The sequence below is a fragment of the Trematomus bernacchii genome, unplaced genomic scaffold (assembly GCF_902827165.1).
Source record: "Trematomus bernacchii unplaced genomic scaffold, fTreBer1.1, whole genome shotgun sequence".
NCBI lineage: Eukaryota > Metazoa > Chordata > Actinopteri > Perciformes > Nototheniidae > Trematomus > Trematomus bernacchii.
Window position 1 is genome coordinate 4,320,992 of NW_022987698.1, and position 270,962 is coordinate 4,591,953.

At 40.5% G+C, this 270,962-nt stretch overlaps 12 protein-coding genes across 14 annotated transcripts; 5 read left to right on the forward strand and 7 right to left on the reverse strand.

Annotated features, from left to right (window-relative positions):
• Positions 1–3,493: 3,493 nt before the first annotated feature.
• On the forward strand, positions 3,494–16,000 carry LOC117489904 (protein polybromo-1-like). 2 transcript variants are annotated; one of them, XM_034139473.1, is made up of 29 exons: positions 3,494–3,634; positions 3,767–3,864; positions 5,145–5,292; positions 5,397–5,546; positions 6,284–6,400; positions 6,485–6,553; positions 6,632–6,730; positions 6,817–6,902; positions 6,983–7,068; positions 7,177–7,393; positions 8,266–8,407; positions 8,499–8,593; positions 8,669–8,948; positions 9,049–9,154; positions 9,255–9,894; positions 9,994–10,205; positions 10,313–10,498; positions 10,658–10,815; positions 10,911–11,162; positions 11,242–11,387; positions 11,875–12,032; positions 12,143–12,326; positions 12,550–12,751; positions 12,848–13,049; positions 13,148–13,216; positions 14,086–14,241; positions 14,586–14,638; positions 15,177–15,390; positions 15,596–16,000. In XM_034139473.1, the coding sequence occupies exons 1-29, from the start codon at positions 3,494–3,496 to the stop codon at positions 15,757–15,759; spliced, it is 4,830 nt and encodes a 1,609-aa protein (XP_033995364.1). In that variant the 3' UTR covers positions 15,760–16,000. The 2 variants fall into 2 exon arrangements, with proteins under 2 accessions (XP_033995364.1, XP_033995363.1); XM_034139472.1 differs by having other exon boundaries at positions 8,499–8,948.
• Positions 16,001–16,630: 630 nt separating this feature from the next.
• On the forward strand, positions 16,631–27,916 carry cse1l (CSE1 chromosome segregation 1-like (yeast)). 2 transcript variants are annotated; one of them, XM_034139162.1, is made up of 25 exons: positions 16,631–16,735; positions 17,491–17,583; positions 17,721–17,863; positions 18,417–18,518; positions 18,628–18,773; positions 18,864–18,954; positions 19,235–19,342; positions 19,586–19,678; positions 19,776–19,943; positions 20,029–20,158; positions 20,295–20,360; positions 20,622–20,824; positions 20,950–21,034; positions 21,193–21,254; positions 21,346–21,482; positions 22,890–22,993; positions 23,119–23,216; positions 23,314–23,464; positions 24,084–24,292; positions 24,423–24,520; positions 24,604–24,689; positions 25,363–25,444; positions 25,650–25,796; positions 26,608–26,839; positions 27,270–27,916. In XM_034139162.1, the coding sequence occupies exons 2-25, from the start codon at positions 17,499–17,501 to the stop codon at positions 27,357–27,359; spliced, it is 2,916 nt and encodes a 971-aa protein (XP_033995053.1). In that variant the 5' UTR covers positions 16,631–16,735; positions 17,491–17,498; the 3' UTR covers positions 27,360–27,916. The 2 variants fall into 2 exon arrangements, with proteins under 2 accessions (XP_033995053.1, XP_033995054.1); XM_034139163.1 differs by having other exon boundaries at positions 16,677–16,729.
• Positions 27,917–28,019: 103 nt separating this feature from the next.
• Positions 28,020–30,729, reverse strand: LOC117489681 (retinol dehydrogenase 10-like). Its single transcript, XM_034139164.1, has 5 exons — positions 30,278–30,729; positions 28,978–29,076; positions 28,724–28,869; positions 28,509–28,640; positions 28,020–28,389 (listed from the first exon to the last, which is right to left on the reverse strand). Exons 1-5 carry the CDS (start codon positions 30,725–30,727, stop codon positions 28,272–28,274), a joined length of 945 nt encoding a protein of 314 aa, XP_033995055.1. The 5' UTR covers positions 30,728–30,729; the 3' UTR covers positions 28,020–28,271.
• Positions 30,730–36,328: 5,599 nt separating this feature from the next.
• Positions 36,329–66,246, reverse strand: LOC117489367 (potassium voltage-gated channel subfamily B member 1-like). Its single transcript, XM_034138584.1, has 3 exons — positions 65,962–66,246; positions 64,598–65,263; positions 36,329–39,182 (listed from the first exon to the last, which is right to left on the reverse strand). The coding sequence occupies exons 2-3, from the start codon at positions 65,147–65,149 to the stop codon at positions 37,332–37,334; spliced, it is 2,403 nt and encodes an 800-aa protein (XP_033994475.1). The 5' UTR covers positions 65,150–65,263; positions 65,962–66,246; the 3' UTR covers positions 36,329–37,331.
• A 330-nt stretch (positions 66,247–66,576) lies between these two features.
• On the reverse strand, positions 66,577–75,056 carry LOC117489959 (prostacyclin synthase-like). Its single transcript, XM_034139558.1, has 10 exons — positions 74,864–75,056; positions 74,060–74,183; positions 73,377–73,552; positions 72,676–72,819; positions 72,051–72,178; positions 71,269–71,450; positions 69,003–69,156; positions 68,538–68,719; positions 67,945–68,096; positions 66,577–67,818 (listed from the first exon to the last, which is right to left on the reverse strand). Exons 1-10 carry the CDS (start codon positions 74,929–74,931, stop codon positions 67,668–67,670), a joined length of 1,461 nt encoding a protein of 486 aa, XP_033995449.1. The 5' UTR covers positions 74,932–75,056; the 3' UTR covers positions 66,577–67,667.
• Positions 75,057–75,526: 470 nt separating this feature from the next.
• thumpd3 (THUMP domain containing 3) lies at positions 75,527–84,469 on the reverse strand. The gene is made up of 10 exons (XM_034138747.1): positions 84,365–84,469; positions 83,589–83,927; positions 83,344–83,421; positions 82,811–83,272; positions 81,314–81,444; positions 79,073–79,142; positions 78,609–78,724; positions 78,390–78,494; positions 77,964–78,087; positions 75,527–76,136 (listed from the first exon to the last, which is right to left on the reverse strand). Exons 2-10 carry the CDS (start codon positions 83,823–83,825, stop codon positions 75,909–75,911), a joined length of 1,551 nt encoding a protein of 516 aa, XP_033994638.1. The 5' UTR covers positions 83,826–83,927; positions 84,365–84,469; the 3' UTR covers positions 75,527–75,908.
• Positions 84,470–89,418: 4,949 nt separating this feature from the next.
• Positions 89,419–141,878, forward strand: srgap3 (SLIT-ROBO Rho GTPase activating protein 3). Its single transcript, XM_034138746.1, has 22 exons — positions 89,419–90,005; positions 103,366–103,561; positions 110,589–110,751; positions 114,153–114,215; positions 120,669–120,854; positions 123,037–123,165; positions 126,002–126,223; positions 126,660–126,761; positions 127,571–127,768; positions 128,017–128,101; positions 130,005–130,032; positions 130,494–130,596; positions 131,514–131,574; positions 132,191–132,268; positions 132,376–132,510; positions 133,056–133,161; positions 134,592–134,819; positions 134,939–135,012; positions 136,674–136,854; positions 137,033–137,182; positions 137,281–137,596; positions 138,290–141,878. Exons 1-22 carry the CDS (start codon positions 89,942–89,944, stop codon positions 138,731–138,733), a joined length of 3,312 nt encoding a protein of 1,103 aa, XP_033994637.1. The 5' UTR covers positions 89,419–89,941; the 3' UTR covers positions 138,734–141,878.
• A 10,444-nt stretch (positions 141,879–152,322) lies between these two features.
• Positions 152,323–176,802, forward strand: rad18 (RAD18 E3 ubiquitin protein ligase). Its single transcript, XM_034139414.1, is given in 14 exon segments — positions 152,323–152,482; positions 154,346–154,424; positions 154,858–154,919; positions 155,086–155,156; positions 160,527–160,683; positions 160,685–160,964; positions 161,749–161,848; positions 162,843–163,030; positions 163,517–163,587; positions 163,934–163,994; positions 167,002–167,133; positions 167,744–167,858; positions 171,480–171,524; positions 176,126–176,802. Coding segments are annotated over 14 exon segments (1,533 nt in total). The 5' UTR covers positions 152,323–152,431; the 3' UTR covers positions 176,247–176,802.
• A 30,217-nt stretch (positions 176,803–207,019) lies between these two features.
• LOC117489851 (inverted formin-2-like) lies at positions 207,020–208,150 on the reverse strand. The gene is made up of 3 exons (XM_034139397.1): positions 208,045–208,150; positions 207,691–207,805; positions 207,020–207,518 (listed from the first exon to the last, which is right to left on the reverse strand). The coding sequence occupies exons 1-3, from the start codon at positions 208,089–208,091 to the stop codon at positions 207,132–207,134; spliced, it is 549 nt and encodes a 182-aa protein (XP_033995288.1). The 5' UTR covers positions 208,092–208,150; the 3' UTR covers positions 207,020–207,131.
• Positions 208,151–218,615: 10,465 nt separating this feature from the next.
• Positions 218,616–226,075, forward strand: oxtr (oxytocin receptor). The gene is made up of 2 exons (XM_034138630.1): positions 218,616–219,787; positions 224,662–226,075. The coding sequence occupies exons 1-2, from the start codon at positions 218,860–218,862 to the stop codon at positions 224,901–224,903; spliced, it is 1,170 nt and encodes a 389-aa protein (XP_033994521.1). The 5' UTR covers positions 218,616–218,859; the 3' UTR covers positions 224,904–226,075.
• A 916-nt stretch (positions 226,076–226,991) lies between these two features.
• cav3 (caveolin 3) lies at positions 226,992–229,826 on the reverse strand. Its single transcript, XM_034138633.1, has 2 exons — positions 229,554–229,826; positions 226,992–228,298 (listed from the first exon to the last, which is right to left on the reverse strand). The coding sequence occupies exons 1-2, from the start codon at positions 229,668–229,670 to the stop codon at positions 227,957–227,959; spliced, it is 459 nt and encodes a 152-aa protein (XP_033994524.1). The 5' UTR covers positions 229,671–229,826; the 3' UTR covers positions 226,992–227,956.
• A 3,104-nt stretch (positions 229,827–232,930) lies between these two features.
• LOC117489758 (caveolin-2-like) lies at positions 232,931–234,879 on the reverse strand. Its single transcript, XM_034139284.1, has 3 exons — positions 234,679–234,879; positions 233,318–233,505; positions 232,931–233,090 (listed from the first exon to the last, which is right to left on the reverse strand). Exons 1-3 carry the CDS (start codon positions 234,877–234,879, stop codon positions 232,931–232,933), a joined length of 549 nt encoding a protein of 182 aa, XP_033995175.1.
• Positions 234,880–270,962: the final 36,083 nt, after the last annotated feature.

A 270,962-nucleotide genomic window follows, 5' to 3' on the forward strand; every position in this document is an offset into this window, starting at 1 on the left:
GATGACATACACCTCATTCTCCTCATTCTATCTCCTCATTCCCTTCCACCCCTTCGCAGGAATATTCAATTTCCTATAGTCTGTGTATCAAATGAAAACCTTTTGCTTGCATACTGTACTTTCCAGACCTAATGCTTGAAAGCTCTGACTATTATATTCAGAAGGAATTATGACACTCAGTTGGTTATTTTTCTTCAACCACTTGAATGCTGACATTTGACCCTAGCATCCCAACCTGGTCCCGACCTTGCAAGAGGCTGTCACCAAACTTTACGGATGTGTAGTTGAGATAAAAAATAAGGTCATGTTTGATTAGGCGTTGTGTCTGGTGTGTGTTATTGTTTTTATTGATACAAAAGGTAATCTCTCAAAATGTGGTATAACCGGCCCTAGGCTGTGGGAGTGGCGATCATGAATCATCTTTAAGGATGTGCAAATGAATGAAAGAAACATGTCTTTCTCTTTCAACCCTTGGTGATTGTCTCCTTTAATGTGCATGCTTCTTTCTTTTTGCCCACCACAGTAGCATTGATATTTATTGTTGCAGCGTGCATCTCTATTATCATACAGGCTGTCGTTTTTCTTCCTTTTCTTCTCCAGCTTCATGTTGGCAGACAGGAAACCTACATAAGTGCATCATGCATTTCTGAAAATACTTTTCTGTTCCTCTACTATTGCACTTTTAAACATGGCAATACAGCTTGTAAACTGCTGACAAAACTTCAAACATTCACCTCACACCCAATTAGACATGTCAGAAGGGAGTAAGGGAGAGAAGCAATATATGTATAAGCCTTTAATCTCTTCTTAACCATTTCCTTGACTCTTTAGTAATTTCTTCTGACGAAGCAACACATTTCGATTAGTGTAAAGAACGTTATCTCATATCCTCATGATCGCCCAATATTTGTGTCTTGAATATATCTTCCATTCTGGTCAACTTCAGAAATCATTAAAAGGAAACCAGGATTGTAAGTTGTTATAACCAGGATGAGTTTGGTGATATGGCCACAGTAACTGGGTCCATGAAACCCTATAACATGATGGACAGAATATATACCCTGCAACTAACATCAAAGATTCAAGGGATTTGAAATACATGCAAAAAGCTGTATGTTCTGTGCAGTCATACATGGAAAAAAAGCAGATATTTGATGATGGTGAAGGAGGGAAAAAAGACAGCTTGCAGATTATGCATTATGATATGATAAAAACTAATTATTTGGAAATGACTCGTTGTAGCTGATGTTCTAATATAATGTAGGTAAGAGAAGTAAAATCATAGCTTGTACAAAGCATAGACTGCATATATAAAGGTACAAAGTCTATGGTCGACACAAAGATGTTTAATGGCGAGGTGTCAAGTTGAATTGAACTAACAGGAAGTCTGATACGCTCATTGGGCCATCAGAAACGTCATAGATTACACGTTTTATTTTTCAACAGTACAATTGTTTCTTTATACTACAGTTGTACCATTATGCGAATAAATATCAACCAAACACCCTATTAGAGTTAGAATAGGTAAAATAATCTTTAAAATCCTGTAAAACGCGTTTATAACTTCAAGGAAATCATACACGCTTTTAATCTGAAGGTGAAGAACCGGAAGTGGCTGTTGAATTGTCGCAGCCTTCACACTTGTGTCTCTCGGTCTAAAATCGATGAGTGATTGGCTTTCTTGATTATTAAAGATATTGTGAGTCTAGTAACGTGCTCCCTGAAGGTAAGCACACCATAATGTCAAGTGGTAACATTAGAATATGTTCTATAAGGTGTCGTAGTCTCACTTTGTGCTAGCTTTGTAACGTTAGACGTTGTCACAGTGATGCCTTTGTCTGACTGTCTGAAGTGTTCAAAGCTAACCGTTATTTGTAGCTAACGTTAGCTGTTCTGAGGTAGTACCTGTGTGAGTGACAGGTCGGTAGGTCTGTGTGCTAGTTTACTGCTGATGTGTGCACACCGGACTGCAGGCTGTACGCAGACAGATGACATTAGGATTAACCTTTTACTACTCACTATTATGAGTCAAACCTCCAGACAGGCCAGCATCATTAGTGTAAATTGTCATTCCAGGTGATAATAAGGATCTAGGGTTGTTGTCATCTTTTCTAATTTAACAATTCATAGCATTACCTATTAGTGGACGAGATGGCCTGTTGAAAAACACCCCTGGCTTGCTTATTCCTGTTTTCCATTTGCTAGAAGAATTGTACTGTATGTCCAGCTGTCTCAAGTTCAAGATTTAATTGGGGGTCAAAGTTCATTTGGGGAGACATGAAAAGACTCATGGATGACATGTGGATGTCTCCCCCACTCTTGAACCTGCTTCTAATGCGTATCATTTAAGCCTTTATGATGGGGTATTCTGTGACTTTAAATAAAGACACTTCAACTGTAACTTAAATATTCCGAGGTACTTCTCGAAAGCTGAAAAGTACATTACCAGTATAACTTATTTTGAACTATCCCTTTGTGTCTTTATCTTATTCTGTTTACACTAAATGTTTATCCTTGTGTATGCTTTGTATTCTGGTGTTAAAGTTTCTCTGCTGAAATGTTATGTTTAGTTTCAGTTTATGAACAAAACAGAAATACATACAATACTGAGATAGGGCTGCTCGATTATGGCAACAATCATAATCTCGATTATTTGGGTCAATAATTGATATCACGATTATTAAAAACGATTATCCATTTACTTTGAAAACATCCACAAAAAAATGTTTTAAAGTATGTTCTTAACAGTTGATTACCCTGAACTTTAAGTATAATTCAACTGAAAAACCAATACAAAAATAAATAAATAAATAATCGTTTTATTTCGATTATGTTGTTTTCATAATCGTTGCAAGCCAAAATCGTAATTTCGATTAAAATACGATTAATTGAGCAGCCCTATACTGAGACATTATGGACATATGTGATACAATTACAGAAGCTTGGGATAGGGTATGTGAATTGTATTATTAATGCTATATTGTTAATATAACATTGATAAGATTAACAATATATAAGGTAACAATATAACAAAAGAGACACATGGCAAGTAGAAGTATAGTATTTGCATTATTTCAAATAATACATATAGAGATTATAATCTTCATTGGGCCTATTCTAATGAACGTTTAAATAATGAAATTAATGAAGCAAATATTCATTAAGAAAAGCTTCTGGCAGCTCTATAGTTATATAAGCTTTAAAGTCATGTCTTACCCAGATTTGACATTATACAATTTTAAGTAATGTTTAATCAGAATCAGGAATGGCACTCTTTTGAAATTAATTATTCTGTATTACTGTATGTGGCATTGATGGCAGCGCTGTCAGGATGTGTAAGTGACTGCTTCAGAGCCCAGCAAGTCTTAGTAGTCTCTATAGTGTACATGCTGTTTGGATACTGTTGGAAAATGGGTATGTTATGTTATAGCTCTAATGTAAGATTACACCTGTGCAGTGATACTCTACTTGATTTATACCTCAGGGGTTCGTCATGGCCTTGAAAAGGAGAAGGGCAACATCCCCGTCTAGCAGTGTGAGTGGAGGAGATTTTGACGATAACCAGTCTTCATCTCTAGCGTCTTCAATTGGGAGAAAGAGGAGAAGGACCTCAAACATTCCTACTGTGGATCCTGTAAATTAACAAATCATTTCAGTTTCAGTTTCTCTTTTTCAAACTGATTTTTACATATTAATACTTCAATACATGTAGTTGATATGCGGAAGGATGCAGACATTTATCAGTGTTTATTTCTTTGCCCTGCAGATTGCTGTCTGTCATGAACTGTACAACACCATCAGAGATTACAAGGATGATCAGGGTAGGATGTTGTGTGAGCTTTTCATCAGAGCACCAAAACGAAGGTGAGGGAACAAATCATTAGATATGTGCATATTCAATTACTTCTTAAACTTCCCTTAAAGGTCCCATGTCATGCTTTTCTGGTTATTACCCGTCCCCTTGTGTGTTATGTAGCTTTTTATGCATGTAAACGGTCTGCAAAGTCACAAACCCTCAAAGTACACCCTGTAGCGAGTAAAACTCTAACACAGAAAAGACCTGTCTATCTATGCTGCCCCAGAACGCCTCGTTGGAGATTTTTATTTTTCCATTTTATTCTTCCGGGTACCAAGTGACGTAAGGGTCTAAGTGACGTAACGGCTACACGGACCAAACGCGGACCAATCCGTGGACTTCCTCACACACACACACACACACTCACTCAGCCTTATCCTGTACTCAGCCTGAGACAGCAAGACACAGCGAAACTCAGCCTGAACTCAGCCTGAGCACACACACAAACTCACAGCCAGGCTACGTGTGTGTGTGTGTGTGTGTGTGTGTGTGTGTGTGTGTGTGTGTGTGTGTGTGTGTGTGTGTGTGTGTGTGTGTGTGTGTGTGTGTGTGTGTGTGTGTGTGTGTGTGTGTGTGTGTGTGTGTGTGTGTGTGTGTGTGTGTGTGTGTGTGTGTGTGTGTGTGTGTGTGTGTGTGTGTGTGTGTGTGTGTGTGTGTGTGTGTGTGTGTGTGTGTGTGTGTGTGTGTGTGTGTGTGTGTGTGTGTGTGTGTGTGTGTGTGTGTGTGTGTGCGCGCGTGTGCTCAGGCTGAGTTTCGCTGTGTCTCGCTGTCTCGCAGACCCCACGCAGCAACCAGGAAACCACACCAGTAAGCCAGCTCACACTGTCCGCTCCTCGCAGCAGCGAGCCTCGCAACGTTCCGCCAACACGGCACCCAGACCCCACACAGCGTTCTCATCTGTTTGTCATTACTGGTGTCATTTTCTGGTTGCTAACGCCATTGTAACACATAATCACTGATGTTCCGCTGTAACGGTGGTAGACCATAGTGGTAGACTCATCAGAACAGAGTGGGCGAGCTGACCAATCAGAGCACAGTGGGCTCATAGGGAGGGGGGGGGGCAGGAGCTCCAACAAGCCGTTTAGGACAGAGAGTGAATACACATACTATACAGAGATGCTGTATGAGAAAACCAATGTGATTTTGGAACATTGAACAATGTAAATCTATTCTAGTATACCTCAACAATGGAATTATGATCAGTAGAAATGGCCATGTCATGGGACCTTTAACATGAATTAAACATGAATTTGTTAAATTAAAATGTACAAATCTCTTTTCATTACAGGAATCAACCGGACTATTATCATGTGGTGTCTCAGCCTATTGACATGATGAAGATCCAGCAGAAATTAAAGATGGAGGAGTATGATGATGTTGAACAACTCACTAGTGACTTTCAACTGTTGTTCAACAATGCAAAAACATACTACAAGGTAAGAAAAAAACAATCAAATATATAATAATAAAACATTTCTGATTGTAGGCAGGAAATTACGTTTGTGCACCGACATGAATATGTGTTGTTGTGTCTATATAGTCGGACAGTCCTGAGTACAGAGCAGCCTGTAAACTTTGGGACCTTTACCTGAGAACCAAGAACGAGTTTGTTCAGCGAGGCGAATATGATGATGATGATGAAGATGGGTACGATGCACAAGACAACCCCGGAGGGTCCACTGAGGATGAGGTGACATACACAGGACTGATAACACATATGTATTATTATTCTTAATTTAGCACATACTGCTGACTATATTCATATTTAGTTAAAAATCAGTGTTTCTGATCTGTTTAATCAAATTACAATATCTTAATTGTTCTGTCTATTATGCTGGTGTTTTCAAACATGGACATAGCCACCATGATTGAACCGTTAGTTTGTGAATATTTTAAATCCTCAGGTTGGCCTTTTTGCCATCGTCATCTAATCTAGTTTTAACCGGAATTTATTCGTTTTCTGACCAAATAATAAAACTGCGCTATACATTTCTACTTTATCATGATTGACGGGTCACTGTGGTTGCGACTTGGTCATAGTTTACAAAATAAAAATCATTGTGTATTTAAGAAGACATGAAAGTAGTCAATGGAACCATAATCGTCACAGCTGTATGTCTATTGAAGTAAAACATAATTTGAGAAGTAGGGTCATTTTATCATAGATTTCTACACAATTGGACATCTTTTGCAACCACTGGAGTTCCACCTGCTGGTCATTTGAATAAATGCAAGTACAATGCACAAGATTGGCTTCACTTTTCTATCTTGAGGGGCTATGTCCACTTCTTTATACAGTCTATGCATACAACACAACTGGGTGGTTTGGTATACATAATTGGAAGTTTGCTTTAATTTGCATGGTCAAATATACATTAAAAGCAATGTAGTATCTACCTAAATGTTGTGACCACCTGTGTGTGACAGAATGCACCCACCTGCTTGAAAGAAGTCCTCGAGCAGCTCCTTGATGCCGTGGTGTCTCACACTGAGCCCACAGGCCGCCTGGTCAGCGAGCTGTTTCAGAAGCTACCCTCCAAAATGGTACAAGCACCTCAGTATGACTTGAGAAATGATCAGTCAAATGTTGGACTCTGCTTTGATACGTAGTTTGCCTTTTTCATTTAGCAATACCCAGATTATTATGCCATCATTAAGGAACCAATAGATCTGAAAATTGTGGCTCAGAAGATCCAGGTATGCTGTTACATCTTCTACATTAAATATGCAAACATTTGAATGATGAAAATGTCCAATACATATATTTTATTTTAGTTGAATCACTACAGGAGCGTTAGTGCCATGGCTAAAGATATAGATTTGCTGGTCAAGAATGCCAAAACGTATAATGAGCCTGGATCGCAAGTGTTTAAGGTAAGTGTGTACATCAGAATATCATTGGTGCTAAATGTAATTTTCAGTGTTTGCCTGGATACCTAAGAGCTCTCCTATGTTCCTAGGATGCAAACACCATCAAAAAGATGTTCTCACAAAAGAAGTCTGAGATGGAGCATGGAGAGCCAATCAAGTCCAGCATTCGTATCAGGTAAATAAATAGGAGACAACTCTCAGACTAAAGTGGAAAAAAGTCATGTTAGCTTCACCACTCTTTTTCTCTGGCTCTAGGAATAGAAGGTCTGCCCAGGGTGACCGCCTCTCAGCGATCACCATGGCTCTTGAGTATGAAAGTGATGAGGAAGGCATTCTCTCCGGTACTTCTTTACCTCTATATCTTACATTCATCATGAAGATCCTCTGTACAACAAATGGTAATTAATGGCTGTGTCATTGTTTATTTATCTCTAATACAATTTTCTCAGGGTCCGTCCACTATGATGAGGGTGAATCTGAAGCAGAGAGTATGACCTCTAACATGGACATGAGTAATCCCATCTTCCAGCTGTATGAGGCGGTGCGAGGGGCCAGGAACAGCCAGGGCCAGCTGATCTCTGAGCCGTTCCTGCAGCTGCCCTCCAGGAAGGACTACCCCGACTACTACCACCAGATCAACCAGCCCATCTGCCTCCATCTGATCAAGTATGACAGAACTAGTAGTGATCTACGTTTGCATGTTTTTTTCTTTTTTATGTCTTTGTCCCCAAGGAGCAGACATTTTTTACAACATTAAAAACTGTTCCATTTTGTGCCACCCTGAGTGGTGTCACCCCCTGAGTTCAACACAGATTCGATATGCTTTGACATGTTATTCTTTTAAAGTGAAGTATATTGAACAATAATTACATTTTCATTTCCATTTCAAAGTTAAGTTTAAGCAGAAAGGCTATTAGTATAATGTGCTCTATTAAGTATTAATGCAGGGATTTTATACCAATTTAACTTAGATATTTCTTAGCTTACATTTCAAATTGATTTGCAAAAGAAGCACATTAATATTGTTGTAAGTAATATTTCTAGTTTGCATGTAAATATAGATCTGTTTATCCATCAAGTTACATTTGACTACCCTTTAAAATGTCCTGAGAAAGTATATAAGTTACTAAAAAAAACACTAGTACTAGTACTTCTTTATATCATTGTAGATACTGTGAATTCAGTCTCATATTACGGAATATCTACCGGAAAAATTAATATCTCACATCAAGCAATTTGTTCAATACATGCATTTATTGTAATGGAACATTTTAGTTACAATATTATAGAAAAAAAGTCCCTTTTTAAACTAAAATCTGAAATTTCTCAAGCTTTTCAAACATTTCTTGGATCAAATCCCATTCTCCCTCTGCTCCATCTTTTCTAATTCATGCTTTAATCACTGATTTGTTTTATTTTGTTTTACCAACCTTCTCTTTTTTTTATTTTCTACCCCTACGGCAACACACACACTCACTGTACAGTACAGTTTTTCTGTGCCTTCCTTTCCAAATGTGAGAGCCCGTAATTCCCCACAGGAACAAGATGAAGAGCAACGAATATGAGAGTGTGGAGCATATCGACTCTGATCTGATGCGGATGTTTGAGAATGCCAAACGCTACAATGTTCCTCACTCCTCCATCTACAAGCGTGCACTCAAACTCCAACACATTCAGCAGGTCAGTCCCAACGCACACTTTTGACCAGCTACTTTAATATTCAAGAGGCATTATAGCCACTTGTTTCATATATCACCTGTTATCTGTTTAGATGAAGAGAAAAGAGCTCTTACAGAGAGATGATGATGATGGAGACAGCATGCTCTCCTCTGCAACGTCTGACACCAGCAGCACAAAAAGAAAAAGGTTTGCACTTTTACCTAATCAAATCTCTGAAGTGTGTGGAGGTATATCGACAGTTGATCCGCAATTTGTTTCCAGTCACAAGAAGAATATGAAGAAAAACCGAATGAAAACTCTTTTTGCCTCCGTGGCCGAGGCGCGAGAAGCTAGCACTGGTCGGAGACTTTGTGACCTCTTCATGGTCAAGCCCTCGAAGAAGGACTATCCCGACTACTACAAAGTCATCCTGGAGCCAATGGACCTCAGGACCATTGAGCACAACATCCGCTCAGACAAGTACATGACTGAAGATGCAATGGTGGAAGAGATGAAGCTGATGTTCCGCAATGCTCGACACTACAATGAAGAAGGCTCTCGGGTAAGATCTGTTAGATATTTGTATCTAGTTAACAGCAAGTCAAATGAACTTCATCCAGGAACTAGGAGCTCCTCGTGATGACTCTGTTGTTGTTTTCAAGGTCTACAACGATGCTGACGTCCTAGAGAAGATTATGAAAGACAGACGCAAGGATCTTGGGCCAGCAACAGATGATGATGACATGATGTCTCCAAAGTTGAAAATAAGTACTTAACTTTGTCAACCAGATTTACTTGCTTTTATTGAATGAAATCCAAGCTATGGTGTGAGTTTGTTTTCATCAACATTGACTTTATTTGATTTCAGGAAAGAACAGCATTACTCTGAAGAAGTCCAAGTACTTAACACCCTTGCAGCAGAAGCTGAATGAGCTCTATGAGGCTGTCAAGAACTTCACAGATAAGCGGGGCCGTCGCCTCAGCACAATATTCCTGCGGCTGCCGTCTCGGGCTGAGCTGCCTGACTACTACATCGCTATCAAGAAACCTGTCGACATGGAGAAGATCAAGAGCCACATGTTGGCTAACAAGTACCAGGATGTGGATGCACTGGTGGAGGACTTGGTGCTCATGTTCAACAATGCCTGTACTTACAACGAGCCCGAGTCTCTGATTTACCGCGACGCCCTCATGCTGCACAGAGTGCTGCTGGAGACCAGGCGGGACCTGGAGGGGGGGGATGACGACCATGTGCCGGATGTACCACGCCTCATTCAGGAACTTGTCCGCAGCCTCTTTGTTTCCGTGCTCGGTCACCAAGATGACGAGGGCCGTTGCTACAGCGATTCACTCGCGGAGATACCTGCCGTAGATCCCGCAAATCCTGAGAAGCCACCACTGAACTTTGAGATTATCAGGACTAATGTAGATCGAGGGCGTTATAAGAGGCTGGATGTGTTTCAGGACCACATGTTTGAAGTGCTGGAAAAGGCCAGACGGTTGAATAGGTGAGGGGGCTGTTGTCTTTTCCTATTTAATGCTTTTTTGTGGTAGGATTATGTATTCAAAGAAAGCTTACATTTATTCAAACGCTATGTTTATTACAGGACCGATTCCGAGATCTTCGAAGACGCTGTGGAGCTGCAGCAGTTCTTCATCCGGATCAGAGACGAGCTGTGTAAGAACGGAGAGATCTTGATGTCTCCTGCCCTCAGCTACACCTCCAAACATCTGCATAGTGATGTGGAGAAGGAAAAGAAAGAGAAGCTCCCCAAGGAGTTTGAGGAGGACAAAATCAAGAGGGAAGAGGAAAAAAGGGGTATAATGATAAACACATTTGAAAGGTCACAGTATTTGAAGTTCTGTCATACATTGTCTTAGCATATACTGTGGCATTATCTTATTGTGTCACCTCTAAATCCCCAGAAGCTGAGAAGAGAGAGGACTCAGTTGGAGGATCATGGCAGTCTAACCTGCAGCGCACATACAGTCAGGACTGCAGCTTCAAAGACAGCATGTACCACGTGGGAGACTATGTGTATGTGGAGCCTGCAGAGCCTAACCTCCAGCCTCACATCATCTACATTGAACGCCTTTGGCAAGACGACACTGGTCAGTCTCATTATTGCACAATAATTAGATGTTTTAATGACAAAAATCATGACAATAGTTGTTTGTGACCTGCAGCATATTCAGTTAGTGTTTCTGTTCAATAAGACTAATCCTTTTTAATCAGACGTTATTCTGTTTTCCCCCATCTAATACATGCAGGTGAGAAGTGGCTTTATGGCTGCTGGTTCTACAGACCAAACGAAACATTTCATCTGGCCACAAGGAAGTTCTTGCAGAAGGAAGTTTTTAAAAGTGACTATTACAACAAAGCTCCTGTCAGTAAGATTCTGGGCAAATGTGTGGTCATGTTTGTAAAGGTAAATACTCTTTTTCCTATGTTTGTTAGGTTGTTTTGAACTGTTTCGATGTGTTTTCAGTGTTAATTCAATATTTATGGTGTGTTGGTTTTAAGGAGTACTTCAAACTTCATCCAGAAGGCTTCAGAGCTGACGATGTTTATGTCTGTGAGTCGCGCTACTCTGCCAAGTCCAAGTCCTTCAAGAAGATCAAGATGTGGACCATGCCCCCAAGCTCAGTGCGGTTTGTTCCCAGAGAGGTCCCCCTACCTGTCGTCCGTGTGGCCTCCGTGTTTGCTCCCAAACAAGAGGAGAAACCTCCCGAGGTGGTGGATGAAATCAAAATGACAGACGGTATTGTAGACAAGGTAAATACCCTTTTTATTCCTCTTCCCGATGACAGAAAATAAAGAAGGCTACTGTCAGGTTAACTACTTGTGTTTGCAGGAGAGGGAGGATGTTCCCATGGATATGACCAATGGGGAGCCGGGGTGTCAATACTACGAGCAGCTCTGCTACAACAACCTGTTGCTGAAAGTAGGAGACTGTGTTTACATTGGTTCACATGGACTAGTGCGCCACCGAGTGGGCAGGTAGAGTAAATATATACAACTTCAACTTCAACATAAAATTCTGCAAAAGCACTTGTCTAGCTGACATTCAACCCCATAACTCAGACAAAAAACGGTAGATTGTAACCATATTTTCCATTTACCGGTAGTTGGATACTGAAATGATGACCCTAAACTTGTGTTAAACTGGAATTTAATACCAATACCACCATATATATATACCAATATATGAATCACTTCCATTTTGACAAAAAAAAATTTCATACTTTCATAGTCTGGACAGACATGGTTGTAAACTCTGTGTTTAGTGTCCTGTCTGTCTGTAACTTTGTGTGGTAGTGTTACCACTGACAGGTCTCTCTTGGAAATGAGACCTTGTGTCTCAATGAGATTTTAAACCTGTATAAATAAAGGCTAAATAAAAAAAACAAAAAACTGGAACTTGAGTGGTTGCTGCAGGCAACAACCCTACGAAGGTCATTCTAGTTTTTGTATCTATATTGAACAGGATTGAGAAAATGTGGATGCGAGACGGAGCAGGCTACTTCTTTGGTCCAATCTTCATTCATCCAGAGGAAACGGAGCACGAGCCAACGAAAATGTTCTACAAGAAGGAAGTGTTCCTTAGCAACCTTGAGGAGACTTGCCCTATGACCTGCGTCATCGGTAACATGTTGCACAAGTACCGCTTTGTTTTCATAAATCCTGCAGTGTAGGACGTCTCAGTTATGTAGTTGATAGAGATCGTGTACTCAGACAGCTGTCTTGTTTCCTAGGGAAGTGTGTGGTGTCGTCCTTCAAAGACTATCTCTCCTGCCGGCCAACTGAAGTGCCTGAAGAGAACGTGCTGCTCTGTGAGAGCCGCTACATCGAGAGTGAGAAGCAGATGAAGAAGTTCAAGGGCCTTAAGCGCTTCTCACTCTCTGGGAAAGTGGTGGAGGATGAAATCTACTATTTTAGGTGAAAAACGTTTTAGTTAACGTGAATTAGCAATAATTATGTACAAAAATGACATGGTAGTTATGCACTGATACAGAAACAAGTGTTGGCGGAATCAAGTCCTTGATTGTCTATGCTTGTTGCACAGTTTAATTAAAGAATAACTTATTCTTCCTAAAGGAGGGAGTCATTTGAAAAAAGGTTATTAATCCGGTAAATATTGTTTTCTGATGTCTTTATATAGGAAGCTCATAGTGCCCCAGAAGGAGCCCTCCCCTCTGCTGGACAAAAAAATTGAGAAACTGGAGGCCAAGTTTGCTGATATGACAGATGAGGAGCTAGAGGATCTTGGGGATGATGATGGCGAGCTAGGGGACCGGTCACACTCTCGGAGGCACTCTTCCATGTCTAGTGACATGGATACCATGCCTTACACTCCTCCGCAGGTCAGGGTGGAAGATTTTAGTTACAAATGTTAATATTCTATGAAAACATGCTGTTAGCATTCATGTAAAGACACTTTGTACTGTGTTCGGTTGCAGTCCACACCAAAATCCGTAAAGGGCCTTCCAAAGAAGGAGGGCTCCAAGCGGAAGATCAACATGAGTGGCTACATCCTGTTCAGCAGTGAGATGCGGGCGGTCATCAAAGCCCGGAACCCAGACTTCTCCTTCGGGGAGCTCAGCCGCCTCGTCGGCACAGAGTGGAGGAACCTCGAGGGTTCCAGGAAAGCAGATTATGAAGGTGGGGGGTTTGATTCTATTCTTCACCTAGATGTTTGTGTTTCAAAAGTTGTGAACCGTATGAAATTAACACTTTTGCTGGTCTTTATTGCTTTGCAGAGCGAGCAGCTAAATTGGCAGAGCAGCAGGAGCGGGACAGGGCCCATCATCAGACGTCGCCTAGAGCAGGTACCCCAGTAGGGGCACTGATGGGGCTGGTCCCTCCCCCAATCCCCATGGGGATGCTAAATCACAGCATGACGCCTGTGTCAGGTTACCCCTCATAGATGCAGAGGGATCACTTAGGCTGGAATAAGAAGCTTAACTGCCAGATGTTTTGTCATTTGTTACAAGTTTCCTAATCACACCCATGCCTGCATGTGTCCTGATTTAATTATATGTTGTCTCTAACATCATTTAACTTATTTATAAGCCCAAACCTTGAGTGTTGTGCAGTACTTTGTATTATTAACATCATGGTAGAATCCATATATCTGTATTTTAATGCAGAACATGAAGCTTAAGGTTGCTGTCCACTGTTTGAGGATTGGGATTTAAAGAGCCTGTGTGTAGTATTTAGGGGAATATATTAGCAGATTGAATTTGTTAAAACTTGTGGTAATGCAGGCCACAGGCTGAATTAGGTCGTTTCTAAAGAAGTGTCATTTTAGACCTTATTTTAAGGTCCTGGAAGATGCCACAAAATGAACACGGTTTAGCAATGATGGCTCATTGCAGTCTTGAAAATGGAGGGGTTAGCAGCAGGGTATTCACTTCAATTCAAATCTGCAACAAAAAACTAGCTGCTTCCAAATTCTACACACTGCCCTTTAAAAATGAATAAGTGCTTGACAATAGTGCATGCCAACAAAATGGTATTCATTATGCATATTTAACTTTTGTGCCTTTTTATTTCAGTTCAAAAACATCATAGTGCTCTGTTGATTGAATGAAAGCATATATATTAACATGTTTCTGCATGCTTGGTAGTGCAAGTAGTTGATGCATGTCTGACTGATGCATGTTGCTGTCTTGTGTTACTACTGTCCCTTCCTAAGAAGGTATGATGGGTGCATATAGGTCAGCTATGATGCAGGGATACGGTGAAGGCATGGTTAGTATGACTGGCATGCCACCACATCACATGGGGGTGCCTGTCTTTCCCCAACATCTCCTGCCCGTTATGCCTGGGTTTCCTGGAATGCCGTACTTTGGTAAGAGTGCTGTCATAGCAACCCCACCTGCCACGCAGTTGCTTCCTGTCTGCCAATCTGACATGCTGGAGGGGCTACCTGTACCAATAGGCTGAGGTCCTGAAATCACTAGTCAGTTGAGAGATAACATCCTCAACTGGGGCTCAGCTATTTGTCCTGCTCAATATCATAAACCTGATATATTTTTGTTAAAATATTAATAATTGGCATTCCTTATTGTTCTAGTCTATATTAAAATGGCACTGGTTAATTTCAGAAATTGAATTTAGTATTTGTAATTTAAACCAATATCAAATGGCCTGCTGCACTTCTTGACAGTGTCTTGATGTTGAATATCCCCACAGGTGTCAACGGCCCGGGAGGTGTTCATGGAGCAGGAAACATTCAAGGATCTCAGGTAATCTGTAAGGCTCTGTAAACAGGCAACCATATGTAAAAGGGGGACATAGCTCTGATTGTAAGCCCTTTTCCCCATTCACTAAGTATTTTATTCAGTAATATTCTTCATAAACACAGTATAGATATTGTCAGAAGTATGCCTTTATCATAGAACATTGAAACAGTTCACACATCATTTTAAACCCTACACAATATTACTATGATATTCCTATCATATCTCTGTCTGGGATTAGAAACATACATTACACTTAAAATACTGCACTAGTTAAAGAAACATAATACACATATTACCACACAGTGTTGTTTGAGTATTAGTGTTTTGAATCATTAAAGAAGCATTCAAATGATTGTTATGTATTTAAATATGTGGACCCTGGTAGAAAACGTTGTGCTTGAAGCCCTAATCAACAGAACATGTAAAAACCACTATGTGATGCATTTGAAGATTTTCTGACACCCATTGCAGATTGGGACTTCAATTATCTCAAGATGATAATGAAAATGTAATCCTGTATGAATGCCAATATTTTCATTAGATGGGTTCGATTGGCCAAGGGCAGCAGGCTCCCCCACCGTACCCAGGACAAGGCCAGATGGGACAGCCTGCGCACCAGCAGCCCTCCACCCCCATGTTCGTGTCCCCACCAGCCAAATCTCAGCGGCTGCTCCACTCTGAGGCATACCTCAGATACATCGAGGGCCTGACTGCAGAGTCCTCTACCATCAGCAAGTGGGACCACGCTCTTTCAGGTTAGTCTTGTTTTTTGATTACAAGTGATTAAAGTCACACTAGACATGCACTTAAATACATATTTTGTTCAACTCCATAAACCTTGAACAGAATATAGTACATCAACATCATATTCAGTAACCCTAAAATGTTATTAATACATTAATGTAGAATGGTAAATATTCTAAGATGTATAATCTTAATGTTTTATTTGTGTACTTACAGTTCAAAAACAAGATGTGCGCCTCACTAAAGAGCAGGAGAGCAGACTGCCATCCCACTGGCTGAAGAGTAAGGGGGCCCACAAGACAATGGCAGATGCACTTTGGCGACTCCGTGACCTGATGCTGCGAGACACCTTAAACATACGCCAGACGCACAACCTGTAGCATGCCCGTATTCTGAGCCTCTGTTGCCGCTGTTCCTGTGAGACAGGCAGGGGGCAAGCTCACTAAAAGTGTTAACTTTGTGTTGTTGTTTAAAAATGTGTTTGTAGTTTTAAAAGCTCACTGTGTTTGAAGCTGTTTTTTGTTTTACATTTCAGATATATTGTTCTAAGTGCATTATTGTTAATGGCTGTCATTCTGTGATGAATGCCTTTATGCTTTCACGATTAAAATGGGAAGAGCTCAATGTGGCTGTATTCATTCACTTAGTATGACCAACTGTACGAGGATACAGAATTTAATATGGATTATTATAAATCCAACACAAACACTCACTGACATACCACTCATTTATTTTTGGTAGTTTAGAATACAAAGGTAATAAACAAACAGTCAAACAATATTGTACACACAATATTACATACAAAGTAAATAATGAAATACACATTGCAAAAATAAACAAGAGAATACACAGTGCAAAGAATAATGCGGGAGTGCATCCACAGGGCGAGCGCAAGAAATGCATGTACAAGGTGTTGTGTACAGAATCGACCACCCTAATATTATTTTAAAAAGACAAGACAACCCATATGAAAAAATGGTACATAGGAAAGCTATTTTACTTGAACTGTATTGGATTTATTTCCCCAGAAGGTTATTTGTTTTCACAACTAACTAAACATACAGATAGCAACATAAATACATATGACAACATACATGATGTACAGCATCGGCAGGTATGATTAAAAACCTTTAATTTGAATATTGAACGAGTATTTGATGTAAAGTTGTCTTGTGTTGCACTTGATGGAGACCGAGCAAGGGGCGTGTCTAAGAGCGTTCCTCTGTCTTCTGCGCGTGCGTAGTATGGTGACCGCGCAGTTCCTTTTGCTCAGACGTTTGAAAGCTGGCACGGTGAGCGCGCGGCTGATCGGGTTGTAGTGCCTCCCATCCCATCCTGACTGAATATACGGTAACGGTAAGATATCCCGTTGCTTTAACATGAATTATATACAGTCATGCGGGGTACACACTTGTAAATTGGGTGCTGGTCCAATATATTGGCAGTAAATCTGAACTGTTCGGACTGTTAGCTAACTTTATGCTTAGCAGAAAACACATTAGCATGCTAGCAGCTAACATTAGCAGGCTGACTTTGGAGGACCTGGATCAGTCTAATCCATGGAAATGGGATACTGCCTTCTATGCGGCTTTAGATAAGATTGTACGTTAAATTAGTTTAGTTTAGGACATTGGATCAGGAGATAACTTCTGTTAGATATAACTGTTCGTTACATCGATGCAGTGATCGCCATGTGCTTGTATTTAACTTGTAGAAAACAGCTTTCTAGACAGCTAGCTTAGACATCAGACTGCATAAACCGATCTGCAGTCAGCGGGGCCAACTGAGCTAACGTCAGTTTGAGGCTATGTAGCCTAGCTTGTTAGCTGCTAGCAAGCTAACGTCAGACTGAATGCATGCAAGTTGAGCATGACTGAAACTAGCAAAATATATGTGAACTATGTAACAAGAACTGCATTGACTTGTTAGATAGAGCAGTGAGAAAAACAATTTCATACACAACAAACATGAATTACAATTGCATTTTGCCCGCATTTATAAACTTTTAGGTATCATGATCTTACAGTAACCAATATGTCACACATGTGTGTCACGTTAAACTTTGAATAGTTTCCAGATACTGAGTTATCTCTCTCATTCACTCTCTTTAGTGACAAGCATGGAGCTAAATGATGCTAACCTCCAAAGCCTCACCGAGTTCCTCAGGAAAACACTGGACCCAGATCCAGCAGTCAGACGTCCAGGTAAAACATCGTAATGACACATCATTGCATATCTTCATACGGTTTATAAAAAATACATGTTTTAATGTACCTGTCTATGCTAATGATTAACTTGATTGTGTTGTCTCTCCTGCTTTCTATTTTCTATTTTTTCTTAGCTGAAAAGTTTCTTGAATCAGTGGAGGGCAACCAGAACTATCCGTTGTTACTGCTCACTATGCTGGAGAAGTCCCAAGACCAGGTCATTCGAGTCTGTGCTGCTGTTACCTTCAAGAATTACATAAAAAGAAACTGGCGCATTGTGAGTCTCACTGAGTAACATCATGTTTACATATTGTGTACACTAGTATCTTGTATGTAGGGATGGATATTATGGAGAAAATAAACATCACAATTATAAAGGACAAATACCTCAGGATGTATATTCTATGGTTGACTATTTGTGCTTTCAAAACATATTTACACAATAAGATTTTTAGGAATAACCTTCTGTAATGTGTGCTGAATTGCTAAGTGGGTAAAAGCAAAACATAGAACAGTCCAGTATGTTCAGTATTATCACTTAACTGTAATGCAGCCTTTTAAAACCAGAGAAAGACTAATATGTATGACATATTACAATATTCAAAATATAAGATGATATCTAGTCACAACACCAATATGATATCAATATATCCTCCATCCTACTTGTTTGTAGGTACAGTGTCTCACCCTGCATGTCTGGCATCAGATTGAGGCTACATGGGACAAACTGTACCTTAAGTAGCATTTTGTACAAAGTCTGATCAGAACAGGTGTTCTGTGTATTCTGGGGTTGTAGTTGATTGTCCTGCGTTTGTCATGTTTTTCTAAAGGTTGAAGATGAACCAAACAAAGTCTCTGATGCAGACCGAATAGCGATCAAAGCCAACATAGTCAATTTGATGCTAAGCAGCCCAGAACAGATTCAAAAACAGGTACATCCTCACATATTATTATTATTATTATAGTGTTTAAAGAAATCTAATTTAAAAGTGTGTAGGAAGATACTCATCCAAGCCCCTGTTTATGCTTTGCTTTCCACAGTTGAGTGATGCCATCAGTATCATAGGAAGGGAAGACTTCCCTCAGAAATGGCCCGACCTGCTAACTGAGATGGTGAACCACTTCAGAAGTGGAGACTTTCACATCATCAATGGAGTGCTTCGTACTGCACATTCTCTCTTTAAAAGGTAAATATCATTGCTTAATCATTTTAAAAATAATGTAATTATTACATTTAAACACATTTTATTAATTAAAAAAAAAACTTTGTGTCCAAGGTACCGCCATGAGTTTAAGTCAAACGAGCTTTGGACAGAGATCAAACTAGTGCTGGATACGTTTGCCCTTCCTCTGACGGAGCTGTTCAAGGTTTGTAATGACTTGAGGTTCATTTACCACAACTCTTCACCCATCTCAAAAGGTTGGACATGGATATAAGATAAGATAGTACTTTATTGATCCCAATTTGGGAAATGTTTGTGTTGCAGCAGCATAAAAAGACATGGCATTGTACAATATAAATCAATCAACATGTTGAATTTACAAATTAACAATAACAAGATGTAAAGCAAGGTATTATACATAAGTATATTACAATTACAAATATGATGAAGTTTTGTTCATTGTCAATGTTCACTCTATGCTGTAGGCCACTATTGAGTTGTGTCAGACTCATGCTACAGACGTCAATGCCTTGAAGGTCCTCTTCTCTTCCCTCACACTCATCTCTAAGCTCTTCTACAGTCTGAACTTCCAGGTCAGTAAAATTAGCTTTGTACGTCCAGGCTTTGCTTTTCTGAACTGTTTTGCTATCATTTGTTTTTATTGATGTGACAAAATAGTAATTATAAATTGTAATGAATGTGTCATTGAAAGGCAATCATGCGTTATGAATTTGCCCCATGTGAAGGTCAGCATATCTACAGTTTTAGTAATGAATTTACACTTCCATCAGAGATGTGAAAATGTGCTTTCAACTGAACTCTGTATTATTACAAAGGACCTTCCAGAGTTTTTTGAAGACAACATGGAAACGTGGATGACCAATTTTCACGGCCTACTAACTTTGGATAATAAACTTTTACAAACAAATGTGAGTATTTCTTTCCTTTTTTTTTTCTCCACTCATGCAATACATTTCCACCATTGCGGTGCTACAGAGATTTGAATGGTGTGGCTGTGTCTCTTAGGACGAGGAGGAAGCAGGTCTCCTGGAGCTGCTGAAGTCTCAGATCTGTGACAATGCAGCTCTCTACGCTCAGAAGTACGATGAAGAGTTCCAGCCGTATCTGCCGCGCTTTGTCACGGCCATCTGGAACCTTTTAGTTTCTACTGGCCAGGAAGTCAAATATGACCTGGTGAGTCATGTACCCTGACTGTGTTTATGTCCTTTTTCAAAGTTCACTTTCCCTCTACTAACAATGCACCTTGTATTTGTTGCAGCTTGTGAGCAATGCTATCCAGTTCTTGGCATCGGTGTGTGAAAGGCCACACTACAAGCATCTATTTGAGGACCAGAACACGCTCACTAGCATCTGTGAGAAGGTCATTGTGCCCAACATGGAGTTCAGAAGTAAGTAAAAAAAAAAATGTCAGCTTTCGATTTTACCTGGAAATGTCATCAGTGGTTGGCTGGTGCAGGGCTCTGCTTGCAGGTACACACACCTGCACTATGTGATACTGACAAGGATGTTTGTAATCCTGATCAGGTGCAGATGAGGAGGCCTTTGAAGATAACTCTGAGGAATACATCCGGAGGGACCTTGAAGGATCTGGTAAGGATTTAGCATAATGCAAACCATTCACATTAATACACAAACGAATATGTAGTTCCTCTTCACATTTTGAGTTTAACTATTGTTTTGTGAAGGGTCTCCTGGCATATAAGATCCGTCAAACCCCAAATGCATAGTTATTTTATTTGTTGTTGGTTTGTTTTGCACTCAAAAGTTCACACGTAAATAACTAACTGTGAAGAAAATGCTCCAATGATAACCATGTCCCCACTGTTTACCCTTTCCCGCATCCTACCTCAGACATTGACACTCGTCGTAGGGCCGCATGTGACCTGGTGAGGGGCCTCTGTAAGTTTTTTGAGGGCCCTGTCACAGCAATCTTCTCTGGCTATGTGAACTCTATGCTGGGAGAGTACGCCAAGAGCCCTGGGCAGAACTGGAAACACAAAGATGCCGCCATCTACTTGGTCACATCACTGGCGTCGAAAGCACAGACACAGAAGGTATGTTGCAAACATTTTCAGAGGATTGTTGAATATATAACTGCTAGTAAAAAGGTACATTTATAAAAAGTGTTTGATATAATGAGAATAACTGTTTGAGTGATTGTCTTTTCCCCCCTCACCAGCATGGGATAACACAAGCCAATGAGTTGGTGGATCTGAATGAGTTCTTTGTGAACCACATTCTCTCAGACCTAAAATCCCCCAATGGTAAGAATAATCCACATTTCTTAATATTATATAGAATCATAAAATGGTATTGTGTGACAACAGCAACTTACTTTAACAGCTCTGTGAGTTGTGGGAAAACTTATATTTCCAAATTGTGTTGTTTGTTGGCTAACATCAAGCACCATTTGTCTTTTTAGTCAATGAGTTCCCAGTGCTGAAGGCAGATGCCATCAAGTATGTCATGATCTTCAGAAGCCAGGTATGAACTGTTAACTTTCTCAGCGCCTTTTCAAATGTTCAAATGGCAAAATGAAAGCATCACAGACGGCCTCTTTGTCCGTTCCCCTTAGCTGCCTAAGGAGCAGCTGCTGCAGGCCGTTCCTCTGCTGATAAGTCACCTGCAGGCGGAGAGCACAGTGGAGCATACGTACGCTGCCCACGCTCTGGAGAGGCTGTTCACCATGAGAGGCCCCAACAACTCCACACTGTAAGTATTAAGAAGTATAGGAAACGGGAAATCATATTTGAATGAACCAAAACTATTTCTAACAGTTTTCAAATAGTTCCAAATGCATAAAAAGTAGGGATGCTCCGATCGCCAATTTTGGGGCCGATCGCCAGAATCAGTATCGGCCGATACCGATTGTCGATCCGATCGAGTGGGCGGGGCCTATGGGGATCTTCCATTTAAAGTGATGTTTAAAACTCAGTTAATGGGGCTCATTCACTGGCGCTTCCAAACAACAACCAACATAATTATTACATTCAAATGAAGTACATTATTCAAGTTTACATTAACTTTGGATAATAACACGGGAGAAATGAGCGGAAGCGCTCTCTTTTCCTCTCCCCCCCCCTCTCTCTCTCCTGGCAGCCTGTCAGTATCGTCTCATGCAGCTCACTGATCCAGTAATGAGTGACCCGACAGTGAAGAATAAACATATTTATAACTAGTTTAGTTTGTTCCAGAGGTAGATAAAATAGCTAAGTGTGTAAGGTCTAACTCTTGTGTGTTCTGCTCCGCTCACCGGTCCGTCACAGCGGGCGGAGCTGCAGGATTTCTGCTTCACACACGTTGAATACCGCTATTTTATTGTCTTTTTCGGACACCTTAAAATACTGCCAGACTGGTGAAGCCATTTTGGCGAGCTTGTTTTGCCGCGCACAGAGAAAAGTGTCATGTATTTTACGTCATGCGATCGGCTCTCGCGATCGGCATTTTTAGAGAGCACCGATCGATCGGCAGAAAGTGAGTATCGGCCGATATCGATCGGCGGCCGATCGATCGGAGCATCCCTAATAAAAAGTCAACAATAATTGTTCAGTATATTATTTACATCCTAAAGATTCAAGCTGTGTAACTCTCACATATTTGCTGAATCCAGTATGAAACAAGATCATTACCACTATATTTAAGAACCGGTGTATGCCATAATAGCAGTCATATAGGCGGCAGTGGCTTAGTCTGTAGGGACTTGGTCTTGGAACCGAAGGGTCGCCGGTTCACGTCCCGATCGGACCAAAAAAAGATGGAGTGAGCTGGTAGCTGGAGAGGTGCCAGTTCACCTCCTCGGCCACTGCCGAGGTGCCCTTGAGCAAGGCCTCGAAACTGCTCCCTTGGCGCCGGGTACCTGGCAGCCTCTCTGCTCTGCCACCTCTCCTATCTGCATGTGGTTGTGTGTGTGTGCATGTATATCCTCCCCTGTGTGTGTAATGTGTGTAAACGCAACAGAGTGGGGAAAGAAATTTCCCTGTAAGGGATTAATAAAGTGTATCTTCTTCTTCTTCTATACAGCACACAAACAGATATTAAGATAGCAGAGGAAAAAAACGGGGCAATGTGTGTAAAGTCCACTCAGACTATATATAATAACCCTTTAATTCTGTTTGTCAGTATCACGCCCGCAGAGATGGCCCCTTTTACTGAACAGCTGCTAAACAACTTGTTCAAGGCATTGGCTCTTCCTGGGTCTGAAGAAAATGAATACATCATGAAAGGTAAATCAGACTTTTCTCCGTCATCTAAATGCTCCTCATTACCAGTTCCATGTCAGTGTTGAATCAACTGCAAAGTTATTATAAGTAGCCTCATCATGCCTTTTTGTTTCTTTTGACTTCTAAAGCCATCATGCGCAGCTTCTCCCTGCTGCAGAATGCCATCGTCCCCTACATTCCCACTCTGATTGGTCAACTCACTCATAAGCTCCTCTTAGTCAGCAAGGTAACACTCCCTTTTACTTTTGAAGTATGCAGATTGATTCACCAAGATGCTTGTTCAGGGCATACACGTGTCAACTTTGCCAACATCTTGTTTTCAGAATCCCAGCAAGCCTCACTTTAACCACTACCTGTTCGAGTCCTTGTGCCTGTCGGTCCGGATCACCTGCAAGGCCAACCCCACCACGGTCAGCAGCTTCGAGGAAGCACTGTTCCCCGTCTTCACTGAGATCCTGCAGAACGATGTCCAGGGTTTGTCTTTCACCTATGGAATTGATTTATGTTGATGTCATTTATCAACATGCTGATGACGTAGAGCTCGTCGTCAGCGTGTCCAAACTACGGTCCGGGGGCCAAATGCGGCCTGCAGACCATTTTGAATCGGCCCTCAGCACGTATAATGAAATATGTCCCACAAATTAAACTTAGGCTTGTCTTATATTGTACTTCTTAACTATAAATGTAAAAATATATTACACTCTAGTATCCATGTGTTAATAAAAACCACTTTTCAAATAAATTCAGTCAATTAAAGTTGGAAACATTTTCTAACATATCTTAGTTGATAAGAAAAAAGCCCAATGACTTATTTACATAACAAGCTTGAAATAGAGCCTTCCTATTTCTCATTATTATGATCAATCTGAGGCTTCTGTTTTAAGGGATGAGCTGCCAACACTCACAAGCATCATTGACCTACATTTGATTGATTTTGCTAACTTATAATTGAACTTATGAGGCAATATACCTCACCTCTAGTGAGCGGCCCAGTCCTTCGTATATTTTTCTGTATGTGGCCCTCGGTGAAAAACGTTTGGACACCCCTGCTGTAGAGGTAACTCTTCTCATCCTTCTCTGTTCTCTGTTGCAGAGTTTCTTCCCTACGTGTTCCAGGTGATGTCTCTCCTCCTAGAGATCCACTCCAACTCTATTCCCTCCTCTTACATGGCGTTATTCCCTCACCTGCTGCAGCCCGTGCTCTGGGAGCGGACGGGGAACATTCCCCCTCTCGTGCGCCTGCTTCAGGCTTACTTGGAGAAGGGAGGTGCCTCTATTGCCAGCTCTGCTGCTGATAAAATCGTAAGTGGGGAGTGTGTTGTATACAGCAGTTATTATTCAATTTCTTATCATTTAAATATTGTATGATTGATTCATTGTGTGGACACTATTCTAACACTTCATTATCATCTTGCTCATCTTTCCCTCTCAGCCGGGCTTGCTTGGAGTTTTCCAAAAGCTTATCGCCTCCAAGGCCAACGACCACCAAGGTTTCTACCTGATCAACAGCATCATAGAGCACATGCCCGCGTAGGTTCACGATAGCTGTGTTCTCAACTGGTGGAATGTGTTGGTGATATGTATTTGAACCTTTATGTTTTTTGTTTTGCCAGAGAGTCCATCACTCAGTACAGGAAACAGATCTATATTTTGCTCTTCCAGAGGCTCCAAGGCTCCAAAACCACCAAGTTCATCAAGAGTTAGTACAATCCTCTCTTTACCAATGTTCATGTTCTGTTTAAAGCTATTCATCTGATGTCAGTGATTCAGTATTTAAGAAAATTACAACTATCTAAAAATGTAATAGATAAACAGTTAAAATAGTCAGCTAAAAGTGAGCTAAAATGAATGGATATTCTTTGTTGTACCATAACAATATAACTAATGCTATTAATACTTACTCAGCGGGGGTAATGTTGGCATCGGGACGCACACCCAAGTTTCAGTCAGTCAACATTTCTCTGAATTTTCTAGTTTTGAATACTATTTATTAGGGCTGCTCAATTAATCGTATTTGAATCGCAATTACGATTTTTGGCTTGCAACGATTATGAAAACAACATAAAAATAAAACGATTATTTTATTTGTATTTTTTATTTATTAAAAAAAAAAAAAATTGTATTGGTTTTTCAGTTGAATTATACTTAAAGTTCAGGGCAATCAACTGTTGAAAACATACTGTTCAAATTTCTTTTTTTCAATAAATGGATGTTTTCAAGGTAAATGGATAATCATTTTTAATAATCGTGATATCAATTATTTACCCAAATAATCGGGATTATGATTTTTGCCATAATCGAGCAGCCCTACTATTTATTATTTAATGCTGCTGTGTTTAAAATGTTAACATTTGACTTGTTTTCTTTCACAGGCTTCTTAGTGTTTATCAACCTGTATTGTGTCAAATACGGCGCCATTGCACTTCAGGAGATGTTCGACAGCATCCAGCCAAAGTAAGTTTAATTTCCATATACACCAGAAGATGTGGACAGAAGTAGACTCATGTTTGACTGGTTCTTGAGTGGGTTCATCAGTCAGTGTAGCATTCAGGCAGTGGAACTTGTTCTGTTGACCTTAAAGGCATCAAAACCACAAAAGCTGGCACTGGATCAGTGTAAACATGTAACGTAGTAATCCTGGTTGCTTTTTGTCTTGCAGGATGTTTGGAATGGTGTTGGAGAAAATAATTATCCCAGAGGTTCAGAAGGTGTCTGGACCGGTTGAAAAGAAGATCTGCGCTGTTGGCATCACAAAAATCCTTACTGAATGTCCGTCAATGATGGACACAGAGTACACTAAACTTTGGTAAGAGATCCGTCTGGAGGAAATGCAACCATTATTTGCAACAAATCTATTTACAACATCATGAACCTGGGGCATTAATAGGCAAGGCTAATGACCAAAGGGCAACCAAAGCAGCAGCTTCTCTAAATTGATATTTTATGAAACGTAACTTTGTAAGGGACTATGAACAATATAACAACTCGCATGATAAGAGCCTTATTGTTAAGAATCCAGGCTTGAGGCAATCTCTTTGAAGAGGGGCTTTGTGTCAAATCTATTTTTCAGACCTTTATTAATTACGCTGATGCTGTGCTCATAAAGTGCATAATCCTGAACAAAGCTGCGGCCATGTAGAATCCTAAGGGTGAAAGCAAAGACAGTTTATTATGAGCCCAGATTTCTCATTTTGGCTCTGATGTCCTTTTGTTGCTGCCAACTATTCCCAACAGTGACACGTTGTGCTTTAACAGATACCCTTCCACTGTATGTGTGTGTTTTTCATGAAGTTACTCGGTTAAAGTCCCTGAACACCTTTAGTCTACTAACAATCCAGTACTGTGTGGGTGTGTGAAAACCGTTTGTTTGATTGATTGGAAATGCTCTTCTCATACAAGGTTCAAGGCTTTTATTGGTCATTCGTACATAGCTAAAGTGTAGCTATGAACATCTTAGGTCACAGGCTCCTCCAACAGTGTAACACAAAAAAACAGAAAGAATAGTGCAAGTAAATACAAGAAGTGAAATAGTGCAAAACATCCTGAATGACATGTAATAGTTTCTTGTCCTGAGTTAAACTGTACCTGAAGTTTTGGGGTTTCTCATATCTGTTCAGGACCCCTCTGCTCCAGGCTCTCATTGGTTTCTTTGAGCTGCCAGAAGATGACAGCATCCCGGATGATGAGCACTTCATTGACATTGAAGACACACCAGGCTATCAGACGGCCTTTTCACAGCTGGCCTTTGCCGGGAAGAAGGAGCACGACCCGATAGGAGACGCTGTCGGCAACCCCAAGATCCTGCTGGCCCAGTCGCTCCACAAACTCTCTACTGCCTGTCCGGGAAGGGTATGTAGAGACGTGCAGGACATACTATGCAACTTCTGCCACAGGTCATGTTCTGTGGTACAGAATGTGTAACTTAGGAAGGACAAATAATACAGTGGAAGTATTTCTTCTACCTAAGGTGGCTTGTTAATATTTAAGGGGAAAACACCATCATGTGTAGCTTATCTATCTTAAAATTGATTCCTATCCTCGTGGATGGCCACTAAATAATCAATGCCCATTCTTATATTTAATTAATTTACCACACATTATTGAACAATTATCCAGTATTCAGTATGGCCCCTTGCCTCCCACCGAGTCAGTGCACAGTTTGGATTTGTTTGGAATAAAAGAAAGGTTAAGATCATTACTTCACCGCTGTGATCTGCAACAGAGGATGTGACGATGCAGAAAGCAAACGAGTAATTCTTGCCTCTTTTCTCAATTGCAGGTTCCCTCAATGCTGAGCACCAGTCTGAATGCAGACGCCCTCCAGTTCCTGCAGGGCTACTTACAGGCAGCCACTGTGCAGTTGGTTTGAACCCGATGTGATGGGGTTCACTTAATAAGGAGTACAATACACTGCAGGAGTATCCACGGTGACCTCAGGCCACACGACAGACCTGCTTCAGCTGAATTTGAGTCTTAACAGATTTGGTTTGACTGCTTTCTGATGAGTTTGCCTGAATTTAGGGTGTTTTCTCAGATGCAAACGGTTTTTAAGGGTTTTTAAAGACATGACCAAAAGTTGACTCGACTGAATTGCGGTTTTGCGTTTGAGCCCTTTGTTTGCTGTGTGGCAAAGACTAACAAGGATTTGGATTACAAGTTTCCATACAATTGTCAGTTTATTACAGTAACGGCAGGAGCAGAGGTACACTTCAACAGTATTGTGGGAAAGCTGAACATCACAATCACATGGGAGGGGTATATTTAGCGCTTCTTTTGTATGATTGAATTCCTTTTACATTTTTGAAAAACTGTAATCTGTGGCTTAAACATTACATCATAATTTTCTGTTGCATGTTCCCCCGCCAACTGGTCATTGTCAAGTCTTCGTTTCGTTTGTTAATGTGAATAAAAACAGGCACTTGTATAGCTCTGCTCTCATCGCAGCCTCTTTTCTGGGAGCATTATTTTAGAAAAATGTATCACTTCTGGCCCTTTGGTGGTACACATATAAATCAATATTTCTATAGATTTATAAGGAGGTGGAATTCCTTTTCATCAAGCAAACACTGGCTCCCCTTTCGATCTAGTAATGGTTCAATAAAACCAGAAATGTCCCGACATATATGCACTGCAACATGGCTGCTAATACAGTTACCCTTCATCCCATTGTAAAAATAAACCTGCAGGCATTTGGCTCTCCCTTCATTGGTTAAGGATAAACACTTGGAGCCTTCAGTCTGCATTGGTCCAAACGGTTATAAAAGAGACTGGCGGAGAGGTCTTAGGATTTGACGTGGCCGTTGACGTTCTTTAGTTCAACATTCTTGATGAAGGGTAGCATGCATTTGTCACCTCCCATGAAGCGATAGGTCGCCACATTTGCCTCCCAAGGTAGCAATCTAGACAAGGGAAGGAAAACAAAACAATACCATTGAATTTATTGTCTCGTTCCCAAATAATTTATGTATTTTCTTTCTAATCTATAATGGCCTTAGCATTCACTTCACAGTATACTCACGCTCTTGTTATGAAGGGGATATACATAAGGCGAGGAATGCAGATCATTTGCTGTTCGGCTAAAATGGCTTTCATCGACTGCTGCACTGTGTAGAGGGGGTCCAGAGGGGGAATAAGACCCCGGAGCTCCTTCCTGGTCATTATAAAAACAAAAGTGTACATTATAGAACATTATTTCTAGGTAAGACAACTAAAGTCTAATGAATGGTGGCCTACCTGATTTCACAGCCTGCAAACATCCCAGTGTCTACAATATAAGGGCAGACTAAAGTGGTTTTGATGCCGTCATTTTCCTCTGCCAGCAACTCGTGCGTCAGTGACTCGTGGAAACCCACGGCTCCAAATTTACTGGCACAGTAATCCTATAGGAAGAAAGTAAATGCTGGTATTTAGATGTGCACTATAATTGATTGGTCTGGGACTTGTCTGTTCAGATTGTGGTCCAGTGAGTCCGTAATCTTGTTTCTTACCTCCACACATGCAGTGCTGAATAGTCCAAGAGCACTGGCGACAGTCACAATGTGACCGTGGTTCGTTGTTTTCATCTGAGGCAGGAAGGCCTTTGTCATCTGTTGGGTTACACACGATGATTGATTTTTACTAAAATCAATCATCCATTATCATGCCATTTGACACATGATACAAATGATGCCAAATAATACAAGGCGACAACCCGACCCAATGTTAATGCACTTTAATTGTGTGTTTATACGTATTGACTAATAGTGTTTTACTTCTATGAGATCAGTAAGTAAGACCAAACATTTTTACAAACTGCTGTTGAAATCAAATATATTTAAGTATTTCATCTCACTGGAAAATCATCTACTTAATCTGAACATAAGGATTTTTTGTGAACAGGCTCACTTAAGTCCCATTAACTTGGATTGTATTCCCTTGAACAAACATTAATAACATTAACAATGGAAATAACAGTAAGAAACTTATTTTTGTATTACTTCAAATCTATTTACAACATCATGAACCTGGGGCGTTAATAGGCAAGGCTAATGACCAAAGGGCAACCAAAGCAGCAGCTTCTCTAAATTGATATTTTATGAAACGTAACTTTGTAAGGGACTATGAACAATATAACAACTCGCATGATAAGAGCCTTATTGTTAAGAATCCAGGCTTGAGGCAATCTCTTTGAAGAGGGGCTTTGTGTCAAATCTATTTTTCAGACCTTTATTAATTACGCTGATGCTGTGCTCATAAAGTGCATAATCCTGAACAAAGCTGCGGCCATGTAGAATCCTAAGGGTGAAAGCAAAGACAGTTTATTATGAGCCCAGATTTCTCATTTTGGCTCTGATGTCCTTTTGTTGCTGCCAACTATTCCCAACAGTGACACGTTGTGCTTTAACAGATACCCTTCCACTGTATGTGTGTGATATCTTGACATTTGATGCTTAAGAGCTTAACACTTTATTGTATGAGCACGAGACTGAGGCTTAAAGGGGATCAAGAGCAGAATCACATGATTTCTTGACTGGTGGGCTCCTTTTATTCTGGGGATGTGTTTAATGTTACCGCCTCTGACTTGTATCCTCCTCGTGAAACCTGAACACATTTAGGACATACTGTAGCTGTGCTGCTCTGATCCCTTCAGACACCCGTGCACAAATACAGACCCGGGCCAGGGGGGAGGATTGGTTCATTGATGTTACATAAGTCATGTCAACCTGATACATGACATTTGCTCTGAGTCGATCATAAGTTTTACGATTGCATAGGTTGTGCGTAAAAGGTGCGTGCGTCAAGTCTCACCCAAAACAGCGCGTGGCAATTCACCAACAGAGTCCTCTCCAGAAGCTCATCGGGACAGTCCAGCAGCCTCCGCCCGGCCACCACTCCTGCGTTGTTGACCAGTATGGAGACCTCCCCCACCTCCGCTTTCACCCTGTCGGCCGTCTCATAGATGCTCATGCGCTTGGACAGGTCCACCGTGTACGCGTGAACCTTAACTCCCAGCTCCCGTGCCAGTTTGGCGGTCTGCTCGTTGGCCTCCTCGTTGCAGTCCCACAGCACCAGGTGCGCCCCCTCTTTGGCAAACTCCAGGGCGAACAGCCGCCCCAGCGCGCCCCCCGACCCGGTGATCAGACAGAGCTCCCCATCAATGCACTTGAGCCTCGGCCGCAGGATAGTCTGGACGATGGCACTCAGGATGGAGTAGGTCAGGTCGATGAGCATCAGCAGCAGGTCCACTATGACTATCATGATGCTTCTCTCCTGTCCCGGTATGAGCCAAACAAGCGGACCGCCAGGTTTCGGAGTATTGGTGGTTGCGTGACGCGCCGGTGGATGGGCATTTTATATAACGTGTGCAGGATTAGGACGCCGCTCGATGGTGGTCACCAATAGAATGGCTTTTTGTCTGATGACCAAGGAGCTAATGGACTAACCCGTGCACATTCATAACTCGTTCATAAAAGTGGCAGAGTATGACCGAGGAGGATTAACATACTGTAACACTCAGGTCCAGAGCCAATGCCAGCAGGCAATGGGCCGAATGTTTACAATGAAGCTGAGAGATGTACACATAACAGCATAGATTCTGTTATATTAACATTAAGGATTACATTATTTACTGCACATGTTTTGTCATACAATGATACAATACACTTACACAAAAATAAATAATCAGACATATCAACAAACAGGCTGTTTGTTAGTGTTACAGCCATATTTTTTGATATATGTCAATTGTAATGCTATTGGGGATCAGTCCCTCACAAATTCATCAAGATACCGCTAAACACAACATCTAGGCCTACATTTGTTTTAATTTCACAGTAGGAAATCTGGGGGCTCTTTATCCAACAATCATGGTTATATTGTTAGAATTGAATCATACTGAATGTAAGATAAAACTGTATCTTTGTTTATAATTCAAGTCTTAATCCGGAAAAATGTGATATGGATTCAGAGGTTTATCCCAAATGATTTTTGTTTTTGTTTGAACCGACAAACAAAAAATTACTATTTTAGTTTTTTAAATTTCAAATTGTATTTAATTTAACTTAAAGGGCAATGTAACTGACATCACAATCATACTTTTTTCTGTACACCATAAATGATTAGTCGTTTAAACTAAGGCTTTCCTTCTTTTTCTATTTATCCATAGTGGATCCAAAGAGCACATTTCTTGGAGTGAAATCTCCATCCAAATGTATTTATATTTATTAAAGACATATTTATATTTACAGTCAGTGAACTATCTTTTTTTGATAGGAATACCAATTTCTGAATATAATATTTTGATTTGGTTAATGTTTACAGCTTGTAGTCAGTCAGCTGATTAGAGGTTTAACTTCACGTTGATTCCCTTGCAGTTAGAAACATGATTTAAGTTAACTATGTTGTGTTATGTAAAAAGTAACTTATATCCTTTACTCTGAGCTTTAGACTTTTATGTAAGATCTTTTACCTTAGCCAAAATAAACAACAGTACAATTCTTTCACACAAGTATATTTTTAGTATCTAACCCATGACTGGTAAACTCTTATGTAGACATTCCTTTCGCTTTTCATACAAAGTTATTTCTGATCCATGGTGTAAGGAGGATTATCCAAAATGTTAAGGTGATAAACTGCTAAGCACCTGTGCATAAATACCTCATTTCGAGCATGTCTCATAAAGTAACGTTTCTGTTTTTATTACTACTCGTTATATTGTACATTCACTTCAATTTTATGAAGACTTTTACAGCAGTGGTGACCTAAACTTTAGGGGTCTTGTTTTTAAGTTTGAGCTGTGGGGTGCAATGTTCCTATTTGACGTCAGGAATGTTTTTGTCTTGTGAAAAGCCTAATCTTGTGACTTTGACTGTGATGTAATCCTCTTCAAAACTTTGGTCGTGACGTTTCATGACGTAATGTCACATAACACATATGAAGTAAGTATATAATATCTTATAGTATGTCATAAAAATGTCATAGACATATTGGACTTCAATATGTTTATGACATTTAAAGACCTTTGTAAAAAATAAGTATAATTTTCTATATCATAAAAAGTGTCAGTATAGCAAGTCAATACAACGTAATTGTACAGCATGTAATTTAAATGAAGTTACTGTCCAATACTGGAACATATTTACAAGGCAAAACAATTTAACATGTTAATTGATTGAAATATATTTGCATCTTCTTTTAGTTTTATATTTACCTGAATGTAATATTTAAGGACTGTTCAGACATAACAAGACCTTTAAAATGTCAGTTTGGGCTGTAGGAAATTCTGAGGGACATTTTTAGTTTTTTGTGAGATAATTGATAGAGTAATTGATAATGAAAATAACTTTTTGTGGCATCCCTTCAAACTATATAATCACGTGTCATTATGTATGTTTGTGTTTGTTTCTTTAGGTTGAACACAGAACTTAACACTGGAGGGTGCTGTTGTATAACACACAGATTCATTACACAAACCAAAGCTTGCACATTGTCACTGTTAGCTCATGCATTATAATAATCCTGGTATTTGTTTTCAGTGGTATTTACGAAAGCACAGTTAATTGATTGAGGCACCAACACTGGATTATTGTATTTTATTAAGCATCAGTCAGTAAAATGAGAAAGTTGTGTCAACATTTCTGATCATTCACATTGTCTTATAGCTTCTTAGATAATATTTACAATGTTTGTGTGTCAAAGTTTAATAGCGCTACATGCGTTGAACAACAGGAAACCACAAAGATAATAGTCTACGAAGTCGACTGGAACAAAGTATGAAACTTTACAAAACAAACCTCACACACAGTAAGGGCAAAATACAAACCTGTGTGTGATGAACAGACGAGAGTAACACCCTCAAAAAGAGGGATGATTCCGAAAACGAAATGATGTGTCTATATTTGGCTTTAAACTCTAGTGTGATGTATTGTGCTTGGAGAAAAAACATATATACATATTGAATTTCTACTTTGTGCTTTTGGAAATAGTATTGAAGCCTTTTATTCTACGCATGTTTACTAGAAAGCAGAGGATTTAAAAAAAGACAAATAAATAAAGTGCGGTTTAGAAAACAAGACTGAAAGAAACAATAGGGACATTGTTAACCTTCATCCAACAGAAATAAATAATTGTAACCAATAACATTGACCATGGCTTGTTTGGAACTAAGACCACTATGATAAGAGGCTTACTTCCAATTAGTCGGCATTTACTGCATGTCTGATTGTTGTGCGATGAATGTTAATGAGCTTTCACTTTGTAACACAAACTCCCTTTTTACCTATTCAGTATTTTCCGGTGTTTGTTATGCTTCATTATTCTAAGTCATCTTGTAGTTTGACATTTCTATCCCATTACCATGCAGCGTTTAGGGCTCTGCTGTAACAAGTCCTACGCACCTGTGTCTGTATTTTAAAGGTCACCTATTATGCAAAATCCACTTTTTCATGTCTTGTATACATAAACATGTGTCCCCTCTGTATAAAGAGATTCTGAAAGTGTCAGGAAAAAAGATTCACTCTCTTTTTGTCCTGATCCATTTATATAAAAACCTGTCTGAAAATGAGCTGATCAGATTTTGGCCACTTTGTGATGTCATAACGTTTTTTTTGGCTTGTGTAACCATTAGCCAATAACAACCAAGGTAACACCCCCGCCCCACCTTATCACCTGAATCTCCTCCTAGAGCACCATTGTGTTTTTTTTAACCAAATATCTCTCAGAGGGGCGTGGGGAGTGGCTCCTTATTTTCATCTAAAGTAAAAGACAGAGAATCAGCACTTTTGAAACAGGGCTGAAACAGAGGGGATTATGGGATGCTACAATGATCCGTTTGGTATTTCGAGCCAAACACTTCAGAGACATGTTTTGTATCTGAGAACTATAATATATTGATGAAAAACAGTATAATAGGGGACCTTTAAGCTCTGTCAAAGCCTCCCCTTTACCAGAGTCTTTTGTTACAAAGTTTGTTCCTCCATGACCCAATCCGACCAGACATTGGTGTAACTGAGCCTTTTCCTTCTGGCCCAGACTCTCTATTTTCATGCCAAGGATGATATTTATAGAATCACAGAAATGAACACATCCTCAAAAGGATGCCTCAACCCAACTGCCATTTCTGCACCGTCATCCTGGACAAAATAGGTAATGGAAGAACACAACAGTCTGCGTAATCTGGCAGCATTACATTATAAATGATACAGCGTGATGGCAATTCTTCTATCTGAGGGAATTCAACCATTTTAAAGAGTTACTTGTTTGAATATGAAGCTGGACAGGAGGTGACAAATGCAGCTATCATTGGGGGGTCAGCTGTAATCCAGCTCTCTCTGTCACTACCTTCACACTATTGCAATGTTCTGAGATTTGTCAGTGTTTCCATGAAAAACTAAACACTGCATAAAGGGATGATGTGTAAGTCTGACTTTAAAGGCCCACAATCCAGTTTTCTTTTACATGTTTGTTAGATAATTCAATTCACCAGACTGAAGCCACAGGTGAGGAGTGAAACACATATGACAGAGTGCTTTAATGAATTCATGAACACAATGTAAACACTGTGTATATTAATAATGTATATTGAGTCTTTAAGGACTCCGTCTGTACAAATTAGGCTACATGCTTGCATCGAATCCGAGCCATCCAGTCATCTTAACCATCACCATGGAAACAGTGGACGTTCACTTCGCTTAGTAGGTCTGCACCTGCTTGATTTCGTGGATTGGGTCTTTTTCACGTAACTGTTTAGGTGTACAGGAAAGGCATCAGAGGGTTGTAGCTCTAATAGCAGTCTGACAGCTCGATGACCCAATTCGGTTCGTGTTGATTTGCTGCACAGTTTGTTTAATTGTCATTCGGGCTGTCAGAAACTGTCAGGTTGGGTGTGCGGGGCAGGCGTACGTTTAAAGCAAAGGCACAGAAATGTCTAACTCAGGCTATGTGCAGTGATCTAAAATATCTTTAAGCGTATAGACGCCCACTACTAACAATAGATGCTTTGTAGCATGCTTGCATTTTATGTTTTAAAGTAATAAATGCTATTAAACCATATTTACATGTTACAAGGAACATCAAAGCACCGGATGATCATGTGTTTGGAGTTATGTGGATACATAGAAGCAGGATGCAGGATATTTGGTTGATCTAAAGCGGCCTACATGGGACCTCCATGCTGTTTGTGTCCCCTATATGTAGCTGCGAGGTGGCTTTATGTTTGTAAGAAATGTCATGTTAATTCATATGAGCGTGATGTTGAGGATCTCTTAAAGCAGACCACTTGCCGAGATCTACAGTGTGTAAATAATCAAATTAGTTTTTTTTAAATAAATGTAAAATAAAGTGCTGGGTTCCTCCTTCGTTTCCTCTCTTTGCATTTTGAACAGCTTTCTTACGTGTTGTTACCAAATGAGCAAGTATGGCTCCCTGAATTATTTCAGATTTAGAAAAGGAATGCTTACATTTCTTACACTTTTTAAGTAAAACAGTAAAACTTACCATAATCTACGAGTTATCAGAAAGAACAGTTCTTTGGTTCTTCACATTGCACAAAGAAGAGAGGGACGGACATTTACGAGGAGACAGTAGCAAATTAATCTACTACAGTATATTGCCTTACAGATGCAACTCCATCACAAACTATGCCATACATACTAAATCTAAATGCAAAACTGCAAGATTAATACAATATATTTTTCTATTGTTTTAGAAAATATCTTAAAAATATAAATTATTTTCATTCTTCACCTTGTACGATACATTGTTTTTTGTTATATTCTGCTGTTGCAGTTATACAAGTTCAATATCCACACATAGAAAATCCCATTGATTTTCAATGCTTTCTTTGCAGCTCATAAGCACTGTCGATGTATATAAAGTTCAGATTATCAGCTACGATAGGAATGATATCTCCTCTAAAACACCTTTGAGAAAGTTTATAAATAAAAGATTAGACTTTAGATTTTCTCCATATTCAAACTTTGATTTCAACAACACAAACACCAACACAAACAAGAATAAAGAGGTTTTTTCTGTGTTCATAATAAAACATTATAATATTTAAGGTGCTCTCTCTTTGCTTGCAGTTGGGAACCAAAAAGTGAAATGTATGGATACAGCCTCACAGTCTCTCTGCGTGTTGTCTAAAAAGGTTTTCTGTGCAGTAAAAAATACGAGCGACATCAAACTCAGACTGAAATACGTGATCTCCATCAAGTTCACACTTAGAAGATCACGAACGCTACATCATAATTATTATACTCTATAGTATATTTATTTTCTGCCAGTCTTTCTGTCTCTCTCTTTTCACACAAACATAAAGGTTGAAGTTAAAGGAATCTAAATAAACATTTCCAACATACTTCTTCCTGCCAATTATATACTGTAACCAATACATTCAAATGTAAGTTCCCCCTTCACACAACAACGTAGTTATTATCTCAGCTGAATGACCTTCACGTTTTGATTTAATGCCCTTTGTTGTTTGCTACTGTTTGGACAGCTTCTGCTATTGTGGCTTTAAAGTGGTATGGTAAGGATGTCAGAAAAATAGGATTTGCTTATAAAAATTATATCATACTCTTACAACTAGGCTGGAATTATTATATAAGGATCTAAACTAAACACACATTTTTCTTGACAATTTAAAAGCTATTACAGTCCTCTCTTAAATAAGGTAAATCAGGAGTCCTTAGTGGGAAAAAGTCCCTTCCCATTGTCCAAAACGATTTTCACGGGAGAATAATTATATTGTTGTAATTATATAAATGTTCCTACAAATGTTTTCAGTGCCTTTCATATTTTTGGGAGTTTTCTGAGTTCACTGTGCTTCTTGTACTTCCATAGTGGCTTCCTCCTTCATGGTCTCTCACTTATTGTAAGCTTTAGAGTGGCTGTTATCTCCCTGAAGTGGCTGTAGTTCCTGAGCCACATGGTTCTCCTGTCCTTCCAGCGGCAGTTTCCTGTTTCCCAGCCTCCTCTGCAGACCCTCCATATGGTTGGGACCTTGCTGGAAGCTGGAGTGATGGCTGGCTTTTTCCATGAGTCTTTGGGATGTGTTGTTGCCTGAACCATCATGCATGTGCTCTTCCTCGTCTGTGTCAGCATCTATGAATGTATTGACGGATGCGTCGTGGAATGTGAAGAGGCTGTTGGGCAGTAAGTTCTCCGGGCTCTTGCCGGGAGTGCTGCTTCTGGCAGTTGTGTAGACGGACACCTCAGGGCTCTGGACTGACGAGCTGTCTGAGAAGGCCCCTGTCCCTGAATCCTCCCCAGCTCTGAAGTTAACATTGAGCGAGTGGCTTTTGAGCGGGTTGTTTGAGCGCAGATCTCTGGGCCTGTCAGAGTACGGACCCAGCTTGGTGCCTCGCCCTGTCACGGGGGTGGTGGTGCCCTGGGATCCTTCATGTTCATTCTCCAAGGTGGGCTCCAGGCTAGGATTGGTGCTGACTCTACCTAGCATGCTTCTGATGGGGCTGTGTGAAAAACGAGAGCTTTCAGGGAAGTCAGTGGCGCAGGTGATGAAGCTGTCAATGCTGGACATGCTCCTCATGTCTGAAAATGTCTCTCTTTTGCTTGAGATGGCTTCAGCGGGGATGGTTCCCATCTCTAATTCAGCTCTCTGCCTAACTATTTTAGGCAGTGGGCCTTTTCTCTTTATGAGGTCGGGTTGTGGCGAGACCCCAGTCATCTTGTTGTATGTTTCCTCCAGTTTCTGTGCGCTAAGATGCTGAGGACTGCTTGACGGCTTGGCCTGCTCTTGGTAACTCGATTTGAGGGTCTTGGTGGGGCTGCGCAGGCTCATATGTGACTTGAGTTTAGGTGTCTCTGTTTCCAAACTAGGAGGAATGTGATTATCTTGCACCTTCTCCTTATTTTCATCACTTTTTTCCACCATTATATCCGTGAGCTCTACGCTGCGGCCAAGTGCATCTTTCATGTTCATAGAAACAATGCTACCATTTCTCTTAGCCCTCTCCAGGGCCTCCCTTCTTTTAACGGCTTTCTCCTGCCTCTTTTGCTCCTTGTAGAACTCAGAGAAGTTATTCACGATAATGGGGATAGGCAGGGCTATCACCAGTACTCCAGCGATACAGCACAAACCCCCAACTATCTTTCCCAGCAGAGTTTTTGGGTAAATATCTCCATAGCCAACTGTTGTCATAGTAATGGTAGCCCACCAGAAGGAAGCTGGGATGCTTTTGAACTTGGTATCCTCTTCATCCTTTTCTGCAAAGAACACTAGACTGGAGAATATCATGATGCCCATGGCTAAGAAGAGAATAAGCAGGCCCAGCTCATTATAACTCCTCTTGAGAGTAAATCCCAGCGATTGGAGACCTGTAGAGTGACGAGCCAGCTTCAAAATGCGCAAGATCCGCATGATCCGGAAAATCTGAACCACGCGACGAACGTTCTGAAATTGCAGCACACTCTTGTTGGATTCTGTCAGGAAGATGGTGACGTAGTAGGGCAAGATGGCCAGCAGGTCGATGATATTTAGAGGACCCTTAAAGAACTTCCACTTGCTTGGGGAGGAGATGAAGCGGAGCAGGTACTCCATGGTAAACCAGGCGATACACACAGCTTCCACGTGGGCCAGTTGCGGGTTGTCTGTGGATTGACCAAACTCATCTGTGTCCTGCAGCTCTGGAAGGGTGTTCAGAGACAAGGCAATGGTAGACAACACAATGAAGAGGATGGAGATAATTGCCAGGACCTGGAAAACAAGACACAGAAGAAAACACTCATGAAACATACTGAAGAATACAGGAAAATGTCTGAGGCATGTACACCAGTGCTGTTTTCTTTATTTGGATCCTCATTAGCTGCAGCAAAGTCGGCAGCTACTCTTCCTGAGGTCCACACACAACAAAACATTACACATGAAACAAGACATGTAACAAAAGTCTTAATGGGAAGACGAATACAAGTTGAGGTAAGAAACAAAACAACACATCGGATTGCAATCGGATGTGTTTGGTCTATCAATTGTTCAGTTTGGTGGGTTATTGCTTTTATTTGGGAGTCTTTTAAAACTTGCCTCACTGGGTGCACCAATGGATGGACATTTGTTTGACAGGTCAATAGCTCTATACCTAAAACATCTGCATATTGCACCTGGTTTTAGTTTTAAATAGATAATCCCTATTCTCCTGCCTGGTAGGGTTGGATTACGTTGCATGTTAGCATGCTGAAGTTAGCATTTAGCTCAAAGCACTGCTGTGCCTATATGTATAGCCTCACAGAGTTGCTAAATTGGCTGTAAACACGTAGTTTTGGATGGTAATCCCTAATTTATAAAGTTATTTTGAGGGTCACTTTCAAACACAGCTAACTTTATAAAGTTTGAGGGTGTTGTGGTCAGGTGACAATCAAATGCAAAGTAGCCGACTTATTATGCATCCTAACAATATATGGACAGTTTCAGACTAATTGCCTGTTCAGTCCAGTCTTTAAGCTTTGTGAAGCTAGCCTCTTGATCATTATCTCTATACATCGCTGCACTCATGATGGTCACCTTGACTGAGACGATTGAAAGAAAAGATGAATGACTGCACTGAATGTGGAACAACTGTGAAGCCATCTGTTTTGTGTTTGTGCCAGGGTCCTTCTCCCTACCTTGAGCCTGTTTTAACCAAACTTTAATCTTTCATTAAAAAGAATATTCACAACTACACCCACAACACACTCAGACTGCTTACTTTGCCTATTGACAATGTTCAATGTTAAGGCTGAATGTAACAGGGACCAGCGGAGCTAAAAGTAGCAGTTGCCCCTGAACTAAATGCTGAAAGTTAATGTGCTGAATCAAAGTGAAATGAAAGTGCTTCCGCGATGTAAGAGGAAGGTCAATCTCGTGAAAAACTTCACTCCAAGGTGTCAAACCAGTGCAGTTCTATTGGTGACATTAAATTGCAGAACTGGCTAAAAAAAACAAAGGCCTTTTCTGATGAAATTTGGTCGCAGCCCATCAACTCTCTGGCTTTTCTCTCGGTATTCAGGAAATGTCATGTCAGCATTTCAAAGGAATGGAGTCAGAGCTAATGCCATCTCTGGAGAAGATGTTTATTTTCTTTCTCTTCATGTTTTGACATATGCATTATGGAGAGAGACAGAGAGACAGTGAGTGAGGAAGAGGAGAGAGACAGTGAAAGATCGTTTTTAAAACCCCCCTTTAAAACCCTCTCTGTCTCTCCATTTCCATTTAGTCTGATCAATACTTCAATTCCCAAAACTACAGGAAAACCCCAATACAATTACAAAGCACACCATGCATGGTCAGTGAGCCGACTGACAAACCTCTTAAACGTTGAGTCACACACTAATGATGTAATCTGCTGAGCGCAATCAGTCTAGTCATAGTGCGAGGGATTAGGATGCAGCGTTGTGGATAGGTGTGCCACACCTATTATTCACGTCCCAGAGCCGGGGTAAAATCCAACACAAGGTCACTGTGGAGTCTATATCTGTGCACCATATGTGCGATGATTTAGCAGCAACATTTCAAAAGACAGGAAAGACGTACTGTATAGGCTAATGAGCCTCAGATCTAAAACTGACCGTCCAGTGGAAATAACACTCATTAGATCAACTCTAATCCATCTTGACGCACTGACCTGCTCTGAGAGTCACTAATGGATCATTATAGCTGAATACAAGACAGCTTTTGAAACTTAACCTAGATGTGTGTGCGCATGTGTGTGTGTGTGTGTGTGTGTGTGTGTGTGTGTGTGTGTGTGTGTGTGTGTGTGTGTGTGTGTGTGTGTGTGTGTGTGTGTGTGTGTGTGTGTGTGTGTGTGTGTGTGTGTGTGTGTGTGTGTGTGTGTGTGTGTGTGTGTGTGGAGAACAACTGAAGCATGACCAGCTCCCCCCTCCATCAAATGATCTCTCTCCCTCACCTTTTCCCCTCCCATCTCAGGACTACTCCAAACCAGGGTCAGCCAGAGAGAGATTATGGAGGTGATCTCACCACAGAGACACAGGACAGACAGAGTGAGAGAAACAAGTGTCGTCCGAGGACACTCTGCACACTGACAAATCTGTGACACAGAGGGAATGTGGCAGACCCAGTCGGTAACACAGGATGACTAAGATTGCTGCTTCTTTGACACAACTCATCTATACACATAAACACACACACACTTTCATATTCACTTCCAGTTGAGTAATTAGCCCTAAGCCAGAGGACTGAATATTTAATATCCCCTGAATTACAAGCTATCCTGTCCTGGAAAAGGCGAGTGTCAGTTGGTGCTCAGTGGGCCATGTCCGTGTGCAGAGCCCCAGAGGAAGCCTAGTTTTCGCAATATTTTCTCCAGACTGTTAGTTGTGCTTTATGCTCGATCAAAGGAGGGATGGACAGGGCAATAACAGTTCATATAAACACACAACAGGAGGTTCCTCTGATAGGGAGCGTCCCTACAGGATAAGGTGTTCACCTGCTATGTGGACAGGTAGCACTTGTTTGATGACTTCTGACATGTGTTCTGTAACAATTGAATGGAAAATTCTTCCAATAGCGTAAGATATTTCACTCAAAGGCTCAAATATTAACCCGCTGAGGCATATTGAGAAAAAGTCAGGGGATCACCAAAGTCCCAAAGATGCCTCCTCTGGGCGCCATGAATGCACAACCATTTCAAGGCAGGTATTGCAAAAGATGTTGAGATATTTCTTTATTGATCAATGTGGTGGACAAATAAACTTTCTTTTATGCTATGTCACATGTTGGTCAACATATGACTTAATACGCTGTTTCTCATGACTGAGATGACCTTTTTATACCTTTATCAGTCTTATTCTGTCTGGGCTCTAACATGGCTGTCATTTCAGACCCTGATACTCACATTTGCCTGCCCTCCCATCCGTAGATTCACTTCACCCCGTCATCCACTCACCTGTCCCCATTCCCTCATTAGCTCCCCAGTGTATTTACCTTCACTTCAACCAGTTTGCTGCCAGATTGTCTTTGGGCTGGGGCCTAATCTTTCAGTCTTTATCCTGCTAGTACCTATCTTTAACTAGTGTTTTGGCCTCAGCCTCTATTTCCAACTTGTATTGTTCCTATACAGCATGACTTTAACCTCACTCATGACCTTATAAATCTCCCAAACCATAGGCCTGCAGCAAAAGGCAGTAAAGACTCATTGAGTTAGATGAATGGTGCTCTAAAGTTTAGAGCACCATTAATCTAACTTTTATATTAATTAATGCATCAACTCCAGCACTATGGGGTCTCACTCTCAAAATAACTCATAATAAAAAAACTCATCAGGAGGACACGCTGACGTTATTAGTGTTGATTGTTTTGCTCGATAAAAGTTGCTGCCAAAATACTGTCATATTTGCTGTTCAGCGGTATAACAGATATCAACAACGTGCCAATATCACACAACTGAGCCAATTCCTTTTGGCAGAGATAGTAATGATTTCTAATCTTTGTTGAATTATATTGAGATTTACATCCTGAAATATTTTGCGGACAGAGATGTCAAGAGACACCAGGGAGAAGAAGAAGACAATGGAGACAGCAGCCAGTAAAAAGAGAGGAAAGTTGCATCAAGACTGGAGGCGTGTAAGTCATTAATGAAAACAGAATTACAACACACTGCTGACATTTCTATCTGAGAACAAACGACATTATGGACAAAGTGGCATTGTACGTGCCAGAAGAAATCTCTGTCTGGTATTTAAGGCGTTCCCTTGCGTCATGCTTTGTTAAATGATGAATCACTTCTGGTCTCTCCTCATCGTAACTGGATTTGGCCTCTTCACCGCCATGAGCAGATCAATGTCCCACAGTGACTCACTCACTCTTTTTTATGTGGGCATGGTGAGTGCAAGGTGGCATATCTAATCCTACTATTGTACTATTTCTTCTGTGATTTGTCAATAAATGTTTTCCGAGTGCTGGTACAGTAGCTGAACTTTCTCCTTCAGAGTCAGCTGTAGTTCCCTCTGTAGGATACACTGTCAATATGTTTTTCTTTAGCTAAGACGTCAATGGAAAAGACAGATGGAATTACGCTGCCAATAAACACAGTGGTGAATCCGTGCGGCTGTAAACACATCCTCCCTAGAGTGATGATCTCCTTTTTGGAAAGTTCCACACAGGGACCGCTGTGCAGTCAAATGCATTCTCACCTGCTGCCCTTTTAATAAAAAAATAAACGCTTAAATAGACATGTTCCTTCTTTTTCTGTGTAAAATGTTTAGGTTGCTAAAGTCTAGGGGTCACAGCATTCTTTATTTTTGTTTCTGCAAACAAATCTAATATTCTTACTAACTGATGTTAATCTCCTAAACGAGTGACAGCCTTAACTCTTGAAACGCTATTACGAGAAAGTAGACGTTACCAATAAAAGACTGATGTCATGTCATAAGAGACGAAACAGATTTGAGTCAAGAGTCGTCAAGATTTGGCAAGACTCGACGTGCAGGCTTCTCAGGGTGCGAGCAGAGGGACATCAACTCTGAGATCAATGAGAGTTCAGCTCTCACTAATGCTTCTTTTACTCAATACTGTAACATTTACCTTGTATCTATCAATTTATGTTATTTTTGGTTCAGTGACAATTCAGTTGAATTTTTTGTATTTGCCAAACAAAAGTAAAAAAGCCTGAAAAAGATAAGATTTACGTGAAAACACGCCACCACACAGCAACAAGGAGACACGCTAATCAATAAGGAGAAAGAATAACAAGTGTTTGAATCATTAAAAAGCAATGGAAAGTTACATAAATGTCCCCAATGAAACTTTCCCATCTGTTTCTAACCCAGATACAGCATCTCCCAAATTAACAAGACCCCCTGTGTCCCACACAGATGTGCCCTCTGGCTCATCTGCCTCGCTTCACCTTGCCTGGCAACCTATTCTGTCCCACCTTTGAGCCTAAAGCATGTGCCATGTGCCATGTGCCGCGGAGGAGACAGGGAGATGGATCATTGAGCTTGAGGCTACGCACCGGATGTGTCCTCTCGGAAGTGTGAAGGTGGTGCTAAAAGATGAGGCACACATACGGAGGGCATCGTGTCTTCACTGATGAATGACCTTTTTTTGTCATTTGCTAAAAATGACATGATTGCTGGTTTTAAGAGCTGGGGAAAACATTGAAATTAATTGAAAGGAGTGAAATAACTAACCCCATGTGCATGTATTGGTATGTACAAAAAGACCTTGCGTAAGTACCATGTGATTTTCCTTAAAGACTTTAAGTACTATAAACCAGAATACGATACATAAGCACTTGAGTTTTCATAGTTTTCTAATTACGTTATACTTGTCTATACTTCCAGTCCGTCACAACTCATAGAGAAATATTGTGCTTTTTACCTGACTACATTTATCTGGCTGCTTTAGTTACTTGTGATTCTTTGGTTAAAGATTTTCCCATGATGAGTTCATAAAATACATCAGATTATTTTATTTTAAACCAACGGTTCCCACACATTTTGGCTTGTAACTCAAAAAAAGTGAGTGACTTTTAACTTTTTTTCGCAATGGAGTATTTTAACATTGTATATCCTTTACTTTTAAAGTTCCCCCCCTGCTCCAACCTGCACCCAAACTCATCATGAGGTAAAGGGTGAGGACTTGGCTGCCAGAGTGAGAAACTGAGTTAGGAGATTGCTCTCTTGGCGGATGTCTAAATTGGAAAACCTTGACTCTTAAACATCTGAAACCGTGTGTTATCGGGCGTAAATTGAGAAATATATTTTGGATTATAAAGACAGATTCCCTCCCGTATAAGTACGATTATTAAATATTATATTAAATTAAAAAGTAAAACGTTCTCATGTGCGCTACAGATCTCTCCCTTTCTCCATAAAGTTATTTAATAAGGCTTATGAATCAGTTTGAGCATGAAATGAAAGACTGATCCAAGATTATGACGTGATTTAATATCAGACCGGATGGACTGGCAGAGCAAAAGAGGCTTATAAAGATCCACATCAGATTATTGATTAAAAAGTAAAAATTGTTCCCTGATCCCCAGAAAGTCATCCTCATCCATTCCTGCAGTAATCTACTTTCCTCATTGGTTGAAAATGTATTACAGTATCTGCAGATTGAGTCATATGTCAGTATTTGAATATTAGATTATACTTGTTTTATTTTACAATTGGTACTACATATAGTCTAAAATGTGAGGTGCAAAATATATGAACATCATTCTAGATTTGGCTTGTATGAATTTGTGATGTTTTGAAAGAGTCCTTTCATAATAAATATTTACTTAAAATAAATGAAATTACATTTTTAGTAAAAGAGTAAGCACTGACTGTTTTCTAAAAAAGAGCAGATTTCCATGGAGTTCTTTCTAACAGCAGTCTGTTTGTGTAAGCATGCTGTGAGAACGCTACACTAAGGAAAGTCTCCTCCAGGCTGCAAGAATAAAACCCCTCACAGCCCGCATGGCTGAGCCTGCTGATGAAATAAGTATAGCATATGTGATCCTGAGATGTTCAATCTTGATATACAGTGGGAGTTTTTATGTGGGCCTGAATGCAGCACACTGGAAAGACTCATGGTTCACAGCACAATCTCATCTCCACTCAGTGAAGACACATCACACCCAGCTGAAAATGACAAGTACTCAAAATCTGCCTTTGTTCTAAATACTTGTTTTGTGCAGGCTGGAGCTGCAGCTGTCTCTTGTTGCTATGGTCTTTGCTTGCTCTGAAACTGGCAGCCCTGTTGACAGGCAAATGCAACAAACAAAGAAGAAGAAATGAACAGAACATATCATGCTGCATCACCAGCGTCTGTGAAAACGGACCATTTGGCAGCATAGTGCACAACAAAATCATTGTTTTATGTTCCAGCTTTTTTATTTGGCTTGTTCAATACAAAGGAGGATAAGAGCCAGTAGAGAAAGGTGCCGGATCTGATTGTAGTTAGGGTAAGAAATGAGGATGAGGAGACAGACAGGCCTAAAGAGAAGCAATGGCCCTGAGACTCTGCTAGCTTAAATGCAGATTATGAACAGAATGCAAACAAAGACCCTGAGATTACATCAAACATGGAGGTCATGACCTCTGTCAGAGTAAGTGATTTCTGCTAAATGATTGACTGACCTCCAGTAAAAGCTTTGTAAATCCGTCACATTAGACCAGAAATCATTAAATCATTCCGATGAAGAGAGATATCCGTTTTAAATCCTGCTATTTACCCGCCCTCTATCTCCATGGTTAGAAAAAGCCAAGCGTCATATAGTAGGATCTCCGACCTGAAGCTCGATACGGGCCTGGGTCTAGCAGCTGACACACAGGCTGATGAGATTCCTTTACTGATCTGGTGTCTGCTGACAGCTAAGTAACGTTCAATAAGTTCCCCCGTCTCAGGTGACCCACTGTCGTGTTCAGTGTTTACCATAAAGAGCAGATGTGATGCGCTCCTGTGACATGATAAGGTGTCAGCACTGAGTGCAGAGAGTTACCTGCTTCCAGTGAACACCACGTGAAACAGGAGAGGCCTTAGTGCTACCAACTATCCTGTATGACGGCGTATCAGTTTTACATTACAGTCTCAGAGCTGGACATTTGATGACAAGTACGATGCTCAGGTGTGATCAGATTAACAGGCACTGTTATTTTAGAGGAATGGAATTTTTGGGAAATTATTCTGTTTCTCGCTAGAGTGAAAAAGCTGGGCTGAATTTTGTAATATGAAGCTACAGCCAGGATACAGTTGCAGCATGAAGACTGCTAATTGGAGGGTTTTAGGATTAAAAAGGATGTTTCTATTCTTTATGCTTTGCTAACCGGCTGAAATGGCTGTATCCATCGTCCCGCTTAACTCTCAAAAAGAAAGCATGCACTTATAGACTTGTGTCTTTTACAAGCTAAGAGGGCAATAGCTATAGAATGGAAACATGTGAACAAACCAAGAAAGAATACATATATTAAAGGTGGGGTAGGTAATTTTGGAGAAACCAGCTTGAGTGCGCTCGAATTTGAAAATACACAACGGGAAAAAATCTGCCACTTCCTTACAGAGCCCCTTCTCCAACACACACGAACGCGCACATGACCAATGAGGGCACGAGATAAGTTTGTGCACAGATTGAAGACTGACAGGCAGGTAGGCCATCCAGTTATTTTAGCCGGGCCGGCTTTGATTGGTCGTGCTTTTTACAGCGCTACGGCTTCCACAGATGAAATATTTGTATGTATTTTTTGTCAAAGCATTTAAGATATTCATTGCTATCGGGATCTTAAGAGCATTCCATGGAATATAACAAAAAGTGTTTCTGAAATAAATTACATACACCTTTAAGGATCTGTCAGCATGTGTTGCTTTAGAAAAACTAACATACATTACTAAAGGAAAGCTGGCAGTTTTTGAAAATATCTGGGCGTGCTTCATGGAGTTTTTGAAAAAGAATGTTGGTAATGATCAATAAAACCAAAGACCGGGGTGGGGAGGGGGGCAACGGGAATAAGATGTCGTTGCTCACGTCATATTTTTTCAGATATCTTGACGATTTCTGTACTTGGTTATCCCTGTATCATCTGTATACCTGTGTTTATTTACAAGCCTAATCATTTGATTGTACACTGTATCTGCCACCTAGACTGACCGTTTTATGTATGTGTAATGTTCGTCATATTTTAAAACTTCAATTAAAATATTGTTTAAAAAATAAAAATAAAAAAACTCTTAAAAAGAAAGCAAGATGTCAAACTACATCATGATGGCTGACAGCTGTGTCGTCTGAACTTGAAGGAAAAATTATCTGTACTCCAGTGTCATCCTTCAAACATTGTTCTTGAGCTTTACTGACATTGTCCATCACTGCAGCAGAGAAACTCTGGCCTGTCACATTCCACTTGTCTGTGTGTACACTCAGAATTGCTAAGGCAACAAAACTGAAATGATCTTAAGTGGTCCCATTGTGCCAAGCCCACCACTCAGTGTAGCCATGACAACACATTCACCAGGTTGCAATTGAAGAAAATGCAGCACCGGCCGGCTGTCTGTCAAAATCTCCTTTCCTTCACTGTGACATTACGTCTCGCTTAATGCCCTCTCTGTCTGAAAAGGAAGATATTTTTAGTTCCTGGTAATGGCAGATGGCCCTAGCACCGTGCTCCATTCAGCAACGTCAGCTTCATATAAAAGAACCTGTGATGAAAATCAGTATGCACAGAGAAAGAAATGCCCCACAGTCTTGTTTCAGAAATACTTGTGCCCTGTGGACAAACTAAATATCCAAACTTGGTGTTGCAGCAAGGCAACTTTAGGAGTAGTTTTATTTATTTATTTCAAAATGAAATAACCCAAAAGTGATAAATGGGCTCAAAGTATCCATCAATACACATTTGACCTTTTTTGCTAAGGAAGTGTAAGTACCGCTGTTTACTGAGTTTCCTCCTAAAAGATACAGGAGGAGTGGAAGTGCAGACCAAATAACTTCCTGGCTGACCACTGAGTGACAACCATCTGTGTGTGTGTGTGTGGGTGTGTGTGTGTGTTATGTCAACTACATCAGTGTCAGATAAATGTATCCCGGCCCAACTCTTTTCTGTCCAGCTGCAGTGCACTCTGGAGGCCGGGGCACTCTGACACACCGCTCGTCCTCAGAGATACATAATGCATAGAGAGACCAAGAGAGAAAAGATGTTTTCAAGTTAAGCATATAGTGTATAATGTATGCAGCTGGGATGTACTGGCTCTAATGGGCCCTAAGGCAACAGGCAGAATTAGAAACTTTAGAAGTGACCTATTTTCTTAAAACTCTAAATGAAATGTTTTATATGTGTAGTAATGGGTGATGGTGAGAATAAACGGAAACAAAGACAGAAAGAATGAAAGAATGAAAGAATGAAAGAGAGAGTGAGAGGATGACATTTACAGCAAGAACAGTTGAGAGCGATCTAACCTTTAAAAAATGAACATTCACTCTGAGCTTAAAGGCCTGAGATACAAAAATAAAACCTTCATTCCAGCTGACGTTGAGATGAAGCCTTTCAATGCAGGTTACAATTAACAAAGGGCAGAAGCGAAACAAACTATAGTTAACTATACATCACACTGTCTGTTTGTGTTTACAGTGAAATGTGACATCTTTGGGAGTACATCGCGGCCATGGGGCCTTTCAGTCATGCTGTAATGAGAGTGGAGAGGGCTTGTAAGGAGACAGAAAAGTGATCCCAGCTGTCAGTCACAACATATGGCAAATGTAAACAATAGCAGGCTGCTGCACGCAATCTGAGTAAAGACAGATCGAGGATTTGCACACTGGTGATCAAAAACAGGGCGTGCTGCAGAATGCAATGGGATTAGTTGTCATGTTGGAGGGGAGAATAAAAAAAACAGGCTTATTGTCTCTGCCTCTTTCAAATCTTCTTTCACCTCTCTTTCTCACACATCCACATTCACACTTACGCAAACACACACATGAACTGGCAGGAAGCTGCACAGGGTGTCTGCAGATCTCCTCAGGGGGAGACTGCAGCACGGTGGTGTACAGCTCAGCTGATTGTTGCCATGGTGACGTAAGACTTTTTAGTATTTGCATAACAGATGCAGAAAGGCATTCACAAAAACAGGACACAGAAAACAGAGTCCAGGGGATACGTGGTCACACTGAGCCGTACAGTGGATAACATCAGTTCACTTCTCGTAGCACTGAAAGGTAAGTTAGGTAGACTCAACCAGTTTCAAGAAATCAATGCAGCAGCATCATTTCATCCTAAAGAAAAAACCACAGTTTATTTATCAGGCTGCTTCCTCTTTGTTCTTTGACACTCCTTCCTTCACACTCCACCTAACCTCCATTAACAAAAACATTTCTGATCCAACTTTACTCAGTTGAGCTTCTCAAATATGAGGAACCGCTACTTTTCTTAATGCGATGTTGAATGATATGTTTTGGGGTTTTGAGCTGCAAACAAAACAATACAGATGAAGGTGTCACCTTGTGAAGGGCATTTTCTTAAATAGACTAAACATTTTATTTAGAATAATTACACACACAGAAATGTAGATTCACATATGCCTCGGAAATTAAGTTTGTTTTGGTGTGAGCTACAACAGTCCAACTACAATTAAGTGTATGCTACAATTACCACTACTTCTATTAGAGAAGGTCAAGTTATCACATGTTTTTGTATGCCCCTAAATAATAGTTAACCGTGTCAAAGACCTTCATGGTGCCTGTGTTATGCGAGCAATAATGGATAAAGACTGTCAAATCGAGACCCTCAATTATAGGAAAAACCAACCCTAAAATATAAAGTGCCTTTTAGAGAGCCAATCTTCCAGGATGGCAACCAAGCCTTTAGCTGACCCTTTTAAAAACATTGTTGGCATTTCCTCCGACTATCACACACAATAATCCAATCACCTCTGTTTTAGTGAGACGATTGAATCAAACAGCCCATTTTTAAGAGCAAGGCTGTACAGCTGTAAGGGTGTAATGATGTGCTCCCTGTGTCCAGACTCAATCTTGCTTTCATAATACTGCTGGAATGAGAAATGTCTGCAGATCGTCAGCAGCTGGCACAAAGCACACAGACGAGAGCAGACTGCTGATTTCCGGTCGACAATGACCGAACAATCCAGTTGTAAATTGAGAGTGAGAGTGACAATGATTTGCAAGTGGAACAAATCCTAAATTATAGACGGATGTTTTTAATATTGCTGCCCTCCTCGGGGTCCTGCAGAGACATTAGGCAGAGAGAAGGAAAGACAAGTCTGGTAGGAGCAATCCAAATGTGCCAGACAAAGTCATGATTAAAAAGCCACACACTTTTGACTCTCTCACTCTAGTTTCCCAGGCATGGAGCTAAACACATGTCAGACGGGTGCTTGATGCTCCCCACACTACCTGTATCCATCCAGGCGTGCTGTAAACTGTCCGACAGTCAGGCACGCTGGCTCGGCCAATCACTGCCATACATGGAGATCCTGACCCCAGATAAAAACACTTTTCTCCCGACGCTTTTCCTGACCCGAGGCGCTCTCCTTAATGGCTTTAAGCTCCATTATCATCCATTTGAGATGACGTTTACCAGTCTCCATTTCAGATCTTTATTTTGAGTAAACAGATTATTCCGTGTCCAATGGGCAGTCACAGTGTTTTCCTTTATGAAACAAATCAATCAGGTAGCTGTTTAACTTTGCAGCTGTTATCCTTCCTCCTAATCTGCCTCTGCTGCTGCTGCTGCTAGCTCAGCTGGTGACCTACACTCATTCTGTATTGTTCAATGTACCAAAAGGAAGCTATATGATGTTCTGCCGTTTACAGATAACACCTTCCCCCGTTCTGCTGCTGTGCCGCGATTCTTTGATATCACAAACGTGTGTAAGTGAAAAGACAATTAAGCTGGGATCAATGAAGAGTAGCCTTTACATTTGGGATCCTTTTGGGACATTTATTTCCTACAGAAAATGATGAGAGAAGCTGTAGCTGACATCTCACTCCAAACGTATGCACAGTACATTTCTCTATGACCTTTAAACCACATCCTTTTTGACGTTATTCCCAAATAAGTTCTCTCAGAGTGAGAGATCACACTAAGATTAAAAAGCAAATCCGTAGAGATTTGGCAATGCTGTTGCTGCTATTATCTACAGAGGCACGCTTTCAATGGGATAGCTCCTGGGATTTCTGTCTTACACTGATTTTGATCTGGGCAGAGGGATGATGAAAAGGCTCTAATGAGCTGTGATCTCTTCTCTTTCCCTCAAAGCTCTGTCCTGCAACAAACCCACTGTGAGGACCACAAGAGAACGTGCATTACATAAAGGCACACAGGCATAAAGATGACTTGGACATGCTGTCGTCATCACCAGTTTCTCTTAGATTGGAAGACAGACACATTATATGTCAATGTTATTCACAGGACAAATTCACTCAACATGTAACACAAAGTATGTTCCATTATACTTAGTGTATTTTTATGGCAAGAAGCAATCGTACGGCAAAGCGCTATGCATGGAGCTGTTGTTATGGTGGACTGTTTTTTTAATCCTTTCCCAAAAAGTCTCAGGAAGGAATTCAACCGTTCATCTTTGTCTGGCTAACTAGTTCAGTCTACTTTTTTTTTGTGGTTTCATAATATAAAGAAGTTCCAGCTCACTTGCCGCACATCCACTCTGTAGTACTTGCCCACTGTGTCAAGAGGTGTACACAATTATTTAGCTTAGCCTCAGTCTTTTAGCAGAACATAATGTAGCGAGCCAGCAATTTAATATTAAACAGCCATTAAAAAGATCCCTGGAGATGCTGTTTTAACCCGTTAATCCAGATGGCTGAACCTGGCATAGCTGACTCCGAAAGTTGTCATTTCAGAATCAGCGGTCGGCAGCTAGAAATAAGGAGCCTTCATCCACTTCTGTTGAACAATTCAAGTAGTAAAGCTGCTACGTAATTATTATAAACTGAATGTGTGTTGTGCTGGAAAGAAAAAGAAACCCTGAGAAGTGTGACAGCTGTAGCCAGGGTTTAGAAAACAATGAATTAAACAATTCATTCATCGGCCAGTGATTTATACGCATCACTGCGCACTGTCTCACTCCCCAGCCTCGGCCCCTCGTCACACTGATAGTCTTCCCAAAGTGTCCCAGAAGAGTGTGTGTGTCTGTCCTCAGAGAGCTGCACATGGAAACCCAAATGTGTTAATGTAACGACTAGGGAGTCAAGTTACCCACAGATCCCTAACCCTTTCAATTTACATCACGCTGCTCAGTTTACACAAGACCCATCGTCTCTCAGCTTCTGTTCTCCTGGGAGATGGAGCTGCCTGAGGTGCTTTGAGAGATGGATGTCGCACGCAAAAGGAGGCAGCCAGATGATGAATTTCAAACTAATATGAGCTTACACAGTCAGCTTTAGATGTATCTCATGGGCCAGTTCTGTGCATTGCCATATACATAATAATAATAAACAATAACTGTAATTGTGGACAAGAGATAGCAAGGTAAGAAAGGATTGTGATGGAGGTATCGAGCACGAGTCACTCACTTTGAACAGAAGGGTAGAACAGGGTTGGTTGTAACATTTATTAAAAGCATGCTTACCCAGAGGGTGCTTTCATTTTGTATTTTAGGTTGATAATGAAACTTTGGGGTCAGAGGTCCCCAACAATGTCATTTCAAGAGTATCCCGTTTGACATTGTGAGAGGAATCTTAGTGTTGTTGATCCAGCTTTCTGTTTCTCTTCTAGGATTTGACACAACTGAATCTTTATAGGTAAGCTATTGCCTATAAAACGTACGATTGCTGTATGAAAGCAGAGTTTTCCCCCATTCAAATAAAGACAAGCATGGAACACGTTTGTCTCAAGTGCACAGGACATTTGAAAACGTCCATATCTTATGAACAGATGTTGCCTAAGGAGAGTTATGTCCTTTTCTTTCTTTCTGACACATTAGGTTTCCAATCTCCACTTACATCTATTAATACAGGTTTTGAGGGCTTCGAATGATGATCAACCAGTTCTCTTGTCTCTATGCCCACAGCATTTTATGACCTTCACCCTGAAACCCGCTCCCTCTCTTTTCCTGCTTGGCCCACTTAACAAACATGCCTATATATCTCCATGGCCTAAATCTCACACCAGACAGACGTAAGGAAATGTGCCTGTGATTGGTGTCTGGTAGGCGGAGGGAGGAACAGAGAAATGAGAGCAGCGAGTAGGCTGAGGTTCTGACAGCAGACTGGGGGAAACATGGACTCCTGGGACTGCTGCCTGGAGATTAGTGGGATAGTGATTTGATCTCACACAATCCACCCACTGCCAGGCTATCCTCCACACTTAGTGTAACACAGTGAGGTATGCTAAGGATAGTATTTAGATTGTGAGAAATGCGTAGGACCTATCTGGGATCCGATGCGTCACACGGTTCCTACCTGAGGAGGTGAACTGCTTCTCTGTGGTGTGATCCTGGCAAACAGAGCCCAGTCAGCTCCTAAGCTCTTTCATGGCTCATCTACAGTTCTCTGCTTTCCTAAGAAACACTCCTGAATGTAATTACAACAAATGATCATTAGTTCCTCCTCAGTCAGCACACCACAGGACTCTTGCATAATTACCATCAACATTAGCATACACATGCCCCAAAGATGTGGCCTTTGATTCTCTCACAGCACAATGTGTTCACACTGGATATTCCATATTTGACACTGACTCTTTTTCTTCTGCCAGGGAGTGTCCCGTTTGCATCCCTGGATTAAATGTACAGTAAACAGTCAAATATACACAACATATTAAAAGACATAGAAAGTATTACATGAATGGCAGCTTTATTTTCATTTTAAAAACATGCTAATTCAGCTGACATCTTTCCCTGTGATGACCCAGAAAACATCCTGTTTCCCATGTTGTATCTCTGTCACTCGCACCCATTCAGACAAGCGTGATAAATCCACACAGCCCCATACATTATGTGATACTGTAAATACAGTTCACACAACTCAACACACAACTTGCTCAGCGTATCATGCAAACAGGTGTGGTTATCTGTGGATTGATATTTTAAGTGTGGGCTCTTTAATGATGAGCTCATTATCTGCCCAGTACCTGATGTAACCTGCAGTGACTTTTGTAGATGTTGACGCACAGCAGCAGCACAGCTTTTGTTTTGGTTGCTAAACCTGCTCTTATCATCTACTCTCAGGTACTTTAAATGTGTTTCTGGATTTCTGAGATTCTGAGTCTATTTGTTTAACCCCTATTAGGTAAAAGTTACAGCAGCCATTACAAGCACAAACAAACACCCATACTTTTGTGTGCACATAAAGCACTATTGGCAAACCTAATTAGAAGAAATAGTTTGAGAAATGTGGCTATTTGCTGTTTTGTAGAAGGTGAGATGAGAAGTTTAGTACTAATCACAACTTGTCTGATCAATATGCAGCGAGCACCTGCATTCAGATTAACATTAAGGCTGAACACATAAAGAAACAGCTGGCATGGCACTGTCCATAGGGAACACGTTCCACCTACCAACACCTCTAAAGCTTACTAAGTTAACAAGCTAGTTGGTAGACAGACGCCTTCAGGGAACCAGGCTGGCTTTCCCCCCAGTTTCAGTCGTTATGCTATGCTAGGCTAACTGGCTGCTGCTGTGGCATATTCAGCATACAGAGTTGTAGCAATGTTTTCATTTAACTCTCAAAGTCAAAAGTCAACTTTAATTGTCAATCTTCCAGCTTGTGTCTACAGACAGAGAGATCAACATACTGTTTTCGACAAGTAAACATAGCTATTCAAATGTTGTACAGTTCCTTTAAGTTAATTGCAGGTATTTGCTTAACTTTCCAAGTGAATATTAAAATATGTGTCAGCAGCACTCCCAGCTACATCAAGGAGCACCGAGTGCACTTTAACAGCACAACATTCCAAACACTTTCCTTCCCCAGAGACCCTTTCTGCTATCACACCAATCAGTTGAGTGCTAGTCTATCTAACAATAAACCTTACGTTCTCACACACTTCCCAACACACTCTCTCTCTCTGTCGCCCTCTGTATGAAAGGAAACCTTTGCAGTACCCTCTGTTGATTTACAAAAGACATCCTGGTGAATCTGACAGTCTGCTGCTCGGAAATCAGGCGGCTGCCAAACAGTTTGATGAAGAATATTACAACATCAATGTGTCTATTTAAGGATGCGTGTGTGTGTGTACGTGTGTGTGTGTGTGTGTACGTGTGTTACAGCATATTCTTTATAGAGGTACTTTGGGAGAGGGGTAACATTAATGTGCCATGGTAGAAAATCGGGTGGGGCTGTGCTGGGTGTCACACTGAGGGGGCATCATACCTCATCACAGGCTGTGCCTCATTAGGAGGAGCGACGCCCTGTATAACATTAACAAACACACGCTTCTGCATTGCTCTTAGAAATCCTTTTTGTCCAAGCGATGCACAAAAGACACCAAATCCTCTCTGGAGAAGAGAGCTGTTAAAAGGACCACAGTTTCCTTTGCAAAGTAAAACTGGTGCTCCTATTTCTCATACAAAATGTGTTATGTCGAAAATAGAACCACACACTATCTTCATGTTTTTGTATGCTCTCTGTCATTATTGACTGCCTTTGTTTGAGTTATTCTATTGCATTTTGTTTAAAGAGTGTAGGAGGACACATCGATCCAAAAATCAAACTGAACTCCCCATGACTGTTTCCCTCAGTAAACAGACACTCTGCTCCGGTGATGCCTCACCAAACAACAGTTTAGTCCACACAGGTGAGCAGTAACGTGAGAGGGTCATAACTAAACCAAGAGAACATCTTATCCTCCAGTACTGGCTCAATCCATCCCGAGTATTAGAGGTGGGGACGCTGGGGGAAACCTCTGAACTCCCACTCAAACCAATCCAAACCTTAAGCGCTGCATAATCTCATGAAACCCCTCTGGGACTTTCCTCAAGCCCAAGCATCTCAGGCGCCGTGTGTGGGCTTGATGAACTCACCCTCCTCACGCTGCAAAGGATCATTTATATTTTAAAAATGTGCACCAGTCACGCAACTGGATTTATAGCGAATTTCTCAAATGGTAGATGAACACATCTAACTCTGGATGCCAGCTGTACAATGAGAGCAGCAGATGAATGGATTTGAACATAGCTACCCTGTTTGCTTTTCATTCCCACTGTATTTGCTAAAGAGCAGAAGCTTTTGAAGCCACAGAAAACAATGGCTCTCTTTCTCACCCATCTGTCGCTGTTCACATGCAGAGCCTCTGTTTAGCTCTTGTCTTTATATACACTGTTTTGGGCACTTCCTGTCTTTATTGCATGGTGAAGAGACAGGAACAAATGTGGATGCCCCTATTATAAATGCATATTCACTGTACTGTTTTATCTACAGTGTGTCACCGACATCTACGCAAACGATGCCATGCGATACGCTCACATCCACTGTAACCTAACGCTTTGTTTAATTCAGCCTGTCTAGCATGGCAGACTTGATGCTCCGCAGTGAGAGACCGGCGGTGTTCTTGTGTTAATTGAATCTGTTGTTGACTGTTCGACCATGGACCTCTCAGGTGTTGGCTTCTGTATCAAGTTCAAGTCATTACTGCTGCTCAGTCTGGCAGCCGCTGTGAGCAGCAGCAGCGCACACGTGGAGATGTTCATAACTTCTGTTGTTGTCGGTGTGTGAATGCTGTCTCAGCCGCTCTGCTGGGACGTGTCACTTTTCTTATGTTTATTTGCACATTTTGTGTACAAGTCTGTATTGTTGTAAAAACATATTTTAAGCCTCGGAACACGTCTCCTTCTTTGAACAAGGCACACACAACAAAGAGCTAATGGACCGAATAGGAAGAAACAAGCTGATTTGAATATGTGTGCTGAACCTTATCTAGCCTTGTGCATCATGTGACTACTCCCATCTAAAATAAGAAGCCCACAGGAGGCAGCCATTATTCAAAAGATGCACTGTGCTCATTATTAAACCATTACAGAAACTGTAATTACTGTATATTTTGTTGTGTTTTCTCTTACTGAGAATAAATCATGCTTAGTCATTCAGAAATAGCTTTTAAGATACGTTCTATGCAAGAGAGCAGCAGCACTTTCCTCACAGTAAATTGCTTCAGTATAACTCCCATTGAAATACGACTGAGGTTTCTCCTTCAACCTTCTCCTATGACCAGAGGATAACATGGTTGTGTGGCAAAGACTAGGATGTCTAAGCAAATCAGTTGAGCTGTCTTACTGTAGCCAAACAAAAGGACTAAGCCCTACATTTCCTCACTTACATCGAACTTCTTTACTGTATGCTTGACAGATAAGTGACCCTGAACGAGGTGAGCATGACCCAAGGCAGCTGGTTAAAAATGCACGAGCCATCTTTTTGTCCTGCTGTTACCAATTGATGACAAGCATGGCAAAGCACGTGTAGCACTTGAGTTGGGTAAGAAGCCACAGGAGCAGCGTCACAGAGCAGTGTCATGGAGAGGAAGGATCTGTGAAGCTCAGAGATGGATTTCATAGATTATCTCGACAGAAAATAGATCTGCTGTCAGAAAATGTATTAGACTGACTACAGAATTTCATTGCATTATTCAGTCATGCCTGTCATTCCTGTGGCTGGGTGGCTGCAAACTGACCTTTTCAGTCTCAGCCTGCCGAATGAGCGATGGAGACCTTGGTGTGGTGTGCAACTGTAGCCTCAGAAAAAAGTTTTGCACTTTGGGTTTTAATGTGTAACTCTCTGGAAACTTCGGTTGCTCTCTTGCGGGTGACCACTCGACCCCACACCACTCTGCATTTTCCTGAGTGATGTTACCTCTCTGACAGGCCTGTGTGAATAATGAATGAAGTTCTGCAGAACAAGTAGTCATGTCTCTGTCTCCTTGAGAGTGACCTCTCACCTTTTTAAATGTCAATCGTTGTGTTCCACAGTCTTTATTAGAATATAAGTCAGATATGGTGCGCTAAGTAAAAAAGGACATTCTGTCGACAGAGATACTATGCAGCGGGAGTGTGTGTGCATGTGTAACATAGTGTGTTGCCCCAGCTGGCTTACGTGATAAGCTAATGTAGCGTGCGAGATCACCTCTCTCCATGGAAACTTGAGGGCAACGAAGGCGCTACAGACAATTGACCACCTCCTCCTGAAACCATCTGCTACAGCCAGAGAGGAGACATCCGTACCCTGATTCAATTGATTGATATGCTGTCATGTATTATTTTGACCCACTCAACTCACAATGTACGAATGCACAGTATAATCATGATATCCCAAATACTATGAAGATTGCCACAAACTGAAATCAACTCCATGTTTTAGAAATCCCAAATCCTTTCTAGTTTCACAATTACATGAATGTGTTTAGAAGAAAACCATCGAAACCGCTTATAGATTTTTGACCAATTGGGGCAGTGGCTGTAAACAAACCACTATTACACTACAGACTTGTGGCATTTAATTGACTACCTAAACATCCAGCAGATGAAGACTTGCCATTAATACAGCGCCTCAGCATCTAAAAGTTAAAGTCAAATATATATATATGAAACTGGCTTGAATGCAACGGAGTCTTTGAAGTCTGAGACTAATCATTTCAGCTTAGCAAATAGAGTGCATGTGGATCGCTCTCTCGCCACCACACAAACAATTTAATCCTCCTCTCTGCAGTTGGGCAGATTGATTTGATCGATTAGCAGCCACTTTGGTGAACGTTTTACATCCTTAGATGAATTTCTATTCATGTGTTTCCACAAGCCGATCAAACGACATCAAAGGCATGTAATAAATCAATGATGCTGATGTCTCTCTCCGGTTAGAACAGAGTCTGTGTGGCTCTGATTGCACAAGGTCAGATATTCAGCTCCAAAAAGAAGTCATTGGTGTCGAATAAACCAAGTAAGAATCTATTTGTTCCATGAATATAGCTACTTTATATACAGTTGTGATGCATCAATGTATGAAGAGGAATTTGTCAACAATAAAAAGTGAAGTGAGATGAAGAAGATGGCTATCTCTGTACAATTAGAGGAATAAAACCAACACATATAGAGACTTCTTTCTACCTTCAGAAAAGGATAATGACAGCTGCTGATATGGTTAGTGCGACTTGAATAATGAGAGGAGGGAAAACAGTAGCCTGGATACAAGATGATAAGACACCAAGGCAGAGACAGAGATACTTTGTTCGCCTCCGTAATGTACAGTACAGTCAACGTGACTCTGTGTATGCTCACTTAATGATATATTATGTATCTGCTATCCGTCTTGCTGCTGGGAAACTGGGAGACATTGATTTATTGTTTTTCACAACTCACCTAAGCACAACGGAAGAGTTGTTGTCAACCAGCATCAGCCCTTATAACATGTCATCACATACACTGTGTTGGATTTAGCAGGGCTATTAGCAATACATACAGACACACACGCTTACAGTAAGAGAAAGGTGGGGAGGGAAGGAGAGACAGAGGAAACTCTCATCCCCAGTGTTTGAAGCCACAGTTAAAAATAACAACAGAGGAGATAAAATCGTCTTGACTGTACTGCTGCATCTCCTTTGGTCCCCTGCACTCCTCGCGAGACAGCGCTGGAGGTTAGCTTGACTGACCGCTCCTTGCCCTCACGCACAGCTCTCAGCACTCTCACACGTCTAATGACTGGGCAGTGTGCACCCTCAATCCCAGAATAGTTCTGACTGAAATTGCCATCGATTTCCTCCTATTCACACAAGGAAATCGCCCCTGCCGCCCGCCATGCCGCATGGGGTTTATCGTTCAGCAGGTAACGAAGCACACACAGAGCCATTGCCAGTGTGAGCCATCTCCACAAACAACAAAGCAAAGTGCTTACAGAGAAGTCAATCGGGCATATCTGATGTGCGGTAAGAAGTGCCGTTAGCAGCCTCAAGTCATGGCTGTCTCTGACTCGCTTAGAGGAAAAGTTTCCATGCAATTAGTTCAAACAGCCTCTGCCAAAAAGAACTGAGTGTCAGTTTTTATAGCTCAGTATCCTTTTGTGGCCCAAAGCTTCAGCGGGGTAGAAAACGCTGCAAGGTTCAGGGAGACAGGAATTTGAATTCCCAGAGTGTCAAAAAGTCTGTCAGTGAAATTCTGTCAAACTTAAGTCACTTTAAAGTCAGAACATGCTCCTTTTTTTGTCTTTTACTTATCAGTATGGTCAGTCACCTTACAAAGGATGCATATTCATGAGCTTTGGTGTTGACTTTAAAATATGCAGTGCAGTACTTTGCGTTTTCAATGTTTCACAACAACCTCCAACCCATCCAATGCCTGGAACAGATTAGTAATCAAATGATGAGTACTCTGTGTAGGTGTGTGTATGCGCAAGTGTGTGTGTGTGTATATTTGTTGAGTGTTACACATTCAAATTAAGCTAAATCCTGATCGCTTCCTTCTCGCTGTGTTATGAGCTGATTGATGAACCGTTTTCAGGATGTTTATAGAAAGCCCGTTTTAGAGTTTCCAGCAATGACCGTGCTAATGCTAAACATCTGGAAGTGTGATTTATACGCTGACTATGCTCTCTATGGTGAGCTGCACCTCAGGGACATTGAGCAACCGAGGCATGCTTAGACATGTTGTATTACATATACTGGTTTCACTCACAGCCCACTTACCCTTTCCTCCCACTGGGCCGCACACTGAAAATGACGACAGCTGCATTCAGCACACGCTGTTCTGTATCAACAAGAGCTTATCTTTTATGGATGAATTATTACCTGCAGGCCCCCCCCCCTCAGTTTCCAGGAGTCCATATTATGCTGCTGAATAATTTGGTGGGCAGACCGATGGTAGAAATGCAGATTCATGTGGGTATGAAACTATTCAGTGACACCTCAACACTCCCAGGCAGAACGACAGACCATCAAGCGCCGCACACATAGTGTCCTTCACCGCCGCCGTGACATGAGAAATAGCTTCTCCCAGAGAGCAAGTGCAGTGTGTGTTTTTGTGCAGGTTGAAGTTAAGGTGACAATTGGAGCTAGAGATATTCAGGATCACACCTTCTCTCTCCGGCATCAAGTCAAGCCTTATTAATGTGCAATTAAAATGTCCTCTCAGCTCTGAAAAATAAATGAAACGCAATATGTGTTAGGGAACAAGCCATTTCACCGATGCAACTCTTCAATTAGGCATCAGGAACAAGACTGCATTTAATGGCCAATTAACCTCAATTTGACTTGTTTTTAAACGGTCTTTCTGTGGCATGTGGGACAACTAAACCACAAGGAAATGGCCCTATTTATCAAACCACAAGGAAATGGCCCTATTTATCAAACAACAGGAACTTCCCTATCCTTTCTAACGCTCCAAAGTTTCTTGGACCCTTAATTGTACACACTGTGCAGCTCTTGTGTGTTCTGCTGAGAGCGAGAGTTTGCACGCTTCTATGACCACGAGAGGAGAAAATGAATTGTTATTCTATATCTCTGTTGAACTGTGTAAAGAATTTGGAGCTGAATGATGCAGCCTCAGGGAAGGAGAGACATGAGCTGAAATGTACAACAATGTATTTCAGGAACCTCGAGGCACTTTGAAAGGTGGACATTTGGCTTGTTGTTCAAAATGATGTGTAATAAGTTGACAAAATATTGCATACAAGCAAAATAGAGTCAATTAGGCATTATTGATGTGCCATGGACCATGTTGTAAGCCGTTTGTACATTTGCAAAATAAATATTGTTACATAAGAAAAGCTATTATTATATGGTCATCATTTCCTGTAAGCTCGGTGAACAGCATCAGAGCCGAGTTAATATTCAAATTCTAAACTTATGTTTGCTCATGTAGTCTCTAATCTTTTAAGGACGCCAGAGAACAGCCAAATAAAAGAAGGTATTCAAACACAGTTTATAGTTTAAGCATTTAGGAACAATCCTGAGTATTATTAAACTAGTGATTCAAAAGAAAAAATCAGCCAACAAGATAAGACATGATATAATATCTAATCATATCATGTCATATAATGTCATATCATCATTTCAAGTATATTAGTGCATTTGCGTGAAAGCACATTCAATACATTGAGTCTACACACTTTAGATGAACACAAGATTGGGTCATCTGCATCAAAATGAGTCTGCATTAGAACAAATTATGTTATTAATAAACACTGGAAAGGACCCAGAATAAACCTTTAAATAACCCCACTGTCACTTTCATTTGGAGTTTGTTTTATTTCACTGGTTATAACGAATTAAACAAACTTTGATCAAAATTGGCACATGACTGACTTGTTATATAAAAAACAATGACCAATAATATCAAAACCCCTTTGGCGTTCCTATAGTTGGGACCTTTAGTTTGTTTTCTCTCTAAAGTTAAAATGACTTAGTTTTAATCGTCAAAGGGCAGTGGCTGTCTGCGGCAGGCTGAACATTGCAGAGCTATTGTATCAAACTGAAGTAGGTTTCTAGCTGGAGGAAAAGGGTACCACGCAAACTTAGAGAAGACCTTCATATCAGCGATTATTACACAGAGAGAGTTCCTTGGCATGAATACCAAGAGACCTGCTGTTGCTGTAGAAAATTAATAAAGAGCTTTGGCATTTCAAGGTCAAAGATTGAGCCGGTTCTTTCCAATGGATCAGCTGAGTAAATGATGCAGGAGCCCCTGTTCAAGGAGGTGTTTGAAGTAATGATTTGATCATGGTATCTTGCACATTTCTCTGCTTACAAATTGACATGCTAACTGGAAGCGTAGCACATCATTATTTTAACTTTCCTTTTTCATTCTCTCTGGTAAATATAGAGTGACTGCAAAGGTCAAAATCTCTTAATGTGAATATTCCCCAAATAGTTGGCCAAATGCAATTATTATTTATTTATTTATTATTTGACATTTTTAATTGAATTTGGACCCAATCACTTCTTTTAGTCAGTCCACTTTAAAATGCTGTTAGCATGACATCATCCATTGATCCAGCGAGGTGAAGCGCACTTGTCCCTGGAGTGAGTCTGTTAATGAGCCGGATGATTGAAGGCTGGACTGGAAATAAGGCAGGGGTGGCTAATGAAGACAATAGGGGGTGACTGCTGAAGGGAGGGTTGTCATGTGATGGTCTAAAAATATATATTCTGTGTGGTATAGTTGCCTGCAGTCGGTATATGGATTAAACACTAACAATAAGTGTCATTCTTCACATCCTCTGGTGTTGCCAATGACAAAACAAACAAGCATTCGATAATAACCCCCAAGAGACGATCCTTGCTCAGGAACAATTATCTGACTAAAACCAATTAAGGGGGACAAAAAAAGACTGTCATCTTATCACCAACAAAAAAGGGTTGAAATTGACTTGCCAGAAAAAACAGCAGCCTAGTCTTTTGTTCTCACAACTAATTAAGATTATGGATGTCACATTGAACTTTACCTCTGAGCACAACATCATTCTTATGCTCTCCCTCCTGTACTCAAAAGTGACAGATTAAAAGCACTGGGTCAGCACATCAGATCAAGCTATTTCAAAAAGCCTCCAGATATTAAACTCATTTCTTAAAACAACTTTTATTATTTTATATATAGCACCAAACTCAGCATAACAACCCTCCCTTCAGTTCTGAAAACCCTGGTTTAAACTGTTAAGTAACATAGGCCTGTTGGTTGAATGCCAATGTTGCCCTCTCTCAGGTTACTCACTACTTTCACTGTATCTGCCCTGCTTGTGTGGCTGTGCTGCACATTACCTTAGCAGCTAATGAAGAGCTGGGCTTCTCCATGAGGTCCCACAGCTTCTGCCTCGTTTCGGAACAGCATGTGGTTGTAAACTCCTCTCCGACCCTTTCTCTCAAGCTCTCGGCTTCTCTTTTCAGCTCTTCGTTCATCTGCTCCTTTTTCTGGTGGTACCTGGCCTGGCAGCAGGACTCCAGGTAGATCTCGTCGATGCCCCAGAAGTCCAGCTCTTGGCTGAAGGACAGGGCGCACATCTCCTCCATCATGTGCAACTTCCCGGTGCGGTAGAAGTTCAGAATGGAGGTGAAGGCACCGGGGTGTCTGTCGAAAAAGTACTCGTTGTTCTCCATGCTGTAGTCGTCACATATCTCCATCATGCCGTCGTGGGTGTTGCAGTCTCTCAGTTTGCCCAGTCTCGTGCGGGGCAGCCTGTCCAGTGTCCTCCACAGGACTTCATGGAGGAGACCCCCGACGTTGAGTCTCACCCGGCGGGCCAGGGTCTTGCTGCGGATGATGTCCATGGCATCCGGCAGCGAGGACTGCGAGTGAGACCCCTCTTTGTTCATCTTCACTCAAGTTCCTCGGTCACTTGAAAAGACTGTCAGATAGAGTCCGGCAGTTTAAGAAGACATGGTCCTGTAGATGACCGCATCAGGGTCCCTCCTCAATTCTCCTTGTGACTGTAATAAAATAAAATAAAGAAATATTGTAGGCACAGTTAAGCAGGCAGTGTCCTACAGTAGCAATGTCAGGTGGTTTATCCACTCATCAGAGAACCAAATAGATATTTGAATCTGCTTTAAGAGACACAGCCGCTTTTCTTGCTGACAAGGGTGGAGAGCCGGGCCAATGATAAACTGGACTTCACTCGTGAGCGCTGTCCGGTGCTGAAAGGCCGGTACGTCACTCAGCAGCCCGCTGCCGGTCCGTCGCTGCCCGCGGTGCTGAAACGCCTCAGCTCGGGTGGGACAGCGAACAGCACGTGAACTGTTCTCAGGAGGGATATTAAGACTATGATCAGTTACGGGCTTTGATTTAAAGCCCGTAACACATCCAGTCTGATGTCTATCCTTGCAAGTGGTGCAGTTTGCCCAGGTTGAGTGTTAAAGGACAAACAATTATAACAATTTATAACGTACATTGGTTGAGGCAAACATGCCATAATAACTATTCTGTTCATATCTGAGTTATGCAACACCACTGTGTTTTGGGGAAATGTAATTTATACCTACGAAATCTGGCAGGTAAATTAGTGCATATTGATATGATGGTCAGCTACGCCACATAGGGAGAGAGCACAAAGTGAAACCAAGTGGGCTATAAAACGCGATAGTATATGAAATCTGACATGAACACAACAAAAGAATAAGATACATACGTGTCTCATTTTCATCCTGAATCACCACATGGACGGATATCAGCAACATTTCAAGAGTAAACCAGTAAAAACGTGTATTGTCCGCGCAGGTCTCCGGTGCTCTGCTGGGAGCTGGTGGAGGCATCATGAGCTATGTGGCGACATGTTGAAAAATATAATTGTTTTACACAAATGTCTCCGTCCTCCCTGACCATCCCCTACTGTGGCGAATCAACAAGTTCTGTTCAGAGAGCAGCCGGGAGCACTCTGGCCGCTCCGCTGTGACTGAGTGCTGCCGGCGGCTGTGACTGTGGTCGGCATCCTGCAGGGGGCTGATTCACTCCGGCTCCTCCAGCGGCTGCAGCCTGAGAGTTTAACCCTCACAGAGCCAGCGAGCCTCTGCTCAGAGAGCTATACTGTATGCTGTTTCTGTGCAGCAGTGCTAACAGTGTTACAGGAACCCACAGCCTGGGACACAACTGAAACAAACCCTTCTAAGGAATGTTACATGTAAAAAGTTGAACGTTTCTAAGTTATGCTATGATTCTTTATTTTAACAAGGAAAGTGCACAAACAACATATCCTTATATTAAATAAGGAGGGATGTAATTCACCAGGATTTAGCATGTTTTTGTTATTCCCATAGTAGGGGGAAAGCAACATATAAAATAGTAAGAAAATAATATACATAATAAAAATAAACATTATAAGAAGACACGATCAAATTAAGATTAGACAATAACAGACAACCAATTACAGTATTAACACAGTCAGTGTACGTGACCTCCACGTAAGGACATTAAGCACACGTTATATCCCTATGGGAATAAGGGACAAACTTTCAGCCTACTATTAGGAGGCAGACATACTGTAAGGCCTCCCAGGAACATCTTAGTTATCGTAGCCCTCCCTGGACAGTCACCTGCTAATGCTTTCTAAACTGGAAAGTGAGTGGTGAAAAATTCAATAACAGCAGAATCGGTCTCCGCAGACTGGCATACAGTCAGGCTCAGAGGAAAATGTAGCCATTAGTTCCTACAGAATGATTCAACACTTAGGAAACACCACTTTCTTGGGCCTAAAGGGATTGATTTTGTGAATGTTCGAGCCCTAACTTTGTAAAGTTTGTGTTTTCCAGGGTCAACGTGATGTACTTGTATCTCTGAGCAGAGTAAGTGCATGTTGTTTGTTGTTCCTCTGCACCTTACTATCTGTGTCCACGGTGGATCTGCTCCTGCTAAGAAATCAGTTGCTTTCCAAACAACATATAAATCTAAAGTTTCCACTAAGCCTCACTCTGCAAACAGAGAGCATGTGTAAGTGTGACAGATGTGTGGCCGGCTCTGTTTACAGTACAGGCCGTCCCACACTACGCTTGTAGTCTTTGCTCCCAAGCAACACTTCCCACAGCTCCTTAAAAACATACCTTATGAAGACAGATTTCAACGTCTTATTAATAGTCTTACCAGAAAATAGTAATGTGGGATAAGGCACAAACATGTATATGATTGTGATGGACTCGGCAATCATTTTACCCAAAAACTCATAGAAATTTGACAACACAATATGGTACACAATGCATTATTTACATTTATTGATAAATAACAAAAATAATTATATACTATATTATATAAATAAAAGATACAAAAGTACAAAGGGGAATATTGACACTATAAACAATGTGCATTTGTTGAAATGTGCTTTCACATTTGATTGCTTTTATATTCCTAGTGTGTATTTCTAGGTCTGTATCGGACAAGCAAGTCTCTTTCTGGTTGAAGCATCCCAAATCCATAACGACTGGCATTTACCTCCGGTATCTGAGAATTTGGGTCAGAGAGCTCCAAATCGTAGTTCGTCAACACCATGTAAACAAACCTGAAGAGTAAAACATGAAATTAGGACTTTCAAGATGACATTGAAGGCAACAAACTCATCCAATGTGAAACATTTTTGAGGTCTTAATTGATCGTAAAGTAACATGGTGACTTATAGGACACTCACTGTCTGATGGTGTTGATGGCAAACTTCTTTCCCACGCAGCCATTGGCCCCTGCGCCCCATGGCATGGTGTAATATTTTAGCCTTCTCCCTCCTTTATAAAAATCTCTCTTCACGGAGCCATCTTTATTCAGGAAGCGATCGTACTTATATTTCTGGAAAGGAAACACATTTAGAGATGCAACCAGTTAGAAAGAGCAGATTGTATTCAGTTAGATCAGAGTTAGCTAGATACTGTAGTTTTAGCTAGGTCCTAGTTTCTGGTTTGTTTCATTTCTGCTGGACAGTGCGTCAATGATTAGTGTTAGTGTAGCCTGCAATGTCCTTCCCACGCCTATTAGCTGTGTTTCTGTTCCCGTGCTTAGCTAACCCCTCAAAAGGGCCACAGCTCTGGTTTGACCCCCCCCCGGGCAGGGTCAGCGTTGTGTAGGCGTTGATTCCACCTTACATAAACCACTACACTAATTACACTTAGCTCTGCCTCCAACTAGTCAAGACAATTACTGCTGTTCCTGTTGGCAGCACAGTACGCTTTGGATAGAGCGAGGAGGTTGGACACAGGCAATATGTTACTTTAACAAGATAGGACAACCAACCTGTGGCTCGTGGTGAATCTCTGGGTCCTTCTGAGGGCTGTTGAAGGGGAACAAACACACCCGGTCTCCTTTCCTTAGCAGGTACTGTTGGCCATCAGCCATGTTGAGGGTTTTTTCCTGCACTACCTCTCTGGTGATGAAGGGGGCAGCAGTGAGTCGAAGGGTTTCTTCTAAGGCGCTATCTGTAAGAGGCAGAAAGAAATGTTGTTAATAACAAAAGAGCAGAGGTTTCATTTGCAATATTTCTCTACTTATGAATTAGGCTTTATTTATCCATTTGACTTTTTTCTGTTCACCATAATCTACTTTTCTTAGCTGCAATATTATCTTATTGTTGTTGCCCTATACATCGACATGATGTGTATAAATCCATTAATCTTTCAAATGTGATTCCAGACTACCTGACGAAAAGGAGCAAGCTACTCCCAACAAATGTTTTTCTTTGTGTTTACACTAAGCCCTCACCAAACACAGGGGTGTTCACAGGTCTGTCCGGTAATGAGGTCTCTGAGGTCTCCATCGTTGAGATAGCGCTGAACTCGTTCTTCACCGCTGTCAGAGCTTCAGGGTTTGTCAATAAGTAGCCCAACAGCCAAAATGCAGCCGGACCAACATTGCCCTGAAAACAAACAAAGACTCACATGATGACAATGATAGGGTTTTTAGTTTCACTCGGGCGTTGCATAGTGACAGCGCAGGTGGTTGTTTGCTAATAGCAAATAAGAACATCACATCCCTAGTGCTCATGGCTATTGTTTGTTAGAGTTGTAATGAAGCACACATTTCAATAAAAGTCTGGTTCAACAAAAAATAAAAAGCTTAATGACTATTGGGCTCTGCTGCTGACTGGATAAAAAGGCAACAGCTTCCTTTCATCTGTGAGGTATGAGAGGAGCCGTGCTCTGGATAGTTTCACTTCTGGCAAAGCTCAGCCTGGTAATGGTTTACTAAATAAGGAAAGCGCTTGGAAACCGGAGGTCCCCCGCCATCTGCCTGCATCCAAGGGCAGGACAAGCTATGAAGCTATTTAGTTTTACAGCTTACTGTGGCGCTGACTGCCAAGAGAAGACACATACAATAGTTCACATTATGTTAATTTAATACTGTGTATAAATGACCACAAAATTGCCTCTTAAGTCATTGCAAATACACGATTAGGTGTGTTAATGCGTACTCAAATACATAAACACAACTGATCATAGAACTTCGGTATCCATTAAAAGATTTGTCACAAGGACATTATCCAAACTTTTGGCAGATGTATCACAGACCTGTGTGTGTGAAAGCTTCCTTATAGACAGAGATATTTCACTGTAAATAACACCATATATGACTGACATGACAATATTGTGTGTCATAACCATAATAACTGTCCAACAAGGTCTCTGTATTTCATGAGATATATTTGTTAACTTCTCTCAAAGGTTTTGTGGGAAACTAAGAATGTGACTCAGAGACAACCTAACGTCATGATTCAAAGCTTGTAATCAAATGGTGCATAAAGAGGATGAGTAAGCAGTCTGAAGGGGAACGCAAATGTTGAAGTTGCCATCTTATTGCAATAAACTTCTCCAGCAGGCTGTAGGCAACACTGTGAGTCAATAGCAAGTCCAGTTTTACGTGAGTGAGAATCAGTTCAAATCCATTCAAGACTAAAACCAATACAACCAATAACCTACTTGTTTTGTTAGAGTAGAAATAAAATGTCCCTTTAACATTGGAAGAGAAGGAAGTAAGTGCATACTAGCTGACCTTTCAACATCCTACAAACCAAGTGAAGAGATTTCTGACATTTACATTTTTTGAAGGAGAAACATGTTTAACTTTGTTCTGTAATCAATGAGAGAATCAATCAAGTTACCATGTCTGTTCATTTGGTGTAAAAACACTGTGCTCCATCACAGTCATCTCTTATATTTGTTAAACACTTGCACGGCTTTCCGATTTAAAGGCAGACTGCTGTGAAAGCAGAAGTGAACAGCACACTCATGTGTTAGATAAGAGTACTGCACAGTGGTAGAGGAAGTAGTTCATACCAGAATCAGACAATAAAAGTACTCCACTACAATTAAAAGTCCTCTATTAAAAACCCTAATTAAATAAAGGATTATGAATCCTGAGGCAAATACATAATATGTAACTGTTGATGTTGGTGGAGTAGCTGGTTCTGTTTAGGTAGTTTAATCCAGCATAAATAATGAATGTGAGGAGGCATGAAATAAGTCATGAAAAATTAACTAATTATTATGTTAATTATACACATTTCTAATATACTTAATTTTGTGTTATTTGTGAAGTATTGGATAATTTTACCTCTGAAGTTTTTGTTAGAGGCCATGCTAAAAAAGTCAGGAACCATTGGTTTAATCTTTTAAAATGTGTTGTATTTCAAAAGCTTATCATATTGTATTTAAGATCTCATTTCCAGCTGCAATAACTATGTAAAGGCAGTTATCTAAAAGTAGCTAAGTAAAAAGTATATTATTTCCCTCTGAAATGTCGTGGAATAGAACGATTAAGTATCAGAATATTGGAAAAACTCATGTAAAGTATCTCAAACCTGTACTTAAGTGCAGTACTTCTTAATAAACGTTCTTGGATACTTTCCCACCACAGAGACTGAGTGTCATCAAGTTCAACCGACAGACAGCCTCTCTAATCTCAGGAGGTGATCACCAACTGAAATTCTCGCTTTGCACATTCTGAATATGTCTTTCAACGTCTTGCTCACCTGTGTGGCCCACAGCTGCATCAGCACAGCTTTCCTCTGCGTCTCCTCGTCGGCCCCATCCTCCTGCAGGAGCCTCCTGTAGGCGTGGAGCCAGGGGCTGGCCCCCGAGTCCTGAGTCAGACCTGCTGGAGCCAGGAGCCCGCACAGTCTCTGCCGCACACTCTGGGCTGTCCTCTTCTCCTCTGAAAACAGATAACCATCACAGCGTCAGTGAGGGAGTGAGTCAGGCTAAACATAAGCAGTGGAGCCTAATCTGAATGAAAGGCCTGATATATAAACAGATCGTACAGATACCGAGGCTGGACAGGCTCGACTGGAGAGCAATAGTATTGCAATTGGCCAACTTTCATGTGTAATACAGAACAAAAGCAAATCTAAACAATGATACAGCACGCAAGGAAAGACCTTTCTTCAAAGAGCTCGGGGGAATACGGTGTATGCAGTGAGAAGCTGGTACGAGTTGTATCAGGTCTGTGATGATACATTGGGAATCGTAAAAGTCTTCAAAATAAAAACAAAGCTACCAGACATTACGTAAGCAACTGAGTGAGGGAAACTTGCCATGACAACTGCAAAATAGAAATGAGCTTATATCTATCGATGATGTCAATCCATGTTAGCGACCAATGTTAACAGTGTAAACACAAGTTACGTCTTCTCCTGAGTCATGGAGTTTGAGGTGCATCGTAACTAACAGACTTCTGTCACTGCAGCCTTCCTGACTAAGAGCTTCTGATACCCCCGAAGGATATCTGTAGGCACAGTGAGTTCAGCATCACTACCTGGCTTCAGTGTGCCTCTCGCCATTTTAGTCAAGAGGCCATCAAACTTCTTGTACTCCTCATAGACGCTGGAGGGATCGGTGCCGTTGTTGTTCTGTTCCCCTCCGAACAGCGACAGGTACCCCGCCCTGCAGAGAAAGGAGACATAAAAAGTGTGAGAATGTGTGGTACTCTATGGATGAATGCAGACATTGTTTTGCCTTGACAGAAAGATAACCAGCCCACGCAGGTATTTCATTTGACACAAGAGATCCCCTTTCAACTGGTATCTTTCCATTGGCCAACACAAGGTGAAGCTTCTCCTCAGAGTGTATGTGTCAAGGGTTACATTACTACCTTATAGTGTTTTACATTCCTGATACTCTCTCCTTTGTTTACTAAGTATACTTCTTAACATGAAGGGCAGCTACGTTTATGTTCACATCCTGTCTCCTAAAATACTCAACCGGAAAGGTGAACTCAAACATTTGTGTCATGGTAATCATCCTACATTTTTCTTGCTGTGTTTACAAGCAGAGAACCGCAGGACTGACGGCTGTGTAAACTGTTTAGTGGAACATTTTGACGTAAATGCTTCTTTTAACATAGTCAAGAGTGTGTGTGGGCGAGACAGGGGCACACTTACTTGAAAAGTAGGCTGTAGGAGAGGTTGAATAGTCCCTGCTCTTTCCAGTCTTTCTGGTTCTGAGGCATCTCAGTTTTCAGCGAGGCCTGCAGGTGTCTGCTCATGGTGCTGTTCAGTGCGGCCAAATTCACTCCCATGAAGTGCCTGTGGACACAAAAAGGTTGAGATGACAAAGTAAATACATGGCATTCCATTGAGGGGAAATCCTATAAATCCTGTCACATTGATGTGGTGACCTGACTTCCTAGCCAATTGACTTAGGTTTCATATTTTCCCGGAGGTAATGAAAAGGCTCCGAGTTTTATTTTTAGCACATTTGGGAAATTGTTAACATGATGAACAAAGAAAGGAGGGGTCGGCAGGACACATAACTTATCACTCAGACTGAGCTTCCAGAAAGCAGTGTGCCCATTGGTCAATCTTTTAAACCTTAACATTATAAAGATTGCTTTGTTTTTATTTTGATGTCTGCCAGTATCTCAATACAATAGATGCCTGAGCAATAATGAAACAAGAAGACCTAAAAATGGATTTCCCAAAATAGTAAGGGAGTTTTCAGAAATATCCACAGTGATGCTATTCATAAGATTCGAGTGGTAGATTTCCACAAACAAATTTCGCTTCTCTGTTTATATAAGAAATGAAAATGAAAATAGACAGTACAAGCTTTCAGTTTGGAGTTCATACTAATGAGGACTTACTTTTTCATCATGGCTGAAACATTAGACGGCTGATGATGAGGGAGCCGCAGGTTGAAGATCCTCTCCATGAGCACCTGTGCATAGCGAGTGAAGTCCAGGGAGTCCGAGTCATTGATGACCGTGTCGTACGAGTGAGGATCCAGCAGCACCGTCACATAACGTCCAGCAGCACGCACCTGCACATCATCAGTGGAGAACATTAAAATGCAAGAAGAAAATGCAGCTAGAATTCTTTTTTCATGCATTTCTGTAACATTATAAATTCTCCTAGCACTTTTTGTTGTGATTAGTGTTGTAATGTATGTTATTTCTTAAAGTTTTGAAGCAAACCAATTAGTTTTCTCATGAAGAGCAGTATTCAATTTTTTTTTTTTTTTAAAGTATTTGCTTGTACAACTCAAATATAAAACTCTGTATTTTGTTTCAGGATAACTTAAAATCATGACATCATGGTATCCTGATGTAAACGTTTGGTGTTATCCGTAACATGCTGTTACATGAACATAAACATATTCTTAAATGTCTAACCAATAATCTACAGTATCATTTGGAGAGGCAGCATTTTTAAGCTGAATTATTTTATAAGTATTAAGATCTTTAGGGGATCATATGTATTCACATCATATTTACAGAGGGGGCATCGATGAATCAGATCATCATCTCTGTTGGTCTTTTCTACTCACTGTGAAAATGTCACCATGTTTCTGCTTCATTCGGTCCAAGAACTTGGAAGCATCTTTTCCAAACTCAAGTGCATGGCCTAACCAGGGGATAACTCCTTTGTCTAGAGGAGGATCGCTCTTGGATCTAAAGGGACAATGAAATACAAATATAAAGTTACATTGATTTATTGTATTTTCAACAACTTGCTATTTTGAAGATGATTGTCTTTCTTTATCTTACTGACAGTTTTAAAAGGTGGAGAGACACAACGTGACATGCAGCTCTGGACAATAACCAACATAGGGATGTGTTATTTTACACATGCATCTACTTTGTTGTCTGCCTCAACATTAGTTTGTGTCACTTATTTGACGTCACGCCTATTATGACATGATCACTTAATATAACAATAAAAGGGATAGGTAAAATTGACTTGACAAATTATTCTTTCGTCATTTGTCATTGCCTCAATGGAAATTGAAAGTTCAATGAAGTGGAAAGCTGCACAATAGGGACACTTATATTTCACACTGCAGTAGTTTAACTGCATTCCTTTGAATGGAGAAGCCAAACCAATACAAAATAAATTGTTTTGGCGTGTGCGTACATCACGAGAAAAATAGCATACTCAGGTGGTAGACAACATCGTTTGACAAATATGTCACCACACTGACTAGTCTTACATTTGCACCAGTTAACAAAAACACATGAGAATATTTTTGACAAGGGCGCGTAAGATTCAATGTCAACAGGTGCATTTCTCATTAGCGTGTTTAGAGCACGAAGAAAGCACCACAATACAAGTCAATAAAACAATAACTCACCTCGATCTGTGTGTGAGAAGGAAATAAAGCAGGACAGCTTGGAAAATCAGAAAAATAGTCCAGATCATCTCGTGTGTTTACCTTCCTCGCTGCTCTGAGTCAATGGAGTCCCGTCTGCTCTCACATGGCTTTATTATGAGCCAGAGCTACGTCACAGCCCTCTCGGCAGGGGCGGACTGGCCATCGGGACGTTCGGGACGAATCCCGATGGGCCGGTACTGAAGTGGGCCGCTCGGATAAGTCACTAGCACCCCCCCCCCCCCCCCCCCCCCCCCTTGTTTGGGAAAATCCCTTTTGTTAGGCAATCGTTAATTGAAAAGCTTAAGGAAGTAAGATCCTGCATGCCAGTGTTCACGGCACTCACACCGCAAGTTATTACTGTAAAAAAAACCTGAGTCATACAAGCTGGGCTTTATCCTTTGCAACTTAATATGAGCTCATGTTTTATCACCTAGTGTGTGCTCAGTATGGCATATCAAATATGGAGAAACAGAGGAAAGTCACCCTGATTGTAGACGTGCTGAATTGCAGGTAGATATTAAAGATTTAAATAAATAATAATAATACATGGTCACATTCAACTAAGCAAACAATTGTAGATGTACCACAGATTTACCACTTGTATTATGTGATGAATATTTACATTGACTTTGAAGCATCAACTTTGTTTGAATCTTTATTAACCAGACCAATATGAAAATGTGCAGTCCCTGTAAAGTTGACACAGCGGGTCTGAGGCGTGCAGTGAAACAACTTTTAGCAGCTTTCTGAACAGCAATATGACAAATAAACTGCTTCACTCAAACAAAAGGTTTGGGGACCACTAAACTGCTGCTGAACATGAAAATAGCTTTTCTTTCTCCAGTGATCTTATTATCGCATCAAACCAAAGGAGAAATACAAAAATGATATGCTAAAACTGCTTGGCAAGACTAACAAGAGAACCTGTATTAAGAAACAAAGTAAAATCGGTAAAGGAATTATAAATAATGCTGAACCTACATGGCCTCAAATGTAAACTCAGAACTTCAAGGCAGGATGTGAATTAGGAGAGCTCCTTATCCCCCTCCTTATCCCCCTCCTTATCCCCCTTCTCATCCCCCTTCTCTTCCCCCTCTGCTTTAACCGTTCCTCGTGATTCATAGACATCCTCCGGAGTTTGGCCAAACACGCCCGTGGTCCGCTTGAGGAGGTAGACGGCAGCATGTAAACCCCCGACATTGACCCAAACAGTGTGCAGCCTCCTCCACAGTCCTCCCATCCTCGAGATAGCCTGGAGACAACATTCATCTTGTTAGGGCAAACTAACAAATGAGACAGTTGTTTTGTGTAAAACACGATATCCAACTTAGACAAATACAGCTGTTTAAAGTAGTTTTCCATGACTCATGGGGGGCTTATTGGATTCTGCATGCATACCTCTAAGTAGAGGACCATTTTAGATTGTTTAAAGTTGGATTAATCATGTCTTATAAAACCTACTGTAATACACAAATAATTATAAGTAATTGATTGTATGACAGGACAACAAATAAATAATTACTAAACACTGTTTTCACGTCATTAGAACCCAATTTGACGTAATTGATTCATCTGGGAAAGCCCGTATAGCCTACCACAAAGGTCAACAGCAATGTCATTGACTGGAACAAAGCTATTTGTTAAGAACTGTACTGTCCTTTTTCAATGTAGATATAAAAAAAAAAACACATTGAATTTATAGATAATATGCCTTGCTAATATGTGACCCGCTCTATCGAAATCAGTCGGAAGTCGCAACGGCTCATTTAAAAATAAACATGGATTTGGGTAAAACAATAGTTTTTCGGGGTTCGGTGTTTTGTTTGATTTTAAATAAACAAAGTCTTGGCTTTCAGAATATGAAACTTTTATTTCCAAAATCACACGATAAATACATGTTTGAAGCGTGTAAAGGGAAGATGACAGCTCTCACTCGCACCCTGCTGTTCCGCAGCGCCGCTCCCCCTCCGGCTGAAATTATGAATGTAAGGCGTATAGTAATCATAGATAACACGGCAGGATCCGTGACAGTTTGTTTTCATCTGATTTCAAATAAACAAAGTCTTGGCTTTCAGAATATTAAACTTGTTTCGGCAAATCAGATGAAAAATACAACTTTGAAGCTTGTAACGGCATAAATACAAGCGGAGAACGGAGTAACTTGACGTCACAGCAGCCGGTGTTTCTCGTGAGTGTTTTCACACACACACACACACACACACACACACACACACACACACACACACACACACACACACACACACACACACACACACACACACACACACACACACACACACACACACACACACACACACACACCACACACACACACACACACACACACACACCACACACACACACACACACACACACACACACACACACACCCACACACACACACACACACACCACACACACACCACACACCACACACACACACACACACACCACACACACACACACACACACACACACACACACACACACACACACACACACACACACACACGAAAAGAGGAAACTTTGAAGGCCTTTTTCTCAAAATGATGACTGTGAGAGTCATTATATAATGTGACATATTTTGCTTAATATTTGGAGTACAAAAACAATCCTGATATTATTAGAAAGCTATGAATCTCCTCTTTCCAACAGTGTATGCAACTCAAAATGTGTCTTCGGGTCAATGCGACTGATTTTGATGGAGCAGGTCACATATGAGCTATACATGTGTTTTTTATACTAGGTCTAACTCCCTGACAATGACAAAGCAGAACCTTTGATATTACAGTACACGTGTGAAGATGAAAATTAACAATTGTTCTTAAGTGTTTTTTTAAATTGTGCATTGTGCCCTTCTGTACAAGGAACACGTTTACAATCCACAGATAACAAAGCATCAGAGGTTAGGGGAAGAGGCAGTTGTTGTTTCCATGTCAAGTAGGTGTGTGAATCAGTGGTTACGGCAAACTGTCTGGTTAGGATGAAAGGCTATATGATCCCTTATCAGGAAGACGGAGGCAGGCCAAGACTTGCCCTGTGGTTTATCTGGAAATCCTGTTATTTGCAATGCGCTTACCTTGGTAAAGCATTTCTTGTCCTGTGTCAACAAGGCAGCCTTTCCTGTCCCCGGGGTGCTCACACGGGCCATCTCTCTCAGACAGGAGGGGTACAGGTCCCAGTTCTTCTTCCTAGAGCCCATTCTTCAAGAAAACAAAGGAGATACTTTATCAGATAGTGTGAAAGATAAATCCACTATTTAGTATTTTTTTGTTTAAAAATCTTTTAACCAGCAAAAACAAAGAGGTGACATTAAGAGGTCAACATTAGACTTGACTGGGACATTGAAGCCACTGGAGAGGTAATGAACCCTTTAAAACCAGGAAAAGACTACAACTATTTATATATTGAAATGTTCTAACCCTGATACTAGAAATCCACTCATTCAACGACACTTCTACATACTACTTAATCAAGCATGTACTTGCACACGTGTTTATGGTACCTCTTCCCAAAGGGCATGTCGGTGATGATGATGTCAACAGAGCCGGTCCTCATGGGTAAGTTGCACAGATCCCATTGCACTGTGTCAATGGGCATTCCAGGTGCACTGTTTTGAAGGATTACATTGGAAAAGCATCATCAGAACCGTATGAAGATCACCAAATGCACATAACTGTTCTTATTACTACCACTTCTGAGATGTCGAGATGTGCACACTCACCTGCCCTTAGCGGCCCTCCGTTTCTGGATGTGACATATATTATTGACTGTGCGGGTAACTGCCATGTCATTGTTGTCACCGGCAATGTAGAAAGATTTGTTGAATTCAATGGCCCCCTGGTGATGAAAAACATAATTACATTTAGTTTTTGAAATACAGGTAGAAGGCCATTTTAAACAGTACTTTTTGTCTTGACATTTTAAGTTTTAAGTCTGTAGTTTGCTTGTGAAATGTGTTTGATGTCATCAGGAGACAGCAGCAGCATTATGTGGAGCAGTGCAATGAGGTGAGGATTTTTCAGTGCAAGCCCCTAGTAAAATGATGCTGTGTACTGTAGAATATTAAGAAATCATGAGGTTATTGCAAAGGGTTTAATATATATACTGTGTTTATGTTTTGCACTTGATCTTCGTGTTTTTCCATCAAAGCAATATTGTAGTATAGGTACATAAGATATGACTTACCTCCAATGGTATAGCTCCTGTCCCGCACATCGGATCCAGGATTATATCAGACGCCTGAGGACTACACAGCCTATCAACAGAAAAGTGTGAAAATAACACAGAAGCGACGTGATTATCATACAGGTTCATTATATACATGTCAATATAAAGCATTAACCAATTGTGCTGTTTCTCTTCCCTACGTTCTTGTCGTGACTGACACCATCCTGCATGCACTGCTTGTATATATTAAACCCTCATTTCATTTTAGCACTTATGGCGCATTTCCATTGCAGCGCGTAGCTCGCTTTAAGCGTGCCGTGTCGTGCCGTCCCCTTTTTTGGTTGTGCTTCCACTAGGCCTCGTTCCGGCGCGGCACGGCGCGGGGCCACTTTTTCCCCTCTTTTCTGGCCCTAGAAAATTGTGGTTCTATCGGGGCCAACAAACAGGGCTGAGTCGGGCTGAGTATGCTAAACTAGAGAGAGGAGCGCTGGCAAGAGGGCTAGAACTACAACAAGATGGACATATTTGACCGTGATTTAATTGTAATACACGTTTCAAAATGATGCCGAAGTAACAACATACTGATACCGGTTAGTAAAAACCATGAATTAATGCTTTGACAAGTCTGCAGACAGACGGCAGGCGAAAAACCTTTTAAAATTCGTGTTTTTCTAGATGGAGATTGGCTAAGCTAACGCAGTATATGCCCCGACCGTCCACACTCACAACAACGGCCTATACAGACATAAATAAAGCAGCGACTGTATTCACCATGACACAGGCAGTCTGTGGTGTGTACTTGTTTAACTTTTGTCGAGTTTCTGAACATATATAAGGAGCTGTGAGCTCTGAGTGCTCACAGCTAACGGCTGTGTTGTGTTTCTGGATTTCTCATTGAAGATGACGTCACGGCTCCGCCTACACTGCGTTACTATAGTAACTACCCCAGTTCCTAAACTGTAATGGAAGCGCAGCATGAAGTGAGTCGGCCCTGTTAAGGCCCAACGCGGCCAAGCCGTACCGAGCCGTACCGAGTGTGGCCGAGGCCGACCGTGTAGTGGAAATGCGCCATTAGTGACAAAAGATATGCAGATATAACTACACGTAGGCCTTATACCATCAGTTTTGTGTTGGAACAATAAACACGTCTCGTAAAAAGTTTAATTACTGAGCAGTTCCAAGCAGAGCCCCAGTCATTCTACATTACACAAATCATCAATTCAAATGAAATTAGAATTCAATTCATCAGTTACTTCACTTGAATTTCATCCAAGTCATGGGTTTGGGTGCTCCCTTTGGAATTCCCAAACTAAATAATTCGGTTTCACGAAGTACCGGTTTAATTGCCTTTGATTACTTCCCTGTTAGTCTTTCAGCAGAATTACAGAGCAAATAAACTTGCTGGAAATACAAGGCAGATTTACATTTTTTTAACTTTTCTTGACATTAACAACATTATAAGTGCCCTTATAGTTATTATGTCCTAAATGCTGAATGAAAATAAAAGAACAATTATCTTTAGATATACTATACTTGCATACAGTTTGTAAGGTGCACAGACCCCCACCCCTGCGTGTTAGGCAAACTAAACTATTTTGATAAACCGGTGTTTTAAAAAAGATATATGTGTCGTCATGGAAAATATTGCTAAACCCTCAGGTGTGACTTGCATTTTTATCTAAACACAGATTAGTTGTTTTTGGCATGGGAGATGTTATTGGATATATCAGTGTTATCTACTTTTAACTGGAAGAATTGTTCCACAGTCCCAGCAACGCCTTTTGGAAATATGCCATTACAAAGTTATCAGTTTAATGTATTGATCATTTTAGTCTCTCTGTCATGTGTTAAACTTTGCTTTGCATTAGTAAATGCACAAGACATAGCTCTCTGAAAGATTATATTTAACCAAGTTGTGGAATACTTATTTAGGTTATTTGCACCTTCTTCTTCAAGTATCTATCTGTGTGAGTGAGTAGGAAAATACATTCAATCTGTTGTTACAGTTGGTATGAGGTTGCAGCATGACAGTATTTTCTCTCTTCCTCCTACATCAGTCACTTTGGTAGCTGTCCAAAGTACACCTCATTGCAAGTGTCATCATGACAGTGTTTTTAATGACTAATCTGTTGTTGAATCAACGAGAAACTTAGAATTATTCCTTATTTCAATACAAACTTTAAAGAAATTCAGGAGCCCAACCATATCCGAATAAATCCCTTGTTCAACAAAGCCGTGAAAACAGAGTTGAATAAATACCTGAGCATGCCATAGCATAAGGTAGAGCGCAGTGTAGTGGGTCCGAAGTGGCTGATGTTCCTCCTGTGAAGACTCTCTTCTGTGAGTGCGATGCCGATCACCACCTCTACATTGTGTATGTTCAGTAACACCTACAGTGCAGGAACATACAGTGCATGATTAGAAAGCAATTATCAATGACCATGAATACATCTTTATATTCTTGAGAGCTGAAACGATCGTCAGAAAATTCATCACAACCAATTTTCACATGATTGAATTATTTCTTAGTACGTAGATATTCTAGTCTATTATCTTTGGTGAACTGAAACACACAGCTACCAAACAAACTCGTACTGAATGATCAAATTATTTTAAAAATATATTTCAACACAAATTAAATAAGCTCAGCCTGAATACAATACAATACAACTGAATTTAGTGTCATAAGTAAAAACACACCTGGCGTTTGCTACCAGGGATTTAAAAGCTTTTCTTCAAATGTTTACTGCCACAATTTGTTATCACCGTGTGAAGTTCTTTAAAGGTCCCATGTCATGCTTTTCCGGTTATTACCCGTCCCCTTGTGTGTTATGAAGGTTTTTATGCATGTAAATGGTCTGCAGTCACAAACCCTCAAAGTACACCCTGTAGCGACTAGCGAGAGAACGCCTCGTTGGAGATTTCTCCTTTTCCATTTGTTTCTTCCGGGAACCGCATGTCGTCATGCGGTTCCCGGAACAAAAATTGACCAATCCGCGGAGCTCCTCACACACCGTCACTATCAAACGCAGTGGGGGGACCTTTAGCGTACATTTTCAACTAACAGGGAGTCCCATTGACTTGCATAGAGCTCCCTGGTTGGTAATAGACGAGTTGGGATCGCGGAGAAATGCTCACAGCGTTATAAACCTTTTTCTTACTCAATATCAAGCCACACTTATTGTTTTTACTTCGGCTGTGAGTGTTTGTGTGTGCTCAGGATGAGTTTCGCGCTGTCTCGCTGTAACGCCGAGCCGGAAACCCCACCAGTAAGCCAGCTCACTGAGCAGCGAGCCTCGCAACGTCCCGACCAATCGGAGCACACTGGGCTCACAGGGAGGGGGGGGCAGGAGCTCCAACAAGCCGTTTAGGACAGAGTGAATACCGGTGAATACACATACTTTACAGAGATGCTGTATGAGAAACCAATGTGAGTTTGGAAAATTGCACAGTATAAATCTATTTTAGTATACCTCAACAATGGAATTATGATCAGCAGAAATGGCCATGACATGGGACCTTTAAAATGAATTCAAGGAAAAGACGCACCGTTTCGTCATTGTATACAATGAAGCATTTTTCAACATGTCACATAATGTGGACGGCTTATCTTCATGGAAAATGTGACTCAGCAGAGTTCTTATCTTTTGTTACTCCTTAGACTAAATATTATGCTATGCCTTGCAAATGCATCAGAACAGGCAGTTTTTTGGATGTTATTCACTGAGTCAGTCCAGCCTGAACAGGCACGCCTACCTCTATGTCAAACTTTGTCATGTCTGCTTTCCACTGGAAGAATTCTTGCACGCCCCCACCAAAGTCTCTGGCTGCATCATTGGAGGTAAAGCTGTGTATGACACCGGCCCTGTTGCACGTCACACGGAACTTGATGACTTTGGTCTTTGGTTCTGCCTCCTCTGAGTTCGGCGTGCTGTCCTCCGTGTTAGCAGTGGCCTCTGCCTTCGTCTGGCTTTCAGCAGCGGACCCCGCCGGAGGCAGTTCTTGCTGCTCAACATCAGCCACACTACAACCTACTAGTAGTGAGGCCACAGATGCGACATCTGTGGCCTCACTACTAGTAGGTTTTACTTTGGTTCCATTTCCACCTTTCCTGAAGCCTTTTTTCTTTTTGAAGGTGCGATTTAGTTTCCAAATCTGTAAGGCATTAGTCCAGGGGAGATTGGAGGCAAGCTCCTGCAGCTCCAGCAATGTCTCCTCCTGCACAGAACACAGTGTTTAGTACCCATGGCGATAATCCATGCATTGGCTAAGAGAATAACGTGTGTTACCTTTGATTCTTTGAAGGGGTAATCATGATATTCCTCAACCACAACAAACAGGTTGTCTACAGACTTCAAAAGATGGACCTACAGGAGAGAAGGAATCAATGAAGGAAAGACAGACATGTTCATTTAAGATGGAGGTTATCTGTACACTATTTACACCTGGAACATTTTAAAAGGGGTTTAACATACGGTATCATCACTGGGCTCTAACAGCAAACAAAGACATGCATTGTCTCCAGGTTTCCTACCTGGAAAAGCTTGTCAGACGTTATTGGAAAGTATATGCGACCACGATCTTTGCTGATTATTGCATCAACCCCAATTTTCTCCTTGACTTCTTCTGCAGCAGTCTGCTCAAACCCTGTAGGCACTGTTGCTCCAATGGTGACAGTGATGACGTCCCCAATGGGGGCATCATTTTCAGAGGAGGAAGAGGCGGATGTGCAAGAGCCCGGCTCTGCATCCCCTTCTTCCTGGGAGGACATGTTGTATGAGGATGTATAGGCTGCACCTCACTAGACACAGAGATATAAACTGGAAGATATGAATGACAGCTGGGGCCAAACTCAGAGGCTCACGTGTAACACCTGGAAACAGAGAGACAGAGAAACACAAACACACACTGTTAACACTGCATATTCTTTCATACTCAAGACCAAGAAGAGAAGAGTAATTTGAAAGAGAGTAACGTGTTATACAGAAATATTGTCTGTCAATCAAGTAGTCGTAAGTAAGCTTAGCTGGCGTGAACAAATTGAATAAACCTGTAACGTTATTGCTTGACAAGCATCAACTAAACAAGTTAATGTATCAGGCTAACGTTAGCTTTAAGGAGCTAATACGTTGTTACCACTTTAAATCTTGAGACGTGAGCCACAGACATGGCTTTTACATTAAAGCGCTGCCGCATTATAATACGTGTTTATATGATGAAAACCCTGGTTCAACTGTTGCAGCTGCTGGTAAAAGTTGTAATAGCTTAACAGTTAGTTATGTTAGACTTGCAAACTGGAGTCAGACCAACCTGTCAAACACGAGGCGAAAACATTTTCATTCAGCAGCAACAACAGTGACGACACTTCCGGCAGAAATCCTAAAGAATAAAAGCATCATCTCCCCAATTTTAATCGGACACAAATTAGACAATTTCTGGAAACTAAATATCAAAAATAATCCTCAAAATCATACATGGTCATACAAAATCAATGCATATAAACATAGTCTTCCTTTCTTTCTTTCTTTGTTAATTTGACCACCCTTCGCCAATGTGCAAGTATCCGGCAAAACAATTTAGCCTATGTTTAAAAAAAGCTGTTTTGTTTTGAAAGCAAGAATCCCCTGATTTCCTTTTTCTCATGTTCACTGCATGGAAGAACACTGGCTACTACTTCCGGGTAGTTCTACGTGTTTCCCCGAAGTGATCGACAGAGGGCGCCATGATATAATATGTTGAGCTAAATGGGAGAACCAGGGACAGTTAGCCATTCTATGAGAACACAGAAAAAATATCCACCTTCAAACATTCAACAACAAAAGTTAAGGAACATAATACTACAGATAGAAGCCTACATGAAAAGACATCTCCCAAACCCAATTTATCCCTACAAACTGATCAAAGGAAATACAAAGGAGACAGCAAAACAAGTTAGGCTATAGGAGATTTAATTTATATCACATCAGTAAGCCTATTCATAGTGACAATTTGCAACGAGATTGTGACTATTGAATTGTGTATAATAGTAGTTATAGCGAAATAAACTGTGATTGATGTTATTTTAGATGAAACAAAGTGCAGTCTCTCACGTTTGCAGTTCAGGCATCTTGGCTGTTTAATTGTCTCCAATAATATCCATTTGTGATTGGTTTATGTAGAGAGTGTTGATAAGAAAACATATATTTTCCTCTGTGTTACATTTCCTTGGGTGATTAATTGAACCTCTGGGCAGTGGAAGAAACAGCTTTCATTTTGTATTTTCTATCTATCAGCAAACACCTGTGGATAAAATAAAGAGAAAAGCTTTTATATTTACCAGTTTTCTAATCCGCTGTGGTTAAATTAAATTCAAAGCACTTAATTAGGATTAAAGGATATTTCTTAAATGTTTTATCTGCAGGTCTTCTTCTGACAAGGAACAACATAGCTTTTCTTGAGTTATGTCTCCACACTGTACACAAACTACTTATTTTTATTGAAAATGTAATTTTTCTAACTTTATTCAGGTCAACTTCTTCATTATTTCCAACTGATTAGTAAGTGCGAAGTATGACAGACACGTGGGCGTGTGTTCATGTCAGGGAACAAAAAGTATTGCACAACAGATGGCCAGGGTTGCACAGAGCAGACTCTTCAAAACTATTGAGGACTCAATGATAAACACATTAGCAACACAGAAAATAAGCAAAGACAGTGGCTGACAATGAAAATAAATTCAAAGTAAAAAGTAGAGCTATTCCTGGGTTTGCTGCTTTGACAGAACATCAAACAGACACAGTCCTGTTTGACTTATGTGTAATTCAGGTGTTATCCATACAGGTAGAAGTGGGGAGATGCTTCTATCCTCACATCAGCTGTAGTAACATGCAATGTAGAGAAAAGATATTCAGGGAAGAATGGGGGAATATCCTCAAAGCTTTCAGGTATGATAAACCCTGTGGGATTTCACACTGGGATGTTCCCTGAATGTTGAGAGGACCCTCACTGAGATTATTCTTCAGATCCTTCTCTCAGTGTGGTAATACTTGTTAGGATCGAAGTACATGTGCAGCGATAGGAGCATACCTCTCTGGAAAGAAATGTGCATATCAATTAGATATCTCTTTCTCAGCGTGAGTGCTCAATTGTTGAATAACCACAGTGTAAAACGGCATCCAAAGAATATACAGACTGCGCTTTTCAGTGTTTTGCATTTCATAGTTCTTCATTTCAATCAGTTATTACAAAATACTGTATTCAGAACCTTTAACTGACAGGAAAGAAAACATAACGGTGAACACAACCTGAAATCCACTTCATATTTGTCCACAGTCATGTGCCATTCAAGCCATTTTATGATGCTTCTAATACATGTATCACTACAGCTATCAGAAAGTAGAGCCGATCGAACTACACAACTTTAATGGGGATCCCGAAGAGCACTAATTTGTTGTATATGTTCTTAGTTTGCTGACTTTATTATTCCATAAGTATATCGCATAATGGAAAGTATATCCCATTAGGCTGCAATTACATATTTCTGTATCAGTGCTGAACCTGTTTCACATGCTGCCTATTTCAAGATTCCCACAGGGCAAAGATCTTTTACATTTAAAAGGGTGCAATTATGAGATTTATTGGAACGGGTTGCACATGTCTGTACAAAGATTCCTCTGTTTGAATAAGAAGGACAATATCAGAAACAAGCAGCCCTAAAGGCTTATCTTCTGTCTTATTTCCCACAGCTTTGATAAACACTTAGTGGATCACCTTCAAATTAAATCTCACTAATGTGTTTTTTCTTAACACAGCATGAACTCTAGACACTTCCACATGCAATATTTAATTTAAAGGTAAAAAGTGAACTGTAGACATTGACATCTAATAAAGTGATGTCAAATCTGTTGCTTACCTATATTGCATTAATTTGCATGCCTCACCCCTAATAAATGATTATCTATTCTATAACAGCATTCAGGCCCCTGCAGACTGTATCACAGGGTGGATTTGTTTTACACATTGGGTCTGGAAACAAGAGCAGTTCCCACTCTTGTTCTATAGAAATAAATAGTAAAAGGATCTCACAATGGATCTTTGTGCAACTAATACAGTGAAGTCACAGTTCCCAGGCTTTCCCCCCTGAGATGCCTGATGAGAGAGGTAAGGGTGAGGAACAGAGGGACGGTGGGAGGGATGAAGGGACAGCAGAAAGGTTACCTCCACTGACTTCTCTGTGGTAAACACAAACAAAAGCCAAATCCACCCTGCTGCCACTCTGGCCCTCCAGCAGGCCTCTCCGTCACAGCTGATGTGTCACAAGTGTCTGCTCTCCTCAGACGTGCGGGTGATACATGAGGCCTAACAAACAACTAAGACCACCGGAACTGCAAAGATACAAAATACATTGTGATGCAGTGAGACACATAACACAGGAAGTCACTAACCCTTTCGCTGTCTCTCTTTCATATCAAGACTTGCTGAACACAACACAGATACAAACACACGTTGTAGTGCCCATCTAAAAACTCCTTTGGGGCTTTTACTCCTGAGAAGACAGCTGTGCATGCTGTGTTCAATGGCCAGAAAATATATTTGTACATCACAAGCCCAGCAAAGATATCAAAGCTGATTTCTCATGACATTACTGGTAAAACATGAGGGTATAACCTACCTTTGTGTGAATGGATATTCCTAGATTGAGATAATCACTGTAGACATCTTTCTCATCTTTGTAAATGTTAATTGAGAACCTCAGATTGACTTGTTCCACCTAATTTGTGCAATGTAATATCTTCATTGTTTTGTCTAACTTAACAGTACAACTCATAATAGACTGAATAAACTATAAGCCAGTGGTTATCCTTTATTTTAGGTGATAGTGCCGTAAATTAATATGTGTTAATTTATGTAATCCATCAATCACAAAAATAATGACTAGCCATTTGCAGCCATTACTGAAAACCTAAAGCTTTTATAAAGTGTAAGTGGTGATTATTCCTGGTTTGATTTTTTTACGAATCCCTTTTATCTTTTTTGTATGTGGCAGAATATAGACATTAGAGCTGTCAAAAATGCCGTCCCACCTGTCAGCTTGAAATATGCATGATATTTTGTGGTGCAGATGGAAATGAAGTGCAGAGGGCTTCTACAGTGTGGCAGTTTGCAGGTTGGAGTCACCTCACTGTGAGGCAAAAGCCTGTTCCCTCTTGAGCTGAGAAAAACTGAGGTGACAGGCACAAACCGAGTCCCATGGACTGTTAAAAACACGATGAAGCACCCAGATGACAGTATCTGTCAGGAAACACGCTCAGCCCCCGTCAGTACAACACTTTGAAAATCTGCTTCATGATATGAATTTAAATCTGCTTTTTCCCTGCAAGAAACACATCTAGAGCTGAACAAGCCGGATTCATTTTTAGACACAAACCGTTTAACATGTTTGTTTAAAAAATAAATAAAATACAAATGCATATCTTTACAGTACTTTGAGAGTATTATTGTCATGGATATTCTTGGTTGTGCTCATATTTCACATCAATAATTTGCAACAGTTTGTAAAATGAGACGTTTTTATTCTCTTTTAAATGCGTACAAGGCTAAAGAAATGTTTCTGCCCATGATATTCTTGCTAATCATCTATAATAGTAAGCATCAGCTCTACCAACAGAGAAGAATAGGTGGAGTAAACAAAGGGTGCAATGAAGGCATGTCAACATACCTGTTTGCAACAATGAAGGTGCAGAGGACAATTTACCTTTAAACCTTTAAAAAACAACGCAGATACCATAGCAGTGCATTCATAGGCTAAAATGGATCAGTGGTGTGTCATACCTGAGCTTCAGAGATTATCCTTCACAACCTCTGCTACAATGTGCCACATCTCCTGAACAGAAGGGTGAACATTTAGAGGTAAAAATGTGTGGTTCCCATGGCAATGCAGTCAGAAGAGGGGGAAGTTCTTATGATCAGGATTATTTAACTCCGGAAACATAAATATGGCAGGCCTACAGGTAGTAATATGATGATGATGATGATGATGATGATGATGATGATGATGATGATGATGATGATGATGATGATGATGATGATGATGATGATGATGATGATGTGACGACGATTACATTTATATTATATACATTTGAAATGTCTGTGTTTCTGTGTGTGTGTGTGTGTGTGAGAGACACAGAGAGAGAGAGAGAGAGAGAGAGAGAGAGAGAGGAGAGAGAGAGAGAGAGAGAGAGAGAGAGAGAGAGAGAGGAGAGAGAGAGGAGAGAGGAGAGAGAGAGGAGAGGGGGAGAGAGTGGGGGAGAGAGTGGGGGAGAGAGAGGGTGGGCGGGGGAAAGAAGGGGTGGTTGACAATATGAGGAGGCTCACGTGACGATCTTTTAAATTCCTGTTCCCCTGCAGCGCAATTTGTCAGAGCGAATGGTGTCTGCTTGCCTCGATGCTCGTGCGCATGTTACTTCATGTTCTGTTAACAATATCTACTACAATCAGGGTCTTGACTGCTTGAAAACCTCCATGGTTCGCCCGGCTCTCTTCACCATGGTGTTATTACAGTAGTGAGCTCGCTTGTGTCTTTTGTTTTTCCGGCTGAAGCTACTGAGTGGACTGGTACCAGGAGGAGGAGGAGGAGGAGGAGGACTTGATTCCCCTGCCTGAGGGAAAACCCGAGCAGAAAAAGACAATAATGCAACATTGAACTTTGCTCGTGTGTTATTTCTGTACTGATAGGGTGTTTTGAACGGACTGCGGAAATACAACACATTCTTGCTTTTGTTTTCTTCAATGCACGGCCACTAGAACAGAATACGAGGAAAGCGCTGCAACGTTACAAGTCCGGGATCATCACCTCAGACCCAAGACAGTCCTCGACAAACAGGGTGTAACCCTAAAACCCGAGGCAGGATGTCTTCTACGAAATACAAGAAGGATAAGGAGATCATAGCGGACTATGAGACCCAAGTGAAAGGTGCGGTGTGGATGTGATGTGTGTGTCCGCTCTGTGTGCATTGTCTCTGCATAGGCTGCCCATCCAACAGCCTGTTTGTCAGCCTGACTTCCCTGTGCTTGTGTTGTTCTTTTTATTCCTGTAATATACTGCTTTCCATCTCTGGATTAGCGTTCAACCAGAGAGCATGCATTGATTGACTCTCCCCTATATGACAGGTAAACCGTGACAGTCAACCCAATGACAAGAGGATCAGAGAGCTAGGGGAAAACCTAGCCCTTATTTTTGTCTGTATCTCGTGTGAAAAGGATTGTCATTAATTCAACATCAGCCAAAGGGATTTCTTTGTGCTGATGTTGATTTATCCCAATGAGTGTTAGCTTCATTGTCGTGCAGCTTTATTGCTGGGTAAAATGATCCCTGTTTTAAATCAGTGCAGTGCAACACATTGTTTTACATTTAGGCCATTTATTTTGCTAACTGGGGATGTTGTGGTATGAGATGTTGGTCAAATGTAGGGTGCTAGATTTAATGCATTCAATTAATATTCTGTGTCCTGTAATGGCTTGTGTGATTTCAATGTGGTTTAATTCACAGAGCTGATCACACTCCACTCACGTTCTGCCTTTGATTCATAGTGATTGTCTCCACCTGGCAACATGGACCAAACACTCTGTGACTTGTGTCTTCATAGACTCCTTTACCTGTGACAAGTTTCAGAATCCTATTAAGCTGAAATCTGCGGGTAGATCATGAACTGCTGGGTATTAGTATTCATTTTTATTAACAGAGTCAGGCTACAATGAACTGTAAGGCCAGTTAACTATGACAACTATTTAGGCATTTTTAAGAAAAACTAGATAATCAATAATACATTTTAGGTCTGTTTATGCTGCAACCTACAAAATACAGGCCTCCCAAATAAACAATACAAATATGCATTAAATGAATTCTGCTGTCTAGTTTGAAAGTGAAATGGCATACTGCACATACAAGCAGAGTAGACTGGTTATGAGCAGTCATTTCTCCAAGTGGAGCTAGGGTTCAGTTTCAAGGCCCCATTATAGCACTCTTACTCTCTGTGGTTTCACTAATGTTACGCCTCTGGGGCTTCAGCTGATCATCCCCCGAGTCATGTTCCAGTCCGGACCTTTAGATGCTCAGAGCGTTTGGCTTTGTAGGATTCCTCTATAGGCACATTCTTCTTTGTATATACGCTGCTACCTCCTAGACTTTCTGTGGCTCTATAACCTCAGTTCTGTCTTGTGGCGTGCACTGGTCATTCAGAAAATTGCCTTATTTCTACCGCATCAATGGCTATCTTATTCTGCTGCTTTCCACTTGACTCCAGGCCATCTTTTGGTAATTCAGGCATCAATTATTCATCTTTGATCCAACTGTGTCATGGGAGAATTACTCTTGTTTCATTGAGCTAGGCCCTGTGTGCTGCCTCTTTGCATTAGTCGAGGCCCTTGAAGTGTGTGAGGACCAAGTTAATGTTAATTTATGGAGAACGCTGCTTGTTTCTCATTCACAGCTGGTGTGTTGCATTGCCTACAGACACAGAGGGCTCTGCTCCCACAATCCACCACCTCACAACAATGGAAATATTACGAATTGAAGCAGGCAGTGAGCAAACCGTAATGACATTCGGATTGGAAATTGCACCTGTCTTCCAGTGAGCTATTGCTTTATGGTTAATGTGTACATGGCAGAAGGGGCCAAATCATCAGTGTATCATTGATTGGGTCATAACAAGTTCGCAGGGTTGCTTTATTATGAATTAGGGCTAATAAATACAATTTAAAAAAACTTGGTTTCAGCAGCAGTTTAACAATAAAGAAACGCTGCCAGTCAATATGCTATTTTAATACATATGCTCACATTAATAAAGGTTTCCTTAAATGTATTGGCTGCAGGTGTGGAAGCACAATGTTATATGTCCTCTATTGCAGTGTAACAAACCACTCTGCTTAAATCTTAACACACAGCTATTAATGAATTCTTGACGACCCTTGAGGCTGGCTGCCAAAGCCGAGGTCTCTGAAGGACCTTGGGAGATGGTGTTCACTTTATTCAAGCTGTTCAGCTGGCAGAACCTGCATTAGCATGTGAAAAGAGAGGGCTCGTACGCTGAACAGAGAGAGCCTGACTGAGGAGCTTAAACTCTGTTTTGTAACTTACCACCATGTGGTTGCTGGACTGCAGCTCTGCCTCCTCCTGTTTGCCAGTTTAATAGGCAGCTTGTGAAGTGATGCCCTCTGGGCTCAACCATCAGCAGCTGTTTGACATTTACACTCCAGATTCTGAGGCTGAAATATGCCTTCAGTATAAACTCAAACTCCCACATCAGTAGAGCGACGATGAACTGAACCATCACGTTTTATTATATCAAACAGCGACCATAAGTTAACTGGTTGGCTCTTCAGAAAAAGAGAGGATGATAGCGGTGGGGAGAGGCAGTGATGACATGCACGGGCTATAACTCTGACTCCATTGTCTTCCACACAGCTCAGTTGTATTAAATTGGTCTTTTGTTTACATATTTTTGCTGTACTGTACTTTGACGTGAGGTACAGCAGGTGGCCTGTTCTGTTGGCTGTGTTCCCTGAATCCCCCTCTGCAAAGATTTCTTATTCATTGCACGAGTGCAGCACAGTTTTACGCCTTCTCATTTTCTGTCTTACCGGATCCTTAGAAGTTGTATTTTTCCTGCAGTATTTTGCAGATGAATGTTTGATCAATGATCGCAGGTGTTGGCTTGATGTAGGCAAATTACACCAGCATTAATTTGCCTTTCCTTGGTTTTCCTCCAAGCTTTAAACTACAGCTCAGATCTTGGAAATGATTGCAGGCAACTGCTTCGATATATTTTCTTTTAGTGTCCTCCAGAAAACACACACACACGCACACGCACTGACACACGTACACAAACTTGAGGTGATACTGAGAAGGAAGGGTGGGTTTTACACCTCTGGGTTTAGGTTTTTTCCTTTTGCTTGTACTATGCCGGTTCCTTTTTCTGCCAGACTAAATGAAAACAAATGTGACCTTCTAAGCCAACCTAATAAAAACCTGAAAGAAATTTGACCAGATTTCCAACAATATGTAAGTGCTCTGCATGGAGTGTGTACCTAGTGTGGTCTAAAACCATACCTGTCATCACTTACATCAAAATGAACATACTGTGTGTGTCGTGTTATATAATGATCCTTCTAAAGACCTGAAAAAGTGTTGTCAGTTTGGTTAAATGCTGATTAGATTTACGTAAGACACCAGGTTGGTCTGTTTGTTGATGCTCCAGGCTACAGACAGATCTGCTGATTGAGGTTAATGCTTAAAACTAATTACAGTTATTTTATTTTATTTGGCAAAGCACCAATGATTACTGATCATGTGGTCTATTCGAACTTTCAAACATTGAAAAAATACCTTATGATGCTTATTACTGGCACTGAATATGTTGGTTATGAGATGCTGAAAATGTGTCTAAATAGCATCAAAAGACAGCAGATGTACCATCATGGTTTGATGTTAGGTAGCTATTAGCATCCTGCTGGGCAGCATGAAGCTGTCCGTGTAGTTTAGGAGAGAAGTGGTGGCACTGACTCACCGGCAGCTTGTTTGGCAAACCTGCTGCTGAGTGAGAGAACATTTGCGCTGAAATCTTCTAGCTATTTAGACAGAATAATATGTTCTGCAACAGCTTGTTTATTTTACGATCCAATACATGTTGTGTTATATACTGGGTTGGTTTGTTTGTGTGCCTTGGTCGCGATGAGTCGTATAAACTGGCAGCTGAAGTTGCTGACTCAGTTAAGATTGCGTGATTTCATTCTATTTGTATACACTTAGTCTTAAAGGAGAAGTTTGAATAAAACTCATATTCACTTTCATGCCGATGGATAGATGAGAAGGTTTAAACATATCTGGTGTGTTAGTTTTGAAACACGAGGAAAGCTAGCCTCGCTCTGTCCTTTCTGCATATAAAGGTCACTAAAAAACACGTTATAACTAACCACACAATACCTTTTTCTTGCCCGTCCTTCCTGTTTGTAGTCTTTTTGCTAAGCTAAGTTAGCCTGCTGGCAATAGCCTAATACTTAAAATACACATATAAGGTTGGGATCAATCCTCTCATCAAATATCTGCGAGAAAGTGAATAAGCACATTGAACTATTCTTTATGGACCTCATTATGTTTTATTAAAAGGAACAAAATGTATACTTCTCATGGTAATATAAGAGACAACAAGTCTTCATTATCTTATGTTAATTCTTCTTTTGTCTCTATCAAAGATGTACAATATATTAGCAAATGTGGCAACAAGTGTAGACATCACCTGTTATCGTAACCCTTCAAACACTTTCCTGCCATACTGTACCACATTATGCACTATGGGGCTGCTCAATTAATCGTGTTTTAATCACAATTACGATTTTGGCTTGTAACGATTATGAAAACAACATAATCGAAATAAAACGATTATTTTTTTAATTATTATTTGTATTAGTTTTTCAGTTGAATTATACTTAAAGTTCAGGGTAATCAACTGTTAAAAACATACTGTTCCATTTTTCTTTTTCAATAAATGGATGTTTTCAAAGTAAATGGATAATCGTTTTTAATAATCGTGATATCAATTATTGACCCAAATAATCGAGATTATGATTTTTGCCATAATCGAGCAGCCCTAATGCACTATACAATCATTTAATATATAGTTTTGTTTCAGAGTCCTCCTGACTTTGCTGTCTCTGTTTTGGTGTCTGTAATCTCAGAATGATGGATGCAGCTGTCACTTAAGAAATTGAGGGTTTGTTCTGTCCATTTCACAAGAACTCAGTAGATAATCAGCCTTTCATAAAACGGGTGATCTGCCAGCCATGGATTATCATTTAAAACAGGCTCAGAATAGTTTGTTTGTTTGTGTGCTGGCATTGATGAAGTAGACAAGGGTTCATTGAGACAGAAAAACAGTTTCCTTTTATTAGTTATTTGGTGCCAGACAGTGCTTGATTTCACTTGCTTTCAGTCGTGTATGCTGAAAGAATTCTGTCTGGAGAAGTGTAGCTGTCCACAACATGATTGTGTTATGAGTCGAGTAATGCACTGCTGTTTGCTGGGGGACTAAATGTTCTCTTAAATGTATTGTGGCTTTAGTTGTGAAGATATATATAATTTTCGCAATTGGATATTGACACAAACGGCAGGAAATTAACCTGGTAAATATTGCCATCATGCTCTGTGTGCGAGAAATTACTTTGACCTAATTTGAAAGTGATTATGGCTCTATTCGTGTTTTGTTTTTTTAAGCATTCAAAATAAAGTTTCATAAGTGTATCTCAAGACATTCATTGGGTCTCTTAACCGCGTTCACACCGCGTACTTTGCAGTACTCAGTGCCCGGCACTCAGTGCGGGGCACTCAGTGCCCCATGGGGGACTGAGTACAGATCGCGTTCACACCGGAGTACTTCCCTGAGGGAAGATTCCACTTCCACTTCGTCTTCTTCTGCTTTGGGTTTACTGGCAGGCCGCAAACAACTTCACGGCGTATACTGCCACCCGGAGTCCCCGGCCGGAAGCCCCCGGAGTTGGTGACTGGCTTCAGTAGAAGCTGCTGGGACTCCCAGCAGCTTCTACTGAAGCCTTCCGAGTAAATCGTCAGAACGCCGACACCTCCTCATCTCCACCGCTCCCATTTTTTCTTTTGTGTTGCCATAAGTTAGTCTCTCTGCGTTGGTGCGCGGGGCTAATGCTAATGCTAATAATGCTAATGCCAGCAAATACAATGGCGGCTTCAAAGAACATTTCAGAGTTTTACGGGGCGTGGTTTGCAATTCACCCAGCCAGCCAATCAGAACTGGGGCACTTTTTTCCCCCAGGAGAGTACCACCTCTCTAGCACTAAACATGGGGCTAAAAGTGTCCTGAACCAAGTGAACTTTTTGGTGTGAACGCAACGGGCACTGGCACTAACGGAACTAAAGGGGAAAAGTACGGGTGAAAGTACTCCGGTGTGAACGCGGCTAAGGACAATAAAGTACCACAATGCCTACGACTTACCAGCTTTGAATAACACAGATGAAGGGAATCAAATCAAATCTAAAAGTTAAAGGGAATTATGACATTATTTGACTTTATTACCCAACAAGCATTCATGGTGAGATGAAGCAATAGTTGATACAGGAAAGAAACAAATTAAAACATACTTCCTGCTGAGAGACTGTAACCTTAGAAACAGAGGAAACAGGGCATTTGTGCAAAAATAACTCAAAGGAAGTTAAAAAGAAAAAGTGACTATTTGATATACTAATTAGTTAAGCTCTTCTAGTGCAGGCATGGGACCTGCTAAATTAACTTTATGCACCCATGATTCAGGTCCCACTATAGACTTTAGATAATTAAAAAGCGTACCTTGCAGCTCACAAATCCCTCTCACCCACCACTGATGGTAGAAATAGAAGCATATATGGCACAGGTTCATTATTTTACACAAAACTGTGGCATTTTGTTACTTTATTGATTTAGTTACTGTAGAACATCAACTAATGATTCATTTTCCTTGAAGCCCAAGGTGTTGTCTTTCATTGCTAGATTAGTAAAAAAATAACATAAAAATAAACAGCAAACCTCTATGCTATTTATTCTTTATGATAAACAGTATAGGTTTATTTCTATTTTACAGTTGACTGTAATGATGGTGTCCCCCAGAATGTGCAGAGCATAAGGAGAGGCTTTATTCTCTCTCAATCTTATTTCAACTGAACTTTACTCTATTTCACCTACTTTGAGAAAGTGAAGAGCTGTCCTTGTGGTGATCTTGGATCACACACTGCTTTATAATTAATAGGATCAATTGAGTCATTTAAAACTTCCATTGTATTTCTGATAACCATATGCGCTGGAAGTATTTGATTTGAATTCAATGCAATCAGTGTTCAGGAGGAAATAGTGAAATCAGTTTGATCGCTTTCATCAGTGGGAACCTCATCAGCTTTACATACGTAAACCATGTCGTACGTGCATCCTCACTCAATGCTGCCACCTGTCCACATCCATCAGACTCCGCCTCTCCTCCAATAAGCTGCTCCCCGGGGACTGGTTCACGCCTGTGTTGCCATGGAGACACCATTCACCCTGGTCCTGCAAAGTTGGATCCTGGAAACGGCAATGATGGACAGCTAGAATCGGAAAGGGCATGTATCCGGATGTAGTTGAAAACGCTTGTGCTTCTCTGAGGCATCAGACTCGTATAATGTGCAGACACGTGACGGCGACACAGGCACCTGAGAGGAAATCAATTTCAGCCAGCGATAATTTGCACTGTGAAGCAGAGCAACAACTGATCGTTAAAGTTTATTTCACTGTCATCATGAGTTGGAAGTTTCCTTCAAAGCAGTGGGGTTTAGCGTTTATCATTGTTTTCGAGGCTCGTACAAAAGAGCTCTTTATCAACAAGCTCATTGTAACAGATTGTTTTTCATGACAAGAAGCAGTTACCTAAATAGCTTTCATTTCCATTTAGAGGCAAGTGAGGGAAAACCATGCATTAGATAAGCTCATTTGATGGATTTTTTGTTTGACAGAACATCTAGTAGAAAATCGGATAAACCAGCAGATAATTAGGAGGGGAGGATTAAGAGTGAGGGACGACCCAGAGACTGACAGCTGACATCTTGCTGTCAGACGCTCCGTTGGTTCACCTCTGCTCAGCCATTGATTGGTTGCAGATCCTGTTGTCTTATCTTTCAGTACATGTGCTGCAGCAGTCAGGGGTAATGAGGTAACAGGCGAGATAAAGACAGACACAGAAGAGCCTGCACTGACATCGGGGACGTGCCCTTGTGAATCAAAAAAATTGCATTAATCATTAGGGGACTTAAAACGAACCGATAAATGGGGGATTCATATGACGACTGGAACTTGTATTATGAGTCTAATGTGAGGGACAGAGGAGATGAATAGAGGTCTGGATAAGGGTTATGTTTGTCTGTGTGTCTGCTTTTCATGTGAATTTGTCTCTGCAGTGTAGAGCCCAGATACTGCAGAGCTGAGTTGGGGATTAGGTTAGGAAATATTTGGCTCTGAAGGGCTTGTGTCTGGTGTGTATGCGTGTGTTACTGCATGCTGATGTGAATGCCCAAGGACGTTATTTTCAAAGTGTTTAATACCTTGTGAGGCTGGTTATGATTTATAATTGATCTCCATTACACTGCGACATGAAGTTCTTTCCTCCACTCTGACTGCACCAATATCTTAAAACACGAAGAGGAATGACTGCTTCTTGTTGAGTCATTCAATCACTTGCAGGTATGCTAGACATGGCTGCAATTATTCGTAAAGAAGGCACAACATTCCACCGAACCCCACTATTTGCGAGATTATATTTTAACCTCATTGCGCTGCAGTAAAACAATCCATCTTTCCTGCCCCTCCTCTGGCAGCCTGGCTTCCCCTGCTGCCCCCGGGATGCTCTGCAGAAAATCCCTCTTACTCACTGCACTCCATGTTATCTTGACTTCATTGCATCAAGACATCACATGGCCCTCTTAAACAGCAGACTTGCAGGAAAATGCTGCAACAGTGCTTCACCACTAGTGTCCTGGATTGACTCCAGAAGGAGGCACAGATTTTATTTGTATAACCTCATAAGCGACGTCTTGTTCTCAGCCCATAAATCTGTCTGTAGTACATCAGAGGCAATTATACCCTTTTAAGCGCTGAGAAAAAAGAAATTCATTTAGATAAAGGCAAACTAAAAATCATTTAAAAAAAACATATTACAAATTAAGTTGAACAGAGGAGGCAAAAGGCTTTTTTTTGCCTGTCCAACTTTCCAAACGCTATTGTTTTTGACAAAATATGGCACACTGCCTTTGTTAAATCTTAGGTTAGGTTTTTTGTTTGTTTGTCTGCACCATGACAGAAAATGTCTTGCCTGATTTTCATGAGACTTATGGGTAGGATGTAGCATGGGCCAGAAAGAAAACTTTACATTTCAGATGCAAAATACTTTTGTAAACGTAAGATCTGACAAAGCACTCTGAGAGCTCCAAGAGTTTTGCTTTTTTCATTTAGAATAACCAATATATGGAATCACTCAATAAAAACAACCCTAAACTCCAGCCAAACACAGATTCTCTGAACTTTCACAGCTGGAGAAGGACTGTTCTGTGCTTGGTAAATAGGTCCAAAAAACCCAATAGCCTAAGCCAAAAAACATTTAGTTCTGTTCATCATTCAAAAATGTCTCTTAATACTTCCATAGTGCATTTTAATGATTGAAGCTTACTTGCTCTGTTAATCAAATGTTACACAGACATTTTTAAGGAGTTCAGTTCACATATATTGGGTGGAGTGCAACAGTAGAGAGTTTTCAGTTATTCATCCTCGAAACACCACCATACTAGGCGGTAACACAGCTGCCAATACAGGATTTTGTCTCTAAGGGTCAAAGTTTAGGGATCTCCAACATCCTAGTATTGTTTTCAGAGGGCTTCCTGTGCTGCGAGGAGACAAGTGGCCACTGAGCTTTCAATTCCTGTCCTTAAACGGTGTAGGGGAATTATATTGTAAAGCAGGTGTCCAGTGGAAGGGTTAGGGCTATAACGGTGATGTATGGACTCGAGGTCGGGAATGTCATGAATTAATACTGTGTGCTCTCATGACATGTCATGTACAGTACATTTCATAATGAAGCTATACTTTACAGAGCAGCAGTAATGAACCACTGTGCAGAACATTAGTACATGACTATTGACCTCAGCGAGATAATCAGACTCGCCTAAGATTTGAATTGATGATACAATTTGCATGAATATGTATATGCACCAAAAAAACGTTCTTTCATCCCAACATGCTCTCCACTAAATGAATTGTTGTTATGATCCGTACGGACTAAATCCCCGTGGTCGGCAGACAACTCTTGCAAAAATATTGCTCCATCATTAGTTTAGTATCACAGAAAGACACTGATTACTAATTTGTATTTTGATTATTTCAGCTTTTGGGACTTACTTTTGCTTTTACTAAACAGTATTGCAAGGTTTAGAGGGAGAGGCAGGGACTTTATAATTATAGCCTAATAATAAACGGCTCAGAAGCTGTTTTTCTGTGTAATGGGAAACGAGAATGACACAGAAAACCCATTTTCCATTTCATATAACAGAACTAGAAGCAAAAGGTCCACAATAAGCTCAATTACACAAGACACAATCTAATTATATGATACTGTCACAAGGTCCTTCAATTATAGCCTGTTATAAAGCTTGAAATGATTAAATCATCATCCAGACAAATAATTGTGGTCTTGTTTTGGATGATCCCCTCAGACTTTGAACATATTTCTGCTGCTCCTCATCCCCCTTTTCTCCATCGGCCTTTTTATCTGAAGATAACCCCCAACTCGGTTCTCCACAAAAAAAAAAAAAAAAAGCAGATGGCTTCATCTTTAAATAGAAAGACATAGAGGCAAAACGCAGTAGGTCTGCCACCAATTATAGCTTCATGTGTAATCAAGCAACAACATGAATGTTTAATTTCATCACTTTGAATCAAATACATCGTTTCTTTGGTAGGATGCCCAAATAATCCCACCTGGACTTTGAGAATTTGCCTTGAAATCAACTCAAATTGTTATCAGACACAGTTTGAAATAATGGGGTCAATAACTTTAATACATTTACTGTTTTGCTCTTTAATACATGATGATGATATGATTTCATAAATACTATTTTTCATTCCATACATTCAGTGATGTTATATGTGATATGGGATGTTATTATGTGACCTATCTACAGTAGATTCATCTCATTATTTCTGTTGGAATGAGAAGGGAGCCGCTAAGCTGAAAGTGGGGCATCCATGTTTACTGTAGCATTTTAATTTGTGGTTCAAAGCCTTGCTAGATACATGTCAGAAAGGAAGCAAGGAATGAGGCTGTGGGTGCAGATACAAAGACCTTTATGCTAAGGATATGTATTAGATAATATAGAAAATGAAAGATCCTAAATTAATCTTTTGAAGCACTAATAATTTTTTGAGTATCAGAATCCTAACTGAGAGTTTTATCTATGCCATAAACTGTGGTCATTGTATTTGTTTACATGGCAAATCAAGGAAAGGCAATTATGAACATCAGTCTTTTTCACTTTCACTTCAGGACTACATAAACATTCTCCTCACAGATGTAAAAGAGCCACAGAGGGGTCCCTCACTTTGTTTAAACCACAGCCATTGAACCCACTCAAAGAGCTGGGAGTACTTAGGGAATAATTCTCCAGTTTCTCTTGGTTCCTGAGAGGGAAGGGCACACTGCTGGTGTGCATGACCTATTTTTCCAACTCATCTGTCAAATGCAGAGCTGCAGCTGGTGGTTCAGAGTTCCCCTTTTGTGAAAAAGTGTTTTCAAAAGTCCTCCTTTTCACTCATGCACATCGGTGTCACATTTTCCTGGGGCATTTCTCTTGGCTCGTCTGCTTTGGCACACTTTTTTTTCTCAAAAAAAACATATCAAACAAGGAACATAACTGCATTTTTGGGAAAGTATTTCTGTCAGGATTGAAGAAGTTAAGTGGTATGTCCCACTAAAAACTGAGCTTTAAGCCCTCAGAGCTGAGAGGGAAAGGGAGGCCCCCGGGTGAAGGGGAGGGCTGGGACAATGGTTAACCACAGAGTGAAGCATGCCGCTCGAGGCAGAGGCCAGGCGGCACGACATCACAGGGAGAAAAAAGGCTTGCCCCCACAACATCACTGTTGCAATTCAAAGTGATGGCAGTGTGAGCCTGCATGCATCCACAAGGAGGGCTTGGCTGACCAAATGACACCCCCGACATTATGGAAACACAGTCTGTGTCGCTGCAGTGGTTTCACCATTCAGTCAGCGGCTCATCTGCCTGGCAGAGTGGTGCTGCCATGGCTCATGTATAAATCTATCCTTAGTCCTTTCAATGACTCATGTAACTCAAGGATGTTACAACATGCAATGACTTAGATTTAGGAGGTCCATTTTTCAACTGCCGCTTTCAAGTGCATGGCCATGAAGACCTTTTGAAGACAATACAAACAAATATTTAGGAATGGTGGAAATACATTCTCTGCAGCACATAACACGATTGTGTATTCCTATTGCTTTAAATGAAGGACTTACACATACGATATACACACTTTTATCATCACAAAGTTTGCATGAATAATTCCTAAAGATACCAAGAAAAACACTGAAAGCATGAAGGTGCTTTGATGAAGCGCCGCTCGGTGTACTGTAATCTTGGATTCTTGTCATTTTTTTTACACTTGACACAATAACTGCACTGAGGCAGTGTTTGTATGTGACAACAAAACCTCTTTTATATGAGATGATCAAACAACATTTTGGTTTCTAATAAGAGATGCTCATTAGTGGGAGTTGTCCTTCCCCATGGGAAGTGACACCACTCATCCTGTTTGCCGTAGCCTCTTCCATCAGGTTGCATTTCTGTTCTGCAAAATAGGCCTTTCTCTCTTCCTGAGTGAAGGCATGCTGATGACAGCACTACAAAGAGGAATTGGGTTTCTCTCCTGGGTTTCTACTGGCATGAAGGATCTGTAGTCTGCCTGGCAGCGTCTTCTTAAGGCGAAATGTAACCCTTATACTCGCTCCAAGTGGGGGAGTGCATTAGCTTCTCAATAAATCAGTTTGATCTCACAGACCTACACTCAACCGTCACTTTACAGCCTGGCATGGAGTTTCAGTGGTCATTCCCACGCTCAGCAAGAGGCTTTGTGCTGCTGATGGTCTGAAGAAGTATAATGAACAAAGCTCAGAACATTGCATTTCATGATGATTCACTGCATTCACCAAAATTGTGTGAAGATTGTAGATGATTGCAGGACTGCTCGGTGTGACATCACATGTTGTGCTTTTAATGCTTTTACACAAATGTAAGACAAGTTTAACCTTTAAATATTATTAGTGCACATTATGAGTAGTGCAAAAAGTCCCATCCTAATGAGTGTATCAAAACTGATATTAACTATAACTATGTATGTAAGTCTTAAGGCAGCAGGTTTCTAAAGGTGAGTCATCATGATGTGTTTTGAACAATTCCTTTTTGGATTGCTTCATAGTGTTAACGAGTGTTTCTACTTTCTTTATATTTATATAACCTGTAGTGTTTAATCCCTCTTAACATATTTGTCTTCAATCAGAATCAAACACTTTCAGTATGTGTCAATGTAGAAACAAATGTACAACTTGAAATTAGTTTGTCGAAGAAGAATATCTGAGAAAAATAATGATGTCTCATCATGATATGTTTTTGAGAATGTTGTGCAATGTTGTGACAGCAGTACAAACAGTCCTCTAATATGCTCTTTGTTTGGTGTTTCGATGCACAGAGATCCGTAACCAGCTGGTGGAGCAGTTCAAATGTTTGGAGCAACAGTCCGAGTCTCGGATCCAGCTGCTGCAGGACCTGCAGGAGTTCTTCCGCCGCAAGTCAGAGATTGAACTGGAATACTCCCGCAGCTTAGACAAACTGGCCGAGAGGTTCTCCTCCAAGATCCGCAGCTCCAGGGAACACCAACAGTTCAAGTGAGTTTCCCTCCCTGCAGGCTGGAGATGCAGCCAGTTGCTGCTGAAACTGTTGCAGGTACAGTGTGTGTGCAAGGGCGTTGGGTTGCTTAATTGATCTACAAAAAACATAAAAATACTGACCTCATACGCATCCTCTTCTATGTGCATCTCCACAAAAACACTGCTAGCTGCTCTATTTAAAATATAATATCTGATTGATGTTCATAAAGCTACTGTCCTTTCTCCTTTCAACATGTACTGTAGACCACAGGAAAGTGACTTTATCCCCATCTCAACACTTCTCTATTTATAACCTGACTGTAGGACCCAGCCCTGCTGCTAATCACAGTGCCTTGTTTGATTACAGTGCAGAACTATACAACAAACTACTCCAACATGATCATGTACTGTAAGGCAATATCCATTATTACAGTCAAGATCTTTAAGGCGTCTTCAAAGTTCAGCTGGTTCTGGGGCGATGCTGAGGATGCAGTTCATCAAAGAGGTTAAAGGCTGTTAAGACTTTCAGCTCTAGAAACACTGAAATACGCTGGTGCAAAAAAAGAGATGTCTTCTGCACAGAAACCACCACTTTGGTACCATGACTCACACGGGGCATGAAATGAAGCACTGCAGTTCCAACAGTCCAGCACCTGGGGCGAGCAGGCAAGTTTATTTCTGTTAGTTTACTCTGGAAACGGGACACTTACCCAACTGTGACCTGGCAGCAGATCTTAGACAAGAATCTACATTAACATTTATGTAGTCTACGTTCTGATTTTGCAAATGGAACTGGCAGGACTGCATTCCTCACATTTAATATTTTGAATCTTAGAGTATGTAATATGAAGACATCTATCTAACTCTTAAATGCTCATTGTTATGCGGCACGACAATATTATAACCAGCATGCTCAAATGAAAACAAAATAATATGTTAACACATTTTGTTATCAGGTGTGAACAGACTTTTTAGTCTGATACAGTAAATGCATGTACCATATGAATACTACAGTAATGTAAAACAGAAGGAACATAATTCCTGTATGTTATTCAATAAAATACAGTAAATGAATCAACAATTGGTACATTTAATTACATTACGGGGTAGTGCAAACTACTCCATGTGCATATGGTTGTGCAGCATAGTGCATGCAGTACCTTTCTGCTCTTATTTGGAGAGTTTGGACAACGCCAGTAAGGCTTCTCTGTGAGTTTACTTATGATGATTATTAAATACTTTTACTTGAGTTACACACTAAGGGCTCATTGGCGCTCTGACACAGAATAAGGAACGGTAGAAGTGTGTGTATAGAACGTAAATGCACAGTACGCAGCAGAGCTGTGTGTGAAGTGGATGAGGATTTGAATTCGTAATTGAGTCCAGATGTGTTTGAGGCGCTTCACTGTGCTGTCTTAATCTTGTAGTATGGCTGATATTAGACAGAGCTGTGCTGCCACTGCTGCAACACACTGGCTAAACCTTTGGACTGCACAGTGGATTTTTATCCAATCACTGGCGGCAGGTGTTATAGAAAAATACCTTATCCTCAGACACATGTCTTGATAATATTACCCTTCATCCGAGATCACGACAAATAAAATAAAAACCGAAGCCAATAATTGTCCAAGTTCACACATAGTTCAAACATACACACGCATGCACACAGTTGAACGATATGTGCTAAAGGTCCAAACTGGACCAGTGAAACCACAGAGGAAATGTGGGTAAGAGGCTACCACCCATACTTGACATATATAGAGGATGTAATCAGTCACACTTAACATCTGTGTTACCTGTCCTTCGTACAACACACACTCTTTACAGAGTGCATTAGTGTCAAACTGACCAATATTTTATCCAAAGAGAGTATTTTTAAGCTCATAACGTGTTTGCACCTTGTAATGTGCACTGCTGTGAGCAGACGGGCAACCACTAATCCTTGTAATGAGCTGTGACACGCCCTGTACTGTGCCCTTCCTCCCACTTTAGTGAAGTTTAGTTTATAGCAAGCCACCAAAAATGTGACTTTGCTAGAACACAATTTGTGGGTTTGTCAACAAAAAAACACTCTGTGCATAAATCCCAACCATGCATAAGCACAATCAAAAACAGAAAAAACAAAAGTTTGAAGGCCGTTAAGCCTTTTGGATTTGATCCCTTTATTGACACGCTTTATTGACTTGATTGATATTAATGATCTTTTACTTGATATTGGTTTTCACTAAAAGGGTGTTCCCATGTCTTGTGATTAAATAAAATTAGGAAAATATAAAAAAGAATTACTCCAATAGGTTTAGTGGCATTTTAAGAGTTTTAAGTATATTTTGATGATTATTAAGATAATCTTGTAAACCACATTATTTTAGAATAATTACAACAAGACATTTCACATCGTCCCAGGAGTACCTTAGGACATCATAGTATCTTGTGCCAGTTAAACTTACAGTATATGTTTTAGAGAGCTATCAAAACTGAGCGTTAAACTTGAGTCATTTTGACCAGGGCAGACTTCCATATGTGCTGGATCACAGTTACAGTCTGTTGGCTGAACCCTCCCAGCGCAGATTCATTAGCAAGCTGAATGCCACAGTGATTTACAGCTACTGCAGCTTCAGCTGCACCGCAGCAACCTGACCAAGGATCATTTTGCTTTTCCCCTTTACCTCATTTGCCACAGTGGAAAGACACACTGAAGGGTTACTGAGCTGCTCCATGCTGCAGTTGCTTCGCCCAATAGTGCACCACTTCCTTTCTCTTTCTGGTTCACAATTCCTGAGAGACAACAGATAACTTGATTATAACTATGGGGTAGACATTTCAGGGTATATAATGTGTGTGATTTATAATGTAGCACATCAAATTAGAGTCGATTGGCATCATCCATCTGTCATACAGACATATTCAGACGTAAAATAGCACCATTAAAAAGACATCTCATGCAATATTGATATGGACAATAACCTGTCTGGTAGAGATAAGACTGGGCTTGTTGCAATGCCCAGATTGGTGTGTGTGTGTCTGTGTGTGTCTGTGTGTGTGTGTTTGTTAATCTCTTTGTGTGTATCCAAGTGATTGGTTTTGGAGGAGCTGGGGGAGAAAAGTGTTGTGTATCCGTACAGTGCCAGATCTTTGTACAGTATATTTTAGTTTTGAAGCTACTTTTTCTTATTTCTAAGTGATGTCTCTGTTCATTTCATGGTCAGCAGGGTACAGCTTTGAAAACTATCAATGGATACTTCAGCTTGCTTCTTTTAAAAGCAGTTAAGAGTTATGCAGCCTGTGTCCAGAACACATTTGTCTTTAAAGGGCCACTATGAAAAGTGTGAATGCTTTAGTTATGATGTGATTATGATGAATGATGTCTGCTGCAGTAGGATAGTACCGGATGATGTTTTGTGCACTGGCAGTATAGCTGTATTCCAACTACTGCTATAGCTTTTGACCTAATGTGTGAATGCAGTTGAACCATGGCTGCTCTTAGGGGCCAAAGGCTAACAAGATTAAACTATATATTTGTTTAAGACTTGGTTTATTTGAACACAGCATTTCAGTCCCTGCTCTTGTCAGCTTGACAAATCAAGTTGATGTAAGTCAGCATGCACAACATCAGTAAATGGGCTGGTTTGCAGTTTGTTTTTCAGATCTTGTCAACTCTTCATTGAAGCCGTGCTGTGCTCCACTCTGCTCTGGTTCCTGTGTCTGTGCAGCTGTGCATTATCAAGTGTTGGCAGTGTGTCTGCTCACACAAAAATGTGCTAAATGATGTGCAGATCAGCACTGACGCCCTGCTTGAAAACAGGGGCAAAATGAATTTCAATAGCAAAGCTGGCTGCATGTGCCCACGTTCCCCTTGTCTTTTGAAACTGTGTTTGGCTCCTTCTCCTCTCCTTAGCTGTTTCATTGATAAGCAGCAGGCAGGCAGCGTGGAGGGGATTAAAGGCCTTCACAGAGCCGAGTCCTGGTTTGATAAATACACACTTCCTTCTGGAAATCCTGGCTCAGACACATCATAGGCCCTGGGTGATTAGATGGTGGCATCCACTGCAGCCATGACTGAAGCAGATGCACTATTCTATATAATGCTCACTTGTCCAGGGTATGCACATTATGGGGACAGCTTGCCATCAGTTTATCCTTGATTCAAAGGATTAGTGCAATATTGTCCAACCCTACACTCTGTCATTGTTTCTCTTTTCACTGTCTCTGTCTGATCTTCTTCATGCTTCTTCATGCATTCACAGATTATACTGCATGTATGTGTCTGCCTCACAGAGACCGTGATGCAGTGCAGAACTTGTAAAAACCATAAAGACACCCAGGCAGTGCTTTGCAGAATGAGACGGATGTAATGGGATGCCAGAAAGCTGCACTCGTCTCACCTCCTCCTCCTTCTCACTTCTCTAGAGACTCTCAGAGTTCATTGTTTGCCTCCTGTATGTTAATGATATCCTGTGTATAAATACCGAGGGCATGGAGCTATCCAAAACCAACCCTTTTGAAGCCCTCTATATTAATTGACCCGCGGGCTTCACGATTGATACGCAGCCTTTTACAGGAAATCGGCAAGGAGAAGTGGTTACAGAGTAGAGATTAATGAGTTTTGCTGCATGCTGAAGTCGATATTTTGTGATAGATTGACCTCTGTTTAAAGAGCCGGTATAAAAAAAGTATTGTCTCTTTCCCGTAAAACGAGTACAGGAGCTACATTTATTGCAGTGTTAAAATACTCCCAGACATGCTGCTGGTACACAGGCCTAATTACCGACCTTCTGCTCCTAATTCCTGTGAAATGAGGACAGCGACTTGAGAAGAGAGGTTTGGTGTCCTTTGTCTATTTCTGTCTTCACGCTTTAACCCTTAGCATTAGGAATATGTACCTTTTCATTTTCAGACCTTCTTATTTATTACCATCATTTGACATATTCTCTGTCAAATTCATCACTTTGGTCCAGACTGAACTAAACTACCTCAACAATAGTTAAATAGATTGCCATTCAAATGTGTACAGACATAGTCATGGTCCCCAGATGATACATCCAAATAACTAAGTAATCCACTGTTTGTTTCCCTCTAGTGCCACCATGAGATTGAGATGTGACCTTGAATTAAACCACCGTAAAACCATAGGATGGATTGTGATTTACTTTTGGTACATTCATGCCCAATTAGGATGACTTTTGATGATCCTCTGATATTTCAACCCGTTTTTACTACTTTAATCGGTCTGCTTCTGTGGTTTATATAATGTGTTTTTTTGCTGCCTCTGCATAATTAATGACTGCTAAACAGCTGATGTGAACAGCATACATAATAACACACTAAACTAAGATGGGGACCACAATCAACATTAGACCTGCTGATCATCAGCTTGGTAGTATTGTTATTATCAGCATGCAAGCACGCTAATGTTAGCAGTTAGCTTAAAGCACCCTTATGTCATCCAAAGGCACATCATTTCTATGGACTCATGGTTCTGTTTAATGCATTATGAACATACTTATGCTATTTCTTTGTGTAGTTCCTGCTCAAGAGGATAAAAAGATAAAATTGGAGCCTGGTTGTGCTTAGGGATGTAATGAAGCACCTCCGACCACTTTTAGGGATTAGCAGAGAGTAGAGGTGCTTTTTTCCCTTAAACCTTTCAACCACAAACAGCAATTAAACACAAAGGAGCTGTGTTGCTTACAGGAAGATACGTCAGTCAAGCACAACTGGCACAACATGAGGGATGTTGAGACATTAGGCCATCCAAGAGTAGTGAAGGAGAATCTGGTTCTCTAAACCCATGATTTCCAGCAAGTCTGGTGCATCTCATTTTTAATACAGCAAATTAATGTTCAATTTAATCAATTTATTATTGCAAGGCTTTAATGAGGCGTGCTGGTTTTTCACAACTCATCCAAATTACCATAATAGCCAATTAATTGACTTGCAAAAGGCATCTCAGGACACCTTTCTCTATCTAATATAGCAGGCCCAGTAATAAATGTACAGAAGATGTTTTGCCATCCTGCCTCCTCCAGCGTACTGCCGTGCACTGATGCCTGGAGAACCATGTGTTGGTGTTTGTGTGCTTTCAGCCTGATGTACAGTAAGTGCGTTTATGGGCAGAGTTAAGTTAAGGAATAATGGGTAAAGCACTCTGGAGTAGCTAGATATCAACTTCATTAGATGTGATTAGCATTAAGGAAGCTCTCTGAAGGACGGCTCTTTGATGTTGGTGCTGCTCATCTCCTCTTTCTGCTCCACAGTGAAACACTATCCCCCAACCTTTGCCCTGGCTCGCTCCCTCCTTTGCTTTCATTTCCCATCTTTCTTTTTCTCCCTCCTCAGGGTTGGTTGATCGATTAACGCTCAGATAGGATCCATCCAGACAAGGGTATGGGGTTTAAGGGGATTGTGTATGTGTCGGCTTCCTTGTCTCAGCCTTGCTCTTTCTATTGGAAATCACCAGAGGCGGAGACAATTTAAACTGATTATGCAGCAATCAGAGCCCATGATTCTCTGGTCATTATGGTCACCAGCATTATATATTTACAACAAGTTGATGCCTTACTAGCGTTGTCTTTGAGTGTGGTTGCAGGAAATGAGGAAGTGAGGAAGCAGGACATTCACTTAGTAAAGAAAATAAGTTTGATATAGTCATTGATCACCCACATCAGTATGAATTGTACTGTATTAACTTTGTTGATTTCCTAACAATTCGTTCATCGGGCATCAACATCTGTTAAAAAGTTTACATTCTCCAATACTTTGGTTAAACCTTATATGTGTACTTTCGCCGTATAAGATGGTCACCATAGTTAACATTACACTTGCTTCAGATTAGCATCCTAGCATTGTCATTGTTAGCATGATAGCATGCTGATTTGAGCATTTAGTTCAAAATGCGGCTGTGTCTGATTTTATCCTCCTTATGCTGTTGACTCTTATTCATCTTTAAATTAGGATAATGCTATATAAACTAAACATGTATAACCACCTTTACGTATACAGTTTCTAACAGTCCTTTATTTTTCTTGTTTGGATTCTTTTTCTTCAGGAAAGACCAGCACCTGCTGTCCTCAGTAAACTGCTGGTACCTGGTGCTGAACCAGACGAGGCGAGAGAGCCGTGACCATGCCACCCTCAGCGACATCTACACTAACAACGTCATCCTCCGCTTTGCACAGATCAGCGAGGACATCATCCGCCTGTTCAAGAAGGTCAGAACAACTATCATCCTTCCGCATTTGTTTTCTACTTCCCTCTTATTACCAGTGCTCAAAAGGTCAGATACAACAAGCATGCCAAGCAAAATGCTTAAATACATTGTTTGTGGTTTTCACCTTTCCCTTTTTGTTAGCTTTTAGACTTGTTTTAACGCTTTGTTTTTCATTTCCGGCAGCTAAAATCTACTTCTCTACTTTTGGGCTTAAATGTATCCAAAGCATTCAAACTGATGCTAGCCCAAATAAATGTGGTGTGTTGAGCTTTGTCCCCGCAAATGTTCATTTAGTAGAAGGTGTATGAGTTGTATTTGGCCTGCAGAACAGCATGGGGAATAGTGAAGCTGAAAACCCCTCGCCCAACACCCTGTACCCCCTATGAGTGTGAGCAACATCTGGCTCAATGTCAGCACATAGCAGGGATGACTGAGGTCTTATCCAAACACCAGAACCCTGTTTTCACCTTGCAGGCTTTCCTGTAGGTGAGCTGCACTCTGCTTACTGGGCTCCATTCAGATATTACCACTCCGTTGGTTTAAGTCCTCAGTGCCCTCAGATATGTTTTCAATACTTGAAAGTATGAATTGATGGCTTTGCTGCTCATAGCTGGCAGACATAATGCAAGGCAATACATAATGCATGAAAAACATCATGGTGCACTGCAAAACATTTAAAAAAGGTTAAATGTAAATAACTGAAATAGCTTGTCATATTGGACATGACAAGGAGATCAAGGACAAAAAGGTAGAGCTTTCGTCAAAAAATTGATCTAGGGCCTGTTTAGCATATAAATGACTAAATATTAATGCAATGAATGTAGGAGTGTCAAATGTAAATGTACAGCAAGCCTGTTTTATGACTCTCAGTATAAGTTAATTGCAAAGATAATATCGTAACATTAACTATAGCAGGTGCAACTCTGCTTCTTTTCGCCTTTTCATATAGGGAAGATTATAAGAATGTTTACTAACAGGCATTTCTATAAGAGCTGCTACAATACCACCCGTCACATCTCTTACAGTGTGTTGCATCATGGTGCTTCACTTGCTGGTTGAACCCTCCCTGCTCTCCCTCTCTCTGCAGTGCACGCTGCAGTCTGTCTCACTTCAGAGCCACCGATGCATACAGATGCCATTCACCAGCTGCCAGAGCCCTTTGAGGATATTCCTATTTATCACATTCAGTCCAATGCTTGTTCGACTAGGACTTAAAACCTCAATACACACAGAGTAAAAACATAAAATCCCTTCTGTGATATTAAGGTTATTTAGTTTTTATGTGTGTACATGCCTTTCTTATGCCAAGAATGTTCTTGTTTTGGTTTGTTTGTCTAACAGCAGGATTATGGAAAACTACTGGCTTAATTTACCCGACACTTGGGCATAGGGAGAAGAACCAATTCAGTTTTGCAGAAGATCTGAATCACAGGACAGATACATAAATTATCTTTCACTTTCATTACCATTGCGTGATAGGGCATGGCCTTGGCGGAGGTCTGTGCTCTCTGAATATCCTTCTAGTTTTATTATGTAGCTTACTGAAGACCTGTTGGTGCAAGATTCCATTTGATGATTGTTATTTTTTGTATGAATAGTTACATTTATGACTCACTAGTAACATGTTATTTCAAGCACAGTTATTCACATCAGGGTGCGGACAACATGTTTTGTGTGTGTGTGTTTTTCTTTCAAAGAAGCTACTCCTTGTTTAATGAACCTGTAAGAAAATGATCCTATTATATTATATTATAAAATGATTCATGTTTGAAATTACCATTATGCATCTTGCTGAGTCACTATGATACCAGGAGTGACGAGTCAGCTGTTGACGTTGTTGAAACTAACACTTGTCACTCATAAACATGGCATCAATTGTGTTGACCTTTTTACTTTTAACTGAACAGTTTCTCTTTTCCTGTCCATCAGGCTCTGCTAAAGACTCAAAGTGAAATAAGACCATAATATAGAAATATGTACATGCATGGTTTGACTAAAACAGAGAGAGAAAATAACATGGGAAGGGTTGTAAATAGTGTGCCAGAGTTAGCATGGCGAGCATGCTAACAATGGGGTTCACTTTTTTATAATACAGTGTTATACAGCCTTTGACTGTCAGTAACCTCTTTAATGTCCTCTGCTGCTTGTGTTATTTCTCCATAAAGTGTGTATTGTCTTGGGCTGTACACCTTTGAGGGAAACAGAACAAAAACAAAAGATAATAGGGTTTAGCTGCAGAGCAACACTTTTCAGAATCAGAATCAGAAATCCTTTATTAGTCCCAGAGCGGGGACATTTACAGTGTTACAGCAAAAAGTGGCATAGTAGGTATAAAGAGGCATGCATTAATAAAGAATAAGCTAACTTATTAAATGTATAGAAGAGAAGAACACATCAGTTATAGAATACACATAAAGACAAATTATGAGCACTTTTACATTAGAAATAGCATTTCAAAGTTAACCACAACTCATGGTAACAATAAAGAGAACAGATTAACCTGTATAAATGTATTAGAAGACTAAATAGTTAACATTTTAAAATTCGATCTCAACCATATCTTCCTATAGCTCTGGGAAGTTGTGAGAGGTGTTGCTTCTGTTTTGTTGAATGTGTCAGACAGTCACACTGAGACATGCGTGTGCTGTTGGTGCATTTTCTCACCTCACAGTCTTCAAATAAAGGCTTTGCGCTTCTCTCCCACACAACAGACATTATTAGATTCTCTCTGTCATTTATTTCTCCCTAAAGTCCAGGTGTGTCTAGAGTTTTTTTTTATTACAAGGCTTGCTGTGCAGTGAGATGACTGAGTGTACAGTTGCCAAGAGTAGAATTAACTTTACAAAACATATTGAAGGTAGAAAGAAAGGATAAGCAATATTTTCCCTGGGGAAATATGGCTTGTTATCCACTACCATGCTATATCATCCATTTGTATGAATCTTTTGTAGAGAACAGTGAAACCTCAACATACTGTACGGTGTGTTTCTTTGTCAATAGAATGTCCCACGTTGTCTTTTTAAATGTTTTGAAAGATATTAAAGTCAAGTCAAACTGTATATCTATAGCAAATACAAAATAACCAAAACTGAACAAAGTGAGAATCGATATTGCCCTGATATCATCATTGTGGAATACTTATGTTATATCGTGACAGCCTTAAACTGAAGTGGTCGTCAAGTAAAAATTCTGACCAAAGTATTTGGGATTCATCCTTGGATGTCTTTGAATAACTATCAGATTGTGTGGCGATCCATCCATTAGCTGTTGAGAGACTTCACGATGGCTCACTAAAGTCACAGTGTCAGCAGAACCACTTGGGTTTGCTCCAATAGGTCGCAGCTGAAGGCTCAAGCTTTGTTTGTTGGCTCACCCCTGTCCTTTCCTCCTGCTGTGTTTCAGAGCAAGGACATTGGGATCCAGATGCACGAGGAGCTGGTGAAGGTGACGAATGAACTCTACACTGTAAGTAATACACGTGTCTCCTCCTGATTGATCACTCACACTTTATCTCAGCACAAAGCTCATCCAGTTATTATTGCTCTCTCTGTGTTTCTCACATTTTATTTCACGTCTCTCTTTTTCTGTTCTCTTTTATTACCTTGCTTTGCACGTTATGAACTATTTCTTGAATGAATGAGTATTTTCTTTTGAAACATTAGACTTTAGCTTGGGTGAACCTACCAAGTAAAGCAAATACGAGGCCCACTGTCACGGCCAATATGGCTGTGTTTAGCTCTGGAAGCACCAGTACCAAGAGTAGCGTTAGATTAAGTCTAATTAAAACACCACTGCCATCAGCCCACCTATTCGTGATATATACCAAGTTTACAGTTTATGAGGTACAACTAGCTGAAATGAATGCAGACAAATGCAACTGCCTTTAAATAAATCTTAAATCTAAGTTTTGTCCAAAGTGTGCAACCTCATGGTCATTTTGAAGCATGCCATTGGTGGTGCTGTCGAACTCTTTTCTGTTATACTGAGAGGAGAAGCTCATGAGAGAGTTCTACATAAGATATTTGAAAGGGACTTCTTATAAAGATAGTTTGTTTGAATGTACTCTATAGCTGCTGAGCACACAGGGGGTTAGGATGATGATTTATGTTGTTAAGTGAGAGAATGATAGAGGCTGTTGTAAATGATTAAATGGAACATTACTTTCTCTCCAAGTTGGACAGTTTCTGGGCTTTGAGTCACTTCAACATCTGGTGGGTTCTTCAGCTCTGGTCCTGTTAAAGGGTCAGATGACTGGTTGTTTCTGTGGAGGCCTGTGAAATACCTGCATGCCTTAATACATGAAGGTATCGTCCTGTCAGAGTGTGTTTGCAGTTATTATTCATTTTAGGTCACCTGCTATAGCTCTGCTGCTTTGTTGCATTGGATGTCACCACTATGGTTTCCTCGTTGGAGAGTTACTATAGGGAGAAGTTTCTTTACTGGTACAATTTGTTTTCTTTATTTTTGTTTAAATGTCCTTCCGCTTAATTTTGAGATGGAGAAAAAAACATTGTAGAAAAAAGTAGTTCTTATTCATTTATCTGAAAAGCAGATTTTTTTTTCTCAGCTTTCTCGCAGCCCAAATAGCCTTTTCCCCTTTTCAGCAATAACTCTCAGGCATCCTGCAGCTGCTGCCCATACATTTTAATATACAAAAATTGCGGATTGAATGTATGGATGATTCCCGTCATGCTTTATAGCCAAGATGTTTTCAAAACATCTATATAACACTTTTAGAGGGCAGTATTTAAAGGTCTCTCAACCCACATTTTCTCAGTTGGGTTTTTTTATGGAAAAGCAGCATCATTGTATCCCCGATTTATTTTTACTTTGTGCCACTATTTCTAAAACCCTTCGAAATGTTCTATTTATTCAACACTAATTCAAAACTGAATAGTTAATAATGGGATTTCCTGCAGGAAGCCTTGCAGACAGATGAACATATGTTGGGAATTAGGACATAATGTACTGGTGCTGGTAGGATGAGTAGGAAGGAGGGTTCATGCCCACTTACTGGACAAACTCCAGGCAACTTCAGCTCCCTGAGGTGAAACACAAGAGATGGCAGGGCTGCTTTATATTACTAATTCATCTGAGCAATGTGAGGAGAGTTAAACTGTCAAAGGCCACTGATGGCAATTCTCCCCGAGCTTGCAATCTGTACATTTTGATGTTGCAATAGATAAGTTATGGACAGCAAGGTATAATAATATAAAGGTATAAAAGAGCATATATGTTAATTAGTGCATTTTAAAATAATTGTGTTTTTGGTTAAATAACTTCAAAGACTGACCGAGGTTGCTATACTTGACTTTATGTCTTAACTGTATATCAATTATAAAATGCAAGTATTGTTTCTGAAGGCTACGTCTGATAGAAAGTTTGGTTTAGGGTTTCAGGTTTCTGAAATCCCATGGAAATATATTGTTATTATTCAACTTTTATACTTTTTTAATATGTCTGTTTCACCCATTCTGCCCTCTCCGGCTCTGGCTGAGGATGATGCTGCATAATGAAACTCAGATGGTCCCTCTTATCATGCTCTACTTGGCCTCAGCCGCAATCTGGCTGAAAATTAAAAATCAAAAATTCTCTCTGAACATGAGGATTGTGTGAATTATGGGAATCTTCACAGCTAAGAAAAGAAAATGATGATGGTTGCAACAACACAAAAATCACTTCCTCAAATTACAAGCTTCAGGCTGGACAAAAAAGCACCAACTGTACATTTTGATACTTTCTCAGACTTTTATCTGCTTAAGCCCCTGTCACACTGTCCCGAAATTGACACCAGATGGACACACGAATATGGAATTGTGAATTTTGCAGGAAGATGGCCCCGAGCCACACACAAAGGCAACATTTACATTACATTTAAGACATACAACTGCAACGAAAGTAACAAAAACAATTATGTTAAAGTATGATACTGTACTGATATTTTCAGACTTTGTTCTTTACTTTCTCCGTCTTTATATGTAGAAGATATTAAGTTTTCTCCGTCATGTTGTTTCCATAGCAACAACAACTTCCTGTCAACTCGCCTTCAAAATAAAAGCATCTAAATAAAACAGGAAGTTAACCTAAATTACATTTAAGACATACAACTGCAACGAAAGTAACAAAAACAATGTAATATCCTTTTCAGCTTCACAGAACACAAATTGGGTTATTTACATAATATGTTTACATGATTTTGTTGTGCAATAAAACAACCAGATGGACACACGATAAAGGAAATGTTCAAATTCGGCTCTGATCGTAACAACATCGGGCCATTCGTGAGGGCATCTTAAGCCATCGTATGACCGCCGGTGGAGTTTCTCAGGCTCCGGCAGCAACTTCGCGAGCGGTGGCAAAATCTTTGGCATGCCAAAAAATTGCCGAAGGACCTTGCGAAGGTTCATTTTCATGTTGAATTTATGTGTCCATTTTGCCCTTCGTAAGGCACCCGTGAGGGCATCTTGTCAAATCGTGTCATCTTCGTCTGATCATCGGTGCCATCGGGCATTTTTCGCCGGCGGTCATACGATGGCTTAAGATGCCCTCACGAATGGCCCGATGTTGTTACGATCAGAGCCGAATTTGAAATGTTCCTTTATCGTGTGTCCATCCGGTGTCAATTTCGGGACAGTGTGACAGGGGCTTTATTGACTTCTGTTTTTAAGCATAGTTTCCATCATAACCTCTGACAAGGTTTAACAATGCACAGGCGGCAGAAAAGTTATTTCACAAATGACCCTCAGGCAGCAGTGACATTCATTGTTGGAGGGGAATGAAGGATTGGTTTTCATGACTTCAACCTTGTTAGTATTTGTGCAGAAATAGCTGAATCAATAGCCTGGCCTCATGGTGGTTGCCTTGTGGTATTTTGTAACCGTTTTCACAGGCTGCCAACCAATTCTATTCAAGGAAAACTGTGAAGTCCCATTAGGATCCCAGTCTGCTCAGTGAGAGGTAAACTGTGGGCTGAAGCTATTGTTCAAACGTAGGTTAAAGTATGGCGCTGCAGCGTGAGTATTCTTGAAATTGCAGAGCATGTTTTCATTGTTTCGGCTTGTCAATAATAGCAAACCTGAGATGAGAAATAGGAGCTAAAGCCCGTCACTTCCTGCTTCCAGCAACATATATCAATGTGAAATTCAGTTTTCTTAGCTTGAAGCTGTTTTAATTTCCTGCTACACTGCCTTAATATCCCCACTGTGATCAATAAAGCTTATCTTGTCTTTCTGGTCCCCCACCTTGTGTTGGTTGTTTGCTCCTCAGTCTTATACACGCTTTTTCTTTTGTTAATAACAACATCAACAACCTCTCTCTACGGGCTGGTGCTGGTTAAATTAATTCATTTAGTCAGTTCTAGTTAATTCCTCAGGAATATATTTAACAACATTTACTCACACCATGTTAGTGCTGAAAAAAACACACAATTATTGAAGCTGCTGCATATTTGGGAAAAACAACATCACAGATGTATTTGGTGCATTGTTGGTCTCTTCTTACATTTACGTTTTCCAATTGTTTTCATCCTTGCTAATGCTTCACACACGATATACTATACAGATTATGTTGTGACATTTGGAAATCACATTGTTGCATCTGGCTTTTTTCAAACATGAATCTTAATGTATCGGTCAGTCTTTTATATTTAAGTTGCATATTTGTACATGACATTGTTACAATACAAACCCTTTTTAATTAAGTGTTCAGAGAGAAGAATACAAATAAGGAAAGACAACAAAGGTCCAGTCAAACGCAAACGAGCGACTTAGTGATTACTCATGGTCTTCCCTAGAATATTTAGATATCAGTAAAATAGAAGTATGTGCTTTTTGCCTTGCATTCTCTCACTGTTGGGTCTCTTTTACCAGCTCACAGACTGCAGGAGTTAAATAGCCCTAAGCAGATGACTCAACTATTCACACACCTCCTGTAGACACAGCTGAAGCTCAGTCTTCCTGCAAATTAGTTTGTGTCTCTAGCTGCCGGTCCTGTAGTCAGATGGTTCAATGTAAATGTAGCACATTTTAAGAGAAATGTAAAAGAAACGGTGCTAAAGCCTGGGGAGGAACAGGGTGTTAGCCTAGTTTCTCTCTTGGCGGAGTAGCAACAACGATGTTGAGCTTTGTCTCTCTCAGAATAGACCACTGGCTTTCATTTTATCTATTTATTTTACTTTCAGGTGTTTGCCTAGCAGCTCTTTGTCACTCTGTTGTTCTTGTTTTTCTAAGACTTCCTGCACTGCCTGGAGAGGAAAACTATTTATTCACACATCACACAAAGGGGAATAAATAGAGCCTCTTAAAGTGGCAGCACTGATAAATATACTGTCGCAGGGTTGAAGGTCTGTGGAAGATTATAGTTGTGAGTGACCCAACGGCAAACACCTGATGTTGATGAGTAGCTCTCAAAGGAACCCCACTGCTTAAGTTTAGCACCAAGTGAGCATTACTTACTTGAACACAGGAAACACATCAATTACTGTTTATGTTGACTGTCCAACATCCTGAGGTGTTCAATGAGATTTCTGAATGTGTGAGGCATTTGAAGACATGCTCACATCTGGACAGTCCTTTACGAGGCTTAAGACTGGGCTTCCAATAGGAGACACTCCCAATGAGCATCTGGGATGGGTTGAAGACGCAGGGTGCTTCTGTCTTCTATAATGAAGGTTTTCAGTCACCACAGTCTTGTCATCTTAATGTTGGAGTGTGGTAGGGGGGCTGAATTTCATGTTCAGTGTGTAAGTAGAGATCAAAGTGGAGAGGTAACTGCAGAGAAAACCGAAAATACTACTATCACTTTGCTGCACAAAGAAAAGATGAAGATGAAGAACTCTGTTGTGAAGATGAGTTGCAGTAGATATGATGTAGAGGCTCTGGAAAGCCAGAGTGAGGAGGGGATGAGGTGGTGAGTTGAAGATTCGACAGCCAAGGCTACACCACACACAGCCCTGGGCCCTTGGATTAACTTAAAATATTCCACATGTAGGGACATCTGTGTTAGCGCTGCATCGACGCCCAAATTGATCCACCAGGCCACCATGAAAACGCTCAAGCCAAGCCAGTTTTTGAAAGGAAATGACATCAGAGACGTGGAAAATATGATCTTTTATTTGTATCTCCTTATGTTGGTTGCATGCTGAAGGGAATATGGCATTATTAACACAAACAGTAATGCTGTTGTTACTCAATTAGGGCACTTTGTCCTGGAAAGAAACAATATATTGTTTGACAAGTATATTCTTAAGGTTTCTGTTGGTTTCAGTTGTTATACAGATTAAGGACTTAATACTGGTGTTGGCTTTCTTCTTATGATTTCAGCAATCAAACCCTTCTTCTGTGCACATAGCCCGAGTCTATACTTATTTATTAACTTATATTAGTGTTTGTTTTAGCAGTGAAATAAAATCACATTCTGAATTTGTTTAGAGCCCCTGGTGATGTCTTCAATCAACCTGTTTTGTCTGATTAACTGTTCAAAACCCAAATCTTTTAACGTCATACAGTACTGTATATGAGAAATAAAAGCCATAAATACTTACATTTGATGAGTAGAAACCCAAGAACGTTTGGAATTTTTGATTGAAAAATGACTGAAATTATGAATAGATTATCAAAATAGTTCCCAATGTACTAATGTTCAATTTGACTTATTAGTATTACTTTATTGTTGCAGCTCTTTTTTTGATATACAGCATTGATTTCAATGTACCACACTAAGCAATTGTTTCCCATACAGTATTTTCGCTTTTCCCAGTCTGTGGGCTACTCAATGTACTTTTTTAAAACCAATATGTCCTCTGATTATGTCTTAAGCTAACATGCAAACTGACAGCAACTGAAAAGCATCTGTTATTAATGTGATGATCATCAGCCCTGTCATTGGTCAATCTGAATGTCTGTTATCCTCCTGCTGCAGGTGATGAAAACATACCACATGTACCACACTGAGAGCATCAGTGCAGAGAGCAAGCTGAAGGATGCTGAGAAGCAGGAGGAGAAGCAGTTCAGCAAGTCCGGAGATCTCAACGTTAACCTCCTGCGCCACGAGGACCGCCAACCAAGACGCAGCTTTGTCAGGAAAATAGAAAAGATAAAAGAGAAGGTGAGTCTAAGGGATGTTAAGGTTTTCGTTAATTTAGCTTCAATTTAAAAATACTGAACCATTAAATGGGTATTTCATTGAAATGTGAAAGGGGGAACCCACAGAGAATTAACATTGAATCTGCAGTTTCTCTCAGCTTGGTTATGTTCGCTAATTGTTTGGTTTCAGGCCCTTAACACTGTCACTACTCTCATACTGTCACTTTTGGCCAAAGCAGGCAGCTGTATTGATAAAAGAGTCAGATATTGCCCTCAGGAGTTAGTAAAGGCCTAGACCAGAGCTAACAGGAGAGTGAATATGGGAATTGCATTTGCCAAGTGGTCAGAAACTGGACAGAGGATGCATGACAATGTTGCACCATGTCTGCTGGAATCATGCTAACAAGTTGAGCATATCAACTTTAAGTATGCAAATATGTAAGTGTTATTTTAGTTTGTTAAGCAGCTCCTCCTCAAAGCTAAATGAGTAGGTGTGAGGACTTTACTTCTGTAAATGGAACTCTTTCTCAAGGTTATTTGGACAGAGTGATACACCACGAACAGGCAGCAATAACATTTCAGAAAGTCTCAGTAGGATCCTGTAGGACTGCAGCCAGATACACACTGAGAAAATAGCAGCCGACAATCCAACTGTCTTTTCATCTTATGGAGATTTCCACTTGTTTAAAATCGTCTCTTCCAGCAGTGTAAGGCTGGTGGCCTCTGGAGCATAATGTACTTCAGATGCTCCCATGCATGTTTTACTTTGGATCTTCTCCCAGAATTGTTCTATGCAAATGAAACCCCCATCATATCTCAGGTGCAGGAAATGAAAAGGCTGTCAGGAAGACGGCATCTCTCCCGCCGCAGGCTGAACTGAACACTATTTATAATGCAAAGTGGCAATGAAAGTTGTTTCCTGCTTCTCGTTTCCAAGCTTCTGTCTCAGTACTCTGCCTGCAAACAGGTTGGAGTAGAAACAGCAAGAAATACAAGTTAATCTATCTTCCTCTCAACCACTGCTGACATTTGCATCATAATGGCTTTGTTAAATTGGAAACAAAATGACCATGTGGAATGAAATGAACAAACAAACTATTCAAATAATGGGCAAAATGTCTCTGCTCAAAAATGATTATGCTTGTGTTGTATTACCCGCTCCCATTTTTCCCCTTAAACTGTGGGTTTTTTTCTCCAGAAGTTTTTCCTTGTACGATGTGAGGGTCTAAACTAAAGGATAGAGGGTGTCGTTTTCTCATACTGATATTCTGCACAAACTGTGCTGTTGTATTTGCTGTAAAGTGTCCTTACTGTAAGGTAATTATTATTTGTACAGCACTTTGGCTCGACCAAAAATAGTTTTAAAAATGTGCTATATAAATAAAACTTGATTTGATTTGATTACAAACTACAGTATTGCCTTTCTGAGTCACTAAATCGTTGAGTTGCTAAAGGGAAACTACTTTGTCAAAACTGTTAAGCACACATTTGCAAAATCAATATGATTTGTTCTATTCAGAGCAATAGTTACTTAATGGAAAATGCTGTCATGTGTCTTTATTCTAGAGAACAGGAGAAGTACAATTGTGCAAATGCATTGCTAAATTCAAACTAGAGATACAGTCCCACATTCAGCCAACCATAAATTAAGAGTTAGAGTTGAAGAAACAAATTGAGCTAACCGGCAGATGGTTACATTAAGCCTAGCATAAAGAGGGGAGGGGAGCAACTAGCATGAGTCCAAACACAATATTGTTGATTTTACAATTGTTTTTTTCTAATGAACAAATAATATATGACATGTTAATAATTGAATGTTTGAGAAGCTGGTAGCTGGATTCTATTACCATTAGAAAAAGGCAGGCTAGCTAATGAAAGCTAAGCTAATCAGCTGCTAGCCCCAGCTTCATTTCACTTAGTGAAGCCAGAGTCTCTTTAAGTGCTCCTCTGTGAGCATCCACAGTCTGCAGTCTGTGCTACTTAAGTGTTTGGAGACGGAATAATGACTAAAAGCCTGGCTGTGGCACTTAACACTTACTATCTAGAGGGAGTTTCTCCACAGCCTGTTTCTCCAAACTTTCCCTGCCATCTCTACCTGTCTGATGGTCCCAAAGCTGCAGCTGACTGAGCACACACTCAAACCCCCCCTTTCCTACACTGATGTTGTTTCTTCTCATCTGCTCCATCTCTTCTCTCCTCCCCAGAGGCAAGCAAAGTATTCCGAGAACAAGCTGAAATGCACAAAAGCCCGGAATGACTATTTGTTGAACCTGGCAGCAACAAATGCTGTTGTGGCGAAATATTACATCCATGACGTCTCTGATATGATTGATGTAAGTATGCGCTGGGCACATGTGTTTGTTTACATCTCTCAGCTGGGATTTCTAATGTTGATTTAACTCTGCAGCACTGTCGCTTTTCTCACCATCTGTTCCTGAGTCTCATTCACTCTCAGCCTGTTAGCTGTTTGTTTTCAAGCTGCTCTATCGCCCCACTGAATGTTATGCCATCATCTTTTCATTATTAAGTTCTGCAAAACAAACTAAACACTGACTGACTGCTGTTGACATGAATATTAGTTCAGCAATCTGCAGTAACACACAGCTCCAGGAAGATTATATTTGACAAATTATATTTCGAGGGACTCCATCAGTGTTGACTCCTTCGTCTCATACTCATTAATTTATTTTTGTCGATGCTGCTTTCGGGAGCTTTGCCGGGACAAACACAGCATGTCCTTGTGATTGTCTGCCTCTGACTGTCACCAAGTAAAAAACACGGCCCATGACACACGCAGTCTGTCTCTATTGTTTGGCCTTCTGTTGTCTCTCCTTTCATGGATTAGAGTAGAGGAACAGCCTTTGTAACTATGACACAATAATATTCCCTTCAATATAACTTTCGATAATGTCCCCATTTGTGTTTGTCCAGAGAACCTAATAAATGAAGTCACTATTATTCAAATGATGAACCAGTAGCACAGCTGGAAGGTCTGATTACCAGGGTTTAATAGGGTGAATGTTGAGAAAACCACTAATGGTTGGAAGTCGATCAGAGTCAGCTGGTGAGCAGAGGCTGTGTTAATGCAGCCATGAATGCGGTTAATGTGGCTGGCACAGAGCTCTCAGCCCCAGGTGACCTGCTACCCTGCAGACAAACTGATTAACATTAACATGGGAAAGCCTTTATTGACCATTTACATTTTTTTAACATTCTGTATTTATTTCTTTAGTGCACATATCCCTCGTCAGGGAGGTTGGACTTTGGGACTTCATTAGCTATTTAATCCTATTCTCAATACATATTTTGTCTGCTTTTGTTGTGCAACAAAAAAGGGCACCCACTGTTGACTGCTTTCTATTTAGTTGTTCCCATCCCAAACTGGTATTTTCCTTATTTACTGTTTGGGTTGTGCTGCTAGCTATTGTAGACTCTGTAATTGGATTCGGTAGTTGTGAAGCAAATTCGTTTTTTTCTCAAATTTAATTTTCAGTGTTATTTTCCACATGAAGACAATCTTTCATATCAGGCCTATCTTTGAGTTTAAATGACACATGGCAGTATATGTGGGCTTTGTTGCCGACAATACCAAACACAACACTAAGATTTATATCAATATAAACCTTTCAGCCCTTTAATGTTTCCCGCCTGGTTCTCACATTTTTGCTTGAGGGCCGACCACCATACGGAGTCACAATGATAGATGCACATTTTCCAGGTCAGGCATGATAAGATATGATTTTAGTGAGAATTCTATATTTTAATGAACGCTATGCAAAACAAATTGCAGTTGAAATAGGATGGAGAGTATGTCTCTGCTGTATGCAGTGTGATGGTGGTATGTTGTTTTGTAAGTGGACATACAAAGATTTCCCTGCCTCTTTGCTGAGCAGCTGTGATGGATCCAGTCTCTTGAAACTGAAAGGTCCATGTCGTTCCAAATCCTGCTGAGCTGCAGGGAATAGGATTGTGAGCTTGACTGGTTTGGCTGCCACAAGCGGCGCAGAGGTTTGTCGTGTCAGAGTAACTGCACACCACACATCAAACCAGACGCTCACGCAGCAAGAAGTCAGATTTGTCAGTCAGCATCAGAGACTTTAAACTGTTAAAGTGTAATTTGGACAACATGTGGAGCTTATTCTTTACTGCCGGGAGCTGATGAATGCTGTGAAGAGGGAGTTTGGTCAGTGGTGTCAGCTTGATACATTATTTAAAATTCTGCTTGGAAATAAGCTTAACATGACTTTAATTACCTCCATTGAGAAATGTAATTCTTGCAGCAGCATGAAGTAGACTAAGGTATACAGCAACGAAAAAAGAATAACACAATAATTCAGTACATTTTGGTTTTGCATACATAACATCTATTGTGGGGCCAACTGTCCAACTGCGTTTAAATGTAGTAATTGTATCATGTTTGAGTTTTTTTTGCTGAGGGTGAAATAACTTGAATATAACTTTATTAACCAAATTAAAGACAGCCCTTAATTTAAACATGAATGAGAAGCATGTTAAACAAATGACACATATTTGCAAATAATAACATGCAGCCGGAATATAATATGTACTATGTTTGCATAGCTCTAATGAGAAAGAAAAGACATATTTAAAAAAAAAAAAGGAAATTGGTCAACAGTATTTTGATTCAAGAGTGTATCTAATCTCCCGCTTCCTTCAGGCAGCCACTGCAGTTATGAATGTTTACCGTTTACTTGTTTAAAAGAAGCTAATTGGCTGCCTTTAGTCTTTAGTCTATTGACTGAGTGGTGCAATGATGCTTGTGCACCAAAGTAGAGAGACTTCTTCCTCGGTCCTCTGGAGTGTTAAAGAGTGTTTACTTAGTCATTCACAGAGCTGTCAGCTGCCTCAAGCTCGCTCTAAACCTCCTCACTACCATCCTCTGCTTAATGAGGTTACTTCATCCAGCTCTGTGTGATAAGACTCTGTAATTATCCCTGCTGTCCTACTGTGCTAGCTCCTGTAATTCTGTGAGCTCTACTTCTATTTTTGAACGGTAACAAGTGGCAGGATGTAATTTGGAATTTAGTTCATTAAACAGGTCTGAACATGATGGAAAGTGCTCAAGCTAACATACTTTTCAACTTCACCTGTGCACATTCTTCCACATTCCCTGAAATATTTATAACGATTTTTGCTTTATCTCCACAGTGCTGTGACCTGGGCTACCATGCTAGCCTTGCACGCACTCTCAGGACCTACTTATCTGCCGAGTACAACTTGGAGACATCACGCCACGAGGGACTGGATATCATAGAGAATGCGGTGGACAACCTGGATAACCGCAGTGACAAGCACAAGATCATGGATATGCATAACCAGGTGTTCTGCCCTCCAATGCGCTTTGACTACCTGCCACACATGGGAGATGAGGTGAGATTCTTTCAAAGTTCCTTTGTGCTTTTAGCCATCAGGCTGCACAACAAGGGGTCAACAATGTAACTCATAAACATCAAATATACACTGTTTTTCACAATAACTTTACCGGCACACATACTACATGTAAATATATTGAATATGTATATATGGCCCAAATATGTATATAATTATGTTCATTTAATTTATTTCTTATTTTAAAGTTAATTAACTGTATTTCATTTTAATTTGATCTTTAATTTGATTAATCTTTGATCTTGTGTGAATCTGTGCCGTCCTGTTTTTCAATCTTACCCTGTTGCTATTTAAACTGATTAATTTCTCCACGGGGATTAATAAAGGTCCATCTTATCTTATCTTAATATTGAGTTTTAAAAAGTGTCCATTCAGGTGGATCAGTTATGTCTCTTGTAACCCTCCTCTTCCTCCTCAGGTGTGCCAGGTGAGCGCCCAGCAGCCGGTCCAGACTGAACTCCTGATGCGCTACCACCAGCTGCAGTCTCGCTTAACTACGCTGAAGATTGAGAATGAGGAGGTGAGGATTTATGATGTCCCTGTGTTTGTCCAGCGTCCAATCCAGCACCTCCTTCAGCCCCACCCCCCAAAAAACGAAAAGCCCGGCTCATTTCCCCCAGAGCCAAGTAGGAGGGCCACATCACCATCTGTTCTCTTTGCAATTACTCTCCAATGACCTTTGCTCTGCGGGAGGCAAGAATATATTAAGATCATCACAGCACCAATGTTATGTTTTCTATGAAGTTATATATAAAATGGTCTGTTTTGTAATGAAAATGGGACTTTTTAATTAAAAGCCGCGGAGACAAATATGCAAATGGAGGTTATAATAACCTGGCCATGAAGAGTCTTCTGTGCCAATGGCTCTGCCTCTTCCCTGTCTCCCCGTGTTTTGTGCTTCGGAGGATAATGGACGAGCGCTGCCATTACTGTGAATGAGCTTTATCAATCTCAGCCCTAAACAAAAAGCCTCCTTCAGTAATTTCACATACAATTTGTTTCTGTGCTAGGCGCGCTTCATTTTTATGTCTTAGTCTGATGTATGCCTGATGTGCAGGTTGCTCTGGAGTGATATTTGAAGGCTGCTTGATGTAATTTCAGTGTAATTCAAGGTCATTTGTTGTTCTGGGGACAATTTGTCTTTGATATAAATATGCTAGTGCTGTAAATCACTCACTCTTGCCCTTGAAAAGATCATAAGTTTCTTTGGTTCCATCAAGGCTTGTGAATAAATAGCTACAAAAAGGAAAATATGAGCAAGACATATTGGTAAGATATGATGACCATTTGTCATCTTCGTCCCTTTCTATTTCCCCCCCATCTGTGCAGGTGAGAAAGACCTTGGATGCCACCATGCAGACGCTGCAGGACATGCTGACGGTAGAGGACTTTGACGTGTCGGATGCCTTCCAACACAGCCGCTCCACTGAATCCATTAAGTCCGTGGCCTCCGAGTCCTACATGAGCAAGCTGAATGTAGCCAAGAGGAGGTCGAACCAACACGAGACGGAAATGTTTTACTTTTCTGTGAGTTCATGTGGATTTCGATCTGTTTATCCTTCCGAACTGTTAATGTCCGCCGGCCTGCTATGAACTACAGCTTTGCGGCACTTTTAAAAATCAAGCCATCAGTCATAATTTCGACATGTTTAAAAATAGGAATTAAATTAAAGCTGGAACAGATTGAATTTATGCTGATTTGAATTGTTTAACTGGGCTAATGTAACACTGGATTAGTGCTACTCGCTGATTGTTGCCTTTATCGGTCTCTGCAGAAATTCAAGGAGTACCTCAACGGCAGTAACCTCATCATTAAGTTGCAGGCCAAGCATGACTTACTGAAGCAGACGCTGGGCGAAGGTAGGGAATATTCTCCGTTTGTCTTCCTCTTTGACCCTCAGAATCCCACAGCTCTGTTAAATCAATGCCTTCAGGGTTATAGTGGTGCAGGTCTTATCTATCAGCAGGGAATGAGGTATAGGAGGCTTCAAAGACAACATTTTTTAGGGATGCAGGAAGGAGAGAGGAAATGAGAGCTGATATTCAAATGGCAAACTATCACACCAAAAGCAGGCCACATCTACTTTGAGCTATCCATTCCCCCTTCTACTCATCTCCATTGGTTGAAGTATTATCCGGTTAGTGTCTTTATGGTAAAGCCGCAGGGAAGGTTTCCATTTCCAGCCTGTGAGAGAAGGGCTTCCCTCGGCCCCTCCCTTCCCCAGGGGTCCCCTTGTCACCTCAGCCGTGAACAGTTTACGCCCAATCAATCAGCAGGACCAGACCCAGGCCCGTTTCTGCAGCTGCTCCTGCATCAGGGGTTCACCTTATAGAAAAGGGCATCAGGCACAGACAGCTGAGGCCTTGTGACACTAATGAATACTTCTACATTTCACACCTTGGATTCATTCATTCAAGTCTTTACTTAATTATTTATTTTCCTTTATTCACTCTGTAGCAAACTACCAACTGAATGCTTTTTGCACTCGTAAAACTCACATTATAAATCTCTGGACAGCTCTGTTTGTATGTCCGCAGTGGAGCAGGTGATAGAGTGCATAAACAAGGCATATGGCGTCTCTAGGTACCACCCATGTTTAATTATTCAGATGATCAATCAGGGTCGTGTTGTGCTCATTAGCTCGTCGTTTCACACCCAAAATAGCGTTAGAGTATGCGTGTGGTTGTTTGTGACCATGACAGAGGGAACAAGATATGACTGGTGAGTGCCACATGGCGTTTACATCTTGCTGCATGTATTAATAAAAACATTATATAAATCACTGGCACCAGTCAAGATGGTGCTAGCATATATGCCAAGCCTTGTTTCCAAATAAGGAATCACCATTTCCCTTGATCAGCGACATTTATTTGTACATATTTTAAGTTTATATAACACGTATTGCTCTATCATTGAGGCACTTTATTTGATGAAATTAGGGGGAAATCAACATAGACTTTTTTGATCATGCTTGAGAAAATGTGTGTGTAATTTTGAGGTTGGTTGGCCAGACGTAGACAGAGGCTATCACTCAAAGGAATGGTGCCTGGGAAATGCGCTGTTGTTTCTCCACATGAATGCTTCAGAGACCCTGTCCCATCTGCCAGAATGATGTGTTGAGAAATGGGTTCGCCTTTGCTCTTTCTGCCCATTGTTAGATGGATAAGAGATGAAATTATGTCGGAGTGCTTTTTTGTACGTTGACTGCCTTCCAGTTCATAATCCAGTTGTCACTGCCGGACAAAGACACACTCCTACTCTGAGTTCATGAAGACAAGCTAGGTCATCTTTCAATTAACCTAAGACCAAAGGACTGTGTTATCAGTTGAAACATATTTTTGACATATTCCTAAATAAGTCAAGAACAATATAGCTGAATTTAATTATGACCTCAGACTGTATCAGAGCTTTCTCTATACATATGCCTATAACATGTGCGTGTATTGTTGGAAACTGATAACAAAAGACTCGGTGAACCAGTGCAGACTTCCCCAACAAATAGACACTGCAGCCCCAACCCCCCCCTTTTCTTCGCTCTGCGAGGAGGCCTATAACCCCACGGGGTCCTCTCGGTCCCCTGTGGATTCAGCGACGACTGCTCAATAGCTTTGTCCAGTGAATGGTGTTAGCACTGCTCCATTCATCTCTCTCTCAATAGTCATGTTGTGTACCATCAAACCATTCAGTGATGGTGGACACTGGAGTCTGTATAATATGTACCACAGTGACAAACATGTCCCTCTTGTCTTGTTTTTTCCACAGGGCAAAGGGCTGAGTGTGGAACTACAAGGTATGGTGTCCTTTGCCTTTCACTCACAAAGCATCTGTAGCATTTCTTCAGATAGCTAGAATATATAAAAAAGGAAGACAAAAGCATGTCAGCTGTTGTTTGAACACTCCAATCGATATACACATATTTAAATAATTATATGAATAATTTCAAAACATCAATAATTATAATTTTTTTGAAATATTTAACTAAATCTAATGGCAACATTGCAGTCAATACATATCAAGCAACATCTCTAAACAAAGGCCATGCTCAGTTTGTTTACAGACAAAAAAATTAAAGTATTCTTTTACTTTCACTTTTAAAAAATGACACGTTTGCTTCTACATCAACATAATGCTATTGTGGTTCCAAAAACGTTACACTGAATTTGTCAAAAGAAAGAAAGAGAGTTTACATATGCACTCAAGTTTTTCACAAAGTATTTGGTGTTTTTGTACCCTTTGTCCACCATTTCACAGGCCGCCCACACTTCCCCCTAAACCACAGAAATTGCGGAAGCCTAGGCCACGCTCTTCGTATAACCATAAGCTGTTTAACGGCAATATGGAGACCTTCATTGAGGTACCTCTGGTGGTAGTGTATGACTGTGGAGCAGGAGGGGAAGGCAGCAAGATGATTTCATCGTATTCTCTTCCTAACTTTGGCCTTCTATCCCTCCCTCTTCCAGCTGCCCTTGATTATGATATAACGCCTCTGTTTAACCTCTAATCTTCCTCGTTCCTTGGTTGTGGCAATGCAGCGACAGTCAGCTCTCTCTTTATTCCCTTCCAGAACAACTCACCATCTCATACTTTATTTCTAGACCCCTGACTCTCTCTAGACGATTGAGAGGCAGCAGTGGATCTGCTCTGTCCCTCACTGCACCCACCAACCCTTTACTGCATCTCTGTAGCTTTCCGATTGCCGCTCGCTGTGCTTAGCCTTCTTTAACCTCCAGAGAGGTCATTTGTTATCTGAGCTTTTCTAACTCTCTGCCCTCTCTTCCTCTGCTACTCTGTGCTTTGCGGCTTTCTGTCCCAGAGGAAGAAGGAATGCCCGCGCCCGCATTCAGGTACCGCTGCTGTTAGAGAGGATAGGTCAGGGCACAAGGGCACTAAACTTTTAGACTAATAGTAGATATATACTGGCTTCTGCTTGGGCTGCTCTATCATACTGCTTCAGGTTTTATTAAAACATTTAATATTAATAACAGTTGCTTGTATTTTGGATGTTTATTTTTCTTTGTTTAACAGTGCTCATGATTTGCTTAATAAATGTTAAACAAGTTTGTGATGAAATGGAGCAAGATACTAGAACAGGGGATTTGTGATTTGCATGCATTGATAAGTGAATATTGCGACATAATTAATTATTCAGTGTCTAAATATAGAACATTCAGAAATCGTACAGTCAAAGAATTGCGCTGTATAAAGTTTTGCTTTACTTTGTCCTGCTTTTTGCTTGTTTTTTTAAATTTTTTATACAATATTTCATTTCAGGATTCTGGTCAACCAATCCCACTGGTTGTTGAAAGCTGTGTAAGATACATCAACCTATACGGTGAGTTTTACATTATTTTGCTGTGACTTTACTTTTGAGCGAAAGGGCAGAAAGGAAAGCAAAATATAAAGTCCTTTGAAAACTCCTTCAGCCTGATAAGAAGTGACAGCAGCTGTTGGATGAGGCAATCTATTTCCACAAATAGGTACAGAGCCTGACCTGCTCTGCACCTCCAGCCTCTGAGGTGCTCAGCTGCCTGCCAGTGAAGTGACAAGCTTATAACAATAGATCACACACAGAGAGTTTTGAAAGTCCCATTGGTCTTGGTTTAGTTAGTTCACCCCCCACCCCCCTCAACCCTTTTCATAACTCCTCCCTGTCTACCTTCACATCTGTCTTCAGCTCATTGCTGTGGCCTGGAGGCCTTTCCCCTGGATCTGGACCTAATGAAACTACAGAAAACTGATTAGGAACCCTTTAACTGAAACCATATGCTGCAGCCTCACTGAGGGGCCCTCTCGTGGAAAAATACGCATCTCCCTTTATGACTAGATTACATTTCCTGCTCTGTGTTATGTGTTTCCAGTGGGCTTTCATGAAGCAGGCACTGGGGTTTGAAGATAATGGTAGCTTGCGTAACCCTGAATCCCCAATTTCTGGGTTGTATTTCTTTCAGGCTTGCAGCAGCAAGGCATATTTCGTGTGCCGGGTTCACAGGTGGAAGTCAATGACATTAAGAACTCATTTGAGAGAGGTGAGTCAAAGGAAGACGGCGTTCACATACACTTTTTTAACGTCACAAATCATGTACAGCGTAAACCCAATGTCACAAATGAAAGCATGCATATTTTTCTAAATCAGGTGAAGATCCCTTGGTTGATGACCAGAATGACCATGATATCAACTCAGTGGCGGGGGTGCTGAAGCTCTACTTCAGGGGACTGGAGAACCCCATCTTCCCAAAGGAGCGCTTCCTGGACTTAATCTCTACTATCAGTGAGTCACACACAGCAGAAAATATTTAAAGCCATTGCAGTCGTGATTGTACCTGGTAAATGGAAAAGAGAAAACACACTTTGCAGAAACTCAGCTTTACTGAAAAAGCAAAAGGCATGCAGAGCAGCACATGGAAGCAATCTCAACACCAGGGCCCTTTGCCTGATATTTAACAGAAAGCCAGTAGGAAGAGGAGAGTGTGGGCCGCATCAGTCTGCCGTGTGCGAGTTCACCACAGAATCATTTCCCCGCTGTTTCTACAGTAATAGTTTGATCACACAGTGTGCTTTAGGGGTCTGGTGAAAGGCAGGAGAGGGCAACTATTAAAGTGTCAAATAACAGACTTCTAACTCCCCTGCCTTTTCCTTCTGCTTACTTTGATCAATTCTACATGCTAAGGCTTAGTATGGTCTTTCTGTGTACAGCATTGTAAAAGGCTTGGTACCTACTGTACTGTATATATAAAAGTTTAAAAGCTATGTTTGTTTCTTTTATTGCTGTGGAAAGCCTTGTTGTTAACCTCTCTATCCCTTTTTGTGTTTCAGAGCTGGAGACTGGAGCTGAGAGAGCTCATCACATCCAGCAGATTACTGTGACGCTTTCCCGCACCATCATCATCGTCATGAGATACCTTTTTGCTTTTCTCAATCAGTAAGTTTGTACAAATTCACATTTTATTTGAATCCACAGGTCCCGGTGTGTACAGACAAGCATGCAGATGAGTTTATTGTTGTACAGACATCAGTGCTTAACAGTTAATACATCATAAACTTAACTTACATGTAAATGTACTTAAAAATGGGAAAATCTATTTCAATCAAGAATAGTATTTGAAAATATAGTTGGGAAAATAACACACGTAATTTATTGCTACGTCTGTCTGCAGCGATTTAGGAGTTATTTATGGGCTCGGAAACTCATGTCTCACTGAAGTAGTATACCTGTCCTCTTATAATGGATGTTTTAAATGGTCCTTTTCACTGGGTTTGCCTGCAGAACAAAGGGTTTGATTTGGAACCCGAGGTTTTACTCTGCTCTTCTGTACCCCCCTTCACTGCTGGAGCTGTTCCAGCTGTGGTTTTACTGCTCAGCCTCAGCTTGTTGATAATGGGCAAGGACTGATTATGACTTCCTCTTACAGCATTGCATGATTTGGTTACCCATAGTGGGCTGTGGCATGCGCTAGTCATTTCCAGATAGGGGAAGACTGATCAGGGAGATTTTCAAGCACATTTCTAACTAAGCTCTGCAATAAAGCACGTAATGCTGTACGTCAAAGCAGAATTTATTTGACACCAGACTCTGACTCTCTATTGGATTCGACTGCTCTATAGTTCTGCTTAAAGCAGGATTGATCACTTAAAGCAACTCTTTTCAGTATTTTTAACAATAGATCACGTGACTGCTTGTATAAAAACAGCGTCTCCGTTTTCCTCAGCTCTCTGTAGCTTTTATACCGTTATTTGGCTCCCCCTTTCTTTTCTGGTTCAGTCTTGTTTTCGGCCGCAGAAGGCTGTGGTTTTCAGCGAAGAAGACGTACACAACGTGGCCAGACACAAACACCAAATGTAGCAACGATCTGGTGAACATACAGTAGAGGAGCATTTAGCTGCAAAAGAGACAGATATTTCCCTGAATTTCTTTTTAATACCAAAAATCAAAAAGAGGGGATCTTCAATTTAATGTCTCCAGGTGCCCAAACACATGAACCCAGTTAGATGGTAACGTTGCTCTTGGTCTGCTCGATGTATAAAGATACTGTTTGTTCACTCATGCATCATAATAAATGTCCTTATTGGGTTTGCAGCTTGTTTCCACTGTCCACAAGTTGCCAACAATACATTCATTGCAGCAGGGTAATAATAACCAGTAAAGTGCTTTATGATATTTATATACATATTCTAAAAGTAAACAAACGGATTGCCCAATCACAAAATATAAACTGTCAAATTGATTAACTATAGTCTTCTAACACAGACTACCAATAGAAGGCAACTTAATTTAAACAAACTTTATTTTATGTGATGTTTAAGCTCGCTTTCATCATTCAACACACAATGTTCTCCTGTCCTGTCCCTCAGTCTCTCCCAGTACAGCGACGAGAACATGATGGATCCATACAATTTGGCAATGTGCTTTGGTCCAACCCTGATGCCAATCCCGGACGGATATGATCCTGTATCGTACCAGGCACATGTCAACGAGGTCGTCAAGACCATCATCATGCACCAGGAACTCATCTTTCCCAATCAACGTGAGCTGGACGGCCCCGTCTACGAGAAGTGCATGAGTGGGGGGGAGGAGTACTGGTTAGTACAATTAATTTGAGACTAGATTTCTCTTAGATCTTGAATTATGCTCAGAAAACACATTTTGTCATCTTCCACAATGTCTAAGTTGACTTTTTACTTTCCCTTTGCTCTCACAGTGACAGCCCACACAGTGAACCAGGAACTATTGACGAGGCTGACAATGGAACTGAACCGCACACCAGTGATGAAGGTCAGTATATCATAGTAGCCATTTTGTATCTATTTCCTATGAATGGGCCTCGTTATTACCCAGTTACAGCACGTCCCCAGGGAATGGAAATGTTGGTCTTTGTGGTATAGACTTAACTCTTCAACTTCTGGATGGATTGGACCTCTTGTCCGACCTGGATGTTGACATTTGTGGTTTGGAGTTAAGTGTTCTATCAAATAGATGGATTTCCATTCAAGTTGGTACAGATATTCAGGTTTTCCTCTTAGAATAAATTGTTACAACTTTGGAGATTAACTTCTGTCCAATGTTAGTAGCCATCTGAACTCTAGGTCTTAACTGTGCAGTCAATACCAGTGAATATATTAGGATTATTTTTCTCTGATTCCACAGCATTCACTGAGAAGTGTAACCGTTTGTATTACTACTTTGCATACAAAATATAAAAAAGAAACAAAGAGAAGTTTGAATCTTGGCAAATAGTCTCACATGTTATTCACAAGAGAATATATATGACCTGATTTTAGAAGCCTTCGTGGATAAGAAAGCAATACATCCTGACCTTTTTTATTAAGTGCTTTTGTCTGAGAGGTGAGTGAGGTTTCTGCTGCAACAGCTTATGATTGCAAAGGCTTATGTGATGTTTGAAGCTGGAGGCAAGTTGAGTAAACAGTGTTGGCATGCAGCACTGCCTCTTTGATCCGTCTTTCTGTGTGTGTGAGTCTCTCTCCTCTCTCCTCCCCTGCTCGCTCTTTGTTCAGTGTTAGTCAGCAATTCTCCTGAGACTTTCTCCTTTGTGCAGGATTTACCCAATTCTCCTCTGAGCTTTGAATGCATAACTGGGCCAGGCCCAAAAGCCAAAGCAAGGGTACTACACAGAATAATATCTCCTTTGCCGCATGTGAACAGTCAGTGGACTGGTCTAAGAAGTATGGAGTGTGTGAGGTCGGACTGGGGTCACACTATCTTTGAGCTTAGCTTGTGCTGTTGGCTGCTTTTGTATTGAGTGCTGACCCTTGCTGTTTTTTTGTGCTCTTATTTGAAAAAGCAATCACGGGCTTCGGTGTTTCACTGTAGTTTCTTTAGCGGTCGATGTCCTTAGCTTTAGTTTTCATGGAAGAAAAAATAAGTTGGTGTCAGATTTAAAACCAAGCAACCACACTCTACCTTTTCTATTTGAATAACTCTCAAACTCATACCAAGTTTGGAAAGAAATACGCTTTTTATCTTCGTTCACTGTTCTCTTATACATCTTTGTGCCCAAAAACAAAACTGTGTGTTTAAGATAACTGAATGTTGTCAACTGTACAGTTTACTCTTACTGACCCCTGCTGGCTGGTATGGTGAAATACACTGAAGATAAGAGCTTTCTTTTTTAATATAATCACAAAAATACTAATTTTTTCAGACTTAAATAACTTAAAAACCGTTTGTCATGCAATCATTAGTACAATAATTATTACTCCCATGTTAAAATGCAGCTTTGTTGCTCTGTGGTATGTCTGATTTACAGTGCAGAGTGACATAGGGCAAAGATTGAAATTAAAAGCAAATATTTTATGTCTTAATGTTTGAGTAATATATGTACTGTAAGGTCCAGGATTTTGAATTATGTTGTTGAGTAAGCCACGTTGGGGTCTATCAAGAAGTTGATTAGGTTTTTATGGATTTTATGTTTTCAGAGGTTGAACAGATTGAGGCCATCGCTAAATTTGACTACGTGGGACGCACTCCCAGGGAGCTGTCCTTCAAGAAGGGAGCGTCTCTGCTTCTGTACCACAGAGCGTCTGAAGACTGGTGGGAGGGACGCCACAATGGTGTGGATGGCCTCATCCCACATCAGTACATTGTGGTACAAGATCTGTGAGTAATGGCAGAATGTGTTTTTGTACTTTGTTTATCTTGTGTCATGTAATCTTCTCACTTCACAAAACTCTTTGCTTTGACTAAGATACTGTTCCTTTATTGAATTATTTTAATAGGTTTGTCTGTTCTTTATGTGTGTATCCTATACTCACTATCAATGCCTCTGCTCTTTCAGGGATGATGCTTTCTCTGATAATCTCAGCCAGAAAGCGGATAGTGAAGCGAGCAGTGGACCACTGCTGGATGATAAGGGCTCATTCAAAAATGATGCCCCTTCACCATGTGAACCATCACCTGATTACAACTTTGCTGGAGTCATGGGGAGGTAGATAAATTAAGAGTAAACCTATTTGTTCCCAACGTTCTTTTGAGTGCTATTGAAAAGATTTCTGGTTTGACCTTGTAATCTGATCACGTCTGCAGGGTAAGACTACGGTCAGATGGAGCTGCAATCCCTCGTCGTCGGAGTGGTGCAGAGACCCACAGCCCAACCAGAGGGGCCGACACCCCGCCACGGGCTGCAGCTTGTCCCAGCAGCCCCCACAAGGTGTCCATCAGCAAGGGGCGTATTGAGAGCCCAGAAAAGAGGCGCATAGGCACCTTTGGCAGTTCAGGAAGCATCAACTACCCAGAAAGGAAGGCCTATCCTGAGGGCCACCCTCTGAGACCGGTGCCTGGAGCCACTCGCCACAGCAGCCTCGGGGACCACAAATCACTTGAGACTGAAGCTCTGGCTGATGTAAGTGTGGGAAAGGCAGAAGTCATGGGAAAAATCGTACAGACAAACAGAAGTATCTTTTGATAAAATTGTTTTGTGTCCAGTAATGATATGAAGTGTCTGGTAATTATAGCATATAAGAGGATTTAGAATGTTTGGTAGAATAGATCCAGGAGAGATCCAATCTGAGAGCCGCAGACCTGGAATAAATGTCAGGGTCAATGCAGCCTGGAGACAGACACAGAGGCATGGACCTGAATAACAAGTTAAAGAGCATGAAAGGTTCAAATATTCCTCATCAGCTCATTTCTGCAACATGAGATCGAAACACGATCACTTTTCAAAATGGTAAAAAAGTATATAAAATAAAACTTGTCTTAACATTTCAAATGCAAATTGAGTTAAGCAGATACAAAACAAGAATCAATCAAATGGTCAACATTAATGTTTAGCATATTTGAACTGTAATTAAGGAGCCAACCTTTTAAGTGTCTGTATACCTGTTCACCCTGGCCTTTGGGCCCTAGCCCTTTCTTGGTCCCCCGGCTTCCTTTGTTTTTTGTTTGCCCTTTGATTGTCTGTTTGTTTTGTTTGTCCACCATGTACGGCGACCTTGGGTCCCTTGAAAGGCGCTATATAAATATCATTTATTATTATTATTATTATTATTATTATTATTATTATACTTATCGTTCTGTTCGTCTCCTCTACCAGGACATAGAGAAGACTATGAATACAGCGCTTCATGAGCTCCGGGAGCTGGAGCGACAGAACATGGTAAAGCAGGCTCCTGATGTGGTGCTGGACACTCTGGAGCCCATGAAGAACCCGGTGAGCTCTGAGCCCGGCAGCCCTCTGCACACCATCATGATCCGTGACCCGGATGCAGCCATGCGCCGCAGCAGCAGCTCCACATCTGAGATGATGAGCACTTTCAAACCCGCTCTCTCCGCACGGATGGCTGGGGCTCAGCTGCGCCCACCCCCCATGAGGCCGGTGCGCCCCCCTCCCACCCAGCACCGCTCCAGCAGCTCCAGCTCTTCAGGGGTCGGCAGCCCTGCTGTGACTCCCACTGAGAAGATGTTTCCCAGTAACAGTACAGCTGCTGTTAGCATGGGTACATCCAGTGATGCTGGAGATAAGTCCGGTACCATGTAGCAAAGGTAGAATCTGCAAGGTGGTCAGGTTGTAAAGCTTGAAGTGTGGGAAAAGCTTATGGAAATGAGTGCTGATGTGTGAGAAGCAGATATGGATATTTTCCTCTGTTTTCCGCCTGACTTAATTCATATATTCAGGAAGCTCTTGAAGCAAGCCTACAATATGTTGCCATGGGGATAAAGCGGTGAAAGAAGCTGTAGAGGTGTGATAGCGCAAAGCTCAACTCTCTTTGAATCTTGATCTAACTGAAGAAAATGTTTATAAGAATACATGTAATTCAGTTTTACCTCGGTTTAAAAATAAAGAATCTCTGGCCATATTCTCGTTTCAGAGATAAAATGGATGCAAGTGAAGCAATACTTGTGTAACATTTAGTATTGCTTTGCACCGAGCACACATTGTCCAGCTGACGTTTGATTTACTCCTTCTGAAGTGTATGAAGCACCTCATCTGGACAATGTCAACATTCAGGCTAAAATACCGTGTCTGCTTACCATTGAGGTCACATGCTTTATGGCTGTACATACAAACTTACTTGAAGTACCCATGCTTTCTGTTTGTACTATAATAGAGTGGATGTTAAGCGAAGTAGCCCCTTAGAGACATTCTATACTTCTGCATGCTGGGTTTGGGTAAAATTAGCAAAACATTAAGACTTGCATCAATTAGAAATGTATAATGATGTGGGACTTTCTTATTTCATCATTGTAAGAATAAGAAATCAGTTTGAAACTAGTTTGAAACCTAAACTTCAAGAAGAACAATTCAGATGTACACATATTTGATTAAGAAACACATGGGGAACTCTCAGTGTTACGTTTTGAACCTGCCATGTGTGGGGTACTCTAGATGTTGTACCTAAATCATTGCATTCACTGCTTAAAATAAACGCATCCTGGCATGAATATGATCTCTGAAGCCTGAGATGTACTAATCTGACCTTAACAAAGCAAGTCATCCTCCAATATAGTGTACTGTTGGACTGTGGGCAGACGCAACTAAACAAATACATCAACTAATGTAGGAAACCTCTGGTCAACCTGTACATAATATATAGCTAGATTCTTTTTAAGTGGTCAGTCTTGTACAAAAAAAAGACAAAAAAGGTTGGCTGTAAATGGCACTTAGAGTTAAGAACCCCATATATCTGAATATGATCATATTCAGTTAAGAACAAACATACTCTTTAACTGCTTAAAGTTCAAATAATTAACCTTGAACTGTCTGCTTTTGGGAATAGTACAGTAGAAAACGGATTGCTGTTGAACGGACATGAAGCCTGAGTACATTCTTTCTTTATTATCTTTAGACACACTTGCCCATTTTCACACTCAGTTTGTTAATCTTGAATTGTTGCCACTTCAAATTACATTTGGGTGATATTATTTCATTATAGGCATAATAAAATACCCTCTGACAGTTCCTCTTTTAAATTAAAAATGTGATACTCATCAAGAGGAACTAGCAACGTTGATGTTGTGACATACTGTTATCAGATTCCTTCCTTCCTGCCTTTTTCTGCTTCTTTTTGATGAATACAGTTATGCTCTGACTGTAGACCATTTATTTTGTTGAAAGGAAACTAAACAGATAAATGTCAGTGTTTATATCTACCATACCTCTTGTCACTCTGACAGCTTTAGTCCAGAGACCTTAATATCCGCATCCCAAAGAGTCTGCTGTGTGCTGCATGTGTTGAGCTGTACTGTCTGACTCATATTCTGCAGCAGTTAAACAATGGCTGTATGTGGTGCCTTGCCTTGGTAAAATGCACACAATAACTCAATATTGGATGTTTGTATTTAGAGAAATGGTTCTTAACATTAACAGGGATTGGAAATGATTAATTAAACAGTTGCCCAATAGTGAAAGGAACAATGCTTGATTGAGTAAAATCAGTTAAAACATTAGCATGTAAACAAGGCCCTGATTCCACTGTTAATCTGCAGTCAGTCTGTATATTCTAAGGTGTTACTGATGTACATGTAAATTGAACTCATTTGCTTGTTGTCGAGGGATTGAGTTTTAGGGAAGAGAGCTCCAACAGCCAGTAAAAAAAAGGAAATACAGCATTTAAACTCAAACAGTGCCCTCACACCCTCTGCTGGTTCCTGCTGGTATTGCCTCTTGTGACGCACTTTCCATGGGCCTTTTAATCTGGAGCTAATATAACAATCACTAATCTTTTCCATATAGTTTCATGTGTTGGTCCTGGTTACAGTATTGTAACTGTTCAAATCTATGAAGAAGCTGTTACTACAAAAGTAATATGTTTATTAAAAAACAAAGAAAGCACACAATTTCAAAAGGGTTAAATTACCATCATTATATTGAACTAGACTGTTTTGTATTTTATTTATAGACACTTGTTTGACACATGCTTGAGTGCCTTTTGTGCACAACATCAATTTTTATTGGAATTTTATATTTACTTTTTTTACTGTAATAATGTTGTCTATAAGTTGTCATGTTTATTATAAACTGATGTTGCTTTTTTATCTTTACTTTCTACTGCTACTCAGTTGTCAAAACACCTTAAGGAATGAAGCGTGTACAGATATTCCTCTCATGAATTAAAGAGTAATATTCATGAAGTGCTCGTCAGTTTTTGAGGAAGAATAGGAGTTAAAGAAACTACTGTATACAAGCTCTACTGGTGAAATTCAGTAGAATCATCTCAGAATAATTCTCTCATTTTTTAGTTTTCCCTGTGAACTGCCTGTGCTGTGGTTGAGCCGTACTCGTCATTTAGCTCCTTCCCTTCATTGCATTATTGTTGGTAACTCTTCCTCTTTTTACAGAGGTTATAAGGCACTTAATGCGCTGTTCTTCTCCCTACAGTACATGTGACATTTTTCAAGGAATGTATGCTGAAATGGGTAACACTGTTAGTCTGCTGCCGTGAGAAGATAATAAATTAATATTGAAAAAGGACATCACAGTAAGAGCGCAGACTTTGATGTTGTGGGACCAGAGTGTGAGTTGCTGTCATACTGTTTACCTTCTCTTTAATTGTGTGTCTAGTGATGCTGTTTGTTGATGAGTGTCTGGTTGGTTGAAACCTTGTGATGTAATGTACACCATACCACTGACTGGATGTTGAAAACCCCTGCATCCAAATAAAACCATTATTGCTCTGGATCTGGATAATGTGAGTGAATTTTTTTCTGATTTGTGGCGTGAAAGGTCTGATCTAAAGGCTGAAAGGTGAATCCTGATGGATGGAAGCATTTGTATACTGTTGATACTTCACTTTATCATTCTTTAGATTAGAGCCCTTAAACCTACCTGGTTCTCTTTTAATATGAATATTCATTATTAACAATGAAAGTCATTTTGGGTAAAACATTCATACAATAGATATGATTAAAGTTTAAGATTCAAAACATAAAACATCCCAAAACATTCACAATATTTAGTTGAATGGTGCTAAATCTAGATTGGTGCTTTAAGGTATATGTTGACAAAAACTTTTAACTGATCTGCATCAACTTCAAATAAGTTAGAAAGGGCAGTAGGAAAAACTGAAACACTCTGGCATTCTTGATCAGAAAAGGGCTGATGAATACACAAGCAATACTTAAAAGGTTTAATCCTACCTTACCCCTTATTGAAATGGTCATTTGTGTTAACACATTGCATGGCAGATATAAATACTTATAACATGGACTTCAAGGGCCAAGTCAGTAACAACAAAAGGTTTTAAATTAAGTTTAATATGAAAACGCTGTGATTACATTTGTACATATTGGTTTGGATGGGATCTGATCAGAGAGAAGTAAATAAAGATTATAAAAGAAAACAGATATTGGCTAATAACTTGTTATTTTCTGTAAAAGCAAGTACATTTTTATTTTATAAGCACAAGACCATAACAGAAGTTTTCTCTGTACACTTTTGATTGACAGGGACACAACATAACATTGCATTATAAACCAGCAGTCGGTGAGTGGAAAGGATAATTATTTAAAGGGGACCTATCATGCAAAATGCACTTTTGTACATCTTTTATACATGAATATGTGTCCCCGGTGTTCCAGGGAACTCACCAAGTGTCAGAAAACACAACCCTCTCTATTTTCCTCCATACCCAAATCTCTAAAAAAAAGGGGCTGCAACAGATCTGATAAAAACTGATCCAGATTTGAACACTTTACTGACGTCAGGACGGTGGCGCTACGGCTATTGGGCCAACTCCACCAATCAGGAGGAGACAACCACGGCATTGCCGTTCGAAAGCGCTGGAGACGCTGTAGTACATATGCCAGGCCTCTAGATGGTGCTGTTGCTCACAGAATCAACCCTTGCAAAAACAGAGCTAACATTTTTCAAATTGAGCGAAATGAGGCATGGCTAAAATGCATGATCTGTTTGGTATTTTGAAAAAAAAAAAGTATAAATATGCCTTATATAGGTATGGTCCTACACTATATTATTCAAATATAGCATGATAGGTCCACTTTAAATCACCTGAGTCTGCAGTTCGCTCTGTTGCCACATGATGGAGAAACTGCACCACAAAAGAGTTAGATGGGGTTGAGCAGAGCCGTATAATAGATAATAATAGATATTCTATCTATATGGCGCTGGGGTTGAGTAGTCAGCACACTGTTAGTTATAAACGTGGATTAGGAACAGGCACTGTGGTGATGGATACGCAGAGAACAGAGTTTTGCATACGTTACAAAAAGTACTAAGTACATGATTACATCTCCCTTTGAAATTGGCTTTCTAGTTCATTGGTCAGAGGGTGTTACGCCACCAGCTCACTCTGACGGAGCATAACAACAATTTAATTTGTTCCACCTGAGAAACCACTGTTCAACAAGGACATGTCAAACAAGACACTGTGTTTACAGTTTTCATTAGTCTGGAAGGTAAACCAACGACTAGCCACTGAAGATCTACTGGAGCTGAACTTGTTGTTTCTGACACCTGAGCTAAAGATGTCTACAGTTAAGGTTTACAATATGTGATCTCAATGTCTAAGCGTTTGCATTGAGGCCATGTTGTCTAGAACAATTCTGTAAAAGTAATGTTGTTGTTATTATTCATAATTCATAAGGATAAATGTAATTGTTTTAGATGTCATACAGTATATGTAATAAATATATCCTTTATGTCTTTATGTCTTTATTAGGATCGCCATTAGCACTAGCATGAGCATTGCTTATATGTATTAATAATCGAAATAAAAAAACATACTTTGATGTGCCTGTTTACAGAGAGTGTTATGTATATATTATCAGTCTAAATATTATTTCACATCATGAGAACATTCTTGAATTGCTTTGCATGATAACCTTTAAGGTTATTTCTTGAAGGGATTTGTTCCCTTTTTATTACCAACACATCCCTTCTGACCCAATGATCTACTGTAGGGCTAGGTTGGAGTGTGTGTGTGTGTGTGTGTGTGTGTGTGTGTGTGTGTGTGTGTGTGTGTGTGTGTGTGTGTGTGTGTGTGTCATGAAAAGATGGGACTAGTAATTGAGATGAACCAGTAAGTTGTCCAATGAATCAATTAGATGACTTGGAGAGAAAACAAACAAAACCACGGCTACTTACGCTGGCATTGAAATTGTTGTCTGCCTCTCTAGAATGAGGAATGCCTCATCAATAATAACGGACACTCTAGCTGGTTTGAAAATAAGTTGCATAAGCCCTCTCCAATGGCCCATTTTGCATATCTTTTTATTATGATTAATAAGCAAATAAGAGCACATTTTTCAATAACGCATAATAATCTCTGCTTAAGAGTCACAGCAGAACAGAATTATCATAACTTCCTGTTTCAACCTTTACATACTCTGCCTTCAGCTTAACAAAATCACAATCATCATCATGAAGCTGTTAGACTCTTCAATTAAAAAACCCTTAAGGACCTGTGATGAGCTGCAGATCATTCATTTTCATAATATGAATTAAACAACATATACATATGCAAGTCATGTTTTTATTTTATTCAAGTTTTACCATTTTATATCTTGTTTTTTCAAGCAACATAGCAGGCAGTGTGCCTGTCATGAAAGACAATGCAAATGGTTACATTTTTTCCTGAAGGTATATTGTCAAGTGATTTGTTCCAAGGTGTGGATCTTTAATGGGTTTATTCTTTATTTTGAGCAGAATAACAAAATATCCAAATAATACAAGTGCATTATCCAAGCCAATATAATGATCTTTTAATCTCCTTAACTTTCTGGGAATTTATCAAATATGCCCAATAATTTTACATATGTATACCATGACTGCTTAAATGATGGTTGCTACTGCAAATGTTGCGATCTTTTATGATTTTTTAAAGGTTGATAGAAAAACAAACATACTTATAATGCTGTTCATTACTATAATAAGGAATCACATTTTCATTATCTGATTTTACATGTAGTGTCATCTGCATCTTGGACTCTTTGAGGGCAAATGGGGCTTCATTAAAAAATGTATGCAATATTATGAGTCATACAACACATACTCTTAATAGTGACTAAGTAAGGCCGTAGTGCCTTGCTCAAGGATACAAAGTCATGATACATTAATTTAGAGGGATCACCTCAGAGACTTCTCAGTTGAGAGACAGACTGTAAAAGATCACAATGTTGCTTTCAGGCAAGAGATAAGAGAATTTGCATTGAAAAGAACAGCAAGTGTTTTCATTTTTTTTTTTTTGTCTCAGTGTAACAGAGCTCCCTAAAATGCTTAATTATTTGACTATAGACCAATCATTTCCCTTTGATGCATTAGCAGAAACATTTTAGACCTTGTTTGTAAATCTGAAAATCTATTAAGTTTAGTTCATGCATGACTCACACCATGACATGCTTTGTTTATCCATCATGAATTGAAAGTAACTTTAATGATCATTAGAGCTTCAGGGTTACAGTAGATGGCAACACCTCTGATCTGCAGGGCTGCCCTGGGATAAGGAGTACAGCGGCGCATGCATGATAAATAAAGATGCACACAAATCAAACCGAAGAATTCATGATATGTTGCACTATTATTTGTTATTGAGCCTGAAGGGGTTTATATTTAATTTATTGTAATGCGCCTTTGAATAAATATCTTATTGATTTTCTGGGTTAGTTAAAAGTATTCCTGGAAAGCAGACCTGTAACAGTATCTCAAGAGTCAAGCTATTTGGCTTTTGTAAGCATATTGTACATATTAACATTTAGATTCAGAGTCCTTTTGACTGACAAGTACAAGGACTCACATTAACCCCTCTCTCTCTGATGTGTTCTGTGTCAAAGTATATATGTATATGTCCCCACTCGCTCCATCCTGGGCAGTCTGTTGTTCTTCCTTTCTTCAGGCTCCTCCAGGCCCCACGATGTCCAGTTGGTTAGCCATAAACATTGTGTCCGTCTGTCTGGAAGTCCCACAGGATGTTAGCCTTGTCATTCTCAGCCACCTTTGGAGGTGCCATCCAATGCCAATTGGTTATAGCGCGTGCATGCCGTGCCTGCCTGCAACTTATATCCTTCTGTTATGTGCTGGACTGTCTCTCGGGCCAATTTACACAACCTTGGCTCTGGTGCCTGTTGTTCTGCCATGATTAGTGCCTCTGTGCTATCTGTGTCTTTTCCAGCCACTGGTCCATATATATATAAGAACACTTTTAACTTAATCACTAAAAGTAGTCTTAAGAACAACATAATAATTCAGGGCACACTATAGCCAATGCTGTTGTAAATATTAATAGCATTACAACTAAATAAATAAATAAACATCATATTTATTTGGATCTGGGTCTTTGCAATTGCTTTCTAACGCATCACTAGATCCAAAGGACTAAAGGGGTTATTGCTGCCATTGGCTTCTACTGAAGCACTTTGTTTTATGATCACATGACAAATTAATCAAAAATTAATTACTTTAACAGATCTCAGTCATCAACCTCTTCAAAGAAAAAGCAACCTGGCATGTTTAAGTCCATTGTTTAACCCCAGAGAAAGCTCAGTCTTCAATCTCTTTACTCTCATTTCCCACAGCTCCAGCCATTGTTAAGATCCAAGACAGGTCCGGCCCTTTTGCACTGGGCTACAGGGGGCTGATGACTCACTTGCTAAGGGCCTCATTAGATAGAAATATATGTGCATGACGCGAACAAATAACAATACTACACTGATTGGGCACAGCACAGCACAGTCCTTTGACACCATGAATGTCAAAGTGCAGATGTTTCCGACAAACTCACACAGTTTATGTGTTCAGGTGAACCACAGAGTCTCCTCAGCCAATCGGTTGAAATGTAAGCTTTTCAATCACATATCCCAAGATGTATGTTCACATGCAACTGCATTGACAAAAGACAGTTTGGATGAAACACAATGCTCCCTAGATTTCACATGAATGCCCATTTCATTCAACCATACTGTATGTAATAGCAGCAAGAGGCCACGACAAAGCTGCATACTAAAAGTCTTTAAACCGCCGTTACAGTTTCCTTGATGTATTTCTCATGTGTGATGCTTGTTTTAATCTACTTCAAAGAGATATGCAACAATTCACCAAGGAAAAGCTGAACAAGATTTCTCCACAGATGTGTCATGTTGCTCTGCAGATGGTGCTCTGGCACATGGTTCTGCTTTTACTTCCAAGAGTCGGGGTCTGTTGGATAGATTTCTTTAACTTTAAAATGAAGCACATGAACGTAACTCATAAATTAAGCTCAAGCTAAGTAGTGCTCAACAACTTTTTGTTGTGCTAATATTTTATCTACGAAGAATTTGCCTTATGTCCTGAAAGAAACAAGATCTCATATTTGTAAATATAAATGTTATTAACTTTTAAGAATAAGGTACAGTAGGTCTTAAAGGGTTTTTTATATTTGACTGTAGTCTGGCTGGCTCAAATTGACCCCCTTTCAATAAATGACCTTGAATATTTTCAATTTAGAAATAATGGTGCAAACTCATTCCCTGACTAAACATATGCTTGATCTTTAATATAATATAATAATATATATAATATAATATATATTGGGAGGGATGAAACCCTCTTTAATGGTCACACATGCAGAGCACACAGCACACACAGTGAAATGTGTTCTCTGCTTTTAACCCATCCTAGTACCAGGAGTCTAGTACTAGGAGCAGTGGGCAGCTATGTACAGCGCCCGGGGAGCAATGGGAGTGAGGGGGGAAGGGGGTTGTCTGGTGCCTTGCTCAAGGGCACCACGGCAGGGCAGGAGGTGAACTGGGACCTCTCCAAGTAGCAGTCCACACTCCATTTTTAGGTCTGGTCGGGGACTTGAACCTACGGCTCACAGTCCAATCCCCTACTGACTGAGCCACTGCCGAATGTACAATGATACTGTTTTCTCAATGTGAGGAGAACATCTAAAAAGAAGCTCTGAGTAGCAAAGAAAATAAAAACTCAGGACAGTTTAAGTCTAACAAAATATCACAACATTTTTAATATACTGTCAATAATCCTTAAACACACACAATCAGTAATACAACTCGGCATTAAAAAAACACATTTAAAAGCTCAAACTGAAATAGACCACAAGAAAAATACCTGGTAATGTGTGTAATCTGCAATATAATTCATGACGACCTGTAATAGAGAGTCTCACAGACATTCGGTACATCATGTCATCTTGCTAATTCAAGCATACTGTATCATTACGATTTGGCTGAGCATCCACTGATTAAACATTCCCATTTTTCAAACCCATCAGAATGTCTCAGCAAAGTGCTTAAGGAGGACAGCGGCTGGTCAAACTCCAGCTGAAATCATCTCATACAAACCAGATTGTATGTCCATTATGCCCTATTCATCTGCCCGTGTTATTTATATTCTGCGTCAGTATTTCAGTAGTTCATATTCTGGGGTCTTTTAAAAAAGTTCAGTTCAAGCATTTATTGATTAAAGAATTCAAAGCATGGGCCATGCCTTTTGTGATTTCATAAAAACAATAAACGAGGAGATGGAATGTAAAACATCTAATCAAAAACACAGACCTGAAGGAGTCGGTGGAAAAAATAAAGACTTCCGTCAGGAGAAAAACTAAATCTGGACATAGCGTAGCTGCATATAATCTTGGCTGAAATGACTCAATTAATCAGACCCAACACGATAAATTGAAACAGAGAGGACAGATTGGCCTTGGCATTTTCAATATCCTGCTAACACAGCGCCGTGGAGATGGGTCTAGCTTTGTGAGACTACCATTTTGAACATTAATTTCTTGCATTTTAATGTCCAATGTGTCTGACTGGTCACAAAAAAAATCATGTACTGTAGTGAAAACATATTTTGTTATACTGTATCTTTTCTCCAAAAAAACAACAACATATGATAACAGACAGCAGCCTATTATAAATGTACGTCATTTTCTGTTATACTTTCTGTGATAAAGGCCAAACAACTCTGAAAGTGGTCTCATTCTCACCTGCAAGGTACAATATGGAAAGAGTGGTTAATGCTTTGGAAACACCATGAAATTATTTAACTGGCCAAATGCTCTGAGGGTTGCCTCCTCCAAACCACCAGGAGAAATCTAATTATTGCACATAAATGCCTCTGGATATTCATGTGACTTAATAATCACATTCAAGCATACATGTGACATAGTCCAACATAAATACATTTGCAGGATAATTAATTGTTCCCTGGTTTGAAAGAAAAAGCAGCATCTCTATATTTAGTAGAATATCAGAGGAACACTTACATAAACGTACAACATCTTACATCACAACAACATATATTGATGCAGTGCAACCCAGGGAAGAGTGTTCTGTATCTGATGATGGCAAGTAATTGCCATCTCGACAGGGTTTCTGTTTATACATTTTCTTTCTATGTTAAAGGCTAAAATACAAATGTAAACTAAAGTGTCCCCTGATTGTCATTGTACATATGCAATGACAATACATGTGTGTGTATAGAGAACTGTAATCACCACAGGCCAAAAGCTGTCGCCTTACAATTGGAATATACTCGTATCTCACCGACTCAGTATCTTTAGCAGTACGACTCCTGACTTTTCCCTGTGTTTTTTATATATCTGTTGTAATTTATTGTCTTTTATTGTGATAGTAGTAATGTGTTTTTATTACATGTACAGCGCTTTGGCTCGACCAAAAATCGCTTTTAAATGTGCTTTATAAATAAAACTTGATTTGATTTGATTTGATTTGATTTACCTTTTAGGTCATCGTATTATCTTGGGGCTCATAACTATCTTTCAAGCATTTACTTTGTATTTCTTTGCCGTTTAAGATGACTCTATTTTATGTTATTTTGTGAAATAGGAGCCATTCTGTTATTTCTGTTGGTAAAGAACATATATCAGCAGTTAAATAATAATCTGAGAATAAAATGTGTGTCAGAACACTTTAGACTCAATTGAACTTTAATGTCAAGGCTAATCTTGATTAATCCAGGGTATAGGCAAAAACTGCCAAGTTTTAAACCTAATGTGAAATACAATCATGGCACAGAGTAAATATACAGAACTAATAGCACAAGGGGTAATGAGAGTAAGATATGTGATAGTTTTAGTAAGCTTATGGTGACAGCTCACTGGTGGGAAAGGCTTTCAAAGAAAACACTACTGTATGTGCTCAGTGTTTGCGAGGCTCAGCCTGCTAAGCATTTTCCAGTTCAGGGACAAGATGTTACAATTATTCCATGAGGCCCATAGAGTATGTGGAGAGAGATGTTCCCATTAGTAGCTATGACGACCTGGAAACATCTGTCAAAGCCATACACTGCAATAATAATAATGCAAATAATACTTGTTATTATTTTTATGATATACTTAAATGTGTCATCCAGGATAACTTCGTCTCCTGATCAGCTGAATGAACAGTAGCAAGGCTGTCGCGGAAGAGGCACCAGAAGATAGACAGTTGTTCTGGAATACCCATTTTCCGCTCTTAGATTTCCTGGTTGGTGTCATGGTTAGAATCAACAGAGATTTAAAGGAGGAAAACAAACATCTGGTAAGGTCTTGTCTAGGCAAGGCAAGTTTATTTATATAGCACCTTTCAACACAAGGCAATTCAAAGTACTTTACAAAAATGACATTAAGAGCATTAAGAAACATATTATAAAAGGGCATTTAAAAACACTCATTTAAAAGCAAACATAATAAAACATGAATAACAAAGGTACATGAATAAAAATGACAGTGCAGCGTGAGACACACACATCTCAACTGTTTAGGTCTGACTCTCAATCATTGCTAACTTTTTAGCAGAAATAGTTTTCTTTGACCTCACTTTCTTTCTACTTTATTTTTTAACTTATCCTTTAGTTATTTCAAGTATTTCATGCTAAACAAACCCCCCTTTGGAAAATACTAATCTGCAACCCAATATTCCGAAAATTCAACAGATCCTGGCCACATTTTTGTAGCCTATACAATTCATTTGCTCCCAAACATTCATGTGGCTTGCTAGTTTTGGACCCCATCTGTAGTCAAATGTTGTAATGCTATCTTTTCTCAATTCGACACAGACGGTACTCACAACATATTGTCTGTGCTTTTTCTTCAGTTTCCTCAATGAGCTACACATCATTTTGATCATAATACATAACATGTAGTAATTTATTATGTATAGAAAAAAACACATAAAAGGGAAATAGTGACAGGCTACAAAAGCCATATTAGGGAACTGCAGTGTATCATGTTATTATACAAAAGATTGGTGATTCAGACAGTACTGCAAGGTAACAATTCGTCACACAATCAAACATGTTTAATTCTATGAGCAATCCATGTATTTCCTGTAGAGAAAAAGCAACATATAGACTTACTCTGAACAATTAATCAAACAAATGAGATTTCATTCAATCTTAGTAGTGTAAAACATACATCTCTGAAATTCAGAGAAATGCCAACAATTTCAATATAAATGTTGGCGTGAAAGGCTACTCTTCTCTAATGTAGCTTACATGATGACTGGCTGAGAGTATATATTTACAGAGGTGGGAAAAGTACTCAGATCTTGTACTTAAGTAAAAGTAGAAGTAGGCCTACTTCAGTGTAGAACTACTCTGTTACAGGTAAAAGTCCCGCAATCAAACATTTTACTCAAGTAACATCTAAATATACTTAAAGTAACAAAAGTAAAAGTACTCATTATGTAGATTGGACAATTTCAGAATAATTTATATTATATGTTTTGAATATAATAAATACATTAAAGTGTTGGTGTTGTAAAGGTGCAGATAGTTTTAATGACTTTGTATGCTGCAGGGTAGCTTGTGAATTTACTCCAGGTGTAACTAAAGTCTTATTTAAGTATTGATTATATTTCACATCATTAATCCAAGTCTGTAAAGTAACTAAAGGTATTAAATAAATGTAGTGGAGTAAAAGTACACAATTTACCTCTGAATTGTAGTGGAGGGCTGTACCTAGGCCTAGTACAAAGTAGCATAACATGTAAATACTCAAGTAAAGTACAAGTACCTCAACATTTTACTTAAGTACAGTACCTGAGTAAATCTACTTCGTTACTTTATACCACTGTATATGTATATGTTTTTTTATAATTATGATTTATGTTTTCACTATTACTTTTTTCGAATCCACCGCCTCGCAGCGGAAGTCGTCATATGACGCAGGAAGAGGCGCCCTGCATCATCGATAGCGGGACTTTGATTTCAGATTTTTGATCGTCACTAAAACCAAAAGTTTTGTGCATTTCTTAAATAGCTGTTTCTTTCTGTTTACCAGACATGGCCCTACATGTTGAAGCAGATTTACCACCTGAAGTTGCATGTCTGAAAGTAAGTCTGTTTAGTTACAAACCTTTTGCTTACATGGCCGTTAGCTGTAAAAGCTAAATGAAACCCTCATCATATGAACTTAAACGGACGATAACTATCGATTGGCGTTACAATTCTGAAGCATTTAAAAATACAAAACACATATAACTTCTATACACCCACTTATTTTACCTACAATTAACTAAAAGATTTGCTAACTTAACATGGGCTAATAACATTAGCTACGTTGGCTGGCCATACAATGTTCGCTTTAATACTGTCAACAGATTTGTCATTTGAAAAATGTCACTGAAGAAACGTAACGTTAAATGTTTAGTAACTAACGTTAATATTGACCATGAAGGAACCATTTCCATCCAGACTGTCCGATCTGTTTTAACTTCAACTCAGGTTACGTTTACGTAAAAACGAAACAAACCAAAGGATTGCCTACATGTGCTTAACGTTAGGTATTGGGTCATATTTGTGACATGTGTTTTTTTTAAATATTTTTCTAGTTATTGTGCTTTTTATCATGTTTTTAATTATTGTTTTATTATTGTACTCCCATTGTGTTATTTAATATTTATTGCCTGTACAGCACTTTGGTCAACTGAAGGTTGTATTAAATGTGCTATATAAATAAATAAAGATTGAGATTGAGATTGAGATATTTAGTAAATTAGATGTATGTTATTTCGGCTGTAGCTGACAATATGAAATACGACCCCGCACAAAAGGTGTAGGTTAGCTGTTGTAGGTGGAAGAAGTACTCAGATCTGGTTTTCAAGTTTATTATATTTCACATAATTAATCCCAAAAAACTCATCCAGACTTCCATTGATTGATTGATTGATTGAAAAGTTTATTAACAGCTTGTATATTGGGTACAGTACAGTACAGCTCAAAACATACAATTGTTAAGGGGATGCAGACCAGAGAAAGACTTTCGTCTTGTTTACATCAGGGTCCCCCATTTCCAATTCATCATATCATTTAAGACATATAAGACATATTTGACATACAGATGGCTTATTTACAATTTACATACAGTTGGTTTTTTACATACAGATGGCTTATTTACAATTTTCATTTTAGATTTCGTTCTAATACATCCTAACCGGACATTTAAGACATACCAAGTCTACAGATATACAGTTAGTAACAGAGTCTAAAATGCGAGTATATACGTGATCCATCACGTATCTCAGATACAATGTACAGCCTAGAGAACAGTCATTCGTCAGAGATGAGAGCTGTTGTTGGGACCTGGACTTCTCTCGGACTGGAGGCTGGCTGAATAGAGGGAGTTTTTTCCTTTTGATGGGATCTTTGATGGGCTTTGTCTGTTTGACCAGGCGCTCACTGACATACAGTGGAGGAAATAAGTATTTGATCCCTTGCAGATGTTGTAAGTTTGCTCACTTACAAATAAATTAACAGTCTATAATTTTAATGGTAGGTTTATTTTATCAGTGAGAGTAAGAATATCAAAAATATATCCAGAAATTGACATTATATGAAAGATACAATTTGATATGCATTTAACTGTGGGAAATAAGTATTTGATCCTTACAAAACATGTCTTAGTACTTGGTGGAGAAACCCTTGTTGGACAGACAGAGGTCAGACGCTTCTTGCAGTTGGTCTTTGTCCTGAAGATCTGTGTGTATGATACCTTTAACTTATTGTAAGTAACGCTGGTACGTCACTAACTTTGGTTCATAAACTAATGTTTAGCACTACAGAGAAATACCAGGAATGCACCTCCACTCTAAGGGCCTACCTACATGTGAAACATATTTTTAAAAAAAAGAGCTATTATTGGGTTATTTCCAGTTTGCTAATAGTTGTGCTGATCCCTGTCGTTTTTCTTATCTGCAGAATGTGGATGCCCTTCTTCGGTGTCCTATTTGCTTTGACTTTCTCAACATTTCAATGATGACGAAATGCTCTCACAACTGTAAGTAAAAAGTTGTAGCTATGGTACTATGATAAGAAGCAAACTACTGAGAACATGAATGTAAGACCATTGACTGACTTTTTGAAGATTTGAAATGGTTCAATTTTATTTTAAATGGGTGTATCTTTGCTTGCACATATATCTACTGCTTAGAATGTAAATGCCTTTTTATTCCAGAATTTAGCATTCTGTCAAATATGAGAGCACTATTAGGCTGGAGGTACTCAAATGAGCAGCTATGATAAAACCACACTAGACCCTCCTCTTATGAGTATTGAATACAATTGTGCCCTACAGAGAGCTTTTTTTATGTGTATTGTTAAAACAAGAATTGTCACTAAATACCAACTTTTGATTAAAGTAAATACATTCTCTACCTGATGTCTAACGGACTAATTCTTAACACACTGTATTTTTGCATTTCATTTGACAGTCTGCTCCTTATGCATCAGGAAATTTCTCTGCTATAAGATGCAGTGTCCTGTTTGCAATGCAGTAAGTATGAACTTGACTTGAATTCGTAATTATGCCTCAAACACATTTGCATAATCATCATGGTCGTTCCCTTGATGAAAAATTACAGATAATCACCTGTAATTAGTTGTATGAATTTGATAAATGAGACAGATCCTTATTTACTTGCTTCTTCTTCTCCTTTCAGCAAGCAACAGAGCAAGATCTAAGAACCAACCGTTTATTGGACGAGCTGGTTGTTAACTTCCAGGCTGCAAGGTAACCATACAACACATGATAAAAGGACACCAGTAAACTGTCTGTAAATACACAGAGTGTACCCTGCATCATTGGTAGCCATTTTTTCAAAACAGTAAAGCCTGTTTTGGTTTTGTTTAACAGTATTGTTTGGTGTCCACATAAAAGATACGCAAACATTAATAAATTATGCTTGGGTCACTAAATTACCTTTTTTGGCACTTTAATTATCTTTAAGCACTGTTACATCCAACTGTTTGTTTGGCCTTTTGCACACAAGCTCAGATAGAAAACAAGGATATAAGCAATTCCTGTTGTTAATACCATCTACAGCAAACAATAGTTCTTACAGTTATTGTTAATATTTGCCCTCAGAGGTGGATCAACAACATAATAGAAATGGCACAGCAGGAAATAAAACTTACTCCACAATCCATGAAAAACCTCTTCCCCATGAACACAGGTGCACCGCCTGAGCGTCCCTCTAGTCTATATCGTCATGGTTCATAGGACTGAAGAGAGAAACGATTACTCTGGTGATTTCAGGGGATCTCATTGTTATTGAAAAGATTACAATATGTCCACAAGGGAACCCATTTCTTTTTATTGCAATTTACCAGCATTAGAGAAACACTTATAATTGCCTTCCAAAAATCCTCTTCAGATTTAGGGATTTTCTTTAAATCAAATGGGGATTTTGTTTTCATCAGCTGAGGTCACTAAAGCTTGTCCTTGTATTGCTCTTCTGTGTGCTGTGTAGCACTCGGTCTGATATTCTTTCATTACAGCAGGATGTAGGCATAGGAAGCTGTGTCCTGAGCTGGTCAAAGAAAATGTCTTTGTTCTTTGAATTTGAGTTGTTGTTTTCTTTCCATTGACACTGTGTAGGGAATCATTTCCTCTAACTTGATCACATGGTGACAACTAGGCACTTGCTTGCACTCATTGGTTTGTCTTAGGCAGACTGATACATTCTGGTTAAAGTTGATAAATGAGATTAATTATCCCTGCTAGTTTGGGATCCTAACATCTTTCTCTTCCTATCATTCACACTCTGTATCACTGTTAGTCTACTTTCTGTATCAATTAAGACATACAAATACAAGAGTAAACCAGAAGTAAAACACATAAACATCTCCTTAAAAATGTCTTCTTTGCTTTAGTCTAGCTATTTCAGGAACAGAAAACGTTTTATAAACATACCTTTTATGGGCAATCCCTGTTTAAGGTGGACTTTTTGCACCTGCCATGTAAAATAGATGATAGTAAACCTCCTTGACTTAACTGGCTCATTTTCTGTTCATCAGTTGGCATTGATCCTGGAAAGAAATCAGCCAAATGATTTCTTGTGTGATAAAGTGCTGTTATCAGTCAGTAAGCTTGTCCCTTCTATCAATCACCTCAATGTTATAATCAACACTCTGAAGGTCAAACTGTAGACTTTCTGATTGTCATCACTGTTATGAATGAGTAGCTAACACAGCTGCTCTTTCACCCGGATTTTAATTTCCTGTTCCTGTCTAGCTTTGAGCGCCTGAAAACATGGTTTTCCTTGTTGGGTGACTTTGTCATTGAGCATTGTTGTCTCAAACATACTTGTTTAGGAAAAGTTCATTTGCTAAATATATTACAATTTAAAACCTTTTTTCATAGATTTTTATGAAACTCTTAATGAGATTTTCGACCTGTGTAAAAATGTGCCTGTACAGAATCATACAGGAAAAAAATATTTAGATATTTAGATAACCCCGGCATCTGTCAATACAGTTGCTGTGTTTCCTCAAAGGGTTTGTGGATTGTTTCTTCCATTGGGCCACTAAACTTTCTCACCGTATAACATTGTGGAAGCTGTTTGCTAACGGCACTAATTTACTGCCATTAAACTAGAGGCCAATTTCTTTAATCAAGTTTTTAGCTCTTACTGCACTGCTTCACATTAATGCATATAACTGCAGTACCCAATTACCTTGCAGTTTCTCCTCATTCAGTGAATCTACTTACATGGATATAAATGGACTTCTCAAAAGATGCAGTCTATTTCATTTGAATCTTTCTTAATTTGTACATATGTTTTCATATAATTGTCATAGCAGTACTGTTTGTTTTAAATTAAATAATTCACTAATAAATGTGGACAAAGTAATCATAGAATGAGATTGGCAATCCACAGAGGCCACCCAAAGGACTGGGGTCAATACGTTTGTGTGTGTAAGTCACTAACTCCAAAAGTGCTATGGTAGCTATTCTTGCTCCCAGTCCCAATTATAATAGATTATTCTTCACATTGTAGAGGGAATCAATGTCTGGGGACAATTTTAGGTTCAATTAGAGTATGTAAATGAAGTAGATGCTATTGACTTTCTTGCTCTTTTGTTCACTACAGGCCTGGACCTGTATGATCAATGAGACATCAAACTAAAGGCTTAGTCTTCTGCTTCCTTTCTCTTAAACAGTATCCCGCTTAAATAGTGAATATTGATGTGTTTCCAAAGGTGAAAATGTCTACTTCAATCAGGAGAGACAAGTTTTCTTTTGATATAACGATATATATTTATTGCCGGGAATACACAGATGCGTGTAATGGTGTTTGGCGATTAGACCCCGTTGTGCTGGAATATCATTCGGGAGGGGAAAAACCGAACCGATGAATCCCCCTGGGGTCTAGACACTGGTGGTGGTGGAGGCATAAAGGGATCGATGGCTGTTCGTCTGAAAAGGAGTGGTTTATCTTGACCCTGGATTTGGAAGAAAGGAAGGTGGAAGGGGTGGAGCAGGGCTGTGTTGAGTCGTCTGAAATGTCAACTGTGAGGAAGGGGAGAGAGCAGATTTAAAGGTTTAGCAATGCACTATGATAGGCTTGTGGGAATAGAGGCGAAGTGATAGGTTTAGCTGGGGAGTGACGCCCCCGATCACTGATTGAGAGGAGAGAGAGTAGTAAGCTGGGAATAAAGATAAAGAAGATGGACTTTTATTAATCCCTCGTGGGGAAATTGTTTCTCTGCATTTGACCCATCCTAGTGTTAGGAGCAGTGTGCTGCCATTTTGAACGGCGCCCGGGGAAGAGGTCTCTGCATTTGACCCATCCTAGTGTTGGGAGCAGTGGGCTGCCATTATGTACGGCGCCCGGGGAGCAGTGGGCTGTCATTATGTACGGCACCCGGGGAGCAGTGGGCTGCCATTATGTACGGCACCCGGGGAGCAGTGGGCTGCCATTATGTACGGCGCCCGGGGAGCAGTGGGCTGCCATTATGTACGGCGCCCGGGGAGCAGTGGGCTGCCATTATGTACGGTGCCCGGGGAGCAGTGGGCTGCCATTATGTACGGTGCCCGGGGAGCAGTGGGCTGCCATTATGTACGGCGCCCGGGGAGCAGTGGGCTGCCATTATGTACGGCGCCCGGGGAGCAGTGTAGGGAACGGTGCCTTGCTCAGGGACACCTCGGTAGCACTTGGTCTTTCCAGGACTTGAACTGATGACCTTCCAGTTGCCAAGCCAAGTCCCTATGGACTTCGCCACCACCGCCCTGAATATGTGAATGAATGAGTAAAGACGGTCTTCCTGGTTGAACTTGCGCTAAGCTTCATTTGTTACCCATTTGTTATGCTTTTTTTGTCCTGTCTCATTCATTGATAATTGATAATGTGCAAACGCATTGGTTTGCAATTTCTTTCTTAAATCCCGGAAACGAGGTGGCTTATTAATTATGAATGGCCTAAGTCTCCTTCCTCCTGCTAAATAATGAATTGTGGATACTATCTGATTGAACTATCATGTGTTGTTAAACCAGCTCCATCTCTTTCATTTCCACCTAAAATGCCACGTTACATTTTATTTCTGAGGGGGAGTGATAGAATGTTTATTTACGGTGCCAATGCTAGAACAAGGCAATAACAATGGAACGGCTCAAAGTTGTTAAATCTTTCTGTTGGTATTTCCATTACCTACCTTGTCTTAATGGACCAGGCAGAAAAGCTCAAGAGGTATATCTTGATTTGTATTGCTTGATAAAAAGGAACTTTTAAGCCACTTGAAATTGAATTAGTATGGTGATATAAAGATGTATTTGGTTGGTAGTGTTTTTATCACCTGGCTGTAGCAAAGCATAGCTGCTTGTCCCCATTATTTAGAATCAGAAACAGGTTTATTACCAGGTAGGTTTACACGTACGAGGAATTTGACTTGGTGTCATGGTGCATAAAAACAAGAATTAAAAACACAGGTAGAGAACTATAAAAATATTAAAAATAATTAAAAATATATAGTAAACTATAACAGTATTTACATTGCAATGGAATGAAATAGAGGAATAAAATATGGAATAAAAATCAGCTGTAATACAAAATAATGTTGTACATTGTGTGCATTAATGTAAAGACAAGTTTTTAGAGACAAGTCGGAAAATTGAATTCAGACAAAGAAGATGTTACAAAATGTTCATGCGACATGGTATTGTAATAAACAACTGTCACGCATAATACAATGCAATGTTTGTTACAAATTTTAAACAAGGTATACTATATATGGTCTGAATTGTTTTAAATATAGTCTGATAAGCACTTCTGGCAGATGTCCTCTCTATGGCAACAGCCAGTAAACTGCTGGGGCACAGCAGTTATAGCACCGTTTGACATACTTAAGAGATGGAAAAATAAGTGGTTGCTCAAATGAGGCAGAAACGGTTTCAATAATGGCTGTAATGTAGAATGATATGAAATACTCGGGTTGTTTGAGTAAGAGTGCAGTTATCATTTAAAGTAAACAGATGCCAAACTGAAACTTTTAAAGAGGGATTTTGGTACTTTTTCATATACTTGTTTTGCTTACCTTCTTAGTAGTATCTGCTACAAATAATTTGCTGCAATACCAATGTTTGTGCAGAGATCAGTAATAGTTAAACATGGCTGAATGCAGATAAATGGTTCTGTTCCTACTTCAATAGGAACAGAGCAGATGTTTTCACATAACATATGTGCAAATCGGCTCTGCCACGTCATGCATGTGTGTGTGAAACTGCTCTAATGGGGACAGTAAGCACAAATAAGTTCTAGATATGGAAAGCAGGACATTACACACCTCATTGGTTCCATTTTAGTGCAGAGTAATGGCCTAGCTACAATTTGTTTGCTTTCCTCATTTCCAAGAGTGTAGCCAAACTGCCCACTTTTTCTCGCTGTGTAGAAAAGCAGCGAGATAATTGAGCAGGTGCAGTCTAACGTCAAAGAGCTTATTTTACTGTCTCCAGTGTTCATTGGCTCTTCTCATTTTAATGTGCTCAATATGTTTTTAAGAGAGCTGTAACTGCTTTACCTTATACTCAATGTAATGATACACTTGTGTCTGTGATGAATGTGCATTCGTTTGACTTTACTTTGCCTTTTCTTCTTTTTTCAAGGCAGCAGTTGTCAAAAGCAAATGTTGACACTCCTCCAATATCCCCAAAGAACCCAGCTTCAGCTGTCAAATGCAGAACTCCCAAACAGAGAGGCCAGAAGTGTAACAGTACTGTTTTGAGTAACTTTTTCCAAAAGATGCCTAAAACATCTCCCGCCAAAAAAAAAACGGCACGATGCTTCTGATTCTCAGTTAACTCAGCGGGGGAAAATACAGACTGTACGCACCGACAATGCAAATGACGCTGACCTACATTCAGCAAATGCACGACTTCCAGTGGTTGTGAAGGAAGAGCCGAATGATGATGAGGAGGTGTCATCTATCCAGAATTTGATGTCAGTCAAACGGGAGGCTGCAGGAGTCCCGCACAGTATCAGCACCGGGGATGCGATGGCACATTCCTCGTCACTATCGAAAGACATAAAGCCCGTAATCAAAGGTGAAGCCTTTCTACCTGTAGATGAGGAGCGCTGCATCATCCAGTGTGACTCACCCTATCTAGTTAGCTTCTTAACTCACTCCCAAATTCACAGTCTTACTCAATATGATCATGGATGGAAGAGCTGTTTGGTAATTGTTAGATCAGTTGTATACCGTAACATGAGCAGTAGAGACGACAGAACAATTTGATGATGCCAACTACATGGGAATAATGTAAAAGCTGATGTCACTTACTGTGACCCTATTTATGGATTACATTCACTTTTCAATTTTAAAAATGTGTCTCATGTGTACGAAGCAGGCGAAACAAGGCCTATGTCTTAACTTGATGGTCAACACTAACTTATCTAAAGCTAATTATCCAATCATTATACAACATTTATATTCTTCATACAAAAAACAAGAGTAAAGGTTACCTTTAGTTTTAATGTTGTTTGACCTCTGCGTTCTATACCTGGTTAGGATTTCCAGAGTAGTGGGTGTTATCGATATGCAGTTTTGCGAGCATTCACTGAATCCATTACTTGCCCACTACTCTTGCTTCTATTTAAAAAAGAAAACCCCTTTTAATGAATTCCTGCTTAAAGCCATTACACTGAAGAATAACCATCTTTACTTTTGTGTCAGTCATTTTCGTGTGTTTGCATACAGAACTTAGAAAGGGTCCGTTTGGTGCAATCCTTAAAAATGATTGGAATCGAAATATATTTGATATGGATTTTAAATGTTTTCTTTTCTTCTAACTAAGCTGCTAGTAATATCTTTACCATTTGGTTTTTCAGTGGAGTGCCCTGTGTGCTCTGTAAGTGTGCCGCAACAGTTTATCAACAAGCATCTGGACACGTGTCTGACCAGTGGAGACAGGAAGGAAAGCACGAGGAGGTAAAATACCTAACTGAACACTTAAGCAAAAGCTATCTTCCGCTGTAATGCTCTCTATCGTCTCTATTTGTCAAACAAAAGACATTTTTAAGATTTTTGGAAAATTAGAATGATGAGAGAGGTGTAAAGGTTTGCACTGATCTTATCAAGATGCCATGTCACAATTACTAAAAAAACATATAAAGATCTATTTATGTATTGTATGAGTGTTTAGACTGGATCTACTTGCACATGTAGTGGCGTTAGATTGCATCGTAAAAAATAAAACTACTTTTTCAGGGTTGATGAGGCTACACCAGCAGTTTTCCCTTACTTCCAGTATACAGTATATGCCAGACTATGTACTAAAATTATATATATTGCTAAGTGTTGGACTGTCACTTCAAGGTTACAAATTAGTAATTTATGTACATCATTTATTAGACTGCGTCTGTGACATAATTTGAGAGACTGATCCTTGTCAGTGGCCTTTAAACATTATCCAATATGTCAATGCATCATATAAGAGGTTCTGTCATAGGTAATTTTTGAAGCAGTGCAAAATACTTGATCTGGAGTAAACCTTCTGGTCACAATGAGTTGCTGAAGTTTTTATATTCTGGTCATATCTAACCAGCCTGCATGAGGGGGATTCCCCTTGATACCAACCTTAATAACTTGCACTAAATGTCTTAAATTCAAGACAAAGTATATCATATAAAATAACACATTTGACAACCTTTCTGAATTCAACAGGATTCTAGAGTATCAGAGGTTGTTCCTCCACTCGGCTGATGAATTGCAACTCCCTTCCATTTATTCTTTTTATCACCCATTTCATTTTGTTATGACCTCTGCCGTAGTCATATCATTTTTAGAAAAATATGATACTTTCATGTCGTACAATCAAATGCTTTTCTGAGCCCATGAATGCCCCCCACCATCAGGCATTATCAAGTTGTATCTGGTGATAATTGAATCTAATAAAAAAATCCTATCCATATGTCTGTTGCAGCTCTTTATGCAATACGAGACGTCAAATGACGAAGGTGGTGTACAACCTGCTGTCCACGCAGGAGCTGAAGAGGAGGCTGAAGGAGTGCCATCTCTCAATGCAGGGTCCTCGAGACCAGCTGATCAAAAGACACCAGGAGTTCGTCCAGATATATAACGCCCAGTGTGATTCACTAAACCCAAAACCAGGTGAGGGCATTTGGCCATTATTCCATAGGGGTGATACTGTATTTATTTGCATTCATGCGTGTATAGGTTGACTTGCATGACTTGTCTATGCATCTAATTGGATTATATAACCTCAACCACAATGATATAGTGTGAGGAAAATGGTGTTGACTAAATCACTTAAACTTCCCCTCACAGTTCTCATTATACATGCGTCTTAGTTTCACACCACTTAGTGAAATCTTCACAGCCCACAGCAATATGCTTAGCTAGACACTTTATATATGATGAATAAGCACGCCACCTCCACCAGATTCAACCTATGGAGGTCTGAGATCACTGTTGTGTTTTAAACCTTTTTATTCAAATTAGAGCATTTAAGATGTGTGCACAAAATTGATCTTTCTGGTGTTTTTGAACTGCGACCTAATTGGTCAAAGGCTTTTTATTTTGTTTGAGAGCACATTTCATATAACGGACAATATTTGTGCTTTCCTCTGTCAACAGCTGAAGATATTGCCAAAGATTTGGAGTCCAACGAGAAGATCAGGAATCAACTGAAGGCTAAAACCAAACCTGTGTGTAGTAACTGTTTACTGGGTTTTGTGTGGGCTAGAATTACATGTTATTTTTCTTAAGATAATGTTTTATACCACTTGTGCGACTGTAGAACATGTTTTAATGAGGGATCGTCACTTTATCGACAGTTGGTGACTAGAATGACATGTTATTTGATTTGTTATTAGAATGGGCCATTACATATGGCATTGCATGCAGGAGTGCAAAAAACAATACAGACTACCATTGATAATTTTAACCAAACTACAGGAAAGGTCTTTCTAAATATTATGTTATCATATGTTTATTTCTTTAAGGTCAATGCTAATCGTCCTGTCTTTTTTTCTCAATTCTAATTTCTTGCAGGTCATGGTTTTCACAAAGAATCAGTCTGAGAAGGATATTGATGACGTTCACTCAAACTACAGTAAGATTTTAGTTTTTATTCAGACCCTGACACTTCAGGAGTTTGTCTCTGCTGTCAACTGATGAAACTCTCAGGAAATATCTATAATTTGACCTAATAATCTGTGATTTATCATGATTAATCTACTAATAATTGAGATACTAGTATTTACTTGTATTTTGGGGGAAGATAGAATAAATACACGTGTGAACTAGCTAGTGCATGCTTCAGCATAATACCTTTCCTTTATTTTCAACACGTCTTGAGAACGAGTGCTGGTGTGCAGTCCAGTGGTCCGTGCTATTCTTCTATTTTTGTGGCAGTTCCTCTGCTTTCTTTTCCCTTTTCACTTCAATGCAATTCATGATAATGATCCTTGCTGGAAATACAGGAGCAACTTTGAGTCAAACTTGGTAATTATATAGTTTGCATTATTCCTTTTTTTATAGTTCCCTCATTTACTGTGTGCATTAAAGCTTTGGTGTTAACATCCCCATTTCAACTGTTTGTTGCTTTCTTCTTTTGAGTGACACCATGTATTTCACAGCTACTAGTACTTGGAAACACTTTGGTGTGATTTTCCATTCTAATAAAGTGCTGCAAACTCCTGCTCTTGTAAGACTTAAGGAGGGCTACTCTATCACATTCTACTTTTTGGAGTGAGTTTGGAGCTGTGAATCATATTGGGTTCACCACTTAAAAGAAGATGCCAGGCAAAGCAGTCACAGTAAAGGCAGCATAGCTAGACCATTACTTTCCACTTTGGTTCTCCAGTACAGTTTATCTCGACATTTAAGACATTCTCTATACACTCGCCCAAAGAATCTTGTATTTCCTTTTCATTGCCTTTTCTTTTTTTTATGCCTTTTTTCTTTTAAAAGAGATATACAATATAGCATGAGACAATGACAGGATTCAAATGAAGCACCTCTGATTTGATTTCCCCACAGGCAACATCAGGTGGTAAAAACGTTGTTCTTTTTATCTGAAAGTTTGTGTTTTATTCCTTTCCTTCTAACTTCTGAGGCAATTTGAAGCCTGGCAGTCCACCTCTGCTTTGAAATTCTGTTGGAAATCCTGTTTGATGATTTAGATTTTCTGTTACTATACCTCAAAGTACCAAAAGGCAAGTCTGTCCCTGAGTTTTTGACACCAGACGAAAAATTGGTCTGGGAAGATTCTAAAAGTCATATCTCAGAAAAGGACGTCTCAGAAAATGCCTTAAGACTAGATACTTTTTCCAAAGACCCATCAATGCATTTCTTTTTCCATTTCCAGGCAGCTCTAGTTCAGTAGGAAAATCCTCAAGGGACATGCATTTGGCTTGAGAGGTAATCCAAGTGCATTACATTATTTTTGTCAATTTGACTAATTATAGTACGGTAATGCAGTTGAGAAGTAGGGTTTGTTCTTCTGGGAACTGAAGACATACTTTCATGTCAAACAAAATCCTCACGATTTGTAATCTCAATCTTACTTCATTCACTGTAGAAGCCATCATTAGGAGCCAGCCTCATATACCTTCCATAACAATTTACCAGCAACAGAATTGTTATCTTCAATGAGTCATTTTGCAGCAAATGGTGGATTGGAAATGTAAAACTGATGATATCTTTGTCTGTAAATACTGCTGAAGATTGTTTGAATATGATTTGATAGTGCTACTTGGCTATTTAAGTGTCCTTCTAAGAGTTTTTTCTCCATTTGCTACGTACTATTACTCACAGAAATCAATACCAGGTCTATTCATTTCTTTTAATTATCAGGGTAGAGGTCAAGCTAAAATAGCAGATTAGAAAACATTATCCAAAATGATGTTGTAATGATCGAGCAAGATAAAAGGCTTGTTGGAAACAACTCCGCAGTTCTAAAATGGGTTGAAAAATGGTTGTGACTCACAGGAGGAAGGTTCTATAAATAGCCGCACTGCTGTGATAACCTCTTGATTTATCAGTGGAGGATGTGGATGACTCACTCCACCAGCATTAGGAATTGGGGAACAGCAGCACAGAAGCAAGCACACAGTGAACACACCGGGTGATGCAGCCTTTAATGTGACACATTCTTTTAGTGATAATAAGATATGTGGGTTGTTATTCTCATAAGAATATCCCCAAGGTATATCCTGGAAATGCTGCTTCATGAAACCAGTCCCAGAGAAGTATGATCTTTGAGCTTAACAACTGAAAAAAAATGTTGTGATTGGAGTTACAACATACAATGCTACTGGGATAGTAAATCCACTAGCATGCAATGTTGAAAATGCAGTAACCCCTATTTTGCATGCCTGATGCATTCCCTTTTTAAAGCTGTGTGCTGCATCCCTTATGTCTGTGAAATGTACCTGGTGCATGAGATGTTAACATCACATGTGTAACTCACAAAATGCACAAATTAGTCTAATCCTTACAAGCCTGCAAACAAAACAAAAGTGTTACATGTGTACCGATGTGAATTGGGAGTCGCACTCACAGGCAAAGCTCTGCAACAGCATTGTCTCATCTTTGTGTCTCATCTTTGTGTCTCATCTTTTGCTCACGACAATATCAGAGGCAAGGCTCGGGTAGCAAAGTTTCAAGTGTTAATTGCAGTGTTTTGGTCATTTTCTCTTTCCCTCAGTGCTGTCTCCATACTCCTGTCTTTGTTATTTTGTGTTTGAATCACTGCCCAAACTTTTATTATTATTTTGCCCACGTCCCTTGTCTTTTCAATTACTGTTCGGCCTCCCCCACAGGAGTAAGATGATTTTGTTACTACAGTAATCTCCTTTATGAGCTTTCGTTGGTGGTGTTTAACCTCAAATACAGAAGCCAATGAATAAAACCATGTATCTTTACAAAGCTATTCAACCTTTCCCAAAGAAAATGAGTCTGCATTCATGAATATGAAAACAGTTTTTCCCAAACAACACTCCATACAGCAATATTCTTGTGGGATGTTATTTCTGTATAGTATTTTTTATTATACATTTAAATGTATTTTTAAAATGCATTCTTTTTTAAATATTCAACCTTATTTCTGACTGCAGGGAAGCGGCACAGCAGTGACTTTTCACGCCTGATTGCTCAGGTTCAGGGTCACTTAGAGACCACCAAGCAGACTCGTATCAAACAGGAAGTCATTGTGGAAGGAGACGATGCACAGAAAACAGAGGCTGCAGGTACTGCAATACTTTTAACTCTATCAAGGAATAAAATGTTCTTTAGCAACAGGAGACTCAAAGGAATATAGGGACTCTGATACCTGATCCCCATGCTAACGTTATTAATTGCTTTGTCGCAATTGTTCTTTTACCAATCTGCAAAGTGTGACGTGCAATGCAGCTCAATGTGATGGGTGAGTGTGTGGGAGAGTAAATGAAGCTCACTCATTTACTTGTTCCATCCTTGCCAAATTCACAACACGTCTGCACTTCATTGTTGGGCACGTCAGAAATGTTGAAAGTTGAAGAGGAAGTGCAGAGAGGGAATTTTTCTACTTTCATTTACCAGGTGTCCAGAATCCAATGAATGATTGTGTTGCTCTGTAACTGTAATCAACCATATACTTAACATGTGTTCATACAGTTTTTCACTGCCTAAATACACTAACTAAATTATTTAATATTGGTGTTGCATGCTGCTGCTTTACCATTGAGAATATGTAAAAATGTGGTTTCTAAGGGATACCAAGGTTGTCAGAGGCATCCTTTATATGCACACCACCCTGATTTTTCCTTGGTGTCTGACATAATGATATGTCTATTTTGCCCCCTCCTCATCACGTCGCAGAATCAATAAATGGCTCGGTGATGAAAGCAGAAGACGAAGAATCTGACGAGGAGCCACCTACAAAAAGAATGGAATGGTCCTCCAGCCCCACTCACAGTGAAGTGTCCATCAGCAGGTGAGCCCTACATAATGGACACTTTAGACACCCTCAGAGGTCAGAGCTTGTTTTCAAGTCAGACCTATACATGCGACAGAAAAGTAGGATTTCTTTTTGTTATATTATTTTTCTACAGTTTAAATCTGTCTATTTCACACTGATTGGTATGCCTCTGGTCTAGGGAAACCTAGACATAACATTAGTGTTACTTCCCACTATTTCCATTCCTAACAGAGGCCAGCTACAGTAATAACCTGAATCCAAAGCCAGCAGTTTACTTCCAGTTAGACGTATACATGTCGGAGGAAGAAAAGACATGTCCTACTTTGCACGGACAACTGTCTCCTAAAGCTTGTTTGTATCCTTCGATTACTCATAAAGCATATGGCTCCTCATCTAATAAGTATAAATACACTTCTTCGCATTTTACTTAAGATAAAGAACATCAGCAAAAGTATGAAATAAGGAACATTAAACTATAAAATGTACCTGCACAATTCCTACCCGTAAAATCTGTTGTATCACTTGGAATAAAGTGTGACTGATGACACATCCTTATAATATATTCTACAGATAGCCATTAAACATTACATTTGTCAATAGTTTACACACACAGTACAGCAGTGAATGGAGTAGGATAGACCAGTGTGAGTTACTTTTTAGCATGACTTCTCTACGTCCTTGATAAAAAAGGAATGAGGCCGAGTCATGTACAGTGGAGGATTTCTTTTTTAACCTTGAAGATTCTCATCTGGAGTTATCTCTTCCTTTCACAGCCTCTTTCAGTCCTTATCTCCCACAGTACCTCCGTAAAAACTTTAATGTGCTGTGGCACGGCAGGACAACATAACCTGTATGTTATATAAAAAAGAGTATTTATTTTACTATTACTTTTGTTACAAAGGCTTCTATTCTATTAGGACGGTGTAGGTTCATGATCCTTCATTTAAATCAGATCTTTAGCATTTAGAAAGTGTTGACTTTCAGAACTGATCATTTGCTATTTTTTAAGGTCTTCTTGTTTACCTAATCAACCCAGTGAAGTGTGAAATCATGCAGAGGTACATAATTACAAACCGCAAAAAACAGCTTAGCAGCCACAATCTGCATCTGCCCCAAACAAGCCCCTTCTCCACGCCTTCTCCTGTTATAGACAACAGATAGGAGTGTTACAGAAATCAGACCTCAGATCTTCTTTAATGCTAGTTAGAAATGAGGTTGGGACATCTAATCCTTAATCAGCCTCATCTTGATGGGAACAACAAATGCTTGTTAGAACTTAACAACTTCCCTCTGATGATGACTACATTCAGCATCTTGCATATTTAATTGAAGACAAATATCGTTGATAGTGATTGTGGATAATGGTTTTCATATCTACATATTTTGTTTTTCTGGCATTTTTGGTTTACATATGTGCAGCAATAAATCTGAGACATACAGCCTGTAGAAGTGAACTATGACAATTCCAAAGGGAAAAACCCAGTGTTTGATTTACTTTGAATAGGACATTGATTGTTAAGGTTACTTGGTTCACATTGAGTGTATAAACAACACCCGGATGTCAAAGGTTCATCTGTGTTTTCTGGCAGTTATCAAATGGCATTTCCACGAAAAATGGCACGCCTGAGGATAAATATAAAAGTTGTCGTATGGTCATTGTAGTCTATGTTTATTCAGTGATAGTAGAGAGAGACGGGAAGTAATCTAATGTTTGCTCTAAATCTTTGTATTCTATATCTGCTATTTAATATTTTTATTTACTGTACTTTCATATGCAAATAAAATTTTCATTAATTCAAATGACCTCAAAACATAAAACGCACATGGTTGCAAAGTTGCTTGGCGATATTAGCTCAATAACCTACAGAGGTGAAAGAAGTCCAGCTCAACTTGATATGTGTGCTAGAGGAGGATTGACAACCCAAACAGTCTAGATGAGCTTGTGTAAAAAAAGAAAATAATGATAATTGGCTGCAAAGGATATTAGTCATTTTTTTATATGTAGCAAGGAAGCGTTTTCATTTTAAGTGTGATGAAGAATGCATATGATACATGAGTTCAGTTTACCAGTGCATTCAACAGATTGAGCACAGCTTAATGTTAAAGCATAGGGATATCATTGTGCAAATGCCAATAATCCACCTTTATATTACTGCTCATTCACAAAAACTCACCTGTTGCTTACGTCCACAAAATAACTTGTTAGCTTAAAATGTGTTTGCTCTCTCTTAGGCTGCCTTTACACGGGAACGTTTGCGTTTATGCACAGTATGCGTTTTCAAAAAAGTCTTCCGTTCACATGCATTAGTTTCATTTAACGTGTCTGTTCAAACGAGACCGCTGGAAATGCTGTAGTACATATGCATATGCATATAGTTCATGTAATTCTCCATGTCCACTTGTTGCTGATGGTTGTGGTAGAGGAGCTGTAGATGTTGTACTAACATCTGTAGCATGGTCAGTAGCAGTAGCACTAGCAGCTACTGACAGTAGCTACTGGCCATGCTACAGCAGTGAGCAGGAGAGGTGGGGCTATCATTATTTTTTCAGGAAATTATCGTATAGAGGCGATTACACGGACTCGTTTGACCCCCCAGAGCGTTTCGTTTGCAAATCTATCCACCTTGGGACCCGTTATCGTTTGTGGGGTCCGTTTCTATCGGCCTCTTGTAAATAATAGGGCTATACGCACGAGAAACTATGCAGATACAAGCCGTTTCGTTCTCGTGTAAAGGGGGTAAAACAGGTTATCACATATCTGTTTAACATTTACATAGTTTTACTGTTTGGTTTAACATTTTGGAAAATTATTATAACAATGTTAAGCTGCAAATGAAACCCATTGGCATGTTGATTTGGCAAATGCTTAAGAACATTATCACTATGTATTTATTGTTATAATTGACCTGCTCATACAAGTTTGATCCTAACACCACCATGATCAGCCTCATGCTGTTCAGTTCAAAATGCACAGCTGCAAACTCCAGAGCGGTTGTTGGTGTTGGTGTCCGATCCAACTTTATTTATATAGCATATTTAAAAACAACAGAGTTGACCAAAGTGCTGTACATCAATAAATATATAAAAAAGCAGCATACATACATTTAGAGAAAACCGATAGGACAAAAATAAACTAATGTAAAAGCACGAGACAATGAAACATCCTTATAGCCGCAGACGGAAAACCCTCATACATGATGTAAAAACATAACAAACGAAATTGAAAATTGAAAACCCCAATTTAGAAACACAGACTGATACGTCTTATACGTGGTCTGCAAAAGCACAGGCACTTCAACAGCCTTAACTCCCAGATCTCACTGCGGGACAGCATCAGACAGTTTTGCAACTATACCCTCTTGGTAATATGAAAAATCTATTTCTGATTTTCTTTATCCTGTCAATGGCATGACTTTTCCACTGATAGTTGTGTCTTTATGATGCGTCATACAGTCTACAAATAAGCATCGTCCATATATTTGATGGCATCACAGTCTTTAAAGCAGCTTTTTTAAGGTCATTTACTAAGGTACATTCAGTGTACTAAGTTTCACTATTGAAACAGAAAAAAACCTATATCAGTACAACTTTGTAAATGATATGTTATTGCTCTCCTCTCTCTTTCTCCCATCACAGTTCCATCTCAGACATCTTTGGTCCGGAGGCTGTCAGTAACCCTCAGTGAGTAACCCTGCTGTTATTGCAACTGTCAAAATGTTATCTGAGTGTTTTTCTTTCACAGAATCGTATTAAAAGTAATCACACAGTTCTGATAGATTAACATGGGACTTTGTTACAGAGTCAAGAGACTTTAAAGTGGAAAGAGACAGATGAACAGAGTTGGGGTCGTTACTAAAAAAAAGTAATATATTACATATTACATATTACTTTAAAAAAAAGTAATATATTACACTACTTCGTTACTCTCTACATAAAGTAACTCGTTACTTTACTCGTTACTTTACTCGCAGGGCCGGCCCGCCCCTCCCTACAGGCAGATCACGCAGACTGCTAAAGTTTCAAATGTTCTCTTTAGTTCAGTTTCCATTGTCGCATAAGACTGATCCAGATAGCTCTGACTATGGCTGTCCTCTGTCTCCTGCTATCTGTATTTTGCGCAGTATATCTCCGAACGATGCGATGGTGATTCCACTGTGCAAATGGGCAACATTACCTCTACTATGAAGGATGCTACAAGCCTGTCCATCTCTGCTTCGGCGGCGGCGCACTCACAACATCCTCACTCTGGGTTCGGGGGTCCTTAGCTATTAGCTTCACCTTAGCATGTGTTCTTTGCAGGTGTTTGTTGAGGTTTGACGTGGTGTTTGCAGCAGTGGATAACAGCTTCTGGCCTGGACACAGTTTGCACCTCACCGTCACATTCCTGTCTATTCTTCGGACGAACTCAAAATAATGGGCATACCTCCACCCCTCGAAAGTTATCGCTGACTCTGCCATGTTTATGCAGCACTGCACGCGGAGATGTGGACGCGCAAGTCACGCAGATTACGTACATAGAAACCTGCGGCGGAAACCCCTCTTGTCTGTCAGTGTGATTATGACTGATTTTATAAAAGTAACGAAGTAACGCGTGTCGGGGCAATGTTAGTAACTGTAGTGTGATTACTGAATGATAAAAGTAACGCGTTACACTACTCCGTTACCGACAAAAGTAATATTATTACAGTAACGCCCAACTCTGCAGATGAATATACACAATACTAACTTTTATCAAGTGCAAACATAACCACGCACTGGTTTTCCTACTTGCAAAGGAGAAGCATGATGTGTTTATTGTTGCATACAAAAATCCAATTTTTACAAAAGCTTATCAGGTTGACGACATGGGTCTGTAAAGTGAGGTTTAATTTGAGTCAACAGCCAGTGTTAAAATGATCATGGTTATGTTTGTTGTTTTGTTAGAGCTTATCAGATCTCTACAACAGATGGGGAAATGTCTCCCTGTATTTGAACTGCGCATTAAGTCAAGTTAAGGTCGAGACAAGTCTGAATATCAAATACATATTTGGGGAGGTTTTGGACATTTCCAGATATGGATCTGACAGAAATAATGCTTTGACATTCTTCCCTTGTCATTGATATTGATCAATCCTGCCTTTTTGTTGAGGCATCTAAAATGGTCTACGAGCCATAATAAAACAAGTAGAGCCAGTAAGCCTGTAAGACTGCCTGCTTTCATAGATGTTGTTTTTCACTCGCAGCTTAAAGTTGGACAGGTTGTCCCTGGTCTCCTCTGATGTTATACCATGCTTTTCCTCATGTTTGGGGACCTTAGTTATCAGAGGCAGCAGATAGCACTCCTGTCAAATAAAAGTGGTGCGTTTTTCTCGAAGTTAGTGTCCCTGAGCTCCAAGTGATTGACAACGTCCCGGGCAATATTTCTAGGGACACTTAGTTATTTAAGCAATACATTTAATTGTTCAGTTGTCCATGACTCAAACCAATTATAGCTGTGTCAAGTGGGCTTAATATTGAGACCTAGTATTTGGAAGTCTATTTTCTGGATTCTGTTTATCCTCTTTCTCTTCAATTAATCATTTTGTTACTGGGCTCTTACTGCTGTCATCTATATCAAATTATTTTTGACAGTTTAATCAAACAGCAAGCTCTTCTGGTGACTTGGTACGTATTCTCTTGCGAACTGCGCATTAAAACAGGATTGTTTCTCTTTTGGTCACAGAAGATAGGACAAGCATACATTACAAACTCTATGGCACATCACAGTTGTCATCAATTGTTATCATTGTTCTGTGCTGTATGATTATAACTCACGGGGCAAGTTTGTTTCAAGGACATTTAAAATATAGAAATCTTTGCTGTCATACTACGAACAAAACAACAGTCGCACATACAGCTCTGAAAAAAATGAAGAGACCACACTGAGGCATTATCGGTTTCTCTGGATTTACTATTTATAGGTATGCGTTTGAGTAAAATGACATTTTTATTTTATTCTTTAATTACTGACAACATTCATCTGTTGGTATTCAACTGACACTGGAATGGAATGGTTGCCATACATGTAGAGATTTGGAGTGGTTCATTCTGCTCATTTGTTCCAGAGCTGTATATCAGGGGTGCGATCTAACTTTGTGTGTCTTGCGGTTAACCAAGACCCTCTCCTAATCTCTTTTAATGACCAGCTCATTTTCAGTATATAGTCACAGCACACCAGTCCTTTTGGGTCTTGAAATGCTTGAGCAACTCAATAGGCAAAAGCCAAGTCTGTGTGTTTCCCAAGTGCGAAAATATATGTATTTTTCCATCAGGCAAGGCTTTATCTCCTCCCCTCAGCCTTTGTCTGACAATCATGAGAACTTAAATGTTGATTGTTTAGTCCTGATCCGCACTTTGGAGGCAAACTGCTTGCTTATGAGTAATCCAGCATGCTTAGTTGTCTCCCCATTCTCCCCACATGTGGACTTCTGACCCAAATTCCAGTGCTGGAATTTTGTTTTTCCAGTCCATTCAGTGAAGATAGAGAGGCAGAGAAGTGGCTGGAGGGTTGTATACATCTGTAGTATAATCAGCTGAAGAGAGCCCTTCATGTGAAGCTGTAAGTGGTTCCACATGGAAGATACTGCGGTTTCATGTTATCTGAACATCTCTTATGGGACAGATGTCACCACGTGCTGACCTGTGAAGCCCACCATGGCTTATGCTGTAGCAAGAATTACTGATGCGTCAGGAGACAATTCATGAGGGAAAACAGCTTATTTAAGGGCATTGAGTGCTCAATGCAGACATGTTGCTCTGACAACAGTGAGGTTTCTTTCAGAATAAAAGGAATTTTAATGATGAAAAACGCAGATTGTTCGTCTATGATAAATAAATAAAATACTATATTATTACCACGTTGGAACTGTCATATTGATGTAAAAATAATGAACAGAGTTGGAATTCAATATGCCAGTAATGTGCATTGCATGATTAACCTCTCATACATTTTGGAGAATACACAATTATTAAAGAAGAAATCTTGGCAATTCTGTTCACTGACCTAATTAAACGCTACCCATGTTGTGTTTATTAGTTTAGGAAAGGGATATCACATGACTTGTGATAATAATATCATTATCCCAGTGTGTGTGTGTGTGTGTGTGACAATATTCACTTGCTTATTCTATTTTGCATTAAATTATGCTGATAATAATCCCTTTTATTGAAGTGAACAAAAATCCAGCTTTTTACAAAGATGTAATGTACAGTAGTTTCATTCTATGACGGATTTAATTAGGGGTTTACTTACCATCAATAAAATGTATTAACACAGATTGACAATATGAGACTATTGCAGGGCATAAAACAATATTAGTATTATTAGTGCTGTATTGTTTGTGTAAAGGCTTGCTATTATTAAAAAAGAACATTCTACAGTACCTTTTCTCTTTTATTCTACACACAATAAGACTCCCAGGATTGAGGAGAGAAGGAGGCAATTTAAAAAAGACCGTTTGAGATTGATTTAAATCATTTGTGGTCTTTATGGCTCTGGGGCCCGTTGCTGATGCATATTTTGGAAAGGAACATCGTGATCGGTAGGTCATGTACTGCTAATTGATTGATTTTGTGCTGAAACAGAGCAGCTGGTTCTCAGCAAATGTATAATTATTTAGCAGCAGAAGCGTGACAAAAAGGTTGTGGCTGTATTACCACAAAATGTGACTTTTCAGATTATCCTTTGTTTCAATTTAGTGCAATTTAAAAGCCTTGAGTAATAGTTGTTTTACTGTTTCCTTGTTTTTACTGCAACAACACTTCAGGACATGGAAGTCTGAGCATACTAATAATACCATCTCAATCAACTTAAAGGTAGGGAAGGTCATTTTGGAGAAACCGGCTCAAGTGCGCTAGAATTTGAAAATACACAACCGGAGAAAATCTGCCACTTCCTTATAGAGCCCCTCCTCCAACACACACGAACGCGCACATGACCAATGAGGGCACGAGATAAGTTTGTGCACAGATGGAAGGCTGACAGGCAGGTAGGCCATCCAGTTATTTTAGCCGGGCCGGCTAAAATGATTGGTCGTGCTTTTTACAGTATTACAGCTTCCACAGGTGAAATTGTTATGGATTCTTTGTCAAAGCACTTAAGATACTCATTGCTATCGGGATGTTAAGAGCATTCCATGGAATATAACAAAAAGTGTATCTCGAGCCGGTTTCTCAAACTTACCTACCCCACCTTTAACTTTGCTTATTTTTATTTCTTTACACAAAACACTAAAAAGATCACCTCTGACAATGTTCTATCATAGAGACACGGAGGGGAAACCAGGTCAAAAGAGAGCGTCGAGCACGAGAGAAGACGATGCAACATCCTCGCTCGTCAGTGGAAAACGACGGCGGAAAAACAACGATGTAAAATATGTCGATTAAATACATTTTTGACTGAAATTCAAGCAAATTATGAAGTGATGCACTTTATGATCTTTCTGGTTACGGCATTTCATTTTTGTGACTTTCTGAAGTTGTGTTGTGTACATCATGTTATGGTATTATGTAATGTTTAGAATTGTTCCATTCTTTACGGTCTTGTGATCCACGATGAGCTGTTGCCATATCATCACGTTTTTCCAGGACCAAGAGGACTACAAAATCACTATTTGAAACTATTCAAACACTTAGCGTGGTAAGGATTTGGTTACTGTTTACAAATCGGACACACTTTTTCTTTTCTTAATTATTTTCTTAATATGTCTTTTCATTACTTGTTTTAAGGTTCGGTGTAATATGGAGTTTATTCTGAAATAAACCTGTTGAATTCTGTGGTTTTGTATTTGAACATTTTTCTGGTTACATAAAAACGTTATCTTCCAACATTCACCGCCCATGTCATCACAAATTGATGTTAACGTGTACAAGTCTAAACATTTGTGCTTTGGCACTGTGCTGTAAATAATAAATTAGCAGTTGTATGAATGATCCCCAAAAATACCTAATATGCACTTTTCTTTCACCAAATAGCTGGATGTCTTTCTGTTTGCTAAACTATCACGTCAATCTTCAAAATTACCCTTGAATATTTTGGCGACCTTAAATAAGAAGCTTAGTCACATAGGATTCCTCTGTCATGGCAATTGCAAAGCATGCAACAAATCTGGAGCTTTTAAATTATTTGTTTTCTTTGAAAGAAAAGTAATCAGGGTCAGTTTAATTCAATGAAACCTAATGCTTGTGAAAACCGCAGGTCAAAGAAAGCAAGGGTGTAAACACGTACCGAGGTGATGTGTATGTGTACTTGCATGGAAGAGTGTGCGGGAACACATTTGGGAGCCGACCTTGATTGAAAACAGAGCTCGTCTGGAGCCTGCAGTCAGAAACATGAGTGCCTCTGGCCAGACTCCCTCCTCTCAGACAAAGCAGACACGCACTGACAGACATTGTTGGACTCCTTTCAATGTGTGTGATGTTCATTAATAACACACACGTCTGATCCCATTGCGTCCTCACCTCTTTCCAATACAGTGATGCTATTTGTCTCTGGTCTAATTAGCAGGGACTCTTGTCTGGAACCGCAGGAGAGGTTTGAGTGGCTCCTTATTCCTGCCTCCACTTGGAATGCAGTGTAGCACACAGTGATATCACCGATTCCATACACGCATTGATCCACAGACACTGCCTACTTTCAGTATAAATCAGTCCCCTTATTTTTCTGTGTCTGGGCGATAACGTAGAAGGGAAAATTCATCATATTTCCAACGCAAGGTGAAACATTTAATCTTATGAATGGTGACGTCACTGCATTGTGGTTGTAATAAAATGTGCCCATATTCTAAATGTCCTGTACAGGCGTGAGAGCCTGTATAGCCAACCAAAGCACCTAGAAAGTAGGGGTGCACGATTCAGGAAATCTCACGGTTCGATCCACAATCGATTGGCGATTCAAAACGATTGGCGATTCAAAATAGCTCAGGAGTCCGCCCTGTGAGGCATGAAGAGCGGACAGAGTGAAGAGGGTTTCCTGGTGTGTTTCCCTGGATGCTGCATAAAGTCTAAGTGCCATGTTAGTGGGACATTACGGAGCTCACGCCATAGAGAAAATGGAAAACAGCGTTTCGGCAAGACTGAAAAATGTGGTTTGAAAAAAAAAAACTGAAAAATGTGATACGATTCTTGGAATTTCTGAATTGGCAGAGATAGAATCGGGATTCTTATGTGAATCAATTTTTTTGCGCAACCTACTAAAAAGGGATAGCCAATGTAAATGTCATGGTGAGAAATCAGAAGTCAGAGTATCAGACCTACAATGGCACATTCACCATCAAGACCGAGATTTCGGCATTAACTTCTCTGCCCAGATTCCGTCTTGCATTAGGCTCAGCCTCGAGGATGAAAATGGCTGCAGTGTTATCAACCCTTTTGTGCTTAAAATCCTTTTGTCCCCCTAAGCATTTGAAAGATCCAGCCAATAGAGTGACTGATTTCTCTTGATCCAGAGACTTCCCAGAGGCGGGGTTGAAGGGGGTGCTCTCCCATTAATAGTGATATTTCAGTATATCAGTGTTGGATGGCTTTCTGCTGAAAGAGAGTTCCATTTGACCATCTTTAAATGTTGTTTCAGAATATCAGCAGCACAATAACCTCTAAGTAGACAATTGTAGACATTTTCTGTTGTTTTTTTGTGTAAAGTTCACTGTAATTTGGATTGTGGTTTATATTTATAAGACAACTTAAATAAGACGCGTTTACATTTATTTACTCGTATAAATGTAAAATCTATGGATAGCAAACATTTTATAATTAACATTAACAAACAATCCCATAACACACAGTCTATCCCTTACTCATGTTTTTTCCCCTGTAGTTTGGCATCTAGTTTTTGTTGTTGTTGTATGGAGTATAACAGTATATAAGATAAACACACACCCTATGGTATCATTGTTTTCCCTTTTCTACATTTGTACAGTTTTCACATCTGCATTACAAAGCAGCTCAAATTAACTTGTGTCAGTTCTTTGATGGATCAGTGTGCCTGCTAAGTTTCTAAAAACAAGGCATAAGGGCACCTGTAGAATAAAAGCATGTTTTTTTAAAGTTGGTTGGACTTTGTTGCTTGACTACTCACAATGTACGCTTAAGACGAAAAAAGACTTGGACTTGTATTTATTCTTGCTGTAATAACCAAATAATAAAAAAATGTAAAGCCTTTAATAAATGGGTTTTGCCTGCACTGAGTGCCTTCGTATTTTTTTATTGTGACGTATAGATCAAAAAGCTGTAAGTACAAGTCAAGTTATATTTTGTCTTTTTTTTCCGTCTTACATTATGGCCTCTAAATAGCACCTGCTTTTTGATAGCTGCACTTGAAGTAGCACTCGTCCGACAATCTATCACACTTGTTCTCTCTATGAAAGGTTCACTTACTTCAGGTACCACATCTTGTGGCTGAGGATTGAGTTCCTCAGTTCATCTAAACCATTTCCAGGACAATTCACTTGATAGTGGTTCAGGAAAGGTCTTGACATTTTCTTACATGTCCCTTAGGGTGATTTGTGATAACAAATGTAGTACTTAATTAATTTGAAAAGTTCAGCTCAAATCACTGTAAAAAACCATACATTGCTACTATATATAAAATAGACCAAGCTGAAAATTAGAATGTAATTCATATGAGACAACAGACCATTTTGCAATCTGGGATAATACCTTCACAGCAGTGTGAGGAAATACTTAATGTGTAGTGTAATTTTGTAAAAGGCTTTATAAGGTCTCTTCTTGAGCCTTGTGTATGAAACAACTCTATTGGAGATTTACTGTACTGTTTTTCATTCTATAGCATCTGTAGGAAATGTCCCCCAAACAAGTCAAATCACATGATCCAGAGATATGAGTATGTTCTAAACAATAACAATAATCTGATAAGGGTAAAATCAGTTTTATTGTCATTGCATTTCTTTCTGTTTTGGACCCTTATTGTTAAGTTTTAGACCCAAGATGTACCAAGAACTCAGCAATAAGAATCGTGATTAAAATGCAACCATGATGGAAAGGAATGATGATCTAAACTAATAAAACAAGATCCATGCTTTCAAATTAAAGAAATGTTCCATTATGATTAATTTAATGCTCTGCGTTATTAGCTTTAAACTTTGACACATCCAAGTATTCACTTTGTGGAAAGATCTAATCTAGTTATGAGGGCCTGTGTCTCTTTTCCTTCAAACTTATTGAACTTCCTTACAACAAAATGATTTAGCTTAGTATGAAATATGGTTTAATTTGTGTGGTTTGGCAGTAGATCCCCGCAATGGAGCTGTGATTGTTTCCTTCCTTGCAATCAAAAAGGAAATGATTAAGACACATGCCAAATGAATGCAATTACCTACCTTGTTGGATGTAACACCAGCAGCACTTTTACTCAATCTCCCCAGAGACAGCATGTGCCCATATTAAACTTTAGCACGCTTGTTATTTGTGAAAGGGATTGATCTGTTTACATTTATGATTCTTCCTGTGTTTTGGGGCTATTTCTATTTTTGGAAGGACCCACACCACCTTAAGTGTGCTCTTTTTGGGCAGCATTGAGCTTCTTGTCTGCTCCCTGCATCCTTGAGGGTTCTCAAAAATATTGGTTTTCCCAATACAAACACATTGAGATTCAAGACCCTTTCCCACTTATTTTGAGTATATGCCTGCTTTAGTTTTTGCGATTGGTAACTATTGAACGCTGTCAAAAGTACGCAGTAATGAAAGGTCTCAAGAGTACTCCTGAGAGTGCTTCTTTTTTATCACAAGTGTTAGCAGTTTAAAAGGGAGACGCGAGTCCTGTTCGATGCCTCATTTTCCTCTCTAGAAAAACATCATAGGCTTCACTTCACAATTTCACACATCAAGGTTGAAAGGATAAAAAGTGCCTTGTATCAGAATGACTGAATAAAATATAGTCCTTTAAAGTGTGAAATAGTTTCCTATTACTTACCTATTCTGTATTAAACTGTATGCACTGCAGCGCTAATTGCATCTGGAATGATCATTTCCCAAAAAGGTTGAAAAGGATAAAAGAATACGTATTTTGTTGAAGTTGTAAAAACCAAGAAACTGAAAAGAAACATTTAAAAATAATAACTATAACCATAACAGTATTAATATTAATAATGATAATACAAACTATTTTCAAGTCACCCATTCAATTAACAAAACCGTCTGTGAAGTATATATGAATAATGTGTACTTTTATTCAAGGATGTTTATTTTACAATATATTTTAAAAGTTCATTTATTGGCTTCTTTTTGTAAAAGTTGGATAAGATACTTTTTAACTTTGAGTTTTCTTATTTCTGTGTTAGAAAACATCAATACAGTATTGCAATATCATTTTTGTTATACTGTACTGATTCTCAAAAACACAATAGATTTTTTATTTATATCATACTTCAAGATTTCCATAATAAAGTCAATACTTTATTTCATTTGCAAAAATGCACTCTCAGTGTGTGTGTGCACTGTCGTAGTGACAGGGACTTTGAGAAATGCAAATGCTTCTCCCTAAATTCTGATTAAAACTATTATTTTGACTCAGATGTTATGCATATGGTCCTGTGCTCTTTATTCTATGACAGTTTTCCTAAAACACGATTTAAAACCCAATATATCACCTTTCTTACAGTGTCGCAATATATTGAATCTTGACCCCAGTATTATAAAACGTAAGAAATCGCTAGATTATTTCCTAAACAAAGCCCAACTTTAAGTTATGTTAAACTGTGATTGTTAGACATTGGAAAGTGTGTTGCCTGTTTGAGTCTGCCTTGTCATTTAAGCCTAAACTGTTTAGATATGGTCATCAAGTCCTGTCATCAGTTGAATTTATACTTACAGTTTAATGTACATCAGTCAGCAGTCGTTGCATAACACAACTTGAATCTATGCATTTCAATTTTGTACCAGATGGGTGAATAGCAATTTAGTGAATTAGTCCCGAGGTAACAGGAATAGGCCATCAGGTGTGCAATTGCAATGCAGGCATGTTGAACAAGTTGAATGTGGACTGACAGATGCTAGATTCAAAGAAAATGCTCAGAAAAGACATAATAATGTCAACAATATGGTGAATTCAATCTGTTGTTGCAGTTTCAACAGGAATTTGCCTTTTAGCACAGATGCACACTTTGAACTAAAGTTGCTATTAGCCCAAAATATCATTATACAAATGACACCTTAAACATGTACGTGTGTAGATGCCCTGTGCAAGTTAAACAGAGTGTAGACACCTGCCTTGCATTGGAACATTTAGTTCTACTTGATATTGAGGCTTCTTTATGTAGATCTGACCAGATGATCTAATCAGTTTCCTGCACCAATGGCTGGTGTCGTCATGATCAGAGCTTTATGGGAGTTTTAGAGTACAATGGCTATTGTAACATTTTCGGACACAGAAATATGCATACATAAAGCAAAAGATTCCTCTATGCAAAAGTGTGAATGCAGCGTTACTCAATATCAACGTTAAATCTGTCATAGATGTTCAGTGAGATCCCATTGAATTAACTGAACTTATCTTTGGCTTTTGTGTTTATACAAAACTAGGAATCAATTAACATTGGATGAGATTAATTTTTGAATATGGCGTACTCATACAAAAGTTATTTAAGCAGTAGGATAAAGCGGTAATTCAGTAGAAGTTGGCAACGCCAATGAATGCCAAAACTCTGCCCAGAGCAATATTTAATCAAACAGCTAAAATAAATATTGTTGGATAGAATTGTTACATTGACCTAATTTAAAGTGGACCTATCATGCTATATTTGAATAATATAGTGTAGGACCATACCTATATAAGGCATATTTATACTTTTTTTTTTTCAAAATACCAAACAGATCATGCATTTTAGCCATGCCTCATTTTGCTCAATTTGCACTTTTTTAGCTCTGTTTTAGCAAGGGCAGATTCAGTGAGAACAGCACCATCTACTGGCCTGGCATATGTACTACAGCGTCTCCAGCGCTTTCGAACGGCAATGGCCGTGGCTGTCTCCTCCTGATTGGTGGAGTTGGCCCAATAGCCGTAGCGCCACTGTCCTGACGTCAGGACAGTGTTCAAATCTGGATCAGTTTTTATCAGATCCGTTGCAGCCCCTTTTTTAGAGATTTGGGTATGGAGGAAAATAGAGAGGGTTGTGTTTTCTGACACTTGGTGAGTTCCCTGGAACACCGGGGACACATATTCATGTATAAAAGACGTACAAAAGTGCATTTTGCATGATAGGTCCCCTTTAAGTACTTTTCTTGACAATTAAAACAATCTTCACATTTTTCCCAGCCATGCTTGTATAACTTTGAAGGTAATGTACTGTATCTGCTAAGTGGTTTTGTGTTTTCTTTGCCCAGAGAGTGCCCAGAAATTCAATTATCCCTCTGGGAGAAGTCAAAGTTTAGTGAAATGAATTAGAAGGCCATATTTCTTTTGAAGTCCTTCTTTGACTTTGAGAGACATGAATAGGTCACTCAGCAGCAGGCTGTGTAATGACTTGAGAGACCTTTTTTTCTATCTGGAAAATGTGAACAAAACATCGTGCAGCACTCACGTGTCACGAACCTCCCTGCAGAGGAAATCAAGCAAAAGTTGACATTTCAGAGATTAATAATATTTCAAAACAGATCACCTTCATTTGACTTGTTTGTGCCTGGAGTGTTGAAGCAGTATGGCACGACCCCGTAGTTAACCCACAGTTCTGAGTGGTTCTGTGGTTTTAACAATACACTGTCAAAAGGTCTTACACCACAACATGCGTTCTCTCCTAATCTCCCCTCAGTGCCTGTTAGCATGTTTAATATGTTGAGAGAATTTCACGGAATAAGCCGTAACACTGGCTAATGAGGCAGACGAGCAGTTAATTAGAGGTGGAATACATTGTCCTCAAGGTTTTTTTAATCTCTAAAACCAATCAGTTTTTACCCCTTAGTCATCTTTCTTTAAAGGATGTTGCTGAATGGATAACAGATGCAAGATCTTTCAAACCATAGACAAATAAGCACTGAAGGGGAAATGAAATGCTTAAAAATAAACACTGGAGAAGATTTACTGGTCCCAATCCATCTATTAGCACAACTTTCCCTCAGCCATCTTTATTTCAAAATGAGCTATTAAAGCACTTTACGTCGATTTGTGCATTGTGTATCTCATTTTGTGTTTATTAGGATCCCCACAAGTTCAGCTTCTACTCCTGGAGTCCGAACGTACGACAAAAGTGTTAATACCAAAGCTGTACAGTACAAATGAGATACATTCACAATCAACGATAACCATATTATTGTGAGTTGAGTGATGAACTCTTAGAAAAATAACACATTTATATTATTAAAGTGCACAATAAGGATTAATATAGGGTTTCTATAGGTCAGTGATGCACATGTATATCTAATTATAGATAATACAGCCATGTACAAACAGAGTTCTACATTATATCATCTGCATTACAGTGTTTGGTATTACAAAACGAGCAATAACACATGGGTCCTTCTGAATATGCCGTTTTGATATTAAAATATACAACGTCAAGCTTAACTCACTGTATGTTATATTTGCCTTGCATTGCCGGATCTTTCTCTGTTAAGTCTTTGCTATTCCAGCGCAGCAGAGAGTCATTCTATACTCTCCTGTGCCTCCACTAGGCATAATGTGCCTGCAGCATTAACATCATTCTTGATGTGAAGAATGTGGAAATAACCAAGCTATTTTCTATTTTCATATCTGCAGTGAAATTAAATTATATGTTTATAATATGTCCCAAGTCGAAGCAATTCCTGGTCATTTGAGCCAGTTATTTAGGTTTTTATAGTAGCTTGGTACCCTCAGTGTAAACAGAGCCATAGAAGGCAGTGAGGTGAGTCTTCAGCATCTCTCATCCCTTCTCACCAGGAGGGAACAAATCGACCAAGGAGGTTAAATGAAGGGAGAACTGTCACTGTGTTGTGTGCAAGTTCTCCATCAATTCTCTGTGAAATAATATGTGTTTCTGTTAACACCTAACGATTGTTCTGGCCATGAATGGATGCAGTTTAGCGTCTTTGTGTTTTTCAGGTTTATCATGTATGCTCCCTATAGGACAAATCATTTCAAATCACATCAGGGCGCTGTAACGTCTGACAACCTGCAAACGTCTCTCAGCCACTCACGGTTCCAGTGTGTGGCTCACAGGGACGGTGGATGAATTTAAAAAAGACTCAGGAATTGGACGATTTCATTTCTATCTTTGCTTTGCAGGTCTATATTTCAGTGACATCTCCTGGCATACATTCATCCGCTTTTCAGCAAACAAGCCTCTGCTAGCTTCTCTATTGTACTTTCTTTCAAATATTAACGTTTCTCTTTTCCGATTTCTCTCCTGCTCTCTCATCAATATGTATTGACTCTTTTACTGCTTTTCAAAGCCTATGTGTGTCTGCTATTATGCAAAGGTTAAGTAGAAATAGAGGTTAAATGAAAAGAAACATTGGGGGAACCCAGCAGGAAATTGAAAACACCAGACCAACCAAGCTTGCCCTCCAACGCTTCTGGGTGAGTTTCTTTTGATAATTTTTCCTATCAGTTCTACCTACTGAATAAACCATGTTCATTTTTGTTGTCTCATAATTACATTTTCTGTGTTGTGAAGTTACTCAGTGGACACAGTTACAAACACAGAAATTGAACATCTACATGTATAGATTCGATGAATACAAGTAGGGATGTCCCGATCACCTTTTTTTGCTCCCGATCCGATTCCGATCATTTGATTTTGACAATCTGCCGATACCGATTTTTCCCGATCCGATCTTTATGCAATGCATTAAGAGAAAAAAAAGGAGAAAAGCATTCAAGTTGTCCCTTAAACCCCACGGATAACGGCTGGTCATCCAACGCGATGAATTCAGCTATCTTGGCTGTTATTTTTTTGGCCTTTTCACTGTTCTGGGGCAGTTTCTCTTTCCTTTTAAAAGTCTCTGAAAGTGTCGGTTGTTTCAGTGCCGTTACCTGAATGGCCGCTGTGTACTCGTTGTGTTGTTGTTGGTGTTTGTTTCTCAAGTGGCGTATTAGATTGGTCGTGTTGAACGTAGCTCTGTTCTTTCCACCACGCGGAACCTCCGCCTTGCAAACATTGCATCTGGCTGTTACACTGCCTTCGCTTTCAATTTTATAATACTTCCAAACTCCTGAAATTGTCTCTGTCCCGAGTCACCAGCTGAACGTAGCCTCTTGTTAGCTTACTGCTACTATTAGACACTGCGCCCACTCTGTTGCCAGATTTGAGAGAAATAAGCAACCAGGTCTATGAAAATAAGCCCAAAAGAAGCAACACATACATGATGTTGTGTAATTTTAAACCAAAACTAAGGCCTCAGGATGACTTTAAGACGTGAACATGGTCATTTTTGTTTTGTAACATTAAATAAAATAAGAAAAATATTTTATTAAAAAAAAAAAAGAATTCCGATCCCCGATTTTTTTCTCCCGATTCCGATCTTTTGAAAATCACGTGATCGGCTCCGATCCCCGATCACGTGATCGGATCGGGACATCTCTAAATACAAGGTATGCATTCAGCCTCACACAGATAACTTAGAGTACAGTATAGTGTAAGGATTGTTTGTTCCTACTTTTTTCTCCTGATGACTTTCTCTCCAACCTTTGTCACATAAGGCTGTTTATAACTCAGTTTCAATCAGGAGAGACAGTTTTGATGTAAGAATACATATGTATTGCCAGGAATACACAAATGAATGTAATGGAGTTTTGGCGATTAGGCCCCGCTGTGCAGGAGTATCATTCGGGAGGGGAGAACCGATCCGATGAAACCCCCCGGGGTCTAGACACTGGTGGTGGTGAATAGATGGTTGGGTTCGGTCTGAAGAGGAGTGGCTTGGCTTGACCCTGGATTCAGAGGGACAGGAGGTGAAAAGGGGTGGAGGAGGGATGCGTCGAGTCACCTGAAATGACGCTGTCGGAGGGGAGAGCAGATTTAAAAGGTTTAGCGGAGCGCTATGATAGGCTTGTGAGAATAAAGCAAAGTGATTGGTTAAGCTGGGGAGTGACGCCCCCGATCACTTATTTATTGAGAGGAGAGAGTAGTAACATGGAAATAGTCAATTAATTAGTAAAGAAGGTCTTCCTGGTTGAACTTGCGCTGAGCTTCATTACTTTAATAACTGTTTTTGCCTCTAAGCATTATAATACCCTCTGTTTGAGATTTTCTTTCCGGGATGACACACATTTTGAAGCTGTGTCTTTCCATGCCACTTTAAACTGGAGCCATTTCAAAGTATTTAAACTGCAGTAACTCTTTTATTGTTGTGATGATGTCTGTTATTTGTGATTTTCTGGAGTTTATGTTGGAAAAGGTCAGAGAAACAATCTCTTTCAGAGGAGGGATGATCCCCCGCTGGATGTTTTAGATGAGGTTCTCCCTTAATACTTGTCCTCCCAGTACTTGTTTTTGTTTTGGCAACATACCCCCACAGCGTAATCCCTGTCTATCACATTATTGTATGGATAAAGCCCTGAGGTGATGCAGCATCAACTGTCCCTGCATCTCAAAGAAACCTCAAAAGCAGGTTTGTTGTGGAAAGAAACACAGCTGTCCTTCCAAAGGGCAATATTTCAATTGCTAATCTCTCATCTATTGATATGCTGAAGGTTATTACATTTGTTACCTTCACCATTTGCTGGAGGCTCTCAGCAGGGTGCAGGAGTAATCCACTTCTTTGCTGCTGTGAATAAAACTCCACGGGTAGGTGACGTTCAACTATTTCTGGAAGATTTCATTTAGAAGGGAATTGAAGTATAACAAGCTGCTAGGTATTTTCCAGCAGGTGAAATAAGGATTGTCAGAGTGAGTAACAGTGAGTTTCTGAGCTTACTCTGGCTTTGTCTTCACAAATAGTCTAGCTGAATCACTGCTCAGTGTTTTCCTAGACTGCTGACATTTTGAGTACACTTTCAATTAATGATATTACCTTTTGTGCTGCCTATTCAATGAAGCTTCAGCTTTCACCCTGAGACGTCCCTGAATGATATCTGTCAGAGCATGACATGGAGAGAGAATAAAACGTGTTTTGATTGAGCCGGATCGCAGCACTTTCTGTTGTCAGGGGGAATGTAAATAGCATAATACGATTGGAAGGGGGGGGGCATTAATGCATAGAGAACAGAGTGCACATAATCTTTTCAACAGCTTGTAAATGAAGTGCGTCCATGGAGACAGCACACAGTGTTCATGTTCTCAAATCTATTATCGTAAAGAGGCCTCTCACTGGGGGGCAGCTGCATTACCTAGTTTGCTATGACACTGCCTCTGTCCACAGTGTGTTGTTGGCGGACATTTCTCTGCTAACTACTATGCCTGATCATGCTGTTGGAGGATGGACACATTTAAACATGAAACATCTCTTCTGCCTGTAGTGGCAGATGCTGCAGTCTGACATATCTCATTTACATCATAAATACTCCCTTAGCTGCTGCCTTAAAGTGAAGAGGACATTCTTCATATGGTGCACCGTGCAATCATTTAGTACTTCTAACAAAATACACTTCCCCAGAGAGGAAAATACAAATTCATGTGTAATGGTTCCACCAATCTTTCTTTAAACATATCTGGTGTTAGTTGCAAAATATAGCTCCGTTAGCTTAGAGACTTCACATTTTGCAAAGACATTAATCAAGCTGCTTTGAGAGTGAAAAGCACTTTATAAATTAAATGTAATATTATTATTCTGAAGGCAAAATACCAATCTGAACCCAAGGGGCCACTCTTATTCCTCTAATTTACTAAAACGATGATCACCCATGTCAGGTTCCCAGCTAAATGAGCTCATGCAGAAGCAGGAAAGGCTAATTCATTTTTTGTTGACAATATAATGTGACCGTGTCATAAACAAAACCGTTCTGTTTGGGGGACTTGCTAGACAATATAAAATGGCAGAATACATCCTCATTTAGTTTCCTTTGAGCGTTAAAGCCTTTTTCAAATTAAATAAGCTTTCCGTGCTGTAATTCCTAAAAACTCCATCAGCTGCCTTTGAGTGGGTTGGTCGTAACATTTCAATTAAGGTGTACTGCAAGGGCAGCTGTGGGATTTCTGGAATGAGAATGTATTGTCTGATGTATTTCTCTGTGAATATGTCTGGGCCTCTTTTTTCCAGGGAGCCTCTGTGAATAGTAAAGAGGCTGCAGGTACAGTTTCCCATTCAATTCAGGAACACCTCAGTAACTGCACGTACTGACATCTGGCTGTTCATGAAGCTATAGTATGAATACAAACAGGATTGTTCACAAGAGGAAAGTTGTTTGTGTAACCTGTGCTAAGTGCCTTTTAGAAACTACATTTCAGAGCCCACCCTGCCACTCGTTCCTCTCTATTCAGTAAAATCACCTTGGGACATAAACATCTGTATACCGTTCTCTATCTGCCGCCCGCAAGCCTTTTATTCATTAGTGTGTGTGAGTTAGAACTTTGCAAAAGAACAGAGCACCAGAGCAGTTTTAGGAAAGTGTCATAAATGCAGACTGTATAAATAAAATAAACAATCAAAATAATTCCACTTGAAGCAGGAATAATGATCATGATCTGCTATCTGCTCTCTACACTTGATATTATCTTAACCTCGGTGGAACTAATTAGAACCTCACATTACACTTGCCTCGAAGTATTTCCATTTCCCAGGCGACCAAACAGACCCAGCATGTCAAACAGATAAAGTACAAAAACATCCAAGATGGACAGACAATCAGACTGCGTGACTGGCCACCATGCCTCACACAGATTGTTTGAACAGATTTGTAGAAGCAAAATGTTTGCATATTTTGGTGTCACAGATGGCTGATTCCTGTCTCCGAGACTATCACAAGATGACTAGTTACTAACTACCCATGTCATTCGGGTTTTTTTATTAAACTGAGAAGATGTCCTCCTCTTTGGGGGATTCATATCTGAGTGCTGTTTCTACATGCTCAGGAGGGACGTGATCGTCTCTCCTGAGCACAGTCTAACAGGCCGAGCACCACTGAGACACAAAGCTTAGAAGTGAGCCCTCCTCATCCATCACAGCAGGCTGAAACACCCTGACCTTATGACCTTCAGCAACGTCAAAGACCAGTTACGACTTAGAGGTCCTCTTCATCCACATGAGGAAGTAATATATATGCTTTCACCAGCTGTGACAGCGTGTTGCTAGTATTGCTTTGACCTTGTGAGTCGGCGTGTGTGAGTGTCTTCATGGTAAAGTGTTGTCATAGAGATACAGTAACTAGTGTAGCAGGAGCTACCGCAGAAGCAGCTTTGAGTATTTTGTTAGGTTAATAGTCTCACATTTTGACAGCGGCACAATTGCTAAAGACCCAATCAAATAACCTTTCAGGTGTGTAGTTGAGATCTCCCTTAGTTATTTACATTCGGACAAGATTGAGTTGAGGATTTAACTAAACATAGATACCATAATTTAGATTGTGGACAGAAGTCAGACATGTTTAAGTATTACTTTTCCAGTGGGCTCTTGAGAAACGTTTTTCATGTATCATGTTAGCAGACGGCTTCAGTGGATTATCATCACTTAAGTGCATGAGTTTGAAACCATACAAAAGCTGTTTATGTAAAGAATGATTTGAATATTCTCCAACATCCTCCTATTGTTCTCAATTTGAACATCAGCCAGCCTGCTGATGTTCAGCATTAATATCCCTGATATGTTTACAACATATTTAAAGGTTGCATCTCAGAGATATCATTACAGTTTTCCTGGAATTAATGTTCACACAATTTAATAATGTGTAATCTTATTTGAAGCAAAGTTCCATCGTTTTTACTGTGACTTAATTTAACTAGCCACTAATTAGATGAAAGTTCATGATGTTTTATGAAATCATTGGGAAGAAATGGTTCCCTCCAGGCAGCTACACTAATATAGTTAGTTGAAAAATATGGTGACCCCCTGATGATAGCTGCTGAGATCACACCTCTGCAATAAGTTATGATGGGAAAACCCTGCTATGGTCAAACCCTGTCAAACATTGTCCTCAGTAGGTCACAGTGTTATGAATGACAGTGATTTAAATGTCAATCATGGTCAATGTGTTTACAGCCATCTGTGATTGTCTTGTGTTGTCTCTAAATTACTTGGCCTCATGTTATTGCCGATCATTTAAATCAGTCTGGTTATGTATGTTCATTGCCGCTGCGGCTGAGGAATAGACATAGTTTATCATGATACTTAGTATGGATAAGACAGGAAATGATCTAACAAATTCAATCAAATCCAGTTACTGCTCTGTGTTCCAGACGCTATAGAGACATCCATCAGTCAGCATGAGAAAAAAGAAAAGCAGGGCTGCTTTGGAGCATGACGTACTAAACAGAGACCTTGAAGAAGTTGATAAATGTGCACCACATAAGTGTTGTTGCACTTTTAATGATAAAATAACCTATGTTGTTATTCAAAGTAATGATCATATTAGGGCTACTAGCACCATGCCCAACTTTTTCCAGGGAGAGTTAATAGAAGGCAATATACATTTAGCTTGAACTGTAAACAGGTACATACATTTACAAGTGCTACGAACCACAATAGGCTAAGCTCGTTTGCCACATCAGTGTCTTTATGGAGTCTCATCAACATACAATTACACACAACTCAGCAAAAATGCATACAAAACAACACAACACTTGTATTGCCTTTAATCCATTACTTTTCTGCCATAGATAATTGTGTCTTTCAAACTTTCTTTGATGCACTGCTTGAAAGGTTTACAAAGCACACAACCAAACTTGCAAACTTCAAACACAGCAGTGGATGAGAAGGATGATTGGCGCAAACAGCTTCAAAGAGTGACCTATACCGAATCTGCTCTCACATAATTTCTCCTGCTGTGCTTCTGATTATTAAGGGGTTTGAACACAAGGTGCTCATCAGAGCAGTGTGGGGTACTCTCCCAGAGCATCATGGACATGGGAGTATCAGTCTGACTTTGTTCTGATTCGATATATTTGTTATCTGCAAACACACCTTGAGAATAACTTTTTTAGCACCATCTACTCAAGATGCAGATTGTCTACAGGATAGAGACCTCATTGAGTTGCTAGGACTTAAGTGAGACTTAGTAGAAAAGCCCAAACATTTATTTGCTGAACACCTCCGCCTACGGATGGTACAGTCATAGCTTGGCAATCACAACCAGGCACAGCAAATACATGATTAATGTAGTTTATTTATTAAACTGTGTGTTTTCATCCCCTGATGGAAGCTGTAAACAGTGTCATATCTGAAGTACTAGTTAATACCTTTAATAGCAACCCAGCTCACTTCCAGGGCCAAAATCATTTCACACCATGTTATTTTTTAGGAGTTGTTTTGAAAAGTTGTTTTACGACTTGCACATTCACTATGCAGTATTTCACAGCTGTGTGTAAGGCAGTCCCAGACGCTGTCAGAGTTTAGGCATTAGTTGCTCTGTCCTGCTCTATTGCATTTGGCTAAGTGTACAGATGTAATCCCAGCCAAACTCCTTATCAGAGATAATATTACATTTGCCAAATAGTTTGGTTGGTCTTATAAGGCATTTTTCAGGACAGGACAAAGTAAAACACAGACAGATCGTGACACTCTGTGGCTGTAGCAAGAGTCGATCTTTAATAATTTCATCAATTACATTAACAAATGGTAAAGTTTAGCCGCCCAACTGTACGAAGCAACAATTTATAAATCCAGTACAGGCAGACAGACAGGCAGGCAGACAGACAGACAGACAGGCAGGCAGACAGACAGACAGACAGACAGACAGACAGACAGACAGACAGACAGACAGACAGACAGACAGACAGACAGACAGACAGACAGACAGACAGACAGACAGACAGGCAGACAGACAGGCAGGCAGACAGGCAGGCAGGCACATAAGGCATTTTATTAATTAATTAATTAATTTGTTGGAGCCCATTAATACTTTGTATTTTCTAATGGAAGGCATGAAATCATTTCAAATTCATCACAAGCACAATGGACCCTTGGCTATTTGGTTCAAATAGAAAACCTGACACTAATACAGAGTGAGTGTAATCCTCAGTCCTCTGTTAATGGGGTGATATGGAACTGACTAATAAGCTACATTTCACTTTCTAAGAGGATTACTTTTGTTTCAACTTAATGGGATTATTAACCGCTGATTCCATACTCTTTGGTGTTCGACAGAATCATGAGCAGAAGTTCACTTTCATGACACTCACCCACTGTCCAACAATAACTTTACTCTAGTCAGACTTACTGTTGAAGCATAAACTTGAAGACTTGGATGAATAGTAAATGCAGTACCACAGTCTTTGTGAGACAGTTATATAACCATTCACTTAAATCTAATACAGGTAAAACCCTCTTATTTCCTGCTAAATCTCATGTCAATTGTCTGCTGGTTTTGAGGGATGATACAAGAAGACTTGTGAATACACCTCATTTTATTGGGACCTCTTTGAATAGTAAAACGTAGTATACAGTACATTTTAATGTTCTGGACTAAAAGGATCCACCCTACATACGTAAACAAAATGTGTTTGTCTGTTAAGGGAAAGGATTTGCTCGTAGAGACGAAACCATAGAAAATGGTAGTAATCCCCCAATTGTGAAAATAAAACCTTTGCAGCTTTCAATGAACTTTGCAGTTCCTCTGCTTATGAAGCAATTTGTTGTTAATGCTGCTTCCTAGCTGCTGAGTGTGTGAAAAGGCAACATGTGATAACATGTCCGTCATAATTAGAAAGCTAAAGGGTGATAATATGTCAATGTTGTGTTAACAGATTGTTCTGCTGCCCCCTCTGAAACTCCTAATACATATTATTCTACTATCACAAAGTCAGAGAACTATAAGTAGCTGTGAAATATTGTTTATTGATGTTATTTCTTTGACATTCATAGTTTATCTTGTTTGGATTGTCACTGTATATTTAATTGTTTTATTTTATATGTGTTTCTTTTATTTGAAACACTACATAACTTAGCAGAAATAGAGCTTAACAAAAAGGGGCAACAAAGAACCAGATGTTCTGTCTTAACCAGAGACGTTTACTGCACAGGAAAATGTATTTTATTATATTGTTTTGTTTCTTAGCCTGTAGGCGGTAAAATATATGTCTTGTACAGAAGAGTCTCAGAGTCAATTTTTGCAAAACAATAGTGTATTTGTGTGTGGGTGTTTGAGACCATTTCAGGAAATTGCTGTTATAATGATAACGTTTTTGTGGATTGTCCTGAACTGGGTGTGTGTGTGCATGTGTGCAGGTGTGTCTGTGTGTTTCAGATTAGCTTCACATAGTTAGCTTCAAATCAGATATTGCTGTGGGGCAAAATCACCTTTTGTTGATATTTCTGTCAGACCAGTCAGTATCAGTTTGATATCATTTTTCCGACTTAATTTATTAGCCTATTTCACTGACTCCACATGTCAGAGAAACCCTGGTGTTGTTGTTTATATAATAATGAAATGTTATTTTGGTAAGAAGAGGCAGGTTTAAATTGTTATTCAAGATCCTTTCAGATTAACTATTAGTGAATGATGTGACACAAAGCTAACACTTTACTTAAAAATGCACAAGCACATCCGGAGGGACATGAGCATGTCGGGTTTACTGATGCCAACTGAACTTTGTAAGTGGTTTTTGAAATCACTGTGACATAGTGGCTGCCGGCAGAATTAATCGGACTTGAATTACATTTGAAATGAGTGCCACAGGCGTGCTGCTGGACAGATATAAGACTCAGGGAGGCAGTTTTTCAGGTGTGTGTAATAGTGCCATAGACTGAAAAGCCCCATTGATCTCCTCCCACGGCACACACACACACACACACACACACACACACACACACACACACACACACACACACACACACACACACACACACACACACACACACACACACACACACACACACACACACACACACACACATACACACACACACATAACAAACAGTCCAATGACCAGCTGCTAACTGTTGTATTTGGAGGTAATGGTCCGAGAGGAGGCGAACTACCGGTGTTGAAAAGAGCTCTGATTATCCTGCCTCATATACAGCTCTGTGACAAGTCTGCTTGTCTTGATCAAATTCAAAGTCCAATAAGCAACCGCTTATCGTTCTGCATCCTGGGTAGAATAATATATTTGAAAGCAACACTGGGTTCATTTCTAAGGTTTTTAGAAATTCACAAAATCAAAAAGTTAGCGTTTCAGTTTAATACTTTTTTTTGTATTCCCATCATGGTTCACAGCAGGTGAATTCTTTGTTAGTTCAAATGCAGTGTCTTGGTTGCACAAACACATTGCAGAGGCCTGATTTCTAAAGGGTTAAATTGACATTCAGCATAAATATTTGTTAGACACATGTGGAATACGCTTTTTTTCTGCCCCCCATTTTTTTAAATGATATTATATATAGTATAGTGCCTCTTCCACAAACCAATCTTTCAAAATGCGAGATTTATTGTAGCTTCGTCCTTGTGAAATGTTAGTGTTTTTCTCTCCATCGCCACCTTTTTCCCATAAATCACTACCATGCGAAAAGAAGCGGGGGTTTGTGCTTAACTCGTCTGATCGTACACTGGGTTCCTTACAGTACAGTATATGTTGATTACAATGTGTTGCACGATTACAGGAAGTGTCATATTATCAAAGTTGTAGGTGGGAACATTGTGTTTCACATCAGTGTCCAGTACTTTTTTTGTTTGCTTAGCACATGCTTACTGATTCAGCACACAGTATACATGCAGTAAAAGCTGCTTTATCTTGAACGCACCAAGGTGCACTGAAGTATGAGCAAGGACATTAATTGTGAGGCACTCATGTTTACTGGTGGCGTGGCGGGGGCATCTGTGGGGTCAGGTGTCATTAAGACTCGCTCAATACACCCATAAGAGACATAATGTCACATTGAGGCTCTGATTTATTGTCAATGTGTCCACTGCTCAGTGATGCCCTTGACTGTGGAGCTTTCTCCCCTATATCAATTATCCAAGAAAATGCAGCCCATCAGCCATAGAAGGGTAAAATATGACTTAATATCAAGGTCACATTAGAAATGGTTGGTTTCTATAAAGTTTTGCGTTGTCATGATCACCACAAGTTTACTGGAATGGATTGATAAAGGACCCAATGCTTGCCAATCAAATAGAAGGAAAAGTATAACATTTACCATCACTTTTATTGTTAAAAATATATATACGTGTGAGGTTTGATTATAACATGATTTGAAACATGTAAAGCTTTAATCAATTGTTGCGGAATAAGATACATCCGGAGAAAATCCACATAAATTATAAATTCCACAATGTTTGAATCATTAATTTAAGTTTATGTACACCTTAATACAAAATGTCAAATAAGACTAGCATCTATAGTCACGGAGCTAGGCACAGCAGTCCTCTGAGCCTACTGTTAGCATGTCTTTGTTGCGCCTGTTAGCATGTTGATATTTGATAATTAGCGGCAAACCCATCTGAGGCTGATGGCAATGTCATCAGTTTTGCAGGTTTTTAGTAATGAACCAGAGTATTGAACACATAGCAATTTCTACCTGGTATATGGCACTAGATAAAAAGAAGAACAGTTCATCTGGGATCCATGAATGTTTTAAAAAAAATCTATCCACCCAACTATTCTTGGGAAATGTCAGTCTGAACCAAAGTGGTGGAGCACATTGAGTAACAGACACACCTTTTCCATCACTAGAGCCATGTTGCTAGCTCTGATTTCGTTCTGCACTAACGTGTCTTGTGGCGTGGAGCTCAAGAGTCTGCTGTTTTGGTTGGGTTCTCCACGTTTCGGGGGATTGTAATTATGTCACTGCTTTTGGCTGTTCTGTCCCTTTGAATTTGGAGCAGCACTGGGGGAAGTCCCCACGGGACCGAAATATCCCATCCATCGCTCTCAACCCCGGTTTTACCAGGCCGGGGAACGTGCTCCTCTTGCAGTCCGCTGGGCACGATGTTGAGCCCCCTCCCTCTGATCCTCTCTCCCGCATCTGTCAAGTGCGGATCTGTGGACTTGGCCCGTCTGATTAGCCTCATGGCTCTACAAGACAACTTTATTATTTCTTCAAGCCATGTTCATGATTTTGTGTTAGGTTTTAAACACTAAGAGAGAGCCGTCAAAAAGTCCACCTAGGCCTGTCTATAGGTGTCTAATTGTACTCTTATTGTTGATTTCAGGAAATGTGCAACCTAACCCTGGACCAGATTATTGTGTTAATTGTAACACCCCTGCAGATTTTAAATCAAGGTCTGGTCTTGGTCTCATCCATTTGAATGTGCACAATTTGATTGCTAAAATGGATATGGTTTGTATTTGGGCACATTCAACTGATGCTGATATAATAGTGATATCTGAAACTTGGCTAACCAAATCAATTTCAAGAAAGGATATTTGCATTGACGGCTATAATGTGTATAGGACTGATCGACCTAAAAAGGGTGGAGGTGTTGCAGTCTATGTTACATCGAAGTGTCATGTACAAATTATTCTCTCTACATCACTGACAAAACAATTTGAACTTTTGGCTCTTGACTTGGAAGTATCAAAAGCGCTCCATATTACTGTTGTTGGTTGCTACAGACTACCTTCAGCTGTCAGCGACGCTTTACCATCTTTAATGCAGCTTTTGTCCAGTCTTAACTATACTGAAATTGTCATTGTGTGTGACCTTAACTGGAACTGGCTGCTACCAGCATCTGATGATGTTAAAACATACTGCAATTTACGGTGGCCCTGAAGTGCAAGACACCACAGCATTTCAGAAAACGCTGCAGCATTTCACAAAACACCACAGCATTTCAGAAAACACTACAGCATTTCAGAAAACACTACAGCATTTCAGAAAGCGCTATAGCATTTCAGAAAACGCTACAGCATTTCAGAAAACGCTACAGCATTTCAGAAAACACTACAGCATTTCAGAAAGCGCTATAGCATTTCAGAAAACGCTACAGCATTTCAGAAAACACTACAGCATTTCACAAAACACCACAGCATTTCAGAAAACGCTGCAGCATTTCACAAAACACCACAGCATTTCACAAAACACTACAGCATTTCACAAAACACTACAGCATTTCACAAAACGCTGCAGCATTTCACAAAACGCCGCAGCATTTCACAAAACGCTGCAGCATTTCACAAAACGCCACTGTGCCACAGGGATCTGTTTTAGGACCATTGTTATTTATACTTTACATGAACAGTCTTAATAACAATGTTTTGAATGCAAATTTGCATTTTTATGCCGATGATACAGTTATTTATTGTTCTGCGTCCACCCCGAAGCAGGCTCTTTGTCAGCTCCAGAATGCTTTTAACATTGTACAATCCAACATGAGTGATTTGAAACTTGTTTTAAATGCTGCCTAGACAAAGCTAATGATGTTCTCGAAAGCAAAACCCAAGGTCTTGAACCTTCCTCCTATCACCACCTTGCAGGGGTCGGAGATCTGTGTTGCAGTATAAGTATCTTGGAATTATAATTGACAATTTGCTTTCTTTTAAACCACACATTGTGGAACTCTTGATCAAATTAAGAATCAAATTAGGTTTTTTCTTTAGAAACAAGTCCTGTTTTTCCTATGAGGCCAAAAAGAGACTATTGTCTGCAACCTTTCTGTCTGTGCTGGATTATGGAGAAGTGGTTTATATGAATGCATCTTCTCAGTGCCTTCACTCGCTGGATACCGTCTACCACGGTGCACTGAGATTCCTCACAAACCTCAAAACCTTGACGCACCACTGCAATCTATACACTCGTGTTGGATGGTCTTCCCTGACCACGCGTAGACTGAAACATTGGCACATCCTTATATATATAAGGCTATTCTTGGTGCTCTTCCCCCTTATCTAAGGATTTACATAAACAGAAAATGCACAGGATCTTATCGGCTTCGCTCCGAGAACTTTTTCCTTTTAACTGTACCAAAGGTCCGTACTGAACTGGGGAAAAGGGCGTTCAGTTACGCTGCCCCTCAAGCTTGGAACCTGCTTCAAACTGAGCTGAAACTCAGAGAGCTGGTCTCATTAAACACACTCAAAGCTACTTTAACTGACCTTGAAGCAGGCCGCTGTGTCTGTAAATGCTTTGACTAAACTTGGTGTATGACTGTGTTGTGATTGTGTGTAACTGTACAATTGTCTGTAACTGTGCTGTTACCATTCTTGGGCCAAGACTCTTTTGAAAAAGAGATTTTTAATCTCAATGAGACCTATCCTGGTTAAATAAAGGTAAAATAAAAACAAATAAAAAAAGCATGTCCAAAAATAGTCAGGTAACTTTAGGCTTAACCAGTTGAGTCCCGAGCCTGATGTCAGCCGTTGTGGTAAAAAGTCAAACTCATGTCTCTACAATTTATTGTTTTATCAACTCTCTACTTTGTTTTAGACACCGATTTAACAATATACGCTCTGGTACTGTCATCCACTGCATGTTTTGTTCATATAATGGAGTACTGTATGATGGATGAGGTGTTATTTATAGACGAGACAGCCCTCATTTATCAGACCAATAAAAGGAACAGAAAGACAAATATAGTTTACTGGTCATAAAGTTTGATAAGCCCAATGCCTCTGTTATTATAAACTAAGGCTTTGTGAATTTGAAAAACCCAATTACGTTTATCTGATATTGCTGAAGCTTGTAATGAAAAGTGATTTTGCAATAACACATCTAATCAACATTCTCTCCAAACTTCCCCCTTTTATGGCATGAGTCATATGCAGCCATTTATTTATTATCAATATATTTTTCAGCAAACAAGATATGATTTGTGCTTAAAAAAAATAAAAGTTATTTCATCAAACATAAAACAGACATCCGACAAGGGGTATTGTTGAGTTGTTTATATTTTTAAAGATCCAATTCCACTTCCTGCAACACTATTCAGAACATGGGCGTCGCAGCCATTATATGAGGGTGGGACAAGTCCCCCCCACTTTTTCAAATGATTAGTTTAGACCCCCCCACTTTTACTATGCGGAAAGTCCGTGAATCGGTCTATCCACTCGCCACACTTTGTAGAGCGCTGTGTCAGTGCTTCACTATCAAATGAAATCCATTCCACTTGCTTATTGAGAGAATGCCCAAATCAATGAAACTCCGTACCATGTTTTCACTGCTACTTTGTACCAAGGCAGATTCTCACATAGCGCGCGCATGTTCAAGGAGTGTTGTCATAGTTGGACAGCTCAGATCTGTTGTATGAAGCGATGCCAGTAGCGGAGGTAAGGCACACACACCAAATGTTCAGGAAATGGTTAATACAGCGAAAATCAAAGCTGACGATCTCTTGGTTTGATATGTTTTCTCCCCCAGACAACATGGACATAAGAACATTTTTTTCAAAGAAGAGGAAAGTAAGTCATCAGCTGGTAGCAGTTAATCAGTTAACAGTGATGGCGGCGTCTCACTTCTGGAGAGGAGTTTCGTCTTTATGTCATGATAGAGAGATACAAATACTGAATAGTTTAGATGAGAAAAGGCATCGAAATGCCAGGTTACTAGTATTTATCATGTAAACAGGGAACATGAATAACCCGATCTCTCTGTGCTCATGTAAACACCATATCCCCAATATGATCATAACCGGGATAATACTCATAAACGGCTTACTGATGTCCATGTAGAGACGCAGTCAGTGTAATTACTGGAGCCTCAGTTCGATAAGAGATTCTTTTCTGAGTTCTTTAACTTAGGTACTCTCTCTCAAAATGGTAATGTGCATTATGTTTTAATTATACTTATCATTCAGAAGCTTTTTGTGTGTGTTTATGTTTTACTGAGTGCTTATAGGCTATTTCCATCCCAGTATTCAGTTAACTATTTATTTGCTGTGCACATTACATAGACTAGCTAATATTCTACCTACTGCTTGGGACTTTGAGTCTTCAAAATGTCCAATGTCACAGACTGGGACTTACTTTAGAGTCAGTTGTATTTACATTCAGTATGACTTGTTATGATTCAATGTGAAAGAGTATACTGCTCAATAAATAATTATCACTTCACCACCTCTCTTGACATCTAGGCACTTGAGAGTGAGTCAGAGGCAGAATACAGGGACAGTGGAGAGAGGTCCATTGCTGAGGTGAGTGATGAAAGGGAAATGACAGTTGAGAGTAAATTGTGATGTGGACTCTCATCCCAGGATTTTAAGGAAATCAGTGGGGATCTTGAACAGGAAACATTTCAGTCAAGGGGCATCATATGACCAATATAGACAGAAGTGCAACATTTATTTGAACATTTAAGTCAATGATACCATTCCTAGGTGAACTTAACATCCGTATGGAGTCAGATCAGTCTCAATATTAATAAATGCTCACAGAAGGATTCACAAATGTATTTTGCGATTTATATATAAATGACTCTCCACAACAATATCTCTCAATGCACTCACAAATATTTATTGTTGTATATAAATGTACAAAAAATTGGCATTTAAACTGCTTTTTATTAATTCAAAGACAGCTCTGAATTAATAATCAAATATGTTTCCTTTCTTTACTACTGGATGAAATTACAAAATGTACCCATCATTTTCCTCATGCTAGTATAGCCACATAAAAGTATCAAACCACCTGTTAAAATGCACCAGAATACAGGAAATCTATTTTTTTTTTCGCCCCCACACCCCCCGTTAAAAATGTCCCCCCCACATTCAGGATGCTTCCTACGCCCATGATTCAGAATGGGCAAACAATGGACAAACACGTATAATCTTTTTCAGACCTGCCACTGGAAGTCTTTTTCTGTTATTGTTTTCGAGGCAGAAGTCTTAGATCTTGTCTTTAACAAAAAGCCCAAACAGCACCTCAGGAAGCTCCTGCAATGAAGCACGTCATTCTCTTAGAAGTGAGGCCCACCTGAAGAACTCTGTATGCAATACTGTTTAACACATTTGCAAGTTACAACCCCATGCTGGAGTGAGATATGTCTCAAGCTGGTGTGATGTAAGACTTCATTTAGCCCGTTTACCTGCACTTCAATCTTACAATCCTCTGAAACATGTGGCTGTAATCTTGGAAATCTCCAACACCTTCTTCTCTATGAGGCTAATGGCTCACCGTGGTGCTTTAAATAACATGCAGACTCTATCGTCCACCCACTGAGCCAGGAGTGACAGCATCCCTCTGTGTTGATCTACTTTTTCATGCACCTCATGACACAAGATCAACTGGGGGAAAATGCTAGGCTGTGAACTTGGTGTATTGAGTGATTACATAAGCAGCAGGAGCCCAGAGTATTAGCGTGCCAAACCTTTGTATCTTTCTTCATCAGGGGCTTGGACCTGAACCTTGTCTCTAATTGGATCTGTCAACTCAAAGCCCAATATGTGTGGGAATGGCACGGAAAAAACTGCTGAGCAGCTGGAATCAGCCGGTAAATGGTGGGATAGATATATTGCACAGGTTTATGTGGCTTAAGAAAAAAAGGAAAAATATAAATTAATAACTTAAAGGGCCCATGTCATGGCCATTTCCACTGATCATAATTACATTGTTGAGGTATACTAAAATAGATTTATACTGTGCAATTTTCCAAACTCACATTGGTTTCGCATACAGCATCTCTGTCAAGCATGTGTATTCAGCAGTATTCACTTTCTCCACTAAACGACTCGTTGGAGCTCTTGCCCCCCCCCTCCCTGTGAGCCTAGTGTGCTCCGATTGGTCAGCTCGGCCACTCGTTCTGATTAGTCAACCACCAGAGAGGCTGCGCCCATGTCAGTGCTTTTCCCGGCTGCTCTCAGCGTAACATCAGTCTTATCATGGCGTCGGTACAGCGGTATATTTTATATACATATATATTTTTAACTGTTGTTATAGAAGAGTGTGACGGCCCCAGGGCCTTTGTCTTACGATGGGGTGGAGCTGAAGAAGCTAATCAGCACGATCACGGACACCTCCGGACACTACGGCCCCAGTCTCTCTCCAAAGCGGCTGCAGGAAGACTAACTCTGCGATCCTCTCAACCACCTATCTTTGCATTTACCACAATAAATGTGCCGTGGTTTTGTAAACTCGTGTATGTCTCCTTGTCTTTCCGTTGTGGCCTACGAGCCGCTCATAACAAAGAGTAAGTTATTTTTACCCGTTATAAACTACTACTGTTTGATGAGAAATCAAATCATGGTTTGCTATATATGAATTCAGGGAAGAAAGGATAGGCCTACTAAGTATTTCCATTAAACTTTATTTTTAGAAATGTACAAAATGAACATAAATATACATATATACACGGTATATCATCCATTCCTCCTCCTCTTGCCTGCGCACAGCCGGTGCGGTGCGGTGCCTTTTAGCACGACGCCTCAGTAGTAGTAGAATCCCTTCCCCGTCATGGATTGTCCGCCAGGATCTGGCTGGACGAAATCAAATGCAAATCACAAAATATTAGAGAAACTTAGTTGTTTTAGATTCGTTAGTAGTAGTTGTGTAATGAACAGCTTGCCTGCTAATATGCTAACCTAGCTTTGTTTACCTTGGTAGCTAACACGATATGAACGTTAGCTTGGAGGAAAGGCAACTATAATGCAGTGTAATAAAACTACTATGAACAAAAGCTAGTGGTTCATATTAGGCTAGCAATAACGTGTTTATAATTGCAATCGTATACGGGTATTCTGCTACCATACAATGTAACTTGCATGAATACATTGTTTTGCGCTAGCATACAGCTAGCCTCGTTAGCTACATGCAGTATATGTACGGTCACAATGTACGGTAAACCGGAGTATACTGTATGAGTATTCCGTGTGTGTGACTGCAGACATTCTCCTGCCATGACAAACATGTAAGGCCATCTGCTGACATTGTAGTTGATATATTTAAACGCTAGCAACGTAGCATCACAAAAATGTTTTTCTGACCAAAACTAGCTCAAGCTCCGTGTGTTAGATCGCTACGCCAGCTATAATGTAATTACGTTTCGCGACTGACCGGCAAATCACCCGCAGTATACTGTCAATAGGTATTTTGTGTGTGAATGCAGACATTCTCCTGCTATGAGATACATGTATGCAAGGCCATCTGCTGATATTAGAGTTGATATATGGAAACTCTAGCAACTTAGTTAGCACAGTTAGCACTGTGTCAATGGCTTAGCAGTCCAACACAGTTTACACATTTAAACAGTCTTGTTTGATAAATACACAAATAACAATGCAAACTTACAGGTTGTATACCCAGATCTTCCCCTGCTCCAAACGGTCCAAACAAGCTGTGCATATCCGGCCTCAAACTGGGCAATGTTTTTGGAAGCTTTCGTCTGTGAAATGCCGGTTCATCGAACCTCTGGAGGAGGAACACGCCGCTGCTGGTGTGGCCATAGCTCTTCGGGATTGGTCCATTTCGTTCCGGGTACCGCATGACATCAGGCGGTACCCGGAAGAATCAAATGGGCAGTGACGTATCTCCAACGAGGCGTTTTGGGGAGGTATTTTCTGTGTTAGAGTTTTACTCGCTACAGGGTGTACTTTGAGGGTTTTGACTCTGCACACCGTTTACATGCATAAAAACCTTCATAACACACAAGGGGACGGGTAATAACCGGAAAAGCATGACATGGGAGCTTTAAATACTGGGTATAATAATCCCTAAAGTTGTCAGTGTTAAAATAAGTGTTTCTCCAATGTTTACTGTGCACCCAATGACCACAGCCATCTGTTGTTATTATCAGCCCTTAAAGCAGCTTTCTCAGCACCTTATTATATTACCATATTTCTCTAGAAAATAATTGTTTTATACAAAAACATTTTGACCTGAAATCCATGTAGATATTAGTGGGAAGAGAAATTCCTTTAATGTGTCTTTTGTAATTTAAGATACAAAAAAACAGATATTTTTAAGTCTCAAGTGCCACACGTTTTTACAGCAGAGACAGACTGAGATTTAGAAAACGCATAAAGAAATATTTATATGAAATAAAAATTGAAAAATAAATAATTAGTGAGGTAGGTAAAAAAAGCCATGCAATGACCATGCCTATAGTGAATTATACTAATGTTTGTTTAAAATATGTTAATTAGTGCAACTCCAGCTTCCATGATTTGCGAACTCTTTATTTAGTTTTAGTTATAGGTTTGAATAATAAATACAATGTACACAATATTATAGTATTGTAATGTTATTCAGTACATGTGTTTAGTATCTTTATTTAGTACAGGGAAAATGCATTACTATATAAAATATAAAAGGATCATCATAGCAAAATAGTTTTGTTAGAGTGATGCAAGTAATATTATACAATGTAAAATAAAATAGAGTTGTGTTTACATGGTATCCCCTAACAACCCAAGGCTATGCATGACGTTTACTGGAGTCATTCTGTGTAACCAAATTACATGTCTGTTGACTTAATTTACAACCTTCGCCTTCAACGCTCCTTACTGGGCCGGACATTAAATAAATCACTTTAAATATTTTTTGAAGATTTCACCTGGCGATGTCATCAATATCAGAAAAATCCCAGAGCATTATTTTTTCCATCCTTATTCTTTCTCTTATTTCCCTCACAGTTTTCGCTCGCCACATGGATCCTGGACTTCTCTCAGCCTTCTCATCTTAATTTGTTCTTTTTATGGCAAGAAGAATCTCTCCACTACCCCGCCTCTCTATTTTAGCATTCAGATCTACAAAGCTTCACAGCTTTCTATCCTTTTAATCCGACAGCAGAAACTTCACGCCAGACCTCATGCTATAACATGCGCACCTGAATCACAATGCCTCACATGCAGTTGTCCTTTCCAATTTCAAATAATATTTTCCTTGTCCTCCTGCCAAAATGAAGTGATCCTCACAGAGATGAAAACTGAGTGTTCAGGTGTTCCACATAAACTCCTAAAATCAGGTCCTTTTAAGATTGTAATAAAGAATTTGACCTCAAAGTCATATTGATCTGTGATGATGAAAAATTGCCACATTTTTCATCATCACAGATCAATATGATTTTGAGGTCAAATTATTTTAATGAATTATAAATACCCATATATTTTTCCGTGACGACCCTGACTAAGAACTAGAACAGGCTATCAGCAATACTGATTTTCTTGCCTCCACTATTTAACAACTGGTGAATGTGATAATGGTCTCTGCAAGTTGATGAACCACACAGCTCATTTACATAGAACACAGTCAAAGCAGAGTTAGGACCGGGGAGGCGGCGGCCGTAACAAACACTATTAAACAATGCAGTATTATGTATTATTATAGGCTGCAGAGTGAACCATGTGCAGGTTGCTCGCTCCACACTGGGCTGCACAGTATTTATTTGTTACATTAAGAAGATTCTTTGTGAGACAGACATGACACATTTAGTCTAGAAATGCAGACTTTGGAGGACCCAGCACCTGAAACGGACATCGCTTATTTATCTCTATTTACCATTAACCGTATCTTGCTTGTTGTACACAGCTTCCATCAGATACTCACTCCACACTGCTAAGAAAGTCCAAACTCCTGACACTAACATTTTCTAAGATTTATCTCCCAGTAAATGTTATGACATAACCTCCCTAAAGCTTTGCAGCAGTGACTGGCTCTTTCTTTTGTGGACGTAAAACCTTGAAAAACACATTTCTTTACTTCACATCTAAGTATTTACTTTATGAGTGCTAGCAATATTCTGTCTGCACCAAACTTTGAAATCGCACTTGCTATTTGGTTGTTTTTGTTGTTTTCAGATTATTTCCAGTTTCTTTCCTCATTTGCGGTCTCATTTCACGTGGCTCACCAGAAAATGTAGTTAGTGAGATCATGAAATGATTATTTCCAAATTCACATCATTATGCTTCTTCCTCCTTGTCCTTTTTATTTCCAGTCATCCCTAAATCATCTTCAGCTTTCATGTGACTGCTTTGAAATTCCAGTGGGTCTGCCATTTTCCAAAACCCAAAGCCACAAAAAGGGGGGAGACAACCCTCCCCCTTGGCAATGGTATAAGACCAGAGGCCTTTGCCCGCAGGGTTTGCAACTGCTGGAAATTTAAAGAGCCGCACAGTAGTTGACAAATATGACTTCCAGCACTTCTGATTCTGTTAGCATTGGGGTTAATTAAAATCATTTTATCAATCATGTCCCTACATTTTCAACAAGATGTGTACTTAAAGTCAGTGTTGAGTATTGGCACTTATAAACGTATAAATGATCATGATCGACAACATGTTTGGTTTCACATACATTGTGCTGTAGTTTATTTTGTATCCATTAAAAACAGAATTTAGAAAGCATAATGAGAGACGATTAGTATATCACATTTACATTTTTACAAAAAACCCTACATCCTCAGGGTGCGGCATCGGTGTGCCTTGGTGGGGGCAGCGGACCCCAGGGACTGACTACCCTGAGCCACTATCATGCCGGGGGGAGGTGGAGGAGCTGGCATGCCAGGTAATGGAGGTGGTGGTGGTGAGCCGCCACCCATACCAGGTAATGGAGGTGGAATTCCAGGCAAAGGCGGAGGTGGTGGGGGCTTATGAAAGTGAATGTATTGCTGCTTTAGTGCTGGCTCACAGTCCTGGGCCAGCCGTATGGCTTGGTTAGTGACGGACTCCAGAGCCTGCCTGTCAGAGTGGTACGGCCCGAGCAACAGCAGCTCCTTCAGCTTGGACACCAACTCCTTCAGCTTGGACAGCAGCTGCATGGAGGCTGGGGTGCTGGTAACCTGCACACATCAGCACATGCATACAAACAAATTAAGACAGCATGTCCCGTTTACACATTTAAGTCTAACAATGTGTGCCAGCGTCACAAAGACCTGATGAAACCGTTTATTCAGACATTAGATCCTTTTTGCAACAACTATAACAAGTAGCAGAGAGACAGTCTGCTCTTACCTTGTTAACGAGAGTAGCGAACACTTCCAGGTGATCACTCAAACCCCCATAGACCCGCAGCAGCTCCTCCACATCTCCATCCATTGCCTTTTCAAAAGCTTCATCCTGCTCCTCCCTGCACACAACACACATACACATCACTGCAGGAGACCACTTCAGCACAAGCAAGGGCCGCAAATTACTGTCACTAATGGATACAAATGGCAACATCAGTTTTAAAAGCACCATTTAACACTCAATGGTTATGGACTTTTAAAAAAGACCTTTAAAGCTCAGAATTAATTTGTTGCATAAATCAGCATTAAAGACTAAACATGACAAAAACTAATGGGAACAAAAAGATGGAAGACTCACCTTAAATTTGGCAGACAGTTAAGCAACTGAAGTCCTTCACGCAACATTGAGTGCAGCTCTTGCTGCCACGACACTCACTCATGTTTGATCTCCAGTGTCTCACACAGCACTCCATATATGCTGGTTTTGGGGAAATTGGCAGGAAGTCACAGGTGAGCAATCACACAAGAGGAGTGGCCCAACAAAGTGCTGATTGGTCAAAGGTGCTAGGTATTGTATTGCATTTAGGAGGGTTTATATAACTAAAAGTAAGAAATATTGGTCAAGCTATCTTGACTCAGTTGATCTTTAGCAGTTACCTTATTGTATTGATTCAAAAAAAGTTTGTGACCAGTACATGCTTGGAATAGACTCAAAAGGCAATAAGAAAGAATAATCCACAATTAAAAATGCATGGACTGGTAGGGAGTTTCATTCAAAAGTTATCATCAAATATCACATTATCTCTGTATGATTTGATCAATGTAATAGTTGTACAATTTTCTTGAAATAGAACTTTTGATAGCCAGTATTATTGGTGTAAAATGCATGAATGCACAATGAATTTTGACACTTAGGTTTGCTTGGTTCTCAGACGTTTTCTTTTCAAATGAGAATGAGGCCATTAGGCCTATTCTTAGGCCGTCCCAGTGACAGAGATATTTGTAATATGGCGCATTTCCACTACACGGTCGGCCTCGGCCACACTCGGTACGGCTCGGTACGGCTTGGCCGCGTTGGGCCTTAACAGGGCCGACTCACTTCATGCTGCGCTTCCATTACAGTTTAGGAACTGGGGTAGTTACTATAGTAACGCAGTGTAGGCGGAGCCGTGACGTCATCTTCAATGAGAAATCCAGAAACACAACACAGCCGTTAGCTGTTAGCACTCAGAGCTCACAGCTCCTTATATATGTTCAGAAACTCGACAAAAGTTAAACAAGTACACACCACAGACTGCCTGTGTCATGGTGAATACAGTCGCTGCTTTATTTATGTCTGTATAGGCCGTTGTTGTGAGTGTGGACGGTCGGGGCATATACTGCGTTAGCTTAGCCAATCTCCATTTAGAAAAACACGAATTTTAAAAGGTTTTTCGCCTGCCGTCTGTCTGCAGACTTGACAAAGCATTAATTCATGGTTTTTACTAACCGGTATCAGTATGTTGTTACTTCGGCATCATTTTGAAACGTGTATTACAATTAAATCACGGTCAAATATGTCCATCTTGTTGTAGTTCTAGCCCTCTTGCCAGCGCTCCTCTCTCTAGTTTAGCATACTCAGCCCGACTCAGCCCTGTTTGTTGGCCCCGATAGAACCACCATTTTCTAGGGCCAGAAAAGAGGTGAAAAAGTGGCCCCGCGCCGTGCCGCGCCGGTAATTGGCCTAGTGGAAGCACAACCAAAAAAGGGGACGGCACGACACGGCACGCTTAAAGCGAGCTCCGCGCTGCAGTGGAACTGCGCCAATAGAGATCCTGCTGATGGCCCGCTTTCCCATCTGCATTCACTCTCTGCACCGAGGGGAGACACTGTTGCAGTTTACCACAGTGAGAATTACTCATGGTGGGACCTCAAGGTAATGTTAGGGAGAATAGGGTGACATTTTAAACATCGGGTTCACCATGGAACTTCCAAACATGATTTCATTCACTATGAATGTTCTTTTTATATTACAAGTTTTCTAAAAAGTTATGTTTAAATATGCAAATGAGGCATTTTCCTATTAAATATGTGCTTGTTTGCATAAACACTATCAGAAAAGTAAACATTGGATAAAGCCACTTTCAAGATTCTTGTTTTATTTGTTGCGATTTTAGAGCAAAATGTTTTTTTTAACAGAGGGAATACGTTTAATCTCACTGGCCCAGTAAGAATGATCAGGCCCGGAATGACATATGAACTAACCCCTCCATAGAGAAAACATCAAAAATAAACTAGTCTGGTATATGTTAGTGTTATTGAAGTGGAGATTTATGGCTCAGTCTAAAAACATTTTTTAAATAGAGATAACGGCCTTTAAAGACATTATAAATAATGTTTATATTATATATTTATAAATAAATATTTTTTTATTGTATTACACGTTCTAAATAAATCAAATCAAATGTGTCTTTGAAGAGGTGCTAGAAGGCATGTTATGGTTTGAAAAAAAGTTGAGGATGGGGTCCAGACAGTTAAATCAGGAGAGACTTCATTTTGTTTAAAGAACAGTTATTGACACATGCCATATGATAAATGTTAAGTCTTTGGCGATTAGACCCCGATCCTGAAATCGTATATCTAAAGGGGGAAATGCAGCCGTGAGCATATAGGGAACCCCCCGGGGTCTAGACATTGGTGATGATGCTGAAGATCTGGATTTGATGAGGAGATGGGATGAAGAGGAGGTGTGATGAGGTCTTTGGATTAGCTCTTCTGGCACTGGATATGATGAAAGGAGATGGGATGAAGAGGAGATGTGATGAGAAATGCTGTTTTCACCCCAACCTCTGCTGCTGAATGATTTTATATATTGTTACTAAAAGTGCTTGTCTTTGATATTATAATGATTACACCAGAAAGTCACTCTTTGTGAGATTTATTTTTTCACATTTTTCCCAGCCACAAGATGATTTCATTCATTGGAGGCCTCAAAGCTGGCTGAAGGTATTGATGCACGGATCAATGCAATCCTTTACAACAGCATTCCACTATGGTTGGGGATGTCTAACAGGGATAATCTTAAACAAAACAAGTGCCGCAATATAGGGAAACAAACTGTGACAAAAACATATCAATTAGATCAGAATCAGAATACATTTACATTGTTACAGCAGAAAAGAGCCAAAGACAGCCTAATGTTACTTAAAGTATGCATAAAAAAAGTATTAAAGATTAAAAACCAGAAATTATAATAAAAAAAGTTACACATTTTACAAAATACACATCCTGTAACAGTTTGGAGGATTTAGCAGCCTGGTATATTACACAGTTTTAGCGGCATATATGTATATATATATAAATATATATATATATATATATATACACACATGGTTGGTATTTAACAACAAGGGGTGTTATAGTCTGTGTTGTAGTGTGTGATATTGGCATTTATGGAAACATTTTCCACCTTTCCTTCAAGTATTATACGTTTTAGTTACTTGTTGGGTACTTAACATGAATAATCATGGTTACTATCCTTTTACTCCATCACATTTCAAAGAGAAATAGGCTATTGTTATTTTAACTCCACCATCATCAGCTTTACTTTTTAGATAAAGATTTAAATCACAATTGATCATAACTCCAAATACATATATTTGTATATATTACCAAGTGGTTTCATGTAGGCTACAACCCACACAAGTATCATGCTAAATTAAGCTCTGTTGCTTGGATATCACTAGATCGGTTACATCAGCGTAATATAAAAGTAGCCTACATAACGACTGATGTGTAAATTAGCATAATTACTAGCTAGCCGCTAGCTGCTAACTGCCGCCTCGTTAATATCAAATCCATCATAATAACAAGCCATTACCATGCTGTCATGAACGTGACTGTTACGTGCTTCTTCTTCTTCTTCTCTTGAAATTGACGTGCTTGATGTGAACGAGCATTTTGGGGAGCGTGGTTAAAGTTGCGCATGCGCTATGAGCGCACATACGGGTACTTCTCAGGCATGACGGGTAATCTGTAACGTTTCGCTCTCTCAAAAGTTGGGCCATTTTATCATCATGCGCCAATGAGCAACTCTCATAGGAATGAATGAGGCCCCGCCTCCCACGCTGTATCCAGTTCTTATTATACATCCATGCCACACAGCAGCGTTAAAAAAATCTTGGAGGTGGGCATATCTGAAGCTTGGGGATTTTTTGCAAGCAACGCGACCAACAACCAATCACATGAATCTCCCGGCCCCGACATACGAAGCAAAAAAGCCCGAAGTAAACTGGATATAAACTCCCCAAACAGGCGTAAACCTACCACTGTCTCTGCCACCTCCCTCCATGCCTGGCTCCTCCGGTTTGTATCCCGGTAGGTAAATAGGGACTGGTCATAAAGCACCGGGTGATTCCCTACCGCTATAATTAATTTCTCCTCCATTTTTTGGAATATGAGGAAATGACCTCGGTATGTCTCTCCCAGCATACACGCGGTTTGATTGGCTAGCGCTTGAACTGTCAGATTTGCATAAACGGGATTTGATTGACTGACGCTTCCACCTAAGCTTCAAAAGTTGAACATTGCTCAACTTTTGAATCCTGAAAATCTCCGCTCTGCTTCCCACAATGCAGTTCGGCGAAAAGTGAGGCAAAGTGACGTCACCCCATTCAAAGTGAATGGGCAGAAGCGTTGGAAGATTTTTTTAACGCTGTTGTGTGGACGGGCCGTAACGAATCCTCTCATATGGCCATTTTCATTCCTTTACTAAGACATTTCAGCATTAAACTGTATACATTCATGTATAATAGTTTTCATGTTAAATAGATTGACTATTCCTGGTACATCGCCCTCCTTAATTAAGTATGAATGGATTGACCTTCTTTATTTGAGTCCCTAATTCTGCAGCATTGCACTTGGCGGCACAGATAGGAAGAAGACATATATCTTCGAGAGAACGGCTGGAATGTAGCACATGGATATTAACATGGACGTCGCACAACACTGCCAGCTACATTTCAACAGCGTTTTTTCCCCCCCATGGTTATGAGGGTAAAGGCCCTGACACACCAGGCCGAAATCGGCCGTCTTCGGTTGTCTGACGACGAAGCGTGCCCTGTCGCCCAAAGTCAATTTGGTGTGTCCCAAACCCTCGGCCGTGACACGCCTTATTTGGCCTTTCACGGTCGACACACGGCCGACTCAACATGTTGAATCGGCCGTGTGTCAGACACAAGCTATCGGGCCAAGAAACCACTCTGATTTAAGTACAGTGTCTAAGTACATGAGATACTGTCTACTGCTGTTCATTTACCTATTGTGAGTCGCCTCGGATAAAAGCATCACATGGAAATGTAAATTTAGCAAGAAGTGGCCATTATGACATTACATACATTACTACATTGCTGACTCAATAAACTACACACCCGCCAGAATACTGCGATCATCAGATGCAGGTCTTTTAACTGTGATTTTATAGTATGTCTGCACTTTATGTGCTCACATGCTAGGGCTGCAACTGACAGTTATGTAGGCACATTGTTATTGTTTCTTATCGCTGTGTGATTAAAAGAATAAACACAAATAGCAGGATAGGCAATGCAAAACTTTATTTCGTACCTTCATACACACATAACACAACATTAGAATGAGCTTTTATCAACGCCTACATGATGATAACCTGTCAACATGACAGGAAAATCCACATGACATTAATACAGAGCGGGCAGAACCCAAATCTGCATTCAAAGAATACACTTTACCAAAGCTTGAGGAAAATATCACAACGCCCCATGACCTTCTCGCTCGCTGTAGTATCCATGATTTCACCCATTTAGTGCGGTTTCTCCTAATTCTTCGCTTCGGCCTCTTGAGCATAGACTGTATATATAAGAGACTGTTTCTTGAGAATGTCTTGCACAAGCAACACTCCAATGGCTGATAGCTCCGCACGAAACATGTTTTCGATGGACGAGAGTGAAAATGGAACGCACACGCTATTTGTTGTTTGTTTAAATCACAGTCTGTTCTTCTTCTCTGTCTTCCGGTTGTTGCCTATTTTGAATGACGAATACACACTACCGCCGCCTGCTGGTAAGGAGAGTTATTGCCACTCACGCATGCGCAGTTCATACGTGCTCGGCTGAAGTCTTTGCGGTGTGTTCCAGTGCGACACATGGCCAAGACGCAGGAGAACACGGCGACGCCACAGTCGGTGTCGGCGTCGGCGAGTTCTCTGGTGACTGCCTGGTGTGAACCAGAGAACTCGCCGACACCGACGCCTGGTGTGACTGCCTGAGTTCAGCCTTAAGGCCCAGACACACCAGGCAGTCACCAGAGAACTCGCCGACACCGACGCCGACTGTTGCGTCGCCGTGTTCTCCTGCGTCTTGGCCATGTGTCGCACTGGAACACGTCATTCAAAATAGGCAACAACCGGAAGACAGAGAAGAAGAACAGACTGTGATTTAAACAAACAACAAATAGCGTGTGCGTTCCATTTTCACTCTTGTCCATCGAAAACATGTTTCGTGAGGTACTGGAGCTATCAGCCATTGGAGTGTTGCTTGTGCAAGACATTCTCAAGCAACAGTCTCTCAAGAGCTTATATATACAGTCTATGCTCAAGAGGCGGAAGCGAAGAATTAGGAGAAACCGCACTAAATGGGTGAAATCATGGCTACTGCAGCGAGAAGCTCGTGGGGCTTTCCCGAACCTGTGTCGAGAGCTGGAGTTAAATGAAATGCCAGATTTCAGATATTTTCCTCAAGCTTTGGTAAAGTGTATTCTTTGAATGCAGATTTGGGTTCTGCCCGCTCTGTATTAATGTCATGTGGATTTTCCTGTCATGTTGACAGGTTATCATCATGTAGGCGTTGATAAAAGCTCATTCTAATGTTGTGTTATGTGTGTATGAAGGTACGAAATAAAGTTTTGCATTGCCTATCCTGCTATTTGTGTTTATTCTTTTAATCACACAGCGATAAGAAACAATAACAATGTGCCTAACTGTCAGTTGCAGCCCAAGCATGTGAGCACATAAAGTGCAGACATACTATAAAATCACAGTTAAAAGACCTGCATCTGATGATCGCAGTGTTCTGGCGGGTGTGTAGTTTATTGAGTCAGCAATGTAGTAATGTATGTAATGTCATAATGGCCACTTCTTGCTAAATTTACATTTCCATGTGATGCTTTTATCCGAGGCGACTCACAATAGGTAAATGAACAGCGGTAGACAGTATCTCATGTTTCTTGGCCCGATAGCTTGTGTCTGACACACGGCCGATTCAACATGTTGAGTCGGCCGTGTGTCGACCGTGAAAGGCCAAATAAGGCGTGTCACGGCCGAGGGTTTGGGACACACCAAATTGACTTTGGGCTACAGGGCACGCTTCGTCGTCAGACAACCGAAGACGGCCGATTTCGGCCTGGTGTGTCAGGGCCTTTACCCTCATAACCATGGGGGGGAAAAAACGCTGTTGAAATGTAGCTGGCAGTGTTGTGCGACGTCCATGTTAATATCCATGTGCTACATTCCAGCCGTTCTCTCGAAGATATATGTCTTCTTCCTATCTGTTCCGCCAAGTGCAATGCTGCAGAATTAGGGACTCAAATAAAGAAGGTCAATCCATTCATACTTAATTAAGGAGGGCGATGTACCAGGAATAGTCAATCTATTTAACATGAAAACTATTATACATGAATGTATACAGTTTAATGCTGAAATGTCTTAGTAAAGGAATGAAAATGGCCATATGAGAGGATTCGTTACGGCCCGTCCACACAGCAGCGTTAAAAAAATCTTCCAACGCTTCTGCCCATTCACTTTGAATGGGGTGACGTCACTTTGCCTCACTTTTCGCCGAACTGCATTGTGGGAAGCAGAGCGGAGATTTTCAGGATTTTCAGGATTCAAAAGTTGAGCAATGTTCAACTTTTGAAGCTTAGGTGGAAGCGTCAGTCAATCAAATCCCGTTTATGCAAATCTGACAGTTCAAGCGCTAGCCAATCAAACCGCGTGTATGCTGGGAGAGACATACCGAGGTCATTTCCTCATATTCCAAAAAATGGAGGAGAAATTAATTATAGCGGTAGGGAATCACCCGGTGCTTTATGACCAGTCCCTATTTACCTACCGGGATACAAACCGGAGGAGCCAGGCATGGAGGGTTGCATGTGCAAGACATTCTCAAGCAACAGTCTCTCAAGAGCTTATATATACAGTCTATGCTCAAGAGGCGGAAGCGAAGAATTAGGAGAAACCGCACTAAATGGGTGAAATCATGGATACTGCAGCGAGAAGCTCATGGGGCTTTCCCGAACCTGTGTCGAGAGCTGGAGTTAAATGAAATGCCAGATTTCAGATATTTTCCTCAAGCTTTGGTAAAGTGTATTCTTTGAATGCAGATTTGGGTTCTGCCCGCTCTGTATTAATGTCATGTGGATTTTCCTGTCATGTTGACAGGTTATCATCATGTAGGCGTTGATAAAAGCTCATTCTAATGTTGTGTTATGTGTGTATGAAGGTACGAAATAAAGTTTTGCATTGCCTATCCTGCTATTTGTGTTTATTCTTTTAATCACACAGCGATAAGAAACAATAACAATGTGCCTACATAACTGTCAGTTGCAGCCCTAGCATTAGTATTGGTTATAGTCAAATAATGCAGATATATTATATATATATATATATATATATATTGTAATCCCAACAGGCCACCTTGTTTATGGTTAGATTCAGTTTTAGTAGAATATAAAATACATGAATGATGAAATGAGCACATAAAGTGCAGACATACTATAAAATCACAGTTAAAAGACCTGCATCTGATGATCGCAGTGTTCTGGCGGGTGTGTAGTTTATTGAGTCAGCAATGTAGTAATGTATGTAATGTAATAATGGCCACTTCTTGCTAAATTTACATTTCCATGTGATGCTTTTATCCGAGGCGACTCACAATAGGTAAATGAACAGCAGTAGACAGTATTTCATGTACTTAGACACTGTACTTAAGGACAATGTTGAGGTACTTGAGACTAATCCTGCAACTTTATACTGACAAATAAACCGATGAGATAAAAAACCGGACTTGACCAAACAAATCACGGAGCTCTCAGCAGAGGACAGCCGGGGACGCTCCCGCCGATATCAGAGATGTCCCTGCTATGTGTGGGAGGTAAGAGAGGACATTTAAGGGCTATGTTTGATGTATTTAAGTATCACCTGCTGGGGTTTAGCTGCTGTCCTGTGCCTTCTTAAATCATTTGTTTACGTCCCTCACTTCCGTTTCGCTTCTCATTTGCTAGCTGAACAGCTGATCAGAGTGGTTTCTTGGCCCGATAGCTTGTGTCCGACACACGGCCGATTCAACATGTTGAATCGGCCGTGTGTTGACCGTGAAAGGCCAAATAAGGCGTGTCACGGCCGAGGGTTCGGGACACACCAAATTGACTTTGGGCGACAGGGCACGCTTCGTCGTCAGACAACCGAAGACGGCCGATTTCGGCCTGGTGTGTCAGGGCCTTTAAGGTAATTGTTGCGTGAGACATTATATTCAGCAGAAGTCTCCACGTTTGCAGTCAACCAAAGTAGGTTGTAAGTATGCTAACGGACAGAAAAAACACACGACCACATCGCTCAGAGTTTGGCCTGGAGTACGGACCGTTCTGTATCTGCGCATGCTCATTAGCATCACCACGTTTCTTTCACTCAGGCACATTCTGATGATGTCATACACATGAACTGAAACATGACTTTGTTCTTATACAAATATGCTTAACAGTAATCATGGACACCTTTACAATAACCTTATGACCTTCAGGACAAAAATAATGAGAAACAGAATAACAACAACAATAAGGAATTTTGTTATTCATTTTATCTTCAAATATGGGCTTGGATCCTATACATCAACAAGGTTCTCCCAAAGCATGTCATGATTGTAGTCTAAGATGCCTTTAGACATGGACGATAAAAAACACATGTATACTGTGAACATAAAACATGTGTGCCGAGCTCTGTGTCCTCTCATGAAAAAGCGTGTGGCTTTATGTGCCAAAAAACTCCTCTTCTCATTCATATTCATTTAGCTCAGAGGGTGTTACCTTGATGGTGTCACACACATGCAGGTGCAGTTTACTTTTAAACCAGGGTGGCTTTGAACAGTTTTTAAGTAGATAGAAACTATGTTTGCGTGTGTTTTTGACGCACTTAAACCTCAGAAATCGTTTTAATTCTGATATTTGCATGTCACCTGTTTTACCTTTAATGTTGCCTCTCAGTTGAAGGTTAGGAATGTGTATGTGTTTATTAAATAGCTGTTCACGTTCACAAAAACGCAGGTCAGATTACATCTTCGAGTATCCAGCAGAAGGTTCAGTCTAATTTGAACCCAGATTATAGCACACTGAAACTATCTCGTAATGACAGCAAATCTTTTGCACCAAAGGCTTCACTGTGTGGCCACTGCTTTCTCCCAAACATCAGTTTGGACAGCTCAATTATTGCACAAAATGAGGTCAGTGAGAGTATGTCGAGGGGTTTATGCAAGGGTTAGGGCTCCGAACTGCAGAGCAGGATGGGAGGACACTTATGAACGCCTCACATCGCTCCCTTGTGGAGGTGATGGGTTTTCTCTCTGTACACTGAACCAGGGACAGATATAACGGGTTGAGTGCTGAGGTGCTTGCCATTCCGATTCTTACCAGAGAGGATGTTGGAGCTTTCAATTTCTGCAGCACTTTTTCTCGTCACATTTTAATTTAAGTGGCATTTTTTGTTTTTAAAGTGAATATTGACTGTGTTTGTATTTCTTCACAGCCTGCTAATTCTTTGGATTTTGGAGAATTACCTATAGCCAGTCAATTGTAAACTCACAGATTTTTTTACTCTATTATTGCTATCTACAGTAGTAAATCCACATTGAAGATTTTCTGAGCTTTAAGGTTACTTTTCTTTTGCCAGAGTGTGTGGAATATTTCAGTCTTCAGTTTCTAGAAAGGATGGGAGATTGATTTACAAATCCTTGGTAATCCTTGATGAATATGTGTTAAGACTCATCAAACCTCACCCTGCGTTTTAACACCTGAGGACGCAAGGAACACTTTTCTACTTAGACCCCAAGTGACTGTTTAAGTTATTGCATGAGTGCAAACCCCTGACGCATCTACAGAGGACAAGACTGCTACAATGGAGAGTATTTCAAATGAAAGTGACTTTTGGCAAGTTAACGATTCCTGGAGGAACTCAAGTATCGTTAACGGGACCGGTTTGTTGAATAAGACGAACCCTCTGAAGCGGAATGAAGAGGTGGCGAAGGTGGAGGTGACTGTGCTCGCCCTGGTGCTGTTTCTGGCGCTGGCGGGGAACCTGTGCGTCCTGCTGGCCATCCACACTACCAAACACAGCCAGTCCCGCATGTATTACTTCATGAAGCACCTGAGCATCGCCGATCTAGTTGTGGCGATATTTCAAGTTCTCCCTCAACTTATCTGGGACATTACATTTCGGTTCTATGGACCGGACGTTTTGTGCAGGTTAGTGAAATACCTACAGGTCGTTGGGATGTTCGCGTCCACTTACATGTTAGTTTTGATGTCCGTAGACAGGTGTTTGGCAATTTGCCAGCCTCTCCGTTCTTTGCACAGGAGAAAAGACCGTTTTTATGTCATTGTTTCCTGGGTCATAAGCTTGATCTTCAGTATCCCGCAGATGTTCATTTTCTCCCTGATCGAGGTTGGCTCGGCTGGATCCGGAGTGTATGACTGCTGGGGCGACTTCGTAAAGCCTTGGGGTGCCAAAGCTTACATCACATGGATCAGCCTCACCATATATATCATCCCGGTGGCAATACTGAGCATTTGCTACGGGTTAATAAGCTTCAAAATATGGCAAAACTTTAAACTGAAAACCAGGCGCGAGCAGTGTATAAGCCTGACGCCCAAAGCCTCCAAATGCAACACACTGGCCCGCGTGAGCAGCGTTAAGCTCATCTCCAAGGCGAAGATAACCACCGTGAAAATGACTTTTGTGATCGTTTTGGCTTATATCGTCTGCTGGACACCCTTTTTCTCTGTTCAGATGTGGTCTGCGTGGGATCCAGCTGCGCCCCGTGAGGGTAGGTTGATTTTGAGTGTGTGCCATGCTGCGAGTTATTACGCATTTACAATGATTAAAACCCTAACACAGTATTCATATGTTCAACCCTTTTGCACATTTTCCTGGCGATATTGCCAATTGGTAATGAATGGATATCCGTGAGGCATATCAATATTGCTGTGCGCAACAGAGCTCTTTACGCACGAGGATACCAACGCTTGCGTATCCATGAAACAAACATAGAACACCAAACCCAATCTTTGAGATGTGTTTATTTTGCTTTCCTCATTCATATTAATAAAGCACTATGGTTTAATGGCTGACTCACGGAGAGCCTGGTTCTGCCGTTTTAGTGTCAGGGTAAATAACGCAGCCAAACCATAAAAGTGAAATACATTTTCTACTACTTAACATGTCAGATTTTATAGCAAAGGATTTGGATTTTGTTTAAATAAGGCATTTTAAAGTTTGTAAATGTCAGGATTTTTAATCAAAAACACATCCTTATCCCACAGTTCTTATTATACAGTCCCTGTCCCCTCACCACCAACATTTGAAACAGATCATTAGAACACGGGGTCATTTTACATCAGAAATGCATAGCAGGAGCAACATGTTTTATATGTCATAATAAATAATAATTCTCATGATAAAAACAATTGGGTAGGGCCTTTAAAGTGCAAAAATCAGTATGCATTACTTGACGAGTTTCCTTTGACGCTCCTCGACCTGCAGAGACCGACTGAAGGCTAATCATTGATCAAATTATTGTGCGCCTACACGCGCCAAAGAGCTCTGTGCCTGCAAGGCACGTTGGAGTGTGTCGTTGACATTTAACCACAATAGGTCACTTAGCAGCCATGTATATGGTCCCTACATTTATCGACAGGCTGGCACATGGCCACACCCATTTACCAAAAGAAGATTTAATATGCCAATAATCACAAGTTATTTGGACTCTGCCTCTTTCTCCTTCTATATTTCCATTACATTTCAATATAACTAAATAAAAGGCGCCATTAAAGTAAAAGACTTGTCAAAGTGTTTAATATTACATGTGTTTTCATTTGTCTGTATGATCTAAGGGGATTTCTGGGCAGTACAGCTTTTAATATGAGATGTCTGCATGTCCTCAAAGACATTACAAACCTTGTATTTTCCAAGACAAAACATTTAAAAAGAGAAACATGTTCTACAAAGACAGACTTAAATAGGCCTACATGTAGGGAATAGGAAGTTTCAGGATGAGTGAAGAGTAAATAGATGTTTGTGTTTCAGGCCTCTGGTCTTTTCTTTGCCTCTGTGGGTTTGTGTTTAAGGCTCCAGCTGAATGGTTGTGTCGCTGTCATCCTCATCAAGTGACATTGTTCATTTGAGCTCTTTACACTCTGGGGCTAAACAGTTGCTCTTAGTTGTCACTCAGTTCTCCAACACTGAGGTAAATTGCTATAAATGGCTTTGTTGCTAAACCTCTCAGTGATATTTACAGTGCTGGAAAAAATAGCAGCAAAGGTGCTCTGTCCCTTGAATGGAAAATAAAGTGATGAATTCATTTTCTGTTGCAGAGCATGGCTCAGTGCAGGGCGGAGGCTGATGTCTGATGGCTGTCGTCCACGTGAACACTTCTTCAGAAAGGCTAGAATTGGCAGTGACACGTTGCCAGTGTTTGTGTAAAAAAGATAGGCGGCAGTGTCTCCTGTGTGTGTGCAGATAGAGTGGCCATTAGGTGAGCCCAGACTGCAAAGCTTTGAATCCCTCGCTAAGGGAAGACCCTGTACCCTGCAAACGTGTTTCAAACATTCACTAATGTTAAAAGGAAACAGTATCAGCATCAGGTTAAGTAAGATGTTGTTGTTGCAGTAAATTGCCGTTAATGTAGTCATTAAGGTTGTTTGAATGTGTTTTGAATTTGAATGGGGCATCTGGAAACAGTTGTAGTGAAATATTAGCAGCCAGTGAGGAGCGTAAACAGTAAACTCATTATTAATGTGTAATCTTTGCTAAGTCAACCTGCAGTGATATAGCAAATATTTAAATAGCACCTCAAACAAAGATTATGATAATGCTTAGGTCATTCACTTATAATCCTCCACCATGGAACATATCCATAGCATGTTGTTTGCACATTGTGCGAAGCAAAAACATAATTGGATATCTAAAGTTAAATTAATTTTCATGGTGCAGAAAAGTACATTATTTCAGCATGTTTGTGAGTTATTGGCAGCATTATACAAATAATTAGAATAGTTTGCTCTGAGATATACTTAATAAAGACATCTTTTTATTTTCACCATCAAACAAGCTGACATTTCAATATAAGTGCAAAATTGCTTCTTAAAGGTTGCTGTGTGTGTTTGAAAGGCAACAGAAAAAGGATGTGTAGGAGCAGTTTATGTACTTATATGCAGACTACCACACTTTCTCCACACTGTTCCCCATTTACCAAAGTAATCATGTGATCATTGATTTCGTAAACCCTGGTACAGTCAACAACACTTTTGTTCAAATGTATAGTTTGACATTTATTAAAATGTGCTTTTTCAGATACTTAGATAAGAAGCTGACTTGCTCTGTCATAACATATTTCTCCTTAATTGGCCCAGAAACAGTCCATCACGTAGTTCCACATAAAATGGGAAATACTACATTTTACACTCTAATTTTTGTACATATAAAAAAATATTTTAAATGCTTTTATCAGTAAAATATTTGTTTACCTTTGCACAGGGCCTAGATAGCTTTTCCCAAGCTACGCTAAATGATTTCTTGTGGTAGCTTCATTTTTACTTTACAGATGTCCCAGTGGCATCTTGTATATAATCTCATTTGTACTACTTTAACCACAATTTGATCAGCTTTGTAGCACACACAAGTTTGAAACTCAAATACAATTTCCCATTGAGACAATAAGTGCATGTTTTAAATGATTGAACAAAGAGCCAAATTGCTTTGTCAAAGTTCCAACAAAACTTCTGTTTTACTGTGAAAGAGCCAGTACTGTCACAGAAGGGACATTTCCATTTTTAGCAACCCACTCATCAATATGATTTTTGGAAATGTCATTGTCCCATCCTTCCAATCTTTTTGACGTCAGTAGCGCCTGTTATTTTTACATTGACCGACAGATTATCTTGAGGACAAAAACACCTGAAGGTTTTGCTCTGACTCAGACACAAACACAACCTCCCAAAAATTGTATCGACGTGAACATCTACCCCCCGCTGAGCCTGGTGCCCTCGGTTGCTGACTCAGACTCACGTATTGATCTGTGTTAAGTACTTAATGGACACAAAGCCCAGTGTTCAATGTCCAAGTGTAAATGTCAGTTTGTATACACAGTTTTGTCTTTGCTAGCAGCAAGAAAAGCAAGGCAGGGTCTTAGTTACATAAAGCCCTCTGAAAGCAATTTTACTCATAAATATCACTTGATGTTTGAATGGAAATGTGATTACTGCACTGCATTTACCATCAGGGAACAAGAATTACCACTAAGTGTCCTTGTTAATGACTTGCTGAAGTGTCTTTAGGGGCTGCTCAGTATCAGCTCTGACAGTAAGACAGATGTACCACCCAGGGGAAGATAATTCTGCCTTTTCACTTGCTGTGCGAATCATCACTCTCGTGAAAGACACAGAATTAATTCAGTAAAGTCTTTGTCTCGATAGTTCTTTCTATTATTCAAATTGGATCCCTGCTTTGCTCTCATCCACCCCGATAAGAAGTCTTGATAATCAGCAGTTTCCAATGAAGCATGGTTCCTCCTCTCTCTCAGCAGCATAGTCTGTAATAGAGCAGGTTAACCCATGGCTCACAGGTTACATATGTCTAATAGCAGCTGCTAAAACACCTTTTTTAGCTTGCCATTTTGTAGAATGTTTCATTCATTTGGATTTTATTGCTCAGGTTAAAATATATATTTAGTATATCTAATACATTTTACTGCCATTTTCATACATAAACCCATGACAAAATAGCTGAAGGGTATTTATATCATCTGCACTGAGTTAAACTCGTAGTCTCATAAATCCATCCCCTAATGGCTGATGATAAATTCTTATTAATCATGCATCTGACTTTCGTGCCCTTACAGAGATAATTTACACTGAGACATTTTGTTGGAGCTCAGGGACATTAAACCGTTGTCTTTAGCGACAACATGAGAATAGCAGGAGCACAGATGGATTACCAATCAGTAAGAAGAGGCTAAATACAGAATACGAGCCAAATACATGGATGTGGTGTGATCAACATTTCCGTCTCTCGCAGTCTAACCTTGAAAGTGTTTTTGAAGGAATTTGCTTTGTTTTCGAAATGCATTGCTTTCTGGCTTGATTGAACATATTTCCATTGACATCATCTTGTGTTTATTTCTCACGCTTGAGCTGAAAGTATTATGACACTCCTATGCCTTCTCAATGTCTGATTCCAAAGACTGAGAACTGGTTTTACATTGGCAGATTACGGTATTCATGTTAGCATGAGCTAATGTCAGCAAGCTAAAATGCTGGGCAACATGTGACCTGACATTTTTTTCTAGATTAAAAGCAGTACATTAATTAAGATTTGTATGATTCATCCTAAAGGTGGGCATAGATTTCTGTACCTTAGTTCAAACCAAACCACTCAATAGTTGTCAAGGCTCAGGTGAATGCCACCGTTATTGAAATTCAATCCCTGGGGACCATGGGTTTATGTTTCAAAACAATTCACATAGCAGTTAATATATTGCAATCTGGAAAATAGTATTACACTGATCAACCAACAATGCCTTCTCTACAGCCATGGATCAAAAAGCATCACAAGTAAAACTCAATGCTAGCCACTAACACCTTTTTTTCTTTCACAGAGTAAATTAAATTTGTCAGTAACTTGTCTCTCCCTAATCTCCTGCAGCCATGCCCTTCATCATCTCCATGCTTCTGGCCAGCCTCAACAGCTGCTGTAACCCCTGGATCTACATGTGCTTCGCCGGGCATCTGTTCCAGGATCTCAGGCAGAACTTCCTGTGCTGTTCCACACGCTACCTCAAGTCCTCCCAGCGTGACTTTGACTGCAGTCACAAGAGCAACTCCTCCACCTTTGTCATTAAAAGCACCAGCAGCCAGAGGAGCATCACACAGACATCCTCCACATAAGCCCGTTTTCCCTTCTCTCTCTAGCCTTCCTCTCAAACACCTGCGTCATATCTAGCAGTTCAACTCCTTCAGATACACCTCGCAAGTTCAAGCCCTGAAGGAAAAAACAAACGAAAAAGATCTTAATCGTTTTATTAACAGTACTTCAGAAGTGGAATTGTGAGATAGAAATATGTACAGAAAATGGGTAATGGTGTGGTATTTCTTGTTCATAAAGACGAATAAGATAATCACAGACCAAGCTGAGCAATCACTTGACTTTTGTTTTTATATTATTCTTGTTTGAGATGTGTGTACAGTGAAGAGAAAGTAAAGGCAAAGAGAATATTTTGTAAGCACTGTAAACATTATTGATTCAGTTGCAAAGCTTGTGGATCCTGCTGTCTGTGTTATGGTGAAATTGACTATCTATTCTAAATATTGTGAACTACTTTGTAACATTTACAGTGGACTGCATACATCTATGCTTACTTACTGTACTTGATATGTTGTTAGTTGTGAAATGTCATGTCTTTCCCTGGTAAAAAGAAAAGAAAAACCGCTTGAAAAATAAATAAAGAGCGAAAGCAGCACAAATGCACACACAGCTTTATTATTTATACCTTGCTGATGATCCTTAGGAGCACCTACGGCCTCTTGAAAGCCTTGGCAAGGTTGCTGGAATTGTACTAGAGGGATGTTTGTTGACACAGAATCAATAACGTCACTGTGTTTCTGCACAGTTTTGGCAGCACATTGAAACTTCCTGTTTAGCTTCAGCTCAAAATGCATTATTGGGTTGAGATCGGGAGCACGTGCACACCAGGGGAGTGAACTAAAGTAACACCTTGTTTTGAACACATTTTGGGTCAACAATCAACGGTGCAATATCCCGCAGGAAGCGCCAATAAACGTAAACTGTGGCCATGAGCTCCCTATCGCATTCTCTGTTGAAAAGCTCATTTAGCATGAGGCTGTTTTTTGTCAGTTTGTCATATATTAATGTAAAAGTTTCAAATGTAAGAGCCATCCAGGATAAGATCCATTTCCAGCACATTGATTATCCCTGTCAATAGTTAGAAATGACCAGATAAAAGCTAACTTTGTCAATAAAAACAATCCAACTCTATATCTCTGAAGTAAATCATGTTTATACAGGTTAGCTGGCGGGTATTTCACTGCATTACACTGTATCGTTGCTTTGATTTTATAATTGCATTGTCTACGTTTTAGAGCTTATCAATAAACTAAAATAGAAATTATTTTAAAAAAAATTAAGTAATATTTAGGGGGGGGGGGGGGTTATCCTAAGAATGTGACTTTCCCTAAGATAATGAAGCACAAGAGGAGAGTCTTGTTTCAGGAGAAATTCTGTAAAGAACATTAATCATCCATCTAAATATTGTGTATAGTTACATATTTTAAACCATCAATATGGTATTATAATGATCATGTATACATTACTGCATTATTAATATTATATTATATTAATTAGTAAACATGTTTTCATTTTAATGTAATAGTTTGATAATAGTAGTATAACTAATAACTGAATTGGTCATTTATTCTCCATTTACCGATTATTTATGATTGTTATTATAAACAGTTACTTATACTAAAGACCTAACAGAGTTTACCTTTGCTTTGAACTTCATTACCAAATATATTTATTTTCATTTTTAAATCTCCCACAATGTGTGGAGGACCATTTTTATTAACAGTATGTTTGTAATTGCTCATGTTTAATTAATCATTTCCAAAATAGGCCAAAATATACATTTAAATTGTAATTGTGGAGAATGTGTTTTTTTCTTGGCTGCATTTTTAGTCTGCATATTGACTTTCTCTGTATTGGCCAATAAATCACTGTTGCTTCTTGTTGACACAATCCTTCATCAGACTTGCTTTAACACGGTGTGATGGCTGTGCACATATTATCTCTAGCAGTGAATTTCCAGATGCAGTAAAGGACCAGGATGTGTTGGCCAGAAGAACACGAACAAAGAAGGGTGTGGTGACACCAGAGAGACTCTGTGAAAGAGACACAACAGCAGCCTCTAGTGGTCACAGCTCCCAGGTCACTGTCAAAAAACAATCACTGAAACGCAGTTAAGATGGTTGGTGAATCTTAAAAATGTATTTCTCCAGCCTCTCACATTGACCTGAAATAACACACATAATATACTTTCAAGCAAACGGTGAACCAGTGATGCAATACACTTATTATAAGGACAGTTTCATCAATTGTGAAGTAGATAAGTTCCAGCCCATGTATAATTAACCTTTCTCAACTAGAGGTGCACAATAGCAGCAAAGGCCTTATACTTTATACATAATTAATAAAACACTGTTGAAAAATACAATTCCCTCCTTACTTTACTCCACCAGTAGTTAATTGCATACTTGTTAACAGACGTGACTGAAATGTGGAGCAGTTAAATATTCCACTAATCTCACGCTTCGGTAAAGGACGTAGTTTATCTGCATGGTTGGTTCAACATATTTCTTACATTAAACAAGAAAGTTAGTTTCTGTGGAGTCATCACACATGACAAAATAATCTTTCTGTTAGAGCTCTTTAAATAAGGTCATTATACCAAATCCAATTACATTAATATAGAGTTAAACTTTACCAGGCACATACAGCATCAATACAATATTTAATAATGGCAAAATGTAATGCATACATGGAGCATTGTCCACAGGTGGAGCAATGTTGGGGGGTTTATATCATCTGTTGAATGTCTTTGGCTTTTTGTGACACAAATACATGATTACAGACAGATCCTGGTCATGGCAGGCAGTCCTCTCCTCCCTCAGTGAGACGCACTGAGCCCTGCAGGAGTGCCAGAGCTGTCACAGAACCACGCTGCCTGCTGCAGCTGTCACTGGGCTTCTGGTGGCAATAAACAAGGCATATCAGGACCCAGCTTGAGGATGGGTGGGTGGGGAACGGCATGTTATGAAGGAAGGAGGAGGAGTATGAGGGACTGAGACGCCTGGACTGAACTTCTGGTGTATAAAAAGATACCGCACTTCATCCGATCATACTATAAACACTACAGTGTGAGTTTTTAGACTTCTTTGCGCACTGCAACGCGCACACTGCTGAAGACCTTGCCCAGGGCTTCAAAGAAGGGATCACAGAAGGTCTGGATGCAGAGGGAGTAGATGCGGCTGATGCACTGTGACTCGATCAGGCAGCTCTTGATGCAGGGAACCACGGCCCAGATGTGGCAGAAGGAGATGCAAGCGAACAGGAAGCCCCACAGAAGAGCAACAGGGATGCCAAAGACAGCAGACAGGATGCGGTAGCACCAGTACTTGGACACAGTAAAGGTGGTGTAGCTGAGTTTCCAAACCCCATCCAGGCTGTGTGTCCCGTCAGGCTCTGCAATGACATCCTCAAAGTCCACCTAAAAGGGACATTTAAAAAGGGGCTTTCATTACGACACATCCCTGAGTGCACACCACTTTTTCCTCTCCCTTTAAACAGAGCTCTTTGGGCTCTGAATATCTGAAGTGCAAAGATAGACGTGTGAAAGCTGCAGAGTGTTAGGGTCAAATTTATGCAGAAAAAACAATTATGTGTCGAAAAATTCCCTAAATGTCATGGCAAAGTTATGGAGTGGCTTTTAACACTGATCACAATCACTTCTAAAAGCTCTCTTCCAACCTACTTCTTAGTAACTGAAGTTCACCTCATGTAAAATGCATGAGAGCAACTGTACAATCGTCTAATCTGTTTTCAGTGTGTGTCACCTTCCCCTTTAGAAAAGCTTTCCAAGATTAGACTCATATATGAAATGCAAATCAACCTAATCATGACAGACAGACACACAGTTCTAAAACCTTTTGTTTTCTTTCAGAGCTCTGGAGTCTGGATACCATCGGTTGTGCGTTTCCTGTAGATAGCCGCCCGAGATCATCCTCTGAATAAATGGCTGAACATGCACTGTTTTATATTTTCTCAGTCAGCTCTGGCCTCGTTCAGCTCTTAGAAGAATTACTGGAGTTACATTCAGCATAAGAACAGTCAGTGTCCTTTGGAAACAATAAATGGACACCCTAAGCTTGCAAATGTCCAGAAAGGTTCCTGACTAATGAGGTTGAAGGTTTCAATTAGAATTACTTTATTTGAAAATGTACGCAGAAAATGACTGCGTGAATAAAACGTGTAAATGCTAAAGACCAGACTATTAGCAGTAAGTTTAAAACACTTTCCAGCTCAAAACAGACATGCAAATCAGTTCAAACTAAGTAATGCAGATACTGAACATATACTCTGCTAATAACGTGTAATTAACCATCTTCATTGACCATAAACCCCTTGCAGTCATAACAAATAATGACATTTGAGTTTTTTTTCTTAGTGATTTTTTTTTCTTGCGATAACAGGGCAACGATCACAGGATAAACAGTAGTCAAAACGTAATGAATCACAGGCACAGTGTATCAGTTTCACACACTTCTACCCCATTCCCAAAATAAACTTGAATGGGTTCTGCCCAGGCAACAGGAAAAGCTCTTGATCTATTTAGGGATTTTCCAGATAGTATAGTAATCTTTTCTCCTGTCTTTGTCTCTACTTCATTAATTTGATCTCCTCAGATAACAGGTTATGTTCCTAATCTTCTCTGTGACAGGGTGGTGTCTCCATGCTGCACAAACCTTCACCACGTCTTCATTGATCTGCTTGGGGTCTCTGTTGATCAGATCAATCTCCTTGGTGTGGCTGTCCTTCACAATCTTTTCCTCGTTGGTGTTGTACTGGTACTGATCCGCCATGGTGGGGCCGGAGAAGGTGAGAGTAAACCTTCCTGGATCAAACTGCACAGAGCCTCGGTTCACGTCTGCACCCCTGTATCACCACTGTGAGTGACGCTCCCTCTGGCATGCCAGTTGACAGCTGCTGAGGACGCCCTGGCAAAAATGGAGGCTTGACCCCCGCCCTGCATACACACAGGCCCCCACACACAGACAGTGGAAACACACACACGGTAATGCACACACATAGAAAAGGCATGCCTTAAAGGAGCACCCAGGGTTGTGTCATATTTCACATAGGGCTGTGGGGCTCACTGGGAAGGGTTTACACAGTGGCACGAACTTCCACCACAGAGTGAGGCAGTGAGCACAAACACACCCTGCTGCTTGGGCTTCGCTTAGGACACAGTTTTACATCCTAATACTGAAGCTATTTTGAAAAGGAAAACGTTTTTACGTGTTTCAAACTACATTCCACAACAAAAGAGGGATCAAAAGTGTACTACTTAACACAAGTGTGAGGATAATAGTACTAAATGTTGTACTATCATTTGTCATTCAGAAGAAAAAATGTGATTCACATTTATTGGCACTTTGCTGAAGTTTTATGTATCAATTCAACACCTTCATCATGTGTGAAACTGTACGTCAGGTGGTGCGGTGGTTAGTAGATGCCACATTGTTGACATTGTGCCAGTTTGAAAAACTCTACTGTACCTCCTCTGTCACTGTAACCGTAGAGTTGACACTTCATAGAGTAAAAATACTGCCACACCGAGTATGTAAATATCAGTTTTCTGATGGTTTTGTTTAGGATAAATGCGTGTAATGCATACCTTATATTTACAGAGGCAAACGCAATGACCCCTCACATGTTCATATAACATTTTTTGCTTTTTATACATTTCATAGTCTATGCACTAGAGAGTTCTCAGAAGGTGTGTCCTGAGTCTCCTATGACGTACAATTCCGATTTAAGGTAGGGCTAAAAACGTAAAATCCAACAGTCCCTAAAATAAACTCTGATTCAGTCTTGCTTAAGCTGTGCAGTTGTTGCTATCACTCATACAGAATGTAGCTTCCTATATTAGCAGGTTGCATAAACAAACAAACTCATACAGCATGGTGCTGCCAAAAAGAGGGGGAAGAGGAGGAGGCTCCTTTGAAAACTGCTAAAAGGTCTCACAGCAACCTTAGCTCTCCCTAGTTGCTATCTCAATCAGTGGGGTGTAAGAACAGGACAGGAAGCGTGACTTCGGAGCATGGATTGCTATTTCTTCTCCGGGTTCCCAGGTGGCAGAGACAGGGACGAGGAAGGAGGGGTGGAATGGGATCTGAGTGCATGTGATCGAGAGCCAACCCAATTAGAGGAGTATTCTTGGCGTGGCAATGGAGAGAGTTGAGTCCAGTTAGGCATGGAGGTAGAGTGACAGAAATAGCTCAGCAGAGAGTCGTGGTGGGCATACCTCTGACTATATGGGTGTCAATGCAATCAGCTGAGACTGCACTGGCTCCTGTCTTTCATTTAATGCAGACAGACAGACCTAAATTTAGAGTCCTATAGAATGTAATGGTGAGAGTGGGTATCAGTTACTCGGGTTAGTTTAATGAACAGTGCTGGATGTGTTACTTGACGCATACAACATGTGTTTTTAATATCAACTACACTTTCAAACATAGTATTTGTTATAAGCCTTGATTCCAGAGATCTGTTTTATGTCACATGACCTTTACAAAATCTGCAAATTTAAAAACTGTGTTAAAAAGGCAAGTTGTAATTTTACGGGATGTTATGTGTGTGTGATTATGTTTTGTGTGTTGAATTTTAGAAGTGTCCTATTGGAGCCTCCGGTTGTTGCCTAGCAACCTCTATGACAACAAGATTCAACAGACCGTGCCCCTGTCCAAGAAATACCTTTAGATCCCCCGTTGTAAAAATTCTCACTTTTGCATGATCATGAGTGGCCAATATGTTTTTCGTTCATCACTCCTTCATAAATCAATACATTTTCCATCAATCATTGTCATTACTACTTGATTTATTTTAATTGTGCCCCATGAAGCTCTTTGTAAAAGTATTTGTAAGTCTTAACCTGTTAAGCCCCAAAGCCCCCGTCGGCAGGTATTTTTTTTATTTTTTTATTTTTTATTTTTTTATTTTTTTTCTTTGGATGGAATGAATACCTATGGTGATAATTCAATGTAATACATACTTTTTATAGTCTGGTACCTGAAAAAGGTCAAATGGCACAGATGGAACCAGATGTACCCAAATGTGCCGAAAGCTTATTCCGCCTGGAACCTTTTTTTGCTAAACCTCTCTAAAAAGGTAAAATGTAACTTATTTTGCATCAATCTTGATACAGGGTACTTATTATATGTTATAGTTTGGATTCCTAAAGCTTTTAGTCTACCATCCCATCATTCAAGGGTGGTTTTCACTATAAGTAATGTTTTTTCTTTAGGCGGAGGTAAGAATTTACCTTTTTTTACTATGTGTTCCATCTGAATTTACTCTAACTGAGAAAAATGTATATTGATTCTGACACTTCTACATCCAACTCACAGATGTAACCTTGCTTTGATAAAAGAAATTATTCATATAACCCTTTTAGAAGTGAAGTTGTAGTCATTTGTTTTGGGCATGTCATTTTCGAGCCTGAAACCTGAAAAACAGGCTCGGGGCTTAACAGGCTAATTAGTTAGTGACACTAGCTGCATGCTGTATTTTGCATTTATATTATATAAATGTATAATAATGTGCCAGAAAACTAATACCAAATAATGTGATAAAGTCCTCTTTGATATGGGACAATAAGTATTTTAACTGAATTCAAGAAAACATTCTGAAATGTCAACTTTATCGCAATACACATCAAAATAGTAAACACAATCAAGAAACGAAACGTAATTTAATGGAATTCATGATTGGTGTGATTTTCAACATATTTATGATCCCACATCATCAAATAATTCTTAAAAATAAAAGAAACTTCATCCTGAGACTCTCAGCTTTATCATTTTGTTATATGGGATTTGTTTGCTGTTTATTTCTGAAATTGAGCATTAGAAAGTTTTAGTACCAATCACCCCACATAACCTATTAACACATGGTTGATCATATTCTATCTTAGAGGCACCTCTATGCATCACACAATCACATTATTCAAAAAAGGTACACATTAAAACTTTTGCATGGCAAATACCATGCCAGGTGAGCCATAATACAAAATAATCATTGACTAATAATCATGATGTAGCTTTATCATTTACACATTTTTCTATCTGTCCTCATCTGTTGCCAGATGGATGGTGATTTGACCACAGCACTTTCCCATACTGGTGAATAATGGGCTGATGAGAATGTTGAGTACGCTGCCCCACACAGTCTGAACCCAGTGCATGTTGATGAGAAGCAGCTGCACACAGGGCATGATCAACCTGGAGAGAAACAGGGACATGAACACAACGTTAGATCATCTCTTTGATAAAAAAAGAATACATCTTTATACACTTCTATAAACTGTAACCAAAACATATAGCAGGGAAAAGCGTGTGTCACTAAATCTTTCCAACTACATTCTGCATGATTCCTTTTTACCAGAAAAGCGTTTATCAGTTATTCCACGCCTGTAAGTCTTCACATCTCAGTGTGACAACAGTCCTACCAGATGTGAAGGAAGCTGAGCACAGCGAAGAGAATCCCTGCTGCCAGAGAGACCGGCACCGCCAGGAGGAGAGAGATGAGCCGGTACATCCACAGTCTGGACACCTCAAACAGGGCGTGACTCCACAACCAGACTTTATCAAAGCTCCGCACCGAGGGAGGCTCGGCGATCACATCTTCAAACGTGACCTGAAGACACAGAGACACTGCGAGTGACTTCTGGGGACAGATTTTTCTCAAGCATATTAAAGTCAATACTGAGGTGTGGAGGTTGGATGATAACATGTTGACAGGCTGAGGATAATGTGTAATTCATGCACATGTATTGCACTGAATCGATTTAAATAGCAAAGAATGTACATTTTCTATGCTTATTTAGCTTTACAGAGTAGTATTGTATCACCATGGGCAAAAATAGACCTGTGTGTATGATCCTGTCCACTTGAGGTCAGTATAATGCAGCCTATTGATATTTACCACAGAGGAAATGGGTGGTCTTATATTATCTGATAACAAAATTAAAGGTCATTGTCCTAGATCACATGTGTCAAACTCAAATTATGCCCTTGGTGGATTTAATACATTTTGGCCCGCAGGATAATTTCTAAACCCGCCGGTATATTGCACGCACACCTTCACTCAATCCTGAGGATTTCCTCAGCTCAGAGCCTGACCCCAAACATTGATGAACTTGCACCCAAGATGAGATGACAAGTATCTGGCTTGAGCATCACAGAGCAGCACACTGAGTTTAAATGGATGTTTCCTTCTGCACTTTTTTTCTTGCGACAACATGTTTGGTTTTTTCTTTGAGGGAAATTGTTTTTTTGAAGCTATTGTTGGCCTGTGGAAAAATGTAATCATAAGAAATGACTCAGGAAAAGCTGCAGATAGAGCCATAAGAAATGAATGCAACCGATTATTTAATGTTTAATGTTGTTTTTATAGGCAATAATTTAAGCTTTGTTAGTTCCAGGTTTAATATGTGCAATAAGTTCATTTCAATAGGTTTTGCTATAAACATTGATCCAGTCCGGCCCTCGACTAGTACTGATTTTTTAATTTTGGCCCACTGTGTATTTGAGTTTGACACCCCTGTCCTAGATAGACACATGTATTTATTAAAAAGCTCCACTTTCTAATTTGCATGTATTGTCATAATCATTGTTCACCACCAGGTTTAACTCTTTGCATCACATGGGTCAATAGAGACAGCAGGAGGTGAATGCAGAGCACGGTGGGTTTGTTTATTTGACTGTCTAGTTCTCTGTTTCTCCAGACAGAAATTACATATTTCTGCTGGAGGTTCTGTGTCAAGTTTCATGTATGTTTAAAATTCCTGTAACGCTACAGAATATTTACCTTAAGAATCTTGTTAACTCCTTTGGGATCCCTGCCCTGAATCTGCGGCCTTGTGTCACTGTGGGTGGAGTTCAGATCTTCAGACTGTATATCCACTTTGACTTCCATCAGTTCCTCAGCTGGTCTCTCGTCTTTTAATCTCTGGTCCTCCATTTCTACTAAGTTCAGCTGTGTTCCCGCTCTGTTGAAGGCTGTGGTCATGTAATTAGAAATATGGAGGACGAGCAGGGCGCAGCAGGAGGATGGCTTTCCACTGTAACTCTGCGGGCATGTCACTGACACCCAGGTGGAACATAGTGGACTGATGACTGCCTTGCTCCTTATTGAGGAATGCCTTTATTGGCTTTTAAAGGCTTGTCTTTGGTGCCATTTTCCATGTGACACACTCCATGGAAAGTCTCATTTAGACCGTCATGAGAAATGGCCAATGGCCGTTGCTAATTGGCCTTCACTTTCTCAATAAATATTGGAGAGGGTGAACATAAACTGGGGAAGTACGTTGGCATAACATAACATAACATGATGTCATGGTTATAAAGTACCCTCAGAGTTCTCTGCATTTCAACATTTTCTCTTATTCATGTAATTAAAATAAATGTATTCAAGAAAAAGAAAGACAAGAAAAAGATAACAAATAATCTGATGAGGATCTTAAACTGCTTTCATTTTGCCTTGGTATTTGGTGCATAACAATAAATACATAACAAACGAAAATGAAAAAGAGAGGCTAATGCCAAAGTCTAAAACCATAAATAAATATATAAATAAAAGGCTTTACAAATGAGAAATATATATTTTAAACTGCTCAATTAGGATGTTTTTTTAAATGAAAAGAGCTGCTGTTTGAAACAAAGAGGACGCCTTGTGCAACATATGGAGAGAAGTGAGCAGAAATATAGAGTATAAAGCATAAACAACGTGTGGATTGTAACAATATAATAATCCTAAATTGGCAAGTATCTCACTCAAATATCTTAGACACCTAACAGAAAACATGTATCTCACTGATGTTGAACATTCCTCAGAGCCTTCTTGTCAGAAATGAACAAAGTGCTGGGAAGAGAACCACTGGTAAATAGTGCACTCTGTTGGCCATGTTCGGTCTCGCTCTGTATTTGAAAAAAACAAATCAATCAAACAAATCCTCTTTGTTTATCACTGATGGTTAAACCAGCCTAATGTTTCCCTCACACATGCCTAATAGCTTGTTCTCTCTCAGTGCCTCCAAGAATCTCAAAGTGCTTGTGTTCCCATCCGCAGCAGTGCTGCAGGTAGTGGAGTGGAGACGGGGTCTGATAGCTGATGATTGATGCTGTGCGTCTGGAAACCATGGCGATGAAGAGCTCCTGATATTGTGTTGTGATTGCGTCTTAAAATCCTCCACATAACGTGCTAGCTAAGATTAACTTTGAAACATGTCCTGATTTTTTAAATAACAATTTTCATCAATATGGTGTCATGAGTTGAACCACAGAGACATATCACAATCTGGGCAACTCGATAATAGCGACATACAATAAAAACATCAATTGTGCTTTTGTAGGCTTTTTGAACCAGCAAGACACATGAAAGCAGTGTTGTTTGAGTGTTTGTGAAACAAAAATAAATGTAATATGGTCATACATAACCTACCACTCTCCTAAATACTACTAAGCTGATAGTATTTACGGTAGTGCTATATTTTTCACAATGATGTGTGCCATTTTTTTTGAAAATTAGTATTAGTATTTGGTGCAAATACAGTAAAAACATATATACTTTTTAAAAAGATATACTGTATATATTTTTGTTTTAATATATATGAAAACCTGTGTCTCTCCAGTCATGGATGTCTTGGATCTATCCTGAGTCTGTAGGCGACAGGTCCATCTGATGTGGACACTGGTTACTGGGACAGTGGTTATGTTCATAATCAATAGCCTGGTCAATAAGATTGCTCCCTGCTGTTGCCTGACCTGACGATCAACTGAAATCTCCCCTTTGTTCTTTTACATATAATGTTTCTGAATCCACAGGTGCATGCATTCCTGGTTACAGTTAAAGCAAGTAGTGTGCTAAAGCCAAGAGGCTAAACTTGGCTTTAGGCTCAGATGCATTTTCAATAAGAAAGTCCATACTGATGTAGAAATGTTGATGATGTTTAATTAACAAAATGAAATCCACAATAACTCCGGTAGGACCAAACGGTCAACATAAATCCGCTCAAGCTCAGCCTCTGTCTCAGGCTGACCCTGACCAATTTGCTGCCCTAGGCAAGATTTTAGGTGCCTAGGGCATCACAGAAAATTCCAATGTTAATAAAATCACACAGAAGCTGTATACGTTTTTTGGGAGTTTGATTTATTTTAACACAAATACAACATTAAAACCTATAATTGCACACAAAACATTATTTCAAAAAATAACTTTTTCACATAAACCCCCACTAAACTACTAAAGGCTTCAATCTCACACCTCAACACCTTACCTTAGCCTGACTCTCCTTGCCTTTCTTGAAGCAAAATTATCTATGACATCATCATAAGACAGCTGTTTTGAGACCACATGGTTGATGCTTATGATGGATAGTCCACTGAGACGTTCTTGTCCCATAGAAGCTCTCAGGTAAGTTTTGACCAGTTTGAGCTTTGAGAAGCTTCTTTCAGCAGCAGCCACTGTAACAGGAAGAGTGGCAGAGATTCTCAGAGCAACCCACACATTGGGGTACATTTCTGTCAGCTTCTTCTCATGAAGGAAGGTCAATAGTTCCATGTTTGTCATCTTCTTTGATGGCAAATGTGGAACATTTTGCATTTCTGCAGCAAGTTCCCTGCCATCAATGTCTGGTTGTCCATCATGGGTCAGAGCAGAGCTTAGGGTTTGACAGTGCTGTGGCAGTTCTTCGTTTGATGTGTTGGGAAAGTTGATGAGCAATCCAAACTTGTCATTTACCTCTCCAAGGTGCTGAAATCTCTCATCAAGTGAAGAGAGGGCTGTATCCACAACCACATTAAAAAATGTGATTTCCATTTTTTTAAGTGCATCATCAATAGGGATCTTGTATGTGTTAGGATTATGTTTTAAACAGGACCCAGGCGCAGGCAATGACTGAAGATGTTTAAATGGTTTATTGTTCGGAGACTCAGGCAGGTTTGGAGACTATGGAGGTCCGGAGTGGAGGTAGGCAGTTCAGGCTGGACTGAGAACAGGGCAGGCAGGTATGGTGAAGGAAGAAGCAGGCAGGTTGGCTGGAAGCTCTGGTGGCCGATGGCTGAGGGATCGCACTGGAAGTACAAGGAGAAACTAATTACAAAAAAAGTACAGAATAACACGCAGACAGGATAACTGAAATGAGCAGCCAGGAGGATGCAATACCACTGGTGTAGAAAACAATCTGGCGGTGAGTTGCTGGGAGACTGGAGTAGATATGCTGTGTCTTGATTGGATTGATGAGGGACAGCTGAGCCGGTCGGCCAGGTGAGTGCAATCAGGCTGCTGCCTGCAAGGGAAACCACACCCCCTCCACACACACAGGGGAACAAACAGGGACACACAGGGACACAGTTTGGGCCGTGACAGTACCCCCCCCCTCAACGGGAGCCTCCAGGCGAACCACCAGGCTTGTCTGGGTGGTCTCTGTGAAAGTCCCGAATGAGAGAGGGACCTAGAATGAGCTTGCGGGACACCCAGCTCCTCTCCTCAGGACCATAACCCTCCCAATCGACCAGATACTGGTACCCACGGCCCCGGCGGCGAATGTCCAACAGCCGCCGGACCGTGTAGGCCGGGTGGTCATCAATAACAAGGGTGGGTGGAGGGGAGATGGCTGGAGGGCACAAAGGGCTGGAAAACACTGGTTTCAACTGGGACACATGAAAGGTAGGGTGAATTCTCATGGAGGGAGGCAGCTTGAGTCTAACAGCAGATGGATTGATTATGCGCTCGATCACATAGGGACCAATGAAGCGTGGTTTCAACTTCTTAGACTCAGCTTGTAAAGAAATATTTTTAGATGAAAGCCAAACTTTCTGACCTGGTTGGAACTGGGGAGCTGCGGTCCGGTAGCGGTTTGCAATATGCCGATTGCGTTCAGCGGAGCGGAGAAGGGCAGAGCGGGCATCCTTCCAGATCCTCCGACAACGACGGAGATGGGCTTGGACAGAGGGAACTGCGATCTCGTCCTCTTGGGCTGGGAACAAAGGGGGTTGATATCCAAGAGAACATTCAAATGGGGACATACCGGTGGCAGCACTAGACAGTGAGTTATGAGCGTATTCAATCCAGGGCAGATGTAAGCTCCAGGAGGTGGGATTCCGGGAGGTGACACAGCGAAGTGCAGCTCCAAGGTCCTGATTGGCTCTTTCGGCCTGCCCGTTAGTCTGCGGATGATAGCCTGAGGAGAGACTGACAGATGCTCCAAGTGCTCGACAGAATGCTTTCCATACCTGAGATATGAACTGTGGCCCTCGGTCGGAAACAATGTCTGTTGGAATGCCATGAAGCCGGACCACATGATTGACTAGGAGGTCAGCAGTTCCAGAGGCTGTGGGGAGTTTAGGAAGAGGCACAAAATGAACCGCTTTGGAAAAGCGATTGACAATAGTGAGAATGGTTGAGTTACCCTGTGAAACCGGGAGGCCGGTAACAAAGTCTAGGCCGATGTGACTCCAGGGACGACTAGGGACTGGGAGAGGCTGGAGTAGACCGATAGGAGCCTGGTGTGAAGACTTGCTACGGGCGCAGACAGTGCAGGCCAGCACAAAGGCTCGAGAGTCCGCTTCCATGGAAGGCCACCAGAAGTGTCGTCTCAGGAGGGACAGGGTCCGATTCACACCCGGGTGGCAGGCAAAGCGGGAAGCATGGGCCCATAGGAGAACCTGTGAGCGGACAGAGTCAGGTACAAATAAACGGTTATCTGGACCATTTCCTGGATCTGGCTGGTCTCTCTGTGCATTCCTCACTGAGTTCTCAATCTCCCATGTCACAGCGCCCACCACTCTGGTAGCGGGGATTATGGTGTCAGGAACTATGGGGTCCTGATCCTCTGCAAACTGCCAGGACAATGAGTCAGGTTTAAGCTTTTTAGAACCAGGTCGGTAGGTAAGGGTGAAGTTGAACCTGCCAAAAAACAATGCCCAGCGTGCCTGACGGGAGTTTAGTCGTTTGGCAGTTTGTATGTAGACCAGGTTCCTGTGGTCTGTCCACACAATGAATGGATGTTCAGAGCCTTCCAGCCAGTGCCGCCATTCTTCCAGCGCAAGCTTTACAGCAAGCAGCTCCCTGTTGCCAACATCATAGTTGCGCTCAGAGGTTGTCAGTCGTCGGGGAAAAAAAGCACAAGGGTGAAGCTTTTGATCGGAGACTGAGCGTTGTGATAGAACAGCCCCCACACCGGTGTTGGATGCATCAACCTCAACAATAAACTGAAGAGATGGGTCAGGATTCATAAGAATAGGAGCCGAGGTGAAACGTCTCTTCAGCTCAGAGAAGGCAGCCTCAGCCTGAGTAGTCCATGAGAAGGGGATTGCTGGGGAGGTGAGTTGGTTGAGAGGACCGGCAACACGACTGTAGTCTCTGATGAACCGGCGATAGAAATTTGCAAAGCCCAAAAAACGTTGGAGCTGCTTCCTGGTGGAAGGTTTGGGCCATTGTGCCACTGCTTGTACCTTCTCTGGGTCTGTTCTCACCTGACCTTGCTCAATGATGTAGCCCAGGAAGTCCACTGAATCCACGTGAAATTTGCATTTCTCTACTTTGACAAACAGCTTGTTCTCGAGGAGCCTTTGTAGAACCTGCTGCACATGTTGGGTGTGTTCCTCCATGGTCTGTGAGAATATCAGAATATCATCCAGATACACAAATACTGAACGGTTCAGGAAGTCACGGAGGACATCGTTCACAAGAGCCTGGAAGACAGCTGGGGCATTGGTGAGTCCAAAGGGCATCACTAGATACTCGAAATGGCCTAGTGGGGTGTTGAACGCGGTCTTCCACTCGTCTCCTTGACGTATGCGGACCAGGTGGTAAGCATTCCTGAGGTCGAGTTTCGAGAAAATGGTGGCCTTCTGTAGGGCAGTGGTTCCCAAACTTCTTGTGCCCAAGGCACACCAAAGGACAAGTAAAAATCTCAAGGCACACCTATTGTGCAAAATAGCCCTTATAACACGTGTTATCACTCATATCATGTAAAATATCTGTAAATGTGCATAATTATTTACTAATGCCAAATAAAAATGTGACAAAGACAACTATATTACTCATGAAATATTTATTAACGAAATATTTCAGAAATTAATTTGAAACTTGATCAAATTAGGCTTCATCAAAGCAGCAACACACTCATTTAAACCAGACAGGTCACAAAATTAAAAATGAGGCAAAGACTCAGCAGAAATTCAGCACAGAGAACTGTCAATGCAAGGAAGCTGCACTGTCCATGGGCCTGAACTACAAATTATAAATGTAACATTTCAGCAATCAGCATTGAAACATGTGCTATTGTAAATATTTTGCCGACTTACAAATTAGTGAGATACATGTGCCTGTCGGGGCGCACAGATTTTTTAAATCCTTGGTGGCACTGAGGAGAGGGCCACTCGCAAGTCCTGTTCAACAGAGAGCCGTGACCTCCTGTTGTTCTTCATGTAAACCAGAGTAGAGAACGCCAACTCACACAGGTAGGTAGTGGGAAAAAGAAGAAGTTGCTCAATCGCGTGGTGGGAGATGCTTGGGTACTCCGATGCAGAAGCCAACCAAAACTGATCCAGTGGGAGCTCACTAAATTTGAGTTTCAGTGTGCGGTCCACACGGAGCTCTGCGCACTCCTCTCTCTCTTTCATAGTGAGCTTTTCTGTTGGGAATTCCTGGTGGAATGGGTCTCGGATCCAGTCATAGTCCTCGATGTCAGCCACACGTGGAAAATAGCGGTCAAACCTCTCTTTTAAGGTCTGAAGGTGTTTGGCATATACAGCGCGCTCCCTAGCTGCCTGCAGCGCAGCTGATGCCAGCGGGAACATGTCCATGGAGCCCTGTTCCAAAGCCTCGCGCCACAGGATAAGTTTGCCCATAAACCCCCGAATCTTGTCTGTGGATGATAAAATGTTTTCATTCCTGCCCTGAAGCTTGGCGTTTAACTCGTTGAGATGCCCCAAATATGTCTGCGAGGTAAGCCAGCCTGGCGCACCACCTCTCATCCGCGAGCTTGTCTTTATGTGGGACAGCGTGTTCACGTGAAAACTCCAAAAGCTCTTCCCGAAGCTCATAAAGACGGGATAGGACTTTCCCCCGTGACAGCCAACGTACCTCTGTGTGGAGGATCAGGCTTTGGTGGTCGGCTCCCATCTCAGCGCACAGCTGGGAGAAGAGGCGAGATTTCAGGGGCCTTGATTTGATGTAATTCACCATCTTCTCCCGTAGTATGGCTTTCCATTTCTTTGCAGAAGAAAAACGTCTCTTTGATAGAGTCAGCATCAACATATCTGACGTTTGCCAGAAGTTGGGCAGCCCCACTTATGTCAGTAGATTCGTCTATTTGTAGGGAAAATCGCCTGCAGTGCCATAAGACAGGTAACTTTCATGATACTGTCTGCTGACAGTTTTTTTCCTCTTTTCTTTCGGTGGTGGGTTGTCGGCAGTCTCTGCACTGGTGGTTGGTGGTTTGCTCCGCACAAGAAAGCGCTCCATTTTCCCTCTTGCGTGTTTCTCTGTTTTAATGTTGTCCTTCAGCCTTCGATGTGTCACGGTCTTATAATTCCCACCTGCAACTGCGTTAACAGCGAAATATGGGGTTCTGTGAGGATTTTTTTTTAAAGAATTGTTTTTAGGTATAGAGTTTGCCTCTGTATTATGAAATGAGTGCATACAAAGTACTGATATAGTAAATACAAAAATAATTATTTTTGTGTAGTTGTATATTGCAATAATAACGTATGGTTGTCACAAAATCCCACGGCACACCCGGACTTGCCTCACGGCACACCAGTGTGCCGCGGCACACCGTTTGGGAACCACTGCCTTAGAGGAAGGAGCCTCACTGTTATCTGCCTGAAGCAAAAACTGGATAACCATCTTATCTCCTTCCACTTATAATACCTGAGAATAATAATAATTGATGTCACTAGATTTGTGAAAGCATTTGACTTCAACTGCACCATGGAGCTTGACAGTTATTCAAACAACACAATTGTGTTTTTTTTTTAGAATTAGCACCAAACATTCATGTTGCAAAGCACATCCATGTTAATGTTTTGTATATATCTATGTGATTTGTGATAACATTCATAAAGTGCATGTACAAATACTCCAAAATGTATTGGTCGAGCTTTAATTGCTTCAAAGTTACTCCTCACAAAAAATGTAATTAAATCGATTTATACAGATTGCAATTACCAGAAGGTAATGTTGATTAGGAACAACAGTAACTGGTATGAATTATATACAATTAATAGTACAATGTTTATATAAGCAATTATTAAGACAATCAAGCGACTTTCGTCAAGCACAGCAAGTTATGAATGTTGTTTTCTTGTTATGCACGGGCACTTCAAGCCGTTGGGATAAAATGCAAATAAAGAAACCATTATTTGGTTGTCAGCCAAAAGGAAATATGACCCGCATGCATTTTCTATGGAATTCTATGGGAAAACGTTTTTTTTCAAAATGTAAAAAAATATATTTATAGTGTGAACCCAAATATAATACTAAATATTATTAAAGGAGAGGTGTCATGGCCATTTCCACTGATCATAATTCCATTGTTGAGGTCTACTAAAATAGATTTATACTGTGCATTTTTCCAAACTCACATTGGTTTCTCATACAGCATCTCTGTAAACTACTTGTATTCACTGAATTTCACTATCTGCCTTTAACGGCTCGTTGTAGCTCCAAAAGCTCCAGCCCCCACCCTCCCTGTGAGCACAGTGTGCTCTGATTGGTCGAGACGTTGTGAATCGCGCTGAGCTCCGTGGAGGTGTTGTTTCCTTGTTTAGGATACACAGCGAAACACATCCTGAGCACACACAAAGTCACATCCGAAGTAAAAACAATAAGTGTGGCTTGATATTGAGTAAGAAAAAGGTTGATAAACGCTGTGAGAATGGGTCTGCAGAGAGAATTTTGCCGCGATCCCAACTGTCTGTTATCAGCCTGCAGCCAGGGAGGAGAAATCAGCTGAGCTGCCTGCTCCCTGCACACAGATGTGTGTGTGAGGAAGTCCGTGGATCGGTCAATTTGGACCAATCAGCGGGGGCTTAACGTAACGGCTCCGCGGACGTAACATAACGGCTCTTCGGGATTGGTCCATTTCGTTCCGGGTACCGCTTGACATCATGCCGTACCCGGAACGAAATGGAAGACTCAAATGGGCAGTGACGTATCTCCAACGAGGCGTTTTGGGGAGGTATTTTCTGTGTTAGAGTTGTACTCGCTACAGGGTGTACTTTGAGGGTTTTGACTCTGCACACCGTTTACATGCATAAAAACCTTCATAACACACAAGGGGACGGGTAATAACCGGAAAAGCATGACACCTCTCCTTTAAGTGATTTTTCTTAACCAAAATGACAAAAACGGCATAAAAACACATATTATTCTAATACGGGTCCTTTTTGACCCACTTATGGAAGAGTGTAGGGTCCAGTCACTCGTGCATCTAAGGGTTAACAAAAAAAGGAGCAAGGCAGCTTCCTATTCTGGAAACAGTAATGCAAACGCCTGTCGCTGTGTTCCTGAGCACTGTTGGGTAAAGCTCTGCAGTGTAGGCGTACATCAGGGATGTACCGTTGGTGATAACAAGTTTACCCAGCATCTCCAGAGCGACAGCCAGCTCTGATAAAGCTGAAACGTAAGAAATTGATTAACAACAGAATAGAATTAAAACAATACCTGCCCCTAAATGATCTACTCTGTGAATTATTAACTGTATTATGTTGGCCCAGGTTTTTACAAGGTAGAATAATGCATTGAATAAAAAATATTATATCTCTGTATCCGGCGCAAGTCTGACAATGTTATATTAGTGCATTGCTGAATCCGTGGAGTACTCTATTACCCCATTCACACCAACGGTGTTTCAGGGCCGGTTCGGAGCTGGAGCTTGAAAAGCACCGGGTTTTCCTGTTCACACCGCAGCGGAGCAGCCTCTAAGCTCCGGAATCCGGTTCGTTTCGAGCACCAAAAAGTTGTCCGTCTAGAAGCAAGAACCGCATACGTCACGCTTACGTCGGAGGGGGCGAGATTAACCTGAGCTAACAGTTAAGGCGAGTACGGCAAATAAAAGTTGTAACAAGCAGTAGTGCTGAGCAAAGTGACTAGAACGCAACCACACACTTGTAAAAAAAAAACACGCTTTATAAAGTCAGGCAACACTAACCAGGCTTCGTGTGATTCTGTTTATTTGTACCTTACTTTGACCATCCGTTCGCTGTTATTGATCATTGTGGAGAGCAGGCAGACGTTTTGTTTGTTATTATAGCAGCTATCGGATGGAATCAATACATGGGCTGCACAGGTTGTCATGTCCGACTATCACAAGTAGAATCATAATGAAAAATACGCCGGTAAAAAGTGCCTGTAGAAAACGGCTTAGCAAGTAGTCAGTTTAGCTTCGGTTGCTATGCTAACATCACCCATGTTATACCAGAGAAACTTTCATAACAGCGTTGTGATGCCAAACAGCGTCAATTCAGACTGACACCAAACAGCGTCAATTCAGACTGACACACATTCACTTAAGGGGAACTGGGGATATGTATCAGCTGTTTGTGTGACAGTCAGACAGTGAATACTTTAGAGCCGTGTGAGCTAACCCGGAGCTAACGGGAGAATACACTCCCGTGGAAGAGCAGCCAGCACTGCAGCGGTCGGTAAATGCCGCTGAAACACATTAATAAACAATGAACCACGGCACTCTGGAGAAAAGTATAAGGTTGGAGAAGTCGTTATTTAATTTAATCTGGCTTCGTATGATTAAAAGCAACACGATCATCGACCCGACGCAGTCCCCCCCCCCCGTTGTTGTTGTAGTTAGCGCCGTTGGGGAGAAAATCAGCGACGTAAACTGTGACGTCATGACGCAGCAGCGGCAGCACCAGTCGGGCTCTGAGCGGTGTGAACAGAGCGGGAGCTGAACCAAAGAACCGGTTCTGAACCAGAAAAGCTCTAGCACGGAGCTAGAACGGGAAAAGCTTTGGTGTGAAAGGGGTATAAGACTGAAAGCATTTGCTTGGAAGCATTGCAGTACCATGATGCACCACATCATGACACTGCTTACTTTGAGGCACCAGTTGAATAAGATACAGTGGCCCGTTCTCATTTCATCAAATTCCCCTCCTCGACTCCTATCCTCGAGACTTAGTCCCGCCCACAGGAGATGCGAGCGGAGGAGCCGAGGAGAGAGGAGGGGAAGCAGCAGGCGGTTAGAGAAATGAGAACTCCTCTCCTCTGAGCAGTCATTTTAAAGAGACGTCCATTAATGATGACAGGAGGCACAGCAGCCCTCTGTCTGATGGACAGATGTGTTCATGATGACTTATATATTTACTTTTAATTAATTAACAGTGCGGTATAATGAGACAATAACAGGCTACAGATGCGGACACACACACACACACACACACACACACCACACACACACACACACACACCACACACACACACACACACACACACACACACACACACATGTATATATTTATATAAATATATACAATTTCAGAATCAAACAGAGCACTCTCATAATAACGTAACACTCGCATCCGTGCGCCTGTCGGGGAGGGCGGCCGGTCGTCCCGGCGTCAAGCAGACGCGCGCGAGTCCTCCGAAATGAGCTGTTTGTCATTTCTATCATTTTCGCGTCCCAGACTCCCAGATCCTCCGGCAGCGACCCGGAAACGGATGTCGGCACGCCGTCTCGAAGGAAAAGTAATTTCTCTAAAGGCTCGTCGAGGATCGATTATCGAGGAGGCTGTCTGGAGGAGCCGTAACCGAGGATACACTGATTTAGAGGAGAGAGGAGTCTCTCTGGAGGAGCTATAACCGAGGGTACAAAGATGTAGAGGAGAGAGGAGAGAGGAGTCTCTCTGGAGGAGCTATAACCGAGGGTACACTGATGTAGAGGAGAGAGGAGAGAGGAGAGAGGAGAGAGGAGTCTCTCTGCAGGAGCTATAACCGAGGGTACACTGATGTATTCTCCGGAGTCGATTTCAGCCAACAGTGATGTTTAAAAGAGGCGTGACGCATGGCTGGAGTTATGTCAACGAAGCACAGCTCTGCAAACTGTTCCCGTATAAGTTATTTAAGATGATCAAATGTGCATCAGACTTTCTGCCCTTTACTGTTTGTTTACTCACTAATCACATGTCCCCTGGATGTTAGGCTATTTTCTATACAACTGCTTTCATTGTGACGCGATGTTTACAGTGAGAACAGCTGCTGAGGTCAGTGCAGAAAGCAGAACAGTGTTTATAATATATATCGCTCAATAATATATGTAACAGGCCTATATTTCACACTTTATTTGTAGGCTTTAGGAGATATCTACAAATAAGATAGTGGTGCACTGGCTCTCGGTAAAATACGCTTAAAAAACAAAGATCAAGTTCCTTAAAAGTTATTGGGAAGACAGGCGGGTCTCAGTAGCTTAAAGGGCCCATGTCATGGCCATTTCCACTGATCATAATTACATTGTTGAGGTATACTAAAATAGATTTATACTGTGCAATTTTCCAAACTCACATTGGTTTCGCATACAGCATCTCTGTCAAGCATGTGTATTCAGCAGTATTCACTTTCTCCACTAAACGACTCGTTGGAGCTCTTGCCCCCCCCTCCCTGTGAGCCTAGTGTGCTCCGATTGGTCAGCTCGGCCACTCTGTTCTGATTAGTCAACCACCAGAGAGGCTGCGCCCATGTCTAAATGGCTGCTCTCAGCCGAACATCAGTCTTATCATGGCGTCGGTACAGCCGTATATTTTATATACATATATATATTTTTAACTGTTGTTATAGAAGAGTGTGACGGCCCCAGGGCCTTTGTCTTACGATGGGGTGGAGCTGAAGAGGCTAATCAGCGCGATCACGGACACCTGGCCGGAGCCGAGGTGCTAGCCAGCTGCCGGGAGTCACACGGCAGCCTCTCTCTCCCTCCAAGCAGCACTGCAATCCTCTTCCCTGACCACGTATCTCTGCATTTACCACAATAAATGTGCCGTGGTTTTGTAAACTCGTGTATGTCTCCTTGTCTTTCCGTTGTGGCCTACGAGCCGGTCATAACAAAGAGTACGTTATTTTTACCCGTTATAAACTACTACTGTTTGATGAGAAATCAAATCATGGTTTGCTATATATAGTATTTCCATTAAACTTTATTTTTAGAAATGTACAAAATGAACGTAAATATACATATATACACGGTATATCGTCAATCACTCCCCGTTGTCGGCATCTTGCCTATAGCAGCCGGGGCTTTTTAGGACGAGGCCTCAGTGTGGTAGTCCGGTCCCCGTCATGTATTGTCCGGCAGGATCTGGCTGGACGAAATCAAATGCAAATCACAAAATATTAGAGAAACTTAGTTGTTTTAGATTCGTTAGTAGTAGTTGTGGTAGGAGTGTGGATCTATCTAATCAATCTAATGAACAGCTTGCCAGCTAATATGCTAACCTAGCTTTGTTTACCTTGGTAGCTAACGTTAGCTCGGAGGAACGGCAACTATAATGTAGAGTAATAAAACTACTATGAACAAAAGCTAGTGGTTCATATTAGGCTAGCAATAACGTGTTTATAATTGCAATGTTATACGGGTAGTCTGCTACGTTCGGTCATACATTGTAACGGTCATGAATACATTGTTTTGCGCTAGCATACAGCTAGCCTCGAGCTATACATGCAGTATATGTACTGTCACAATGTACAGTAAATCACCCGGAGTATACTGTATGAGTATTCCGTGTGTGTGACTGCAGACATTCTCCTGCCATGACAAACATGTAAGGCCATCTGCTGACATTGTAGTTGATATATTTAAACGCTAGCAACGTAGCATCACAAAAATGTTTTTCCGACCAAACCTAGCTCTAGCTCTAGCTCCGTGTGTTAGATCGGTTGCATACACGCTACGCCAGCTATAATGTAATTACGTTTCGCGACTGACCGCACGGCAAATCACCCGGAGTATACTGTCAATAGGTATTTTGTGTGTGAATGCAGACATTCTCCTGCTATGAGATACATGTATGCAAGGCCATCTGCTGATATTAGAGTTGATATATGGAAACTCTAGCAACTTAGTTAGCACAGTTAGCACTGTGTCAATGGCTTAGCAGTCCAACACAGTTTACACATTTAAACAGTCTTGTTTGATAAATACACAAATAACAATGCAAACTTACAGGTTGTGTACCCGGATCTTCCCCTGCTCCAAACGGTCCAAACAAGCTGTGCATATCCGGCCTCAAACTGGGCAATGTTTTGGAAGCTTTCGTCTGTGAAATGGCGGTTCTTCGAACCTCTGGAGGAACACACCGCTGCTGGTGTGGCCATAGCTCTTCGGGATTGGTCAACCCTAACCCTAAATGGAAGACTCAAATGGGCAGTGACGTATCTCCAACGAGGCGTTTTGGGGAGGTATTTTCTGTGTTAGAGTTTTACTCGCTACAGGGTGTACTTTCAGGGTTTTGACTCTGCACACCATTTACATGCATAAAAACCTTCATAACACACAAGGGGACGGGTAATAACCGGAAAAGCATGACATGGGAGCTTTAAGGTAGTATCTGACATATAAATGGTCAAAAATGGTACATTCTCCGTTAGCTTACGAGCTCCATGTTCAAGTGATCAACTATTCCTTCGCAATGTAGCATCACATTGGATATGCGCTTAAGTTGCCCTAGATTGGAATTTTTCCGATCATTCCCCTAGGAGGAGTTTGCAAGAATGTGCTTAAAATGCATGAAAAACGCACATTTTTCAAAATGGCCGACTTTTTGGGGGGCGGGGCTAATGAAAAGCAATTTGAAATATGTGTGCAATCATAATAGCAATGTGTATACAGCGTTTCGTGAATATCGGAAAAACTATATGCGAGCAGTTTGGAGCAATTTGCGACATGTAAATCGTCAAAAATGGTGTATTCGCTGTTAGCTTACGACCTCCACGAGTGATTTTTCAAAAATGTGCTCCTCAATTAAGTATCATATTGGATAGGGGCTGAACCTGTCCTGCATTGGAATTTTTCCGATCATTCCCCTAGGAGGAGTTCGCAAGAATGTGCTTAAAATGCATGAAAAACGCACATTTTTCAAAATGGCCGACTTCCTGGGGGGCGGGGCTAATGGAAGCTATTTACAAATATGTCCGCAATTCCATGAGGAATAGAGTGGCGAAGTCACGCCCATCTACTTCCGGGCAATGGGACCTTATTTCGGAAAAATTATGCATTGAAGTCAATAGGGAGAGAAAACTTATCTTTCGATCCCGTTTGAATTGTGCCATGAATTACACATATGATGTTTGTCAATCTTAAAAAATCATTTCCATGTCAAAAAAGTCACAGTTTGTCTTAAAACTGTTGAAATATAAGACTTTGAAAAATACGCAACTAGAAAGACTACAAATCCCAGAGTCGTAAGTGATGTCATAACTGATTTATTCCCTCCACTAAATATAAGAGATAGCTAAAATAAATGTACTTACTGTACTTACTTACTTTAACAAGATGCCTGTGTGCTTTGTACCAGGTTGTTATCATTCCAGTAATAATACCTCTTGCTCATTCTTTCGCTTCCCGTCTGATAAAAGGACCAGGAGTCGCTGGATCAAACACATCAGGTAAAATACATGTTGTGCATGGAACATAGTCAAGTTAGCTACCTAGCTACAGTAGTAGCAAGCACGTTAGTTAGCCTTGCCATTTTTATTAGCCTTAACATGAAGTAACATAAGTAAACCAAAATGTTAAACAGTAAGAGTAGTCATGATGGTAAGTATTTTGTGAAACCTTTGAAGAGTACTGTCACACCGGTTTAAGCCCGGGTACACCCTCCACTGGGGTCCCAGGGGCCGATGCTAATGTAGGCTAACGCTACATTAGCATTGGCGATCTTTTTTCTACTTCATGCTATCTGCACAAATGGTTAACATTAGGCGCGTTCACACCAAGTACTTTTCCCACAGTAGTTCCTGAGAACTTTAGTTCATGAGAGTTATTTTAGTTCTGACGAACTAAAGCAGATCGCGTTCACACCAAAATGAGTTCCTGGGGGTGGATTAGGCAAATGAGCCGCTGACGTCACTTATTCTTCTTCTGCTTAGGTTTTCCTGGCAGGCTGCAAACAACTTCACGGCGAGTACAGTAGGTGGCGGTATGCACCTTAAAGTTGCAATCCGCCAAAAAAACCGAGAGAAGAAGAAAAAAAACTTCCGCTTCCGCTGGATGCTTCTGTTTACCTTCCGACCTCAGACACGGTATGGAGTTGACGTTTTGATGGTCGTGTTATACAGCTTCGTAACGGAGTTATTTAAGCCAATAACTCAGCCACAAATACAAATACAGATCGACCATTCAAATGCAATAGAAATGCTGAGTCGGAGGCGAAGGCGGTTAAGAAGCCTTAACAAAAGGATTAGACGACGAAATCACACGCTATGGACATGTTTCGCCGTTGTACAGCCGAGGATGATGGCCGTTATCACGCCCAAAGAACAGCAATGGTACGTTCATTAAATCACATTAATACTATCTAATGTAGGATTTATGGAGTTATGTAGGGCTAATTTGTGTCTTTGTATGTGTTCCAGATATGCGAATACTACGGAACTCAGGGTGAGTCGGCCTGGTGGGAGGTGGTGCCAACGTGTGCAGTGGATCGAAGATTTCCGAATGTCCAAGGGCTCTTTTCAACTCCTCTGTATTCGCCTGGAAGCAACGTTGTGGAGAGGCATCTGAACAGCATGGAAATTGTAAATTGACAATAAAGCTAATATTTTGTACAGTGCATTTGGTTCTCTTTTATTTACCAGTCAACAGACACAATTACAATAGTGCAAAGATTAAATGTCAGTATCAAAACAGTACTCATACTGTATATTTGTATATTAATGAGTATATTATGTTAAATGTGTGTTAAAGACAATGGGATGAGGTTGAAAGCTCTTTAAAAACGTTTGCATACATACATGTTAAGCATGCACACCTGAAGAACTACGTTACACACACACAGGTTAGTCTGTGTACCGCTGCACTGCTGCTGGTTTAAACAAAGACAGTCATGATGCTAGTGCCGTGCATGTAGGTTCTCTTTTATTTATCAGCAGCAGATCAATAAGTGTCAGTAGTATCAAAACAATATAATAACAGTGGCAATATATATATATAAATATATATATATATATATATATATATATATAATAACAATAGGTAGGCTCAGCAGCAGACACACCTTTGTGCAAAGTTAGGTGTCAGTATTAATAACAGTGGCATATATATAATCACAATAATACAAAATTAACTGTCCCAGGTGTAGGCAATTTGGGGTGAAGTGTCTTGCCCAGGGACACAACGACATCCTGACTGCAGTGGGGTTTGAACCTGTGCTCCCCTGATCCGAACACCAACGCACCAGACCACTGCACCACACGCCTCCCAACAAGTCATTGTACAGTTTATCAACGACAAGTTTTTCTTAATTTTTGTATTGAAGGCCTGTTGGATTTAATCAGCTCGCTTAGCACTGCCAGAAGCCCAGCCAGAAAGGTATTTTGTTGCTCCACCTCGATTCCTGGGCCTTGTGTGAATGCAGCAGCCGTTCGTCGTGCATCTCCTTGGCACGCAGGTCCTCATTCTCCTTGCTGACCATGGCACGGCGGGCCATCGCCATGATGGTGTCAAGGAAGCTGTCATCGCGGGCCCACTTTCCTAAGGTGAAATATGCAAGATACAAGATCAGTTTAATCGCAACAACGACACAACATTGTCCAAATCTGTCTCTGCAGGCACACAACAGGAGGAACACAGGGAACACCTTTGATTTGACTATTAACATTTTAAATGGTGAAGGCACTAGCAATTGGGGGATGGAGGGCTCTCAGGACATGATAGGGAGGTGTCTGGCGCAGTGGATAAGTGCATTGGTGTTCGGATCAGGGGAGCACAGGTTCAAACCGCACTGCAGTCAGCATGTCGTTGTGTCCCTGAGACACTTCACCCCAAAGTGCTCCTGTGGGGATTGCCCACAGTATTGAGTATGTAAGCTTTGGATAAAAGCGTCTAACAAGTGACATGTAATGATTCAAAAAGCTTTTGAATATTGAATAACAAACCAATGTGGTTTACTTGTTATCCACAGTTTAGCTGCTAAATGTTTTTTAGCAATGCTTTTCTTTGTGCTCCACATATCTAAATGTATAAAGTGTGTTTTCACCTCCGTTCCCTCCTGTTTGCTGCAGTATGGCAGCAGCGGTCAGGATGGTAGTCCTGATGGTGTCCGCTGACCGGGCACAGGGTGTAGAGCTGCCTCCTCTCAGCGGGGGGGAACTGAACGTGGAAACTGTGTTTCTCTGAGGGATCCTCCATGTAGTCTGAGAAGCCTTCTGAGGAAACAAGGTCAAACTATTTAGGATAATACAAGGAACAATGTTTAGGCAGTAAATAGAATTTCAATTACATTTCTACTTCAATGTGCAAAAATATTAGAACATCCGTCTTTGTGGCATGCAGGTAATCAACTGTTTAAGCTTTTACCATTAACATGTAGAATGAATGTTGCAAATTACTTGAAATTATAGCAACTACAATCTATTGTTTACCTCTATGCATTAGCCACAGAGGTAGCATTATGTCCAGCTAGCATGCTAATTGCTAACGTTATATTATCGTTTTATCCCGGAGGGGAAAATTAGTTTCTAATCCTGAGAGAAACACCTCGCCTGAAACACACGATTAGTGCCATGAGTTAGTGAAGCAAATTACAGAACATTGCACACTTATTCACAAGTCAAAACGTGTTCATAGCGGGCATGGATGAGAATAGCTAGCTAGCTAGATGTTATTAGCCAGCTTGGACCTAACGTTAGCAAGTTCTACCATGGCTAGCTCGATCTACTGAGCAAATAAAAGTACATCTAAGACCAGTATTGTGCAGATTAAAACAGTGCAGTGCATGTATTTTATTTTACCTTGGTAGTCGTCCCGACATGACTTTGCCAGGTCTGCTAACTTTGCAGAGCCACAGAAACTGCATTCAGTAGAAGCTTCTGAATGTGGCGCTTCGCGTCCTCCGAGTCACTCGCCAGAAGCGCAGACACATCCTCATCCTCATCCTCATCCTCATCCTCATCCTCATCCTCATCCTCATCCTCATCCTCATCCTCATCACTCCACCGCTCCAATTGATTTATTTAGTGTTGCTATAATAACTGCTTTCACAAAAGGAATCTCTTCGTGTGTGCTGCGAAGCGAGGAAATACAATGGCCGCTTACAACAAAAAATTCGGAGTCAAACGGGCGTGATTTGCATTCCGCACAGCCAATCAGACGTACGAACTACTTTCTCCCACAACAGGCCCTGCTCTCTAGCAGGGCCTGAAAAGCCGGTCTGAAGAACTAAGTTGAGCTACTTTAGTTCCTGGGGCTTTTTGGTGTGAACGCAAATATATCGTAGTTCTGATGAACGATTGTGGGAAAAGTACACCAAAGTACTCCGGTGTGAACGCACCTATTGAACATTAAAAATATCAGGCAGTTCAGGGAGAGTCGAAGGCAGGCAGGCAGGCAGCTTTGCATGACATTCTTCTGGACGTGTTTCATTGTGATGATAGTGAGGGTGAGTCAGTCTGTTTTTTGGCAAGACAGTAGTTGAGTGATTACTGAAAGAAAATTATTCAAAGTGTTTCAAGTGTTGTTACTTTAAAGTGTTATTACTGACCTTTTTCTCTTTTATTTTCTTTGCCTCACCTGTAACTCTGCTGAGACCTTGAGGAACATGCACACTGGACTGACCTGCTCTGGCAACCTGATTTCCACTGTATGTATTTTGTTATGGTATATTATTTATATACATCAAAGGCACAATGCACCCCCCAGAGCTGCACCCCACATAGACACACATGTATTGAGTGTGATATTTTGCACAAGTCATGTGAAATCATCTTTACACACTTGAAAACTGTAAGAGCAGCAATTTATTTTGAAAATTAAATGTTTAATATCCGATAATAAAGTTGATCTGTTTTCTTTATTCTTCTCTCTTCCCAGCTCCATCCATCACCATTCTCTGTTCCTGCAGGTCCTGCAGGTCCTGCTTGCTAATCAATGCTCATATTCTTTACACAATTACAAATAAACTCAATTCATTGTATGACATGAAGTTGTGCTTCATTCTGAGTCTACAACCAATATTTGTGTTTCCAACATTCATTGAATTTGAAATGGTATTACATGGCAGTCAATATATGAAATAAAAACATTTAAATGTACTTTTTATACATTTATTTTGGGTTGGTGGTGGCCCTGGACTTAGGCACTTAGTTAGTTGCCCCCGTTTTGCTCCAGGGGGACTGTCCCTGAAATGAGTTAAATGTAAGTCGCTCTGGATAAACACATAAATAAATAAGCACATAAATAAATTCATTCTGCCTTCAACTGCAAAATGATTGTGGACTGCACCGACATCCATGTAGCTGCCCCCCAGTAAGATGAACCAAGCAACGTTGACATACTCAACATACAGCTGTGCTCTTAAGTTTACATGCATAATTTGTGAAATATTGGTAATTTTTTTGAAAAAATGACTGATGATGCAGAAAACTTCTTTTATTTAGGAACAGTGTTCAGGTGAAGCCATTTATCACTACATATATGTGTCACACATAAAAAGACCTAACACACTGTGTTTGGCCTTTTAAGAGCTCTGTCTTACTTCCTCGCTCTTGGTCCTCTTCTACCTGGAAATAAAGACAACCAATCCACACACAAGCTGAATGTTAAAAGTGCTTCACAAGATAAATAGAAGAGTGCAGACTGTTAAAACTATGGGTAGGGGGACTATTTGGCAGGTTTAAATTATTATTAGTAATTCATTATATAATTTTCTCATTGTAGACGAGCAGACAGGGAGCCAGATGACAACGCAAGAATATGCAGCTGCCATTTTCCACATGGAAAAGAGAAAGGGCCATGTTTATTTGAGTGGACAAAAAAGAAAGTGAGCTTACCTGTAAATCAGTCCACCGACCACGGCTACAGCAAAGGGCCTGAGTCTGCAGGCACCAACCCCGAACCCTCCAGGGTGCAGTCCGCAGACACTGACGACGACGAACCTGGACCCTCCGGTTTGCAGTCCAGTCGTTACGAAGACCAGGCAGGGGATGATCGTACAGTAAGAGGTCATATGGAATGGGAAAATATTCAGCAGCAGGCTTACCTGATGATGTCATCCGAATGGAAACAGGGCTTCCTGATATGGCAATGTTTAAAAGGGTGGTGGGGTTGGTGGAGCGCTTTGAGGGCTCCATTGTCTATTTTGCTGGATGGAAAGTGGAGGGCATCCTGCTGATAGACCAGGTCTTCATGGCCTTAATGAAGATTCGCCAAAATTATCCACACCTGCATCTTGCACAGCTGTTCCACTGCAGTACTGCAACAGTGAGTAATGTGGTGAACACAATGGTCCATCTGCTCCACAAGTTGCTGTTCCAAGCGATGATGTCTACTGTGCCCAGTCGTCAAAAAAACCAGAACAGCATGCCTGCTTCTTTCCACTCCTCTGCCTTCAACTGCAGAATGATTGTGGACTGCACCGACATCCACGTGGCCGCCCCAAGTCAGATGGACCAAGCGAAGCTGACGTACTCCACTTACAGAGGGATGCACTCCTTCAAAGTGCTCATCTCTGTTGCCCCAAATGGAGTCATACATTTTTGCAGCACACTCTTCCCAGGCTCTGTGTCAGATAAGTCCATTGTGCAGCAGTCTGGCATTCTGGCTCATCTTGTGGCTGGCGACCTTATTTTAGCAGATTTAGGGATTTTTGATTTCAGACATTGTGCCTGAGGGTGTAATTGTCAACATTCCCCCTTTCCTAAATAAGGGCAAGTTCACAGAGAGTGAGGTGAGAGCAACCAGGGAGATAGCAAAGAACCGCATCCATGTGGAGAGGGCAAATGGCAAGATAAAGGATTTCAGGATTCTGGACCTGATTCCTTCCCACCTCAGGAACTCTGCCAATGTGCTGGTACAGCTTTGTTGTGCCTTGGTGAACCTGCAAAATCCCCTCATCAACAAAGTAGCCAGCACCCTCACTGTTGACTAAGCCAGGGGTTCCCAAACCTTTCAGCCTGTGATCCCCGGGGGGAGGGGGGGACTAATGTGACTAGAGTGTGACTAATGGGTTAGTTTAAATGTTTATTTACCCGTTTTGGTATGTTTTGGGAGTGAGATGTTTATGTTTTGTCTGTTAATGTGGTTGTTTTTATTGGTCAGAATGTCTCATGTTTACATGGACAAATAAATCACCACTCAGCGTCTCCACCACAATCCCAATCTGCTGTGTCCTGTTTTCCTCCACTCTGCATAACACCCCATCCAGCCACAATAGAGTGTGTGTGTGTGTGACTGTGTGTGACTGTGTGTGTGTGTGTGTGGGGCACAAGCCAGCATCCAGCCACAATAGAGTGTGGTGTGTGTGTGTGGGGCACAAGCCAGCGTCCAGCCACAATAGAGTGTGGTGTGTGTGTGTGGGGCACAAGCCAGCGTCCAGCCACAATAGTGTGGTGTGTGTGTGTGTGTGTGTGCGTGTGTGTGTGTGTGTGTGTGTGTGAGTGGGGCACAATCTAGCGTCCAGCCACAATAGAGTGGTGTGTGTGTGTGGGGCACAAGCCAGCATCCAGCCACAATAGAGTGTGTGTGTGTGTTTATTTACATGTCCTCCTCCCTACTGGCCAACACAGGGAGCATATGCTGGGTGTAGAAGTTCTCCAGGAGGAGGAGATTTCCATGCCATGCAGGGTTTTTACGGATGGGGATGACGATCGCCTCCTTCGTGGTCCACACAACAAAGTAGCAGAGACTCCGGTTTGTGATGTGCAGCTGTCCTTGGACCTGGTGCCAGTATGGGTGATTCTCCTTGAGAACATAAGACCCACCCTCCTCACGGAGATAGAAGGATGGTGACTGGACTGCCTCCGTGATGGTCTTGTTCCTCTGGCTGTGTGGACACTTCACCTCCAGCAGGGCAGATGGCTGCACAAGTCCATTGGGTGATGCTCCCAAAACACCCGACTCACTCACAAAGAGACGAGACTCGAGCACTGTCACTTGATAGGCCTCCACAAAAGCCTTCACCCCTTCGGCCTCGTTTACAACCCCCCAGTTGACAGCCATGACTCCGTCTACTGTAGGTCAGGGGTCGGCAACCTTTTTGATATGAAGTGCCATTAAAAAAAAAAATTGTTATCAGCGTGCCAACGATCGAACAACTTACATGATGCCGAATTTAACAAACACATTTAATTAAATTGGTTTAAACGGCATAATAATAAGGACGATTGTCCGTTCTGTGATTCTCCAGAACACACATGTTATGATATTAGGGTCAGGCAGAGTGAGATGAGATCGCTGTCCCTTTAAGAGAGAGAGAGAGGGGTGTGGCGTGTGCATGTGTGTGTGTGGATGGTAGAGCGAGAGTGAGCGAGCGTGTGTATGTTTCTGGAAGTGAAACGAGGCAGCAGAAAAACAGAGGTCTGTGATGTATTTTGTGAAACAGAAGAACAGCTAAATAAATGCAACGGCCTCCCCAGAAGAGCTCGCCTCTCTCCAGTCATTTAAGCTAAAGTGGGTTATTGAGCCTGAAGCTTGTTGCTTCTGCCCTCCTCGACTACGGTGTGGGAGCCGAAAGGAAAGTTCAACACACAGATGGCCAGTCCGCCCCTTTGTAGCATATTATTTCAATGAGAGATGAGCAGATCGCCACTGGGCTTTCAACTAAAGACACAGCCACGCAAAAACTGCGGCATTTGTAAAGCTCCTTATGGGTACTGTAATTTGTGAAGTGCTTTCCTCTGTGGTGAAACGATCAGCACTGCACCACGGAGGAAAGCGGCAGAAAGTCACCTGGAGTTAAACAGAGCGGGGCTGCGTTGCGTGAATGGCTTCCTTCTGCAGGTAACGGGGAGACGCGCTCTGGCGGCGGTCTCGTTCAGGATCCGAAAATACAATTTAAATATTTTTGCACACTTATTCGACTTATTCCTAGTGTGCCACTGGTTACGGTGCCGCGTGCCAGCATTGGCACGCGTGCCAGGGGTTGCCGACCCCTAGTCTAGGTTGTTCCGCTGTCCTACGGTGGCTGTCTGGATGGCAGCTTGCAGGTTTCTTGTCAGTCGCATTGAGGGAAGAATAGCCTCAATTCCCCGACCGCCATGCGCCTTCACCAGCTCCGGCACGGTGACAATGGCCTGTTGAGGCCGCGGCTCTGGCTCAGGTGACAAAAGCCATGCCATGCCACACTGTGTGCCCCTCAGTGCAGACCTGAACCAGTCTACATCTTCAGTGGCGATGTCTCTGGCCAGGGGGTTGTATGTCTCCTCTCGCTGTTGGTAAAGCTGAGACACCGGCTGGACTACTTTGGAAGTGCCAGGTTTCCTCCACTGGCACTCAACATCTGTGGAGCTGATCTGCCACATGGCAAATATTGCCAATGCTGCAGTGTGGCTGCATTTATACATCCCCCGTGCACAATCACAGACAGCGCTCTGCATCGCGCCATCGTCTCCCATGCAGATCTGTAAAAATAAAGTAAGTACCATTTGTTAGCATGCTATAATAGATTGAATGAGCAATAATACAAGGATGGTCAGGATCTGGGGGTGGGAGGGTTTATTTGTATTATTTTCCATAGTTTTGTCCTCTTGTGTGATTGTTGTTATTGTTAGTTTTTTCTGTATTTTTTGTAATTTGTGTTGTATTGGTTGTGATTATACATTGTATTTTTCTAAATATGTATGAATAAAAACATTTGATAAAAAAAAAAAGAAGGATGGTCAGGATCTAGACTCACACACTGGGTACTTGTAAATGTCTATTGGGTACTTGTAAATGTCTATAACTATGTAAATGTATCCTGTAAATATAATGTATGATGTCCTTTATTGTTTTATGTTTCATGTGGTGAGATCTATGATCTCAATGGGACCAATCTGGTTAAATAAAGGTTTGAAATTAAATTAAATGAACTCAGTGTGTAGTTTATTACTTAAATCAACGCTCTCTACATTAGGAAAACACATACCAGTGTACCAGAGGGAGTCACACACAGCTGTGCCTATAACCAAACAAATTGACAAGATAACCAAAATCCTTGAATCTTCACACAGCAAATAAACTCAAAGGACACAACGAGATGTAAAAGGAGATCACACATACAGTATAGTCGATATAAAACTGGCCGCTTCAATCCGAAGAGCAACTAAAACAAAACATGAGAGTGCACCTTGTTAGCTAGCTGACATTAACGTTACACATTACACTCGTGTTACTCACCGAAACCTTGTAAAGCCGGTCCCGCATGCTGGCTCTTACGGAACCGACTAACTACCCTTTTTCGTATGTACAGTTCTCAACATGGCCAGACTTGTAGTGATTTTCACCTCTTTTAATACTTTTTGCCTCATTCTGAAAGAAAGAGGTGAAATGTGCTAACGTGACGGCCATCTTGGTGTTGGTGACGTATGCAATACCAGAGTTGTAGTTCATTGAGAGCTTCACACAAAAAAATGTGTTACTTCACAGTTTTACGACACATTTTATTTTTTTTGACTTGCAAAATTATCTTTTAAATTGACAAACATCATATGTGTAATTCGTGGCACAATTCAAACGGGATCGAAAGATAATCTTTCTCTCTCCATTGACTTCAATGCATAACTTTACCGAAATAAGGTCCCATGGGGCTCAACCGGAAGGGGAGGGACTTCGCCACTCTATGTCTGTGCCAAAATGTGTGAAGTTCTGAGAAACTATATGTGACTACCACACAATAGGGGGCGCTAGTGAGCAGTTTTTTGAAAAATTATGTTTTTTTTTTACATTCTCGAAAAGGTCGTGGGCTCTGACGTGTGTCCCAAGTTTTGCGTCCGAAGCTCATTTTATGCTATCGCAATTTTAAAAAAATGTATAGGCCACGCCCACATTCTGAATTTGTTGCCACACTTTAAATCTGAGTTCGTAGTCACCCCCAGAGTATGTGTACAAAAAAAAAAAACATTCGTCCATCCGTTCTTGAATTATAAATTGGTGGTGTTTTTGGCGCCCCCTATAGTCCAAAATGAAAATGCTTTGGTGTGCCTATTTCCCAAGACAGACTGAACCTATCCACCAAAATCTGTGATATATGGATACATTGTTGATGAGTTATGAGCATTTATTTCTAAGCCCCGCCTTTTTGCGAGTACGTTTTGATTGACAGCGGCAATATTTATCGTCCTAACATGCTTATTTTCGACGGTAATGTGTCTGACCCTCCACCGATGCTGTATACGAAGTTTGGTGTTGAAAAACTGAAAATTGAAATTTAAGTGAATATTTAACTGTTTTGAACATTATGCTAATTTAAATTAAAAATAATGTAGGCGGAGCTTAGGGTTCCAAGAGGATTATTTGTAGAGCAAGTCCACCCGGATATGTGTGCAAAATGTCAGGTCATTCAGAGTTACGGTGCGACTTTGTAAATGTATTCTGAAATGGGATTTTGATAAGTGGCGCTAGTGAGCAGGTTGGAATATTTAACCCATTGACTCCAGAATATTGTAGTTTTCACCAGTCCTGGCGTCCCTGCAAAATTATACAACTTTGTAAGCGTCCTAAAGGCCTCAAAAACAGGAAACGCTGGCAGAAAAATAATTAAAACTGCGGTCGCAGAAGTGCGCGCAGTGATGAGCGGGTCGTCCCGGCGTCAAGCAGACGTGTGCGAGTCCTCCGAAATGAGCCGTTTGTCATTTGTCTAAATTTCGCGTCTCAGACTCCCAGGTCCTCCGGCAGCGACTCGGAAACGGATGTCGGCGCGCCAAATTTCTCTAAAGGCTCGTCGAGGATCGATTATCGAGGAGGCTGTCTGGAGGAGCCGTAACCGAGGATACAGTGATTTAGAGGAGAGAGGAGAGAGGAGTCTCTTTGGAGGAGCTATAACCGAGGGTACAAAGATGTAGAGGAGAGAGGAGAGAGGAGTCTCTCTGGACAAGCTATAACCGAGGGTACAAAGATGTAGAGGAGAGAGGAGAGAGGAGTCTCTCTGGAGTAGCTATAACCGAGGGTATACTGATGTATTCTCCGGAGTCGATTTCAGCCAACAGTGATGTTTAAAAGAGGCGTGACGCATGGCTGGACTTATGTCAACGAAGCACAGCTCTGCAAACTGTTCCCGTTGTGATTATAAGTTATTTAAGATGATCAAATGTGCATCAGACTTTCTGCCCTTTACCGTTTGTTTACTCACTAATCACATCTCCCCTGGATGTTATGTTATTTATTATACAACTGCTTTCATTGTGACGCCATGTTTACAGTGAGAACAGCTGCTGAGGTCAGTGCAGAAAGCAGAACAGTGTGTATAATATATATCGCTCAATAATATATGTAACAGGCCTACATTTCACACTTTATTTGTAGGCTTTAGGAGATATCTACAAATAAACAGTAGGGTTAGGGTTAGGGTTATGGAGTGTATAGGTGTCTGTTGTAATGAATATGCCGCCAGCAAAGGGCGTTGTTGGACAAACAGTAGGTGAGTGTGTGTGTGAGTGTGTGTGTGTGTGTGTGTGTGTGTGGTGTGTGTGTGTGTGTGTGTGTGTGTGTGTGTGTGTGTGTGTGTGTGTGTGTGTGTGTGTGTGTGTGTGTGTGTGCGTGTGTGTGAGAGTTGATGTGCCGGGCAGACAGGCGGGTCTCAGTAGGTTAAGGTAGTATCTGACATACAAATGGTCAAAATTGTTAGCTTACGAGCTCCATGTTGAAGTGATCGACTATTCCTTCGCAATGTAGTATCACATTGGATATGCGTTTAATTGTCCTGGATTGGAATTTTTCCGATTATTTCCCTAGGAGGAGTTTGCAAAAATGTGCTTAAAATGCATGAAAAACGCACATCTTTCAAAATGGCCGACTTTCTGGGGGGCGGGGCTAATGAAAAGCAATTTGAAATATGTGTGCAATCACAATAGCAATGTGGATACAGCGTTTCGTGAATATTGGAAAAACTATATGCGAGTAGTTTGGAGTAATGTAAATCGTCAAAAATGGTGTATTCGCTGTTAGCGTACGACCTCCTGATAGGTGGCGCTAGCGAGCAGGTTGGAATATTTAACCCATTGACTCCAGAATATAAAATGTTTCACCGGTCCTGGCATACGTGCAAAATTATACAACTTTTGAAGCATCCTAAAGGCCTCAAAAACAATAGTAGCAGAAAAATAACGAAGAATAATTCCACGAAGAACAATAGGTTCCTCGCACTTCGTGCTAGGACGCCGTTGGGTCCTAGCGCTCCGTGTTCGGGCCCTAAATATATCCGTTGTAAACTAAACCAGAAACAGCAGTATATTTTATTTTGTTAACACTGTAAACTTGACAGCTTTTTAACCCAAACCACCTACTGGTTAAAGCACGTTATTACACATTTAGAGTAACTGCAATGCAGGTAGATTGTGTTGCTTTTTAATGACTGTTTAAAATGCCTTTTTCTTAATGTCTTTAATTTTTGTAAAGCACTTTTGAATGTGTTATATTTTATGAAAACATTTAAATATTAAGAGTATATACAAAATAGGAGGAAAGTAGAAGGTCAATGATAGAAATATAGAATAGAAAATATCAAGAAGATACTGTAAATGGTATCTAGAATAAAACAGTTTAGTGCCGGATGTACAAAGATATTAATAGGAGGATGTGCAAAACAGACACACTTATTAGGCTTTATTTAAACATTATATAATACTTTAGGTTAAGGTCTTCTTTTAAATACATGTAAGCAAAAAGCTTTGGGGGTATCTATATTAAGCCTGACAAAGTACTTAACGTTTAATATATTGCATGGTTTGTTTTGGGACTTGACAATCAACTTTCCTGCAATGTTAACTATGTTGAAGCACTTATTTTAACCGATATTATACATATTTATTATACTCTTATAAGATGTATGTAGATAGAATAAGAAATGTGCAGAATATGACAGTTTAATGGTGGAGGTACACACATATTGATAGATCTCTTGTTGAGGACCCAAGTTTGTCATCATTGCACAACTACACCGTAGTTGTGTATATCAGTGGTTCTCAAATGGGGGTACGCGGACCCCTAGGGGTATGTTGGAGTACTGCAGGGGGTACGTGAGATTTATTTTATGTTAATGAAAAAACAACATAAGTAATGCATACAAACTACTATACCCCATTCACACCAACGGTGTTTCGGGGCCGGTTCGGTGCTGGTGCTTGAAAAGCACCGGGTTTTCCTGTTCACACCGCAGCGGAGCAGCCTCTAAGCTCCGGAATCCGGTTCGTTTCGAGCACCAAAAAGTTGTCCGTGTAGAAGCAAGAACCGCTTACGTCGGAGGGGCCGAGATTAACCTGAGATAACAGTTAAGGCGAGTACGGCAAATAAAAGTTGTAACCAGCAGTAGTGCTGAGCAAAGTGACTAGAACGCAACCACACACTTGTAAAAAAAAAACACGCTTTATAAAGTCAGGCAACAGGCTTCGTGTGATTCTGTTTATTTGTACCTTACTTTGACCATCCGTTCGCTGTTATTGATCATTGTGGAGAGCAGGCAGACGTTTTGTTTGTTATTATTATAGCAGCTATCGGATGGAATCAATACATAGGCTGCACAGGTTGTCATATCCAACTATCACAAGTAGAATCATAATGAAAAATACGCCGGTAAAAAGTGCCTGTATAAAACGGCTTAGCAAGTAGTCAGTTTAGCTTCGGTTGCTATGCTAACATCACCCATGTTATACCAGAGAAACTTTCATAACAGCGTTGTGATGCCAAACAGCGTCAATTCAGACTGACACACATTCACTTAAGGGGAACTGGGGATATGTAACAGCTGCTTGTGTGACAGTCAGACAGTGAATACTTTAGAGCCGTGTGAGCTAACCCGGAGCTAACGGCAGAATACACTCCCGTTGAAGAGCAGTCAGCACTGCAGCGGTCGGTAAATGAAACACATTAATAAACAATGAACCACGGCACTCTGGAGAAAAGTATAAGGTTGGAGAAGTCGTTATTTAATTTAATCTGGCTTCGTATGATTAAAAGCAACACGATCATCGACCCGACACAGTCCCCGGCCCGTTGTTGTTGTGAGGTGAGCTCCGTTGGGGAGAAACTCAGCGACGTAAACTGTGACGTCATGACGCAGCAGCGGCAGCACCAGTCGGGCTCTGAGCGGTGTGAAAAGAGCCGGCGCTAAACCGAAGAACCGGTTCTGAACCAGAAAAGCTCTAGCACGGAGCTAGAAGGGGAAAAGCCTTGGTGTGAAAGGGGTATCATAGTAGATTAACTACTTTATTCAAAAGTTTACAGTAATTCTGGATAATAAAATGGGAAAAATAAACGGGGTGCTCTCTTTTCCTCTCCCCTCCTCTCTCTCTCTTTCCCTCTCCTGACAGCCCCGTCAGTCTCGTGCAGCTCGCTGAACCTGTACTAAGTGACCCGACAGTAAAAGAATACATATATTTATAACTAGTTTAGTTAGTTCCAGAGTAGATAAACTAGCTAAGTGTGGTAGGTCTAACTCTTAGTGTATTTTGCTCCGCTCACCGGTCCGTCACAGCGGGGCAGCTGTGATCCGGAAGACCTGCGTGTTCTCCGTTATGATCTGATCTCTCTCTCGCGTCCGGTTATACTTCACTCGCGTTTATGTCCAAATCTATCAGATCTAGCTACTTCTAGTTAATTATATGACTGCCTGCTTATTAAAGGACCTAAACAATAAGCGATGCTTGGCAACGGCGTGTGGCCGCAAAGTATAGCACAGCATTATGCATATGTTTATATGAGGGGTCAAAATCCCATGCTCATAAAATGCTCATATATATTTTTCTCTTCATTCCCCACACCCAAAATAAATAAATAAATAAATATACCAATTTTAGGAAAAGTAACGAAGTTTGAGCAGTGTGGGTTTAATATTAACAGAGTTACACATATTTCAAAACGCGAAGTGTAATAACTGCAGTTTGCCTCCCTGTCAGAATGACAAAGATCCTCAGTGAAGCACAAGCCCATGTTTCTCACTACATTGTAAGTACAACTTATTAAAAAGATCAGTTCAATGCAACTAATGTCGTCTTAGCGTTATTGCATGATGTTAAAATTGGTTTGCCATGAATTTAGTGATGGATTGTAAACATTTGAAATGTAGCATTTAAGTGTTACAAGGTTGTTGTTTTAATAAATCAGACACTGATGGTGCAGCCTGATTTGCGCTGACCAGGGGGTACTTGGCTGAATTTTCTTTTCAAAGGGGGTACATTATTGAAAAAAGTTTGAGAACCACTGGTGTATATGATATTTCAATAAACCTTTGAAAATCTTGAAATCTTGAAAGGGATGTGCAAAATAGCCATTATATACAGTTTTTGATGAACAATTAGAGAATAACGAGTAATGAATATGCTTTATAGGGATCTGCAGATACATTTTTTGTCTTCTCAAGCACCAACTATCAAATATCTCGCCTGATTGTTTGCACTTGACAATCACCTTCACTGAATTTTAATCAGGTGTAACTAAAGTCTGATTTAAGGGTTGTTTATATTTCACATCATTAATCCAAATCTGTAAAGTAACTAAAATAAATGTAGTAAAAATACCAGGTTAACCTTAAAGAAAGCCCTCAGGATTATAAAAGACCCCCCATCACCCCAGCCACAAACTGTTCTGTCTGCTGCCGTCTGGCAGGCGGTACCGCAGCATCCGGACTAAAACCACCAGACTCAGGGACAGCTTCATCCCACAGGCCAGAAGACTATTAAACACCTGCACTTTGAAACATAACATTAATCTGGCTGGTACTTAGAAATTATTTGTCTAATATATCATATTCCAATCACTTGTATATAGACTCTTATTGCACTATTTAACTTTTTACTATTTTTCTTTTTGTATTTACTTGCACTATTTTTTCTGTGTATCTGTTTTATTGTGTTGCACTGTTGGAGGAGCCTGTGACCTAAGAGGGGGGGAGGGGTGTGGGGGGGGGGGGGGGGGGGGGGGGTAGGACATGTTCGAGTCTTGATTTGGATAGTGTGCCGTCGATGAGTTTCATTCCATTTCAAAGTGCTGTTTGACGCGGTGTAAACTTCGCGCACTGCCACTCCAACATCCAATCACAGAGCTTGAGAACTAATCACGGGGTTTGTCCAGGGTTTGTCAAACAAAGCACATGGTGTAGTCCCAAACGATAGCTGAGGATTATGGGTAGTGTAGTGTCTTCTGCCATCCTAAACGCCGAAAAAATATTTGTTTCTCCGAATCGAAGGGGAAAAATACAAAAGCATTGCACACAATTTAAACCAATCAATGTTGTGTAATTAACAAGGATAATCTGGTGTTTTTGAGTTGATGAGTAGTGCAGATATCACTGTAAAATCAATCGACAGTAAGGAGAATAGTTACTTCCGGGTGTAAAATCCTCCGTTATCCAATGGGAATGGACGCTCACATTGCCTTTAAACAGCCGCCGACATAAACGGATGCGGTGCTTCCATGAGCGTCAAATACCGCCGCAAATGGGAATACATTGCAATCAGTTGAAAGCTCTTTGCGTACGTTTATGAAGCTGAAGGAGCCTTCGGTGCGTCCCAACTGCACGCCACGGGACCCTGACCAAGCGTCGCTCCTGGACGTTTAGGGAGTGAGAGTGTGTTGCTAGAGGAGGCCAGGCAGAGAGATAGCAATCAGGTATAAAGTAAGCAAAGAGAGGCATCATCATGTAGCCAACTGCAAAACAAAGACACACACCCAGTGATGGGAACAAGACCCGTACATCACCAGTCAAGATCTCAGTGGACAGGAAGAGAGAGAAATATATTAGAGAAGTTCAGGTGAAGATAATAGTGTCTAGACTACCCTAGACTAACTCATTTTCCTTTTACAAAAGAACCCTTACCCACTTTCCCTCAACCCAGCCCCATCCCCATTCCAACCCACCCCACCGACCCCTCTCCCGGAGGCAACAGTACATCAATTACATACCAAATTATAAATACAATCATTTACATGCACATACATACATACATGTACACATACACATACTAACACATATATCAAGGGATGTCACGCAGGCTGCATGTGTGGTGGACAGGGGAGTAATAATATCAGAATTATAGGCAGATAGAGGGGGAATCCCTACAGCGACACCATATCAGGGGGAAGACGGTCTAGATACAGTGCCTTGCAAAAGTATTCACCCCCCTTGCAATTTTTCCTATTTTCTTGCAAAGAAAAACAAAAATAAAAAATAATATTTTTTGGGGGATTTTATGGCAAGACCCCAAACAAAGTCAGTCAAAATTGGTGAAGTGAAAAAAAAAGAGCATCTTTTAAAACATAAAAAATAATTAAAAACTGAAAAGTGGTGTGTACATATGTATTCACCCCCTTTGCTATTTAGCCCAAACAAAGACCTTCAGAGTCACACAATTATTTAAATAAAGTTCACCTGTGTGCAATCAAGTGCCTCATTATCTCTGTATATATACACCTGTTGTAGAAGGCCTCAGTCTTCCATACCACAGCAAGTGGCATTTCTAAGCGATAAAAAGACACCATGAAGACTAAGGAGCTCTCCAAACAGGTCAGGGACAAAGTTGTGGAAAAGTATGAGAAAGGGTTGGGTTATAAAAAAATCTCACAGACTTTGAACATCCCACGAAGCACCATTAAATCCATTATTTTAAAATGGAAAAAATATGCCACGACAACAAACCTGCCAAGAGAGGGCCGCCCACCAAAACTCTCACACCGTGCAAGGAGAGCATTGATCAGAGAGGCAACAAAGAGGCCGAGGATAACCCTGAAGGAGCTGGTAAGCTCCACAGCAGAGAGAGGAGAATCTGTACATAGGACCACAGTAAGCCGTACACTCCACAGAGCTGGACTTTATGGAAGAGTCGCCAGAAAGAAGCCATTGCTTAAGGCAAAAAATAAGAAAACACGTTTGGAGTTCGCCAAAAGGCATGTGGAAGATTCCCCAAACATGTGGAAGAAGGTCCTGTGGTCAGATGAGACTAAAATTGAACTTTTTGGCCATCAAGGTAAACACTATGTCTGGCGCAAACCCAACACCTCTGATCACCCTCAGAACATCATCCCCACAGTGAAGCATGGTGGTGGCAGCATCATGTTGTGGGGATGTTTTTCATCGGCAGGGACTGGGAAGCTGGTAAAAATAGAAGGAGTGATGAATGGAGCTAAATACAGGGAAATACTTGAGGAAACTGTGTTTCAGTCTGCCAGAGATTTGAGGCTTGGGCGGAGGTTCACCTTCTAGCAGGACAATGACCCAAAGCATACTGCTAAAGCAACGCTAGAGTGGTTTAAGAGGAAACATGTCAACGTTTTGGAGTGGCCTAGTCAAAGCCCAGACCTTAATCCAATCGAAAATCTGTGGTATGACCTAAAGAAGGCTGTACACGAGCGGAACCCATCTAACCTAAAGGAGCTGGAGCAGTTTTGCCAAGAAGAATGGAAGCAAATCCCAGTGGAAAGATGTGCCAAGCTTATTGGCTCTGTAGTCTCTCCAAAGTGGTCTTCAATGGCATTAAAACGATAAAAACGCTGCTGAAGTCCCTTTGAAATGATTTCTGATAATCCATGAGCATTGAGACTGCTTTTCCGTTTCTAGATGTCAGAGCGAGAGATAGTTTCACTCTAATGCAAAATGACATGAGCAAAGCCCACACCTTTTTGTTTCACAATGAGTGTGTGTGGGGGACACCCCCTTCGATTCTATTGGCTCTAACGGTCAGAAAGAGGTGTCAACCATCAAAATCGACAAAGGGGGGCCAGAGATATGGAAAACAAAACATTACCACCCAAATCACCTCAGAGGTGGAGTGTTTTTGGCTAAACCTCTCTAAAAAGGTCAAATGTCACTTGTTTCGCATCAATCTTGATACAGGGTACTTATTATATGTTGTACTTTGGATTCCTAAAGCTTTTAGTCTACCTTACCATCATCCAAGGCTAGTTGTCACTATAAGTACAAAATAATATTTGGACAGACACTATAATTTACAGTTTTTTACTATGTAAAATCTGAATTTTCTTTAAAATAAAAAACATCTATATTGTTCTGACTTTTCTACATCCAACTCACAGGTTTCTCATTACTTTGAGAAAAAAGATTATTAATTTAACCCTTTTGAATTGGGAAGATATGGTCATTTGTTCTGGGAATGTCATTTTCGAGCCTGAGACCTGAAAAACAGGCTCAGGGCTTAACAGGTTAAATTAAAGGCAACCTGTAGTCGGTCAAAACTGGCAAACAGGCCATCAATGTATAACTCCCCTATGCAGCGGAGGCCTTCCCTCTCCAAGTAGGAAAATCGGGGGTCAATTGTGGCTGGTAAAAATAGATGGTTGTTACAGACAGGAGTCGCTTGAGGAAGAGTAAGCCAACCAAAATGACGTCTAACTTGTGCCCAGATCTTTAAAGTGCCAATTACAATGGGGTTCGATGTGAATTGTGAGGGGGAAAGGCATCGCACCAATCTTGAGTCAGGTTTTCCTCAGGAATCAGGCAGTGGTGTCTGGGAATGTCTGTCAGGAAGACAACAGAGAAAACGCCAATCCATTGGGCACGATGCTGGCACAGAGCAGGAAGAAGACAACCTGCTGGAAACGTCCCCAGTGATCCAGCAAAGCAATTGTCTCATCGTAATCCTTCATATCATTATCCTAACTGTCCCCTCCAATGTTTTGCAGGTTTTTTTCTGCTGCAACAGAAAAAACTAGAGAATGCAATTCCTGACGAAATTGCTAGTGGGAATGCTTTATGCTGAAAATCTGACGCTAAACTGCTATGCCGAAATGTAATATGTAAGAAGAAAGTGAATAATTTAGATTGAAATTATACATGAACACTGGGGGCTTGAATGTGTGATGAGAGAAGAAAAGAAAGTAAAAAGGCTTGGAAAAGCGAGAGAGAGAGAGAGAGAGAGAGAGAGATATTGAGAGGAAGATATTGAGGAAGAGGAAGATGGGAGAGAGGAAGATAATGAGGAAGAGGAAGATATTTGAGGAA

Excerpts from the sequence above, each read along its gene's own strand:
- LOC117489904 (XM_034139472.1), top strand. The coding sequence starts at position 3,494 with ATGGCCTTGAAAAGGAGAAGGGCAACATCCCCGTCTAGCAGTGTGAGT. Across the intron at positions 6,554-6,631 it reads TTGTGGCTCAGAAGATCCAG|TTGAATCACTACAGGAGCGT; the intron begins GTATGCTGTTAC and ends ATTTTATTTTAG. Across the intron at positions 9,895-9,993 it reads AAGGCCAGACGGTTGAATAG|GACCGATTCCGAGATCTTCG; the intron begins GTGAGGGGGCTG and ends TGTTTATTACAG.
- cse1l (XM_034139162.1), top strand. The coding sequence starts at position 17,499 with ATGGAGCTAAATGATGCTAACCTCCAAAGCCTCACCGAGTTCCTCAGG. Across the intron at positions 23,465-24,083 it reads CCTGCAGAACGATGTCCAGG|AGTTTCTTCCCTACGTGTTC; the intron begins GTTTGTCTTTCA and ends TCTCTGTTGCAG. Across the intron at positions 24,293-24,422 it reads GCTCTGCTGCTGATAAAATC|CCGGGCTTGCTTGGAGTTTT; the intron begins GTAAGTGGGGAG and ends TTTCCCTCTCAG.
- LOC117489681 (XM_034139164.1), bottom strand. The coding sequence starts at position 30,727 with ATGATAGTCATAGTGGACCTGCTGCTGATGCTCATCGACCTGACCTAC. Across the intron at positions 29,077-30,277 it reads ATTGCCACGCGCTGTTTTGG|ATGACAAAGGCCTTCCTGCC; the intron begins GTGAGACTTGAC and ends GTAACCCAACAG. Across the intron at positions 28,870-28,977 it reads TCAGCACTGCATGTGTGGAG|GATTACTGTGCCAGTAAATT; the intron begins GTAAGAAACAAG and ends TTCTTCCTATAG.
- LOC117489367 (XM_034138584.1), bottom strand. The coding sequence starts at position 65,149 with ATGAACAAAGAGGGGTCTCACTCGCAGTCCTCGCTGCCGGATGCCATG. Across the intron at positions 39,183-64,597 it reads GCTCTTCATTAGCTGCTAAG|GTCCTGGCAATTATCTCCAT; the intron begins GTAATGTGCAGC and ends CTTGTTTTCCAG.
- LOC117489959 (XM_034139558.1), bottom strand. The coding sequence starts at position 74,931 with ATGATCTGGACTATTTTTCTGATTTTCCAAGCTGTCCTGCTTTATTTC. Across the intron at positions 74,184-74,863 it reads CTTCTCACACACAGATCGAG|ATCCAAGAGCGATCCTCCTC; the intron begins GTGAGTTATTGT and ends TTGTCCCTTTAG. Across the intron at positions 72,179-72,675 it reads TCCTACAGCCTACTTTTCAA|GGCGGGGTACCTGTCGCTGT; the intron begins GTAAGTGTGCCC and ends CTTTCTCTGCAG.
- thumpd3 (XM_034138747.1), bottom strand. The coding sequence starts at position 83,825 with ATGTCCTCCCAGGAAGAAGGGGATGCAGAGCCGGGCTCTTGCACATCC. Across the intron at positions 83,422-83,588 it reads CGTCTGACAAGCTTTTCCAG|GTCCATCTTTTGAAGTCTGT; the intron begins GTAGGAAACCTG and ends TCTCTCCTGTAG. Across the intron at positions 81,445-82,810 it reads TGACAAAGTTTGACATAGAG|GTGTTACTGAACATACACAA; the intron begins GTAGGCGTGCCT and ends CCTGCACTGTAG.
- srgap3 (XM_034138746.1), top strand. The coding sequence starts at position 89,942 with ATGTCTTCTACGAAATACAAGAAGGATAAGGAGATCATAGCGGACTAT. Across the intron at positions 130,597-131,513 it reads ATATGGAGACCTTCATTGAG|GATTCTGGTCAACCAATCCC; the intron begins GTACCTCTGGTG and ends ATTTCATTTCAG. Across the intron at positions 134,820-134,938 it reads AGTGGGGGGGAGGAGTACTG|TGACAGCCCACACAGTGAAC; the intron begins GTTAGTACAATT and ends TTGCTCTCACAG.
- LOC117489851 (XM_034139397.1), bottom strand. The coding sequence starts at position 208,091 with ATGTTGCGTGAAGGACTTCAGTTGCTTAACTGTCTGCCAAATTTAAG. Across the intron at positions 207,806-208,044 it reads AACTGTCTGCCAAATTTAAG|GGAGGAGCAGGATGAAGCTT; the intron begins GTGAGTCTTCCA and ends TGTTGTGTGCAG. Across the intron at positions 207,519-207,690 it reads TCGCTACTCTCGTTAACAAG|GTTACCAGCACCCCAGCCTC; the intron begins GTAAGAGCAGAC and ends TGATGTGTGCAG.
- oxtr (XM_034138630.1), top strand. The coding sequence starts at position 218,860 with ATGGAGAGTATTTCAAATGAAAGTGACTTTTGGCAAGTTAACGATTCC. Across the intron at positions 219,788-224,661 it reads TCCAGCTGCGCCCCGTGAGG|CCATGCCCTTCATCATCTCC; the intron begins GTAGGTTGATTT and ends AATCTCCTGCAG.
- cav3 (XM_034138633.1), bottom strand. The coding sequence starts at position 229,670 with ATGGCGGATCAGTACCAGTACAACACCAACGAGGAAAAGATTGTGAAG. Across the intron at positions 228,299-229,553 it reads TCAATGAAGACGTGGTGAAG|GTGGACTTTGAGGATGTCAT; the intron begins GTTTGTGCAGCA and ends TGTCCCTTTTAG.
- LOC117489758 (XM_034139284.1), bottom strand. The coding sequence starts at position 234,879 with ATGACCACAGCCTTCAACAGAGCGGGAACACAGCTGAACTTAGTAGAA. Across the intron at positions 233,506-234,678 it reads GAGTTAACAAGATTCTTAAG|GTCACGTTTGAAGATGTGAT; the intron begins GTAAATATTCTG and ends CTGTGTCTTCAG. Across the intron at positions 233,091-233,317 it reads CTCAGCTTCCTTCACATCTG|GTTGATCATGCCCTGTGTGC; the intron begins GTAGGACTGTTG and ends GTTTCTCTCCAG.